The sequence below is a fragment of the Archocentrus centrarchus genome, chromosome 15, assembly GCF_007364275.1.
Source record: "Archocentrus centrarchus isolate MPI-CPG fArcCen1 chromosome 15, fArcCen1, whole genome shotgun sequence".
Lineage (NCBI taxonomy): Eukaryota > Metazoa > Chordata > Actinopteri > Cichliformes > Cichlidae > Archocentrus > Archocentrus centrarchus.
The window spans coordinates 17,690,699-17,934,491 of record NC_044360.1 but is presented as its reverse complement, the minus strand read 5'-3'; the positions used below and the strand labels follow the sequence as shown (position 1 = coordinate 17,934,491).

Below are 243,793 nucleotides of genomic sequence, written 5' to 3'. Positions count from 1 at the left end.
CTCCCCAAAACAGTACGTATAAAATATTGTACAGTAGGCATTAAGGCATTAAGACATTAGTTCAGTGAAATGGTTTATTCTTAATTGACTCACTGTTTGACCTTTTATAAAATTCATTATTCTGGGTGGGGGTTTGTTCAATTTTTTTTTTTTTTTTTTACAGTACATAGATGGTGTCTTATTTTCATGATCACATTTTTCCTATCAAGTTAAAAACATGGCTATTTTTGTACATTGGTTGTTTTGTAGATTTTCTGTGCACACTCTTTGGTATATTGAAGCAGCTGTATTTACCAGCTTGTGACAGTCTGGGAATTTGTGTGTGTGTATGTGTGTGTGTGTGTGTGTGTGTGCGCGCGTGTTTGTGCATGTGTGTCAGAAGAGAAGGAAGCGAGGAAGACGGTAAGTGAGCAAGAGGCAAAGCCAGAGAGAAAGAACAGCCACTAAGGGAAGGAGGGACTAAAGAGTTGTTTTTTTTGCCTGTGAAACACGCTGCCAGTCTTCATTCTGCATCTTCTCCTCTAAGAGGTGAGTCTACACATTACTCATCGAATAGCTTATACCTCCAAATGGACACTTCAAATTGCACTAACATAGCTCTAAAATAGTCATTATTTTCATTTTAAAATTTAAAGTATTAGCTGTACTGGCACTGTAACAGGTTGTACATGATGTGTTTATCAGCTTCCTATTTAACTGAAAAGAAATGTTTGACATGTAACTATCAAATAAATAATACATTCTCAGTGCATCTAATATTGATTTTTTTCAACATATTTCATTGCAATTGTTTTAGTTAATGTTTTTGTTTGGTCCCCAAATGCAGCAGATTTCTAAGTGTTTTACCAGCATTATTGACTCCATTTATCACATGGGTGCACAGCAACCTTTAATGTTAAGCTCCTGTTTTTCTTCAGTGTCTTTCACAAAGCTACAAAGATTTCATTCGTGAGAATAGATTTTTGTGGATTTCAATATGATTTTGAGGGGAAATCAAAATGATTATTTATTACAAATGAAAGGAAGTGATTTGGGCAGGCATCTGCAGCTGTATGCAATGCCTCACTCTCCTCTCATCATATAACAAACAACACACTTTCCCACTTTAGCAGCTCATAGACCACTCCACCTCCTCCAGTGTCTATCTGTAGGCTTCAGGGGATTTATGTTTGCTTCGCTCCCCAAATACACTGTATATTTGATGTATGTTAAAGATACATGCACACATTTAAAAAAAAAAAACCTTATACACCAAAAAGTAATTTTAACAAGTGAAAAATCGTGGACAGCACGGTGGTGCAGTGGTTAGCATTTAGAAGGTCTGGGTTCAATTCCACCTTTGCCCAGGCCTCTCACTTTATCTGTGTGGAGTTTGCATGTTCCCCCTGCCCCTGTATGGGCTTCCTCCCAAAGACATGCAGTTAGTGGGGTTAGGTTAACTGGCCACTCTAAATTGGCCATAAGTGTGGATGTTGTTTGTCTCTCTGTGTTAGCCCTGCGACAGGCTGGCGACCTGTTCAGGGTGTTACCCGCCCCCCCCCGAAACCCTGAACAAAATAAGCAGAAGAGAATGAATGGATGGATGGAAAAATTGTGTGATCCAGCTGCAGATTTGACAAGACAAGTATCCAACAGTGGAATGAACAGAAAGTCATTCATGCTTTTAATACATCTAGACTGGATTACTGGGTAAAACACTAATATTACAATTGCAGCTGGTTCAAAATCTGCTGCTAGGCTCCTATTACTTACAGTGTATTACTCTTATTTATTTATTCAATTATTATTGTTTTTTTTATTGTTTCAAAATCATATGTAATGTTTCTTTGATAATTTTATTTGCTGTTCAGCACCTTGGTCTGTATCAGTAAACTGACTTGATTTGAATTGACTTGGCTGGACTTATTAAAACAATGATGTGATCTGAATACTAATAACCCATTCTAATGATTATTGTAATGATTGAGTGATTGCTCCTTTATGTATGTATGTATTTGTTTATTGATTCAATTCAATATCTGACATCATAAATACTAAAATCAAGCCTATTGTCTTTTTTACTACATGTATCCCAGCTTCACGATGAACTTCTCAGAGAAGATTTCATTTCTCTTCAGCTGTAACGTCAGCCCGAGTGAGACGCCACAGCTCGATATCAGTGTCACCAAAAGTGAGCCGCTGAGAATTGCCATCCCCATGACCATATTCTACAGCATCGTCTTCTTTTTTGGAGTATGAATATTAAAATTACTTGATACCTAATCATGCAGCCTCAGGATATTAAATTACAATGCACAATGTTAAATGTAATAAAAATAAATAAGTAAAGCAGCATCACTAAGCCACTATATTAGTCATGTTAATTTTATGCAGATAACAAGCAATGCAGCTTTTCACATTGTAAACCACATCATGTTCTCCCCAAATGTTCTGCAGATCTTATTCAGTGGTGTAAGTATACTGACCCTTCTCATCGATGCCCACATGAGAGTCAGTGCCATTCGTTTCTACCTTCTCAGCCTGGTTATATCAGGTAGGCATTGCTGCCATTTTCCTTAAGGAACTCTGACAGCATTAAACTAAAATCATTAACTTAAAGTGAAATTAATTTTCTCTGCATTTACCATCCAAAGTTCTAAGGTAATGAAAACATGTTTGTGCTTGAAACAAACAAAAAGTGTCATTCCACTGAGTAATTTTCAGTCTATTGTGAAAAGTATAACTGCATATTCTGGTTTACTGGAGGTTCCATCTCAAGACAATGGAACAAACTACTCCTTGTTGCTATTGTAGGTTTTATTATTTATAGTATTATTTAAATAGGTTTTAATTTCAGTCTTACCTTAAATTAATTAAGGATTTTAGCTTTCTTTTGTGTAAGGAACACTGGACGGGTGGATGGACGGACGGATCGATAATAATGTTTTGCTGTAATAAGTAAAAATAGGTAACATTTATGCTGTAAAAAAAAAATGTGCGTCTCTTATTAACATCCAATTAAAATGCACATTTGCACATTTGCAATGAATGAGTCGTAAAAGTAAAAAGGTATTGTTTTAATTTCAAGTAATTGAGTGTTTGTGTCTTATATTTTCTAAATATAAAATTTGACTGAATTAGTCAGTATCATCCAACTAGACTGCAATGTATTACATGGGCACCTATGATCATCCAAATTTGCTAAGAAGCTTACATTTTTTTTAAATTTTAGACATTCTGCAGCTTTTGACCATCCCAGTAACCTTGTATCGGTATTACTGGGAGAGCTACCCATGGCGTCTGGGCCAAGCGGTGTGCAAGGTCTACTTCATGATACGCCAGTTGTATTGTGCCACCACAAGCTGGGTTATCGTCACCTTCACCACTGAGCGCTATGCAGCCATTTGCCACACGATGTGGTCGGTCACCAGCCTGCAGGTTTAGTACTTGGACAAGAAAAATATTGTGTCTGCTCTGAGGTAGTTTTCTATCATAAAATAGAATATTAAACATGCATTAATGTATACTGCATTTTTAATACTGTAAAATTTGTTCCTCTTCTGTACTCAGAATTGATTTAAGATGATTTTTTATTTTTTTTTTTAAAAAAAAGCATGTATCCAATAGGATATTTTATGTTTAAAATATTTAAAGAAAGAACAGAGACAAAGTACTGAATAGGTTTTCTGTTGCCAGCTCTATTTGTATCCTACAACAAAATGTAACCAAAAACATGGATGAAAACTGGAAGTGCTATTTTCAGAAAATGAAAACTGTATATAATTAAAGGATCATGTCAACAAGAGCTAATAAACAAATTTTCCTTCCCTTTTCTTGTCTTTACAAAAGAAGTCTCGAGTGCCATGTCTTCTGTCTGTGTGGGTGATATCTCTGGTCTCTGCTGTGCCCTTTGCTCTGGTCTATGACCAGGCGAGTGCTTGCATCCTGGACTATACAGCCACCACTCAAGAAGATGCCTTCCACGTCTCTACCATGTGTGAGATGACAGAGCCTGATCCTGCGTATATCTACAAAGGGGCCTTACTCCTGAGAGCTGGGTTCTTCTTTCTGGTGAGATGAGCACCATTTGATAGATTATGTTTTCTTTTCAGCATAAAACAAAGGGACCTAACATGCTCCTCCAACTACAGGTCCCACTGGTGTACATCTTTACTCTTTATATGCTCATCCTGTGCTACCTGAGGAAGAATAGCCATCAAAGGAGAAACATGGGTCTAATGCCACAGGATCCAGAAGGAAGACGATCAGTCAAGTGCCATCAGAATGGGAAGCTACTTGTAAATGAAAAGAGAGCTCTAAAACTAATGGGTGAGTATTTTTTTTGTATTAGTTCTGTTCAGGCTTTTGATTGGACACGTCTTTGCAAAACGGATGATGTTGGAAAATTAGTAACTACTGTATGTGTGAGCTTCTGCGAGGTCTTCAGTAATGATAAATGAGTACAAAGTAACAGAAAAAAAACTGGCCACTGAGTGCAAAACTCCAGCTCTGTTCTTCTTTATCTTGTAAATCATAAGGTCACAAGTTAATGATCTGAAATGCCTTGCATTTAGGCCAAGAATACAGAGAAATGCAAATTACATTAACATATTATTAACAATCATTTCAGCATGTTGAGCTATCGACACTCTCTGTTTTTTTGTTTCTTTTTTCAGGTGCAGTTGTCGTGGCTTTTTTTGTTTGCAACTTTCCAGATATTGCTTCATCGCTTATGCAAGTGTATGTGGTTGTGTGGACTGACACGGTCCTTTCTGTGTACACAATCCTGAAATCATATTTGTCACTCCCACTGTGGTATATCAATGGTGCACTGGACCCCCTGTTGTTCTGTATTTCCTCCCACACATTTCGCAGGGCATGCTGGAGAACTCTGGGCAGGCTCAGACCTCGCTGCTCCTTGAAGGATGGGATCATGTCTTGGCTGAGGCAGAGAAATTCTACGGAATAAGCAAGCATGACAGTCAGAGAGAGGATTAATGGCAAATTCTATAAAGAAAAATGTAAAAAGCAAAAAAAATTTTAAGTATCTAAAATCAGATCAGAGGGATAAGAATAGGCAGGAAAACCTCTTTTCAACATGAGCTGCATTGAAAAGCACTCTGAATTATGTGTCATGCTCTTTCATGCTATTGTAACTTTCCTTTCATTTTTTTCCCTCTTGTTAAGGGTTTTCTGAGTATTTTTGTAAATAGGGTAAAATCTGTACAGCGAGCATGTGGAATTCACCCTTTTCAGGAGCTACAGAAGAAATGTATTTTATAGCAAGAGAGGTAAAACTTACAGTATTGTGTGTAATCTTATATTTATTTATATTTCTTATATTTGCAAGATTACCAAACAATGCATTATAAAGAAGTTCCAAATATATGTTGAACAAGAATAATATTTAAAGTTTATTGCTCATATGTGACAACTGTGTCATATATCCATTCTTCAATCTGGAGAGCAAGATTAATCCTCAGATACACTTGTGTGCATATCTGATTGTGCACTTGTCTGTAACAGTGTTTGTCAAAGTTTGTTGCTTTCTGACACTATTAATCATTATTGTTTTATTCTCAGAAAACTGTTTAAAACTGAACTGACTACTCTGATATTTTTAACATAAGTCATTTTGTCTGTGAATTTAATGAAATGCAGGATGTTATAGAACTATATTTCAGACCTTTGTGAATGTTGTTGTATGTTTAATGTTATATAAACATTTCTTTTTTGCCAAACATATTTATGTTGTGTTCTTTGGAGGACAAAAGTCAGATTTGTGTTGTCAAGACTGAGACCAAGCCGATCAACCCACTATAAATATAGACTCACTCAAGTATAACCTGCAGATGTATTGTGTTCCTGGGCACAGCATGATGTTGATTTGTATAACATGTTAGAGCACAAGGATTCTGTTAAGTCACTATATATATGGAAAAAAAAAAAAAAAATCCCCACTCGCCCAGCGGGCAGTCTTTGTTTATCCTCCAAGCTTGGTCCTCTACCAGAGGCCTGGGAACTTGAGGGTGCTGCACAGTATCTTAGCTGTTCCCAGGACTGTGCTCTTCTGGACAGAGATCTCGGATGTTGTTCCTGGAATCTGCTGGAGCCATTCTCCCAGTGTGGGCGTCGCTGCCCTGCGTGTTCCGATTACCACGAGGACCACTATTACCTTTACCTTCCACATCCTCTCTAGCTCTTCTCTGAGCCCCACTTGATATTGCAATGTCAGTCACTACAGCTTTCTTCCTTTGCTTGTCCACCACCACTGTGTCTGGTTGGTTAGCCATCATAAGTTTGTCAATCTGTATCTGGAAGTACCACAGGATCTTAGTTCTGGCGTACCCTTTAATTTGTAAAGAAAAAGAAACAAAGAGATATGCTGATCTTTGAATGTATCTCCACCGAAAGCCAGAGAAAATTAGCAAGAGCTGGAGTAAATGCTTACAATTTTAGTTATTACAATAAAAAAAAAAAAAAAAAAAAAAAAGAGAGAAGTGTGAGTATAAAAAAAAGCTTCTGTTTATACATGCAATAATTTTGGAAAACTGCTTTCAAATAAATGCAGTGTATTCATCCTCCACCTGATCAATGCCAAAACTGTAACCTACACAGTCTGGGTTGGTGCATGGAGCTTTGACGTTTAAAAAATGTGCTGTGGTTCACATTCAACTTGCAGGCATCCGATAATCCTGACAATAGATGGACAGAAACACGAAATGAATAGATATTCTGGTGGTCTACAGCAACTAATAATTAGTGCTTCCTAATCATACGCCATATCAGCTTAATGATGTAGCAGTCTACTGTACCGTAGTGACAAAAATGAATGAAACACGAGCTATTTGCTTTGCAGCAAGTTGCTGTAAATAAGAAAAATAAATAAATAAATAAAAAAAATTACACGTAACCGACGTGACGTGTGTATATTTCGGCCAATCACAAGCCTGTGGGCGGGACAAAATATGAACGAGCGGAGTATTCAAAACGAAGATGGCGGTTGAAAATGGTTCCCTAAACAATCACAAACTCGAAAGAAAGTAAGGACTTTTCGTTTAATGTGGCAAAGAGTTACAGTCTACAGTGCTGCTGAGTGAATTGTGCGTCTGTAAGACGATTAATGCTAATAAAAAACTGTTTTTACTACTTTGCATTGCGACTCGTTTATGATTTGTTAGCACTAGCCAGTGGAGCTAAGTTAATCTAGCAAAACTTACAGCACCAGTTTATATTAACATCAGCTACCGGTAATTCGAGGATTCATCTTACGTCTCGCATTTGCTGATTTTATTTTGGTTACAGGTCGAAGGGTTATTATTTCAAAATGAGCATCAACACGTGGTGTCTGTGTTTTCTTTAACAGGGAGACAAAATGCAGTGTGTTTATCAGTCAGGAGAAGTCAAACCAGCCTGTCATCTTTAACCCGGACTTCTTCGTGGAGAGGCTGAGATATGAACATCCACATGCATTCACGGAGTTGGTACTTAGCAACATCACTCGACTGATCGATCTGCCAGGGGACGAGTTTGCCCAGCTCACTGGAGAGTCGGAACCTAGAGTACCCGCATCCAGCGGGTTTCTACGCTCCTTTAACTTCCTGAGACGGAAAGGTTAGACAATATGGAGTTGTGTAGTGTTTCAGTCATGTGAACTTTATCTCTAGGGCTGAAGTAATAAAGTAATTTAGCAATCAGCATATAATTTAACGTAATCAGTTATTTGTATCATTTTCACCCATTACCTAAATATTATAGTAAAATATTCAAAGCAAGATGTTAGCTAAGAAAAAGTGGGATAGTCAGGGAGATGAAGAAAGTAGACTGGAGTACTGGGAGGATAGGCCACAGCAAAGAGGGAAGTGGCAAAGGAAAAGGTTCATAGTGAGTTGTATGTGAGGTTGGACCGTAAGGAAGGAGAAAAGGACTTGTATCGAATGGCTAGCCAGAGAGATCGAGCTGGAAAGGATGCGCAGCAGGTTAGAGTGACTGAGAACAGAAATATAAATGTACTAACAAGTGAAGAGAATGTGTTGAGAAGATGGAAAGAGTACTTTGAGGAATGAATGTAGAAAATGAGCAAGAGAGGAGGATGGATGGAGGACATTTAGTGACTCAGGAAGTGCAGAGGATTAGTAGGGAGGAAGTAAGGGCAGCTATGAAGTGTATGAAGAATGGAAAGGTGGTTTGTCCAGATGGTATACCTGTGAAGATATAGAGATGGCTAGGAGAGAGGGCAGTGAACTTTTAACTTTTAACTAGATTGTTTAATACAATCCTGGATAGTGAGTGGATGCCTGAGGAATGGAGAAGAAGTGTTCTGGTACTGATTTTCAAGAACAAGGGTCTGATTTAGACCTGTGCATTGGGTCTCTGTACGTAACCGGAAACCCCTCTGAACCGTACACGATAATCACAATCCTTGCCGGCTTCATTGACCCGACATGTAATTACATTTTTCAAGAGGTGCGTGTCAGGCTATTTTGTAGGTTCCTGCATGTGGTTCAGAGGGAATTTCCAGTTACGTACATAGGCCCCACAAAGACCTGACGCAGAAGCATAATTCAGGCCTAAGAAGAAAGTTGAGCAGCAGTAGGGCTTCATGCCGAGAAAGAGCACTGCAGAGATGCAACGTTTGCTTTCAGAGTGTTGATGGAGAAGTATAGAGAAGGTCTGAAAGAGCTGCACTGTGTCTTTGTGGATCTAGAGAAAGCTTAAGACAGGGTGCTAAAAGAGGAACTATGGTACTGCATGAGGAAGTCAGGAGTGGCAGAGAAGTATGTGGGTTTGATTCAGGATATGTATGAGGACAGCAAGAAAGTAGTGAGGTGTGCAGGGCTCTGTTTACAATGGTGATGGACAGGTTGACAGATGAGGTCAGGCAGGAGTCTCCATGGGCTATGCTTGCAGATGACATTGTGATCTGTAGTAAGAGTGGGGAGCAGGTAAAAGAGAGCCTGAAGAGGGTGGAGTGGGTGGAGACAAGTGTCAGGGATGATTTGTTACAGAAGGATAGCAGCAAGAGTGAAGGGGAAGGTTTACAAAATGGTAGTAAAACCTGCTATGATGTATGGTTTGGAGATGGTAGCACTAACAAAAAGATGGGAGGCTGAGCCGAAGGTGGCAGAATTGAAGATGTTAAGATTTTAATTGGGAGTGACCAGAATGGACGGGATTAGAAATAAGTATATCAGAGGGACAGCACAGGATGAGGAGTTTGAAGAGAAAATGAGGTTAGAGAGGCAAGGCTGAGATGGTTTGGACATGTACAGAGGGGGGATAGTGGATATAAATTGGACAAAGGCTGTTGAATATGGAGCTGCCAGGCAGGAGGAAAAGAGAATGACCTCAGAGGAGGTTCATGAATGTAGTGAAGATGGACATGCAGAGGGATGGTGTGACCGAGGAGGATGCTAGGGATAGGGTGAGATGGAGGCTGATGATCCACTGTGGAGACCTCTAAAGGGAGCAGCTGAAAGAAAATAAAAACATGACTAAATATGATCAGATTGCCTGTTTTCTCTGATCAATTTTGTAAAATGCTGAGTTAAGGGGAGTGTGAAGAAGAGACGAGCATCTAATCTTCACATTTGACAGGCAAAAAGATGCCAGTGTTTGGAGTATGATTATGAAAAATAATAATTTATTGTCAGAATTACTGCGCATTATTTTGCATAAACAAATCATCTTGCTTCTAATAATCCATCAGGCGACAAATAAAGTAATGTTGGGTTTAAGTCTCCACTAAACCTGACTGAAGCCTGAAGCTCTTTTGGTTTTTAGTTAGATGTCATTTCATAGTCATAATTTGGCTCTCACAATAGGTCCAGTTGTACACACAAAGACTACAGTCAGCCTTGCTGTGCCGTTTGATGTCTTGCAGACAAAGGAGTTGTTTTTGGTGCACCGTTAACTGAAGAAGGAATAGCACAGATCTATCAGCTCATTGAATACCTGAATAAAAGTGAGTATTGATTAGTATGCCCGTATAAACTGACATTTAAAGGACACTGTCATCCAAAGCAGTTTATGATATTGTGCATTTACATGTGTGACCTCCAGAGGCAAAGAACTTAACAATATTATTTTTTGAAACACGATTAAAATAACCAGATTATATTGAATTATAAATGGCAGGCATCACACTTTCTACTTGTTCTGTAACTTAGTTTAAGCATTGAATTGCCATGAGGTCATGGTTTATTTCTAGAAAGCAATGATGTCATTCACTGAAAGTGGACACTGGATGAAAATGTTTGAGTCAATAATTTATCTGAAAGCACTTTGCTCTTGCTGACTCCCTCCTTCCATTTCATTCACTCCATCACTCTCCTTACTGCCTTGTCTCTGGCTCTCTGTGTCTGCACACCTAACACTCCCCCCCCCACCCCACCCCACCCCGGCTGTCTCTCTTTCCCATCCCTCAGACCTTCATGTGGAGGGGTTGTTCCGTGTGCCAGGCCACAGTTTGAGGCAGGCAGCCCTGAGGGAGATGCTGAATACTGGGGCAGAGATAGATCTAGAGACAGGCGATTTCCACCCCAATGATGCTGCAACATTGCTCAAGGCCTACCTGGGAGAGCTTCCAGAGCCTCTGCTGACACACAGACACTATCTTGCTCACCTGAAGATTGGAGGTGCTGGTTGGGTTATACACAGATCCTTGTCATTCAGATTAATGTAAGGTCAGGAAAAATATTACTAACCTCTCTTGTAATATTTTTCATCTCCTGTTTCTAGAGTTGACTTGCTTTGACGATAAGGGGGATAAGACAAATGTGCCAGATAAGGAACGCCAGATTGAGGCGTTTCAGCTCCTGTTTATGCTGCTCCCACCTGCCAACCGGAGCTTGTTGAAGTTGTTGTTGGATTTACTGCACAACACTGCTCGCAGTCAGCACATTAACAAGATGTCTGCTATCAATTTAGCCAAGATGTTTGCTCCACACATCATCTGGCCCAAAAATGTAAAGACCTTCTGTTCATTTCGCTCTACCCTCCAAAACTCTACACCGTGTTTGCACTCAAATGAACCATGACACTAATATTTTTTTGTGTTTCTTTTTTGCCTTTTTTTCCCCTCCTTTCTTTTAATGTTGCAGGTAATGGCAAGTGATCTTCAGGGAGACATAGATAAGCTGAATAATGGCATAGCATTCCTTATTAGGCACTCACAAAAACTGTTCAAGGTAAGCTTACCTGGGGTCAGTTGCTTAGCTTATTAAAAAAACAACATTTTTATAAATTCCTATTAATAGAAAGTTTTGTTTTTGAGCAGGCTGACAGCAAGAAAGAACTCAGTGGCTGATGTAGCCCTTTTAATTTAGTGTCTGAAGTTGAGCAGTTTGCAGTCTTTGCAAACTGCAAACTATCATCAACCCATCAACCTTCTATGTTGATGTTTCCCATCAACATAGAAGGTACAAGATGGTTTAACTCTCGCTCGTTGTGGAGTCTCTCTGCCTTGTGTCTGGTAGAATATATCTCAGATTAGGATTAAGATGAAGTTATTTACTTAGGTAGTTGAGAATATTCCATTTATAGGTTTGTTAATTGCAGCTGGGACTCTCGTGGTCATTGACCAACATGTTCACTTACATCCTGCACTGACTTGTGCAGTAGTAAAAAAAAAATGAAGAACAGGGTTAGCTTTAATGCACTTTGCTCTGTGTAAAAGGTAGCATATGGGATGTTTTAATATCTGCCTCATTTATATATTCTAAGCTTTCTCTGAGAGTGTAATGTTTGTTTGCTTTCATTGAAGGCACCGGTGTATATCAAAGAATATGCCCGCTTATACTTCACAGGATCAAAAGTTCTTCAGTCAAATGTAAGTATTTTTGTTTTCTAACAGAATTCATCTTAGTGAAACTAGGGAGTTAGTCCTGCAGTACATTTATCTAGAAAGTTATTTTGAGAGCTTCTGGAGGTAAGTTTTGTGTTTGCAAGCTGTTAAATCCAGTCACTTCAGTGTTTGGTTGATTTTAGATACTTGAACCTGGAGTGACTGGTATCTTCTGCAAGACATTTAATTAGAATAATTTTCAAAGGACCCTGAAATAAAACCTTTAAATATTGATGCAGTTTTCAGATTTTAAAGCTGTTTGTTTGTTTGTTCATGTTTGTACACTATCACTTAACTGTATAGATTCTCTTGTTGCTTTATCTCTCAGAAACTATTTGTTTGAGTGAGAAAACAGAGTTTTGAATGCTGTTGTTTTCTGTGTCCTGACATTTTTAGGATGACTCGACTCTCTGTTCTGGGGCCAAAGAGGGCCCAGTGGCTGCGGTAACAGAGGGCCCCCCTTCTCCCTCCATAACAGTCACATCTGATACTCAGAGTTACACTGAATCAGCCCTCAGAGAGCTGTACCAGCAGGTCAACAACATGCCAGAGTCTGCCAAAAAGAAAAAACTCATTAGACAGGTAGCTCAGTGTAATACTTCTGTGAGCAGAAAGACATGCATACAAGCTACTTAGAGAACCAGCACATAATGTGGTGTGTATTTGTGTGTAGATTGAGAAACAGCCTTTACCGACACCTCCAGCAGACTCTCGGGCACCATTCAGCAGGAAACACTGGCGTTCACGTTCTTTTGGTGGGATAATAAAGGTTTGTTGGCAGTATTTGTGTGTATGCATCAGCTGCACTTCTTGCATTAACCTTCACATGTTTTATTTCATACTTTTTATAGTCAAAGTTTCCCTTATATTTTTGCTTGTGATGCTGTTGATCTATTGATTTGTAGAACACTAACATTTCAAGAGTATGTATTTTTTTAAAAAAAATTAAAATTAAGCAAATTCAACAACAAAAAATTTGTCTTTAACGATCGCTCAGCCCTCAAATCTCAATTTTTATTTTTAACAGAAGAAAGTATTCGGCAGTCAAATGTTAACAGAGAAAGAAAACAGCAGACCACAGAATCGTCCGCCCAGCTGCTCTGCTGATGGACAGGTAAAAGAAAGCACCAGCTGTGCAGCAGTGAGTATTATGCTCTTATACTACAAAAAAAACAGTATATAATAAGTCTCAGAGGAGAACCTCCATCTTGTTTAAGATATTAGCTTCCACTGTGGCCCTGCAGACTCAAACTAGTCTTTAGTATCCTGATACCTGACTGAGTGACTGCTGCTTTAGATACTAGCAATAAGACAGGAAATAAACATGATCCAGGGGATAATCTTTAAAAACTGGCTATAATAATCCCCCATGATGATGATTATGATGTAGAGTGAAACACTTGAGAAGTAATTCTGTTAACCATAACTACAACTAAAATATTACTCCAACTGATACTATGGGGCACATGTTGCTTTTAAAACTGTCATCAGCTTGAGAGTTTTCCTCATTACTTTGCTGAACTTTTGTGGCCTTTGAGCCATCAGTCTGCGGTTCACCACAGGCAGTGCTTAGATTGCTAATGATGCCTGTGCTCAGCTGACAGGGCTAAACATGACCTAATCCTTTATAAAAAAAAAAATAATAATAATTTTTATTCCTCTTTCCTCCTCCAGGATTAATTGTCCGTGAAAGGATATCCTCCTCACAACTTGGGACTAAAGGATCATCTCGAGGCACAAACAGGTGTATTGTACTGTTTTCTTTACATGCCATGTTTCGATCGGCTGCTTTGCTTTTTTTACTTTTTTTATTTACACATTTTTTTCTAGATATTTTGTTACAAAGTTTGAGACTTTGAGGTCAAGAATCTCCATCTTTTTCTCAGTTTCTGTCTTTTTGTTTCTCAGTTCAGCAAAGATAGTTGGAGTGAGAGTGCTGATATGTTCTTTTTTTATTTTATTTTCTCACTTCAGTTTAACACTTTTCAAGAGTTACTTATTCAAGAGTCTTACTTTCCTTGTTCACTGAGGATGTTCTGTATTATGTAGTGTATTTGCACTGGTGAATTTCAGGGTGCTTAGCCTTGTGATTGTTTATTTTGAAAAGCGTGTTGTATTTATTTTTCATTGGTCTTCTGGATGCTTTCCTTCTGAATGGATCTGATCGGTATAGGACATTCAATGTGAAATGTGATATGCAAATTTTTCTATTTAAATGTTAAAATTGCTTGTAAGTTGTAATACGTTTAAGTTGGACCTGGTCAGTGAAAACCAGTGATTTAATCCAAAATGTGCCTTAAAGTGAACATATCTAAAGGTTTTATTTGACACCAGGATTTTCTTTCCGTTGTAACTTATTTTACATGTTAATAAAATAAGGAAGTAAATACTATGAAAATGAAGGGAGGCACTGCATGAAAGGCCAGTGGAGTGTGCGTACTTATGTGTTTGTTTCACTTTAGCCCAAATCCTTCATGACACTGTGATCCCTCAAACTACTGCTTTAAACTGAATCTTGGTTTTCTGGGGTTCATCTTTAGACCTTATACCTGGTTTGGATTCTTATGTAACACTGGGTTTATAGCTTTATATGCATTCATTTTTTTTACCTTTTATAGTTTTTTTTTTTTTTTTTAAACAGTTTTTAATGTTCCTACTATGCTTTTATCTATTTTTTTTTTTTTTTTCAGTGAGTGGTTGAATGCAAATTAAGATAAATCTCTCACTTGCCGTCTGCTGTAACTGGTAATCCAGGTATTTTTCTGGAAGAGTTTTGGCTACAACCACTTTTTACCTTATTTGTCTTACTCCTTGAGTAATACTCACTTTGCAGTGCTGTTACAGTTTAACTCCGTGACAGTTGCTGTACAGTCAGGCTGACTATGAAAACTGATGGAGGTGGTGCTGCTGTGAAGCTATGCAACTCAATGTAATTAAAAGACATCAAGCTGCATTTGATGGTTGTCTCTTTTTTTCATTTGAAAAGTCAATAGAGATGTAGGACTTAGAACGTAATAGAGATGTTTTCTAATTGTTTCCCCCTTTTGTTAATCTTGAGTTCAGCACTGCTGCCTGAACCCCCCATGGGTTTTTTTTTTCTTCCAGCCACAAGATGGTGCTCTTTAGTTGCAAATAATTAGGTAGAGAGCCAGGATTGAGTCAGTATGAAGACAGATATCTCTGCATTGTAAATTCTAAGTATTTATTAAAATAAGAAAAAAGCATGCCAGCAATTTATTGATATGCATATATTAATAGTTCCCCTAAAGATTTTCACATACTTTGATCTTGCACCTCTAACAGTACAAATGCCAGTTTCCTACATTCAGAAGATTGTCAGTAAAGTGCATATGACAGCAAAATTTTAGGCTCATGACCAATAATAGAAGAAAAAATACAACAATACACTTATAAAACTCCTGGGAGGATACAACTTTGCAAAAAATATTTTTCAGTGAATGGAGTTACAGGGTAAAAGGTTGAATAGTAAGAGCAGGAATGTCTGTGTGTCATGGTGTCCATGTCAATGTATGCTTGGAATTATAAGTATACATTGTAAACATCTGTGAGAATAAATATACAACAGACAGCTTCCCTCATAGGAAGTGTATTGTTTTACAGCTAAAACTCCACAAGGGTTTTATTTAGCATGAGCTTGATTCCTGTAAAATGACTCGCTGGTACTGTAATCAACTTCACATTATATCAAAATATATACGTGTATGTATGTTTGTGGGTTTGTGAGTGGACGTGATTCTTGCTTTAATTGTATGCATTAAAATGCCTTTCAGAGGGAGCTAATTCTGTCCATATTCTAAACTGCCACTAACAGATCATTTAAGTTAAAAGGAAAACACAATTAAAAGTTGGAATTTTTTTTTTAAGTAGACTGGCATGTGTATTCCACCCCATACAGGCCGCTTGTTCAAAGTATTTCTGCCTTTTCTCTGAGGCACATTTGTGTTAGAGAGAAACAAATAACTGGTCTGAAGCACACTGGAATTTTCTGGATTCTACATTTAGTTTTTTTGTATTTCATGCATGTTTCAGTTTTTTTCTACTCAAGTACACAGGAGCTTCTTGGTAGACAGTTTTATCTTTTCTTTCACGCAGACTTGGGTAAGAGCTGTATGAAAATGTTAAAAGTGATTTGCATAAATGTGGGAACCCCTGTTTCTGTAAATGTAAATTGTTAAGGTGAGTAAAGAGTGGACTAATCACTAATAAGCATGTCAACTAAGGCACGGTCTTTTAAGCAGGCCTAAAACTGAATATGAAAATAATCTGTGTCCAGAAAGCAGGAGAAGGCCATAAGAAGAAGGAAAAATACCTGCTTTCTCAAATCTGTAGATATGGAAGATAACAGAAATAGTGAAGGGCAGGTTGAGGTGTAGAAGACAAAACTTTCTAAGAGAACTTTGTGCAGGGTTTGTCACAGGAGTGCTTTGTGTTTGGGCTGTAGCCAGTGTCACAGGAATGGATTCAGTTAATTAGCAGCAAATTCTGGCACAGTGTTTTTTAAGAAAAGAAAAGCTGGTGATGCAAGGAGGATTTCTTCTGCAACAGGATAATGATCCTAAATGCTTTAAAAGTCCACAGTGGACTACACTCATAACAGATGCAAGCAGAATGCTTTGGCACCGACCAAGATATCATGAAGATTTGTGACTAGATCTCTAAAGCACAGTGCAGTGTGTGAAAAATGGTCCATGAATCTCACAGAACAAACAGTTTTTGCAGGAAAAATGGGACTGAGGAATGTTTGGCTTGTGATACTTGCCAAAAGGAGTGCTGACCAGCAGGGTACCCAAACCTTTGACGTTAGACGTTTAAAACTGCACATATACAAATAAACCATGTTTATCTTGCTTGCAATATTAAATAATTAATTCATCATTATAACCTTATACATTTTAGACTTCCTTTCCTTGGTTGGCTCTTCACAGTAACGGATTTTAACCAGGGGTGCCTAAGCTTATATACGGTACAGTCCACATTAATTGGGTTTCCTCGTTTGAGTCGGTTCTTGGTAACGGCTTATGTTTTGCAAACTCTCCTCTGCCAGACGGTTGTAATTGCTGCTATGTCTTCCTATGGCTTTGTGAGCAGCAGAATTATTCCTTTTGCGTATTTGTGTGCAAGGCTCTGTGAGAGCGGAGGGATGTTACCACCACCCCCTATTACCACTAAACACCACCGTCTCCTCTTTAATTAACCATTCATAGAAGGAAGCTCTGTGCTGCACTGACATTTTTACTGGGACAGATGGAGCTTTTACTGAAGTGTTTTGTGTGCATGTGTGTGTGTACACCTGCTTGTGCACATTAATATGTGCATGTTCGGAACTGGTCAAGCAACAAAGCAGACATGCACCCGAATTCAAACATATCTTATTACATCGTCCCTGACTCATTATTTTCTTTGTGGCTTTTGTCAGTTAAAACAAACGGGGTTCTTATGTTTGTGTGATTTGCTGATATTAATGTTGGGAAAGATCCACCCCCACCACCCAAACCCCCCAAGCACAGCCCTCTGTCAATCTAAACCACAAACCTTGGAGCAGAGCCATACTAAGACAAAGTTTTAGGTACTTTTGTATTTTGAAAACTGTGCAGTTGTTAACCAAGGAGAAAACTGGGGAGTGCTAATTAAGGTACAGTGGTGGTAGTTCTTGAGTAAAAATCAGAAAGGTAGAAACTGACATCAAAACAATCACTTAATGAGTCTTTCTTGTGATACATGGCACTAAACAGCTTCTTGCCTTTGCCTTTACTCATTTGAAGTAAAGCATTGCCCATCTCATCAGAGAACAACTAATATGCAGTAAATGTGGCCTAAGTATTAATTAGTGGTGATTAATGGTTTATCAAGAGTCTTTAATTAAATAGATGATCAGTATGCAGAATCGCACACGTCTTCAATGAAAAAGTCTGATCCATGGACAGATATTCCTTTTCTTTCTTTATAAAGTCTCACACCTTATTTTAAGGTGTCACCTTTTGTTTTATTGATTTTTTTTTTATGACTGCACCAAGCAATTATGGCCTGAACTCATTAAAATGGGAACAAATCCAGAATAGTGATTTGCGATTCCACAAAGTGCAAATCAAAATGCATTTGGAGAAGTTTCCTGAAGGCTACAATTACACTGTCAACAGCAGGCAGTCTCTGATATACACACACACAGTTTTAACGAAATTCAAAATATTATTTATTATGAATTCCTGCAAAGTGAATGATGTCCTGCATATGCTGCTTATAGTTCAGTTTTGTTTTGGGTTTTTTTCCCCCTCCCTTTTCTCAGTGCAACTTTGAGTCCAGAATGGGAATGCATGATCCTGGCAATAAGGGAGATGGACTGTGTGCCAGGTGCTCTCACAAATTCAAAAAACAGAGCAGGTATGATTGGAAGTGTAGTGGTTTGCCTTTGCATTTGCATATATTAGACTATATTTTCTGTTTCTGTGGCTATGCTGTGCTTTAAATATAGTGTTGACTTACTTTTTATGGTGGTGGTCTGCCTCCCCTGCAGATTCATGATCTGTGGAGGCAGAATGAATGCATGTATGTTTTTTCATCCCAGCTCCCTGCTGCTGCTGCTTCTGTCTGTGTGGCCATGCTTGATATACATGTTAAGACCCACACTAACTGATTATTTATTCCGGTTTTTTGCCTCCCCGGACTGAGGTGTTGATTCCTTGCTTCTCTATTGGGCACGCGCACACACACACACACACACACACACACACACACACACACACACACACACACACACACACACACACACACACACACACACACAGCACGGTCTCCCCACAGCCTCTCCCTTCAGGCAGGGGTTATGCAGTGTCATGCAGGTTAGGTCTCTCTCTCTTGGGGTTCGCCTGGAGGCAAACCTGACAGAAAAGAAGGAGTGGAGTGAGTGAGTGAGAAATGAAAAAGAAAGATACTTGGTGTAGATTTGTATTGTGAATAGAGACAAGGGAATGAAAAGGGGATGTCAGGAATGAGAGTGAGTTCAGGCAGGGTTCTGGAGGGGGTGTTGCATGGGGAGCGAGAAGAGTGGGGGGAGGAGAGGAGGGGTAGGGGTGGAGTCGGGGGCTCTGCTATTTGTAGATCCTTGTGATGGATGACTAGTGTGTGTGTGTGAGTGTGTGAGTGTGTGTGTGTGTGTGTGTTTGTGTGTGTGTGTGTGTGTGTGTGTGTGTGTGTGTGTGCATGTAAGAGAGAGAGACTGGCATTTTTTTCTTTCCTCTCTTTGCCTATTCCCTCTCTCTTCAGGCAAGCAGAGCAGAGCAGGACTGAGTGAGAGGAGGACAGAGACGCAGACGTGTGCAGACCAGAGCACACCAACTCCACAAAGACAAGAGAGGAGAAGAGTTTGCAAGGAGAACATAAGAAACAACAGCTTTTTTCTTTCCTTTTTTTTTACATCTGAAAACTGGTGGATATCAAACCAGCATCAAAAGAATTCTACAAGAACAAAAAAAGGATTTGTATGGCTTCACAGCAGAGAGGAAAATATTAGCATTTGTTATGTATAATTTTTTTGTTCATATTCACCACATATATAAAATTATTTTAGTGGACTAACAGGACTCTTGGAAGCAGACATAGAGAAAGGAAGGTGGACACAGAGAAGTAAGGGTTTGTTAAAAGAAGAGCAGGCTGTCGTGCTGGTGAATATGGCCATTAGAGGAAGCTTTTTTGAGGCAGGCATGGGCAGGCTGGCCGGGCAGCCACTTTGGATGTGGGTGGCGATGCTCTCTGCCCTGATAGTTGGTAATGCCAGTGGCTGCCCAGCACTGTGTACCTGCAGCGGAACCACAGTGGACTGCCACGGACTGAGTCTCAAAACCATGCCAAGGAATATCCCCCGCAATACTGAAAGACTGTGAGTACGATCTCTGCTTTACCTACTTCTGTCTGTGTGTGTGTGTGTGTGTGTGTGTGTGTGTGTGTGTGTGTGTGTGTGTGTGTGTGTGTGTGTGTGTGTGTGTGCGTGTGCATAAGTGTGTGTGTGTAACAGAAGCTGTAATGTCTTCTTTTCTTACTAGTTCTCTTCTGTTTCCTTGGTAGACTGTAGTAGTGCACATGACTTTGCTTAGACTGAAACAGAACAATAGCCGTGCCTGTAAAGCTGCATGTGTGTATGTGTGTGTGTGTGTGTGTGTGTGTGTTTATGTGTGTGAGAGAGTGAGACTGTGTGTCAGTCAGGCAGTCAGTCACTAACTGGCATTCCAGTCAGGTATAAATAGGCATGAGGGACTGGAAAGAGCAGAGGCAGATGTGTGCCTTTCACATGTGTCCATAATTTATTTACTTGTTTACTCGTGCAGCATGTAGCTTTTTTTTTTCTTAAGTCAAATAAATTGAGTCTCATTTCCCTTCACTTTTTGGGATATGAATATAGAGTTTTAAAAGTAAAGTTTGACTTGAAGTTTAAGAACATTTGTTATCTGGTCTGCACAGCGCTGTGGCACTTTATCTCTTTTCTTACCTTTCTCCCAGTTTTCACCCCCCCTTGAACCATAGAGTCTCTTCTCTTCCCTTCTCCTGCCCCTCAACGCTCACTCCACAAATTGTTAAATCATGGAGAAAATTAAGCAAATCGGCTACTTAGGCGAGTCTTGCACTAGGATCACGTAGCTGTCTTGTCAAACGGCGGGAGGATGGGAGACGGAGGGAGAGGTGAGGCGGATGCTGGCTTGCAGAGTGGAGTTTCTCTGTCTTTTCTGACATTCCTCTGAAATATTCATCAGTAAATCAGAAGTGAGGAGTGCAAGGGGAAATAGATTGTTCTATTTCAGCTTTTAGAATATCAGTCTTGAATAAAACATGCTGTGGGAACGGAGGAGAGAAAGCCTGTTTCAGAGGCAGTGTTGGCATAGTGGGAGCTGGCTGCATATTTTATGGTTTTCATATTTAATTTCTAAGAACACCTTTTTTTTTTTCCTGCTTCATGCTCTGCATGTTACCACGTTGCATTTGTACACATGCTGTTTTAACAGTGAACCAGAGAGGAAACATGGTTATTTTGTGGTTTCCTTTTACATGAATGGCCATTCACACTGGAAAGGTCCCCTGCCCCTCTGCTCAAGAGTATTTTTGTGTTAAAAGTTGTTTGTTCATTCATAGGTCACGCACAACTGCAAATTTTATCACTGTAGCATCTCACTCAGAATGTTGCATCTTAAACACAATATATATAAAGGTCATGTGTAATTTATTCCTGTATTGTTGTCTCTTTCTTTTTTTACTCTGGGTGTGTGTGTATGTGCATCTATTAGCTGTGTGTCTAGGTCATGTGGAGAGGCTCTGCTTGACAATAGAGACTATCCTCTGTAGGTTGTTATATAGGGTGATTCATCAAGGTGATTGCACAAATCAACACCAGCCCCACATGATGGTCCCATGTGCATAGCTAGATTTATGTGTATGTATTTGGAAAATGTGTGTTTATCTGAATGAACTTGTGCAGCCACCGCTGGGGTCAAGAATGAGTAATGAGTTTGTCAAGTTTATGTAATTGTCCCAGAAGTTTGCTGCCCTCGTCTATACCGCGCCATGCTAACAGATACTTTTTGCCTTTGTGGAAATTAATTTGAATTATAAAGATTTTAAGTGTGTGATGATGCAACATACAACTGCTGAAATTTAATAAAAGGGAATGTTTGTTGTATTAGTGTTAAGAGGACTACAGAAGGCTGACAGCAAAAATCTGCACTTTACCTTGTTAGGCTGGTTTGCTGGATTTGTGTGAATGGGTCTATTTGCTCTCACGTATACAGCCTAATACTTTTGTGTGTGTGTGCATGTTCAAGAAAGAGGGGGTTGGTTTTTTGGAGAAAGTGTTTGTGTATGTGTGTGTGTGTGTATGGAGGGTGTTGAGACAGACAGCAGAATCCCATTTGCACTTGTCACTGTGGGTTTGGATCAGGTCTGACCCCTGCGCTCCTCAGACCGAAGCCTGTAATGAGACTGTGAGCTCCACGTGTTAAAATCACACCCTGGTGTGTATGGGCCACTGGCCGCTCCTCCCCCTCTGCTTTCTCTCTGCATCCATCCTGTCTCCCTATCTGTTTTCTTGCCTCTCTTCTCTGTCTTTCTTGGCCTTTATCAGGCTACACTGAGAGAAAATCACCATCTGTAATGCTGATTAAATTGGCTTGCGCTCAGTAAAGGATCTTGGTTAAGCTTTTTGTTTGACAGGTATGAAATTAAACTCTTCTCTCTCCTTGTTTTGTCTTGCTAACAGCCCCGCTCTTTAGTTCAAGTGTGTGTCCCATCTGTGAATGAGTTGATTTGAAGAAGGGGAGGAGCTGTGTGTCTTTGCGAGTGTGTGCGCCTTCATCTAACTGCAGAAAGTCTGTGCACTGATTATGTATTTTCTGTGCCAGAAGATACCTTGTACTGAGATGCGGGGGCATGCTGGAGCTCCTCCAGAGTAGAGGAGTTGGAGGCTGCACACCATATGTGTGTGTTTGTGTGTCTGTTGTGCAAGCCTGGATAAATCTGATGTTCGCTTTAGTTTGTTCATAAACCACAGCATGTGCTTCCATGTGTGCATGTGCACTAATGCAGAGAAGCAATAGATGAAAACGCATGAGGATTAGTAGTGAAGATGAGTCGCTTCAATAACCACATCCATGCATTTTGGGGTTGGAGGTGGTAGGCGTATGTGCCTGTGCCAGCGAATGCCTGTAGTGTTTCTGGCACCAGTGCATAGCTGGTACAACTGACAGCTCACTGGCCACCTGATCCATAATTTACCCTGACAAGACTGAACACAGCCTGCCTACTACCTGCCAACACTGGCTATGTGACTAAAGTGGAGAGAGCACGACGGGAAAAGACAAAGAAATGGGGTGAAGGGTGGAGCTGGGGGGACTGAACGCACGATGAGAAGATCCATAGAGGCAACGCTGGCACAGTAACTGAAGTGATAATCACCAATGAAAGAATTACTGCACCAGAGGAGTTAAGAGAGATGTAATTCAACCACAAAGCTAATGAATGAATAAACTAGATTATGTTATTTACTATAAAGAGCAGAATAGGTCTAGCCCTGAGGCAGACTGAATTTCATTCAGGTCCTTTTTACAGTCTAATATATCCATCCTCATAGCTGGTAATCCCATGAGGAGTGATAATGCCTGGAATGAAGATCATTCAGAGAATGTTTATGCACAGTGGAGCATTGTGAAATTACAGGCCTGGGACTCTGTCATTTCAATTTACTGCCTGTGTAACACAGCTGTGGTCTTTCCTCTTGTACTGAACACTGAGGTCTCTCTCTCTCTCTCTCTCTCTCTCTCTCTCTCTCTCTCCATAGCTGCCTTTTGAGTGAGTATTTTGTGAGCTGTAATGTACATGAGGTTTTTCAAGCTGTAGGTCCTCCTATAGTACACTGTGCTCTTTCAGTTTTTTGTTGCAGTAAACACTGAGTCACCTTTTTACATTTTGCATTTTACATTTTTTTACATGTGTAGAAAGTGTGTCGCTTGACTAAGAGCAATGACTGACTCGTAAGCCTCAAAGCCACTATACACACCGCAGGCCCACTGGCCCATTCTCCTAATGAGCACAGCCAGTCTGTGGAAGTGTTTAATTGCACCCGCGAGAGCTCAGAAATGACCCTATCAATATAACTTGAGTGTATGTGTCTATCAAAAAAAAAAAAACCCACCAAAACCAATGCATGCACTTTTTCACAAGCCTAACATATACAGTATGACATATGTGCACATGTGCGTGTGCATTGCTGATTGCTTTGCATGCCTGTCTATGAGCACCGGTTTCTCAGCAGACCATGAAAATCGAATTTGGAAAATCCACCTAGATCACCTTTCATCTCTCAGAAGACCATCTTTCCTTTTAACCCTACTGACTAGCCAGTAAGAAGCATGTATGATGTATGTTCATGTGTAAAATGCACATCAGTGAGCACTCTGCTGACATTGTAGATATGCCTTCATAATCCACATTTCACGCTGCTCAAGACACTTTTCTGTTTGAGAGAAGTCTGCGAGCTAATTATAGGCAGAATTCCAGATGAGATCAGCTCACTAATTATATCAATACTTCACTAACTGCAACATCGGTGTGCAGATATTTATCAAGTTGTTTATTTTATAATTCTCAATAAATAATGTAGCTGTAAAAAAAAAAAAGAAAAATGAATCCATGCCTTTAGAATGAATATTCTAAGATTAAATGTGAGATGAAATTATTTAGAGCTTTAACTTACAGTTGTTGTCTCTTTCTCAGTTTATTTATTATTCCATTAACTTTATTGTGTATAAAATATCAGATATAAGAACTGAGGAAAAACCCTCAGATTTGCACAGCTGGAGGCCGTCAGCTTTTGGCAACTGGCTGAAACAAGTGAACGATCAAAATGATTCTGTTTTTGCAGCAGGGGTTATCTATTTGTTGATTGGCTAACCTCTGCAAAGAGGTGGAGGAATGCTGCTATCAATGTGCTTTGCGTACATATGACAAGTCTTTATTCTTAGGGGCCATTGGATTTAAACACATATGCTGCATCCATCAAATTACCAGTCGGTGCACATCTGTGAGCCAAACATCTTGTCAGTCTTCTGTTTGGAATAAATGAAACATAATAGATGTGGCTGAGCAGATGTCCCATCCATAGTTTCTAGTCAAAGTACACATTCATATAGCTTAAATGCCTTCATACAGCATGCAAAGCCACAACAGAACCTCAGAATCTGTCACTGAACAAACTACGGTTAGAGTATAAACCATGAAAGACCCTTCAGTCTCTGCTTCTACTACAGGCCTGTGTGTGTTCCTTTTAAAGCCTGTGGCTGTAACACACATTGGAACAGATGTTTAATTGATTCAATTCAGCCTGAGAAAGTACCGTAAGTTATCTCTGTTTGATCAGAAGCTGTCTGTATGCTACTTTTCCCTCTGGTCTTTTCTCAGGCTTCTTTTTTCCATCTCCCAGTCTTTCTCTATATCTGTAAATTATTTTTTGCTTAGAGCAGCAACTGCTTATGTGGAAAAAAAATAGTGTCCTCTTGCCAAGAGTGTTGTTGTCGTGTGAAGGCCCAGATAAAAGCAGCAAAAGACAGATGCTTGGGTTTGGGTCCTTGACTTTTACCTGTAGCAAGACAGGATGCAGGAGACTCTACAGCGGTCAAGGCTCTGTGAAGGAGCTGCATGTGCCTGTGTCTGTGTGTGTGTGTGTGTGTGTGTGTGTGTGGGGGGAGGGGGGGGGGGGGGGGGGGGGGGAATCTGTAAGATATGTTTGATGTTTAACTTTCCTATCAGTAATCTTGCTCCTGGGGCCTGACTGAGCAGAATGAAAACTGTAAATAGCCCTTAAGGAGCCCAGGAGCCAGGAAAACACTCTCAGACGGTCTTTACGCGCTGACTGCACACACAGGCAGACTTACACGATTACTGACGCGCGCACGCGCGCACACACACACACACACACACACACACACACACACACACACACACACACACACACACACACACACACACCAAAAAATGTACAGTTAAGAACCTTAACTGCTTGTCTGAAAGCCACATTTCAATAGAGAGAGAATGTTTTGTTCAAGCTGAGCAGAAATCTGACCTCTTACTGTGGACAGAAGTGTTCCAGTTGGGCTGAGGAGTGTGTTATTTTGGTCATGGTGGTCTTTCTTTCTTTCTTCCTTTCCTCCTCAGTCTCACAGTCTTTTAGCACGAGGCTGTTGTGTGCCCAGGCGACTGGTTCCATACCCTGTTTGACCATCTAGTATGTAGGTCACTTTCTACTTGTAGTCTACCAGCCATTTAGGCCTCATTTCTCCACTGACGTTTCCCAGACAGCCCGTCAGCTTTTCACAGTTCCCATGGCTAACGGCAACCCTCCGCCACACTGCTTCACACCGTTGGTTTTTGACAGCTAACAACGCTGTCAGAGTAGTTCTCTCTTTTCTGTCTCACAGTGACTATCTTTCTTCCCCTGTTGTCTCCACCTGCGTGTTTCACGGCTGTCACTTCCATATGCTGCCAAGTCTGCGGGAGGAGGAATGCTTTGCTTCTTCACAGCTTCTCAACCTGTTCATTCATTAGGAAGTGTGCTCAGCGGTCTGGTCAAAGAGCATTATCAGTGTGTGATTGCGGTTAATGAGTATCCACATTTTAGGCTGCGGGACCTCAAGCTTCTGTTCATCAGATTGTTTCCACAAGAGGAGTTTGGACAGCATTATGCCACCAATCCTCAATCAGCTGGCTTCTGTCTTCCCTGCCAAGCTAAAGCTGTCCGGGACAAATGGTCCTGTGGTGCTTACAGCAGTGATACAGAATGACTGCAGTTTTCATTTGCAGAAATACTTTTGCTAGCCTTCCGTATCATTTTTTTGCAGCCTGATAGTAAAATTTGTTGCTGCAAGCATATGACTGTTAAACCGACCCACCTTTGTGAGACTTTTCAGTATCACCAGCAACAGGACCAAGGTTATTATAATTAAGTAAAACTAATTAACAACTGAAAGCAGGTGTGAAAAAAAAGAAAAACGATCTGAAATTATACTGTGTAGTTAAAAAAAAACTGACTAAATTTATTTTCAAAAATGTGGAGGAAACATCGGTAATTTTATCAGTTTGGTCCGATTTGTAAACATACCGTGTTTAACAAGGCTTGATTTAAAATCTGCTTTTCTAAAACTAGGATGTCTACTCTTGTGTTTATATTATATTGTGTATTTTGAAATTCTTAAAAATAAAATTCCCTCAATAATATAACCATTAAAATGACTGAAATTAACACAAAAACTAATGAAAACTAAACTGAATTTAAGCAAAAATTCAAAGCAAACTAGACATAAAAACTTGAATAACTGATTGGGACAAAGTGTCCCGTACATAACATAGCAGAACAAAAGTGCACTTTCATGGTTCCCCAACAAAGACCAAAGTATGGCAGCTACGGTTATCACAACCACTTGCGTAATATTCTGCTGGTCCTCCTTTTGCTGCCAAAACAGCCCTGACCGATTGAGGCATTTACTCCACTAGACCCCTGAAGCTGTGCTGTGGTATCTGGCACCAAGATCTGGCAACAGATCCTTGAAGTCCTATAATTTGTGAGGCGGGGCCGCCATGGATAGGACTTGTTTGTCCAGCACATCCCACAGACGTCCGATTGGATTGAGATCTGGGGAATTTGGAGGCCAACTCAACACCTCAAACTTGTTGTGCTCCTCAAAACATTCCTGAACCATTTTTGCTTTGTGGCAGGGTGCGTTATCCTGCTGAAAGTGAAAACTGTTTCCATGAAAGCGTGTACATGGTCTGCAACAGTGCTTAGGTAGGTGGTACATGTCAAAGTAACATCCACATAGGTGGCAGGACCCGAGGTTTCCCAGCAGAACACTGTCCAAAGCATCACACTGCTTCCACCTGCTTGTCTTCTTCCCATATTGCATCCTGGTGCCAGGTGCTCCCCAGGTAAGCAATGTACACGCACCTGGCCATCCACGTGATGAAAAAGAAAATGTGATTCATCAGACCAGGCCACCTTCTTCCATTTCTTCATGGTCCAGTTCTGATGCTCTCGTGCCCATTGCTTGCGCTTTTGGTGGGTGACAGTGCTCTTAAATTAACAGTGTCTATTAATGTTACAGACGTGCAGGACTGATAATTTGTTGTCTAGCTCCCATATACCATAATGATAATAGATGGCTAATGTGGCTATCAGGTGATTGCTAATAGTCAAACGACTAACACCAGCCAGGTTAGTTTATGATAACTGTTTGGTACCTAAATGTTGTTGAAACAGGACATTACTGACCTCTTGAAATCCTTCAAAGTGTTGTGAACTTCAGTTAGTTCAGCTGCTGGTGAGGGGAGGGGCTATGTGCCTGCCAGTCTGCAGCACTGCCTGAAGTTGCATGTCAGTTGGAGGAGGCAAAGTTGGTATTGACCCTGCTGCCAGTGAATTTAATTCTTTTTAGTAGCCTTTTGTTTCTGACTAATGATTTTTTTTGACAACCCTAGTGGCGACAAAGTGGTTCATGAATAGACTGGTTAAGTTTTAGATGTGTGAACTCTAAATAGAGTTGTTTACCTTATCCTGCTTTGTTTCAAGTAACTGTCTCATTATGTTGAATGGTTCGCTAACCAACAAAATCCCAGTGGCTCTATGTTTATTTCTGTTTTTGAAGAGTTTCTGCATATATTGATACTGCTGGTGAAATCTCTACAGCCAACAGTGGTTTCTCCTGTGGCCATTTTGTTCTTTGCCCGTCCCACAGGTGCTGTTTATGTACACGCCAGTGGGAGTGGTTGATTACATTCTTTGGTCCAGTATATTGAAATTACATTTCTATGAGAAACAGAGCACATGTGGATGAATGCAATCTGTATGAAGACCTCAGTGAGCCACTGTGCTTGCTTATCCTCCCTCTAGTCTTAGAGTTTCATTTTGTGTAATGTTTCTCAATTTGAAACAGGTCAGAAAAAGTCTCAGCAGAGGAACCCCAGCAGCTGGCAGAAATAAACGTAATGAGTTTTTCAGCATTGTAGCAGTGTTTCAAGCTCCTTTGAATTATAGAGACACAGGGCGATGGAGCATAGCTGCCACATGTCCACCCCAGGGAAGGTGCACCAGGAAATACTCTCAGGCATCAATCTGCCTGGGACAGAAGATGAAGAAGGATTAGATTGTGATGTCATAAATCTGTTTTCTCTTCAGGAAGTGTGTCAGCATTGGGAATTCTTACAGAGTTTCCAGAGGGTGGAATGGATTTGACTGAGACTGGGAAGTGGAAATCCTTTTACTGGAGGAGCTTGGTCTGATACCTAATAATTTTCAGCCTCTAAAGTAATATTGCGGTACTATAATGTGAAAACCCGCACAAAGTCAGTATCAGAAAACATCTGTCTATGGAAGGAGTTAATGTGACTCTGCTGCAGTGCCAAAAGCCATTACTTAGCTCCCTTTGATTGTAAAACAAAGAAAACAGCGATGACTGATAGTGTAATAAACAACAGATTTTTCCTTTTATGAATTGGCACTAAATATGATTTTAGCATACAGTGCCGTTATTAGGGTCTTTACCTACAATACAAAGTGCCTTGAGGTGACTTTTTGTTGTGATTTGGCACTATACAAATAAAATTGAATTGAACTGAATTGAATTTAGTTAGAGACAATGAATGCCAAGTCCAGAGTCCTGGCTTAATCATGTCTGCGGTGTGTATTCTGCAACCTTTCTGTACATCTGAACAATCTGACCATTTGTATACACAGGCATACTGCTGCCCACTTCCTATAATTTTAAAATTCAAGCTTGGGACAATGCAAGAGATATGCAATAGTACAGCTCAATGTGACACTGAACTCTTAAGGATAGTGTCAATACAGCGACATATAAGTTATCTGTCCTTGAAGAAGATGAGCTACAGTGCAAAGATTAATACCTGGGCAGTTTTAAAAGACCTGATTGTCACCTGAGCAATTTCAAGGACTTTGTAAAATATTGCTTGATGTTTTCAAAATGTCAATCAGAAAGGTCAGCCCGTGTCAGAAACGGTATGAATCCATGGCTTTATCCTGACTAAACACTATGGGCTGCTGGTGGCATTTGAACGTTGCTTAAATGTCACAGCTTCGCTGAACAGGTGTGTCCTTTAAGATGGCACTTACTGCAGGATGATGCAGCATTTGAAGATGTTTCCAGGAACAGTTCATTTAGTCCAGTCACCTGATATCAACCAATATAATAAGATTTTGAAATGTTGTTGGATGGCAGCTTACAGAGACTTAGGCATGCTTCTGATTATAGGACAAAGCAAAACTTCATTGCTGGGCAAGAAAATCGCGTTTTCTGTTTTTGACTGCGTATTTTTCTTCCACATATTGGTCCTGCTGCCCTTCACTTTAACATGTCCCCCACTTCCTCAACCTTAGTCTTTTTTTTAACGTCCTCAGGGTGTCATCGGCGATGACCACCCTGAAGATAAGACATCGGAAATCCAGAAGTGTGTGTGGTTGCATGCGCGTATCCTCGTAAGCACCTGTAATGAGCTCCACATGTGTGTGTATCGGAGCCCAGGCTAATGAAGCCCAGTCCATTATTTATTTTCCCGTGGTCCTGTCGTTTGGCCTGTCGATGCACCTGTGTATACACGCACACACATTCACCATCTGTCTATAATGACCGTTCTCTTTCGTACAGCATAGCACTACGGTCCCTCGAGTGGTCATTAGACGAGAGAGCGAGAGAGTAGCTGAGGAAGAGAGAGCAGTGGTTTCGGCGCAGATTTGGAACCAGTTTTTTGGTTTTACTGTGGGAGGGAGGGGTTGGGGGTCAGGGTAGGTTGGACACATAATGCTTAGAAAGTGCATTAGAACAGACAAACTGCCTTTTTGGTTTCCCTCACTGCCTTGGAGGCTTATATGATTTGTGTGCTTTGCCTGCTTTGTTTTCCCTCTGTCAGGAGAATACAATCTGCTACTGAGGTTTGAAATAAATCTTACAGTCTTTTACACAAACCAGAGGTCAATGAATCCGTCAAACAACCTTGGGTGCTGGAGTCAAGTTCATCTAGTAAGAACTAGAAAACAAACCTAAAATTCAAATCACTTTTTCAATCATATGCCTTCCTGTTTATTCACAGCAGTGGCCAGCTCTCAGCAGGGAGCTGCTCCCATTATATCCACAGCACTTAGCTTTCTGGCCTTGTGGCCCTACCCAAATCCCTTATGCTGGCTCCTGCTAATCCCCACCGATTGTAGAAGGACACAGCAGACAGAAAGGGGGGGGGGGGGGGGGGGGGGGGGGGGGGGCGCTTGTGTGTGTTGGTTGGAGAAGGCTGGAATAGAAAGACAAACAGGCAGCTCAAATGTGGCTTAAAAAGACATCTTAATATCTCCCAGCGGAGTTAGAACTTAGCTTGAACTTCCTTTTAACACAGAGAACTTCCTTGATTCTATCCAGCAATGTGTATTACATTAAACATCACTGCAGACTTCATAAAAAAACAGCAGCTTTTAAAGACATTCTCAGCATATATTATACCAGTATTAGGCTTTAGTGAAGAGCTAAGGGCACTGTGTGTGTGTGTGTGTGTGTGTGTGTGTGTGTGTGTGTGTGTGTGTGTGTGTGTGTGTGTGTGTGTGTGTGTACCATTTTTGTCAGAAGTGTGTGCCTCAAGTGAGACAGCTGAAAAATATGCCTTTATGCTGCCATTTGCTCATTAAGTCATTACTGAACAGGTCCAGAGGTAAAGTTTAATTATTAATTTATGTTTCCATGTCTCTCTTTGCAGGGAGCTGAATGGGAATAACCTCACACGAGTCACTAAGAGTGACTTCGCTGGACTGAAGTACCTCAGAGTTTTGTAAGTACTCATGTTCATGTTCACGGGCAATGATGAACTGTTTGCGCAGTACAAGTATCTGTGGAGCATGTTGGTGGCTGAGTTTATCTTTCCATGCATGTCTGTATCTAACCAAGCAGTTTGCAGCTATGCTATCTTTCTGCTCATATTAGCATAAACCCACTGAAGTGGCAGTGCATTTGTCAAGAGTCCTACTCCAAAGTACATTAAGCTACTGATGTAATGGACTTCTCTCTCTCACTGTATTCTGCCTGTTGTAGTTGCACTTACTGTCCCTTAGACACACACATGCTCACCTGCCCTCTGTTCCCCTCACATCAGCATGTAATGTGCGCACAAGCTCTGGTCCTAAATGGGCTCTCAACACAGTTAACGCATTCAGGTGAAGTCATCAATTCCCTCTCCGGTGAAATTAAACAGCACTTGTGACTTCAGGTAATAAAGTAGTTATAAAAGTTTCTCTGTGTGTATATGTGCAAACTTGGGAGTGCTGCTATAGGTGTTAAAAACGCTGCTGAAGGGGAAGCAGTGTAGACTTGAACATGTTTTAAACGTAACACAATCTAAGCATAATTCCTACTACCCTGCAAAATCGGACTTTTTCCAATCCTCATGGTTACTCACCCAACCCCGTCCTGCCCCTTTTTTTCCTCCCTCTACTTCAACTTGCTTGGTCCCACCGTTCCTTGTCCCCTCTTGTCTTCTTAAGCATGCCTCCTTTTCTGCACCACCTCCAAACCTCACGTGGAGGTTAAATGCCTTCTTGTCGACAGATTGCCTCTAGCAATGAAGAAGGAAACAACTTGCAGGGTTACCAAAAACAGACTTTCCTTACTGTTCAGCTTATGATCCTCTCTCATTGCCACCTCATTGCTCTCTCATGCCCACACATGCATACACATAGACACACACACACACACACACACACACACACACACACACACACACACACACACACACCCAGACATACACTTTTTAAAGGACATCCCTCCATCTACAGGATGCAAGATTAACACAGTGTAGGTGCATGTAAAGTCTGTGTGCACAACAAAGGCAACGTGCGTTGCCTTCGTAGGGCAACAACAGGTTGACCTCTGATCCTGCTCTTCTTTGGCAGCACTCAGAAGGAACAAAAACAGAAGCTTAGGTTTATCTTTACACTCAGCTGTCATCTATTCTGTCAGCCTAAAATCAGCACAGCTGATTTACATCCACTTATTTGGGTGCTAGCCTCTTCTAAATCAGCAGTGTATGTGTGTGTGTTTGTCTCTTTTCTTTCTGTGATGAAATGCTGAATAATAAATGAACAATCAGCAAAAAAAAAAGTAGATACAAAAAAGTGAACAGAGAAATTGAAGGTTGTGTACCCTCAGGTTGCCTGTAAAGAAAAAAAAAAAAGTTTCCTCAATTCAAAAGTGCTCATCACCTTTTTTTCCACTTCCATCTAAATTCATGAGAAAGAGATCTGAGATGAATTGCACGTTTCTCTCCATGTTTATGGAGTGTGAAAAGTGATTAGCATTTATATTCAATGGGGAGGAAGCCCAGACTGCTGAGTTGCAGTGCGCCATGGCCTTACAGGAGACATGAGAGGTTACCTTCAACACAGAACAGTTGTATATGTAATGAAGGAAAGCGCTTGTTGCTTCTAAGGTTGCTGGATGCTTTTTTCTCCTTCCTGATTTTGTGTTATTGTAACACTTCCAAAACCATCCAAACCTCTTTTTTGTGTGTTAGCTTTGGCATTGTATGTGAGGAAGGGATGTGCTCCTACTTGCGTGCATGCATTCTATGTCTGTGTATCCATGTTTGCTTGTTTATGTCTAATAGCCTTGATGTGGTGCCTAAAACTCTGATATGGTACAGCTACGCTGTCCAACAGGCACACTCACACACACACACATCCTACTTTCCCTTGATTGAGCCAGTTGTAAAAACCTTGGCGCTCACCTCGCACTTTCTGACCCCCTGCCTACTTTTCGTCTCGTCTCCACCCAGCTACTACATTCAGTGGACCACACTAGAGCACCAGACCCACATTTTCTGAACCACCTTGGAAACTTTCCTGGCTGCTCTCGGTCCTCCCTTTGCCAAGATTCCCAGTGCCCCTCAGTCCACACCAGTGCCCTCTGCGTATGTGTGTGTGTGTGTGTGTGTATGTGGAAGAGAAGTGTTGAATATAGTGCACCCAACTTGAATATATAAATACTGTACATACCGCAAAAACACTTGCCCCCTAAACCCTAAAGCCAAGCCCATTACACATTTTTAAAGCCAGAGTGACCTCCTACAGGCTTTAAAGTGACATAACTTCTCCTTCACCCCTTTTCTGCAGACAGCTGATGGAGAATCAGATTACCGTGATCGAGCGTGGGGCTTTTGATGACATGAAGGAGCTGGAAAGACTGTGAGTATCACCAAGGGTTGTCTCTAGATAGGCTGAACACGTTTGTATTTCTTTTTTTAAACTTGAACTTGGAATGAAAATCCCACCCGATGTGCACTGATGTGTTTTCAGTATCTGTATTAGTTGAGGGTAATGAGACTAAAAGGAATCACACACACACACACACACACACACACACACACACACACACACACACACACACACACACACACACACACACACACACACACACACACACAAAAAAAAAAGAATCTTGTATCAAGTGTGTGGCGCTACCCTGGCCTTTCACTGTGGTTAGATGGTGCTAAGAGGGTACAGTGTGGGCTGTGAGTATTTTTATTAGTTCTGCCTGACAGGAATGCCCTCAGTGGGATATGTGGGTTTAAAAGGCCTCCCCCACCCCACCCCAGCCCCTGACTCATCTGGACAGCACCAGGACTCCTCAACAGCTTGTAAACTGGCTGGGAAAACACACAGGCAAATACAATCAACCACTCCTTAACCCGCTCATTAGTAAATCAATAGTGCTACCCACATGGAAACCTGCACAGCAGATGACTTTATGGACCACACCGTAATGCAGACATAGTGGTTAACTTATAAAAGACTTTCCCCCGATCTGAAACCCACATTAACAGCCTGTGTTACCAAACTTGAGACCACGCACGGCTTGCCTTTCCTCCTCCTCCATATTCAACTGATCCCAAACATTGGGTAGACATTTCTATGTGCCAGACCAATGTGGAAATTGAGTGGCTCGTTTCTCTAATGTTTAAAAGCCGCTAACCCACCAGCAGGTACAGTTCAGTGTGAACGGAGCAGCAGCAGACCATTAATGTCCATTATGCACTAAATCTCCCTCTCAGCTGGCCAAACACTCTTCTCAGTGTATACAGTGTGTGGCACAAGTCCTAACATCTGTCTGAATTTGTCTGAAGGCATGGCAGTGGCCTGCCTCTCAAATTTGCAGTGTCTCTGTGCCACAGTCCCTGCATTCGCTCCCATGGGCCTCAAATGGGCCATTCAGAAAGGAGAGAGTTGTGGTTTTCAACAGATTAGCAACAGTCTGTTCTCCATTGACTTAATTGTTGTATTTGCATAAAGCCTGCCAGTCTTAAATGTTAGCTGTTTGACATGAAGTCTCTTGCCAACCACCACTCCTCTCAGTGTTTCCTTGGGCTTGAATAAGCTCATCCGGTTCCCTTAATTTTATTCAGAAACATCTTGTTTTGATAGTTCTTCCTGAATAAAATGTGTTTGTGTTCGTGTAGCTGAATGGATGTGATTCACTTTTTCAAATTGGAATGTTGCTATTTTGTTGTTCTGGGAAAGTCAACAGAATGCCGAACTCCACAAGGCAGAGAACTGTAATTTAACTGTGTAGCGATAATTTACGGCACTGTCTCTGACTAGCAGTTTAATTCCCCTGAACTTTCAGTTGGATATTTATGTGACATCCAGAGCACACTGAAACACAATAGCCTGTGGCTAAGCTGATTCTATGGCAGCTAGAAGAAATTATTCACAGCCTACACATTCAAGGACACACATGCATAGACACACACACACACAATCACGGGTTGATCGTGCGTTTTCCCTGCCGCAGGCGGCTGAACCGTAATCAACTGCAACAGCTTCCCGAGCTGCTGTTTCAGAAGAACCCTGGCCTGTCTCGACTGTAAGTACATTCACTTTTTTTCATTTACCTCTTCTTTTCTGTCAGTGCACACTCAACTCTTTGTCTTTTTTTATTATTATTATTATTATTTTAGAAACCTCCAGTGTGGCTCACTTGGTTTTACTTGGTACAAACACAATTAAAGAACAAAAACAATTCAATTGCACTTGCTGAAATATAGATCAACTCTTTCTTATTGACTGTAAGGCAAAATGAACTGGATGAGAGGAACTCGATTAGGTTGTTTGCACATTGTTAGGTCATGGCGTCTGATGACATTCAAATGTTTCATATCTGTATTAATGGATTCTTAAGCAGTGATAACTTGCACATTAATTTCAATTTGTCTGTGATGCAGTTTTGATATTCCTAATCCAGAAAAACAATCCTTTGTGCGAATGGTGGGGAGCAGCTTCTGCAGCTCACAGCACACATTCACAAATCCTGCTCTTATAAATGGCAAAGAGAACTTAGAATTCCAAAGTATGGTCAGTGTGCTGACAATGTTTGCTGCCTCGAGTGTAACAGCTCTTTTGCACATATGGAAAAAATCGTGGTTGTACTTTGGCGCTCTCATTGTGTGGGTTTGTCTGAATATTAACATAAAAGTGTCTGAATGACAGAATGGCACCAGTTTAACAACTGGATAAAGCCAGCAATGTTACGTGTCCCATGTCTGAAAAGGGCTTTAGACTGTCTGCAAGAGGATCCACTGGTGACAGAGATTTGAACAGACTGGAGCTAAGGGACAAATTAGACTTTGAACCTAGTTCCAGGTGAAAGGATGTTGTTGTTACTTAACGAGGTTGTTTTATGTCAAGTCCACCAGTGTGCGCCACCTTCATCTTGTGAGTGAAATGTGTGATCACATTCAGCCACACACCCATGCGTCCTTCCACTCATGCACCTCATGCAGTGAGACAATCCCACAGTAATGCTAAATTTTTATTCCCATCTACAACGAGGCGCAAAGTTTCTTCTTCTTTCTTTGGGATAATCAGTGTCCCTGTTGCTAGCTGATCATTGCAACCCCTATTATTCCTGTTCAGATTACGTGAAACATCTGGGAATAATGAAACAGTGGGACATGGAAAAATCATTTCCCTCCCTTCTATCCTCATAGTGGTACTACTAACCCGGCCTTAGCCCTCCATCTGTTTATCTTGCGTTTGATGTTTAACACCATCTTGAATCTATCTGTCACTTCCTTGCAACTATCTCCCCATGTCACCTATCATTATGCCCAAATTAGCCTCTAGGAGTTTAAGGCATAGTCTTCCCTTTTGGTGCAAGGCTCTTCGCTTTGCGGCTCGGTTACACTGAGAAGCACTGAGCTGTCTGTCTAGCTGAACCAGACACAGAGCAGACCGGGGCCTTCCAGACCAGCGGATGGCCTTGAACAAGTGTGATTAGTCCATCTGGAGTAGCGGGCATTGCCAGCAGCCAGAGGATTGTGCTAACACAACACCCCACCACCACCCCCCCCAGTCTAGCTTCATGGTCATTATTCTAAACCCATCACTGGGTTTTCAGCCACGTTCTGGAGAGTAAGACTTTGTTTAACATTGCCTAATCGATTCGCTATGTGTCTGTGTATACACTCATTTGTTCTTTATCCTTGGTTAGACAAAAGAGAATGGTAATTGACCTTGAGGCTTTTCAGGTGTGGGAGTGCTTTGCATTTTTTTTAACCGTTAAAAATCCAGGGCCTTGGAATTAACAATAATTCAATCTTTTCAATCTTTATGGTGTCTGTGCTTGATTGACAGATACTACATTGTGAAAGACTTCCAGTCCTTGTTAAAAAAAAAACTGGGCTAGTAGCGTGGGATCAGGAGCAGCAGTAGAAGACAAAGATTTTTTCCAAAGGTGTTTCTCAACTCCTGAGTGATGTTCCTGGCCACACCATGGGTTCTGGTTGCAGTCTGATGCGGTTGGGTTACATCCTCGTCTCGCTCCCGCCAGCAGCTTTTTAATGGACTTAAAAGGTCCTCATCTCCCAGAGGAAGACTTTCACTGCTATGTCATGTGTGCATTTACGCGTGTTTCTGAGGACGACCGAGAAAGAGAGGGCGAGAGCTCGACAGACAGACAAAGAGAGTCTGTGGTTGCGTATGCATTTGTGTGTGAGTCTTTGCACTTGCTCAAAGAGCTCACTGGGGCTTGTTAGGGTATGCCTTTATGATCCCAACAAAAGAGGTTAATGTGAAAGCCCGCTGCCCTCAGGTGAAGCACAAACCCAGATGGTTTCTCTTCTCTTGGAAGCAGGATTAATTGCTCCCCTTCTCCTTTTCTATACTTTTACACTCTAGCTGTCTGTCTTTTCTGCTCTCCTCTCCTCTTTTTTTTGTTACTCTCTTTGCTCATTCTGGAGTGAGGGTTTTAAGGAAAGCTTGTATAACAAAGTGCCCATTTGTCTTAGACATCCTGCTGAGAGGACAAACAGAACGAAGGGCAAAAAGGGGTAGAGGAGCGAGGGATAGCAGATGAGATTGTTGCTCTCATTAAACTTTAGAGGAAATGCTACCGGGTTAATAAAAGGCTGTTGGTTAAATGAGCAGCGGAGTGTTGTTTTGTGGGAAGTTTTTAAACACTTGATCCCATGGAGTCATTAAGTTAACGGGGTAATGAGTTTCCACTACAAAGGGAAGATGAATTAATGCAAGCGCTCTTGCTAGCACACGTAAAAGAAAGAAATATTTAGTATTCAGAAATAACTGCATTTTATCTTGTGCAGTAATTCTGCTAAAGCTTCAGGGTTAATAGGTTTAAGATTTATAGTGTTTCTTGTTTCGTTTACAAAACAGAGAACTGCACAGGTGGATTTTCCAGAGCTACATGCTTTCTGTTGTGAGAGCCCACCTCTTTATATACACCCATGCTACACTGTCTCTTCCCATGCCTCAGAGGTACCGGAGACACTGATGCATGGTGGAAAAAGGAAAGATAATTGGAATTGATTAGAGATGATTAGGGGGAGACTGAGTAAGTTAAAGCTGCCTGTGATGGATGGCCTCAACAAGAAGGCATGGGAACAGTGGCTCGGAGGTGAGAGGCGCTGCGCAGAACATCACTGAACAATAACAGTGAAAATAGAGTTGCATTCATCACTGGTAACGACCTGTTGCCCCCACCACCACCACCACCACCGCCGCTGCCCTTGACTACTTCTTATCCCACTTCTGCTGCACTTCAGATCTGTAATCTAGTCATCCGTGTTTGTAATTAGTGTGTTTTCACAGTGGGAGAGCAAGAGGAAGGAAGGACCGCAGGATGGAGGGGAAAAAGTGGCATAGGTGAGCAGAGTCAGGGGCGTGTAGAGCAATTGGTCTGATAGCTGGCCCCAGGGAATAGCATCTGGTTTAGGCTGAGTATGGGTGATTGGGGGAGGAGGAGGCAAAGGGGTATTTTGTGGTTATTGAGCAAGCACATTTGCTTGTGACAGCAATACAGATTTGTTTAGAAGTGGGTGCTGCTTTCAATAATGACCAATGTTCTGTATCATGTTGTGGGGGTGAGGGGATAGTTAGGAAAGCTTTTCCCAAAAGCCCCAGGAGTTATGAGGGAGGGGGAGAGATGTGGGGAAAGGTGCGGCAGTACCTGCACAACAGGGGAGCCGAGGAAGCCCTGGCAAAGGATTGAAAAGGGGGTGTGTCTCATCCGTCTTTAGGAATCTTTCTTACATCCTTCAATTTAATGTTAATGCTTGGCAACGGGTTCTCCAGTGTACACAAACACACAAACACTGTCTGAGACACACAGGCAAATGTGCACACACAAGAGAAAGAAAACTGAGGGAAAATGTAAATAACACTAATTAGACACAAACACAGAGAATAACACTATAATTAGATCTCTGTGTGTGGATGGCATGCATACACAAGGGATTACGTCCCTTCTATGGCTTTGACTGTAGATAAAAGAGCTGCTTCAGATATGTGTTGATGCAGAGCTGCCTCTTCTGTGTTTGTGTTGGAGGGATGCTGTGTTTTGTGTTTGTTGATTGCTTGATGCTTAGGGAACGGTAGCTCAGAGTAAGAATAAAGAATTATTTAGGAGAAGGAGATCTTGAATAAAGTGTGCTATCATTAAGTCTATAAATCATCTCTCTGTCACAGTATTCCCACTCGTTTTGACTTTGTTACCATTCAGCACATATGCAGTATTTTCCTCCTTTCATTCGCTTCAGATTGATTGGCTTGTAAACTTGCTCCAGTGTTCCAAGACTTTTTGTGCCACAAAGCAAGCAAATTAACTCTTTTGACTTTTTGTGTATGACTGCGTGAAAGACTGAGTTCAATGTATTTTTTTTCCCCTCTCCTCGTGACTGTTTAAGTGTTTGTATAATACTGTGCTGTGTATGTGTCTTTGTATGCATGCATGCATGTGTGTGTGCATCTGGCAGGCTGTTAATGCTTCAAGCTGGTCTTGTTGTTTCCTTCTCTTTGTCTCTTCTGATGAATGACCTGCCTCAGTGCGCTAGGACTCTCTCTCTCTCCCTTAGAGGACTGTTTGGGCCCCCGCTTGGCAGCGGTCCCCATGGCAACTCATCTTCATCAGAAGCTTTCTGTGCCATCAGTGGTAGACATCCTGATTTCTTGACTGTGGTTTGTCTGACACTAAGTAAACAATGACAGCACAGACTTCAATTAAGCTAGCTTCAGAATAACACTGGGAATCTCCATTCTAGACTTCCACCTAGTACATGAACTTAGGGTCTTTACCTTACAATATAAAGCACCTTGGGGTGACTGTTGTTGTGATTTGGATTGGATTGGATTTGTTGTTGTTTGCTGGTCCGTCCATTTCCTAGTAGGTTTAGGAAGACAGTGAAAACACATGCTATCTATAGTACTGTGCAAAAGTCTCAAGTCACCCCACATGTCTTTATATTTGGCTTTAAAGGAGCCAGACTTTCTTGTAAATTTTTAAAGTGTTCTTGAGCAATAGCTCTCCAGGTCTTTCAAAGTTTGTTGGGTTTTTTTTTTAGATTGCCTGCTTTTTTATTCATTTTCAGTCCAGTCCTTATACCTTACCATTTATTTTTATTAATTCATTCATTAATTTTTGGTTAAGCCATGTCATTCAAACATAAAAAGCTCCAAACTCAAGGGATGAAGCAGTGTTGTGTATACACATAACAGCCAATTTTAATTTGTGTCTTTAGGCTCTTTGTTACTAGGAGCCTACTGCAAAAAGACATCGGTTGTTTGTATTTCTTTAGTTGATGAAAAATGCCAAACATAACACAGATTGGCAGCCATAAAATAGTATTTTTGCACCAACAACGTGATTCCCAAAAAGATATTAGCTGAAAACTTGTCATGTCTCAGTGTGTTTTGCAGTGTGTCCTTAAAATTTAGAGGAAACTGGACAAGTTGAAGACAAAAGAAGATGTGGCAGGCCTAAAAAAAAACTATCTGCAGCAGATGAACAGTATCTGAAAGTCACGTCCTTTAGAAAATTCAGCAAAGACGACGCAGGATGGGAGAGATCCATCTGACCCTTCTTTTGATTCATCTGCTGTCCGTTGAAGCCTAATCAGAAATGGTCTCAATAGAAGATTTCCTGTCAAAAAGGACGAGAAACAGGGAAAAAATATTGAAGTATGCCAAATTGCACAAGAATTCAGTGGCAACAGGTGTTATGGAGTGATGAATTCACTGAAATCGTTGTCTATATATATAAAATGAGGCATGGGATCATCTTGACAGAAAAAGGGGAAAAAAGGCAGCCAACATATGAAGAAGAGCTTTGAATGTCCAGGAGAACTATTCCTGAAGACTACTGAAGAAATTACATGAAAACTGCCTAAGAGAGTTTAGGGTGTGTTGAAAAATAAAGGTGGTCATACCAAATGTTGACTTTCACGCTTGTTAGAATTATGCACTCTGTCTTTGCCTGTATTTCCATGTATGTTTGCACATTTCAGTAAATACTCCATCAATTTCCCAGTTTCCTAGCAAAACATAAAGAAATGAGGGGTGGACTTTTGCACAGCACTGTCTATCCAAAATTTTTATATTTTTTTACTCATTACTCATAATTTGATGTATTAATGCATGTCTCTAGATTTGTGCATATGTACATGCTGTATATGTATTTTTTCCCTGCTTTGGGTCATGTTGGTTGAAGTTTTAACTTAAATGCAGGGATGAAGTTGAGTTTTTTTTTTTTTTTAAGCAGTAAAAACATACCTGACTTGGCAACTAACCGAAAAATCCTGGCCAGGCCTTAGCTTCTTGCCCCTGCCCCTCTTCCTGCCCCTGTCCTTGTCAGCTGGTAAAAGTGGCTTTTATGGCTTGTCGCTGTTTTCTTTACGAGTCGGACCGTGTGTGAGAGAGAAATGCAGACCAAACCATGTGAGGAGAGCGGAAGCCAAAAGGGGGTAATTTAAAAACCACTCTGCCATCTGAAATATTCACAACCACAGCACAAGGGGAATGAGAAAGAATGAAAGAGAGGACAAAAAGCAGACAGAAGAATGGCAAAGTTAAAGAACAGAGAGAGAGATGGTCAGAGGTGCAAAAGAAAGTAGAAAAGATGTAGCAAAAGCGGGAGAGAAACACTGGTGTTTATATTTACTAACGATTTTGTGTCCTTCCTCATGAATAATTGAACAGATGGATTGAGGCTAGTTAAATATTCACACTAAAGTACTGGGACATCAGTGGTCTGTGTGTGTGTGTATGTCCAGTGTCTGGTACACGCTGTTCTACATACACACTCATACGATCTCTGATGCTCTAAATATTCAAACAGGCAAGTTCTTCAGTGATGACCGTCCAGTCACACGCGTGCACATTCTTATGTGTATGTGATTGCGTGTGCACGCACATCTTCACACTGGAGACTAGCCGGGTCATTATGAATTGATACAGCATGAATAAGACATCACAGTGTGGTCTAGATCCGTCATGAGTATACACACACAGGGATTTCACTCGCGGAGCTGCAGAAAGAGGCCTCCTCCTCCTCCTCTTCTCTGTGCCGCTGCCGGCAGTTTGCCTCTGTGATGGTTGGCTCCGCCTGGTCCAGATTGGAACTGACACACACAGGAGAAAAGGCTACACTTGTGCACACACATGCACACATACATGCACTTACTAGCTGGAATCTCAGAGCAGGGGTTTGAGGAAGTCTGCAGTCCCGTTCCAGGAATAACAACCAATGCAGATCTAGTTGGGTCGCCCTGCATGCGGTCATGTTGTTTAGTAGTCATGTACGTGCAAAATTGGCTCATGCAGTCAAGCTGCATGGAGTATGAGTCTAGCTATCAAAATGAGAAATCGAGCTCATTCATCACAGCAGTAATAGAGTGCAATCTCCCCGCAGTGGGTGTTTCCCTCACTCAGTGCATCTGTCCACCTTGTTACAGTTCATTTCAAGATCTGGAGTTTCAATCAACACTATCTGCTCTGGATCATCATGTGGAAGTGCCGTGTGTGAGATGCTTAGCAGGAAGACTAGAATATTTGTGTAATCTCTAGTTATGAGCTGTTAGGGTCTGGACATGAGACTCTGGAGCTCAGTGTTGGAAGTAACCCAAGCAGACCCAAACACCGCCTCTGATCCCCATGTGTGGGGGTGGGGGTGGGGGTGGGGTGGCGGGGCAAGGGCGTTTGAAAACCCTTCCTTACATCCTGCAAAGCAGGAAGAAGCATGGAACTACCCACACATGCACACATTTAGCTTGCACACGCACACACTCTGCAAAGCCACACGCATACAGTAAATGATTAGTCCAGCCCTATCCTGTGGCCTCAGGCTCTGTCTCCGATTCTGTGATTTTAAAAGGGAGAAACAAACAAACTGCAGGGCAAATTATGCCTTCACACACATATACACACACTCACACAGAGACACACGCAATCACACAAATGCCACTGCACACATACTTTGCCCACCTCCTGCCGATTTGCTGCTGTAGCAACCAATGCTCTGAGGGGCTTGGACTTGGGCTGTTTACCTTTTCTGAGTAAGCGGAAGACACACAGAGAAAGAAAGATTTGGAAGGTGAAATAGTTCAAACAGAGTCTCATATTTTATGATCCAGTTGCTTGGAAAAAGGGTGGTATAATGGATGGAAAGAGATTTTTGGAGTTTTAGTTTTGTGTGCATATATAATTATAGGCTTTGGACACATCCCTTTATCCTGTGGAAGGAGAGGCTTGGTTGAACTCCTTCCTAGTCCCTTTGGCTATATTTCTGTGTGTTTGTGTATGTGTGTGTGTAAACTGTGTCTCTGTCTCTTTTCTGTCTGTGGTGAGCAGGTCCATTCTTACGATTTTATACTTAGTACACCTCCAGTCCTTTTCTTCTTGAGATGCTACAGGCTGGCTATTTATATGCCTTGAGATTAATGAGGTTAATGTGGTGCTAATGGTGATAGATGTAAGCATCTGACAAGAGGTTTTCTCCACTGAATCTGATTGAATTTGATTGGCAGTCGAGTACACTTATGTATTGCACTTATGGCAAAATCAATACAATGTTCAGATTCATGCACCTGTCATGTTATTAACCAGTTAATCTTTCTGATATTGAAGTGGGAACTTAATTTGACATTTTTAACAGTTTTTATTTGTTATTAATATTATATTTTTATTATTATTATAATTTTTAAATTATAATAGTCTTATTAGTCTTTAAATGATTTTGTGTTTCGTTGTGAACTGAGTGCAAAAAGGGTATTTTCACAGTAAAAAAAAACCTGATCATAATAAACCATCTCAAAAGTTCATTAATAGTAATGCGTAATGTATAATGTAATAATGTATTACACATTACGCATTACTTGTTACTTTTTATATTTAAAGTAATACCTTACATTAAATAGTCCCTGGAGAAAGTAATTGCACTACTGATTACATTACTTTCATGTTGCTGCATGGCCTGAAATGCACTCATAATTACATAATTACCACTGAACAATATAAACCTTAGGCTATAATCCCACACACTGACACAAATCCCTATCCTAATGAGTACATGTAAATGATCTTCCTTTTAATGTTTAAGTTTGAACACAAAGCCAATGACACAAAGCAAAGTTGAAAACCAGCCCAAAGAGACTTTACACTGTGCCACTGTGATTCTACTGCAATTACTAGAAATGGAGGCTACAGCACTACAAGCCTGACTGCTCAACTCTGCCTTTGTTACCTGTTGAAGCCCAGACTGTGGCTGCTGGGCTGAGGTCAGCATACGCTCAGTATCAACATGACTCTGAGTTCTTTGCTAGCTTTGGGTTAGCATGTTGTCTGTGCAGATGTTTGCTAAGAACTGATGTTGTGGTTGCAGGATAATGCAGTTTCTGTCCTGGACGTTTGCATTTTATCATCATGCACTTATCCTTGTGCGTGATTAAAAACAAAAGCAAAGTTCATATCTTCTCTCTTGAAAAGTTGTAGACCCCTCCACCATTTTCCTCCTCCCTGCACAGAAACTGAAATCAGCTTTTTATAGCGCAAATATGCAGGAAGAAAAAAACATGTTTGATGGGTTTTTTTTGTTTGTTTGTTTAATTTTCCAACAGTAACGAATTACAAATGCATTACAGCCATCACTGATAAACATTCGGATGTTTAAATGTAAAATCCAACCAACGCTTTCTGTTGTGTGCCTCTCTACTCTGCACTTTCACTACAGCCATCCTGCTTCCTCTGTGAACAAAAGGCACTTGTCTTCTTAGGTGTGCAGATTGCCTACATTCCATTAAAAAGACATATTGAGCAGTGCAGAGCTGGCGAACATTGCAAGGAGGAAAATATGAATTCCAGTACAAATGCATATCTGTTTCCAACCGGCTCCCTCTCACAATTCTCTGCTGTTGGTATCGCAGCATGAAGTCGTGATCTCATTAGCCCCGCAGTGCATATGTTTGCCTATTGTAGATTTTATTTTTTGTAGTGAGAAATAGTATGTTATTCTATGCAGTGGGTGTCTTTCCTCCTTAGCTTTCTCTAGTTTAACAAGGAATCGCTGGGGGATGGAATTGATTCCCCTTTCCTGCTGTTTCAGCTAGGATTGTACATGCACATGCACACACCTGCCCCACCCAAACAAAGCTTCCAGAAATGAGTGTTACATTTTAGATGCAGACTGACCTATGTGTGTTTATTTGTTGTGTAGTCACACGAGTCTCACAACTCAGAGGGTGGAGGGAGGGAGAGATGCACTGAGTATTGATTGAAAACGAGGGACTCACGGTGAGATGGAAGTCACATTTGAAAAGCAGGAAGGATGAAAGAAAGGAGAACAGTGAAGGAGAAAGCGCTGTATACACATGTATCTATCCTTATATCTGATTAATTATTTATGGAGCTCAGAAATTTGATTGCATTCCGGAGTGAACTTTAAATTGTTTTTTGGGGTAGTTTAAAATCCCTTACTCTCAGATCCAATGCAGTGCTGCAGTTCAATCAAGCATATAGATGGAGAATGCAATGAGTTGAAAGAGGGTAAAATAAGTTAGAGGGCACTACAAGGACCTGAAAGTGACGGACAGTGCCTGAGAAGCAATAAATAGTGTGCGGATAGAGTAAGTGGGGTTGGCAGATAAAGTGAGAGAAAGAAAAAGAGGCACAGAGAAGAAAGATTGGCCTCATCTGTAGACTTTGAAAGGATTCTCATCTTTTCTCATCTATATGGCTACGCTGGGAGACAGAGGCAACTAAGGGCACCTGCAGTCGAGCATTAGCCAAAAGCCCCATTATCACTTCAAAGCTGGACTTTGCTGAAGGAGGCCTGAGTGACACTGGGGCCTTGCAGAGGATGAAACACTGCACAAAGATAGGAGTAGAAGGCCTCCTCCTCTGTCTGCTTTTTCCTCCATCATCTCCCTGCCCCTTTTACTGGATCTCACTTCCTCTCTGTCATCTACCTTGTCCTACCTTCCTTATCTCTTTCCTTTCCTTTTCCTCTTATTTCCTCCCCCTGTTATTTCTTCCCGAAGTCTTATCTGTATCTTTAACACCTGGCTGCTTGGATGGCAAGCCCTATAGGAGATCTCTTTCTCTCTTCCATTTCCCTTCCTGGCTGAATTTCTCCATCTTCTCTGGCTTATAAAAGACCCGAGGAATGGAAGCCCTGATGAGCCCCAGGTTGTGGTAATGAGCTTGCAGCTTTCATGTGGAGATCAAGCCGATGACTGGAGGGGGTGTTGTTGGTACTGGTGTTAGTGAAGTGGATATTACCTCCATGGGATTGTGGCTTGTAGGGTGAATCAACCCCAGCCAAGTGTAGACCTGGAGATGCAAACAGTTCCCATGGAGTCAAGACTGTCCAAAACCAGAGACAGACACACACTACTGTTAAAGATGGCAGCAAGCCAGTAAAGCTTGTGTAAGTTAAAACATTCCTGTATCCAATACATTATTCCAGAGAACTTTACTGATATTTACAGGCAAGATGTGTTCAGTTACTTCATGCAGGACAATGGAATAGGCCAGACACTGGCAAACACACAGCTCCTGCAACATTTTCTATTACTGCTCCCTGTTTGATATCTGAGTGTGTCAACATTTCTTAAATTTGCCATGTGAATAAGTCCATGGAAACAAAATTGCAACAAAAGTATACTGGAACAGTCTGATGTTCTTTAATTTGATTTTGCCCAGAAGCAACATCATTCCTTAAATCCTTCATGTGCAGCCCTTTAAATCCTTTCAAAACCAATCCTGAAACTGTGTGTGTATGTGTGGGTGTGTGTGGGTCAGAGAGAGAGAGAGAGAGCGTTTACGTTTCTATTAATCCGTAATGCCGAGCCACAGGCCATTACTGCTCCTTTCCTGTGACACCTTCATTAGGCCTATAGACTTCTGTCTTGTAGATTACCACCTTCCTGTCCACAACATATTAGAGCTTCTATATGGCTCTGTATTAAAGATGCAACTGATAATTATTTTCATTAGTGCTTTATTTAGAATGTAGTGTGTTGTTCTGTCATTCAGAAAATAGTACAAGAAATTATTTGTTCTATCTAACAATTGCAAGCCCAAAGGTCAGTTTATAATAGTTTAAAACAGAGAAAGGTAGCATTTTTTTTTAGTTTGTGTGAAGTAAACATTGTTACCGTGAGACAGCAGGGAGGCTATGCCCTGGTTCCACTTCATAAAGCTGTTGTAAAAGAGAGAAGACCATTGAAGGTTAACAAAGAGCTTTCACATAAACAAGCTAACAGACTGCTGACCAACAGTCCACCGCACATCCTAAACACTCATTTCACTCCTTTTATTTCCTATCTCTTTGCCGGCTTGACTCTCACAACACTTTTTTTTTTTAACCATTTCTCTAGTTAATTGACAAAATATCTTTCATTTGGCTTTGTAGGCTGAACTGGAATATCAGTCTGAGACTCTGAAGAGACCTCTTTCAGGAGCAGTTTTACTTCCTGAAACTCAGGCTAGAGTTAACGACAGAAACCCAGTCAAGCACTCATATGTTATAAATACGACAGTGGAATCATCACCGCTTCAGCCCATTTTCTGAATTGATTTAATTTTTCCTCATTCCTTTGTCTTTTTATAGTATAGCTCTTAATAGTTTCTATGGAGACTGGATAGGCAGAGCGTTGTTGTGTTGCAATGTGCCCCTCGGCAGTCTCACCTTCATTCACCTTCACCTGTGTTTCTGGATATAGAAAGCTGAAAAACAGTGATACATCTGTGCTAGCACCCTCGCTGCTCCAAGGGCTGAAAAACAAAGTGATAAAAAAGTTTGTTTACATTATGAGTAAAGTCAGACCTTTGGAATGTCAGTCAAATTAGTTTAAAGCCTCAGAGACTGATAATCAGAGGTTATCAGAGTTCAGAGTCCTTAACAGACTGTATCTATATGATGGACTTAACCAACATGGCGTCACCCACTGTTTTCTTAAGTCCTGTTTGAAGACTCGATTTTAGCATTATACTTGTTGCTGTTTTTGTTGTTCAGAGCCAGAGGTGACCATATTTAGATGGGAAGGCAACACTAGCAAGCTTGGTTAGCAAGGTGCATCCATAGATTGTGTCAGCACACAGCATACCAGCCACCCCCCCCCCCCCCCCCACCCCCCCACCACCCAATAATACACAATTTTTAGGGAGTTATAAAAAGATTCACTTACTGTGTGGTTACCATGTAGTGGGGAAATTAGCTATCGAGACCAAAACTTAGACAGTGAACATTATTTCTGCTTTACAGTTGAGCATTTTAACATGGGAAGCTATGGGGATTGACTCTTTTGGAGCCTGTCTCAAGTTGTCCCCTCATACTTGGTGCAAATATAGAGTGAAGGTTGGAGTATAAAAAAACCACAATAAGAAAAGAAAAAAAGGAGGAAATAATTGGGAGAGTGAGTAGCGCAGAGTTGAAGGAAGATGTCCAGTGGGGTTAGAGAAGCACTGCCTTGTTTCCCAGGCAGGCACCCTCTTTGTGACATGGTTAAAGATGTGTCCTAACACCATTCCCATCACCCCTAGTCGCCTCCTCTCCCCACCTTGGCTCCCATCTCTCCATCCCACCCTCGGTCCCCGGAGAATAGCTTGCCCTTTGCTCACGCCATTCCGTCTCCCTGGTGCTCATTGTTCCCTGGTTGCTAGGCAATAGCTGGGGCCTCATTTTGTCACCTTGGATACTTGGGGGGGGTGTTCGTTATAGGGTCATGGCTGACAGAGGTGACGTGAAGGTGTGTGTGTCTGTGTGTGACTACGTATGCACACATTGTTGGCCATCAAAGTTTGTGTGTGGGTGCATGTGTGTGTGTGTGGGTGTGTGGGTGTGTTTGGTTAAGGGTCAGGCGTGACAGTGCAGATACAATAGTGTGGGGTGTGACCAATCCCTCCTTCACTATTTATTAGCCTATTCAATCACCCACTCCCCTGCTCCAAGCCAGGCTGGGCCAGGAGGCAGCCAAGCTGTCCGTCAACAACGAGGGGGAGGGGCAGAGAGCGGATCCCAGAAAACATAATTAATGTGTAAAACAAGAGCTGCTGCATTTCTCTGAAGAGGAAATTAAAGAAACAAGCAGCACCCGCCACTGCAATTACCTAGCGCTGAATAGGCCGCTGTCTTTGAATTGCCAATACTGTTTCAGACACTCACACCTGCTCTCTCTCTCATCTCTCACCCTCTTCCACTCCCTCTCTTTCACTCTTTCTTCTCTTCTAAACTGTGTATTTCTCTCATTCTGTAAAACACACACCTCTTTGTCAGTCACCCTCCCGAGTGCCGATCCTCAATCGTCAACTAGCCGCGGCTGGCGGGCCCTGGAGAGCCCTGGAGTGGCTTTCATGAACCTCCACTAAACACACACACCACATGCGAGTCTATACTATTGTTACAAAAGCTTTAGCACTCATCAAGAGAGTATGAGTGGTGAAATGAGCAAAACAGGGAGGTACTTTTTTTTTTTTAAATGAACTGTTATTCAAATTTGGTTATTTTGTCTCACATTTCCCCAGCCTTTCTACCACAATGTCTGTGCTTCATTTTTGTCTTTATAGCATATGTGACTGTGTGATTAACTGCAAACCTGTTCTCTAATATCATTAAGCATGCTGCGCATCCCTGAGCATTTAGATCATCCATCAACAAGTGTTTCACTCCCAAATTAAGCTTCATTATGGATGACTCACCCTCAGTGTTACACGTCTGTGAGTCATCTGTGTTTTATTTAACTTTTAGCGCTTGCTACAGGCAAACATTTCCCTTTTTTGTCTGTCTTTTGCATTCCCTTTATATTTTGCTTTTGCATGAAATTGGATCACAGCTTCTGTTTTGTTCTGGCAAAGAATGCGAGTAGCGACAAACTAGCACCCAGAATGGATTTTGCAATGCACTGCAGGAAAGGTCTGTGGTTGCTGTGCAGAAAAAAGTATTCCCTCTGGAATCTGTTTTTCTCCTGCTGCGTCTGCATGTGTGTGTTCCAAAACCAACCATGAAGCTAAAATCGTTGCAAATTACTAGCTAAATCGCTGCCTTGTGTTCTCGACACTCATAATGAGTCAGGAGGAATGTGATGTCCTCACCTGAGCTGTAACTGATAGCAGATATAAAGAGGATTTCACATGTCCAAGCAAAAAGAAAAGAAAGAAGCCTGGCACTGTTGAGGGCATACCTGCACTGCGAGGCAGGGTGTGTCTGGTCTCTCAGGGTTCACTGCTCTGACAAAACCACAGTGGTAATGCAGCGGAAAATGACTCCAGAACCTGGCGCATAAACTTAGGATCACTATGATATTGAGGGAGTGAGTTGTCCTTTTTCCAAGCCTCATACAGTTTCAGGAAGAGTCATTAAGGAATCATTAAGTGAGGGAGCTGAAAGGTTCATATTCATGGAATTCATCAAAACAAGTTAGTGAAAGCAGTCAATGCATTTATTTAGTAGGCTAGCTGAATTCATCCACTGGGCTGCATTGATGTAGTGTTGACCCCAGACCGCAGCGTGCACTGCTGTCAGTATGGCTTTGTTGGTAGTGCGGTAACCTTTCTTTGTGCCCATGTTTGGGCCAGTAACCTTGCTTTGTGTTGCTGTGTGTATCTGGGTGTAGTGTGACTCCCCTTATCCATAAATCACTGTCAGATTCCAATGGTACGAAGCAAAGCCTTCGTCTGAAGCTTGGATAATAGGGCTGTTGTGTGTGCGTGAGTGTGTGTGTGTGTGTGTGTGTGTGTGTGTGTGTACCAAGACATTCATGTGTGTCAAGCCTGTTGCCCTTCATTTACCAATCAACACTATGCAGGCTTTATGAAAATTCATTGAGTGTGAGATGAGCTTTTTTTCTTCAGATGAATATTGCACGAAATGCAGCACTGGGTGACAAAACACTCCATCGATTTTAAAGAAGGAAGGAGGCAGTGATTGAGGGGGGGGGGGGGGGGGGGGGGGGGAGACAAGGGTGAGGGAATGAGGTTGATCGCTGGTGCGTGATGGAATAAACTGCAGATTTTCTGTCACCGCGCGTGCATGTGTGACTGTGTGTGCATGTCCCACACAGGGGTCTAATAAATAAATTATATCTGAAATCAGAGCAGCTCTCCCTAGACCATCTCCACTTCATCAGAAGTGCTTGTTTACAACTCCACACAGACACAAATACACAAACTCATGCTACATACCGTGCGGCTACAAGAAGGGAGCGATATACTGTTGCTCTCTCCAGGAACATGTCTGTCCTGTGAGCCTCTAAGTGTGTGTTCCCGCTCTCAGGCCTTCGTTGCATTACACTCTGAATTCCTTCCGTGTTGATGGTGAAGGGATGGGAAGCATTACTGGGCAGGCCAAAGCAAACACGCACACACACACACACATATGGATATAAACACCTACCTTGTGAGAGAGGCTGGAGAGCATTAGTGAGCTCAACAGAGCAAACACAGTGATAAAAGCAGGATTTGGGCAAATTCTGATGAGAGGAAGCGGTGGGGCAGGGAGAGGATTTACCCCCAGTATTCTGCAGGCCGGGGCACGACAGAAGCCCTGAGTTTTGTAACCAAACAGTGTGTGGCGCTGACTCATAGTTCCTGTGTTTGCACTGCGGGATGTCCTAACATATCATTACTTCTCTTAGGAAAGGCAACCTTCTCAAGAGGGACGGCTGCCTACCTTCCTGACAAAACCTGACCTTTAACTTTCTCCCAACAGTAAATGAACCGGTGCCATTCTAGATGAACTGTGAGTGTAAATGAGAGGTGCTGGTGGAGTCCTCGTGGGTGTGAAGGAGAGGCCAGTCAGTGCACAGATGATTCCCACGGTTTTATTGTTTTTGGGAGATTTTCATACATTCCCATTTCTAAGCAACTGAAGCAAAGGTCAAAATGGAGGAAGGAAGAAGAGAATAACAGACTAGAATGAGATGGAGGGAGAGAGATGTGTTGATGGTAGGGGATACAGCTCTGGAATGCTGCAGTGGTTTTAATTACAGACAAAGGACTGGGCTTTTTAAATATTTAGAGTACAGATGATCTCGCTGGCTGCATATGTTTGTGTGTTCGAGGCTATGTGTGTGTTTGTGTGCATGTTTACCAGGATGTGTGCATGTGTGTGGCGTATGCAACGAGCCTATAGCCATTTTTGTCTTATGGTTAAAACGTTCAGTTGTTTTTAAGCTCTCAGATAAGTTTAATATTATAGGGCTGGTTTTATTTGTCAAAATTGTCACAATAAAGTGAAGAATTTTAGATATTTGTAATCACAACAAAACAAGGCTGTTCTGTTAGCTCCTGAAAATGTGTTGTTTGTTGTAGAGTTATATATTAAAACCACCCACTGTCATTCCAACAATGCATGTTTGATTTGGCGCAGATTTTACACTGGATACTTTTCCTGACACAGCCCTCCCATTAATTTTTGACTGGCACTAGGAGTACACTAGTTTGTAAACTCCAGAGGCTGGGTTTGCGTCTCCTCCCGGTCTTGAACTGGGGATGAAATAGACCTTACAGTCTTTAAATGAACAAACAGGTAGGCATAACATCTGCTTTTAAATAATTAGTCTGCAACTAACAGCTTCTTGTGGTGTTACAAGAAGCTGTAAGTTGTTACAACTTTTCTGTTACAACTTTTTATTCTGGCTCAACATGACAAAATTTATCAGTTTTGCTTCACAACTACTGAGTCGAACTGATCTAACAAGATCCCCCACTGACCACCCAAAAAAAAGAAAACCCTCAAAAAAAAACCACTGATATAATCATGCAATCAAAAGGTATTTTGCAGAAGACAGAACATCCACATTGTACAAATTAAAGAAGTGCAAGAGTTTAACTTGGTGACACCGAAGCATATAGAAGAAGTAACACAACACAAACACCAAACTGATTGTTCTCTTTTAACCTCAAAAAGTTTAACTATCTCAGTCCTTATCTACCACTCAAACAAGTAGGCCACAAAAGGTCTTGAAAAGCACAAAAAATAAGCTATAAATGAAACTCCATGAAAGAGGGAGGTGTTATTCAAGAAGCGGTTTGAAAACACCAAGTGTTAAATGTTGACAATGTGGGCTCATGTTGTTATAGATGAGCCTGAACTGCTCTCACGGATTTATGTCTCTGGTCGGCTGCATCTGTCTGACTGACGTTAGGGTGCAAAAGCATACAAAGGCAGTAATCTCCTAATCATTAAACAGGGACCTGCAGGATGTAAAGAGATGTGACTGCTGTCTTTGAGCACTAAACCCCATAGGAAGTCGGGATGCCAGAGTTAAATGGAGCTATATTCTCCTTGCTGCTCTTGTTAAATGAGTGCTGTCATGAGAGTGTTCTCTCCTTTGGTTGGTGCATTGTGTGTTTATTCAGAGTGATGCCAAGGCCAGTCCAGACTACGAATAGTAAATAGGCTGTAATTTTGAGGCAGCGCAGCATACTGCAGGCTCACATTGATCTGTCATTGACGAAGTTAATGAGCGTGGACATGAGGCACGGACTCTCATACAAAGACATCAAAGTGTTGCTGCAGCGACTGGCCCGCTGTGAGAATGGCCTACAGGCAGACACCCGGGGAGCCTCAAGCTCCTGGCTCCCCGGGAGGGGAGAGGGGTGGAGGGAGGGCAAGGAGGCGGTGAGGATCTTGGCACTATGTGTTAAAAGTTTGTATGTCTCCATCCTTTTCTCTCCTGTCTTTCCTCACGCATGAGAACACATTTTTGGTGCATGTACGCCATGTGTTTGTGCTTCCATATGAGAGTACGGCAACCTTTGAGCAGCAAACAAGATTCTTAACCTCAATACTCTCTTCCTCTGCTCACCACCTGCTGCTTGGGAACCTGCTGGCTATGCACACATATGTCTACACACACACACACACACACACACACACACACACACACACACACACACACACACACACACACACACACACACACACACACACACACATGCATACAAGTGCAAAAGTCTCACTACTTGGTAACCTCCTGGCTATCTGCCTTTTCATTCCTTTCTGTCAACAGCAAGTAAGAGAAGGGGAAAAGGCAAAATCCAAGAACAAATATTAGCCTGTGCAGACAAAGGCATTCCAGACAGGGTTTTCACTGTCATTTGCTCATCCTTAAAGTCCCATCTTCCTTCTTCCCTCCATCTCTCCATCTCCCCCCTCCACCTTCTAAAGCTGTTCCGCCCTTTATTTCCTCTTAAAAATCTCCTCTTTCAGCTTAGAGTGAGCCATCTTTGCTGTTATTGTCTCACAAGCAAAGCATAATTGCAAAGATAGTGGGGAAAAAAGTAAACTGTGCATGTTTTAAAAAGTTGCTCATTGCTTACTATCACAGAAATATCCAAAATGCCAACATCAATAAAATTCTGACAGATTCTAGGAGATTTGCAACTTAGGATACCGTACATTAACTGTGGATATTAAACCTAACCTGCAAGTAAACTTGTCTCCACTACTAACCAAGAAAGAATCAAAGCTGCTGGTTTTCATGATGCTATTTTTTTTTGACTCAGACTTGCTTAAAAGCTCTCCAAGACACTTTTTCTATAAATATAATCACTGCAAACTGATACAGCCAGCTTAGAAACAGTTAATCCCTCACTTAAGTCAGACAAAGGTTCAGTGAAGGATTTATCGACTGCTCAAATTTTGGGAGCATCTTCCCCTTCCTCTCACACTATTTCTCAGCTTTTTAGTATTCCTCCTCCTCCTGTCCGTCATCTTCTTGTCTCCCCTGCCTCTAAGGGTTCAAGATGTCATCCTCATCCTTGTCAGAAGAGTCTAATGGATTGGTCACGCTCAGGGCCCTCCCAGCCTGACTCACAGAGCTGGGCTAAAAGGTCATTGCTAGGGTGAGATAGGAACTGCAGGATAACGACATCCGCTTGGATGTTCCCAACTGCGTGTTTTATTTCAGCGATTTTATGTGTGCGTGTATCATTTTCTCTGTAAACACCTCTGTGTCTTAATGCTGGGTAGTTGACAGGACAATTTGCTCAGTAAATTCACATCAAAGAAAATAAAAAGCAAAAGTCTAGGCAAGCATACAAATATGTTCTTGCACTCACTTGCACACACACTCCATTTGTCTGGCATATTCATCATAGCGTCTCTGGGCCTTTAGTTCTTTTTAGAGGTCAGAGGTGAAAATGGCATGGGCACCTACATAGACACGGAGTGTACATGTGTGCGGTGATCTATTGCCATCTCAAGAAACACAAACCAAATGTATGTCTGGCAAAAGGCAAGTGAACTCTTATGATGAACCAGTGCTTGAAGTTCTAAAGGGTCAGCAGCACTTTTACTCCAAACAGTTTATGGTCTTTCTTGTGGTTTTCTGGATAGTTACAGGATTTTCTTTTAGTCAGACCCTTATTTTTTTTTTTTCCCCATGTCACAGATTTGAAGTAGAATAATTGCAGCAGATATCGTTAATGCAGAGCACATTTCCACTCTGCTATTGCAGATTTCTTTTGTTCCCTCTTTGACTTGGGCAATATTATATTGCCAGCCTATTGTGTCCTGGCCTGCATCTTTATTATTCTTTGTTTCTCCTCCACCACTGCTCCTCTCCTCCTCCTCATCCTCCTCCACTTCCTCCCTCTGAATTTTTCCCTCCCTCTTTCTTTCCTGGGTGGTGAGTTTTAATTTCATGCCCCCTGCTCTGGCAGTTGGTCTTTTAGTGAGTGCCAGGCTGGCTTTGTAACACACAGCGTCCTCAGGGGCTAACAGTCTCTTTAACACACACAAACACACCCACACACACCCACCCACACAAGCCCGCACGCACACACAATCACACAGCCACAAGTATGCATGCTCTCAGCCCCGGGCTATGTATCGGCATCCATGCAGAACTTATGGCAATAAAATGATCCCGAAGTTGCTTTCAAGAACACACAAAAACACATGCTGCCAAAGACATGATTACACAAGCAAGCACAGTGGCATATTAGTTCAGCTAGAGCAAATGGACCTGATTCAGCACTCACACATACGGAACAAAAAGCCACTGTATTCCCACTTATCCATCATCACTGTCATTGTTTCAGTAATTTATCTGAAGGTATTGGCCTCATCTGGCTAGTGACAGCTTGCTAACTGTACTGGCATGCCTTCATTACTTCAGCAGATGACTCTGAGCCCTGGGGAGTAATCAGTCTTTATGCTAATGCTTTTGGATGATGACTGATGTGCTTCAGCCTCCATTGTGTTGGACACTGTTAGAAAAGGGAAAAATAGTTTTCTTCATTTTGGGGATATATTTATGTGTGTGAGCGTGTCTGCGTGCTGGAGTGTGCGTTTGGCCCCTGTGGTAATAGCCCGTGCCTACGGCTGCACCTCGGCAAAGGTTCATTAATCCTGAAAGCAGAGTCTGGCCTCATCTTTATCTCCTGAGCATTGCAGATCACATCTGCAGCTCCAGGCTGGTCACTCATTAATGAACACACCTCAAGGCCATATGTGACGCTTTGAAAATATTTTAAGAAACCCAAGCGGGGAATATCATATACCAAATGAATAAAAGAGGCAGGTAGACTGTCAAACAGTTAGAGCAATGTGTTTTGCAGTCACGGTGCTGCTGGATAATCCAAAAACCACCACTTTGGATCCACCAAAACTATTCACATTAAGATCTGCCAAAATTATTTTAAAAGCATGTCTAACAATTCGTAGTAAATGATCCTATCCACAAGCTCGAATTGTTGTCTTTGTCGCTGTCTGGTTGCAAAGTTTGCTTCACTCACTCACTCAGCTGTCTACACTATATGTGGGCTGTCAGTGTGGGAGGATGAGGGTATTCTGAAGGAGTGTGGAAGACAGGGTAAACATCCAGAGTAGTGTGTGATGTCCATTGTTTAGCTCTTTTTCTCAGGACGACTCCCACCCACTGCAGCACAGCTGGGACCAACTCCATTGTCCGCCCCTTCCTCTGCCATCCCCAGCCACGCTCTTACAAGCAGAACACACACATATGAATGCTTGCAAGCACGCACACACACACACACACACACACACACACTACTCTCAAGGCTTAGTCACAATTCCAGCTGGGTACCTTTTTGTCGCCTAGCAACCAGCACCTCTGCAATTTCTGGCCTTGCACCTTTAGTTTGGACTGCGAACCCATCCCAACACAAGGATTATAAACACACTGACTAGAGGCAGGTTTTGAGTTGCTGCCTGAGCACAATTGAATCTGCAAAGTAGTGGGCCGTTAGCTCTTGTGGAATGACTTTCTTTATGCAGTGAAGTTAATGAAGAACACTGATAGAAATGAAAATGAAAGCCCAGAGGCTTTGAGGCACTCTGACTGCAGTTTTAATCCCAGTTTTCCAAAGTGTAGTTTCAAAAACCTTATAAGCTTGCAAAAAAAGGCTGCTTGAATTCAAAACAAATGTACTATCTGAACAAAATCACCTCAAAGATCAGTAAAAGTCACCAGACAAAGAAGAAGCTGAGAAGCTTTTGCAACAAAAGCTCAATCATAAAAGAAAGAAAACATTCATTGGAAAGAAAAATTTAAAAACAATAAATTATAAACTGAGGTTACCGTTCTCTTCTCCTGTTCAAGGTTCAGTTAGAAACAACTAAATAAATGAAATTGATGCATATCTTCTATTTAGTTTTATAGACTTTATGTGTGTGTGTGTGTGTGTGTGTGTGTGTGTGTGTGTGTGTGTGTGTGTGTGTGTGTGCGCGCGCGCGCGTGTGTGTGTGTGTGTGTGTGTGTGTGTGTGTGTGTTGTTGTTGATTTGTGACTACAGCCATTTGTGCTCTGACAGCCTCATGTTATATTCATGAAAGATTTCCATAGTCTCAGAGAACCTGCAGTTATTTATTCATACCTCCATGAATACCTCTGCTGACCCCTGACATGCACACACACACACACACACACACACACACACCTGTCACAGGAAGGAAATACTGCCTCCTCAAATCTGTTCACACAGACACACACACACATGGAAACAGTGCTAGCTGACCAGTGGTTAACCTTTACCTTTTTACTTATGTAATAGGCTGTCTGGGACAGGCAGTGCAGTCTGAGTGGAAGAAGATGCAAAGTTCCTGAGCACATCTGACCTAAAACTCACCCAGGTGTTGTGTTATATGCATCCACTGTACTTATTCTGGGTATCAGCACTGTGTTACCTCATTGTAAGTGTAAATTAGGAGAATAAGTGTGTGCTTTGGCCTCTAGGTGTTGGAAAAGGGTTTTCCTGTCAGAAAAACAAACAGAAATGATGTCTACACACAGAGTGGCCTATAAATGGCTGTGGCTAGGCCTTGCCATGGCTAGTTAACTCCTCTGATATGTTCCAAATCAAGGCTGTGGCAAGCTTCTTATTTTTCTCATCCAAGTTTCTGGTGCTGCTGACTGTGAGAATATCAAATAAAAGAAATCCTGTATTTCCACATATCTTTCAGTAGTCAGAACTGTAATTTAATAGGAAAACTCTGACCATGCATCACGGGCACATCCGAATGAAGCCACACAGACAAACGACTGATGCCAGGAATGCTGTTGCCTTTACCGATCATGCCAACAATGCAATGTATCCCATGTCTGAGAAGGACTCTACACTGGAGGAACTTATAGCAATACTACCATATTCTTGATGCACAAGTCTAATTCGATCTTAGGTTTGTGAGACTGTGTTGTTTGCATTTGCTGCTCTTGCCTTTGGCAAACACAAAATGCCTATGTTGTGTACTTTTTGAGCCACTCAGTGTAGAAATGTCAGGATGAGACCTCTGGCTTACTGCTGATTGCATTGCTACCTTAGGATACCATGCGCATGGAAATGAAAGCAATGTGCATGTATGCCTTGGAGCGTGTGTCTGTGTGCATGCAAGTGTGCCCTCTTAAAGATAAGGTGATATACAGTATGCCCAGGGAGAACTGTTGACTTGATGTCAGCCACAATGCACCTGTCTCGTATATCATGGTGAGCTAGAGTTTATTGTTCCATCACTTCTCCTGTCTTCTGTGTTATGGAGCAACTACCTCCCACTCAGTGCCTTTTTTCCCCCTCAACATCATAATGCGTATTTAGAGCACGTGTTATGTTTAAGTCAGCGTACACCTGCAAAATGTATGCTTTTTTTTTTTTTTTTAATTTAAAAATGATTAAAAAAAAAGTTTAGAGAAGCAATTGTATATCCACCTATAGCGAGATGAGTTAAATGGACAAGGTGCAGTTTTTCTTTTTAATGAATTCTGTTTGGACTCAGTGTCCTTGACTTTGTATATCTGGGCATGTACCTTTGGGCTGTTTTTAAGTTTAGCTTTCAGAGGGATTTGGATGGAGAATAAGCACAACATAAAGGTAGCTACTCTGCTCACCTTCCCTCTGGCTTAGTCCTCTCGTCTCCTCGTGATACTTTCCATGTGTGACGGCAACTGTAAGCGCTTAAAGTAATGACTGGGAGATCTCACTCTCGATTTCATTCACTCTAGAGAATAGAAGAGGCTGTATACAAGTTCTTTAGAGGAATACAGAGGAAACGAGGAGGTGATTTATGCAGGGGTTCATTTTGGTCAGCATTCATCAAATCTCCTACTCACTTCATGTTCATGTTTTTTCTATTCTCCTTCTCACGAAAACGTTTTCTCTCTTATCGTCTTTGCATGGAGTCAATTAGACCTCTTGAAGCTTTCTGTTATTGTGTTGATTGAAATAGCTCCTGAATGTGTATCTTTGTGACAGTCCTCTGATCTGGTATCAGCTGCCTGTGGTTAGGTGCGGTGGATCTGTCATCACAGTGGCTCAATAACACTGACCTCAGACCAGCGCTTCCAGGAAAAGCTGTCATCCGATCTTCAGGATCAGTTTTCCACTTTCTAGGTAGCCAGCCATCCACAAAGAGGCATCTTTAACTAGTTTAGCAAGACCACACTGTGTGTGTGTGTGTGTGTGTGTGTGTGTGTGTGTGTGTGTGTGTGTGTGTGTGTGTGTGTGTGTGTGTGTGTGTGTGTGTGTGAGAGAGAGAGAGAGAGAGAGAGTGAGACAGGCCAACCAGATTGACTTTGTTGTTTTTCTAAATGGCTGTCTCCTTCCCTTTTACTCCCACCCTGGCTCTGTGTAAAACATTAGTCCAATCTAGTAAAATGATTTCCAGGCTATTCTGAGAGATGGAGATGATTATTTCTGGCTCAGAGTGAGCCCGCTGGCTAATGCACAGATAGGTAATAGCAATGATAATGGACCTGTTGACAGGTGGGTCTGCCTCACTCTGCTGCCTTTTCCTCTGTTGTTCTCACATTGTTCTCCTGTTGTCCAGCAGGTAGACACCATGACGGATGGAGATAGGGCTTGGCCCTGTCCCTGCTCAAACCATTGTTATCGTACTTCCCGCTGTCTGTTGATAGTGCCTGTAAGCATTTGTCATGATCGATGCAGCTCAGCCCTGTTCCATCATTCAGCCTGACTGCCAATGAAAGGCTTGGACACACTCAGAAACTCAAGCAGACATAATGGTAGGGGGAAATTAGGGTGAATCTAGAGGTCTGACCAAGTATAAATTTTCTCCCCTCTTTCTTTGCTTTAGAAACTCTTTAATTTGCTTCATGGGTGGCAGCAGAGCACATAGCCACATGTATGCGGTCATATAGGACTTTTAAGCCTGCAAACACACAGACATCATGAATCATTTACAGTGAAAGAAGAGATGTGGATAACAGTTAAACCAGCTCTGTCTTGAGTCTCAGTATGTGTGTGTGTGTGTGTGTGTGTGTGTGTGTGTGTGTGTGTGTGTGTGTGTGTGTGTGTGTGTGTGTGTGTGTGTGTGTGTGTGTGTGTGTGTCAGCTATCATGTGGACTTGATAAGTTCCACTGACATTGTGTTTTCTCTTGGTGGTTGTTGAGTGTTCCAGTCTGGGAGCACTGTGTGTTTCTCATTGGTCGGTGAGCTGCAGATGATTAGAGTGGAGTCCATCCATGAAATCCCCTTTAGGTCCCATCGAAAAGAGACAGTTTGAGGGTGTGTGTGTGTGCGTGCGTGCGTGCGTATGTGTTATGAGAGAGAGAGACAGAGTGTGTTAGCTCTCTCTAGCTCTGTTTTTTCATCAGAACAAATCACAAACTCTCCCCATGTGCATCCGCACGGCCTCCTTTTTCATCTTTCAGTATGTGCAGAAGTGCGAGACTTTAGAGGGTTAAAGCTATGACAGTCCACCAAGCCTGTTGGAAATGAGATAATGCTGCTTGATGACATATTTCCTGAAGTTCATATAAATAAATAGAGAAAGTGACACTGCAGAGGAAAGGGGGGGGGGGGGGTGATATGTAGCTGCAATCAATTATTTTCCCTGCCTGTTTGTACTAGTTTTAGTTGACATTAGCCTTCAAAAGAAAACAAAGACAACAAAGACAAACAGATGCCAGTGAATTGTGCCGCATTCTGTATTAGCCTTGTATTTGTTTTTCATTATGATTCTTTGTAGAGCCTATATTTAGTCCAGGAAGACAGAGAGAGAGTAGGAAAGCGAGACTTTATCTCCTGGGTTTTTGTGTAAGAGTATTCCTAAAGCAGCCTCTTTATTCTTCTCTTTATAAAAGCAGCAATTTTTCCTTCCCTGCTTACCAGTCCTCCTCCCACTAAGCTCTCTCCTCCTTTCTCCACCACAAAGAGACTAGAGAGGCACCTTACACATTGCGTGCTAGAGTGTACCACATCTGTGTGCATGTGGATGATAATTTGTGTGAACATGAATGAAGGATTTTAAGACTTTAAGACAGTGCTTTGACCTCCAGATGATAATGGTAATCATGATGATGATAGTGGTGGTGGTAGTGGTGTCTGGCTCGCTTGTCCAGATTTCACTTACCCCTGTATGGAGGAACAAAACACTGAGGTCAGACAGCAGAGTAAGTGAAGGGAGGCATGGCTAAGAGGCATGTTTATCATTTATTATAGCCAGAAAGGAGGCAAAACGTGAAGGTGTGGAGAGAGCAGGATCGGGGGAGGGCATGAGAGTGAGAGTAAGGCACAGATAGTCTTGATAGTCACTCTCTCCAGGCCACACAAATGCACATGTACATGACTGTGTTTTTGGCAAGTGTCCAAAGGCCCCACAGACTCGATCTATACACCTTTTCACTTCATTATCTTTGTGTTATCCGCTCCCTCTTCACACCTTCCTTTGTTTTTCACCTGAATCTGAACCACAAACAAGTCTACACATAAAAGAAGCATGTCAACATAGCAAAGTTTTTGTTTATGTCTTCAATCACATGAAATATTTTTTTAGCTAAAAAATAGCCTTAATCTAACTCTAACTCTCATTTATTTTTTCTCTGTGTGTTGTGGCCTCTGAGTGCTGACAGTTGTCCAGATGTAACACCTTTCAAATCACTGAAGCTTTTTATTTGTTTGTTTTCAAAACATAGATTAGGCCTAATTAAATTTTTTAAATCATAGTAATGGTTTGTGGCCTGCCTGCCTGCCTGCCGTCTCCTTCTGTTGTTTCTGAGATTTTACCAGGTCAAAGTCTGGAGTCACAGAGAAAGTCTTTTGACACGAAAGCCAACTTCAAAATTTCCTCAAGTCCTAGTTTTTCCCAGTCTGAATTTGAGTGTCAACCCTTCACTTCAATTACTAATAAACAGTTTAGTAAATTATGCCTCTGATGCAGAAATAAATAATATGTAGACATAAACAGTTTGTGTGCTCCTTATTTGCAGTTGTATCTTGAGTCATTTGTTGGTACATTTCCACGTGCGGTGATTTCTTGTTGAAGCCCCACACTTTGTTTATGTAGCTGTTTATATGTGTGTGTCTACTTGTGGGTTTTTACCATGCAGAGAGGAAGAAAGTAGTTAGCATTTAGTGGCAGCACACTGCCATTCTTTTAACAGCTCTCACACACCTCATTAACTCTCTTAATGAGTAAGTAATCAGACACATTCCCCCTCTGTCTTTCTGTCTTTTTCTCCCTCTTTAAATGGTAGAATAAAATTAAGAGCATTTGGCAAGGGTAAACATTTTCTTATCATGTAATCTAGTCAAGCACTTGAGAAAACAAACACTCACCCTAACATAAATGCACTTACACAGGGATCATAGAGGGAACTCTTTTACAGCGATACTCTATTTATCGGTGTAAAGTTAAATTAGTTATAAATGGATCAGGAGCTTTTTTCATTGACTGTGAGATTTTTTTTTCAAATAGGTTGAAATGTTTTCTTAGCTCGACTCTATAACTCTTTGTAAAAGAACAATGCAGTGAGAGATGGACTGAAGAGAGAGTGATGAAATGATGAAGCAGCAACAGGAAACCTTCATCCCCGTCTGCATTACTGAGTCACTGGCCTGTGAAAAAAGATTTCTATATGGTGCTTTTACGTTCTGCAGATTTTCTGTGCTTGTGAAATTTAAAAGAGCTATCACCCAAACAAATCTCATCTCTTGAGGGTAAGCGGTCTTCATTTACCAGCACTTTTATACTGTAGCTTATATGATGACCAGAAAAGTGTTTTGGGTATAGCTGGTTTTCTTCAAGTTATTCGACAGTGAAAGAACAAAAAATAACATGTATTTATTTCATAGCATATTATTTGAGAATACCTCTTTGAAAAACAGCCTTAGTTCGCCATTAAAACCTCTAAGAAAACATATACAGAAATGTACAAAGATAATTAAGCATTAATGGTGACCAATAGCTGTGGAAGGCATCACTGAAGTTAAGGCTACATTGCAGAGTGCACACTTCTTCTTTAAAGGCTTTAAACTTTTAAAGCATATCGTTAAAAATGATTTATAAGCCCGTATTTCAATTCTTTTGACAGCCAAATGTGGAGACACAAAAGAGGAGACCAAGAAATCTTTATGGTATGACAGAGGCAGTTGTTTTCACATGTAAGCTCATGTGCAAATACGTCTATGTGCACAAAGGTCATTAGAAGATATGAACGATTCCACTCCACATATCCTGAAGCTTTGCAGGTTTTAACTACAGACTGTATATGAAAGCTGGACTGCCTGAAAAGTGAAGCCAATGCAGATGTGTGCATTCTTCCTGATGACCAGAAGAGGGCAACTTCTGTGGTTCCAAAAAGAGGCGCAATACTATAGAAATCTATGAGCTGCAACACTGCTTCTCATATGATTCAGAATCTCAGTAAACACTCTCCTGATGAGTTGCTGGTCCAGAATAGGGTTTAATCCCGGGATCCGGGATTCCCGGGAAATGCGATCAGAACCATTTCCCGTTTCCCGGGAAACGTTAGACGGGAAACCGGGAAAAAAGTCGTGCGCGTCGATTTGACTTTCAGAAAGAAAAGAAAGCTTCAGAATGTTAAATTTAAGGAAATATTGAGAGAAGGGTTCGTTTAATGCGAAAAGCATTACTCTTCATTTCAGGCACGTTCAGCCTCCGTTTAAGGCTTCAGCCTTCATCTCAAGCGTTTTAATAGAGGTATTACACAGTTGTACTTTTTTCCTCTTTAATTTGTTGAAATCGTAGGCAATGTGTTTACCCTAAGGTATTTTGTATTATATAATTTTATATTATTATATATTGTTATATTGCATTATATAGCCTATAAAATATGCCTGCCCTGAACAATAAAGAAATATCTGTTTAACTTCAAGTGTTTCTTTTCCTCGTTTGCAGCCGCTTACTAACAATCATGAATTAGGATACGGGCCTAATGGGTGAAGAAATTATCATGAAATAGATTGCTTTAACATATTTCGCTTTTAAAATGGAGTTGAGTAAAATATATATTTTTTAGGCTATAAGGATTGGCCAGTTTTTCAAAAGACGATTCACAGCGAACCTACTTTAACCCTCAGACACGGTGTTATAAATTTGCTGTTGCCAGAATGGCAATGACCAAGTCGTGGTGCATTACTCAAGGCCCTGTGTTATGCCATATTATAGTGTAGTACGGTAGTTAACTTTTCAATGACTATTACAGCGTTCCACTGGTGGAGATATAGCGCAACAGATGTCGCCACGACAGCGTGGCTGAGCCATTATCAATGCTGTGGACATGAACCGTATTGTTTTGCACCAGCAGTTGTAAAATAGCTTGGTATAATTCCATGTACAATGGAGGAATATTCGAATTATATTTGTTAAGGGAGTGTTGAGGAACGATACAACACCGCATAGCTCGAGCACTCAAATGCTGAGATGTAGGTTTTATTGCGTTAATCAAGCCGACGTTACCCCCTACTGGGCATAACAGGACATAGCTGGAAAGCTACCTCTACAATATCACAATAGGTTAAGGCCGACACAGGCTACAGAAGGCCTAATTAAAATAAAAAAATAAATAAACTTTTTCCCGGGATTCCCGGGAAATGGCTCGTCATTTCCCGGGATTTGATTCATGTCATTTTCGGGAAAAATATTAAACCCTAGTCCAGAAAGCTAGCTTTAATACAGCATGATATTCATTTTGGTAATTATAGTCCCTTATGCTTGGTGCCTCTATAGTGTGGTGGTTAATACATTTGCTTGGCAAGCAAAAGGTTGCTGGTTCAATTCTAGCCAGGAAGGGCACCTGTTGTAAAACAAGCGGAGCTGTGGTGGCCTCTTGTTACAAGGGAGCAGCTGAAAGTAGCTTTCATGGTCCCATATAGAGTAAAAAGTGTCTGATTTGGGTGTAGCTATCTTGTGATTATTAAGTTGCTCCTATATAAACATGTAGTTTCTTTAGTTTTCCAGTCAAAAATCTAAACAAAAAAAAAAGACAGGTAACCTAATATAGTCACTGTGTTTAATTAAGTAATTGAACAGCTGCAGCATCCCAGATTTTCATTTTGCTGTCACAAATAAAGATTAAAGAATTAGAGGCATCACAAAGTGTAATACTGATCTCTTTACACTGGATCCATATATGAACATTAAACCATAGTAGGCATTTGTGTCATGCCGAAGAAAGCTGAAGTTGTGTACAGTGTTAGTGCGGTATAGTGAGATAGAGATCAGAGGTTAATGATGTGAATCAGACAGGAACCAGACATTACCTTGAGTGTAGAGCTAATCTCCAGACCAGGCGCCTTGAGCTATGTCTGATAACATTGCTAATTATTCCAGATATAGACTCTGCGGGGATTCTTGTAAACCAGCATATCAGTAGCTAAGTTTATTGTCAGAGCAATTTACACTGATTAAACAATGAGATTGTTTGAGGTCTTGAATAAGTGAAACCTTAAAAAGCCTGACCGCAGTATATTAGAGGCAGTAGTTCATACAGCAAAGACACACCTGAAAACATCTGTTACCGCATCGTTACGGCAACAATGGGAATGAACTGTGAGCGGCGTCACCCAAAAAGAGCCAGGGGTGCATTAATGAACTAACTGCCCACTTGCATGGTATGTAGTACATTAAGGTAAATGTATACCAGGTCCTGACTCTTTTGAACACTCACTTAGGCATTGGTTCACACACCTATGATGAAAAAAAGGCATGCTGTGGGCAGGAAATAAGGAAAGAAAAAGTTGCAAGTCTAACATCATTACAGCAATCTGTGAGATGCATGGAGGCCTGGATTTGGAGTGGAGGCTGAGGGACCGCCTCAGGATATTCTTCAGTGCATTGTAATGAGTGCATGGAAGGAGTCTGGGCAGTGGCAACTGCTGCAAGACTGTGACGGTTTCTTCTACCCTGATCAGAGCTTGGCAAATGGCAAGAAGTCTGGAGGTTGTGACCTCTCCTCCTGCTTCTCCTGACTTTATCTTCTCCTGCAATCTTTCACCATCGAATGACCCTGAGGTTAGCTAAGTCTGATGCAGTACACAGATTCACATTTTAAAACGTGCATTGGCCAGACACTTGAATGCAAAGAAACAAGGCGCAGAAAGGATGGAAGTGGCTTCTTTGTAATTTCTGACTATTCCAGCTGAGTTCTTCACTAAGTTTGGGTTGCTGCACAAGTGAGGCACTGTTGTGATATTTGCTAAAAGCTAAGGGCTTTAACATTAGATTTATTGTCATAACTTAGTGTTAAACACCATGGTGACAATTATCTCTATTTGTGGTGACTGTTCTCACATAATGATGTCTGTTTTTGAAGGGATCAGTGCTTCCCTGAAATCAGCTTTTAAACTAATCAGAAATGTCAAAATTCTCAGAGGCAACACAGTTGGGCTTAGGCTTAGAAAATACCAGTGAGGGGCAACCACAGACTATGTAAAATACAGTATGGTCTCCCACAGAAATGTCCTGTTTGCCATTTTAAGAATGTGTAAATGCAGAAATGTTGAGTTGCTAAATTTAATATCGTTCTGGCTCCTGTAGGAGTTTAACCCGTCGATAAATCCTTATAGGACACAGAAGACTTCAGACTCCAAACCATGACCACTGTGATTATTGTGTTAGATGTGACAAAGGGAGAGAAAGAAACAGGCAAAGGGACAAAAGCAATATAAGTAAATGAGAGAAAGGAGGATTTTCTGGCACTATAGTTAGCATCATTTAGGGATATCATGGGGGTTTGATTTGGGTACACACTGTCCCAGAATAGACTGATGTTTTTTAAAGTGACCTCCCACGACCTCGGCACCAAATCCGGCCAAACAGCACCATAATTGGGAGTCTATAGATCACTCTAGCCAACTATGTTTTAGCATGCTAACAGGATTATGGGGGTTTAGCATGATAATTCCACCCTAGAGCTTTCATTTTACTACTTACACACATGAGATTGCATTCATATCATCAGAGCTTTCCATCCTTTTCTTGCATTCCAACTTCTCATGTCTGTCCCTATCTTTACATCTTTCTTCCTCTCCTTGCACCTATTGTAGCCTCTAGCAATTAATGCCATCTTAGGCACAACAATTTGATGAAATTTCCTGTTGGAACCTGGGAGTGAACAGACACATACAACCACCACATAGAGAAAAGATATCCGCATATGTCCAGGGGCAAGAAGTCATTAACAACATGTATGTAGAAAACCACCCAGGCATCTTTTGTGTGCATTTGCGTTTTTGTTGCAGAAAGGTGAGGAGAAGGTGAGAGGACTAATTGGTAATTAGAGTTCAGGGCCAGGTAGACCAAAAGCATTCCTATCGCGCAGAGCCACTTTGATAAGCAGCACCGATATAGCTCGGGTGCCAGACTGACTCAGCTTTGATTTCTTCACTCAGGCTTTTTTGCCAAGAGAACAACAAAGGAGCTGGAGGGAGCACAACCGTTCTGGCTCTCATGCTTGCTAGTTAGGAGACACGAAGCCGGTTTGATGTTTGGGATATGATCCTGCAAAATATAGCAGACTGACAGAATAGATAGATTATTGTTGTGTAATTGCCTAAATTGCCTGCTAACTGTGTTGCCATATATCTCAATGAAAGCAGATGTTATGCAGATCTGCTGAGGGAATACAACTCAGAAACCTCACAGGATAAAATTAGAATGTGCCACCAGATGGAATATTTATGTCCTGTCTGAACACAAGCCAGCTACTTGTGTGTTTCATTTGCACATCTGTACGTGCTTGTCAGGTTTTTGTGTGTTCAGAATAGCAGCCATATAAAGCTGAGATAACAGGGCTGCTTATTTGTTGCTTTATCCGCTATATAAAAGTGCCCGTAACACGGTCATTCCTATTGAACATCATTGTAATACCAAACACACAACCATCTTTTAATGGAGTGAGACTGCAAACATGGGGCAAGACCCAACAAGTTGGACTGCCACAATTCAATTTGACCTCAATATTTTATGCCATCAAATCAAACACACAAATTCCATTTTAATTGTGGTGTATTCACAGAGGCCTGCATAGTACTCTTTTAATTGTTGCCGTACCATGAAGAAACAACCACCCATTCATTAGATAGATTGCACAACATGACCGCTGTAATGTGTTTTACTCCCCTCTTTTGTATCCTGCCTGTGCGATATTCATTCCCAGGAACATTCTGGAAAGCATCACCCAGTGGGGGCACTATGTGAGACTGTGTGTCTTGGGAACTCATTTTAGCATTACCCCATGAGGGTTTTAGTGTGGATATTTGTTGTGTGCATCAGAGGACTGCATGCTGTGGTGTGCATGAACATTAAATAAGCAGGAGTCATCAAAGTCGGATTCTGGTGTTGTGCCTTAGCCCGTCTGTGGGTGACCATAAGTGCTCTGTTTACATCTGTCCGAGCTGTGGGAGCCCTCCTTGCATGAGGCAGAAGCCTCTCTGGCAGCACCCAAGAGTTTTCCTGAGTAGTGCATGCATAGAAGATTGTTAAAGTCTTTCTGAGTCAGGTTTGCTCACCATTTAAACAACAGATAATGGACTCTGCTAATTAAACTATGTCTTCTGGACTCTTATTCTCTTCAACTTTACACACAAGAAATTTTCAAATGCTCAATTTTTATGCATCACTAGGTGCTAGACACACACATACAATCAGAAAATAATGCTCTTTGTGCTACAGCAGGAATGCCAAGAATATCTCATCGGTCACTGCCCAGCTGTCTGTTTGTTTGGTGTGTTTGCAGGCAATGAGCTGGTGCCTCACACCAGTACATGGTCAGGGGACAGTGAACAAATTATAGCCTGAGTGAACACTGAATAATACGGCCAACAAAAAAAAATAACATCTTCATTATGAATGAGTTGGCCATGCAGTACCACACCTCAGGGTGTTTGGCAGAAAGGAAAAAATGCCCATAGATTAATTGTTCTGCACCATTGAGTGTGGTAAAAGAGGGAGTTGGAATCCTGCTGTTAGCAAAGCATGCTTAAACACTAGAAGTGAAAGGTTCACAGAACATGTTAATATTGCTTCTGAAATGGAGCTGTGTTGTGAACACATTGTCTCAGACTAAAAAGACCAAACCAAGCCATCGTCCAGGATAGATTGTGTCTAACTGATGCCTTCTTATTGTCTCCACAGAGATTTGAGTGAGAACTACATCCAGTCCATTCCCAGAAAAGCTTTTAGGGGAGCTACAGACATCAAAAACCTGTGAGTACCTCACTCTTTCCAGCAGGGAAGGATGTGCTTAGCCCTGCAATTAAAAAATATCTTCATTATTAAATAAGGATTGGTCTATATAAGGTTAATTCTCAGAGGGCATGATGATATCTTAAAATGCATTGCCTCTACAGTCTAAAACCCAAAGGTTTTGAGTTTACTATGATGGAAATCCAGCAAAATCTGAAATTATCAGTCAAGAAAGTAGTTGCTAAAGGAAGTGGTTAATTAGTTAGAATAACTCTTGAAATCAGTGATGGGAAGTCAACAAAGAGTCAATCAAGATTATCCAGAGTAAATTATTATATTACAAGCTACTGTGAATTAACATTTTCCAATATTTAACTGGTTAAGTTAATGGCCTTTGGGAACCGTAAAACATTATGTACATGTTGGTATGTGGACTTTCAGCATGCAATATATCACTGTGATTAAGCAGACTAACTACCTCATACACACTCTCACACACAATCTCGCTCTCTTTCTCTCTCTCTCTCTCGCTCTCTCTCTCTCTCTCTCACACACACACACACACACACACACACACACACACACACACACACACACACACACACACACACACACACACACACACACACACACACAGCTCCCCAAAGATGTCTTGCAGCAACACTGATTTGCATCTTCACACGGACCCATACTGTAGATTTATGAGGTGTATCAATGCAGATAAACAATTAGTGAAGTGCTACTCTTGGGGTTACAAGAGCTGAGATGACTAAACCAGTATTGATTTACCACAGTCCATCGGTGTTCTCCTTACTGTACCCATGATTACAAATACCCTATAGGGAGCCAGAAAAATTGTTTACTGTATGTGCCTCATGTAACAAAGCCTCTCTCTTGTGTGTGATCTGCAGCCAGCTGGATAAAAACCACATCAGCTGCATAGAGGATGGAGCTTTCAGAGCTCTGAGAAGCTTGGAAGTGCTGTAAGTATCTGAAGTGATGCTATTCATCCAGCCCAACCCTCTATTGTTCCATTAAAGCACTTAGTTAAATTAAGACATTGTTTTGGCCTTGCTAATAAGCATAACTAACAAAGCACAGGCCTGGCTAATACCAAAATACCCCCTGTGGGCCTCATCAGGGGGACAGCATCATGGAGACCAAGCTCCATTAAGTCACAGTTGACAGCAGTGTTCCCCTCATTCACATTAACACCCCCCCACCCGCCCACTACTCCACCTCCATCTACACACATCACCCACTTCTGGGCAGGCCATCTGACAAGAGGGTTCCTACCATTTTGTTAAAAAAAATCCCATTCAAGTTAGCACTCAATCCTACATGCATTGGTGACCATGCTAAGCAATTTTTGAACAATCAATTAATCATCCCTTGTCTAAAATCTCTGTAAGCTGCTTCTGTTAGAGCTCTCCACCTGAAACAATTTAGACTTACAGTTCAGGCAGGGGGACAAGGGCACTTAAACAACCTTGTTATTTTTTATGGGAAAGACTGTTTTGTATGAGTGTTTGTGTATGAAGGGTTTGAAAAATATGACAGCTGCTGTTATGACATGGAGAAAATAGTCATAGGGTTGTCACAATGGTATAAGAAGGGATGGGGGTTGTTTTGATGGGGTCTGTATTTATAGGTTTCATGGGGGAGGAGGACAGCTTGTGTTGAAAAAAGGGGAGCAGGTTGAAATATTGCAAAGGGTTATTAGGCTGATTGAAATGACCCAATTCTCTTTCTGCAGCTGATGCCCAGGGTTCGATGAAAGTGTTGTGATCAGGACTGTGTGCTTGCCTGTGACTGCGTCTGTGCATATTTGCATGCATGAATGTCTACACTTAAAGAAGTGCGAGGGCTCCCCATATGTGTGGAATAACGTGCTAGATTCCCAATGGGCCATGAAAGGATAGAGAGGGGGACGTCTTTAAAGAGACAGGACAGAAGAGAATTGATTACAAAAAAAAAGTTTGATGCTAAAATTTTGTTTCCTTTTTTACAGAACGCTGAACAACAACAACATCAGCAGCATCCCCGTCTCTAGCTTCAACCACATGCCCAAACTACGGACTTTGTAAGTCTCAAAAAACCCACCACAATAATTCCCACTTCTCTGGAGATATTTTCCTTAAAGTAAAACAATATTCCACACACAAGCAGGCAAAGTAAGAAAAGGGCTGAGTCCTGTGTGATTTCAATGGGAGTAGACAGGTTCTGTCATTCCAGTCAATGTTGGGTGGCAGCCATAACCACAGAGTACCACAGAAGGGTCTGTAGCAATGCCAGGGGCCATTATCCCCTCCATCTAAAGACAACAACTGGCCCAGATAGACACAAATAGCTCCACAAGTCTATTGTGTATTGTGCATTGTATGTGATTACTAAATCTGAAATTATGCACAAATTAAAACAATTATGCCTGCTGAAACTCTGGACCGTGACTCCACTGCTCTTGTGGTGACATTTCAGGCTCCCAGTGGGGTAGTATTATATGGCTTTTCTGTTTGTGTGTACACCATGTGTCTGCGTACATGGGTTTGCAAGTTAACACACATGCTCCAGAGGTCCGCCTCACCCAGCAAGAGTTATTCTGGACAGGCATAGCACTGCAGGAATGCAGTGTTTGGAGTAGGTTTAGAAAAGACCTATTTAGTGTTCCTCATTTTTAGAAAGTGTCATTTATAATCATCTGTGTAGCATATCATTTGTGTTTTGCCACAGGGATTGGATGTGATGAGTTGTAGGAAAGAATAGACACGTTTTATGCTATTTATGTCTTCAGTTAGTGGTATTTTAGACAGCGGAAGAAAACTTCTTCAGTCATTCAGTTTTGTTATTTTCCTCTCTCTCATTTAACAGCCGTCTCCACTCAAATAATCTGCACTGTGACTGTCACCTGGCGTGGCTGGCCCAGTGGCTCAGACAGAGGCCTACAATTGGCTTATTCACACAGTGCACTGCCCCTCCTGAGCTCAGAGGTCTCAATGTGGCAGAGGTACAGAAACACGAATTCAGCTGCTCAGGTAAGACATACTTACACTAAACTTTTGATTTCATAAAAGCCTATTTGCTTTTTTTGCTCAAATGACAGCAAACAAAATGTCCCTATGGAGTATATGTTCTATACCTCCCAGTCCACTTCCTGTGTTTTTGTGCCAGTGTGTATTCACCTGGCAGCCACATGACAATCTGGCAACCTAATGCTCTCTTCTGGCCATTGCATGAGTGCCCACCTCTTGAGGAGCTGGCAGTGGTGCAAGGAAAATGCCCAACGCACAGCTGGAGCAATGGCTGCCCCCACTGACAGTAGACCCTTTCTCCTCAGTTTTCCATTATTTATGGGTTCTCACCTTCTCGCGCAAGGATAATTGTGGCTTTGAAGTCACTGTTTCCCTCTTGCAGTGTGTGTGTGTGTGTGAGAGAGAGAAAGAGAGAGCATGTGCATGTGGGTGTGTCATGCCGTGCTTTGGGGTTATCATATCCGGACAATGGAAAAACAGCATGAGAACCTCCACTCCCCACAAGGCCATCTCACTTGCAACGCCAGCTGCGAGGGGTGTTTGTGTCTACGTGTGTGTGTGTGTGTGTGTGTGTGTGTGTGTGTGTGTGTGTGTGTGTGTGTGTGTGTGTGTGTGTGTGTGTGTGTGTGTGTGTGTGTACCTCTCTCTGCCTCTCTCTCTCTCCATGGGTTGTGATTTTTACGCAGCCATACGGCGTGACAGCACAGATCATTAACTATTCATCGCCCAGGGAAAGAGACTCAAAGCGTGGGAGTGTAACGATTCCAGATACGAAAGGGGAGCAGGGGGTGTCAGGGAAATTTGGTTTCTGATAGGATACGGATATAGAAAGTTGAGGTTTTGAATGATGGAGTGCTGCAATTCATGCAGCATGCAGATATAGGCTGCAGTTGTATGAAAATGCCTAAAAAATTAAAAGGAGTGTTGTAGACAGACACTGAGTGATATATATATATATATATATATATATATATATATATATATATATATATTTTTTTTTTTTTTTTTTTTTTGATAGTCTTAATAGCAAATCATTTTTGGGCTGACTAACACCAGCATGAAATATATTGCTATGTATTTCTGTGTGCAAGCACACAGTGATGCACACCCACAAACACATACTCCCAGTTTCTTCTTGAGAGGATGAGTGACCAGAAGTTGAACTCCCAGTGAAGGACTCATTAGGGACTGACTCGCTGGCACACACACACACACACACACACACACACACACACACACACACACACACACACACACACACAGAGACATGCGCGCACACATTTTTTTTTTTTTTTTGTATTTTTGATGTTCAGCGCTGTGCGGTTGTGCGTGTATTTAGTGTGAGCTGTGACCAGGCCAGGCCACCTGCGGGGGATTTGGGGTGGGGTGGCGCTGTGTTGGAAGAAAAGAAGATGGAGAAGAGAGGCATGTTGCTGTTATGTTATTCATCGATTCAAAATATGATGAAATTCTGCAGCACCCTGTATTATGACTCACTTTCTGTCAGGCCCAGTTTTTTGGGCTTTTGGAAAGCACCACTGTATTGTAAATTTTTGCCAGTAATGAGCAGGGTAACACATTTACTGCTTTGCTTTGAGGAAAAATATTTTTCCAGGCAGTGATTTATCATCAGGCCCCTTTAAAAATGGGGCTCATTATTTAACAGTTTAGAAAACATTGCTGTGCTGTATGCTGATGCTTAATGATAAAAAACATTGGAAATGCAGTTTTAAAAAGTACCAAATCCAGGTGAAAATTGGATTTTAAAAACAACATTTGCAGAGTAGACACTTTTTCTTTAACGTTCAAAGTTGGAGGGACTCTTGTGCATAACCAGCCCCTCATTTGTGTTATCTCGTATGTTTCTGCAACTAGATGCATTTTCTGATCTGATTCTGTTTCTTTGAAAAGGGGTAAAAAAAAAAAGAAAAAGAAAAGAAAGCAGGAAAGGTGTTGGGGTTTTAAATCTGGCTGAAAATCTTTTCCCCCTTCGCTCTAGCCAATTACACAATCATCTGTTTCTGCTTTCGATTACAGTTACTCTAGCTTGCCTTAATGGTATTTGCTGTATTTTGTTCAAACAAAACATTACACATAGCTCCCTTGATCATTTACAGCAGAGCAAACTCAACGTTAAAAAGGTGCTTGTGCCAACTTCATGCTATGTATGACAGAAAATGGATGGCTAGTTCTGCTGCATAACTGCTCCCACAATATAACGCGAAAGTACAAATATTATGCTTGAGATGAGTAATTAATAATAAATTGCTTCAGGACTGAATACAGTACAACTCTTGTAGTGTGAAACAGGAATTATTGTATAAAAAGGGGAAATTGCAGAGGAGACAGAGGGCAGACGGCAGTGATGACATTTTTTGTGGAGATGAGCGATGGAGTGCAGTTAAATATAAAGACTTGTGAGCAAATGGACAGAAGCTAATGGGTTGCAGTGATAAAGAGGCTGAGGATGTTTAAAAGGGAGTCTGAAAGAGCATGTAGAGGAGGGGAAAATTGATAGACGAATGAAAGCAAATAAGGCAAGGGCAATGGCGAAAGGGAAAGAGATAATGGGGAAACAGCCAGAAAGAAAAAAAAAAAGAAAAACATGGGAGGAGCAAACATCAAACAGGTTCACCTCAAGCATACCTGTCAGAGAGCTGTCATTGTTAAGGGCGCTCCAGCTGTGCTCTGCACTCCCCCTGATCCCAGGCCTGTCAGATATGCCATGTTGGATCAGAAGGGAGTTTTTCTCTGCCCTATACCTGATCCCAGATCTGTCAAACGTCTGCTGTCCTCTGATCACAATACCTCATATCACATGGGCTGAGGGACTGTACCGGTTTTGATTCACGCTCATGATGAAATTTACTGATTTGATTTCAAGATGTGTCAAAGCATTCCGGCCCATCAGGTAATTGATTATGATTGACCAGATGTATGAAGTCTGACCTTAAGCATGTCTTATTAGGTAAATGGTCCAAGAGCTAGAGCCAGTAATATTATGGTAAACCATAATGATTCTGGAATTATGCTTTCCCTGTCACTGACTTTCACCATCACTCACTCTGTCTTCCTCTCCGTGAATGTCTACTCCCCCCTTCACTCTCTCGCCAGCATTTTTCCACAGAAGCTGAGCGATAGATAGGAACGTGATCAAATATTCATGGTTTGAAACTTGGATTAGTAATGCTGTGTAAATGAGGCCATTTAAAAGTCTGTTTTATTCATTTTATCTGGGTTAGACTTGCATACACACATCTTGTACGCACACACCAAACACGCTGTACTGCCAGCGCCCGCTCTTCACCACACTGTTGACAGTGCCATAGCTATTTGAACAGGTATCTAGAGACAGCATGATGGGTTGCGTGCTCTGTATGCAAATTAAAAAGTTGAAGCGTTTTAGAAGTGGAGAGGTGGGGGGTTGTAAAGCTGAATGTGCAGAATGGCATCAGTTTCCTCCCAGAGAACGCAGACTCAGGAGGAATATTTGTGAAGAGATCAATGGATGTTATTGGGAGACCTTCAATTGCCACTCCAACTCATTCAAGTGCTTTCTCTCTCTTGCATATACTTCTGCACTGCTTTCATGGATAACCTAGTTTCTTCCCACAGATTCTAAAAGATACATAAGGCTTTCTGTTTTATTTCTTTTCCTCATCCCTAGGAATGTGTGTTCATTTGCAATTTAGTTTATAAAACACAAAGGGCTGATGACTTGAGCAGCCGCAAAGGAGTTTGAGCTCCACTTAAGAGCAGGAGTTCCTTTATGTCACCACAAAAAATCTCCAGCAATCAGTTGCATCTTATCTACCTGTGCTCACACACCTGTAGCAGCTGCATGTTCCTCTCTTCTATTCATATCCTCTGATTTTCTCTCTTCAGGACACCAGGATTCTTCAAGCCTACAGCCTTGCAGCATTGGTGGAGGCTCTTGTCCTGCCATGTGTACCTGCAGTAACAACATTGTGGACTGTAGAGGAAAAGGTCTGACTGCCATCCCAGCAAACCTGCCTGACAGCATGGCTGAAATGTGAGTACACTGTTGCTTTCTTTATAAAATCCTCAAAGGGAAAAGTTTATTAGATCTGCCCCAAAAGATGTTTTCAAAGTCCAAATTACTCAGTTACAGATGCATGGTCATATTGGTCACAAAATAAAGTGTTGGTATGTTTTGTAATGTTGTAGACTCATTTTACAGGAGACGTGTTTATTTTAATCATTAATCTCAACACAAAAAAATTATATTTTTGAGTGTTTTGCCATTTTTTAACAAAAAGTCAATATTCAGATCCTTCACTTCATACTTAATTAACAAATGAAATGCTCAAGAAACTTTTCTTTTCCTTTCTTTCTTTCTTTCTTTCTTTCTTTTTTTTTTTTTTTTTGCTTTGTCTTTGTGGTGTATTTTGTGCAGAGCAAAAATCCCCTGAGTCTAAAATATAATATGTAAAAAAAAAAAAAAAAGCTTGAAAGTTTCTGAAAACTTGACTGACATGGAAAATATCCGTTATAAATTTCTTTAAAAAAATTCTCAACATATTTAGTGAAGCTCCCTCTTTGTATCAATCAACATTTTCTTGGTCATGTAGGGGTTTCACTAAGCTGGGGACAGAAAGGCATGCTTGTTTTATGTACATGTGCTGTTCTGGGTTAGGTTTTTCAGCATGAATCACTTGGTAGGGCATTCATCATTTTATTTTGCACTGAGAAGGACACATACAGACTTACAGCCGACTTTAGATTGAGACTGCATGCTCTTATCAGCTCCGATGATTGTGAACCACATGTGAGTGCTTTACTAACATCCCTCCCTCAGTTTATCAGCCCTTCAACATCTGTCTGAGTATTAACTGTTTATGGCCCACATGCTATCAGGATACTGTAGTTCCTGGGAATGCACAGCTAGACTTTTCAAAGTATTCTTTTTTATTCGCCTTATCGGGGTTTCATGGCACTGGCAGAAGTCAGCATGAAATGCTACTGCAACATCATGATTTATGTATGGTGAGAAAAAGGAGGATGAAGGGAGGAAGCCAGCGGTCGCATTGCATGTTCTTCCAAGGAGCATGTGTGTAGTTAGGAGGACACAGCAAGTTTCTAGGTCTCCTCCTCCCCATGGGGTCTGTTTATAAATACCCAGCTAGCATGGAAGTCACAGATCCCATGTTCCCCAACAACCCTGACCCATTTCTAGTGCAGTGGTGTTCTGAATTTCCTAATTTGGACATGCAGTTCACACTTCTTGTTCTTGTCTAATTAAATGACCACCCAAGAAATACTGAGACATTTCTAGAAGCTAGGATTCAGGCATCTTGCATTTTGACTTTGGAGATGTGGTTAATTCAGCCTCATCCTTGGTCCTGGTATACAAACCATAAAACACTGACAAAACTGAGATGCAGTTTTTCAGTGTTTTATGGTTTGTAGACCTCCTCAGCATGCCCTTCAGTTGTAATGTTCCACAAGTGGGATATCATACAGATTGATGTGATCTATGAGGCCAATAACCAGTAAGCTGTACTAATGGGAGACCTGGGAAACTTCAGAAAGATAGTTCTATCGTGCACGTGTTTTATAGACAGTCTATCTGCATAGCAGATGGGTAAGGACATCTTAAAACCTTCCTGCCCTTCACATCTAATTGGTGCTTTACTGTGTTCTTCTAATAAACTCTACAATGCACTGACTCATCTTTTACAAGACCACAGAGGTGAAACACTGACTTATACTATGCCCTATCATTTTGTCCTGCCCAAACAGAATCTTATCTTGCAGGTTTAATTTCCACAATATTCACAATATACTCTGCCCCCTCTTATTTTTTTCATTTCTACATTGCTCTCCATCCTTCTCCATCCTTCTTTCCCCTAATCACCACAGGCAAGATCAAGGAAGCAGATCAACGGTGAAGAAGGGTGTGTGTGTGTGTGTGTGTGTGTGTGTGTGTGTGGGGGGGGGGGGGGTGTTGTTCTGTAACTTGGTGCAGCGGGTTTGATCTGTGCTTGAAGTTCATTATAAAATCAGTTTCAATTACAGCAAGGGCGGCTGCTAGATATCAAGGCTAGCCTAATACCTTGTTAATGAGGCACTCTGTAACTCACAAACACACACACATGCTGGTCTCATTATGTACAAATCGGAGGATTGCAACCTCTCTGCCCCGTTTTACCCTAATGAATGCCAGTGTTGTGTTTATGGCTGTGAGGATGTGAGCTGGTTTCTGGTCGTCTCTCTTGTGAGACCAGGCCCAGTTAGCCCGAATGCTACCACAACAGATTATTATTCACCGTAGTCCCTGTCTGCAATGACTAAATGGTGCCATAAAGTTCTCCCCCTGCCTTTCATCCACACCGCTATGGCCCTCCCATCTATTTCTCACTCACGCACTCACTGGATGAATACCCAAAGGCATAATGTGTTTCCCCTTAATGAAAACCATGATCAGGCCCTAATGAAAAGGATGAAGAACATTGATTGGACTGATACAAACAACAGAACGTGCACACACACATTCAGACACACTCAGACACACATACAAGTGTTGAGCCTGATAAATTGGATGCTAACCATTGATCGTCTGTCCACTGGCAACTCTGAGAGATTGTATCTTTTTTTTTTTTCTGTCTGCCGGTTGGACAGAGTAGCTCCTTTGTTGATTGCAGGGATTAAGTCGCTTCCACATATTGATCTACAAGGAGTGACAATGTGAAGGCTTAAAACTTGTCAGGCAGAATTGTGTGTGCATCCTCGTATGGCTCATGAGGTTTCGCTGTGTGTTGATACACACCGGAATACCACAGCATGTAGGCACGCACATACACAACTGACACTGAAACACATACAAACAGCATGTAGAGTGCCAGACTGGTTTGGACCAGTCAGACAGACTGGTTGATGAGAGAAGGCGCTAAAGCCACTTGGCCCACCACTCTGCCGCATGGTGAGGGCAGAGGAACCACAGTGCTGTCACTCCTCTCTAAATCCACAGACTCGTTGGGACAGGCAGACAAAAACAGACAGAGAGAGCGTGTCCACCGCAGGAATCTGTGGTCTGGAATCACTGCTATCCTGAGAATGTCAGTTGCGTTTCAGTATCGTTCCATAAATGTAGGCCACTCCTTTGAAGGGGAAAGATGTGGAAACCCCAAACTGTTAACTGTTGTGGCTAATGTCCCAACAAAACATTTACCCCCCATGGATAGAAATAAACATAGCAATGCAGGAGGCCTAAGAGGCATGTAGTAAATCTGAAATGTCTCTAACAGAATAATTAAATCCTGTGGAAATGGTTGCGCACCAAGAAGTCACATACTTAAGTAGGTGATGGTTAAATCTATCAACAGCCATCCTTTGGCCAAAGAGTTTTGCAGATTTTTAAATATTTCTCATTTTCCTGTGGTGACAAATAGGATCTTAATGATTTTTAGATGCTGTCGTAACCGCTGGCCTACCACAGGCCCGTGCCTCATGGTCTGTAGCCAGTTCCTCCGTTGGGAGGCAGAATGGTAGACCAACCATACAGGCCTGCAGCTGGCTCCCTCTGGGCCCTGCTAAGCCTCGGTAAGGACAGTTTTAAAAGCTGTGAACTGACCTGCAGATAAACAGCCCTCTGCCAGCTACACCAGGGAATTGGTCTGGGACTTAGCTGGGTCCTAAGTAGTAGCTTGAAACACACATGCATACCCGCTCTAATGGGATGTCTGTTTCCCTCGGCCCATCTGAGACTGATTAGAGTCGGTTACTGCTCTGTACTAGATGCCCAAGTGTATGTTTGTCTGTGTATTAATTTCATTCTTTGACAGTTGTTTTATGGTGAGATTTTTTTCAGGTGCTTTTCTTGTCAACTTTACTTCAGCAGCTCTTAGGCTCACAGGAAAAGGTAAACTCAAAGAAGCAATATTTCACTCTGCTGCAAAGGTTTCAGCAGACATTTTGCAGACACCCTGAGGATAACAGCGAATTTAACAAGAACAAGTGAGATCATTATTGATCTCAGGATCTCATATGAGAACATAAGAGCTGGAAACTGTAAATGCTATCTCACAAAGAAATATGACTTTTGGTAAAAAGGCCGTAACACTCTCACACAAACCAAGACGGAGCATTTTCCCCTCCAGTCCTTTTCCTCAGCACTTTAGCATTCACACTGTTTATTGGTTCTGAGGATGTTATGACTCCAACATGCCTGGACCTATTACAGCCGGGGAATAGATCTCCACTAATATAATCAGGCCAATCACTAAGGGTCAGAGGTGATTATTCAACTCTGTTACCATGGAGAACTCTATTGTTTGTTTAACTAATCTCTCCTCTCCTCTCCTCTCCTCTCCTCTCCTCTCCTCTCCTCTCCTCTCCTCTCCTCTCCTCTCCTCTCCTCTCCTCTCCTCTCAGACGTCTGGAGCAGAATGGGATTAAGTCTGTTCCACCCGGAGCCTTCTCTCCCTACAAGAAACTGCGTAGGATGTAAGTACATCAGTACACTCACCCTCAGGGCTAAATAATACACATGAGAACGAGAAGTTTAGGGCTGGAAAAAGAAGCGACAATTGGCGGTCTTCTCATTCCACATCCAGGGAACATGAAGTATTTATTTTGTCTGTGCCTTAAGAACAAATTCTTGTTCCTCAGACTAGGGGTGGCATGGAAAGCAAGCACTCACATCCTACATGAGCGTAATAACAGCTCTCATTTTTTGCTGTACACTGGTATTCCCCTGGCTAGTGTTGTGTCCAGTCTGTGTGTATGTTGTGTGCCTGCGTGGGCAAACTGCAAACCACCGGCTGGGACGATGATGATTAAGGGACAGAGAGTGTGCTGGAATGAGGTCTGAGGCTTTGTTCTCTGAACAGTGACAGGCTGGTAGTTGAGAGTGAGTGGTTTTTCACCCACTGAGACAGCTGTCCGGTCAACTAGCCAGCGCACACCAGGCAGCCAAACCCATACCTCCGACACCACCAGACCTGACTGACATAGCAGCGGGGAGATGGAGGAAACCGAAGGTCAGGGAGTTTCTCTGCCCTTCTTAAATGAATTCCCACGGTTTTATCGTCCAGCCCTTGGGACAGTTTGAAGTTCATATGAGGTGAACAGAGAGCAGTAGACAGACCAAAGCAGCTGCTGTCTTAATGTAGCTCCAAGGTAATCTAAAAAATATTTCATATTTTAGACAAAATAATAATAATTTCTTTGTTTGAGGCTATACTATATATTGGGAGAAAAATGTCAGCCATAACAAACCAGACTATCCAGTGTTTATGTTAAGCGTAAATGAATCCTTTAAACTAAAAAGGCATTACAGTAACAGGAACATTAACTAAAAAATAATCATTATGTTTTACTGAATATTATATATACATAGAAACCAAATCAATGGCTTTTGTTGCAGATTTGGCAAATCCAGCAAAATAAAAACATAACAGAAATGCAACAAATGGAGCAACTGATGTCTTGTTAAATCAGATTTAATCATGTAGTACTTCTCATATCATATGCAGTTCAAAGAGCTTCACAAGCACAAAAGCAACAAGAGAACAGGAGCTACCTTAAACTCAGACTTACAGGAAATTAATATTTATTTCCATTTATTTAATTTTTCTGAAACCTCCAAAGCTAATCTTAACTCCTCAAAAACAAAAACAAAACCTCTCTAACCTGGTGGTCTCCATACATGACCTGCTACTGCATCTGTTGCTGCTGCTTATTCTGCATTTAGCAACAACAATGTATGGTCTCATATCTTTGTTGACCCTCAGTGTCTCTGTTGATTCAGCTGGCTACTGTGTCCAACACCCTGAGTACACAGTATGTATTCATCAATACATTATGATGAATGTGAAACCTCTCCTTAGTCAAACTCTTCCCATTCATCACATAATCTTGACTGGAAGAAGTTAAATATTTAATTAAGAGGTAAAATTAGGTGAGTGAATGTTTTATAAAGGCTATTGTGCACTTGTCTGTGCATTTGCTTTTTGTGCTGTGTGCACTGCTTGTGCTGACCCTGCATGTCCTCTTCTCCCAGTAACAGTCAGCCACACACATTCTCTTTCACCTTGTCCCATTTTGAATGACCTACACGTGAACCACCCCTTTAGACAGGGATGCAGTAACAGCCCTTGCGCACCACCACATACACAAACGCACTACTGTCTGAGTTTACAGACACACACCAGCGCACATGTTGGCTCCTTTGCTGCATTTTCATTTCCAGGAAACCTCAGTCCTTTGCAAAAAGACAAATGGGCACTTATTTAACTGTTACCCCCAAATGAGAAAATATCCCTCTTTTTCACCACATGATGATTTCCCTTCAAAGGTATCCAGTTGACTCTGGTTCAGTCCGCATACTCCATTAACTCTGTCTCTCCATCTGTCTTTCTCCCTTTCTGTCCGACTGTTCTTCGTTTACTGTTGCATTTATTCGCACAGACATGCACGCACATAAACACATAGACACACAGGCTTAGTGGTTATCCTGTGGGGAGAGGCCTGCGGATCCTATTAGCAGCAGCTATGTTCAGAGGCAGTCTACTGTATTTCACTTTGGATTTTGGCTCTGCATCACATTTTTACTTTCTCACACACACGCACAGAGACACACAGCAACACAACAGAAGAATGGTTGGCCACAAATAATACAAGCAAATGTTTTGATTGGCTTCGAGTCTCCCTTGAAGAGACGTACCATCAAATATGGGAGAAAGCTGGAAGTCATCTTCATCCAACTCGCAGTACATTTGCTTCCTCCCAGCTTGCCAGTGACAAGCATCCACCCCAAAATCAAAGGAGTCAAACCTTTCATACAAAGAGGAAACTGGCCTTTTTTCCCCAATATCTCAAATTCCTTGACTAATTTTAGTGCCTTCTCCTTCAACACAGAGACCTGAGCAACAACCAGATCTCAGAGATAGCTCCTGATGCCTTCCAGGGCCTGCGCTCCCTCAACTCCCTGTAAGCGGCCCTGAGCTGAGCCTGTGCATGAATAGCCACTTGGGTGTCATATTCTGTGACTGAAGCAAGTCTGTGTTGTGATTTCTCAGAGTGCTCTATGGAAATAAGATCACCGATCTGCCTAAGGGGGTGTTTGACGGCCTCTACGCGTTGCAACTTCTGTAAGTGCATTGCACACGCACACACTCACTCACGCGCACACACACACACACGCACAGGCACACACACATACACGTACATGTAAGACACTGCAGGCATATATTGAATAACAGGCGCCCTTTACTCCTACTCAGTAAAGAAGTCATAACCTTCAAATAAACTTTGTTCCTATGCATAGTTTTCTATGTATATGGAATGTATAATGAATGAATATCTAAAAAAATTCTGACAAGCTGCTTCTCTCCCTCTTTTCCTTCTTCCCTCCCTCCCTCTTTTTTCTTTTCTTCCCCCATCTCTCAGGTTGCTGAATGCCAATAAGATTCACTGCGTTCGTGCCAACGCCTTCCAGGACCTGCAAAATCTCTCGCTGCTATCGCTCTATGACAACAAGATCCAAACCCTCGCCAAGGGCACCTTCACTTCACTACGAGCAATACAGACCCTGTGAGTGAAATACACACACACACACACACACTACTGTACACGCTCTGACATATGCTGAGCCGTTACTATAAAACATGAACCAACACAGGAGTTGTTTACTTGCAAGTCTGTGTAATAACACTGGAATGGAATCATGAGGTAGAGAGGCGAGTAAATCTATCATCTTCACAAACACACGGACACACGCAGCTTCTGCAGCTAGAGATCAAAAACAGCACATACACCACACCCAGTCTTTCCACCACTGTTACTGAGACAGCACCAATTGTTTTCAAATTAATGTCTCCTTATCTCTGTCCTAAGTAACAAGGCAAAACAAACACTCTTAACAATACAGACCCCACACTGGCATCTTCCATGCTTCAAACATACTGCATAATAAAGGTTTTCCTCATTGTCATAGAAACACCTGTTGAGGATGATAGATGGTGCTACCTCTTGGCTCACCACACACACATGCACACATGCACATACATATATGTAAATAGCATTTGCTTTAAGTGTCTCAAGCTTATTTTTCTGCTTGCATTCAAAACATGGGATTAAAATGCACAATGTGTTTTCCCACCAGTCTCCAGTCACACAAATTGACTACATAAGCTGGATAGAGCACACAGTTAACAATAAGATCAGCTGTGATTCTTTCCTCTTGACTCTAGTGCTGATTATCCATCAGTGTTTTGATGTCAGTTGCCCAGTTTGGAGATCTGCTCTAGAGATGTTTGTCTTCTTCTAAATAGAATGGAACAAAATTTCACCTGCTCAAAGTGAATTAAAAAAAGCACCACAAAGAGAGTGCTCTGCATCTCTACAGCTAATATCTCCCAAACTGGGCAAATCACAGCAAAACATTCTAGGTGGATAATAAATCTGTGGTTCAAGTCTCGATCTTAAATCACTGCCCAGGTATGTTCTTGTGTTTCTGTGGCTCTGATGCCCAAACACAAACATTTCATCAGTTTTCATGTGTTTATTCCCTTTCTTCTTCTGTCCTTTCCTCCAGTCACCTGGCCCAGAACCCATTTATTTGCGACTGTAATCTGAAGTGGCTGGCTGATTATCTGCGCACCAACCCGATCGAGACGAGCGGCGCCCGCTGCGCCAGCCCACGGCGACTTGCAAACAAACGCATCGGACAAATCAAGAGCAAGAAGTTCCGCTGCTCCGGTAGGCTGGTGGCTCTGTGTCACTCTGCTGACACGTATCCCCTCTGGTCTTCTCTATTTCTCAGACAGGCTTTGTTGTTTTTATTCCACTTATCTCACGCTGCTCCTTTTTTACCTTCTCTCTTTCTCTCTGAGAGTGACGTTTATCCCGCCATCATAGCGCATTTCATGAGCAATCAGTCCTGGCAGTTTTTGTTCTGCCTATCATTTGCTGTGCTGGTGCTACTCAATCAATATCTGCCCAGATGAACTTGGGGCCAAGGAGAGAGGGATGTTTGCTCTTTCTCCACTTTCCCTGCATAATACCACATCATGAGTCTGGTTTCACATTCAAACCGCAGTGAGCTGAGATCACCAGTCCAGGCTGGTATTAGGGCTAGAGTTTCTGTGTGTGCCCACCATTCCCCTGCCCTTTGCCAGTCACAGACTCCCCATCCCTCCCAGCCTCTATCTTCCCTTGCTCTCTTCATTGCTCATTACCCGCCAGGCTCATGTTTCCTTCATGGCCCCTTATTCTCTCACTCCTCCTCATGACACTAGCCAGACTCCACCACTCCCTCCACCCTGTGCCCACCATTGTGTGTATACACTTTGCTTCGCTGTCTGGCACCCTGACCTGCTGAGGTTTCACACTTCTTTATAGACTCATTTGTTTGGCTTGACCTGGTGAAGAAGGGAGTCCATGTGTTTTTCTCTTTGTTTTTACTTTCTGTTTTCCCTTTTTGACTTTTTTCCTTCTTTCTCACTGTCTCCTTCTTTCCTTCATGTCACTCTTCCTTAGCAACAGCTAAATATTTACCACCTTTTTACATTGTTACTAGTGTTTCCACGTTGCCATACAGAGATAGTCCTAGGCTTCTCTGTTTAATTGTCATATACCTTAAGTCATATGTTGTCATATATATAAACTCTATATATGACTATTCTGATGCATAGCAGTGCCACAGCTATGCAGACCAGACTGGTCTCACTGACATCCGTCCCTCTTTCTTTTCTCCATCACAGCCAAAGAGCAGTACGTCATCCCAGGTGAGTGGCTTGTAAACCTTCACCCCTGTCATTGTCTTTCTCTTTTCTCTAATTTTCCACCTGCAGCCATACAACCACATCACTTTTTCCATTGCTTACAGTTCGTTTAAGCAAAGCTCTCCCACAAATTAAAGAAAAAATCAGTTTATTATAGCCTGGGGCTTACTTCTGTATATTTACAATCATTTCTAAAAATGCTATAAAGAAAGAAAAGCACGGAAAGAAAAGGACCATACAAGATATGAACACACAGGTTAGTCAGACTCACGTGGAGGAGAAAACTATGGAAAATGGCAGAATTTCTCCTCAAATGGCCCGCATCTATCACAGTGAAAATGTAAAATGGGAATAAAATTGGAATCGGTGACTTGCAAATAAAATGCTGTAATTAACATAAAATAGTGGCAAATGTTCAGTGTGAGAATTTTTTTTTTAATACATTTGAATTTGATTACAGCAACATGCTTCAAAAATGCAAAAATTCAAAACTGAGACATGTCATGTTTCTAACTGTGCTGCATCACCTCTTTTAACACTCTGGAAGCACTTTGCAGCTAAAGACATAGTTTTAAAAGCAAAAGGTTTCCCTGTTCTTTCCAGATCTACTATTTCAGCAGATTGGGGCCCCCTTTGTCATTATTTCTGTCTCACAAAGCACCAAATGTTTTATTGGTTGATAGGTCTGGATAGCTGGCAGATTATGCTGTACAAAATGTGGTTTGGCATTGTCTTGCTAAAACTGGCAAGGCTTCTCCTATAGAAGATATTGCCTGGACAGCAGCAAATATACATATGACTCAGCTATAACGAGGCCTTTATAAATGTGCAAGTTAATAAAAGAAACAATCAAGGATACAGTTGAAATTTCTCCAAATGCCACATTTAACAGATTGTATATTTGTAGCATTATTAAAAATTTACCATGCTGCTTTTTTTTTTTTTTTTGGAAATGGGTTGTAGTCCAACATTGGCCGATTATATTTGCAATAATTGACGCAAAAAAAAGAAAAAAGAAAGAAAGATCTAACTTATAATAAACTGGAATAATCGTTTTAACGTGGATGAGGGCAGGATGTACTTCAGAGGAAATGATCTGCACAAAACAAACACAGCTGGAAATTTGTTTGCCGCTTGTTGACATGCTTTAGGTAAATGTGCAGAATAGCTAATAGCACCCAAGAGTGGCTGTACCTATGTGTGAATTCTAATGTGATATATATGTGTGAGAGCATCTGTTTCTTCTCAACTTTGCTTTCCTAACAGTCTCAGCAGATAGTCCGAAGGAAATGTCTCTTTGCTTTGGCATTAGCACAGACAGTCAGTCACCAAGAGGGACAGAAAAGGAGGCAGAGAGAGAGAGGACAGAGGGGAAGGAAAGTGTGTCCTTTCTATCAGTAAAAGTTAAAGAAAATAAAGCCCACCAGAGGACCAAGATTCCTATCAGCGGATGTTTCCGGACCTCTTAACAAGAGCGCTTCCAAGAAAATAACCAGGAGGAGCAGTGATGTGTGTCAAAGTCTGCGTATGTGTGCGTATGTACGTGTGTGTTAGTGGTGTTGCATATGCTTGGGTGATTCATTGTCTACACTTGTATGTCTGTGTGTACGTGTGTGGAAATTAATGTGCCTTTGTGTGCTAAGTTGAGATAAAGCCCTGCACTGGCTTAGAGAACAAATGGGAGTACTATGTAAGCGGAAAGAAGATCAAAGCCGAACGTGATTAATAAGAATTTCACCCTCCCTGACTGATAACAATTAACGCCTCCACAATGGACACACACGTGTAAAACACACACACAATCGCCGATAGCATGGGAATTCCGTAATACATTGATAATGAGGACCGAGTTGCAGAGAATTATGAGAACTTCTGCAACTCCAGCGATGAGTCATTTTGCACCTCAGAGAAGGGAAAAACCTCATCCCTCTGCTCTCTATTTCCTCCAGTTTCGTGTAAATCTGCTGACAGTAAAAGTGTCACCACCACGCACTTGTGACGATGACGATGACTCAGGCTCACGAAATCTCCCCTGGCTCCTCTACATCCTCAGGATCAAAGCGCTGTGCTGTACTTTCATTGCTTCCTCCATAGCAGGAAATGCCTTTTCCTGTGTCTGGCCTAGTGAGGGAAAGTTCCTTAATGACCAGCATTACCGTGTCTGTCTGCACCCTCCGCTCCGCTGAGCCATTCCTCTGAACTACTGAGAAGTGACACAGCTCCAGAAAAAGTCTTTGCACAGGCACCAAGAGGAAGTGGTTTCTAGGAATGCAATTCTTTCTGTCACTGTCCAAAGGTATTCTAATAAAGTCAGCAATGAGGTTTTTGGATGAGGTTGTGTTTGGACAGATTTTTGATATTCAACTGTAGGATTTTGTCCTGGTTGTTTGAGGTTTTCCTGCTCATGACTGTGGTCTGGGTGCCCCACTCTATCCCACTGACGTCATCGCCAAACCTCAGGCAGACTGGTGCACTGATGTGAGCATGCAAAAGGGAATGGGACACAAAACAACACCCTAAAAGAAAATTCCAGGCTGTTCCCTCTAAATGGAACATATGCACACACATAAGCTCTAGATGCACGTATAAATGCATATATACACAGACACTGAGACACAAAACACACTCTCACAGACAAACACACACTGTTCTAAGTAGCTCCCAGTGCTTTTTCATTATTGAGCAGCCATGATGTAACTGGAAGCACACTTTTTGGCACGTAACATCTATTCATAGACAGAGGAGGTGCAGGAAAACGTCCCACATTCCCCATGCTGCCACATTTTTGCGCTATCAGGACAGGCGTCTTTCTACACGTCTGCCCCTCAACTTTCATTTCTCTCTCGTCTTTCTTCTTTCCCTACTTTTGCTCATTTCATTCCTCTCTCTCCTTTCCGTCAAATCCACCTGTCACTTCCTGTGCATCTCTCATCTTTCTTCCTTCTTCCTCTGTCCCTTGGGTGGTCTGCTTCAAGCTGGCTGTCCAGATCCTCTCTCTTTTCACCCCACTGCCCCATCACCTCTTTCTAAAGTAACTCACCCATTCATCTCTCCTATGAATGGTAGGAGGGCTGCAGGATGTTCTGTAGGGCGTCTAAGGTTAAAAATAAAGTAGGGAAGTCTCCTCTTCGGTCACAACAGGACAAAGTGCTGACACGCAGCTGCAGAGGGGGCGCATGCGTAACTACAAATACCATGGGACTGGATGCACTTGTGCTGGTGTGGAAAATTGACTGATGTCATATGTTGTACCATAAGTGTATATCTTTTCTCCTGTTTAGGCACAGAGGACAGCCATCTGAACAATGCCTGTAACAGTGATCCAGTCTGTCCTCCCAAGTGCCGCTGTGAATCGAATGTAGTGGACTGCTCCAACCTGAAGCTCACCAAGATCCCTGAGCACATACCAGCATCCACCACTGAGCTGTAAGCAAACAAGAAAAAAAAAAGAGTCTAAAAAAATCTATTGTTCACTGAAGTTGTAGATGAATTAAATTTAAAAACTCACAGTGAATATCTGAAGAGAATTTGGATGGATTTTTCTGTTTGAATGATTAAACCTTTCAATCTTATTCCCACTAGCCGCCTTAACAACAATGAGATTACAACTCTGGAGGCAACTGGAGCTTTTAAGAACCTTTCCCAGCTGAAGAAAATGCAAGTAGAAATCATTTTACCTTTCAGCAGTCACTCTCTAAAGAGTAAGTGCTGCTTTTAATTGTCTGACATTCCTTTTTTCCCCCTCCCCACTCACAGTAACCTCAGCAACAACAAGCTCACAGAGATTGAAGATGGAGCATTTGAAGGTGCATCCTCTGTCAATGAGCTTCACCTCACAGCCAATCAGATTGACTCGGTTCGAAGCGGGATGTTCCGTGGCCTTGAGGGACTGCGTATGCTGTGAGTCATGCACTTTCAACCCCATACTATGCATATTTTTTATTTAGAAAATGTATTTTGTTCTTGAGTTTTACTGTAATATGTTTTCCTTTTCTCTTTAGGATGTTGAGGAACAACAAGATCAGCTGTATCCACAATGACAGTTTCACAGGGCTTCACAACGTCCGTCTGTTGTCTCTGTATGACAACCAGCTGACCACAATCACTCCTGGAGCCTTTGACACCCTGCAGACTCTGTCCACACTGTAAGGCCCTGCCACACTCAGATGTCTACTTTTCATTTTAAGTTTCATTCCTTTCATAGTCTGTCTTATTCTTACTTTCTATCAGTAACTTATTGGCCAACTCCTTCAACTGTGACTGTCGGCTAGCCTGGCTAGGCGATTGGTTGAGGAGCAGGAAGATTGTGACAGGGAACCCTCGCTGCCAGCGTCCTGCCTTCCTGAAGGAGATCCCTCTGCAGGATGTGGCTCTGCCTGACTTCCGCTGTGAGGAAGGTACGTGGCTTTGAGTTCTTTGCTGTTGCATCTACTCCAGTATGTGAAGTCTTCTTGAAAAGAGAGATGCATCTTTAGTATGCTATAAGGAGCTCTTGTCAGGTGTTCGTGGTCAGTATCTATCAAAAGTGGTCCAAGGGAGGAGCAGTGGTGAACCAGTGACAGGGTCATGGGTGGCCAAGGTTCAATGATGTATGTGGAGAGCGAAGGCGTCCCGATCCAACAGACGAGCTACTGTAGCTCAAATTGCCAAAAAGGTTCATGCTGGTTCTGATAGAAAGGTGTCAGAATACACAGTGCATTGCAGTTTGTTGCATGTGGGGCTGCATAGCTGCAGAGCAGTCAGGGTGCCCATGCTGACTCCTGTCCACCCCTGAAAGTGCCAACAAATGGGCACATGAGCATCAGAACTAGATCATAAACCAACAGAAGAAAGTGGACTGGTCTGATGAATCACGCTATCTTTGACATCACATGGATGGCTGGGTGCATGTGCGTCACTTACCTGAGGAACACCTGGCATCAGGATGCACTATGGGAAGAAGGCAAGATGACTGAGGCAGTGTGATGCTTTGGGAAATATTCTACAGTGAAGCATCAGGTCCTGCCATCCATGTGGATGACGGCATTGTTCCCCACTTGCCAGTCTGTGTTTGTCCTCCAAGCTTAGGTCCTCTGCCAGAGGCCTGGGAGCTTGAGGGTCCTGCACAGTATCTTGGCTGTTCCTAGGATTGTGCTCTTGTGAACAGAGACCCCAGATGTTGTTCCTGGAATCTGCTGGAACCACTCTCCCAGTTTGGGAGTCACTGCCCTGAGTGTTCCACTGGTTAGCCAGTTTGTCCACCTGTATTGGGAAGTCACACACACGCACGCACGCACGCACGCTCGCACGCTCGCACACACCCTTATCTGTGTTTGAAATTAACCTGTCTGCTGGGTGTGACTGATGAAGATTTTAATCCACAATAAATTATGAAGAAGAGCCGTTTAAAGTGTCTGAGATCATCTCAAATAATGGCCATTATTGTGTGACTCTTTTGTTTACTGAATAGATTGCTACTCAGCAGTTCCTAAGCTGCTGATCGATGATATGCTGAGTGGAGCTATTGAGCTGTTTGCCTTATTGATCAGTCAGCCTGTTTGCACCTGAATGATTGTTAGACTTGTCTTCAGGCTTTAGGCAGCTTCCATTCTTTGCCTTTGCTGGTCAATACTACATTAGCGAGTCTCCTCTCTCTGTGTCCTTTTTGTTGTTACTTTTCACATCTTTCAATTCATCTTTCTTTATTGTCTCAGTATCTTGCCAGATTGAATTTATTGTGATGTTTTGATGTTGTGCTGCATTTTGGTTTGCTTTGTGTTTTCACTATCGCTACAGGTTTTTTTTTCTACATTTTTTTTGTGTTTGTTTTGTTTTGTTTGCCAGAGACAACAGCTTGGCTTGTTTCCATCTATCTTGGCCCTCCTGGTCATTTTTCATGTTTCTTCTTCTCTTGTATCTCACTGGGCTCTATTTCTTCTTTTGTCCCAGGCCAAGAGGAGACAAGCTGTGTGCCTAGGCCCCAGTGTCCCAGCGAATGTACGTGCTTGGAGACCGTGGTGCGTTGCAGTAACAAGCACCTCCACACACTGCCCAAAGGCATCCCCAGGAATGTGACTGAACTGTGAGTTCTTTGGAATTAATTATTCTAATTGCATTCATATTTATCAGTTTGACCTCCAGGTATTATTTTCCTCTTATCTTTCCTTAAAGGCAAAGGAGATTATTTAAATTAAAAAAAAGTAAAGTGGAGTTTATGAGTCTCTAAAAAAGATAAGTGTTAACAGCAGGGGCAAAGAAAACAGATCTCGTCATTTAGAGAAGAGGAAAGGAGTCAATAAACCCTGTAGTTATTCTCTCAGACATTCTTCAATGTTCCTCACAGCCTTCAGGGCTAGCACTGATGTCACTCTCACACTCAGAGCCAAGGATCTGTGTGTGTGTGTGTGTGTGTGTGTGTGTGTGTGTGTGTGTGTGTGTGTGTGTGTGTGTGTGTGTGTGTGTGTGTGTGTGTGTGTGAATATTTGTGTGAGGGCCAAAAGCCTGTCCACAGGAGCATAGGGGAGCAACAGGACATTTTAATGAGCAGTTTTCAATGGAAAGAGGAGGGAATGGAATAGGTCTGGAACTTTCCAATAATGCTTCAAGTGGTTCAGACCAACTCAGGCACACACACACACACACACACACACATCAACACAGATTCACACACACGCTGTGCAAGCCTTAAGGCCTGTCATTGTCCCAGCAGGTGTGACCAGGTGTACCCCTCTGTTCTGGGCTTTCATCTTGTCATCTGGAGAGTTTGCTAGTCCATCATTATCCCAAGTGTCCTCAACACCATCATTACCTATCATTACCACTGAACCCAAAGGCCTTCTAACTACCCACACCCCCACACCCTGTGCTTCCCACCCTGTGTACAGTCAAGAACAATAGCAGGAGCCTGCAGCTCTGCTCAGAACGACCAGGCCCTAAATCAGCCATTTATCAAAGTGACACACCACTAGTAGCACTTTGTGTTGGTAATCAGGAGGGTTGTTGTATGTTTGTGGTTGTGGCTTGTATACATCACTCACGTGCATAGCCCACACAAGCACAAGGGTTTGTACATCACTTCAGAAAGTGCCAGGTTACATTTAGGAATTGATGTTAAACAGGAAGATCAGAAAGAAATTAAATGAAAGTAACATATTTGCCTTCATTTCTTAGTCACTCTTTCACAGGAGAAGTTTCTGTGTGTGTCTGGAATGGGAATGCTTAAAAACAGGATGGCTATGGAATGCTTGCTATGCTTGACCTCTAGTCATGAGTTGCAGTATTGTGTTAAAACTTCTAAACAAAAAGTAATCCCTGTGAGCAGATGTCTGTATATGAAAATGCAGAATCTGTCAGCAAAGAATGAGATTCTGGCACCAGAAACGTTCTGGTTTTCATTTGTAGACCAACTGAAGTCCTGACTTTTTAAACAATCGTGTTTGAGCAGGGTTTGGTTCCAGTTAAACAGTGTGTATGAAGAGTAAAAGAGGGATTGCATTAGTTATTGTCTGACAATAACTTTTATTAATTTTTACCTTATCCCTGATCCCAGTATCCTGGGTACTCTGGAACCTCCCAGAAGCTAAGTCAGCAGTAAAGCTAATGGGTTATCAGAAGTGTGAGTGGTTTGGTTGCAAATACATTAAGAAAGCAGATTGCTGGAGCTGTTCTGGAGCTCCTGCTTCTTCTCCAGCAGCAAGCTTACATTTTCAGCTTCAAGAAAGTATTTATCTAAACAGATATGATGATCGCAGAGTGTTCTACAGAACATATTGTGAAGATCTGAAGAAACCGATAACTATTTGGGATAAATATTGTATCTTGGTCTGAATGAATCATTTTATATCTGCTGACTACTTGTGTCTCTCTGTGCAGGTATTTAGATGGAAACCAGTTCAGCGTCGTGCCAAAGGAACTGTCTACCTTCAAATACCTACAGCTGGTGTAAGTTTTTGTCTGTGTACATCTCCAGTCACACTGTGTAGATCAGTACAGTGAATGCATTCCTTTATTTCAATTCAGGGACCTAAGCAACAACAGGATCAACTCTCTGACCAACTCATCCTTCGCTAACATGAGTCAACTTACCACTCTGTAAGTCCTGACCGGCCTTGGCTGTCAAAGCAAAAAGCTGGTATTTATCTGCAGCAAGGATCCTACCTAAAGTCTGCACTTGTAATCATCTTACGTTGCAGAATTCTGAGCTACAACTCCCTGCGCTGTATCCCCAAAATGGCTTTCAGTGGACTGCACTCACTGCGACTGCTGTGAGTTAATTTTCACATTTCAAATGAATTACATATATGTACTGTATGCACAATATATCCTCTGATCTGATGTTGACTCTTATTTTTTTTAATACAGAATTATACTGCCAGTGGTATGAGAGTGTTTCCCTTTTTTCTGATAAAAATCAAATGTTTCTTTGGTGTCACATAATTTCAGGACAGCGTTCCAAACGGCATTCTGCTCACTGGAAACATTTGAAGTTATTGTGATAGAAGTGTTCTAAAACAAGACAGGACTCACTTTCAGGCTAAATGAGTTATTAAGGAGGATATTTTTGCAGCCTGCACTGACTACAGAGATGGTGCAAGCAGATGATGAGAATCTTTGATTGACTCCAGAGGAATGAAACGCAGTCTAAACAGTTATGACAGCTTATGAATACACACACAGACACACACATAAACTCCGACCTATTTTCTCTGTTTAGATGGCAGCCGTGGGGGGAAATAGCAGCGCTATTCCAGCTCCTACTCCTAACCGCACCTCCTCTTCAGACTTCTGCCCAGTCTGCTTGTTCACCTCTAAGTGCCCCGAGCTCATCACTGCTGCACCATCAGGGCCAAACACACGCTCCCACATCCCACTGTACAAAATCACCCTGACTCTGATTACCGGAGAATGTTTGCCCCGCTAGCTGTAATGGTTTTGATTTGCCTCTGGGCTTTTATGAAGTTATGAAGTCTTTGATTGTGCACTCTCAGTGACCATGGGCTCCCTGTGGATGAATTGGTCTGCTAAATAACTGAGATGTAGAATGTAAATGCATTCGACAGATAGATGACGAAATTAAAGCAGTCTTTGGAATTACACAGCAGCTCAATGCCTCAAGCTTTAACTCGAATGTACAGTTAAGTTCTGCAAAAGGAGAAACTGAGACTAGGCCCGGCAGCGCTCCTTATGAGATTATGTACGCATATTGGTGTCTATTTGTGTGTGTGTGTGTGTGTGCGTGTGTGCGTGCGTGCACTGATGCCTGTATATGCATAGTCTAAATGTTTGTCATCTACTGGCTCGGTGCCTGTTAGTATGTGTGTGGGAGTAGACTTATCAGCCTTCCATGTGTGCTCATAGCAGGCACACTTTTTATTACTGACAACAAAGCTTCAACAAAGCCTCTTTTTACGGTGGGATTCGACTAAAGCCCCCGATCATTACGAGACACAAAGCGTAAGAGCCCTTTTAGCGTAGAATGAGAGTGAAGCTCGGCCATCATTAGCTGATGCCGCCTTACTAGCCCAGGCGCAGAGCTTTGATCTCTAATGAAGCTGTGTCCATTATTTCTGCTCTTACTCACTCACGCCACCTTCACTTCTAAAAGTCCCCTGTGCAAGTATGCTAGACGCCATGTGAGGCCCTCCCCCAGTGCCACCCGCCCCACGCACACACACATACACACACACCACACAAGCTCAGAAGTATATTCAATAACACACATATACACGCAGACTGTCTGGACTACCTTATTGTCTCACTCAGACGGGAGTCCAAGTGAAGCAGAAAACTTTGATGTCTTTACTGCCCGTGTGATCAATCATAAGCCTCCCATTAAATGTCAATTGGTGCCGTGGCATTTCTTTCTTTACTTAGAAATACCGTGGGGGTGCAGCAAATCTGAAGCAACAATGAGCTCAGTTTAATAGTTTAAACTTTCAGACTCCACAAAGAGTTCAGAGTTCAAAGTTGGAAGCTTCACGGAAACCACAATAAGATGCCAAAAGCGGCACACTTGTGTGCACTCGCGCACGCTGAGGTGCCAAAGCCTTTATAAAGCTGCACCTTTGCCTTTACACAGCAGTAAAGAGGAGAAGAATCATTAACGCTCACTTCTTCAAACAAACCAGAGGTCTGAGGCTGGCATGGATGTGGTGTGATTGTAAGTGGCGCTGTGTGAGTGTACATGTGCACATGCGTGTGTGTGTGTTTGTATGATGGTTGTGGTTTAAGCTGCAGATTAATACGCTTCTAATTGGCCTGCTGGGTATTAGGTGTGAGGTGACTGAGCTGAGACAGCGCCAGGGCGTGGCGCACAGTGGTCTGAGTAGCAACCTGTGAGAAAATAATGTGATATGAAAGAGTGTCATAAAGAAAAAAAAAAAAGAATGTGAGTGAAGCTTTCAACAAATGAAAAAACAAAACAAAACAGACATGCAGCTCACAGAACCAGCCTTCTATGTGTAGACATAAGACATTGCATTGTCACTCAGCTTCATTCTGGGAGTCAGGCTGCAGATAAGTTGGCATAAGCAAAATGAACTGACATAATGATGTACAGCCGTAGAAAATAAAAATAAAAAGAGAGAATGTTAGCAGGAGAGCAGATCAAGTTTCTTCCTGGAGACTCCCTGGCTCCTTTTTTCCCATGAGATCTTTGCCTGACTGGCACACTGCTGTTGGCTTCACGCCCTTGGTATCCTCCAACTACCACAACCCACCTACACACTCTACACTAATAAGCATTCTCCACGGCACACAGGCCAATTAACGTGCTGTCTCGGGCAGGTTACATTGCATGTTTTTCCTTCAGTATTTAGTATTCCTACACTGACCAACTTCCCTTTCAGTATCCTTTCTTCTGACTCTTCCACAGCTTTGCAATGATTGATAGATCCAACAAAGGAGGCAGTTTACTTTCAAACTCTGTTTATACATCAGTTCTCTTCATCCAGGCATAGAGAGCAGATGTGTCATGTACCGTTACTGTGGACTGAGCTGTGGTAACATTAGCTTGCGGTCAGCTGAGGTTTAGAGGTGGTAATGACCTGGCGGATTACAACAACCATCAATCATGTAGCCATTAAGCCGTGTAGGCTTGTCAACCTAGGTAGCAGTCTGAGAACAAGGAAGATAGAAGTAGATTCAAAATAGTGTACAAGCACACCAGGATTAATATCAATGCATGTGCCCAAACATGCAAGCACATAAATGTTCCTGTTTATCTGTACATACAGTTACACAAATGTTTTCACTATCCTGCATGTGCACCCTCTCACACACCCCCACACACCCCACACCCCCTCACTCTATACCTCTGTTGGCCCTGCCAGCGAGACGTGCATAGAAACTTGACACCAACCTTTTCCAGACGTACAGAGCCTTGTATCTTTGCCAGCTGCACATGGCTCTACCAGAAACACAAACCACCTAGCACTCATTTAGAATGCCAAAACCACACTGCAGTATTGTTCCTGATATTTCTGGTTTTGGTTGTTAGAAAGCACTGACAATGATTTTCTTGATTCTTTGTTCTGCTTTTCAAAAATTTTGTGCTTTACCATTGAGACATTTTCATATATTCTCTCATAAAATAAATAAAGCTGTATATTCTGAAATGGGAGAAGCTACAGTGTTTAAGTGCTTGTCTTTTTTTTTTTTTTTTAAATGTTACTCATGTGTTTTAACTAATCAAAAATATCAATGACTTCTCTCAGTTGACCAGTCAGTGAATCTATTGATTTTTAGCTTTAATAGCATGCACCCCCCCACCCCGTGATGAAATGTGTTCATGGTCATGTATTTTCTCTTTTTGTCCTCTCCTTCCCCCATCCCCCTTAAGGTCTCTTCATGGCAATGAAATCTCAGAGCTTCCCGATGGCATCTTTAATGACGTGTCCTCACTTTCCCATTTGTGAGTAATAACACACAACTGTATGGCCCTGTGGCAGCCATTACCATATGCACTTACCATGTTAAGTGTACATACATGCAATCACATGCATATACGCACACACACACTTTCAGGTACAAGGGGCGTCTGCACAGACAGTCATAGAGTGTGGCTCACAGTGGGCTGTCTGTTGTCCTCTTTGGCTGGCTCTGCATGAGCCGAGCCCTCCCTTAATCAGCCGCAGTCCTGTGGTTAAAGCAACACACTGACCGAACTGCTCTCTCATCTCCCTGTGTGACATCTTTGAAACACACAAATTCGCTGACTTGCACACACATGTTCTTCACGGTCTGTGGATTTCAGTGTTTATTTGTTTGTCTGTCATTTTGTGTGAGTTGGGTGTGTAGCTATGTGGTTGTGCATGGACTTGTGCACATTGCGGGCCCTCTGCCATCCAGCCTAGTTAGTCACATCGTGTACTGACAGTTGCTGATCAGTAGACATATCTGCTTAGTAGACAGATAGACCTATCACAAGTATGGAGCTACCAGGCAAGAAGAAAAGAGGAAGACCACAGAGGAGGTTCATGGGTCAGTGTGACAGAGAAGGATGCTAGGGATAGGGTGGGATGGAGGCAGATGATCTGCTGTGGTGACTCCTAAAAGGACCAGCTGAAAGAAGAAGACAGATAGACTGATCAGTCTGTAGGTGTCCTCCAGCTTTGACACTGGAGACCTAGCAGAAAGGAAGAAACTAAACAAAGATATTTTGTGGACAGCACAGCAAGATTCAAGGCTTCAGGAAAATGGGGTGAAGTGAGGGATGGAGGGGAGCCATTGATCCACAGTCACAGTCAAGTGGCTTTCATGTTAGCAGATGTCAGGTGTCAGCTATTGGCCCAGCCTGAAAGATGAGCCAGTGTTGCGCCGTAATGGAACAGCATCGATTCAGGAGTGTTTGCGTATCCAGCAGGAGGACAGAGCGCCATTGATTCACGACCACCATGACGGGAGTGGTTAAGAGTCCTGCTGTTCACACCTTTGCCTATAATTGAGGAGCCCTCCTCCCAATAATGTATGGCACAAAGTGGCATTGAGCGTTAAACTTTAAAGCCGTTTTATTCTTGGGGAGGCAGTGATTTATTTGTCTAGAACACCAAGTTGGTTTTGGAATGAGTTGTATTTTATATGAGGGTGTAGAGACACCTGCTGGTGATGGAGTGTACTACAGAGGTTAGACTTGCACTGAAAAAGGCTCACTGATTATTTTCTTTGCTTTATCAGGGCAATTGGTGCCAACCCCCTGTACTGTGACTGTCACCTGCGCTGGCTGTCTGACTGGGTCAAGACTGGATACAAAGAGCCTGGCATCGCCCGCTGTGCTGGCCCTCAGGGTATGGAGGGCAAACTTCTCCTAACTACACCTGCAAAGAAATTTGAATGTTCAGGTGAGTAATTGTGTTCATCACAGACATTTCATGTTAGATTTGTCACTCGTATCTGCAAAAAAAATGAATTCTAATCTTTTTGGCATTTCTCCTAGGTGATGTGGACACTGCAGTGTTGGCCAAGTGTAACCCCTGCCTGTTGAGTCCGTGCCAGAACCAAGGCATCTGCCACAGCGATCTGGTGGAGCTCTACAGGTGCAGCTGTCCTCCAGGATTCAAGGTGAGAACTACACAATGCTACCACCTACCTGTGAACCTACCTGTCATTTTTGGCAGATCCCTTTATCTGATCTCTGTTTCAGGGCAAGAACTGTGAGACAGTTTTGAACGCCTGTGTGAGTAACCCATGTGCCAATGGAGGAACGTGCCGAATGGATGAAAATGAAGAGGGAGAATACAGGTGAGGAAATCAGTGAAGCTAAATAAAGGAAATCTTAATCAAAGACAGAACTTAATGTGATGGGTTTCTATGGTTTTACAGCTGCACATGCCCGCTGGGCTTCGAGGGCCCAAGCTGTGAAACCAATGCTGATGACTGCGAAGACAACGACTGCGAAAACGGAGCAACCTGCATTGATGGAGTCAACAACTACACCTGTTTTTGTCCCCCCTACTACACAGGTTAAAAGCTATAATACAGTTAAAGTCCAGAAACGGCTGCACAGCAATGAAAAAAATCTATTTAAAACTAAGCTTTTGTGTTATAAAAAAATGTGATTATTCCAAAAAAATTACAAAAAGACCTTCAACTTTTCCTGTTTTTTTCTTTCAAACTGAAGCGATTGCATGTCTTAGAAAAACAGACTAATTATCTTGTTTTTTTAATATTAGAATGCAAATGATGCTCAGCATAATTATTTATTCTGGATTTTTCTGTTTCTGTTTTTACCCTAAGGCTTCTTGCTCTGTGTTTACTACCTTCTCTAAAATACTTGTCTCTGTGTAGGTGAAATGTGTGAAGAAATGGAAGACGTGTGTGCCCCCGGGCGAAGCCCCTGCCAACATCAGTCTACCTGCCTTATCACATCCGCTGGACCCAAGTATGTGTTTCTGCCAGAAGCATCAGATGAAGCCATATATTGGAAAACAGACGATTTATGTTTTGTGTCTGTGTATTGTAGGTGTGTGTGCTCTCCTGGTTATGTTGGTGATGACTGCAGCATAGACTATAATGACTGTGAGGAGCATCGCTGTCAGAATGGAGCTCAGTGTGTGGATGAGCTAAATGGATATTCGTGTATCTGTCCTGACGGATACAGGTGAGTAGAGGACAAATGTTGCACTGTTTGCGCTACTGTGTTTTTTCTACTTTAATTAGATCGTGCTCCTAAAAATCTGTCTTTATTCCTATAGCGGTCAGTTATGTGAGGTCCCCCCATCTCCGCTGTCTCTGTGCGAGCTGGCCGACTGCCAGAACAGTGCCCCATGTGTGGAGCGAGGTGGGCGCGCCCTCTGCCAGTGTCCTCCAGAGTTTGGAGGGCCACGCTGTGAGAAGCTGGTCAGTGTCAACTTCATTGACAGAGACTCCTATCTGTTGCTGTCTGACCTCAAGAACTGGCCTCAAGCTAACATTACTCTACAGGTATCTGCAGCCTTTTATATGATTTCACTGTGCTGCCACTGCATTTCTTTCCTAAAACCTGAATAACTCAAAAACCCAATGCCAAAATGATCTCTATGTAGGTATCCACAGCTGAGGACAATGGTATCCTCCTATACAATGGAGACAGTGATCATATGGCAGTGGAGCTCTACCAAGGTCATGTCAAGGTTAGCTATGATCCGGGCAGTCAGCCAGGACATGCCATTTACAGGTAAGGCCACTGCTGGCTCAGTCCTGACGAACATGTAGCATTTGTACTTTGTGTTCACTTTAGTGACTGTATTGTATCTCCACTCTGTTTTTTTCTTTCCCAGTACTGAGACTATCAACGATGGTCAGTTCCACACAGTGGAGCTGGTGACCTTTGACCAGATGGTGAACCTGTCCATTGACGGGGGGCTCCCTACCACAATGGACAGCTTTGGGGCGGTGCGGCCCCTCAACGGGGAGGCTCCACTTTACGTGGGGGGTAGGGGCCCTCTCCAGAACACACCTCCCTCCTCTGCAGGCACTCTTAACTACTACACTACTGTCAATCACCACCCCTCCCCCTTCGCTTTGTCACCACCGCAACCACTCCTTCCCCTCAACCATCCAACCATCCAATCCTTTAACCCAAACCCTATCCTCCAGCCACTCATCCCACCCTCAGTCATGACTGTGTTTGTTAGAAAAAATGCACGCACACATTTTTTTAATGAACAGAGAGCTCATGGAACTTAATTCTCAAAAATGACAGCTCATAATTTAGAGCAAATAGAAAATACACCGCTCAACTTAATAGACTTTGCTCTTCCAACATTTTTTTAACAGTGGATAAACTACGCCATCTAGTGTCAGTAACTATAAAAACTACCACACACAGTCTCTGCTTCAGATTTGTTTTGTATTTGCATGCATTTTTCATTTTCGCCATGGTGGAGCTCTGTTCATTTGTGTAATTTATATGTAATTTAGCCACTCTTGACCTTTATAAAATTTCAAACTGTAAAAAATGTATCTTAAAAAGAATGCCTGCAATTTGTTGCATTTCAGCCCCAGTTTGTGGGCTGATATCTGTTCAAGAGTGGCTCAGAATTTGTACCATTTGTTTCCCTCCCGTGCTGTGCTGTGCTGTGCTGTTCTTCATTCATACACCACTATAGGAGATATTTTTCCATACCTCTCTGCCTTTTGCCGTTTCAAGGATGATGTGTCTTGTAGTGCAAATGCAAAATGCAAAATTGTACATACTAATCTGAGAAATGGTGGATGCACTGTTGGACACACATGTTTGAAAATGCCTGACTCCATTACACTCATACCACCCCTGTGTTAGCTGTCTGTGTGTGTGTGTGTGTGTGTGTGTGTGTTTGTCCCAGTATACACATCCTAATATATAAGCATCTTTTGTCTCTATCCTTCCTCCAGGCATGCCAGTGGATGTGCACTCAGGCACTTTCCGTCTCTGGCAGATCCAGAACAGCTCCAGTTTCCATGGCTGTATCCAGAACCTGTACATCAATAACGAGCTCCAGGACTTCACCAAGACCCAGATGAAGCCCGGCGTGGTACCGGGCTGCGAGCCCTGCAAGAAGCTCTACTGTGTACATGGCATCTGCCAACCTGATGGGGTCCAAGGACCTGTTTGCCACTGCCAGCCAGGCTGGAGCGGGGCGCACTGTGACCAGCCTGCTACCAACCCCTGCCAGGGCAGCAAGTATGTTAGCAAATGGAGTAGCTTAGGTTGAAGCAAGTATTATACACTTTATATACAGTTAGGTAGCTTCTGCACTTTTGACCCTTGGGTTTAGACCTTGCCCAAGGGTTCAAGGATTAATAAAGAAGTACAATTTTTTTCATTTTGCAAGGGACTCTTTGATGACAGCTTGCAGCCCAAAGATATTTGAAATATGATACAGGCCGTAAATATACCCTTTTTTAATATAAGGATCAGAAGGGAAAATATCTAGGAACTTGAGTCTTTAAAAATGTTTTGTAACTTTAAAATATTTATTTAAAAAGTAGTAAATATGTCAGACCAATGTACTGAAGTGAAGACTACAAAGATTTTGCTCAAAAATTGAAATCTACAATAACTGCTTTCAAACCATCAACTTTACTGATTTATCGAAAAATTAACTGTGGTTATTGCCTCTAAATAGGTGCGTCCATGGAAAGTGCATCCCACTGGACTCTCAGTCATACCGCTGTGAGTGTGCGGAGGGTTACCGCGGGGCCCTGTGCAACCAACAAGGGGAGCTGTTTAACCCCTGCCGTCACCTGTCCTGCAAACATGGACGCTGCCAGATCTCAGACACAGGAGACGCATACTGTCACTGTGAAAGTGGCTATACCGGGGAACTCTGTGATGCAGGTTGGTTTGCTGTATGCCAGTCTGTAGTGATAAAGAAAAATCACATTAAAACCAGTAATATTACAATTTGGGTCCTGTTTTCCTTTTTGTTTTTTCAGAGATTGCATGCCGAGGGGAACCTGTGCGAGACTTCTACCAGGTCCAGCGGGGATACACTATCTGCCAGACGACACGCATGGTCTCTTGGGTGGAGTGCACTGGAGCCTGCGACACAGGGGCCTGCTGCGCCAGCCAGAGAATGAAACGCCGGAAATACACCTTTGAATGCAGCGATGGGACCACCTTCAGCGAGGAGGTGGAAAAGACCATCAAGTGCGGGTGCGTGGGCTGCATGTAGCACAGTCCACTCAAATTTCCTGCCACTGCTGAAGAGCAGAAGATGGAAAGAAAGAAAGAAAGAAAGAAAGGAAGGAAGGAAGAAAAGGAAAGAGAAGACAGTAGGAAAGTGAGGGAGAGAAAGAAAGAGAGAGAGATTATAAAGAATATATATAAAACCTCTATCTATATATTATGGACAACAGTGTTTGTAAAATAGAATATTTCCTCCCCTTCTAAGGGTGTTTGACCTACAGTAAAACAGAGAAACCAACATCACGGGCAACAACGTAGACGCGACAACAGCAGCAAACCATTGTATCCGCAACATTCTTCCAACCCAAATTACCCAGTGTGAATTCCCCATCCATCTCTGAGGCCTCTGACAGCCTAGCCACCATCTACCATCTTTACTTTGTGGAGGCAGCAAGAACAGTGGGGTCCAGCCTGGGAAAAACAGAAGGCTAAGAAGAGAGCTGGACAATTTGACTTGGCAAAGCTGTTTTGAGTTGAGCTTGGCTGGGTTGCCTGGACTGGGCTGGATATGGTTTGGGTTGAGCTGAGCTGAGGTTGTTGTTGGTTTGGTGTAGCAGTTTCTCTGCCAGGATATAGTCATCCATCCACACATGCACATGTAGAAGTGAACAGCAAGGAAGAAAATGTAAGATTAAGAGTGGCACATAATCCGGTGCAGATGCCGTGGCTTCGAAGCTAGGTGGTCTGGTGTCACAGTTGTTTTCTGTGAGGTACCGTAACAGAAACTCCATTTTAAAAAAAAAAAAGAAAAAAAAAAGTAAGAGACTGCACTGACTAGCAGCACTGAAAACAGCAGTCACGCACGTCTCCAAAGTACATGATCACACATGCATGGCATACACACGTTTCCGCACAGTCTGAACGCGACACGAGACGGCTTGTGTAGTGCAACTATTCCAATCAGCGAACCCATCTGGTGCTGACAGTGCCCAGTGCTTATCAGCCCCCAGCATGTATTGCCTCAGGGTTAGGATGATTTGCATAATTACACCCCTCGCCCCACCCCCATTGAGTAGGAGGCCAATCAGTCCTGCTCCTTTTGATGCCTGCAGTATTAAACTTGTGCAAACTGTTGCATGTTTGGAGAAGTTTGCTAACAAATATGTAGAGCTTCTTAATATCCTTAAAAATGTACAAAACAAAAGGTTGCAGAATCATGTTCTGTTTTTTTTTTAATTTGTTTTGTTCTGTTTAATTTCCTCATATTTTTTTAATTTTATTTTTGTTATATTTTGTCTCATGATGTAACCTAACTCCTTTAGTTGCCCCATCCCTTCCCTACAACCCTTTATATAGAAATGCCTAACAGATTCTAATATATATATATTTGTATTTCATTTTGGTATAGTATTTTTCTATGTTAAAGAGTAAGTCTGTTTCCAGAAGCTTTGGAACTGGTGGAAAGGCGTTCATTTGGTTCCCTAGGTGTTTTTTATTTGTTGTATCTCACATGCTCCAAAAGGTGATTAATTACATTTTAATTGGCCAAAAAATGCAGCAGCTGGTTGGCCTTTTTGTATAGAAGGCAGTATTGGTCTAGAAATATGTTTAATATTGTATATGTTGTCTTCCATGTGAATATTACATTAATTCATGAGAGTCTGTGCTTGTTTTTATTTATTTTATCTAATGGCGTTTTCCTGTAGAAAGTGAAGAGCAAAAATGTCAAAAAGATTAAAAAAGGTAAAATGAGTGATTAAAAAAATAGCATAAAAATTCTGTATTTGTAACATCACTTCATAGCAGTGTTTTACCTTCCTCTCTGGCTCAGACACTCCTCATTTGCTTGCAGGGGGCTGGAGCGTTCAGAGCTGAGATTAACAGATGTCCCCCTCAAATTTACCTGTTAATTAACACAGCACACTTAAAAGACTTCTGATTGTTTCCGTGTTCATTTGGTTGAAGCGCTGGCTTGCATTTCTGTCATTTGAATTTGTGAGATGGTGGGGATTTTTTTCCTTCTTTTTTAAACATTTTTTTTTTTTTTTTTTTAAGTTCAACAAATTAGTCAAGCTCAACTGATCATAAGCTGCTGTCAAGCCAGAAGGAACAGGATGAAGTTGCCTCTGTGGACAATGATCAAGTTAAGGTGTATCATCCTAGATTTCTTTGAAAAGGCAAACTGTGTGAAGCATTACATGCCTACTACTGACAGATAACAAATGAGAAAAGGTCTGGACATTTTCAGTATCTGTCAGTTCTAAGTGGTCATCCATACAAAAAAAAAAACAAAAAAAAAAAACATGGTGCCAATTACAGTGAACGTCATACCTGAATGTATAAATGTGTATAGATAAATATGACCTATGCTTATTCATGAAGTGGTAACTTTTAGCTGTTATTTAGTTTCCAATGTAAGATATAGAAATCACATCCTGTTGAATAAGTGACAGTCCCATCAGGGTGGCGTTAAGGCATTGTTCTCTCTGCAGATCGGGATTGTGTTTTATCCATTTTTGCTGATCTAACTGTTAAAAAGTCTCTTTATAGTGTGAAAGGCTGCAGATCTCAGCTCTTACAGTATCACATCACAGCGCTCCTATTCATATTGCTACCCATGTTAACTTTGTTTTACATGCTGTTGATGTGATCCCAGTGGTGTACAAAAACATTAAAGATCCCATAAAGGATACTGATGAACAGTCACTGTAATACTTTAGGCTGTGTGCCTCATAAAGGTGCATATTTAGTCGAATGTGACTTTCTTTCCATGTCTCCTTTCCTTCCTCCGCACTAATCTGTACTGGACTGGTGCATTCAACTTCCTGGTAGACATCTTAGTGGTGCTTGTGCTATATTGAGATGTAATTCAGTTACTGGTCACATGACCGGAAACACAGTTTTCTTCCATCCTATGAACTATATACATAAATGTTATTGTGAACAACACAATGTCTCTGTTGTATTGAAATGGTGCAAAAACTAAGAAATATCCCTGGCTGGGTTCTGTCTGTTTGCTTTTATGTTACAGGACTGATGGTGGGATTGAACTGAAAACTCAATAATGCTGAATGTATGTAGTGCCACCGACAAAATGTTTACCAAAACTCCACTCTTTTCATTAATTAAACTTAAATGTGTGTGCTTTTAAAACTGCCTCCGCCCTTTTCTTTTGCTTGATGAAAAGTTAAAAATTGTTTAAGTAAACAGAAGTCAGGTCTCTCTTTTGTTTTGGTAATTTTGCCTCTGTACACTACCACAGTGAGTTTTAAATCCAACACTCAAGATGTGAGTAAAGTGCAGACTTTCAGCTTCAGTTTAAAGGGGTTAGCAAAAGTATTGAGTGACAAGCAGATTCATGATCAAGTGAGGCATGGCAAATTAAGCAGATATATGATCTGGAGTTGATCATATAGTGTTAAACTTGCATTTGGCAGCCATTGACTGGAATTCTCAATATGACTTCCCAAGAGATGTTCTCCAGTGGCCAAATCAGTAACCTTATTTCAACCAAACACAGCATGCCATTCAGTTACTGAAGGCAAAGCTGAAGGCAGATGCAGTAAGGGTCTAACAGAGCATCTCAAGAGAGGAACCAGCATTTGGTGATGTCAGTTGCTTCTAGACTTCAGGCACTGAGTGCAAAGGAATTTCATTCAATAAGCCTTATATAAGAAATTATGTTAGTTTGCCTGAATACTTCTGACCCTCTGTAAATAGAGGCTATATAAAAATGTGTGTAATTCCTAAACAGTACCATCTGAATAAAAGCTGCAAGTCTGCACTTCAGTCACATCTAGGTTGACTTCAAATCCAGTGTAGTGGTGTACTGGGGCACAATTTGTGTTATTATCCAAATACTCCAAGACCTGATGGTATAATTCCCAAAAGCTGTTGCTTTCAAAGTAAAGAATGTTCTTTAAAATATTTGAGTGTTTCAGGTTTATCAGAGACCACAGCATCACAGCACTGATGAAATGGCCAATTAGATTTTACTCCAGTACTTATGGCCCCACATAATTCAAGGGGCTCAAAAAAAAAATAACTAAAAAAAAACTACAGCAGGCTCCAAGAAGAGAAGAGAAAGCTGTGTATTTTATTTTATGACTTGTATGCAAGTCTAGACTCCATTTGGCAAATCATTGTTTTTTAATTAAAGATGAGGAAGTAACCAATTAGTGACTCAGTAAGGCTGATTTGCCATGTGTCATTCAGTTGGATAGGGATCCACTGTGTATCACCAAAAAGGGTAAATGAACCTTTTGTCACACTGGTTTTAGTGAGAAGTTGTTCATTCAGCCTGTTTTCTGCACTGACAAAGGTGACGGAGGCCAACTGTTTACCAATCTGTCCCACAGTGGGTGCTTCCTGTGGCGATCAGGGCTCTTGCCCTCGAGCCGTATGGCAGGTTCCCTTCATGTGAAATGCCATCATTAGCTTTGGTAGCTACAAGGCTGGCAGATCTACCAAGAAGGGGCAGCATCCGAAGTAGAGGAATGCCACAAGTGTCCCGCAGAGTTGTTATAGTTTTATATTTTCTAATTAGCATTTGAGTTTTTATTTTCACTTCAGTTTCCAGAGTGGTTTTATTTGTTTCAATCTAGTTTTTAACAGTTTGAAAACGTTTATTTTAATTTTGTTAGTTTTAGGCTTTTAAATTATAATATGGAGGGCATCTGTCAGGGGACATGCACTATTTTTCTTCATTTAATCTTGCCAATACTGACATCAGGGTGATTCATCATTACTTCAGGTAAAGACACCAGCTTGCATGCTTTTCTTGCCAAGTGATTTTGTTTTCCCTCGGACATTTGTAAAGTAGAAATAAAATAGTTAACCAATGTATGAAACATACCCTCACATCGCGCTGAAGTTGCAGAAAAGTTTCAGCAGTCATGTGCCACAGCTGTTAGTGAAATACAAACATAACCACAGGACTGCCATTAGATGTAATACTTTGCTACAGAGGCTGACCTACACCATCCATCCTGTAACCTTCAAACAATGTCTATGGTGGCGAAACTAAAACGTGACTGGCTAAATTCATTCCACTCTCTCAATAACTTGTGTGAACAGGATCTTATTAACTTACTTGCTGTTTTGATTAAGATAATTATTTCAACTTATGTGGAAAAAATGAAAAAGATTCACCTTATGAGATTTCTGGGGCTCTGTAGATGTCACCTGAGGTTATAATAAAACTACAACACAGGTGCAACTAATTAAAAACTACAACAACAAACATGCATAAAACTCAAACATCTTTATATCAACTCCAGCAAAAATACAAAGTTCTTAACATAAAGATGTATCATTCTTGGGATTACCACAAATAAAGCAGGTATTTCTTTCTAATATACAAAATGAAAATCTTTAAATAGCAACTGTAAAGAATAAACATGTTCAAGTCTGGTATTTGGTGGGCTGTTTTACATTTGCTAAATCCATTAGCCTAAATTGAGTTCTTAAATAACAATAAAAACATGGCAGACCTGTTTTGCATTTACAGATGAGTTATCCTCTTACAGAAAATGATCATCATAATTATTATAATAATAAAACTGTGCTAAAAAAAATGGTATTTTTCCTTTGTCAATACACTCATGTAAGTTACTACGGTGGAAGTAAACAAACTTCACATTATGAGAACATCTAGCTGTCAGTGAAAATAAAACAAACCAAAAAAGTGAACATAAAAAGTAAAACTGTAACACACTTGGAATCACAACTCAGAAAGGGACTCAGCTACCCCAAATATTTTAGATCCAGCTTGTGAATTATAAGGGGGAGGAAATATCACCATTTAATGCAACAATAATGGCAAAGAGGCCATTATTTTCATTCACACTCACCAATTAAATATACAAACTTTCTCAGGCTTTTGTTTGGAGGAATTTTGATACACAAGCCAGAAATCCAGAATCATCTCATGTGGCCTTAGAGTACATCTTTTTGACAAGTCTTAAATGAGAATTAGGGGCATAAATATAATCGGAGGTTTCATGGCTGCATTGCAAGAATTTCTGAAACGGTTTAAACATTAATAAGAATTACCACATGCAGAAGCAGGTAAAATACTCAAAGTCACCAGAATGTGCAGGTAACACTGGGTGCAATGGTCAAAAGTGACTGTGGAGGTACATGGTGACAAAACCTACCCCAAACAATATAGAAAAAAGAAAAAAAAAAAAAAAATACAAACGTTTGTCATGACACATATAACACACGTCTCTTAACAATTCAGATCTCAACATCTAATACAACTATAATAAGAATAATTTTATGTTAATGCTATGGGAAAATGGGTACAAAATAAACCTGGCGGATGAGTATGAAAATCTGAATGCCTTAATCAACATAAGAATTTGCAGATGAAGCGTGAGGCACATACTGTGCGGAACGGAAACTGTTTGCACACACTGTGTGTAGCAAATTAATGCTGACTGCCTCTCTGGGAACTGAAAGCTGTTACAAGCAGAGGACAGGAGATTTCACATTTAGCAACACATTCTATTACATTACACTTGATAAATAAGGCACCTGGTCACAGCAGTCACGTATTCACACTGTTGTGATTTGAAGACAGGCTGGAGATACAAACTGCCAACTTACATAAGAAGCTTAAACGCAGTGCATGCTATCATCTAAAATGATAATTATATACAAAAACAGCAAAAAACAAAAAAAACAAAGCCCAAGAGAAGTGTGAACAAATTCACATGTATCCAAGCGCAATGTTTGTTATCCTAATTTTGAAAAGGTTTGTTAAGCTGTTGTCATCTCCAGCCGTGTCAGTGCTGAAACATGAAGCCAAGCAGCAACTACAACTGCCAGACATCATGTAGGACTTGTTTCCAGTCATTAAACGCAAACCAGAATCTGAAGAAAAAAAAATCCATCACATTTGCATTTTCACACAAAACCTTTTGCGAGGCATTAACAAATTTCAAAATGTGTTCCTTCCTCACATTTCCCTACTTAAAAGGGTATACTCTGAAGAGTCTGGTGACAGTCCAAAATAGACGGGGTCTGGTCCTTCAGAATATATTCCAGATAAAAGATAAAGAAAGAAAAAAATCCGCTAAATAAAGATCTCTCTCCCTCTCTGCAGGTCCATCTTATTTTAAGAGTGACGTCCTTGTGCGCTTTGCTGGGGTGTCTACGTGCTCCAGAGACCTCTTGGTTGCCAATTTTGTTGCAGTGCGTGGACTTCTTTTTGCGGGAGATTTTAAAGCGCCGCTTCTCGTCAGTGTAGGTTCATCATTTTTCTTTACTGATTTGGGAGATGCGTTTTGTGTCCCCGCGGACTTTGCGGCCCTCTTCGAAGCGTGACTGGGGCTCCCACTCAAAGGGAGAGCTGCCTCTATCTTTCTCTGGGATCTTGTTAATACCTGGTCAGGTGAGGTTGGCACCTTGGCATGCATGCTCTGCTGTGGGGTTTCAACAGCATTCCCTGCATCTTTGATATCAGTAGGTGTACTCTGTGATGGTTCCTTTGAATGGATTTTTGCAGAACTTGCTTCGGTGTGCCGTTTATTGTCAGCTTTGCTTTTAGATGTGTCGACAGGGTTGTGTTCAGCTATTTTAGGAGACCCAAGCCTCTGAGAACATCTCTTTGGTAATTCTTTTTTACTTATATCTCTTGAAGCTCTACCACTGCTCTGAGCCCTCACTGCTGTATATTTTACAGTTTGCTTTGATTTTTTGTTAGCCAATATTTTTCTTCTTTCCATTTTTGCTGCTGACTCTTTCATCCGTTTACTGACAGGTAATGCTGACTTCTGTGCCTTTAGAGACTGTTTCAGATTTGACTTTGAGGCTGACTTTGTGGTGGCCAATCTTTTAATCTTGCGGCTTTTTAACATTTTCGATGCCTTTTTCAGTCTACTAGTAGTTTGTTGAACCTGCATCTTCTCTCTAATATTAGAATACTTCCTCAGGATCCTTGCACTAGCTGGATTCTTTGATTTTCCAGAGGATTTCTGGGATTCACCTATCTGAGCAGAAGCTTTGGCAGAGGAATACTTTGTCAAATTCTGAGAAGTACCAGAAAGATCGCCTCTCTCTTTCCCTTTGACTGAATTTGCTTCTTGCTCCAGCGCTTTAGCAATCAGTTTCTGACTCTTGGGGTTGCTCTTAACAGGGGAGGCAATGGCAAACTTCTTCAAATGTTTCTTTAAGCGCTCTGCCTGTAGGCTTGGAAATACACCCTGAGAGGTCCCTGATGCACTTGACGAGTTGTGGAAGCACAGCTGACTTTCTGATGGAAGACGCGTAGTCACCTTTTTGACGATGACAAGAGATTTTGTTTCTGTTGTTTCAAGGAACCAGCGACAAATATTGGAGAAATTAAAACCTTTCATGAAAAGCATTTGGACTGGTGAGTATTTCTGATGCTCCGATGACTTTGGTTTTCGTGCCCTGCGCTTACTTTTCCATATAGCTGCCTGCCTGTCTGCTTTATTTTTATATTTTGCTGCTGGCTGACCCTCCTTATCCATTTGCACCCAACCTTTTTGCATTTTTTCATACTTAATATTCAGATTTGTAATTAGCTTTTGGCTTTCTTCTGTGGTCAAAGTCTCAAAGAATTTGTTCGTTGTTTGTTTGGGGGGCTCATGTCTAGGTGTAATGACAGGGGAATGGGAACTGTGGGACACAGAGGCAACTGACCTGGAAGGTTGCCTCACCTGAGCTTTAGTTATTCTTTCTGGCATTATTCTGACAGGGGAAGCTACATCATTTTGTCTTGAGGCTACAGTAATAGCACTAGTGGATGGGGCAGGGGCCAGTCTTTGTGATCTCAATGTTAATTTTTTGTTGTCCATTTGTGGCAACTGAGGAACAGACTGGCAGGCCATTTCAGCCTTACTGCTTTCATCACTCCTTAATGGCATTCTTCCGTCTGTTACAAATGAACTGCTGTCATCTGCAGACCCGTCTGCTAAAGATGCTACATTTGGCTGCAAAGCAACATCGCTTGCTTCCACCTTCTTTTGAGGAACCCGTTTACTTCTTAATGGCATAATCTGTGTTTGCGATTCTGTCTTTACAGGACTTGACACCTCAGCGTTAAGTTGCAGTTTCTTACCATCATCTGCTCCAACCTTGGCAGATCTTAGTTTCTGTCTGACCTGCGACCTTTGCTCTTCAACATTTGTCTCCATTTCTTCAGATGGTGTCTCCACTGGCTGAGTATTGTCAGTGTTTAATTCCACAGTTTCAGTTACTGTGTTTGGTTGAGACAGTTCAGAGGATGCAGGATCACATGACCCATTTAGAGAAGACGCAGGAACAGAAAGCGGACAAGGAAGAGGGAGGAAGGGAAGATGCTCAGGGGATGGTTCTGGAGATAAAATGGGCGTGGCAGCATTTGATGTGGGATGTGATACTGGAGTTTCAGGTGGCTTCTGGCTGGCAGATCTAAGTTGCCGTTTGGGCTCAGGGTTTTGAGGATGATCAGTAGGCTGATCAGAGAGCTCAGGCGCACTGTCTTCATCTTTCAGGATTCTCTTGTGTTTCTGGATTTGTTTAGGCTTCGAATTTGGGGTTGATGGTGCATCAGCAGATAGTTCTGTCACCTCCTGAATTACAGGAGTAGTCTCAACTGAGTTTTTAGGTATGTGTGTTTCAGGTAATGGCTTCTTCAAATTATTTTCATTAGTGGTAGAGTCAGTAGTTGACTCAGAACTATTGTTGGATGCATTCTGACTAGATTTTACTGGAGCTTTACCAGGTGATGTGGCATTACCTGGTCTACGACGCAGTTTTCTGTCAGAGGCAGACACGGGTCTTCCATTAACATGACCCACTATCACCGGTTCTGTCTGCTTCGACGGCTTTGGTAGTGGAAGTTTGGTACCTTTTTTCCTACGCCAAGGTGGTAACTCCTTCAAGAGTGCATCAAGTGTCTTTGAGGACACATCATAGTCACTATCATTATCCTCTTCACTCTCTAAAGGCGCAACATTTTCAACTGCTTCAGATGTTTTGATTTCTGTGTCTTCCTTTGTCAGCTCCTCTACTGAACCTGTAATATCAGTGCTTTCTGTCCCTTCACAGTTTTCATTGTGTATTTGTGTGTCTGGCTTAAGTTCTTGAGGTTGCTCATCTGGCACTTCTTCCTTTTGACCTTCCTCAACATTATGAACAGGTGATGGGGCACTATTCTGCTGGGGGACAGGATCACTACTGTGCAGTTTATCTGATGAAAGCTGGGCCTCTGTTTCTTCTATCGAAATATTCTCTAATGGTACTGTGACAGTTTCTGCCATTGTTTGCTCTGTACTTTCATGCGTGTCCTCTTGAGGTTCTGGTTCATTATCTTTTATTGCTTCAGCTATATCCTGATCAACACTTTCTTCACTTCCTGTAGTCATCCCTGAATCTGTAACCGCATCCTGTTCTACATCTGTGTTCTTAACAGTTTCTTGGTTCTCTGTTGGGCTCCTTAACGGAGATGAAGGAGCGGACTGCCCCTTGTTCTGACACTGATCTGTCTGACTAGTTTCAACTGTAACATCTACGCTACTGGCGGCTACTTCCACTATATCCTCTGTTCCTGGTATGATGCTATCATCTAACTCTTCTGTGGGCATTTGTTGATTTTTTGTCTCTGTGCACGATCCAACAAAAGGCATATCCACAGGTGGCACACCTTCAGGCTTTGAAAGCATTTGCTTTGGAGTGACCAATGGTACCTCTGGTATTGGATTAGGACAGTTACCCCTTCCAGCCATTGTACGAACAGTTTTTAACTCCCAGATTTCATCTAAATACATATGTCCTCTGGTGCTTTTTCTGGCATTTCGGCGTGGTACCATGCTGCGCCGCTGTTCCTTAAAACACTCTGTAATTGGTTTGTCAATAAAAACGATGTCACAGTGGCCGCGATCAGGGTCAACTACTCCCCTACAAGGAGAGTCCTTGGTCCAATGATCCGAGGATGTCCTAATGGTTTTCCTGGCAGTCCGCACACAGTCTGAAGGACTGTTGACTGGAAACGATTTTGCTGGTGTATCTTTGGCATGCCCAACAGTTACCCTCTGCCTAGCTTCATTTGTGTGGCTAGCCTGACTATGTCTTTTCACCAAAGAGCTCAGTCTGGCACTCTGAGTGTCTGTTCTGCTGGATGAATCTGAGTTACTGTGTCTCTCCTCCAAAGTGTCAGAGTGAGAAGAAACTGTGGGACTGACCACACATAGCTTCTTACCAGCAACATCATTACAGGCCATGATTTTCATCTTAAGAGGTGCATGATCACCATGACGGTTGTTCTCTGTATCCACTGGATGAGCAGTGGGAGTCGCCAAGATCTGGTTACTCCCTGATCCAGGGCTGCGAAGATTCGAAACAGGGCTGGGAGCTACAGACGATTTCAGCGACACAGCATTCTCTGGAACATTTTTCATTGCACAACTGCTTGGAACAAAATGGGCTATGTCCCGGACTTCTGACTTGGAAGTGACTTCACTGGGAAATATTATCTCAGGGTGTGACTTCTCAGGAGTCACTGCACTGGACTTTGCAGTAGAACAAGAAGTTCCTTTGACACCAGATGTACAGTTAGAGGCTTTATGTGTACTGGAGGATGAAAGAGCTTTGATCTCCGTCTGTAGAAAACCTATGGCATCAACTATCTGTCTCTGATGGTGGGGGCAGAGCTTGGCCATGAACTGTTCCAGAGTGGAGGTGGACTGCAGGTCTTTGGCCTTTGCAAGATGGAGGTCCAGAGATTTACTGAGAGGAAAAGAGGAAAAGAAGAAAACATATTAAAATTGTGCATCAATTAGAAGCAACACTGGTAAAATAACTAAAACTGGATGTCAGAGGTGGGAGCTTATGTTTGTGTGAAATAATACACAAGTTTATAACATTTTTTTTTTTAATCATTGCATAATTATTATAAGAATAAGCTTTGTTGTTTTTTTTTTTTTAAAAAGAAGCAAAATCTTTCATCCAGTGAACTTGACCAATTACAGTATTACAGCCATTACATTTTTTTTAAAGTTTACATCAAGAAAAAAAATGATACATGCACAAGATATTTGTTAATAGAACCCCATTTAATTAAAATGTGTCAAAAACACTTAAAATCACTTATAATACCAACGACATTAGGGGCAAAATCGAGCACATCAGATTTGTCAAGTTTATTTTTTTTAAATGACAAATGTTCAGGTAGCCTTCGACAATGCTAGACAAATAAACCAGCAAAAGAAAAGTCAAACATGACTAAAGATTTATAATATTTGTTATTCTAACACCCAAATTTTTATCTATGTCAATGCAAATCTAACTTGCTAATTGTACTGAAGGGGCACAGTTTGGTCATTCTGCCTGTGTAGTAGGTCTATTACAAAATCTACCTTGATATATTTGGAGCAATTAAATCATAAAATTATGCCAAAAATATATCTGCAACTATAAAAAGTTTTTTCTTTGTTAAAAAAAAAAAAAAGTCCTTCTGAAGCTGCACTTGGGGTCTTCAAACAAGAAAACATAAAACCAAATGAACCCGCATCTGTATTCATCAGGTGATATGCTACAAGGGTATGCTGAGTAATGAAAAGACCAATAGTTTTATGGGAGCAGCAGGTGCTGGCAAGTATGACATGTAGTCAGAAATAAATCTGATCCAATATAATATTTTGTCTAAAACTGACAAACCATAATCATATTTATATGACAACTTTAGCTAATACTGCATTGCCAAGTAACACTGGACTAAATTTTTTCATTTTGAGGTCTTAAACCTGAATTTTTCAGTTTGAGCTACAAGCAAAGACAGTGGAACAACTACTGCCATAGCAAGATTAAGGCTGCATAACAAATCGGGGGTCCAATGTCTGTTCTCTGTGTTAGAAGCTACATGAAAAGGAACAAAGTAAAATTTCATGGAATAAGCAGGTTAATATATGCTAGCAGTATACTGCACTACATGCATTTAAAAAAATGGATTTAGCTTTATATACAAAAGGTTATAATACACCCTCTGAAGTGGGGGGGGTGCGAAGGCTATAATGAATGTACAGCAAGCAAAAAGAGTATTAGGACTTTTTCTTGACTGATTCTTGAATCACTGACATTCACTGTGTAGCAGTGTAGTACTTATGCAAGGAAAGATGTACTGTGCGCTTTGTTTTTTTTTTTTAGCTCTAAACATGAAGCAATTTGTACAGCATGCCAAATATCCCAAATGTAACTTTCAGAGATTTAAAAATACATTTCAGAGATAAAAAAATAACATTTCCTGTAACTAAAACCTGATGATTTTTTGCTAAGCTCATCAACTTCACATCTCTCCCTACAAAGTCTAAGCGGTAAAGTGGAGTACCTGAATAACTATTGGTAAGAGTTCCATCCCTGAGGGCTTTTCCCACTCTGTTTCTCCGAGCATTGCTATAACACCAAGTACTTTTTCTTCAAGTGAAGTAAAATAACAACCCTAACAAGCACAGGCAAACCAAATTACATACCAGCTCCACAATATTTCGCAAGCACACAAATGTGGATGTTTAAATACACAATATTCATACATTATGCATTAGAGATATACATAATCTGGCAATTATGATCTTCTATACAAGAGGATTTTATAACATATTTAGTGAACCATTAACCAGATTTTTAACTGGTTTAGTAATATTTTAGGTTCAAAGTTAATCTACTGATTACACTGATTATTTGAAATTAAACACACCAACACTCTAGTGTTTGTTTTCAATAAAAACAACCCCAAAAGATAAATTTCACCACACATAACAAGCTTTCCAGTGACACATATGATTTAGTCCAATCATGCAAAATACACCCAGTGCCATCCATTTACATACTATTAGTGTTACATCGAATGTACAAGATCTGCACATATAGGTATTCTCTGAAATCATCTGAAAATTCTCAGCATTTCAGGTTGTAGAGAGACTTTGTTCCTCATGAGCAAAACCTTGCTCAGAATAAAGTAGTACAGTCTCACTCCACATCTATCCCCTATAACATTTAAATATACCTTTTAAGATTTATACACTCAAGGCTATTATTATTTAAGGAACATTTAGTTTAATTAAAGCTGTTTACATTCTCCACTTAAGTGATCAAAATAACTTTTAATAAAAACTGCTTAATAAATACTAAATTGACAAAATAATCAGTTTGGGAAAGTATCTAAGTGGAGTAGACTCTTAGCCCATTTTAGGAACAAAGCAGAGAAAATGTGCCATGTTACAACAGAATAAATTCCCTGAACTGCTCCATTCCCACATAAAAAAATAAAATAAAATAAAAATGTATAGACAGAAATATTTACATGTAGTTGAACTTTTACATTTTATACTCTTATATCAACTTAATTACCACTCTTCTTATTTGCCTTTACAGTAATCATGTGTTGTGTGCATGAGATTGCTACGTAAAACGGCTTTGAGAACAGTAAATGGTGATATTGGTTTTCCAGATGAGGTAGTCAACCACTGGATTTGCTACAATAGAATGTAAGGAGCAATCAATTAATTATCAATAAACCCAAAGTGCATGTATTTCTTTAGTGTTTAGTGTTAACTTAAATCCATCAGACACTTAATTAGACAAAGTTTTAAAGTTGGGTAATGCTGGAGGATTGTCAGTGCAAGAATAATTAAATTATTGAAATCAAATCAGTGACTAAATTTTACGTATACATACATCTGTACTTGAAGCAACTACTGGGTATTAGTTGGTAAACCACAGCAAGTTACTAAGATGCTTTATCTTGGGTTGATATAGTCAAACCATAAAGAACATTTATTACGGAATACCTACATTTTAGAGGTGGAGAATAAGCAAAATCAGTAAGTGTACCATCTAACACAGGGTTATATTATAGTTACAGTGGTATAAATACAAATGTGCAAGTCCCTGAACTACATTTAACTGCTGAAGTGTAGTGTAAGTGTATGTAATATGACAGCAAATATGTACCTGCTTGATTAAGAACCTGTACATCTAAAAAGGCTGCAAAATGCAAAAAAATAAATAAAATTACCAAGATTTGCTAGAGCTGTGTGGGAAACCTGATAAAGGCTTAATGGGTCATGGGCCCATATTCTGTAACATCCTGAGGTGTAATTAATAATGCACAATGAGGTGCCCTGATCAAACTAATGGACAAGGCTGTGTCGAAAACCAGGCAAAGATTCAATGAAAACAGCATCATGAACAAGGCATTCTGTAAAGACTTTTAAGTGTAGCCCTTTCCGAGTAGTAACAGCACCTTGATCAAAGTGTTTGTTATTTTTAAGGAAATGGCATCAACCTGAATTATGGTGAAGCAGCTTAACATAGGAATATCTTCAAAACTTTCAACCCACATCCCTACATGGTCAGCTTAAAGAATTTTTTTTAGTTCTGTTGGTTGCAGGGTGTTTCTCCACCAAGTATAACTTTTTTTGATGCTGCAGTCAACTTCAAATTATCATTTAGTCAGTAACACTAGAAAAACAAAAAACACAGAAAAAATCCCAGTGTGTTTGAACTCATCATAAATGTACAGTACCGTCTATAAACAGAATCCATAACGGTAACTGAAAAAGTGGCTGTACTGCAGCCTGACAATGTTTTACATTCAATAAATGAATACAGCCAATCAACCTATTTTTTTCACTGAATTTTTGCCATGGCAACTTGAAAAACCAAGCGGACATGAGCTGAGGCATGATTGTAACCAGGTTAGCCAATCTGGCTAGCTTATAAGCTATCCTCACCAAAGAGAATGACCAAAAAGAGAATTCTTTTATTACCGGTCATGGTTATGTGTTTATGTATATATTGCATGTATGCATGTGTTTGCAGTATTTTCATGACAAAAGAAAAAAAATCATATAGAAATGTAATGCAGATACTGAAATGCTACAGATAATTATTTAAACTAGAGTTATAAAGATGAGAGTAAGATACTCACACTCATCACTATGACATCCTGAATGTTACCCTTAAAAAGGCTTATTTGGGTATGCAATCCTTTACTGTTAGAGGTGACTTCTGAGGCAATGATTTAGCTCAGGTATGTAGCTGAGGTATAACTGTTTGTGTGTAGTAATGCATTATTTTAAACTTACCCTGAGCACACAGAAGGCAATAGAAACTATTCCCAATTATATAGCAGAGCAAAAATGTACAGAACAAAGTAGGTGGGGAAAAAAAACAAAACAACTACTGTTCTTATGAAGATGAGCTAAATTAAGATTAAAAAAAAGTTCAGGATGACACTATGCTACATTCCATCCATCCATCCATCCATCTATCCAATTCAGGGTAGCGAGGGTGGGAGGACTGGAGCCTATCCCAGGTACACCCTGGACAGGTCACCAGTCTGTCCCAGGGCTGCTATATTCCAACAGACTAGAATATCAAATCGTGTTTAGAATTAATAGGTTGATATTGGCCGTACTCTCCACTGTTCGTTTCTGTCATAGAACTATATCTGTAAATGGTTAAAAGACTTTTAGAGTCATTACATACATTAATAAACTTAATATGCTTTCACCCAGGGTCTGGGTCTGCATGCTTAGAACTATATCATTTGAACATGACCAGTATTGAGAGAAAACACTATGGGGCGCCACATCCTTATAAAAGCTTCAATTTGGCTCTGAAGAACAGAGCCCCGAGTTACTTTTACCAATATGCTGTCATATTTCAATAATTCTTAAATAAAAAGCATGCCCTCCAAGCCACAACATACACTACAGGGAGACACTTGTGTGTTTAGGCCCTATATAAATATTTTTAATGTATTACTATTAAATTTGATGATAAAATTATATAAGTTCATAAATACAACTATTAGAAATGGACAACAATGTCAGGTACTGCCACTGTCTGGCAAACCCAATGATTAAAAAGTACACTGTAGTTAGTATGTTATGATGCATCACTCATTTGATAAAATGCTGCCATCATGGAAATCATTCCCAGTCTCTTCAGATGCACTCTCTTTTATTTCATAAAGACTGTGCTGGGAGTTTTGGAGATCCTTCTGTTTGGGGGACAGTGAAACACTCGGTTCCGCCACCTGACTTGTCAGCTTCATTTTCTTTTTGGGAGGATTTTTTAAGGTTCCCAGACGTTCTTTAACTTTGTATTCCAGGGTGCTGTGTGGGATCCCATAGATTGACTGGGCTTTAGAGACACTCATTTTGCCACCCATCACCACCACAATGGCCTCTTCGAGCAGCTCTGTGTTATACTGTCGATATCGCCCTCGTTTCTTCCTAGGCTGCTTGTTACTTAGGTCTGACTCTGAATCCATAGGATAGTTTCCCCCCAAGGTTTGGCAGTCAGAGGAAAGAGGCCAGTATTCCTTCTCCGAACCTGAGCTATTTAAACCTCTGCTGCTACTTTTCTGGATCTGCCTGGGTAGAATGGAACAAAGCTTCTTTCCCAGACCATTTTTAGAAAGCGAACCTGAATATTCAGTGGACATGGAGTCCCATGATGAGTCTGTCCCTGTAGCTAAAACTCGGACCTGGGGAATCTTTAGGTCAAAGGATGGTGAATGAGAAAGAGAAATGCTGTGGTCTCTGCAGGCCTGCTGAAGGTTTCCTTTCTCATAGGCAAGTGACTTTGTCAAAAGTCCTGCAGCTTCCAACAACTTGGGTATGTCTTTAAGGTGCTCACTAGGTTCACTTCTGGTTTTGAGTTTTAGCAGGGTTCCCAAATGAGTTTTGGAATTCCACAAACCAGAGGCATTTCTGAAAATGTCATTGGGGCTGCAGCTTTGGTTATGGCTGAGCGGTGACTCTGAGTCGCTTTCCAGATCGGGTTCCTCTTTGATGCGCAGTGAGTATGCAAGAGAAGAAGAAGGCTTATAACAGGTGGAGTGGCCGAAATTCTCCCTCCTCCTCCCATCCTGTAGGCTCCTCATAAACAGCCCGACATGTCCGTCCGCTCTCAAGGATCGCCTGATTGGATGGAAGGAAATTGGGTGTAAGCAGAGCTTGCACAGTGCCCTTTTCTCTTTACTAAGGGAGGATGGGGTGGGGAGGGGAGGATGTTGGCCACTCCTTTATTATATGACCTTGCTTTGGTAACATCACTCGAACAACTTACTGTGTGAATGAGTCTGTGACTTTTGAGAACAAAACAGAAAAATAAATAAATAAATAAAGCTCAAGTTAGACATTTTTTATTTGCTGACAAATTTTGCATAAACATAAGGGGGGGAAAAACAACAACAAAAAAGAAAGGGCAAAGAAACAACAAAAATAAAAGCAAAGAAGAGGCATTTATTGGAATACACTCAAGACTTAGTATTCCTGTGGCTCAAAAAGCTTGCCCAGGAGAAGGGACTATTTGTAACTGTAGTAAGGGAGTTTGCATGTAGATGTTAAGCAGGGCACAAGATCTATGCCATACAAAATAACTAATGCATATAAAGCTCTTGATAGTTTTTGTGTGACGTTACCACTGAACAAGCACAGCAATAAAAGAGTAAGCCAGCAAAGGGTTCTTGCAATCTATCAAAGTCAAAATCTAACGAAGTTACCAAAAAACAAAACAAAACAAAACAAAACAAAAAAACAAAACCAATTGAAAATAATTTTTTCAATGATTTTTCAAAGCCACTTGTGCTTAGTTAATCCAAACATATATATTTTTCAAATATAATAAGGTTCTTTGCTTTTCAGGAAAACAAAACAAAATTATAAATCCATAAACTGAGATAAGCATACGGTTTAATTTCAATAAAGATGTATTTTGCATCAGAATATAATATAAATTTGAAATTTTTTTTGAAAACACTGGAATTTGAATGACAAGAGGAATGTTTATTTTTAATACTCAGTAGTCATAGTTGGTATCATGTTCTTGTATCAAAACTACAGAAAATGCTACAGATATTTTTAAATATTTCAAAAGTAGATCAATCATTCTCATTTTGCCTTGACAGAAAGAATTAAGCACCTGAAATGCTTCTTTAGTTGTGTCAAAAAGAATCTTAATTCTTTAGGGATTCTATTAATATCCACCACAAATATTTTTTTAGGTTTCTGTTTAGACCTCAGTACTTTTTATTCCTCAAAAAACAAAAAAAACAAAAAAAAGACAAACAGTGGTTTTCCCATACTGCAATGTGCTACAGTGGTCTATCACTGCATATACAGAATATTAGCAATGCTGCAAGTCCTATAGTAAACCATCTTTACCATCAGGCCTGCTCATTGCCAGAAATTAATGAAAGAAAACCAAAAATGAGGACAAGCTAATAAATTACTTTCAATCCACACTAGCTAAGTAACAAAACCCTGCTCATAAAAGTGGCTTATCAGACAAAAATGTGAGGCACACTGCCTCATTGCCCACAAAAGTGGGATGTCTTCTGCTCTGAATGGCAGCATAATATAAAACCTACATCCTCAAGGATATGTGTGGGATCGTGAAAGTAGTAGAGGCATAATGAAGTTTCCCTCTGTGTTTTTAAAAGTAATCTTTCCATAAGAAACAAAAAAAAGAAGGAAAAAAAAAAAAAACTCTGTAGCACAACCATTATGGTTGCCATTTGTTTTCATCAACTGGCCAAAGAATTTACAGTTTCAGGACTTTTCAGACCTTCCCTGATGCCAATGCACCGATTCCAATACAATATACCCATACACCGACTGATTCTGAATTTATTATGGTAATTTTGAGTTAGAATGTAATTAATCCCATAAATACATTTAAGAACAGCAGAATAGAGAGAAAGAAACTGTTCTTACCCCTTCGGCATGGTTGTGGCTGGAGAAAGGCAGGGACTATGGACAGGCAGGCTGCTGCTACAGCTTTTCTTTTTGATAGATAAATCAAGAACACCATCTTATTTTTGAAAGAAAGAAAGAAAGAAAGATTCAATGTTAATTTATTCATTAGGCTGGTCAGAACTTATGAGTTTATTGTACAGATGAGTTTCACACTACCTTGTTCACTGGACTCAACCACGGGCTTCTTGATGGTAAGGTCAAGAGGTGCATCCTGATCAGCCATTAGAAGCTTGCTTAGGACAGGGTTCTGGTTGTGTGCTGGACCAGCCACTGTGGCAGCAGGACTTGTAGCAGGAGGAGCCCCTGAGAGCAAGGGTGGGGTCGACAGGCTTTGGTCAGAGAGAGGCTGGGAATCTGAGCAACTGACCTGAGGGGAGCTGGTTTTTGAGGTATATTCGGCAGCAAACTGTCTGATCATTTTCTGAAGAATCTCTCGAGCCACTACTGGAATGTGTGGGTCTGAGAAATTTGGCACATCTGGAAAGAAAAACACATGGAGGTACTTTTCATTCTGCATTCCTTTAATAAGCCATCAGTCATAGTTAGGAAACATGCAACAAACATGTAAACTATGTTCTAAGAATATCATAGCCAAGAAACCAAGAAAAAGAGTCGTATTTATAGCCTGCAAGTAAGAAAATAGGCATTAAACTAAGAGATGCTGCAGAAGCAGTTGAAATGAATGACCACACGAACACGCACACGCACACACACACACACACACACACACACACACACACACACACACACACACACACACACACACACACACACACACCATTTACAGAAAAGCCTATTGAGTAACAGCTGACTGTCTGCAGGCAAAACACTGATTTACCCACCCAAAACTGAGCCTCTGAGACCCACCTTTTCTGCAGAGGACTGCATTGAGAAATTCCTCGGCTTGATTCTCTAGTCTGCTGATTATGACTTGATCTTTAACGAGGAGAGGTTTAGGTGTGTCTTCAAGCCCCTCGTTTAAGTCAATTAAGTGTTCCTGTCAAATTGCAAAACTGTTAAATTGGTGACCTTCAGACATCAACAGGCTGCATATAAAAAAATTTTTTCTTTATATCCTTGAGAAGGGTGTTTTGATCAAGTTAATTAACCAAACCGCTGCAGGAACATATGATGGATTACAGATTAGGGAGAAATTAAACCACCTATAATGGACTCCTAATGTTTATCCATCATCTAAGCCACAGTTTGAAAGGTAACAGAACAAAGTAATTTTCTAAGACAGCTGCATTTAGGTTTCTGAGCTATAAAAAACTGAACATCAAAATGTAAAATAAACAAATAGAAAAGAAATCTTACTTTGACTTTGTCTCTTCTCAAGCAGCAAAACGGACACTTTTCATCAAATGACCAATCAGGCACTACTACAGGCTCAAAGTCTGTGGGGAAAAAATTAAATAACGAGGGGAAATAAAAAGCTGATGACAGGCATTAAAATACATTTGTGTGACAACAATCATGGGTCTTTCACTTTTTCTAAGCAACTAAGCAATATGTTTTTACTAAGTCAACAATTGACAATATTTGTTTTAAATCCAGAAAAAAATCTGTAGCCATATCCTAAATAACACTGGTGAGCTCAACAGCAACCACAAGCCTCAGTTATTCACTTCACCCAGGTTGGAGGGAAACATGGCTCAGGTAGGAGATGATTATGACAGAATTTATATCCCCAAAATTACATAAAACATCACAACTATAATTGAACAAAATATAAATAAATAAATAAATAATTCATTATTGTTGTGAAAGACAACAAAAGATAAGGGCAGGTTAGACAAGGGCAGAAGCCCCCCCGCCAACAATGTACAGTCTCAGGTTTTGTAACAAACTACAAAAACAACACTGAGCATGTGCAAACAGCTCAGTCACAACTGCCACTGGTGATCCTCTCTCCTACTTAGTCAACTGCGTAGATGGGGGGGGGGGGGGGGGGGGGGGGGGGGGTGACTGCGACAGGACAGCATGGACAATCCAAAAAATAAAAATTACAATTAAAACCTACCCAGTGAGTAAAAAAGTAAAATAATGAAAGAAGAATAATAAGAAAAAAAAATGGCAATATCTGGATCCTGCTCTACCAGTGCAATGACTTTGTCATTTTAAACCATGACTTAAATAACTGCATTAAAAATATATTTACTGTTAGTAATATTTTGTTTTATGGTTCTGTCTCTGTATTATTACCAACACTAAGTGATCATTTTCTTTAGTCATGAGTAGAGTGCTTCATTAGAACCAGTTCTTTTCAAAACTGTAACGTCCCATTGTCATTTTCAAATCTCACATTCTTTTGTGCACAACTCAATAACAAGGCTCCAAACAGAAACATATGAATAAAATGAAGGAGTGGGCCATAATGAACGCGTGTGGATTTACTTTCAAGACTGAAATCAGGAATTCATTTAATCAGTTCAGTGGAATTTTTAGTAGCAAGTACTACTCCACAAAGTCTGCTTATACTCACTGCAAATGTAATGAAAACCTAAATAATGCTTATTATTGTTTCACTAAACATCATACATTGTAGAAATGTCTATAGGGCACTAGAGACTTTTACACTGGTCTCATAGCATCCAAAACACATACTTTGTAGAGACAAAAGCCATCTTTTTTTGTAGTCAGTGAGGGTGTCTTGGTTTGAGTGAATGTGCAGGGGTACCAGATGGTACAATGCAGTAGCATTGTCATAATAAGAAAACAACTGATTACACTGAAACTACAAAAATGTCATTCATACACTTGCGTGATTATGGTCACTAAAGAAGGTGGCCTGAGACACTTACCCTTAAATAATTTTAGGTCCTCTACCAGCGCTGAACCAAAAAGACCTTCAAGAATGCTCTCAAAACCTGGAAAAACAAAACACAACAAAACACATGAAGACCAATAAATACATTATTAGCAATAGTAATAACATGTGTACACATTTACTCCCAGTAAAGAGTTTGTGCTGAAGTCAAAAGCAACAGTTCAAAATGAATGAATGAATGAATGAATGAATTTATTATTATTATTATTATTACAAGCAGTAGTAGTAGTATTATTATAACAGTAAAAAAAAATTGAGCCTTGTGTGCCATTTCTTAAATGTGAAAAGAGCCATTCAATTAAATTCTGGGCAAATATTGATAATGTTTAAAATGGCAATTTTACTGATATCTAATGCTGGTACCATTTTTTTGTTGTGTGCGTGTTTTTTTGGGGGGGGTGGGTGGGTGGGGGTAATGTTTCATATTCTGTCAAAAAATGAAAAAAAAAAAGTATGCTGGGGTAAAACAGACAAACATTATCCACTGCCATTGGTAAAGGCCGCTGGCAGTCACCAGGGAAAATATCAGATACTGATGATCAAATTGACAAACCAACACATCCCCATCCCCACATGTTTTAGCCTAATACCCAGGCTTGTTTTTGCCTCTCTTTTCTTTTTCAATTTGACAACTGCTATGTTCTACTCTTTTCAAACACACATCCGCTTTCCTTGCAGGTTTTTACTTCAACAGTAAATACATGCACTCCATCCTGTTGCCAGGCAACTAAGGCACCTACAGAGTTGAGAATGACTGTATGTAATAACATCAAAAAGAAACAGCCAGTAACAAGACCGCTAAGTAATTCTGTCAAAGTACCCTATAGATTGATGGTGATGACGAATTCTACAAAAACCAAATATTCACAGTCCTCTAAATGACTGTTTATAGTTCAGGGACTTAGAAACCGTCTATACGACATATACAAGCTGTATCCCACTGCCTCAGCTTTAATGTGTTATGCTATGTAAAACATAAAAGAGCACTAATACAACATGAAACGTCTGCTTATTGCTGCAGGGTCAGATTAACAATCCAAAACCACTATATGCGTTAAATCAACCACTAAAGGGGTCACAGAGAACATCTGTCAACTGAAGTGGACCTTAAATGAGAGTGCACTATTCCAAATGTGCCAGCCACTTAAAGGCCAAAAGTAATGACTCAAACCACTGTGACAAATAAAACATATATCACATGACAGATAGTTGGTTAAAGGCTACAAATAAAAATAAAATCAGCAGCACTGAAAACCTAAATTAATAGGCCTACATAAAAATGAGCATCACAAGTTAAATTAGGCAAATGAATTAACACATCATAGCAAAAACCTACTAACACTTCATCTTCGCACATGAGCAGAGAAATTGGTGATAAAATGATCAGCCCTTACCATCCACTCTCTTCCAAATCTCACAGTGAATTGAATAAAAGCTGTCATCTGTTAAAATGCCTTACGCAGCTTCCCTACAAATAACCCACCCACTTTTGAGCAGCCAAACATAAAGAGAGGGGAGGACGAAGTAGTGAAGCAAAGCATTGCCTATAGCTGCAGCATGATTCTGTTTCTGGGTTAGTGCACAGGACTTCAGCTGAAGCTATCCAATCCTATTTCTGAAATATTTCAGAGGCACAAGGAGAAAAGTAGGTCATCCACTTTCGTTTGACAGTGCAGCATGATGACATCAAACTACTCTTTAGGAATACAGTTTAGGGCATTTAAAAATGTGTCACACTCTAAACTATGACTTTGGGGCAGTATTACACTTTTACAGTAGCAACGCAGTACAGTGGTGATGAAAATACACACAACCACAAGCCTCTTTAAAACCAAACCATTTTGGGACCAGCAGGGCAATTTAAGAAGAGTGGGGATAAAATATTGATAGAGTGCAGAACAGTCATCCAAGCTCTAAAAAATAAATGAGCTTCTAAAAACTGAAAAATGGCAACAATTAAAATGCCCCAAAACACTAACAATTCAATGTCTTGTGTAGCCACAGTTAAAATTACAAACAGTCAGAATAAAAACAGAAGCAAGACAGTTTTGTTTGTAACCTACATTTAACTAGTTTTGATTAACATGAACCATTTGCTGCAGGTGCATTTCATGTCTGAAGGGACATCCAACAATTAAATTACACCAAAAAGGACAAGCCCTAATTTATTTGCATGATACCCCTGCCACAACAACACACACACACACATACACACACACACACACATACACACACACACACACATACACACACACACACACACACACACACACACTAAACACACACTAAACACACACTTCAGCTTGCCTCAAACAACCATTTCAGTGAAGGCACCGCTTAATTAATTTGACATGCTAAAATAAAAAAGGAAATGAGAAAAGCATTTTTTAACTGTAGAATTATTGAAAATACTTTTCCCTTCTGACCATGAAATACAATAGAATTAAAAATAAAGACTTCAGTTTATGGAAGCTAACATCACAGCCGCTGCAATTTTCTTTTATTCTATTTCTAATAAGAAATTTAAACTGCATGCCTATTACCATTATAATGCAAGTTCAATAGATTACATTTTAATGTACTAATGTGACAAACAAAACAGTAACTTGCAACTATGCTATATAAAATGGTTTAATAAGCTTTACTAAGTAGTACAGTTCCAACACAGTTGTTCCCACAACTCTCTAATAACTGGATCATTATTAGGATGTTTTTGAAGTGTTTTGAAGTGTATTTATTTTGAATTAACTGGAAAGACTACAATTATAGATATGCACCTCTGATTAGCTTTCCATGCAGGAAACCCACTGACAAGAGATATTTCACCATACTAACCACAGATGTTTACCATGAAACTCTGCAGGCCTTTTCATGGAGCTTATGCATGCTCACAGTGAGCAGCAACTCTGTTCAATCTGCTTTAGCCTTCTTCTGACCTACATCTCCAGCCAATCAGAGACTGAAAGATTTGGAGTGTGTGACACCATGTCCTTCCCAAAGCACTTAGAAAGAGAAATCCCACAGATCTAGGATCAGCTTAACCCTACTAACTTTAACCTGCGGTGTACATTACTGATGTCCAAAAAACCAAAACAGTCTTTACTTCATACTTCTGGCAGTTTCCTATAAGGGGCCTATGTACAAAAGCAACGAGCAACCCTCTTTCTATTTTTGCAGCACACAGCAAGTGCACAGTACCATGCATGCTCATTACAATGTGCTTAATTCAGTAATGTAAGATGAATTAAACTGATGGAAACATATGATTCAAACAATACTCAGAAATCCTAGTTTAACATTACATGTGACCCAAACATGAGTGAATTATGAGTGCACTTTATTTATTTTCAATAATAACCCTAATGTTGCACTTCAATTTAACCTTACAATTCTAAGGGATCTCAGGTGAGCCGCTAATTAAATCTGTTTCCATTTAAACTCTCTTTTGAAAAATACTGTATTTTGATCCATTACATAACACTGTATTGTAGTACACAAGCAACATTGCCAGTTGCTACAAAAAATATGTTAATCAGAGCCTCAAAAAAAAAAAATCAGTTTACAGTGTTTCGTTAAATTAAAAAAATAAATAAATAAATAGTGAAACTAAATTACACTTATGAATGCTCATTCTTTTCATAAAACTGAGACGAGCCTGTATTCAATATACAGCAATACTGCATGGTAATGCAGTGATCTTCAAACTGTATGACCCTCCCTTCCCTTTGCTACTCAAGTGCTGGATATGTACAGTGCAGCATTAATCCCAACTTGAGCTATTGCGCACATACTATCTGAGAAGAGTTGCCTCCAGACTCACAGGTTCAAACTGGAATCAAGCAACATAAATTTTGCAAAAGCTGGCATTTTTGGCCACATCCTCAGACTATTGATTCACTTTCCAAAAGACATTATCATTCAGGCCCTCACATGCAACTGCAGTCCCAAATTTCTGAGGACACTAATCAGCAGGTGATCTTGTGTGAAAAAGAAACTACCGGTACTCTATTTAACAGGAAAGGCCCATGAAGATGGCATAGCTGTGATACTATAAGGAAAGGAATGCCTTTTATTGTGTATACTGCTCTATATTTGGCCAAACATCTCTGGGGGAACAAACAACTGCAACCTTTAAATGTGAAATATTCCAATGATGGAGTAGCAAAACCTCTGTGTACAGCTAATTGGTCCGCTGAACACAGCCTATGACAATGCAATGAAACACCTGCTATTCAGTGAATTCAAGCAAACCACACTTCAGCAGAACTATTGGGATTATACTTTGCACTGTATATTTTGTAATTTTGTAATATTGTGCTATAGTTATAGCTCTAATATCTCTGTATATTTGCAATTTGTATACTTGTATATTGTCTTATAGTTTTTATACTTATTTGTTTTTTTTCTGTAAGCACGAAGTACCGCAGCAATTTCCTAATGCTGTGAACCTGTTCACCCATATGGCAATAAAAACCTTCTGATTCTGATTCTGATTCTGATTCTGATTTAAGACTTTTCTATCCTCCCTGACTTAAACGTAATCAACAAGCAGCTGTATTAATGATAAATACTTCAGGTATAAACACTTTACAGAAATAATGTGCTGTTATTTGAATTTACTTGGTGGCTATAAATTCTCATTAACTCCTACAACTCCTATTATAATAGTAAGTTATCTGTAAATTGTCTATTACCAATCCATTTATCAGTAAGGCAGTTTATAAATATATATAAAATATCAATGTCTCATACTGTATGTTGATTTTATGGTACCCCAAAACTTTTAAGTTGGAAGCACCAGTTTTACTAATAGAAAAAGTTTGGAAACAGAAACTCTGCATACTATAAAAAGTGATTGCCAATAAATTCTTTGGTCTTTTTAAAAACGGTATATTTTGAAATTATAACAATGCTCAGATTGTGATGCTTACATTAAAGTAATTTTGCATGAAGGAGGTCGCCGGTCTCCATTAGTAATGCATTTAGAATATGTAAGGCCAGGTGGAGGAGGAGCGCAGAGATGAAACTGAGATAAGTTGCTGTTTAGACCATGTTCAGCACAAGTCTAGTGACTACAAAGAGACCAAGCTTTATATCTAACCTAATCAAAGCCATTTACTTTTATTTTGCAACCCACAAAAAGCTGCTTACAGTAGGTCAACAGATAAGCTTAAAACGTTACAAGGGCACGAGAAAAAGCGGTGTTTGAAATGTGACTTGGCTACTGTAGATTTTGTTCATTACAAGCAATATACTGTAGCTGGATCAGGCAATGAGCTGGCAGCTTTGAACAGAAAAAAGAGCAGAAAAAAAAAACTTACTATGAATACTTAACATGACATGATGCAAACTGACATTCAAATGGTGTAATACTGCGCAAAGCATAACTTTGAATAACAAATATGAGACACACAAATGCCTGAGCACACAGACAAGCCCACACTCAAAGGCAGTCACTGAAGCTGTTGGTCATGTCTCGCAAAATGCTAAAAGAAATCAGCCAGTTCCTTTTGCAAACTGGGAAAATGTAGGCCAACAGAGCGGGCAAGCTTGAGCAAAAAATGGGCCATGCCCAAGTTAAATTATAAACAGGACAATATGCCTGATGGCAATATTTATTTGCTTGTTATTTGTTTGAGCAATTCTTTAAACCCACTCGCCCGAGTGTCAAAGGCAAATATGAATAACTGACATTCCAGGCATTTTTGAATGTTAGCTGGTGTGGTTGAAGTCCAATTTTTTCCCAAATCCAGACAGAACACACATTTTCAGCCACACAGTTTGCATCTGGAGGCTGATGGACCCATGAACACATGTATAGGCAAACATACTGACAATTGTTACTGCTGTTCTATGGGACAATTGTGCTTGTCTCTGCCCTGCAGTTTTAGTGCTCGCATTAAATACACAAAGACAAAATGTCCATTTCAGCAACAGCAGAGTGGTGGCGTGCAGCTCTCTCCACCAAAAACCCAAACAAAAGTATGTCCTTGTTGTCTTGGACAGAATATGCCATTCTACAGCTAGCAGACTGATGCTGTTGTCATGCACTTGCAGCTTTACTTATAGCCTAAACACAAGGGACATTTGTCAATCATAAAGGGGGACTGAATAACCAAACAGTCCTGGGTTTGCAGCTAGTCAGAAAGCTACTATTCTCTGTCCATTTTCTTTTCAATGACAAGAACACCTAACACTGCAGCTGGAATAAGTTTGCTCACTATTGCCCAGTATCACCTATTTCATTGTTAAAACTAATAGATTATATCAAGGTTTATCATTTAAAACAGGCAGCACCACATGCTTAAAAATAATACGCCTAAAACACTTAAAACTTCACAGGATTTGCTGGTCTGAGTTAAGTTTTCTTCTTTTTCCAATTATTTAATCAGAATTTAACCTACTGCTAAATAAAGCATCGGACAAGTCACAACACAAACTTCCTGAATGGCAAGAAAACTTAAAACATTAGCTTTTGAGCACACACAGAGTCCCGTGTATGTGTTGCATATTCATTAGACATCTCAGCAGAATCTATACATAGCGGCCACATTACAGGAAATTAATTTAATGTGACATTTTGAGAGTATCAGCATGAGAAGTAGGATCCTGGGTTTTAAGCTAGTCTGCGTGTACTATTCAAATTCTTTGTTTTATAATCTGTTTAAATTGCACTAAAAAGGGAGATGACAGCCTATGCATTAAGATTTCATAAAATATGAAGCACCTACTTTTCTACAGACAATTAATTTGCACTCATAATTTAATTTTTTTTCAAGTATAATTTAAATTTTTATGAGTATACATGAAAATATTTCTAATATTTGTGAAACAAAAAAAAAATCCAGGTTGATTTGATCGTAATCATTGGGTTCACTGAGCAAATCAGTGCTTCTGATTTGATCAATCTGTGTCTGATGGCGAAATGTCCACACTGGCTGTTGCTATGCTACCAAGTCACATGGATTTAAATGGGTTTAAATGGACTCTCCTTGTTCTTCAAGCCACTCTGTCAAACAGTGTGAAACTACTAATGTAAACCCCACCCACCTATCATTATGTGCAGAAAACAATAATTAGATGGTGAACTAGAAAAAGGGGAACAGGGAACTTCATACTGCCCACAGAGGACTTTGGAAACTGACGCCACAGTTAACCCCTATGCATACCAATCATTTGTCATTTGTAAAGAAACTGAATTATATAGTTTGGTTTATCTACTCTGGATGTATTTGCACAGCTCTATGCACACACCTTATGCTGCTTTTTAAGTCTGCATGTTTTCTTAAAGGCTATTTTATCATCCGTTTGTGTGTATTTGGCATTTGTCTGTCAGCACAATTACAAAAAAAGCAAGTGTAAAGTCATGAAAATTCACGGTGAGATTTAAAGTGTTAAATAGGGAATGCCCATTCATCTTGGAGAAATATGTGCTCTTTCAGTGCCCTTCTACTTTAAAGTGTAACTACATGACATGGACCAGAATCAACTAACTAGTTATGTGATCTTAGTTATGTGAGGAGTTAAGACTAGATTTTTTATTTTGTAGTTTCTTTTAACACACAATAGTGTGTTTGTCTGCAGGATATTAGTCATAAGTAACACATTTACTGCACACAGACCAGTAAGGATAAACATGATATATAGTTGAAATAAGGTGCATAGTTTATATACTTAAACGGATCCGCTGTTGTCTTAAATCCAGGCTGAATTAAGGCGCTACGCTTACATGTTTATCTTAAAGGGATATAATGTTTACCATGATCGCTACAGTACGAAAAATAAAACCTTCCACCCTCCACCCTCCACCCCACGCTGATTCACACGACACAATGGGGGGTAAACCTAAAGTCAACAACTGCTTTTCTAATTACCTGCTTTAGGAGGCTACCTAACGTTAGACGTTAGAGAAGTTTATCGGTATATCGTCGAAAAGGGAAACAGTTTCTGCAGTGGGGTCTCCGCCACTTCCTCCATTCAGTAATGCGGGTCCACGCGTAGCAATTTGAGAAACAAATAGGCTAAATGTTAACTGAAAACATCACCTCAAGGATACAATGTCGCCCTCCCCCATCCAACATACAGTATCATCAACAACGAGAAGGCGTATTTTAGAAAACGAGTGCTTTTGGCCGACACACAGTGACACTCCCTTTAAGAAGAAGAGCAGTATGCCCTTTAAACAAACTAACGTAACGGCAGTACATACCTAAAGTCTAAAGTTGACGCATTATGGACGATAAAAACAGGAACTAGACCCAACAAGTGATGCACCACTGTCACAAACTGCGACATTTAACTAACTACTCCTGCTGGCTGCCGTGTGAAGGAAACAGTTGAGGACAAAAAGTCGCTGGGAGAAGCCCCGAGTGAGTGCGGTAATAGATGGTTATTTACACCGATAAAGGTCAAACACAAGTGAAATTCAAGCCGTGCAATTGTGCGCCGTGCAACAAGCATTATCCTTACCTACACATTGAATGAGTTTATGTCGCCAAGAGTCAAGTTCCTCCCGAAAGCCGTATGTGCATTGCTGCCTTTTACACAGGCTCGCCATTTTCTACAAGGCTTCTGGCGGCAGCACTACGGAAGCAGGAAGCAGTCTGCGCCGTGAACGCGCACGTACCCCGTGCTGGGGGTGAAATCACTCCACAGTATGCAAAACAAATAGCCTGATTAAATCAGTCCGTTAACCAATAACTAAATAAATAAATGCAGCCAAGTAAGCTATAATATTTGTATTACCCATGTAATGACTTTGCTTTCTTCAAATTTTAGATTTATATATGCTGAAAATACTACCAGAAGACAGAAAGCACACTAAGAATACCTATTCAATCAATAAAATTTATTTCACTTTAATCTGCCAACAAACTAACGCTATTTCCAGCTTAATAAAGCGATTCTCTTATTAGGCTGTGGCAGTAACCTTTAAACTTTAAATGTATGCAACTGTCATGTTAGAAACAAAAAGAAGCAACCTCTGGAGCTTGAAAAAGGCGACTGGACTTCTTTTTGTTTCTTGAAGACGTTTCACCTCTCATCCGAAAGGCTTCTTCAGTTCTCAACCAAATGGTGGAGAGACCCAGGTATTTAAACCCCTGTGGGCGTAGTCCCCTGGAGGTGGTTATGACCCTCTATTGATCATGTGCTTGAACACATGTGCCCAGGTGTGAAGGGGGCGTGGGTCATATTTAATCAGTGGTTTCAGTTGAAACCAATTTAGGACTCCGCTCCATTGTTTCCTGTGGCCTATTGAGGTCACTGGAACAAAGGTGTGAATGGGGGTTGAGACGTCTGGGAAGGGAGCTCAGGACAGCACTGTAAGCGGGGGAAAGTTGGTGACGTAATCCACCTCCTCTGTTCAATGATGGTTGTTCACAGTGGACATAGATGGCTTCTTTCACTCCTCTTTCAAACCATCTGTTTTCCCTGTCCAAAATGTGGACATTGGCATCCTCAAAAGAGTGCCCTTTTTCCTTCAGATGCAGATGTACTGCTGAATCTTGTCCTGTCGAGGTGGCTCTTCTATGTTGTGCCATTCGTTTGTGAAGAGGCTGTTTGGTTTCACCAATGTAGAGGTCCGAGCACTCTTCACTGCACTGAACAGCATACACTACATCGCTGATCTTGTGTTTGGCGGGTTTGTCCTTGGGATGAACCAGTTTTTGTCTTAGGGTGTGACTTGGTTTGAAGTATACTGAGATGTCATGCTTGGAGAAAATTCTTCTGAGTTTCTCTGACAAGCCTGACACATATGGGATGACAATGTTGTTCCTCTTGTCCTTCCCATTCTCTGTAGTTTGTGTTTGGCCTTCATTCCTGTGCATCTTAGCTGATTTGATGAAGGCCTAGTTGGGGTAACCGCATGTTTTGAGGGCTTTCTTAATGTGTGTGTGTTCCTTATGCTTCCCTTCTGCCTTAGAGGGAACACTTTCCGCACGGTGTTGTAGGGTCCTGATCACCCCAAGTTTGTGTTCCAGAGGGTGGTGGGAGTCAAAGAGGAGATACTGGTCTGTGTGTGTGGGCTTCCGGTAAACTTCAATGTTGAGGCTTCCATCTTCCTCGATAAGCACCGCACAGTCCAGGAATGGTAACTTGTTATCTCTGGTGTCCTCCCTGGTAAAACGTATGTATTTATCCACTGAGTTAATGTGACGAGTGAAGGCTTCTACTTCTTGGGTTTTGATTTTGACCCAGGTGTCATCTACATATCTGTACCAGTGGCTAGGTGCCTTCCCTTTGAAAGAACCAAGAGCTTTACTTTCCACTTCCTCCATGTAAAGGTTGGCTACAATGGGAGACACTGGGGAGCCCATGGCACATCCATGCTTCTGTCTGTAGAATCCATCATTGTATTTAAAATATGTTGTGGTAAGGCAGAGATCTAAAAGTGCACAAATCTGATCTGGGGTGAAGCTGGTTCTGTTCAGTAAGGAATCGTCTTCCTGTAGTCGTCTTCTGACGGTCTCCACTGCCTCAGTTGTAGGTATGCAAGTGAAAAGTGAAACCACATCAAAGGACACCATGGTTTCATCTGGATCCAGTACAAGATTCTGGACCTTGTTAGTAAAATCTGTAGAGTTTTCAATGTGGTGGGGTGTGATGCCAACAAGCGGTGATAAGATGGTGGCGAGGTGTTTGGAAATGTTGTAGGTGACCGAGTTTATACTGCTGATAATGGGTCGAAGTGGGACTCCTTCTTTGTGGATCTTTGGGAGTCCATAAATGCATGGAGTGGCTTCTCCAGGGTACAGGCGGTAGTAAGTGGGGCGGTCAATGGCTTTTTCCTTTTCAAGTTGTTGCAGGCAGCAAACAACTTTTTTCTTGTAGTTGCTTGTGGGATCACGTCTCAAGACCACATAAGTATTGTTGCCACTTCGACCCATTATCAGCAGTATAAACTCGGTCACCTACAACATTTCCAAACACCTCGCCACCATCTTATCACCGCTTGTTGGCATCACACCCCACCACATTGAAAACTCTACAGATTTTACTAACAAGGTCCAGAATCTTGTACTGGATCCAGATGAAACCATGGTGTCCTTTGATGTGGTTTCACTTTTCACTTGCATACCTACAACTGAGGCAGTGGAGACCGTCAGAAGACGACTACAGGAAGACGATTCCTTACTGAACAGAACCAGCTTCACCCCAGATCAGATTTGTGCACTTTTAGATCTCTGCCTTACCACAACATATTTTAAATACAATGATGGATTCTACAGACAGAAGCATGGATGTGCCATGGGCTCCCCAGTGTCTCCCATTGTAGCCAACCTTTACATGGAGGAAGTGGAAAGTAAAGCTCTTGGTTCTTTCAAAGGGAAGGCACCTAGCCACTGGTACAGATATGTAGATGACACCTGGGTCAAAATCAAAACCCAAGAAGTAGAAGCCTTCACTCGTCACATTAACTCAGTGGATAAATACATACGTTTTACCAGGGAGGACACCAGAGATAACAAGTTACCATTCCTGGACTGTGCGGTGCTTATCGAGGAAGATGGAAGCCTCAACATTGAAGTTTACCGGAAGCCCACACACACAGACCAGTATCTCCTCTTTGACTCCCACCACCCTCTGGAACACAAACTTGGGGTGATCAGGACCCTACAACACCGTGCGGAAAGTGTTCCCTCTAAGGCAGAAGGGAAGCATAAGGAACACACACACATTAAGAAAGCCCTCAAAACATGCGGTTACCCCAACTGGGCCTTCATCAAATCAGCTAAGATGCACAGGAATGAAGGCCAAACACAAACTACAGAGAATGGGAAGGACAAGAGGAACAACATTGTCATCCCATATGTGTCAGGCTTGTCAGAGAAACTCAGAAGAATTTTCTCCAAGCATGACATCTCAGTATACTTCAAACCAAGTCACACCCTAAGACAAAAACTGGTTCATCCCAAGGACAAACCCGCCAAACACAAGATCAGCGATGTAGTGTATGCTGTTCAGTGCAGTGAAGAGTGCTCGGACCTCTACATTGGTGAAACCAAACAGCCTCTTCACAAACGAATGGCACAACATAGAAGAGCCACCTCGACAGGACAAGATTCAGCAGTACATCTGCATCTGAAGGAAAAAGGGCACTCTTTTGAGGATGCCAATGTCCACATTTTGGACAGGGAAAACAGATGGTTTGAAAGAGGAGTGAAAGAAGCCATCTATGTCCACTGTGAACAACCATCATTGAACAGAGGAGGTGGATTACGTCACCAACTTTCCCCCGCTTACAGTGCTGTCCTGAGCTCCCTTCCCAGACGTCTCAACCCCCATTCACACCTTTGTTCCAGTGACCTCAATAGGCCACAGGAAACAATGGAGCGGAGTCCTAAATTGGTTTCAACTGAAACCACTGATTAAATATGACCCACGCCCCCTTCACACCTGGGCACATGTGTTCAAGCACATGATCAATAGAGGGTCATAACCACCTCCAGGGGACTACGCCCACAGGGGTTTAAATACCTGGGTCTCTCCACCATTTGGTTGAGAACTAAAGAAGCCTTTCGGATGAGAGGTGAAACGTCTTCAAGAAACAAAAAGAAGTCCAGTCGCCTTTTTCAAGCTCCAGAGACTACTATGACCTGGATAACTGAGAATCTACACAGACAAAAAGAAGCAACAGTGTTGCATTTTCAATGCAATTCAGTTTTATTCATATAGCGCCAAATCACAACAATAGTCGCATCAAGGCGCTTTATATTGTAAGGTAAAGACCATACAATAATGCATAATTTTGTTATATTTGTTATTTTCTTTATAGATTTTCATCACTATTTTCTCAGTACCATCTGATAACCTTTCTGATTGGAACAGGGAGCACTCAGGATCATTTTGTCAGGAAGAGTCATATGATGTGCGAAACACCCCTTTTCTGTGAGCCTGAGTTTGCAAAGTTGATAACCACCCTTATCTTTGACTGGGGTTCTTGATTTTGTCAAGCCAGCTAATGCAAAGAAAGCCTGGCTGTGCTTGTCCTTCACAATATAACCTTGAGCAAGTCTGACCACCTCCTTAAAATGAGAAGTTTTGACAGTTTGTTGGTCTAGAGAATTCAGGTGTGTGTTAACACAGTGCTAAGGTGGAAAGACATCAGCAATGATTTTAGAGAAGCAATTGTTGCTGCCCATCACTATGGGAAGTGTTATAAGACCATTTTCAAACAGTGTAAAGTCCATCATGCTACAGTGAGAAACATGTTGCTTTTGTCAGCAGATCAAAGTGTAATTAATTTTGATTGAATTAATTTGGTATGCTTGGTGTGTTTGTAAAAGAGACTTAGCAGCTGATTACAATCAGGTATAAAAACATTTATCCATTTTCTGCATCACCAAATGAATACAAGCAGTAACTTTACTTCATTGGTGATGTTGGTAAGGTACAGCTTAACATGTTGCACATATAAAACATATTCCCCAGCAGACGATCAATATTACACTTAAATCATGCAGTAAATAAAAGAATCAGTAAAAACGTGATGATGATTTTAGATGATTTTAACGATGATTTTAAGTTGCTCCCAAACAGGTTATTTAGCCATGTAAAAAGTGAGTCACTTTCGTGACACTGAAAACTCTGACTTTTAGTTGCTCGCTAAACCGTTAATCTTGCTTCATAGTAAACTGCTTTGGTGAAGATCGGGTGAATTGTTTAATAAAACCTTAACATTGACAGAGGGTGTATTTTCTTTATACCATAACTGTATACAGAAAAAAAGCCACTTTTGGCTGCTCTCTGATCACAAGGGGTCACCACAGCAGGTGGCTCCATATATATATATATATATATATATATATATATATATACACACACACACTGGCCGCTTTGTTAGGTACACCTGTTGAAATGCTTGTTAACACAGATCTCTAATGAGCCAATCACATGGAAGCAACTCAGCACATTTAGGCATATAGACATGGTCAAGATGACCTGCTCAAGTTCAAACCAAGCATTATAGTCAGGTAAAAAGGTGATTTAGTATTCTTAGTACCAGTTGATGATTGTTTAAACACCACAACCTACCTCTGTAGGTAATCATCCCGGATATTCTCACCACCAAACTGCACACCCTGGGCCTCCCCCCTCTCACCTGTTCCTGGATAAAGGACTTCTTAACCAAACGGCCCCAGACTGTGAGACTTGGCCCCCATCTCTCCTCCACCCGCACACTGAGCGCTGGCTCCCCACAGGGCTGTGTGCTGAGCCCCCTCCTGTACTGCCTCTACACCCATGACTGCAGTCCAGCCCACAATAACAACCTCATCGTCAAATTTGCTGACGACACCACAGTGGTCGGGCTCATCTCAAGGGGAGATGAGGCAGCTTACAGAGAGGAGGTCCTGAAGTTGACAGCCTGGTGTTCAGAGAACAACCTGCACTGAACATCATGAAAACCAAAGAAATCATCATCGACTTCAGGAAACACAGGACTGACCCAGCCCCCCCTCTACATCAACAGCGAGCGAGTGGAGAGGGTCCACACCTTCAGGTTTCAGCAGCGACTTCACTTCCTGAGCATCCTCAGGAAGAACAACTTGGACTCAAACCTGCTGCTGACCTTCTACCGCTCATCCATTGAGAGCCTGCTGACGTACTGTATCACAGTATGGTACGGCAGCTGCACCAAGGCAGACAGGGTAAGGCTTCAGAGGGTAGTCAAGACAGCACAAAGAATCGTTGGCTGCCCTCTCCCCTCCCTGATGGACATCTACACCTCCCGCTGCATCAGCAGAGCCGGGAACATCATCAAGGACAGCTCACACCCTGGCTTTGACCCTGGGTTTGACCTGCTGCCCTCAGGCGCTACAGGAGCATCAAAGCCAGAACAAACAGACTCAAGAACAGTTTCTTCACCAGAGCAATCACCACCCTCAATTCACACACTCACCCACTCTAACTGTGCAACACCCACATGCAATATTATACTATTCATACTGAACAATATCTATCACTTCTATATTGTGTAATATCCAGTATTCATTCACTAGTGCAATATTCATTCACCAAGTGCAGTATTCATCATTTTCATTATTATATGTATATACTTGTTTTTTTTTACAACGTATATATTTTTATACATTCTTATTTTCTGTATTTTTAATACATTTTATTTTCTGTATATTTTATACATTGTGTTTTATTTTCTGTATATTTTTAGATTATATTCAGTTATTATATTTTTATTTTTATTTTAGAGAGTTTGACTTTCTATTGCATGGCACTGAACAGGAGTGGCCCTCCAATCTCATTGTACATCTGTATAATGACAATAAAGGCATTCTATTCTATTCTGTACACTGTAAAAAAAATATTAATAATAATTCAGTTGAATTTACAGTAAAATACTGGCAGCTGTTGTTTTTCACCATAAAAAATTCATCGACAATGTATAAGACATTATGGTTTTATTTTTTTATCAACTGTAAAACAGATGCCAGTCGTCGCAGGAGTGAACGTCCCAGCAAATTAATCCCGAGGTCAGACCGTGCAATGCTCAGAGAAACCGCAAAAAACCCAAGGGCTCCATCTCAAACTCTGCAAGCTATAGTTACACTATATTGCTAAAAGTATTCAGTTGTCTGTCTTCACACGCATGTGAACTTGAGTGACATGCCATTCTTAATCCATAAGGTTTAATAATATGATGTCGGCACACCCTTTGCAGCTATAGCAGCTTCAACTCTTCTGGGAAGGCTTTCCACAAGATTTTGGAGTGTGTTTATGGATATTTTTGACCAGTCGTCCAGAAGCGCATTTGTGAGGTCAGACACTGATGTTGGACAAGAAGGCCTGGCTCGTAGTCTCTGCTCTAATTCATCCCAAAGGTGTTCTGTCAGGTTGAGGTCAGGACTCTGTTCAGGTCACTTCCACACCAAACTCGCTCATCCATGTCTTTATGGACCTGCTTTGTGCACTGGTGCACAGTCATGTTGGAACAGGAAGGAGCCATCCCCAAACTGTTCCCACAAAGTTGGGAGCATGAAATTGTCCAAGATGTCTTGGTATGCTGAAGTATTAAGAGTTCCTTTCACTGGAGCTGAGAGGCTGAGCCCAACTACTGAAAACAACCCCACACCATAATCCCCCCTCCACCAAACTTTACACTTGGCACAATGCAGTCAGACAAGTACTGTTCTCCTGGCAACTGCCAAACCCAGACTCATCCATCAAATTCGCAGATGGAGAAGTGTGATTTGTCACAGAGGACACAGCTCCAGTGCTCTAGAGTCCAGCAGTAGCATGCTTTACATCACTGCATCTGATGCTTTGAATTGTGCTTGGTGATGTAAAGCTTGGATGCAGCTGCTCGGCCATGGAAACCCATGAAGCTCCCTACACACTGTTCTTGTGCTAATCTGAGGTTAGGTTTGCAACGCTGCATGTCAGCAAAGGCTTCTGAAACAATATCCTTTAGCTGGACAAACATCTCCATGCACAGCACCACGTTTGGAGAAAACCAAACACAGCATATCAGCACAAACACCTCATACCAACTGTCAGCATGGTGGTGGAGGGGTGATGATTTGTGCATCTTGCAGTGTTTGAGTTGACCATGAACTCTTCAGGACATCAAACTATTCTAGAGTTAAATGTGAGGTCATCTGTCCCACAACTAAAGCTTGGATCAAACTGAATCATGAAACAGGTCAATTATCTCAAGCACAGCAACAATTCTCCAACAGAATGACTGAAAAAGAAAAGAATCAAAGGCTTTAATCTCCCCAGTCAAAGTCCAGGCCTCGACCTGACTAAAATGCTGCTGCAGGACCTTATGAGAGCTGTGCATAAATGTATTCCTGCAAACCACACTGAACTTAGTAATGAACTTAAGCAAAGGAGAGTGAACCACAATTCCTCTACAACAATGTGAGAGACTGATAAGAGTCATACAGAAAACCATTGCTGCAACTTATTGCTGAGCACTTTATAAGCTATGGGATGTACTTTTATACTCACTGTTTCTGCATTTTGGCTTGGTTTATATTAAATAAATAAACAGTGCAGTATGCCGTGTGTTGGTCATCTGTAGTTGCATTTACATAATTTTATAATAATAACTAATAACTTTTTACCTCTTTTAACTCTTTACCTTTAAAAATAATCTCATCTTCCTCATCTGTTTTCTCTTTCTTATGTCTTTCTCCAACTCAGAGTGAACTTATCACACATTAAAGTTTTTCTTGCCCTGGGAGGAAATACAGAGGCTGGTTTGGACCACAGTGTGTCTGCGGTCCATACTGCACAGTTTGTCTTTGCTGTTATTTGTTGAGCTGACTAAAACATTTCGAATCACCTGCCGTTTACAAACCCACTGTTTGTGCTGGCTGTTCTTCTATAATGCTACCATCTAAGCTAGATGCTCAAGCTCCTCGAACAAAATCGTACTGAACTAATATCTCCATACTGTCAGCTGGAAGCAACACCAAGCTGCAGCACAATCAAAATTACATCTACATCTTAAAATGCCTTTCAGTTTAGATTATTCGCTGCTGAAAGATCTGCGTTCTGGTCCACTTTTTTTAACGCCTGATTATACCTACGGTAAAAATTAGCCTTAAACTACAAACTGTCAGCTGAAGCACTTAAATAAACAGTTCACTTCGATTAAATTTAAATGTCTTAACTAAACTTCCCCCAAAATTACAGCTAAACACTTACTTAGCTAACGTTGGTTAAAGTTATCCCTAGCTTTTCATCGACTATGTTACAACATGCTGGGTCAAGTCATCACTGCTGCTAATATAGATACCATTAAGTTAACTTAAACTTAAATATACCCAAATATATTCAGTTTATCATACAGTTAAGACACATAGTTTATGCAAAGATTAATAACAATACAATGTTTTGCATTTTCTTCTCTGAAAAAACTGAAACCAGTAATTGAAAAAAGTTGCTGATTAAATTTTCGTCAATCAGGGAATTGGTTAATGGGCTAATTTCTACAGTTTTACATTTTATTTACAATTTTTCCAGTTTTACATGGAGTACCAGTCAAACGTTTGGACACATGTTTTACCTTGATATCAAAATTATTTAATAAACATAAATTAAATGTTTGAAATTTTGTTTTTGTAGAAATTAAGGTATGAGTTTTCTGAATGGTCAAAATTTTATGCATAAATTTAATGGTACAATTTAGCAAAATGTATCATTTAGACAGAATTTTTTTTTTTAATGGTAATTACTTGCTTGGGACATTATGTTATTTCAGTGTAATTATACAGAAATAAAATCTTTTCACAGTGATTTCTACATATTATGACAATAAAAACTAAAGTTATGTATTGCTTCTTGATTTACAGTAATTAAAGATTTCTACTACAGAGATATATATACCATTTTGGATTTTATGGTCTATTACTGTTGCAATGTGACAGTTTTTCATTGTAATTTTTGTTTTTATAAAGACACAGCACCTTTGGGATGTGGTTGCATGGGAAATTCACATCATGGATGTGCAACCGACAAATCTGCAGCAACCGTGTGACTAAAATCTCTGAGGAATGTTTCCAGCACCTTGTTGAATCTATGCTAGGAAAAATTCAAACAGTTTTGAAGGCAAAAGGGCGGTCCAGCCCAGTAGTAGCAATGCATATCCAATAAAGTGATAATGATAACAACTTGAACTTGAACTTGTCCACTTATAATTAACAATACTTCTGGAACATACTATAATATGAGCATAGTAAATACAGACAGTTTTGGGAAAGGGAATTTCCAGTGGATCCTGGCAATCTAGCAAGGATGAAATCCTGCCATCGTGATCAGACTTCAAAAAGCTGTAAGAATTTTGTAGCATGCTTCGTCCTTTAAGCACCAGTTTTAGAAGGCTACTACACACTCATTTATACATTTACTCTTGGTCTGTATTTAAAACACAGTATTGACCAGCAGTAATGGCAAAATTATTTAAACAGATTCAGAAAAATGCCCAACAGCCTTTTATGATAAATATGTCTGCCACTGTCTATAACCTACAGCACACCATGCCAACGCTGTTGTAATGCTGCATTCACGTGCTGTCGGAATTATCAATACTCAGCTGAAGCTTGCACTAACGTCAACAGAAATACGACAGCGACAACAACAAAACGTTTGATGAAAAACAAATCGGTTTCTGAAATAAAATATAGTAAGTTTACAGCTTCTAGTTCAACGTGCATGTGAATTAAGCCCAAAAAAGTGACAATTTTTGCATTTTTTTCTAAAGCGTATCTCACACAACTGTTTCGATCAAGCTTACGAGGAGGGCCTGAATGAGACAAACGTTTCTCAGCCGGTGTTTTCATATTTTACGCCCCTCCGCTCTAGCACGGTGGTTTCCATGCTTCAGAGACGACAAACGTAGTCTGCAGGTAAATTATACCGTTAATGAGTATTGTCGCCTTTTCCTCTTGTAGACTAGATATAGGTTACATCCGAGCTACACAGGCTTTGTCATTTCAGCAACATGTTATGCAAGTGAAAGCTGCACTGATCAGAGCATATTGACAACCTAAGTTGGATATTTCCAACAACGTTTCAGTGTTGGTGTGATCAATTATTTATTTGTTTGCCGTCATGGATGAAATTACACCTGACTCTCATTGTACATTGTACACAGTGCCATTTGTTTTTAAAGAAAGAGGGCCATTAACCAATATTTGAAATAGTCACCGTGCGATGATCCTTGGTTTATGTCCGCATCCATGCTACAGTCACGTTTTCAGGGTATGTAAGGCGTTCCTCACAACTGGGAAAAGCCCAGCCTAACCACAACCAGCATGCACTGTGTTATTAACAGAGCTATACAGTTGCAGTTATGGGATCAGCTTTAACTTGTCACCATCTTTTGATAAAGGGAAGATGATTAGCCTTCAGTTCAAAGTGCACCAGTTGTAAGCTATTTTCCACACATTTTTCCCACAACAAATTTGAGGAATATATATATATATATATATATATATATATATATATATATATATATATATATATATATATATATAAAGCCCTGTGTGATGATTGTCAATTAATTAAAGAAGTTAGATGTGGGTCTTATATGGCTGTAAGGTCGAGAATCTGTAATGCATAATACATAATGCATTTATTTGTCTTTCTTTATTAAATATGACTGAAGAAGCACTCTGCTTTCATCACCTTAGCCTTATGATTGAGATCTCCAACCTGATATGTGTGTGCCAAAGAGACAATTACTCCCCTGTTCCACAGACAGAGGGACTAATAATCCCTAAATGAATTTCTGGTCATCAGTATTGATGTGTTTTTAATTCAGTCATATATTGAGTGTGTTTGTGTGCTGACAGGAATACCATGACTCTGACCAGAGGATCTTTCACCTATGCCAGTGGGGAAGAGTACCACGGCGAGTGGAAAGAAGGCAAGGCAGCCCTACTTCTCAGTTTAAAAGAAAGCTTGGAGGATGTGGAAGCATTACCATCTTAATACAAAGGAGACAAGCTGTCACTTGTAGCTTTTGTAGTGTAATCTAATTTTTAGAATGTGTCTCCCAGGCATTGTTGTTTTAACTATCATCTTGGTATGGTGAAATATCAGCAGAATGGAAAAGTCTATTGAGTGCTTTTTCCATGAAATCTGAATTAAGTATTCTTGGATGCAGGTTCGTACCTGAAAAAATTAAACACATGACCATATTCCCCAGAAGGATTAATAGTTACCAGGTCCAGGCATGGTAATATTGGTAGTTTGTACAGTACTGTGCAACCGCCTTGAGCCACCCCTCATTTCTTTAAAATTTGCATCATAGGAGCCAGACTTTCTTGTAATTTCTTAAAGTGGTCTTAAGCAAGAGTTCTCCAGTCTTTCTGAAAGTCTTTCAGAGTTTTTCTTTGGACATTGGGTGCTCTTTTACTCATTTATATTCCAGTCCTTGTACCTGACCATTTTCACAGGAATGCTCTTTTTTCTTTTTTTAACCAAATAACAGACAGCTTAGCAAAGAACCACTTTTAAATTCTGTCTTAAGGCACTTTGTTATTAGCAGCCTGTTGCAAATGCAGGTTGTATTTAGCTGAAACTATGAAAAACGCCAAAGATAACAGAGTTTGACAGGCATACAATTAGTTATTTTGCATCAACAATGATTCCCAAAGAGCTATTAGCTGATACCTTAGTATATCTCAACATGGTATGCAAAATGTCCTTCATTTGTCCTCTACTTAAAATGAAGACTAACAGTCACCAGTTGTACTGAGTGATGAATCCATATTTGAAATTTTTGGTTCAAATGGTCGTTAGTATGTATGGAGGAGGTCAGGAGAGGAGAGAGGTACAACAGTGAGTGTCTACAACCATCTGTAAATGTGGTGGAGGCTCTGTCATGTTCACGCCTGCATTTCAGGCAGTGGTGTTGGGATTTTGGCAAAACTGATGGAATTATGAACACAAAAATGTACCGTCAGATTTTGAGCCACCATTCAGTACCACCTAGAAAGAATCTGATTAGCTACAGCTTCGTTTTTCAGTACGACAAACACGCTGATCTCAAACGCACTGCCAGTGCAGTAAAAGCATACCTGGACAGAAAAGCACACAATGAAACACTATCAGTCTGGGATTCTGCATTCTGGGATTGGCCTTCCCAGAATGCAGCCTTTAATATTACTGAAGCAGTGTGGGATCATCTTGACAGATCTTGACAGACAACTATTCCTGAAGACTACTTAAAGAAATGACAACAAGGATGCCTAAAAGAGTTCAGGCTGTGTTGGTCATGCCAAATATTAACTTTGCAAACCCTGATCTAGCTTGCACTCACCTGGGGGCAGTGTCAAAAACATGTTGGACAACCGGTAATGTGGGCTACTCTTGTTTATATTTGAGCTGCTGCTGGTCCTTTAGAAGGTTAAAGTCAAAACAGACAAAGAACTTTGTGTTAATGGCGTGAAAAACTGCTCAGTACAACTGCTTAACCAATCAGCATTTGACCTGCGGATAGCATCATCAACATCAGGCTAAGTGCTGTTGACTTTTTGGAGAATTGAACATAAGTGCATCTTTTTAGCTTCTGAATTTGTTGAATCCCCATCATCCTTCTCCTTCCATAGACAAAAAGCAGCACAAAGGGACATAAATGTGGGAAAATGCTTAGCACAGGTGCTCTTAAATATTTTGGGCCCATGGATCCCTTAAGAAAGAAAAATTTCCTGTAAAAGTAAGCTAAAGTAACAGCTGTTAGTCAAGGTAACGAGTGAGCTGCCTCTCTATGGGCTTGATGTTTGCTCATCTGTGCTGGTTGTTACGATTTTAATTTTGGAGGACACACAAAGTGCAGGGGTGCATTTGTATGGACATAAATATTATTATATCATAGGGAGGGTAGCAGGAATACAATGGTAGCAGTTATCATGAAGATGCAGATGTCCAAATTTTCAGCTCTGTAAAAATATCACAGGATGCTTGCACTGCTTTAAACCTCTCTCGCACACATACAGTGATGCTACATATAGTGACATGCAAGCTCAAGCTATTTAGTCAAATCCCTATTAGTAAGCATTGGTAACCCAAGACAAACAGCAACTGATTTACCAGCTCTGGCTTTGTCTGGATTAGACTTCGGACCTCTTTTGGAAATCTTAGTGTCCCGTGTCAGCTGCTTCTGAGAAACTAAGCCGAAATGCTGGGAATGAGACCGTCACAGGATTTTTAATTTTATCTTGGCATTTGGTTTGTTATGATTTTCAGCTGCTTTTACATTTAAAACAACTTAGTTTTAACTATTATGTTCACCAAATTCTGCTCTACCTGCATTTACAGTGTGGCTGTTATGGATTAAACCAATCATAGGTGTATGCCCTCTGATAAGCTTCAGCAGTGGATCACAAGCTTCTAGGAGGGGGAATGCAAGTGCATTCCTTGACTGTTTTCACAATCTGGATCCTAAATTAGAAATCCCTGCTAAAAATCTGCTGGATTAGACTGCTGTAATTCTGAGTGCAGAGGAGGCAGATGGGACAGTAGTAAACCTGTATCTGCGTAAGGGTGGAGGGGGTATTTAAATCCAGGCATGTACTGACTCATGTGGCATATGTAGTGGCTCTACAGTAAAAGTGAATTTCAGTCCCTCTGCCACACTGCAAGTTCAAATTTTAGGCTCAGTTGTCGATGTCTTACAGTATGTTACAATATGTTATGTAGGAGAAAACCACAACAGACTTGGTGGTTGATTTTAATTCGATTCTTCACTTAATTTGTTTCTGTCATTACTCACTCTGATGTTGTGGAACATTCCAGGTCGGAGGCATGGTGTTGGCCAGCTCAAGTTTCATGATGGAACCTGCTACACTGGCCAATTTGAGAATGGACTCTTCCATGGATCTGGTGTACTGCTTTTTACAGATGGATCAAGGTGTGTACGCAAAAAGAGTGGAAACAAAAAGAGAAGACATTGATTAAAAAAATACAAATAACACCCATGCTCTGTTTTCACCTTGTTAGATACGAAGGTGAATTTGCACATGGAAAGTTTCATGGTACAGGAGTCTTCAGTCGATATGACGGCATGAAGTTTGAAGGAGAATTCAAAGACGGACGTGTTGAGGGATATGGTAGGTCTTTTACAGCACTGGAACAGCCTGTCCATCAGGACGTCAGTATTGTCTCTCTGTGCTGGGTCATAGTGTCTCCTGTCTGTCCCTCCAGGGCTATTGACTTTCCCAGATGGAACTCATGGTGCTCCACGAAACGAGGGCTTGTTTCAAAACCACAAGCTGCAGAAGAGAGATAAGTGTCCAGGAGTGGTGCAGCGTGCACAGGCTTCAGCCTCCAATGCTCGTAGCCTGGCACTTTGACAGTCATGGACCCTGAAGGAGCCACAGTCAAGGTTCCAGCACCACCCAAAAGGGCTGCAGGGATTTGTACTTAAATACGTTTCCCCAGCTCTTCTCTCAGTGTCTTTATCTCTTCTTTTACCATCACCTTATTCTTTTTATGCATGTCCCTTGCTCTGCTTTAGCAGATGCTTGGAATCCACATGCAAATTGACCAAATAATGACTTTCTGGAAGACTGACATGAAATATGAACACCATGAAGCACACCTTTATCTTCAAACTATGAATAAAGTCAATGCTGCTGTTCTATTTTTCCTATAGAATAATTAGCCTTCTTATTTCAAACCATGGAAAATCAGACCTCTTCTTACATTAGTGCACATCTGGTTCTTTAAAGAGTTTGTAAATTAAGTCTATAGGTGAAATAAATTCACCTTAAAAAGGTGCAAGCTATTACAGCAGAGCGAGACTTAAAGGTACCTTGTGAATTTTTAACCACTGGTGCCACTACGGAGCAGTGCTTTTGTAAGCGGGTCCACTTATGTTCTTTGCATTCACGAGCGCAAGGACATGTTTGCATGTGCAAAAGCATGACAGCAACATGATTCATATTCACGGCAGCAGGCCCACAAAGCCAGTCACAAGGACTGAAGATTAAAACACAGATATAAACAATGCACCATTTCAAATAATTTTTAATTGGCTTTTGAAAATGTGTTATGAGAAAGGAAAAGCATTCAACATACTTGACAGGTGGCAATGATACGCACAGTGAACACTCCACAGGGCACGTTAAAGATTCCCTGAATCAACAATCCTGCTGCAAACTTTAGGAATAAAGGGATCCAGTTTTTCTCCTCTTGAAAATCAGTATTCACGTTTGCCTTAAAGACATATTTGTGCAAGAATGTAGTTCAAGGGTGTCCGTTTTAAAATCAGATGACGCACAACGCCTTCTCCTTCCCTTCTGGGCCCCATTGCTTACAATCATCTGTCTGTCATCTTAATGACCGCGAGACATATTGCTAAGCTGGTGCTGAGCATTTAGCTCCCATCACTCACAAGTCCAGCAGATGTCCTGTCTCCAATAAGCATCACAGTTACAGTGAAGGTCGTTAAAATCACAACTGAATGCACTGAATTACGGACCTAAATCTTAAACAAGGCAGCAAATTGAATGATTTATAAATCAGATATATATATTTAACTCTGTAATGTACTGTTTGTGGTATGTATAGATAGCCATTGTCTGTGACTGTTTGTTTTGACCTCTGGAATTAATTATTGGTCAGGTGGAAAACTGTATTACCACATTATTTAACACGGTGTAGTTAAAGAAATGTGTTAAGATTTTATTAACCTTTATAGCTGATCACAGGCAGTCTGTGATTTCAGATTATTTCAGTGTACTTGAACAGTTAATAGGCCTTAAGAAGCATTTGCTAAGATGGTTTGTCTAGGATTGCCTACATAGCACTTCAACCAAAGACAGACAAATGATATTATAGCTACTGAAACCTGAAACAGCCAACAGAGGCTGCAGGTTTTCTTGAAGAGTAAAGACAAATCCACCTGGGTTTTAAGAAAACAAAATTACTGCAGATTAAACAGGGAATTGAAATGAGGTTCTGCTTGAAATATTTCTGAAGTTTCTAGCATGGTTTATCACATTTACTGACATTCACCTTTTTTTTTTTTTAATCTATTTGTATTGTACCTTTTGGTACAATTACAAAGACTGAAGATAATATTAGACAGAAATGCAGTACAGTGCATGCACTTTATACAACACACTTTAAAGTTTGTGTAAAAACAGTGTAATATGCTGCTGATCATGTACAGTAAGAGTAGTTTTCCTTTCCATTAGACAAAACCGCTCTTCAAGTCTTCTTTTCTTACACACTCCTGCCTGAGTGAAACTGAATACACTAGAATCACATCTTTTTCCAAATGGAAACAAATGGTGCTTTAAAAGTGTGCCTGCCCAGAATTATACTTGCCTGGAAAATATCATTTCCATGCTTAGGTTCTTTTTTTTTTTTTGTTCAGTAATGATTTCATGTTGTTTTGAGTGCTCTTAGAGAAAACTGTTCCACAGTATCCTGTAACTCTCCTGGAATAAGTCTCACAGAGTTGGTAACCAGTGGATGTGTTTAATAAAGATCATTTTGCTGAAAAATTAACATGTTTTTCATTGAGTGTCATGTTATTTGAATTGGGCAAAGAAACATAAGGCATTTTCATTTTTAGAATATTCTGTAGCTACCTGGGATTCTAATGTAAAGGATGAATTGTGGCACGTTTGCAGCTACGGGAAGAAATGTTAGCATTTCACAGACAAACAGGTTCCATTGGATTTTGCACAGCACAGAAGGGAAACCTCCAGTTTCCCCATCCCCCCCTTTCAGGCTGTACATCATTCCCACCCTAAGTAACAGCAAAGCAGCATGCAGCTTGTAGCTCACAAGGAGTTGAAAACATCAAACCTTGAAGTGTAAAACAATCATTTTGATTTACATTGATAAATATTTAGCAAAAACCATGTTAGGGCAAAATAAAAGCACATGGTGTGTATAACCTTGTATTGTGTGTGGTATGCTCTCCCCACTCTCCCTGAGAGTTACACATCCTTGCTTTTACCAGGAAACGTGTCTGTGTGTGATAGTCCATCTGCCTACAATAAACACATTCATACATTAAAAAAAAATGTAACTGCATGCCTTTCAAAACAACATTTTATAGCAACACTGTGAGAAATACAGCAGTCCCACAATGTTTGCTGAAGAAGCTTTGCTCACAAACTAAATGTCTATTTTTAGAATATGCTACTGTACTTAAAAGACAGTAGAAGCAGAGTAGCAAATTGTTTCCCCAGTGTAAATGACAAATGTCCCCCAGGAATATTTGAGCCTCTGATGATAGAAGGAAAATATGTTGCTGAGCTCCTGCTGAATCCCTGACTTCAGCCGGGGCATACCCATCATCTCTGCTGTCGTCAGCTGACTTCTGAAACACAGGCCTACTGCGTGCTGCAGCCTTGTCTGTTGGCTCAATGAAAGAAGGACCTCTAATGTATATTCAGACACAACTTCTATACAGCCCCTATTTCTTTAGCTTTATTCAGCCTTCAAAGGCATCTGACATCACACGAAACATTCAGAGTGCTCCTAAGAATCCAGGGCTCTTTAAAAAACAAATTTCAAAACCCCGAGGCTGGCATAAATATCTGAGAAATTCTGCTTTCTTTCCTCACTCATTAGTTGTTTTCTTTCCCTTTTTTAGATAAGCAGATCATTTTGAACATTAAGTCCCAGCTGACATTTTCTGTCAGAGCTGAGACTAGTTTAGAGGTTTTACACTCATGCCCTGGATTCACACAGCACTATAGTGTAATTACAGAATATATATATATATATATATATATATATATATATATATATATATATATATATATATATATATATATATATATATATATATATATATATATATATGAAACCTGAGGCAGAGATAGAAAGTGATATAGAAAGAATATACAGTATGAATGAAAGCTGGATCATCAACCAGGAAAAGTGGACACCCTCCCCAAGGACTCTAGATCACAAAGATCCTCAAAAATCCCAGGATGTCTGTCGGTTTTTAGTAACTGAATTAATTGCACGAGAACTTTAACCACTCAGCTGCAGTGTGAATTGAGGTGGCCCGTGCCCAGATGCACAGCTTTCTGCTGAACTATTCACTCCTCTGCTGAGTTGTTTTCAGGCGACGCTATCCCCACCTCCCTCAGCTTCTCCAGTCGCTGCAGGGTCTCCATGATGTCAAGCTGCCATTGTTTTACCTGCTGCACAGCTGTCAGTCCTTCCTGTAATCATAATGTCACTTTGTTAGCATGGAGGTACATTTCAGGTGCAGCATTAAGATGTGCGTAACAGTATGTTAGTTTTCAAAATGCAGGCAATAGCAGGACAGATAATGACAGGAAACAGCAAGCACTGTTTAAGCCACTTAGCATATCTAAAGATCACGCCTTAAATCTTGTTGATTGAATCTGGGAAATAAAACAACACACCAGTCTGACATTTTGCTGGACTCAGTTTCTTGACTTGGATCCAAACTGGCTTTTGTATCAACCAAAAAAAGCAAACTGTCATCACTGTGTTAACTGAGTTTCTGCCTCCTGTTTCCAGCCTTCATGATAAGATAACCAAACTGCCTGCTGGCTGCAGAAACATATTTGCACATATGGAAATCAAAGTTGTGCTGTCAGACAGTTCCTTTACTTTTTCACATCCATGCTAACCTCCACACTAATGACAATTAAAGATGGAAAACTCACGTGATTTTTTATTTTTGTGTCGGCTCCTGCAACTACGAGCAGCTTCACTATCTTGTGTCTATTGAGACGCACTGCATCGTGCAGGGCCGTGTCACCTTCCTAAAAGCAGATTTTAAAAAGCCTTTTGTTAATGAGCCAAATAAATGGCAGAGGTCATGAAACACAGAAGTGAAAGACACCGTCGAGTTGGCACCTACCCTGTCCCTGGAGTTGATTTTGGCCCCACAGGACAGCAGGTACTCCACAATAATAGCGTGGCCTGTTCTTGTGGCAACATGCAGAGGTGTGCTATGCAACTGCAGTACAGACATTGATATAATCTGTGATTGTGCTAATGTGTGTAAATTCATAGTCAGTTAGAGACTGTCTATATTCTGGTGCAAATGCAGGCCCCAAAAAAGCACATTTACCTTATCTCTAACATTAACGTCAGCCCCGTGGTTTTTCAGGACTTCAATGACTGTCAGATTTCCCCCTCTGCAGGCCCAATGTATGGCCCTAGAGCCCAGCTGAAACACAGTAGGAGGGCCCCCATCCCATTAGTAGTGCAGACACCAGGTCACTAGAACCATGCAGCTTTAGTTTTAGAAGATAATCTCATTCAATCCCATTATCATGTTTACAAACCTTCAGTGTGCATTCACATCTTACTTGATCGTTTAAGTTGATATCGGCTCCTTTTTCTAAAAGCATTTGGACAGCTGGAGAGTGTCCTTCCAGGCAGGCACGATGGAGTGCTGTCCTCTTCAACTACAAAATGTAAATATATTATTAGATGAAATTTTATTATAAGACATTTCATTTACGTTTCACTGTGATGCAGGGAAAGCTCTACCTCATCGCACACGTTTGGGTTCCCACCATCTGCCAGATACTTGTCTATGATACTCAGTTTGCACTCACTGGCTGCACTCATGAATTCGGCAGTATCCACAGGCCCTATCTGTCCACACAGAAACACAGAGGAGCAGGAGAGACAGAGGTTCACTTTTCACATCTCTCACATTAGCCTCTGAAAATTGTATCTCTCCACTTGCATTCCCACAGACAGCCTGGGTTTGCATGGTTTTTTTGGTCTTCTTTTTTCTTTTGCCCAGCTCTGAGTTATCCTCTCCTGCACCCAGGTCCAGGCTCTCACAGCGCCGGTCCGATGAGATTCTCCCCGTTCTCTCATCTGCCTACAAAATGACGGGAACAATAACAAACACAGTTTGAAAACCTGGATGAGTGAGGGAATGTTGGCTTGTGAAGCAGCGGTGCCAAGTGAGCTGAGGGGTGTTGAGAGCTGGGAATGACAGTGTTAATGTCAAAATAAATTCACAGCATAGTGCAAACTAGGCCACGGGAATAGAAACATTTCTTTAAAAAATGCTTTTCATAGTCATATTTCTGTATTATTTATCAGATTTAATATGAAATGTGAACTTAAACACTTAATCTTGTTTTCATTTTTTCATTAAGAAGGACTTTTTGAATTTTGATATTGTGATAAAAGTTAAAAAAAAATTACATAACATAGTCTGTGCAGGGGGAGAGAGAGAGTGTGTCAGATGATCATCATACTTAATATATTATAATCTAACTTAACAGAAAAATAACCACAAAAGCCACTTTAAGAATAAAGTTTTTACCTACCTGGGTTTTCTTTTCTTGTCCCATCTTATGATCCATCACGCTGACCCACTGCACAACCTTTTCCATCTCTGGCATAAAAAAAAAAAAAAAATGCAAAAACACAATAATCGAGTAATTTTGGTCAACTAAATGTATTCAGTATTCACCAATAATCCAGAGTATGATAAAAGAAAAAATGTCAGATAACACAGCTGACTATGACTATACAGAGATGTGCTGTGGGCCCAGAGGCTTGATGGCTTTGGTGACTTGTTCATGGTGGGACATTGTGTTACTCCAACAAACAGGTGTGTGTGTACTTTGTCGTGTACTTGCCAGACCTAAATTCTCGCTCTCGCTCTTCCTGTCTCTCACACACACACACACACAGACACACACACACACAACAACACACACACACAGGCATGTCATGCACAGAGGGTATATTCATTGCATAAGCTCCTGGTTTTACTCCCTCCTGTAGCTGCTGCAGTATGCCCTTCTCTTTTACAGGAATATTCCTCTCATAAACACGCGGGTTTGGGGGATTATGCTATTTATAAAGGTTTGATCACTGTCAAGTGATACTTTGATAAGACACTCAGTCTGTTATTTTGTTTTATTTCCTTTTGTTTAGTTAATTTTGATTCAGCGTTTGCTTTATATTTGTTTTCGTAAGAGCCGGTCATCCAGTATTTCAGGTAGGACCAGCGTCCCACCGTTTTACCTGAACAAGAGAATCAGCAGGAGCCTCATTCTTTGTTCTTTTGCTTACTTGTTTGCACTGGATAGATAAACCAGCAAAGTCTGCACATATTACATGATAAAGGGCTATTTGATCCTGAGTCTGAATTGTGCAGCAGCTAAACAAATACTTCTTTTTTTAGTGCATAAAACTCTTCACATGTACTTCAGTATTTTATTTACCATGTCGGATACTTCCCCTTTTCATTATAATGTCTTCATGCAGATTTTCACCGGATAGACATTTTTGCACACACTCACTGTGTCACACTGAGCCAGAAAGGTTTGTAGATGAGTGATGTGTTAATGTTTAACCTGCTGTTTTAAAGGAAGTAACAGAGTTCAGTGAGATAGGAAGCAGCAGCAGCCATTTTAGCTGAATACAACAACAGAACCAGCATCCTCCTCCTCTCCCCTCACCCATGGAGCACAGACAAGGACGCAGTTAACGAACAGTTTTTGTTTCTATCAGGCTGGCCGTGAGTATTGTTGCTTATATTGTTCAAAATGGTGCTGATCTCGGTGCTGTACTCTGTAGAAACCATTTCAAAATACAGTCTAATCACATTTGTTAGTGAAAGTCACTCTAACTAAAGTGTAGAATTAAGGAGGTTTGTCTCGGCCACAGAGACACTTAGTTCATGACCTTGTTGTTATAAAGTGCAGCTTATACTCACTGCTGTGAGTTAAGAAATGTGTGCATTCCAGGTGGAAGTACAAGTGCCATGGTGACGCTGAATCACTTGAGTGTAGAGGACCCAGATGATGGCTCGTCGCAGCTGCCTGAGGCAGCAGAGGCTGCAACTCCAACACCGGCCTTTCACGTGAAGAAAACCGTCCCAAAGACTGACTCCAGAGATTTTTTTCTCAGCAGGTGCAGCACGTCTGCTAGTACTGCATTCACTCTGTGGGCCTGTTATCGGGCTATTAAAATTATTAATTAACACTGTATTTTTTTTTTAATCTGCTGTAAAGACGGGAGAACCTTTTCTTAAGCCTGGCGCTTCTGATCGGATGCTATTCAGCCATTCTGATTCCTGCTTATCTCTCCTCATACCAGGAGGAAGCCATCAGTGATGACTACCAACATCCCAAAGATCTGGTGCAGATACATCTTTACACATCTTGTCAAGCATTTCAGATAATTTCTTTCCTCTCAACTTAAATGTTTATCCCTCTGTTCAGGTCTTACTAAATCGATCAGCCTCTCTGCTGTCAGGACCCTGTCTGCGTCACTGGTGTCTAAACCACCTCAAGCACCTGTCCTGTTCTGTAGGCCTCCAAAACATCCCCGTGTTTGTACAGCGGGAGAGGCCTGAGCCTTGGAATCTGCCTCCTCCTCTAGGGTTTCAGGGCAGTGAAGAGCATCTGGCTGTAGCACTCGCCTCTCTGCCTCAACCTGGCTTGCCTCCATCGCTGAAGAGACAAGGCAGCTGCAGGCGATGTGTGGTGATGGGTAGTGGAGGGATTCTTCACGGGAGCCATCTTGGATCACATATAGATCAGTATGACATCATTATCAGGTATGCACGCCTGTGTCAAACAGACACCAGTGTAAGGACATTTTACATTTAGACCATGGTGCTTTTTTTTTTTTTTTAACCTGCTGTGATGGTCTTCTTCGTCACGTGCTAAAATCTAAATGAAGTCTGTACCGCATCAGCTGCCAGTTTCATAGCTCCATCTGTGTTACCAGGCTGAATAATGCTCCACTGCATGGCTTTGAGAGAGATGTTGGTTCGCGGACAACCATCCGCCTGTTATACCCAGAGGGAGCATCTCACTCTTCAAATGAGTACAAAAAGACAAGCATGATTGCTGTGGTGGTCTTTAAGAGCCTGGACCTGGACTGGCTTACCTCTGTCGTCACCAAACAACCTCTGGTAAGGCTACATCACAAGAACCGTTGAAAACAGAAAATTACAAATTACATAAGCCACAAGCATCATAGCAACTCATGTAACAATGGCACTATTATATCATCACACCCACTGCCTCACATGTTCTATAATCCCCCCTTTTAAAAAAAAAAAAAAAAAATAGAGCTTCTGGTCCAAAATGTGGTTCTGGAACGAAGTTGTGGATAATATTACACTGACACCGGAGAGCTTCAAGATCCTCCACCCAGACATTATTCACAAGACGGGACAAGTTATACAGAAATATGAAATGAACCAGAGAAATGTGAGTTTTATGCATAACTTATATTAAATTCTCTTATGACAACCTGTGATTCACTCATTCTGCTCATGTATTTTTCATACGTATGAATGAATGATCTGTGGATATGCCTGTCTGAGACACGTATTGATTGCACAAAATGATCTTCACTTCAAATCATAAAGTCAGCATTTTTATAACCCACCATCCTTAGAAGGATTTTTGCCGTTATGCTCAGTAATCCTACAGAAAAATGAGGGCTCAGTAGTTATGATACAAAATCCATCACAGGTCATTTTCTCTCTCAAAGAATAAAGTGCCAACGATAGGTGTCAGTGCAGTGGTGATGGCTTTGCAGCTGTGTGACCAGGTGAGCCTGGCTGGGTTTGGGTATGACATGCAGCACCCCGAGGCTAGGCTTCACTACTATGAGGCCAGACGCATGGACTCAATGAATTTTCAAGTAAGTTTAGCTTGATGATCAAAACAGTGTTGAGGAGGCTTTACGAGCGTCATGCTTTGGCTCTCTCGTTTTATTGTTCCTATCATCATCCAGGTGGTGCATGACATAATGGCTGAAAAACTCTTCTTGAAGGACTTGGTGGCTGCAGGAGTAGTGACTGACCTAACGGGAGGTGTATGAGTCAAAGACTGATGATATACTGAAGAACCCTACACACTTCATACTGACCTTTAAAATGCTCACAGTCTCGTAGGGTTGACTGGTGGGTGTGTACATTTAACTCTGACTATAGAGGCTGATGTTTCTCGTTGCGATTCAATGAATATGTTAAAATCACAGGATCCTGCAAGTATGCTAACTGTCATGGGAGAAGATGATTGTGCTACCACACAGAAACATGCCAATAACGGTCTGAGTTTAAACTGTGCTACTTCAATTGTGTTTACAACAATTTAATAAACATGAGAAGTCGAGACTACTGATTTTTTTTTTCTCAAAAATTATTCACAGTACATCGAGAGGCAAACCATAATTTCTATTACATGTTTCATCGATACATGTTATGATGCTGGCGTTAGTAAAGACAAAAGATGGACAGTAGTTCCATTTCTTAAAAAAAAAAAAATGTTTACATATTTTAAAAAGAAAAAAATAACTACACAAATATTTATATTACTAATAAATAGGAAATAGGTCAAAATACATGTTCAAAAATAGATCAAAATATCCCAAAAAATTCAGGAGTGGAACATGCTTCATATAAGGCAAGGTGTACAGTGCACAATGGTGTTTGATTATACTAATCAAAGTGCTTTCAATAAATAATTTTGGGTAAAAAAACAAACAATGAAACAGGTGCAGGACACGCTTGATATTTAAAGTGAATTTATGTTTTTTTTTGTTCTTGTGCTTGACAATGCATACATGTGTACCATGGCTACTCTGTCTCACTGTGAGAGCGTGTCTGTGTTTACAGCAGTGGGTTGCGCGAAGGTTCCCATAATTTGCTTGCCAGCTGTCTGCAGTGCTGGAGGATGATCTCAGTGGGGATGACACCCAGGTGAACTGTTAGGAGCTCGTAGCATTTCACTGGCTCACCCTGGTGATTCTTACTGTAGTACCGGAGCAGCTTCCTGCAAGGTGCATCGCTTTGTTTAGTCAGAGAATGATTTAATGACAACCATTTTTACCACACCAGGTCGGTTACCTGTAGTAGTCCGAGGCAAGCATCCCAATGGGGGATGAGTCATCAGGTAGGGCGGGTATTTCCTTTGTGTCTAACTTGAAGCCCTGATTGATCAGGTATGCAAATTAAGTTTAAGGCTATTAAATCAATACTACTTTTTATGGATAATAAAAGACTGTATTGCAGTAACTTACAGTTTCATTTTCAAACCAGAGAAAGTAGCAGAAGTAGAAATCTCCGTCACGCAACGTTAGAGTGGAGTAACCCTTCTGTAGATAGTGCCGTGTTATGCTGACCAGGCTCCACACCTGGATTAGAAAAGAGAAATTAACTAAATATGCGTATTGGGATTATCCACACACTCTCTCTCACGTGTACATGAGGCTACAGACAGATGGCGTAGCTTAGCACACGCACACTAGGAAAAGGTCACAAAAGAAACTTACCAGGACACACAAAGCTGAATGAAAACCATCTGTACATTTTTGACTTTATATGTACAAAAACCAAAGTGAAAAACAGTTTCAGAGGTTTTAGTGTGTAAAAATATCTCTTGGTCATGTGCAGTAACTTGGAGGTTGTCTCATTCAGTATGTAGCCTTTAAACTAGCCAGCTTCATTTCCACAAAACGCACATTATACACCGTGCAAAAGTCTTGAGCATCCCCTCACTTATTTATATTTTACTTCCAAGGATCCAGACTTTATCAATTTTTAAAGCAATAGTTCTCCAAGATTTTGGAAGGTCTTTCAAATATTTTCTTTGGACATTGGCTGCTTTTTTTTTTAAAAAAAACTAATTTTTAGTCCAGTCCCTGTGCCTGACCATTCTCAGAGGAATGTTGTTAGAACCAGGGTTGTGCCTACACTTAACAGACAACTTAGCGAAGAACCAGCTTTAAATTGTATTTTTAGGCATTTTGTTACCTGCAGCCTGTTGCAAACAAACAGTTTGTTCTTGTTCCTTTACTTGACTCTATGAACAGACATAAAATAGTATTTTTGCACCAACAAGTTGATTCCCAAAGAGCTGTTAGATGAAAACTTGGCATATCTGACTGGCAACACCTTCATTTTTCAGCATACATGGATAGAAAAACACACAACTGAGCCCAGAGCCCAGACCTCAACATTATTGAAGCAGTGAGGGATCATCTTGTTAGAGAATAGAACAAAAGGCAGCCAACATCCAAAGAAGAGCTTTGAATGTCCTTCAAGAAGCCTGGAGAACTACTGAAAGAAATGACAAGAAAGCTGCACTGCGTTCAGGCTGCGTTGAAGAATAAAGGTGGTCACACCCAATATTGACTTGCAAGCTCATTAGAATTGCACAAACCTTATTTTTGCCTGATATATTGTATTTCCATGTATGATTGCAGACATTTCAATAAATTGCTGCTAATACTTCTTTCATTCCCTCGTGGCTCATTACTTTTTCACAGTACTATACTTAAAGCCAAAGAAAGAAAGAATCTACTTCTAGTTTTAATCACCTTGCTTTTAATATACTGAGCCACTGGCCCCTTCCCCAGCTCAGACGTAGTCCGCTCTGTGATGCTGAGCGATGGCGCTATCATTTGGCCACAGGACCGGTCCACACAGATAAAATGAATGAGGCCTGGGAAATCCTCCAGGTAAGTGAGATTAATAGGTTAAGATCAATACACTGTTTTTTGTTTTGTTTTGTTTTTTTTAGGTGTATGCATGTTGTTGAAACCCATAAAATATTCATGTACTTTTACAAATATCATAAATTCTGCTTTGTGGAAAGAAGTGCACAGAAATCGGATAAAGCATGACATCATAAGAAGCAAAACTGTTTCACTGGGAGGATATGACACCATGGTGATATTCCTCTTGCTTTTCACCAATAGGAAGTCCTTCCAGTCCATCAGTTTCTCCCTTAGAGAGAGAGACAAAGAAAAAGATAGGAAGAAACAGAAGATACACAAACAGTGACGCATGCTGTTGTACAGTGTCACACTTAAAAAAAAGAAAAACCTAATGCAAATGTGACAGTTAAATTAATAAAGAAAATAGTAGCTGATAGACACTCACTGCACCATGGTCTGAGCTCGTTCTTGCAGACTGGGGGAGAGACGTTGAGGAGTGTCAGCTGGTCCAGGGTCAGACAGAAAACACTGCCGATATATACCACACAGCTGGATCTTCATTTCCTTACACCATGGGATAAGCCTACAACATAAACATACATTTAAAAACTTGCAGGGTCAGCCAACAGTCTTGCTGTGATGCAATTTGGCCAGCAGAGGGCAGTAAAAGACTTACTCCTTGCTGAACCCAAGCCCTCCTCTGGAAAAGGCTCTGTTCTTGAACTTGGTCCAGACATTTTCTAACTGTGAGGACTGGTTAGAAGAAGAAAGAACAAAAAAATCTGATCTGCTCACGTGCAAATTTTCTGTTTTTCTGTAATAACACAGGAGGACTGAAAGAATCAGTGTTTTGAAGTTATTAGTTTTACTTGCAGTTTACAAAGGAATTCCTCTTAAAATCATGTTGGGTGTTATTTGAAAAATGTGGACGAGTGCTGATGAAATGCAAAAGCTTCATTTTTAAAGCCAACAACTTCCGAACACAAAAACACCACAACAATTTTTGAAAGCCCACATAAAAACAAACCTGTATCCCACTCAGTGCCAGCGTTTTAATGAATTTATCCAGCTTGCTGCGAACTTCATGCATGGGCTGACCTCTTGCAGAACCTCCTTGACCTTCATTTAAACGCCTCTCCAGTTTGGTGAAGGCTTCCAAAAAAGTGTACACAGACATGGCCACTACACTAGAGGGAATCTGACACAGGTAAACATAAAAATTCAGTGTTTAAACAAGTGAGCAAAAATGTGTTTAGATACTGTGAAGACTGCATAGAGGTCCCTACAAACAAGTCACAAATACTCCCCATGTACTCAAGTACATATAGAATATGAACATGACTTTATATAGAACCACTGATACACACATTGTGTATTTGTTGATATTCACAAACCTTAGTTAGTAGCACCAGTGTGATGCCGGGCCAGAGTGGGAGGCAGTACATGGAGTGAGGCATCATGGGATACACCACATCTTTTTGTGAGACCTCTAAGAAGACTCTGTGAGGGGTAGATGGATCCGGTGGACAAATTTCTAGAGTACTCAAGCTGTCTTCTGCCATCTGAAGACAGTATTGTTATTTAGCCCCGTTGTGTCAGAGGTAACACGCCAACAGCAATCCGTTTATCTCACTTTGAAAAGCATTCTCACCTGGATGTCTGGGTCTACAAACTCAAACACAGGAGCATTTCCTCTCAATGGCTTTTCTGGGGATGTGAAAAATAAAGAAACACATGATGAGGAAGATGCTCGGCTGCTCTTTGGAGCGGCCTAGTCAAAGTCCTGAGTCAAAACAGCATCTCAAACAGGCCGCTCATGCTGGAAAACCCTCCAAAGTGGCTGAATTCAAACAATTCTGCAAAGAATAGTGGGCCAAAATTCTTCCACAGCGATGCGAAAGACTCATTGCCAGTTATCACAAATGCCTGATTGCTGTTCTTGCTGCCAAGGGTGGCACAGGCAGTTATTAGGTTTAGGCATACACAGAATAATAAGAAGAATTGCAAACACAAAAACTCAACAACCCACCTGAACTGCTTGAGTCTTTGTCTGTAGGGGAGGGCTCTGGGGTGTAAAAGCTCTCATGGCCAGAACCAGATGTACTCTCAGCATCCTTCAGGCAAACACAGAGTATGCACAGAAACAGAGAATAAACACTCAGTAACAACATGTTTTGCTGGTGCTGTTTGAGTGGATGCTGTGTACCTCAGGACTTGGGTCATCCACATCTATGTTACTAGGATACATATTTTGTGCCATGATGATGAGGGCCAGGAGGTCTGAGGTGCTGAGTGTACTTGCATTGCGGCTAGAGTGGAAGTGGAAGAAAATAGGAGACAGTGTACACTATATAAAACATATATATAAATATTTGCACTGTAAGCACAGGTGATATATGAGGAAAAGTGCAAGTTATAAAATAAATGCGACAGGTTTATGGAAACTTATCTGTACCTGGAGTAGAAAGCAAGCAGTTTGGTGTGAACCAGGATGAAGGCATGCAGCACTTCTTCTCCTGCTCTCTCTGCGCTGCTGTTGAGCTGCTGAACCAAACGGCGCTCCAGAAACTCGATACACTGCTCACACAGCGTGGGGTGGATCAGCCTCTCCACTGCCTGTGAGCAAAGTGAGGATGGTGATTTTTTTTTTAAAGAAGCCTGTTTATTGGATGAGATAAACTGGCAATCAATGAGTGAAATAACTGAAGAGCAGCAGGCAATGAGCAATGAGAACCGATATAAAGATTTAAACATATAAAACCTCTGCACTAAGTAACAAAGAACTGCACCTCCACTAAGAAGCTCTGATCATTCTCCCGGAGGTGGCTGTAGGTCTCCAGCAGGCTCTGGAGATGCTTCCACAGTCTCACCCTTTGCTCTGTGTCCTGAGCACGCAGTCTGGTGACAGGCAACACGAGCTCATGTTAAACCTCATGCTGTATTAAATAAATAAACGAATAAACAAATTGTCTTACTCTTTCCTGAGGAGGTTCCCACTGAGGGTCACCAGGCCAAACAAAACTTCGGTCATCTTCTTCATCACGTAGATTTTCCGCCTCAGATCTTCCTCCTTTTCCTCGCCATCTCCATTCACAGCAATGTACAGACACTCGTCAAACTAAAGACACAAAATACCCTAATAAATGTGTTTCGCCCCGAGCAAATGAATAAACTGGAAAATAAAGAGAAGCCTTTTGTCTTCCGCTCTTTGTTTTCTCCAAGGGATAAAGGGTTTACATGAGAAAGAGCTAAAAGGCTGCTGACACTGAGTGGACCTGAAACATGTCAAGTGCTTGGACTCGATAACCGCATGGTGCGCAGCAGGAGGATAACAAGACTCACGCAATAAAACGCGCCGCTTCACAGAGAGAAAAGACTGCGTTTATAGTCATCGTACTGTAACTGAAGCCTGATTGTTTTACACATCACAAAGCTTTAAACAAGGTCAAGAGAGAGATCACTGCAGTGAAACATTTTCCAGATAATTTGGGAGCTTGTGCAGGAGGTGAAGACAGTTTTTACTGTAGATGGCAGGTGCTACCTGGCGCAGTACGTAGTTGTGGTTGTTTTCTGTGGTGAAGGATGTGTAGCTGTCACCCTGTGATAACATGGTGCTGAAGGAGATAATGATGGGAGCAAACAAAGTGCTGATGCTGTCCTCAAAGGCTGGAAGCTGATCATTGGAACAAAGGGAGGACAAAAAGTGAATTATGAAGGGATTTTAACAGACACAGGAAGCAAGTTTAGAAACATGTGCAAAGTATCTGCTGAATGCAACTTTCTTCATCATTACCTCGTGGCCTTCCTCTTGAGATGCTCCATACTTTTCCTGGATATTCTGATGAAATTCCAGGTCAGTCCAGTAGAACAGGACCTCAGCACTCTCGCTAGCTATCAGGAAGCACTTCATCTGGACAACAGATGCGTTCCTGTCCTGTTTTAATGCGGTGTACTATTTACTCCAACTTCTCCACATGTATTAGGCTGTAAAGTACTGAGGTGACAGACATAAAACAGAGTCTGGGGGGGAATTCTGCAAAGCACAGAGGACTGACTTTATACTATTCACACAGCTAAGCCTCGTCCACAAGGAAGATGTTAAAATCTTGAAACACGATTAAATGGAACCCAGTCCTCAGATGGTTTGACAAAGATTTTCCATTTCATTATTCCAGCATTTATAGCACAAGTTTGAGAAACCTAAAAAAAAAAAAGAAGATCAAAATCATTTAACTCAAAAGTATTCATCTAAAAGCTCTTCAAAAGAAGCCAATGTCTGTGTATGCATGCATTTTAGATTTTAAAGCTTACAGCAGCAGCTCTCAGAGCACTGGCCTCCTGATGGGGTTTACAGCCACTGCAGGTAGGTGGGGGAAACCAGGTGGCAAGAATATAAAGCAAGTAGAGTACATGCTTTATCTTATATTGTATATATATATATATTTTATTGTTAATAACTGTAATAAAATGGTTGATTGGTGGATGAAAATGCTTCAGAAAGTTGTCAAGTAGAGGCTGGCTGATACGTCAGCAGGGTGGATTTTAGCTATTTGGTATCAGCGTTTATAACAATGGATACGTGACTATTTAAAAAGTAAAGAGAAACACCCTTTAACCATGGTATGAGTGTTGCTGTTGCACAGGTTGTCTAATAGAGGGTACTCTGCAACTTCTCTGTTGGCAACATGTGTTTGGAATGCCAAACACAACAACCAGCTGATCTGAACAGAGTCAGACAGAGTGTAGGCAAACAATCCATGACTTGGTGTGACATTTAAAAGAGATTAAATTGCATTATATCTTATTGTCTTAGCCCTGACAGACCTGTAACAGCTGGTCTCCAGCCCAGTGACCCTGAATCACTGTAACAGTATTATTATGAATATATTTGCCACAGGAGAAACTGAAAGTAAGGAAATAAAGCTTCTCCTAGGATCTAATACTTCTCAGCCTAAAGCCTCTGATATTATTTCAGTGAGGATATCCAGGCTCAGCAGCAGGAAAAAATAAGATCTGGAGCAGAAAATGCTAAAATGTCAAAACAGATCTCCACTCTTATTCACGAAGGCCCAACAACACATTTAAATAATGATTTGTAATTGTGGTGAGACCAAAACAGTGAGTGTGCAGAATGGGTAACTGAACCTTTTAAAAAGAAAGGATCCGCAGAGGCTCACAGCTGTGAAACTAAATCTGCAGTCTTTATTAAAAAGTTGTTTTCTGTACCCTAAACATATATATTTAATTAATAACTCAGGATACTCAGTTTTAGCAAAAACACTGAAAAAGGCAGAAAAACTTCACTGTTGCTGCCCATCAAAACTGACATGTTTTTGCAAATCTGCACAGGCTCAAAATGTGCAGTCAGAAATGACAAAAGCACATAAACTTATTTTTCCATATGTAACTATGGGGAGCCTATATCAGTCCTTTTTGATGCCAAAGCTCCACATTTCAGTAGTTTTAATCGTTCCGATCCGCACATTACATCCCGTGTTTTACCAAAAGCCCCCCCACCAAACTCGTAACTTCCTCCATACACAGTCTGCTGATCCACTAATGTGTTACAAAGTTACAGTTCGTGTCACCGCAAATCACTCACACCTTTGTGCGCCGGATGATCCCAGCATCCCAGTCCAGTGTCTCTGTGGCCCCAACAATCGGCTCTGCTCACTTTTCCGCGCCGTTTGGGGACGTTTTCATTGCAGGTTACTGTTTCAAGACAAAACTACCTTCTTCCTTCCGCGCTGCAGCACGACGGCAGCGCGGAGTCATGTGACATCAGGAGGACTCCGCGAGCAGGAAGTTTGCTGATCTGAGGAGAGGCCTCTCCTGGAAAAGGGTTCGTGTTACGTGGAAGCTCCTTGAAGTGGATTACCCCTCGGGAAGCCTGATGATCAGTGAGGCAGGAAAAAGTCATGTGCTGGTGCACAAAGTGGGGCACATGACTAAGGGAGCTATGCTGTATAATAGTTTGGTATTTGTGGAATGCAGCTGCATGGTGGAGACTGAGATTAGCAGCCTACTCGTGCCTGATTTTTTTTTTCTTTTCTTTTTCATTTTCTTGGATTAACATTTAGCGCAAATCTGTTGAAAATAGGCCTGCTGTAGTAAAGCTTCTGGATCTGTAGGGAAAGTACACACAAAACAGCAAAGCTTTGCTATATACAGAGGAACAAATACTGGGATGGAAGCCTGTTGGCTGGATATTTTCACATAAAACCCATGATATATAAAAATAAATAAATAAGTCAGAAAAAGTAAATCAAATCAGTAAACTTTATAAGACAAGTGAAGGTAGCAAAGCAAAACATTAGATGACAAAGATAAAAAATGTTCTCTGGAGTTAGATCCTAATATTTTTGGACAGTGGTGCAGTTTCTGGCAAAAGTTTCAGTTAATCACTGAGGAATTACAGCCATATTTCTTGATTATTTCTTCATAAATATAGCCAGCCTGGTGTTCCAAACGTGACTTTTGTATTTAGAAGCTGTTGCTGTCCACAACATGCGGTCACAGGAGCAGTGAATGCAGGTGAAGCAGGCCATCCTTAGACAGCAAAAACAAAACAAATCCACCAGAGAGCAATGAAAGAACTGCTGAAATCCACGGTTTGCTACATTCAGAGGGAAAAATAGAAACATTGGTTAGCAGCATAAAAAGGTCTGGACACCCACAGAAGAGTAACAGTACTGGATGCTAAAGAACAAATAGCCAAATCAAAAACACTTCCCCAGTTCTCCATTCAGTTCATTCCCCATAATGTGCAAACCAGCGATCAGCCTAGGAAAGCCAGATTAGGCTTTGCCACCTAAAAAGCTATTGAACAGCAGTCTTTGGATAGATGAACCTGTACATGTACAAAGTCAAGTCTTGCTGCTTCACAGCCATCTTAAAATGTCTGCAAGTGCTTATTTAGGCAGTTATTTGGTGTAATAATTGCATTTGTACAGTCGCCAGTAAAATCTGATTCACATAAAACATAAAAAGATTGCTGTCTTTGCCCAGAAATGTTTTTAAACGTTCTTTTACCGCTCAGGAAGTTATGCTTCTGCCACCACCTTTGCTGATGAGATTTTCTCATCTGAAGGATGTGAGGGGAAAAGGACAGAGAAGGCTTAGAATGACTAATGACTAATCCGAAGCATTAGTTGTTAAATGCAGTCGTGATGGCCTGAACGCGATTGGCTTCCTGAGACAATAAGGAAAGTAAGTGTTTATTGATAAGTAATAAGTATTTACACTTATTACTTATCAATAAGGGTTAAGGTTGGCTGCTCAAGTGTTTATGGAGCACCCAGATAAATGCTGAAGTCTGCAGAGCTACGCTTTGTGCTCAGATTGAATCAAATGCAGCAGTGCATCACAGCTCAGACCCAAAACAAACAGCGATGGCATCCCAAGAGTTTCTGAAGGTCAGGAAGTGGAATATTCTTCAAATTCTTGATCTTGACCATGTCAAGGTGCGTTTCACTACTTGAAGTCAAGGCGGGAAAACTCACAAACAAACAACACCTGAAAAAAAAAGCTGAAGTAATGGCTTGGCAAAGTTTTGTGAAGAAAATATTTTCAGGATTTTCAGTGAAGTAATAAGAATGAACATTCTATTTAATGTTAGGTGGCTCCATAGTGTAGTGGTTTGTAAGCAAAAGATCCACAGTTCAATCCCAGGAGGAGACACAAATCACTTTGGGGTTGCATCAGGAAGGGCATCTGGTGCAAAAACTGGCAAATCAAGAAACATGGAGGCTGTGACTAAGGGAGCAGCCAAAAGTAGCTTTTTATTTAATCCTGTCTTAATTTTCCCCTGAAACCAGGGACTGTGTATCAAAATTCCTCGATGGTTATTGAGGAGTTGAAACCTCTTGAATTAAAGCAACACTCTGCACTTTAAGATCATACCCTTTCTATAACTGTAATATGTTTTGGTAAATAGCTAAAATAAAAAAGCAATATACATCGACCTCACTGTGCATGCTGTGCAAAAATTTTAGGATGTGCTCTACTTGGTTGGGTGGCGCAGTGGTTAGCACTGTCACCTCACAGGTCCTGGTTTGAATCCACTGGCTGGGGCCTCCAGCCTCAGTATGTCTCCCGATACTCCAGCTTCCTCCCACAGTCCAAAATGCATGCTTGTTAGGTTAACTGGTGATTCTAAATTTCCCATAGGTATGAATGTGAACATGAATGGTTGTCTCTCTGTGTTAGCCCTGCGACAGCCTGGTGACCCGTCCAGGTTGTACCCAGCATAGGCTCCAGCCTCCTCGTGACTCTGAATCGGAAAAGCGGAAGATTTATCAGAATAGGAACATACAGTCCTGCAAAAGACACATTGTTGTGTAAATCTTTAGATCAGGTTTTCAGTCATGCAGGAAGAGCACTTCAGGAGAGTCAGTTACTGTAGCGCTGTCATTTATTAGATCTTGGCGACAGTGAGAATAAAGATGAACAGAACTGTAGAGTGACCCAGCTCTGCAGGTTAACAGGAAGCGTTTCTGACAAACATGTCAGGTCATGTGTACGGCAAATACTGACGCAAATTATGTTCCCAAATAGGCCAAAACCAAAAAGGAAAGGCATCTTTTCTGGCTTGAATTAATTTTACAGGCTGCTGGGTCAGTTTGACTTTGGAGCCAATGACATTGGGTCAGTGTGAGAAAGAGACTATAGGAGCAGCGTAAATCTATACAAGAACGATTTCAAGGTTTTCAAGGTGCTTTTAACAACCTGCGAAGTTCGCCTGAATGCAAAATTGATTGCACCAAATATTGATTTGAGTGTTCCCTTGTACTGCATTTTTTTAAACACCTATTTATGAAAGTATCCTCCCTTTTTGGTGCCTAAACCCTTTGCAGTAAACAGCATATTATACACATCCTCCATATGAAAACACAGTCACCAAATACTATGATGCTTTTCAGAGAAATGTCTTCAACAAATCTGTCTTATATCATAATATTCGGCACTGTTTGTATGCTTTGCTTCTGAGTGGAGCAAAGAACCATAGTAGTATAAATATTTATGTTTTATTAACCTTGCTTGGCTCAAAATGGTACAGAATGCCAAGATTTCTGTGTTGTGGGCCAAAGTTTAATCTGGTCCATCAGTTTTCTAGGGATCCAGCATCCACAGAAGTCTTACTTAAGCTGTATCCTGTATACACAGTGTAAACATCATGAAATCCTCAGTGTTTGCTAACAGAGCAAGAGGGCCTTGCATGTCTCAAAATGGATCATGGAGTATAAACAGTGTTAGGTGGGCCTGGGTAACAGTTACCTCTGCTAAGGAGACACTGTCACGCAGAAGTGGCTGGACACCACACAGTCCTCCTAAACCACAACACAATTAGATTTTGTCAGAGGAATTGATGCTCAGCAGTTATTGTCACAAGGTACAGGTTTATATGAACCAGAGTTTGCCAAATAAAACCATTTGCCCCATTCACGTCGATAAGATCCTGGTCTGAGTCTCAGGAAGTTCACTGAGGCCTCGCTGTTCCCATTGCCTCGGTCAATTATTGTTTAGCCATTACTTTCAGGGCAGAGGTACTGCAGGTGGTTAATATATCCAACATGCTTTTCATCAGAAAGGCATGCAGTTTAATTTTCTGATCCATATCAATAGGTAGCTGATGGGAGAATATTTCTAACTCACACTGGCAATGCATTTCAAGCAATTTTCTGGAGAACGTGCACAGTCTAATCGACTTTATCTTGCTCAAGCTTAGCATGTCTGTTCTCTTTCACTGTGCTTTGATAATACAGCATGTTTTTTATCTAAGCTTGTATATATATATGTGTGGCCAATGCAGTATAATGAATAAAATTTTCTCTTCAAAGATCCCGGATGAAATGGGCCAGGTGTTAACGAGTCTGGTTTGATTCTTACATGTCAACAGTGTCAGCCTGTTTAAAATGAACCACATGTGAAAGGAGGCTGTTCCTGAAGTTCATTTCTGAGACCAAACATTTCTGCTTCTTACATGAAAGCAAGAACCTATTTCGCATGAATGGCACTTAAAACAAAATATAATTAAAGGTACATGCTTTGGATCATGGCATTTGAAAGGCCGCCAGTGGTGGCCATTCTGTCATGAAACACCGATGCAGAAATCAGCTCAGTGGAGTTTTTCTCTGTCACACTTGGATAGGAGAACCTGATGGAACCTAAATGATGCGCATTTAGCCAGAGGGCATGTGAGATTTAACCATAGTTCTTCATTTTCCTTCTGTATGACTCTACCACGCAGATTCCAGTTGTCTGTGCATCAGAAAACACTGAGCCAAGTGTGGCTCAGGTTTAGCCTGTCTGGGTCAAGCTGAGGTCTGGACTTTTAGTTCATCCTGGCTTCATGTTTCCCATCAGCAGCTGCCTCATGCAGTGACAAGACAGCACTCTTCCCGCTACAAAGACTTGCTCCAGCTGCTTCCACAACTGGGGCCACAGAGTCTAACAGTTTCTGTGTGTGAGGGGCTGATTGAGTGAGTGCACCAACGATAGTTAACTTTAATACTGTGCTTTTGTATTGGGATGCTACAAGAACTTGACAGTTTTTATTTATGGTATCTCAGTACAAGGGCCTTTCTGCTTCTCTTTGTGCTCTTGTGCAAGTATAAATCATGTATTCTAATTTCTTTGTTTCTTTTTTCTACTCCTTGTAAAACATGTGCTTCTGCAGATCCCAGTCATGTCCCGAGAACTGCTGTGGTGTCTGGTTTCACTGCGCTTTCACATGATGGGACTTAGCTGTTTATGCAGACGTAAAACTTCCTCCTAAATCCTCTTTAATGCCATAATGAATTTACAGGCAAAGGTTATGGAGTCTGACCTGTAGACAAACTTAACATCTGAGCAGGATTATATTCTTTGTTTTAGTGCAGATTGTGGCATGGTGAATTTTTCATTTTTACAAAAGAAGGTGAAGGAAGCATTCAACATCTTGGGAATTTTTTTTTTTAGGTCTTTATTATTAATGTAAACTTTTTTAACAAAAAATAATATAAGCACACTTTACATATATAAAATAATGCTCTCCAAATGAAATATGAACATCTCTACATTAAGTATAAACACATTCAGAGGATAATTCTTTATATTTTACATGTTTAGACACTTATCACTGTTCTTAATCATGTCAGTTCTCAGAGCTCTCGAGGGGACCTTTTTACTGACTGTGGTCTTACTTTTCAGCACAAGGTAGTCAAAATAGTTTGAAATAAAACAAAGGCAAATAGAGATGTGAATCCATAAACCATCTTAAGGTAGTTCTTTTTCTGTCTTTTAATTTGACCCACCACCATGTATTTTTTTGTTTTGTTTTTTACCAAAGTCAGTTGGTCATCCCGTTACTCAATGAATACATTCCTACAGGGTTTATTTATTTATTTTTTTTGTTTGTTTAGATTTCACTTTAAAATTGGGACATGAGTACAGCTCTTATATAATAGAAATATGAAAACAAAGCAATATAAATTAGGTGTATACTGAATGTAAGTAAACATATCAAGCTTAAAACACTTTTATCACTCTTTTTTATGTACAATACATTATCTAATAATATGACAGTGAACCTGTACAATATGTAAAATATATAGTATATTTAGTACAAAAGAAACCTAGCAGCATTAAGAGATTAAAAACAGAAGATCACAGAAAAGAGAGTAGGAAGTGCTAAAATGCACCTGAAAAATCAGTATTTTAGATTTCTTTATATATAGTCCGATTTTGTGTGGATCCAGGCGATGTGATTGATGGGTTCACATTATTTATCTGTGTATCACAGCAAAACAGCACTAGTGATGCATCCTGGCTTTTCTGCAGTTAAATTGAAGTGTGCAGCACAAAAGAGGCTCAAAGAACACAAACACACAAAAAATAGAAAAGAAAGATTTGCAATTTTCAGCCATTTGATATGACAAAGGAAACAAGAGTGTGGTTTGAGTGCCACCCTTAACAGACTGAAAAGACACATCAGTAGCTTTATCAATAAAACCCATGCATACAAAAACCTACAGAGACAGCATGTGGTTAAGAAGTAACACACCGTGGCATGTTTTCTCTCTGTGGAAAGGATCAAGTCATACTGAAAGTGACTTGTGTACAGTTTGGAAAAACTGCCTGTTCAGATCTTTTTTCTCCTCATTCTGTTGGTCAAAGATTATGAAACGAGGCTGTAAATAAACTTTTAAAATGCTAAACTCTGCTACACCAAATCAGAGAAAGTGTTTTTGCATTTTTGCAACAGCAGTCTTGTAGCATTTGAGGAACTGCCGGTGAAAAGCAACAGAAGTGCAAGTGTGTGTCTTGGACTGAGAAAACCTGGGTTTATTTTTGATTTACTTGAGCATTTAAATATTTCCACAGAAATACCGATTTCAGTGCTGAGAGGCTTTTGTTATCCAGAGAACTGTTCTGTTTGTAAGATTACTTGAGAAAATTTGACATTTCTCAAAAAGAAATTCTGAGTGAAACTGGTGTTGGTGGTTTGGTATGATGAAGGATCAATGTTATCTCCGACAGGCATAAGCGTTAATATTTTTGATAACATAAAAGCCTATAGTCATCGGCGGCATAGCTATTGTCCGTCCCGCCCTCAGTGTCTTGGGTTTCAACTCTGGGAATGTCTCATTGTTCATCATGACCAGCTTTTCCCCATTCAACTGGACATGTCTGCAAAGAGAAGAAGACAGGAAATACAGAGTGTGTTCTGTCGCATCACCAAACTTAACAGACCCAATAAGACTCTTCACCTTGTCAGCAAAAGACTAAGGACCTGGATGACTTCAGTCAGGATTATCTTTCTGCCAGCAGGGGGTGCTGTTGTCACATTCTTGCAATTAACGGGAAGTGTAAAAACAGACATGTTGAGTGGAAAATACTAAGAGTAAACCCAAGTTTATTTCTCTACTAACATTTCAGGTAATCTGTATTACTTCCAGTATATTTGGTCTCAGCAGCATTTGCTACTGCTGCTCACTGTGATAAGCCCAACAGAGCTACAAAAATTACTCAAAATATATTTGAAACAATTTTCTAAAACAACCTGTTTTTGTATCATGTTGTAATGATTTAGTTTGTCACATTCATCAAAACAATGCTGTGTGCCTCTCTCCAATTTCTTTGCAAAGCTAAAAGGAATCAGTAGCCACATTTCCATTTACTGTAAAGGCTATTCATATTTTTTTCTTTTATTAGACTCCTGACAGGACATGATCATAGTAATACGCTTACCCAAACAAATCCAAAGTCGAGCAGCAGTTTTCATCATAAGTAATGCCCTATGCGTATAACTTTTACTATTTTTTAATTTGTAGTGGTATCCATACAGGAGACCGCATACCAATTATTAGTAATGCAAGTGGAGTATCCTCATTGTTTTCTGTGTTGCTATAGCTAATTTTTCACTGACATTGCAAGGTTCACAATAATACAGGGATAAAAGTGAGTGGTCTGGAGATTTTTACATGAACACTGATTTCAAGAAAAGATCAAATAAAATGATGTTCAGTAATGAGAAGTTGTAATTCAAACCGGACTGCTCAAAGCCTTTCTTCAACATACATGGATCTGAAAACTTAAAAAGTTCCACTACTCAAACGAATTTATAGACATCTGGTGTTGCTAAATTCATCATAAAAATCTCCCTGCACTCCATGTGGTAAATGAAAGCACTTTAGGCCATGCACATCATTAGCTTGCTCTCCTATTAATTGCCTTGCAATCCTGTTCTAACACCTAAAACATCCTCATCATTACACTGTTATTGAAGGATTATGCCTGAGCTTTCATTAAGGCCGCATGTGGGTATCATATAACAAAAAGACAGACATGCACACACATAGTCTTAGGTCATTAGACTGTTATTCCAGGATTCGTGTCTTACGTCTGAGTCGGAATAACAGGCCAGGAGCTTAAGGGAGAGAGTTAAAGACTGAAACCATAAAGTTTTTATTTTAAGAGACATTTTAAGGAAATGGGAATTATATTACCTTGTTACATAAAGTGAAATACATTGTAGCTAAATGGAATGTATAAAAATCCATTGCTAAAACATCTGTTGTAGGTTATAAAAACAGACTCATACAAGGACACACAAACACATTAAAACTTTGTGAAGGACTCTGCACTCTGAATATTTCCTTCAGTCACTAAGTTGGCATATGAAAGCAGTACAATGGCAGTCTGAACAAATTTTGTTTTATTTTTTCATTTAGCTTTAATTGCTGCATTATTCTTTATGAGAATACTTGTCTTCACCTGACTCTAATCCAGATAAAGACAGGAAAAGGTAGTTGCATTTAAGTGCATATTTGCATGTTTTGTGGTGTGGTACTCACTCAACATGCTGGCTCCATATAAATTACACACTGTGGTCTTAAAAGTAAATTGATTCACTGCAGCTCTTTGAAGTTTTGATGTTTGACACCCTATTAACGTTTGAGCCATAAAGCTGTTTATAAAATTGTAATTTTCCTATTCTTCATCTCAGTGTCTTTCAGACCTTTGCACAAAGTAAATACTATTACAAACCAAGGTTTACTCAAACGGAGTAAACAGTTTCTTTCATTTTTGTTTTGTTTTACATGAGCAATAATTGTCTCTCAGGAACACATCTGTCTCGTCTGATTGGCCTAAATGAATGGGAAAAATATCCCATTTCAGATAGAAAACAATTACTCAAAGCAGGTGTGCTTGTTTAAGTGCATATTTGTATTTGTGTATAAGACAGAGAAGAAGAGACAGCGATGCTGACCTGGCTCGGAGTCCATCCGTGCCATGGGGCTGCAGCAGGTACTGATGGACAGTCTTGTTCCGTAATGTTCCAGCCAATTTGATTTTCTTTCTTGACCGATGCAGGTTGATGATGTAGATTGTTATGGATCCTCTGACATAGTTATGACTAGCATCACAAAGAAAAAGATGAGCACCACCACATTAATTTTCCTTTACATTTAGAAAGAACCATCAGTGCACAACATAAAAAGTCTCCTCTCCACATCTGTTAATGGGGATTCATTATATATTACATTGCCATGTTGAATAAAATTCTCTATAATTAAAGATGACTACAAAGAGAATAAAGTCTTTGATATTTGCATCCCATATAGTAATGGAATAAAACCACAACTCCTTGATCTAATCTGGATCAAAGGGTTTGCAGAAAATTAATAAAGATAAAGCAGGCTCAAAAAAGGAAATTCCTTTACACAGCAAGTTACTCTTTATTGTAGCCTAAAACCTATCAACTATTGTATGCTTAGCATAAACATATTAAACAGCATTCCATTTTTAAAGCCATTATAATTTTTTTTAAAGAAAGAAAAAGCCTTCATCATTCTGATAAAGACTATCTAATACAGGAATCAGCTTCTCTTGTATAATATCCAGTATTGAAACCTGCCGCTGTCTGGCCCAGGGTCAAATGAAGGGTGTGAACACAAAGGGCAACACTTCTTGAGTTACACAGACAACAGTCTTTGAGTCCCTCTCCTTAAAGCAAAGCACTGGGGACACAATTTGATAGGAATACTGGGCAAAGGTAAATAACCCAGTGAGACAGATAAGACAAACATGATAAAATCTAATAAGAGCCCATATATGAGGACAAAGACAACACAGCTCTAGTGAATACCACATGTCAGCCTTGGTGTTCACTGTCTGGTAGACATCTCCCAGTTACCACCTCCAAAATCTCATATCTTCAAAGTCATATTGAGTTTTGGTTTTATGTTTATCTTTGTTTTTTGTGCACAGGTTTAGAAATAACCTGACAGGAGTGTTAATGTTTAATATACTTACCAGGAGAAATAGTCCTGTACTGTTGTTTAACACAGAGCCAGTATATCTGGCTCTGTGTTAAACTCTTAGAGCCTTGATTCTGAGAAATGTGGGCCATGGCTCAGATGGTTAGATGAAGTAGGATAATAACCTTTTAGACCTTTAAAATGATGAAATTCTTAGCGATCCAAACCAGTAATATAAACATTAGTTGATGCTGTTTGATGTTGGAGAATCGCTGGAAAGTGAAAAAAATGCCATGCAAACCACTAAAAGGAGTAAAAGGCCAGTGGAAGTCATATTTAATCTGCAAAGACTGCTTGGGCATATTTATATTCTTTGCTCTCTAATACAATTTAGTCAAACCACCAAGACTACAATGGTTTGACCACTTAAGGACTGACTGTGTAAAACCACAAAGTGGCAGAAATAATGGCAACTGAAGTGGCTTTGGATATGAGACAGGCTGCTTTAGTGCTTCACTGTCTGAACATACGAGTCTAGGGTTGATTGGTATCTTGAGTGGAGCTCAGCAGCTCCACTCAAGATGCCAAAGGCATTTCTCTACTCCCAAATTTACAATACATACCAAGTGACTGAATGAGTACACTTGTTGAAAACTATTTAAAATATCTGCATGAGTGTCATTAGAACTCATGCTTCTGTAGTATTTCTTGCTCATTTATCAACCATCTATCTGTGCTGTGCTACAATATTGTTCTAAGAGATGCTCCACCTGTAAATGAGCACCGTCTAGAGTATGGCCGTAAGTCTAGCCTGGTGCTGACAGCCACTGGCCTGGGTTAAATGATAACCTTGAACACGCCACGGTGGCACTCTTTATCTCCTCCCAGCACAGACTGCCTTATTGTCCCTCCCCCTCAAATATCCCCCTCCAGCCAATCCGACATGGGATAAAGGCCTAGCACACCTTTCAGCAGCCCTTTGACGACAGGGAGACAGAACCCACACACCTGATAAGTGATACCCGTTAAGTTTTATAGACTCTGAGCTGTGAATGAGCGGGTGTCCATGGTCTGCTTATTTATGGGAAGCCAAATGGCCCAGTTAGGGATTTTGTTCTTCCCCACCAGACACCAGCCTCAGGTGTTTGCAAGGAGCATAGGGATGGGGATGGGGGGGTTAAACCACAGTCATCTGTTTTCTGTCTGACAGTCCCAACAGAAAGCCTGTAACAGGTTACAAACTAATCCAAGGTAGTTAAACACGTACTTGTGGTAGCTGGTACAGTGGGCATAGATACGTAGTTTGTCTCGTATGACTCGTCCTGGTTTTGGCTTCCTTTGCAGTCCAGCCACTCGCACAGCTAAAACCTTGGGACCAACCAGACGTTTGAAGACCAGAGAAAACCAGTAATCCTGTAAAGGAAATATCATCACATACACACACACAGAGACAACAATTATCTTTATGGCTGCATAAGTTAATTTCCTCATTATAATTCTTAATACAGGATTGATGATACAGCAGAAAAGCAACAAGTGTGGAGAAGAAATTTTACACGCATGATTTGACTGACTGCAGCAAAGAGCACAAAAGCATTTAAAAATCTATATTTGAATCTAAAAAAAACAAAAAACAAAAATAAAACAATAGAGAGACTCTGGTTTCTTTTAGTTTTAAAATCTCTGGGTTTTTTTTTGTTTGTTTTATTTGAGCCATGAAATGTCCTGTGATTGTAGAAACAGACTGTGTTTTGCAAATTGTGAGAGTTAAGAATGTGCCAGCAATATGCTAGTATGTGTGAAAAGAGCAAGATAGTGTATGAAAACAAATATTGTAATCCTACTGCTGGACTTAACATTTAGTTGGAGCTGTCACATATAACATGTCACACTGTATCTAACAACTACTGACTCGTTTAGAATTGACATGTCTCAAATATTACATTTTTACAAAATATTATGCTCGATCATGAATTGCTGTATTCATTATGACTGTTGAGTGGTCCACCATACCGAATTCCACTCTATAGACTATACAGACTCAACACCTCTTCAAGAGACCCAGAACAACATGTGCTCCTCAGGAAGTTCCCATGCAATCCTGCATATGGCAACATTTAAGGGCTTCTTTTTTCCACTCAGACTTTAACTTAATTTGCTGCCAAGGCATCGAAGAAGCCCAGCACAGTATAGAACAGTATAGTGCTGGCCACAGCCAGATGGACGGATGGATGAATGAATGTATGATCCATGATTATTACAAAGCATATAAAACAAAGAGTAGCTATGAGTCTTGGGTTTCATTTATGAATGACGACCAAATTGATTCTATATAGTTGCTTTATTTTTAAATTCCCAAACACAAGTAACACAAAAACATCAACAAACAGAAATAATTTAATCTGCGGCTGTGATGACCACAGCGGTGATGCATAATGTGGAATATTATAGAGAAATATCAGTTGAGGTCCTAGATCTCCAGGTATTGAAAATGTTTGCCTGTTTTTCTAACTGCTTGCTATCTCTCTCTGTCTCTCTCTTTTTGACCCATTGCAATATCAATCTGCTTTTTATCTAAGAAATAAAAATTATTCCTTCTATTCAATCATGAGCAAAATCCTCTTACTTACTGCCAGTCAGACATACTTCTGTTTAAAGAACGTATCTCAGACAAAATCAGCCATCACTTTAATTTAGGCATTTACCACTCACTTCTGGAGGGAGATGGCTGACACATGTGGAGTCAAAACAACACAAAACAGGAAAGAGGAGCATGATTAGGAAAGAAGAGTTTGCTTTAAAAAAAAAAGTATGAAGGGGAGGGGGATAAGTGTGGAAAAAAGATGAAGTAGTTGAGTCATTCACTGAGCTGGGGGCTTTCATTGGATTCTACCAATGTCGGCGTCACCCTATAGGGGATGGGGCCAGGTCATAAATTTCTCATGCAGAGGACAGGTTGGCGCTGCAGTGAATTCTCTCAGCAGGTAGGCTAGTGCAGCCTTCAGACATCCAGCCATGTTAAAAGCATTGTGATCCTAGCGGGAGATCCCCATTCCCAGAAAAATAATGGAGACAAACAGGGAGGAAAAAATGAAGCCATCTTTATTGTTTAATATCTTATAGGTGAAGTGAGGTAGAAGTAAGTGCATGGCTGCTAGTGAGACCTAATGAGGGTATTATTGAAAAATTTTTTTTGCAGATGTAATTAGTTCATGAGCCCAATAACATTAGTGGATAATATTGTATTTTGGAGCTGCCAATACACATTCTAGTACCAAAATCAAGTAAAGCAATAATTTTAAAAAAGAATAAAAGTCCTAAATAATAACAAATGTTTGAGAAATGCCTTGACTCCATCATCTTTTTCCTTTATTGCAGGAAGAATGATTTACTGTCCACGCCATTAATATAATCCTCTCACCCTACACTGACTCTGCTTTGTATAAACCCCTTTTTATTAACTTAATAAATCTTTTTTTTATGAACTTGGCACATGGCAGCATTTTATCACTCCTTGACACATTACATTACAAAATGAGATTAGCTTAAAAGTGAGGCAACAATACAAAGTACCCTTTTAAAAAGAATTTAATCAGCGGGTTTAATAAGAAACAAATATTATGAACACAAACACGTTTATATTATTTTCACCTCATATTCTAATAATGCACAACCAAGTAACTAACAATGAAACAGTAATGTGTTTTTTTTAGACCAAACCACCAGGGAATTTGGCATTGGGCAGTTTCATTCCACACAGGGTTGCAGGCTATTTGACTAACATGCCTGTGTATCAGATTCTCAGGTTGCAGATCTCTCACCGGCCGACTGTCCCACACAGAGAAGCACAAAGTTATGATGGGGGTTGAGGGGAGCAGTGACACTGTCCTGAGCTACTGATAAAGGGCTAAGGTTACATGGCATTTTGCCCCCGCGTCTAACTACTCATCACCACTAAACACCTTTCATCTCAGCTAATAGCTCCCACGGGAAAGAGCGAGAAGTGCCATCAAGGCACTGGGTCTGATAAGGGAAAAGTCCACAAAGCAGTCCAGTCACATCTTTGCCATTTTGATCATGGTACTGACAATGGGAACCTACAGTCATTCTAATCTTTGTTGAAATAAAATAAATAGACTTACAGGTAAAGGGTTAAAATGCTGATCCACAAGATGTGTGTATCCATAGTCAAAGAATGAGTGACGTAAGACAACATCAATCCCATGCAATGCAGCCATACCCAGTGTGTTCACCCACCTGCAATTTGTGAAGACATTCACAGACAAAATATGTGGTTTAGTTGTGATACATAAGAAAGAACCAGTCATTTGCTAGGAATAAATATTTTTTGATTAGCAAATATGAAAGTTCTCTCAATAGTGACTTCAACAGTTTCATAAGAAAGGACAGTATGATAACAGTACTTACAGAAAGCCAGCAGCATATGTGTCGGAGAGATTACTGATGCCGCTTGCCCATGCTGGCCCAAGTCCACCAAGCCACACCTTCTTACCTGGAGTATGTGTGTTCACAACCTGCAATTAGTCATGGAAGAGAAAATTATCACCAAATTTGGATTTTAAGTTTTAGGATTAAGACACAGTGTATTCTTTTCATCAAAATTTTTCTGAGCATCCATCCAACTCGGAGTTTTGACACGGCTGGAGATGATCCCAGCTGACACTGAGCAAGAGGTGGGGTACACCCTGGACAGGTCGCTAGTCCATCACAGGAATATTTTGAGGACTATTACAATCAAATCATACATTTTTACTCAGGTAAACTTTAATGATGGAGAGGGACATTTTTTGTTATGCTGAATGTTTTTATGATAACGACTGAATTTTAGTGTCTGCAAGGTAGTGGGAAGTCATTAGAGCTACCAACAAAATGCTTCTACTGATACATGGACAACAATAATAAATATGTACCCAAATCAGAAAGACAAAAACCTGATCTTATTGGTTGAATGGTGATACACAAAAGAATTTCACTCATTTTTCCTGTTTGAAGTTTTGTCCTCTGCACAGACTGCTTATTTTCACTGAGGCACTTTGGCACTGCTCAACTCAGCTACTTTTGATAATATTACTGATTGGCAGCCATAAACCCCTTACCCTCAGGGCTTACGCTTGTGGTTTGCACATGTGGCTTCTTTATCACAAAAACAATTTCAGGGCTGGATGATCCATAATTTTGCAAATTCAAAAGAAATGCAAAAATATGTCAAGATTTTTTTTCCCAATATCCTCACTTAAAGAGGTCTTAAACTTTAAAGTTATAGAAATAACTGTTGTTTAAGTGGGGTGGGGTGGGGAGGAGATCCCCAGAATAAGATCCTTGAAATACATGCTTGCTTCTGTATGTACAGTACAGATATATAATTCAATTAGAGTTATATTACCAAGCATACAATATGTATGTAACTGGGATTATTTCTAGAAGAGGTTTAAGGAAAACTTAATTACCTTGGTCACTTTACTGATCTGCTCTGCAAGTGTGTCCAAAAGACGTGTTTTTAGGAAGTCCTCTGCTTTGTTTATTCTGCCATCCATGTAATAACTGTAATGGAAATGCAAGAAAAACAATGTGAAAATGCACAATTTTTTTTACAATTTTATAAAAATATTTTTGGAAGCATATAACTGAAAAGTACAAGCTCATTTTGATTTGAAATCCATCCATCCACGTTCAGTTTGACCTGGTATTAATGAACTTGAAACAGCAGCTTTGATAAACATGCACTGACATACTCAATTATAGTTTAGTGCAGTGATAAACCAGTTATACTGACATTGTATAAAGGATGAATTGGAAGCATAGACATTTCAGGCTGAGATTGAATAATAAAGACATCAATGTGTATGTGTGTGTGAGAAAAAGATAAAACCAGAGACATGAAAGAAAAAGAGTGTGTTAAGGGAGCATGAAGAAAAGAATTTATTAGAGCCAAAGTCTTGCTGAACAACAAAGAGAAAACAGAAATCCCCTCCAACATACTCTCTAAAAGAGGGAAAAGAAGTGATAATAGCCACACTGTCTAGTCCATATTTCAGGTGCCATAAAAAGGCTTATAGTAACAGTTTTATTTTATGCATGAGTCTCAGAGTTAGAGCAGGGACTACATATACATTCAAACTGTTTCCAAATGAGTTAACACAGCATTGATTAAACCTGCTTGTATTCTGCAATATACTGTAGCTTTTGATCTGGTGCCTGCGGCAACAAGTATGTGTAACATTAGCAATGCATTTTATGTCAACCAGCAATGACTGGTTGGCCAGAGAGCTTAAGACAACAGTAACTGAAGGAGCAGGCTACAGTCAGCACAGCTACTGTGGGGTTTAGCTTTTCCTTCACTGCCAGACGGGGGAGACAACAGCTGTGTGATCGATCGATCAATCAATCAAGCAATCCAAATCAAGTCAGTACCATATAAAGTTACAAGTTATTTGTAAGTAACTTGTGAACATGGAAAAATACTAGGAACAACATTTCGACAAAAACAAAAAACTGCCTTGTTCAGTTAGTGTCAAAAGTATTCCAGAGTCCTGCGCATTTTAAACTTCCGCCCTTAGCTTGAGTGTTTCATTAGCCAGCTGATTGCTTCAGTAAACATTTATCCTTTACTTTTAGAAAACAGCAGTAAGTGTTAACCTCTCAAATGACAACCTCTGGGTATTGTTGTAAATTACAAATGCAAATATCCACTCGTGCAGGATGATCAACCATAATGGCGAAAATATATTTGCAAATATTAAACCTATTGATGTCATAGACACTGGCCTATACTAAATTTCATTCTTTGTACATAGGCATCAGAAAACGTAGCATGCAAAAGAAGTGAAATAATGTAGATGCATGTTTTCTCTTTTAAATTTTCAAAAGCAGCACATATTCATGGCAGTGGCGCAGTGGGTAGGCGCTTGCCTTGCTGCCGGAAGGTTGCAGGTTTGAGCCCCTATCCCTGCGCTGCGTTGTGTACTTGGGCAAGACACTTAAACCACATTGCCTAACGGTAGCATCGGTCTCCGGCTGCATGACCGCAGATGCTCGTCTCTGGATAAGTGATCTGGAACGATCATTTCATTGTGTCCCTTGTGCGCACAATGACAATGAGTTGAATCTAATATTAGTGTGACGGTCCTGGGTCTGTGACCTAGTGTTTGAGTTTTGGACTCTGAGATTCTTGGTTACTTTATAATTACATTGTTTTCTTATATATTTTCCTTCTTAGTATATCTACACGTGTTCTTATTTCATAGTGTTTTATTTTAGTTATATGTAGCAATCCCTGGTTTATCTAATGTTTATGGTTTCATGTGTTTTCTCTTTGGTGTACATAGATTTCCTAGTTCGATTGCTTTAGAGTTTATTTCTCCCTCAGTGTGCCTGCCTCCCTCTTGTCAAATACCCTGTATTTAGGTCAGCTCTGTGTCTTCTGTTTAGTTATCACTTCCTGTTTTATGTTCCTAGTCTCCAGCTCCAGGTGTGTTGTGTTCAGTTTTGCTTCCCCTTGCCTCGTTAGTGTCTTTCTGTTCACCTGTTCTCCCTGCTGTCGCCACTTCCCTCACTATCCCTTCTGTATTTATTGTCTCTGTTTCTTCTGCTCCATGTCGCGTCATCATCTTAGGCACCCTGCCCGCTGTGTGTGGGTTTCTGGTTTCCTGTTTAGCCCTTCAGTGAGTATTCTATGTTTTTTTGGCTCTTGACCGTCTGTATTGTGTTCCTTAAACATTGCCCATAAATAAACTGAGTATTTAGTAAAGTCCTGCTTCTGGGGTGCTGCAATTTTGCTTCCAACTCTGCCTGCCACACACATTGTTACATGACAGTTATAAGGTAACATCAGCTAATTTCTTTCATTTCAAGAAAACCAGACAATCAATTTACAATAGACAGACTCAGGTCACTTAAAAAAAAACAAAACAGTTAGTATATATCTTAATCCAATTTTCTAAATAAATAAATAAATGGGGGACAATGTAAGTAAGAATGGCATAGTAAAGTAAATACTAGGAAAGTAGACAAGAAGACCATATAATCATAACAACTAAGGGATCATAAATTTATGTTAAAATCTCTACTGGACCATTTTGGAAAGGTCTACGGAAATGACAGCTGTGCCAACAAAACTGCTGAGAACAGAGCTGAATTTAGTTTATGTGGGGTGAAATAGTGTTGCAATCTGAGCTTAACCTTGTTGAAATTTTCCTCATAGCACTGGAGAAGTCCCAAACTCCTGGCCTCAAACTGTAAACAATGCACGGATTAAGTCATAGCCTTACACAAATTATTTTGTTATCCTGTCATCTTTTCTGAGAGCTTCCAATAATTCTTTAGTCCAGATCTTAAGGGAAGAAATTCTTGTTCATATATGGAAACATGATAAGACATCTTCTAAATGCATCTTACACTACAGATCAGTATGAGATGAATTTTGGTTAGAGTATATACAAGCAGCAGGTAAGGAAGCAAGACTAGCTTTTAAGGTAAACACTCAACTTGGCAGTTCATTAGTGCAGAAACACAAAAAAGAATGTAATTATGCAAACAATGCTCAACTATTTTGACCACTATGAGAATTAGTATTCAGGACCAGGTTCCTGAAACAGCACCGCAAAATCTTCCTTTGTTCATTCAACATTTGGCACGCTACTTCAGGCTAGACTGCCCAAAATTCACTAAAATGCAAAAATGAACAACAGTGTCTGGATGTTTTTAGACAAAGATCCATTTGGTCAGCTTGTTTTACACAGCTCTCTCTGAGTGCCAGCACCACATCAAAGGCAGCTCACTTACAAAACTATCTAGCACTCTACTAACACCAAAATATGGCACAGCCTAAAGACACAGATGTAACCAATTCAGACTGATATGGACAGAAGCAGAGGTGGAACTGCATCAGTTCCACAATCTGAAAATTATTTAGCTGAAATGGTCCTAAATTTGATATTTTTTTAGATAAACGGACAAAAGTATTGAAGAGAAATATTTATTTCCACACTGATGTTGTTTTGTAATGATCACAGAAGATTCTTTTAGAAGACTAAAGTATTATTTTTGCATGCTTGTCATTTTTTGAGAAGGGTTTTTAACATCCTAAATTGTAAACAATCGTGTACAATCTAGAGCAATTTACTTATAATAACTGCACATGAAGTGCCAAAAAACGTCCATCTGGTGCAGCAAGGGGTACGCAGAGGGGTAGCAAAATATGAAGAGGATGTGTTCCTTGATGCGGACCAGCAGGTTATGGTCAGATCAGTCATCATTTCGTACTGTAACAGCTGAAGAATATGTAGTGTCCCTTAGGACTGCACAAGTAAATTTACATCCCCTGTGTGATTTTTTTTTTTTTTTTCTACTAAAGGAATCTTTAACATCTTTTCTTTTTTCCCCCCACATCAGCTATAAATAAAATACACAGAAAGCTCTCTGGGAACTGGTACCACTGCCATTCTGACAGGAAACAAGAAAGCTCTGGGTATAACATGTCAGCCTGGGCTGTAAAAAGCAGCACTGCTGTAAGAGTAAAACTGATGAACATGTATGTTTTGGGAAAAAAAAAAAAAAACCATCTGATGCACTTTAAGGCCACAGTGATTAAGTCAAGAAATGCTCACTTGAAAAGCAAGGTTTGCTGAAGTGCGTCTTTCATTATTATTTAACTGAGGGGGTTTGCTTCACGCCCAGATGTTCACACCACTGGAACAATTAAGTTCACATGTACTTAGCTCACAGGCATCAGAACAGAAACATCAAAAATGGTAAATTTGGCTCATTGACTTCTCTTGGTCATATTTTCACAGTTAGACCTGGCACCATCTGCTCACACACTTTAAATGGATTTAAATCTCTCACCAAGAAGCAGCCCCTGTAGGTGAGGTAGTTCACTATACATAAGGCTAGAGGGCCTTGGTTTAGTAAAGAGTTTGTTGAAAAACACAAATGTCAACCACATGGCATGGCTCGAGGATAAGTCAGGGAATCAGCATCACGATTTATCTCCTGAGGAGCATAAATGTTTCACAGTAATCTGTGAAAACCTATTGATGTAATATATGTCAGATTTGGACTGACAGACTGATAGACCACAAAAACACAATCAACAGAAATTCCCAAAACATCTGTACTGTAAATGTCGAAAAACATTTATTAAAAAATGTTAAATATATTTATTTAGCTAATTTAAAATGATCTTGTTTGAGTTCAGCTCACTGTGACCTCAGTGCATTTGCTGTAAATTTATGATAATTTCCTTTCGTTTTTTTTTTTTTTGGCCATAGCGGCTTTATTCAACAGTGCAGAGAGACAAGAAGGTGGGAGGAGAGATGAGGGAAGACACACAGCAAAGAGCGACAGGTCGGGACTTGAACCTGTGCTGCCTGCACTTTGCCTTGAGGCATACATGGTCGCCTGCACTTCCGCTGAGCCAACCAGGCACCAAATGATACACTTGATAATACAGAGTTTTATTTTTTATCAAGCATGTATACTTTACTGTCCCTCACTACACACTGAGAAGAGGTGAAATTAAGTTAGCATTATTCGAGTTAACAATTCAGAGAATTGTTTTTCCGCAATCTCCCAGTCATAAGACAGAATGGACACTTTATATCATAACACAAACACTTTACCACATACGCTATATAGACAAAAAGTATTGAGCCACCTACACATTACACCTACAGGAGCTGCTCGGCCACTGAAACCAGTGTCGTGAGGCTCCTAGTGCACAGTTTTGTGCCGATGCTAATGCCAGAGGAGGTTTGGTACTCTTTTATGCACTATGAGTCTCAGCACTCAGTGACCCCACTCTGTAACTTTACGTGGTCTGCCACTTCATGGCTGAGTTGCTGTGGTTCCTAAATGCTTCCACTTTGCAATATTGCCACTTACAGTTGATGGTGGAAAATCTAGGAGGGAAGGAACTTCACAAACTGACTTGTTTCGAAGGTGAATAATTCAGCGAGCTCTTTAGGGTGACCCATTCTTTCAAATATGTTTGTAAAGACATACTGCATGTCTAGGTGTTTGGTTTTATGCACCTGTGGCAATTGGATTGAAAACATCTGAATTCAAACAGACATATGGCCCAATACTTTTACCAATGTAGTGTAACACACCCCCTAACCTTAGTGTACGCTATCTAGTAGTGTAATGTTAACCTAGCCCTAATCTAAACTTAATCTACCAGTAACTTAAACCTAACAGGAAAAACATGTCTTTGCCATAAAATGTAATGATTCATCTACAGTGACTGTAAAGTTATAGGTGTGCCTTGTTATACTGCGCAACTGCAGTCTATGAACACAAATGTCTCAAAGTCAGGCCAAAAAAAAATAAAAAAATACTGATGCTTTTTTAAATGACCAAAAGGAGAGAAAAGCACCATAGTCAGCCTGTTCACATACAAATTACCCAACATCCAGGAAAACTAGACTAAACAACCACTATTGTGATGTGAGGCCCTCACAACAGTTCCTGACATTTGGATAAAATTTTTTGCTCAGTCCAGTTCCCTTATGAGTATGACAAAAATACAGGGAAAAAGTGTTTGTATCCATTAAAATTCTATTCACCTTCAATGTATTGGTGGAAATTTGTTTTGATCATTTGTGTTAATAAATCATAAAATTTGGCTAAATTATATCTGGTTTTAGGGTTAAAGCACCCTGAAAGAAGGGGGGGCGGGGGGGGGGGGGGGGGGATCAGATATCCAGGCTTCCAAATCAAAAGAAAACCTAATATTGCAGAAAGATGGAGAAAGAAAAGAGAAGACAGAGAACCCAGAGACAAAGTCAGGGAGTTTAATAGCGAACGACTACACATACTGATCGTGCTTTGCTGGTGAATCCAAACGTGGATAAGCAGTAACTACAAATGTCAAACTACATTGTTGCTGAAAAATTTCATAATATAATGAAAACCACATATCATTGTTTCATGATCTGGATGTACACAAATAGTTCACTACATAACAAACATGTTTCATCATCACAAGCTCCAACTGAACACCTCTGACTGTAAGTCACAAACAGACATATACTAACAAATTCCCATCACTTTCTAAATAAAGTGAGTGCTGTGTTTCCTACCTAGTATGTCTGATTCAAAACAATTTGAGACAGCTGCAGCAGAGTAAAACCTATGTCGTAGACGTGTTAATGAGTGGTCTCTACTTTTATTAGGTTGGCTTCTTTTGTAGAGGTCAGAGTTTCTGTCACGCAGCCTGGTTAGACTGGAATCTGGACCTCTTGTGTAAAACGGGCTAATTGACAAAGGAAGTGAGCCAGAGCATATGGTTTGATTTTAACAGTGTGGGTGGTGTTTTTCCAAGCCTTACTGACAGCCCTTCCACCTTCTGTTTCATCTAATTTCTCCTAATCAGACCTGACCTTCACCTTAATGACCACTCACTCAGCCACAGAGAGTTTGTCTTAGCTTACACTGGATGTGTCTTTTTGCACACATTTTGCATGTGGGTGTAAAGAGATACAGATAAAACATGGGGGAAAAAGATCAAACCAGTGATACGTTTGTATGCATTCCTACAGTATGTGCAACAGACAAATGGCAGGTGTTACTAATTTAACACACACACTGTCTCTTAGGCTCCTTTTCCTGTTGTTCCACTTGCTGGATAAACACAGTTTGCCAGAATATGCATCAGTCTCTCTGAGTAACTGCACTTATAAATTTGCAGTGCTGGCACAAAAACGCACTGTGGCTGTGCTGTTACATGTATGGTATCTTTTGAAAGAATGCAGGTTAATTCTGGGTCAGATAAAATAATAAAAAGGGTAAAAAAAATAAAGGGTAAAATACCTACTGTTGCCACGTAACTGCATCTACAGCAGAGCCAGCATTCTTCATGAACCTGAAAGAAAACACAGATGTAATTAGCTGATTAGTTGTATTTTGTCTTCAAAACGAGACAACATCCTTTCATATTTACAGTATGGCTATTAATATAACAACATTTTATCCACCAGCTTAACTTTCAAGAACATAGACTGTGGAAGGCAGGCAGAGAGGCAGGGTGTTGTACAGGTTGTTTATACATCCTTTTATTTCACAAAAATATTTAATGAAAGTGTTGCACATTGGGCAGGGTCACTTTGTCCCAGGAAGAATGAAACCTATCTAGGTGACAAATTACATAGTTCACTAAAATTGAATGTCCACAGTAATAAAATGTGTTGCAGTGGACATTCTTTTAGTAAGTAAGCATTAAGTTATTCATTATGTTTTGAGATTAAAGGCAAAATCTATCAAGATAAATGGCTCTATGCTACATGTTTTATAAATAAAAAAAGTTTAGTTTCACAGCTGAGAGCTCAGTGAACAGGGCAAATGGTGTGAGTGGTAACTTGTGAGTCCAATTTTCCTTTTGATATGTGCATGTTATGCAGATTTTCTGTATTTTTTAAATTTGTATGCAGTAGCCTTGATTTGGCTTACAAAAATATGTTCTTTCATAGTTGTATGCATATCATAATTATATATTTTGTCACTGAAAAACAGTCACAGTTAGGTCCATATATCCTTGTGATGCTTTGCCAGGCCCTTGCTGCAGCTGTATTCAGTTATTGTTTCTTCATGGCTCTTTCTACCTTTGGTTTAGTCTTCAGCAAGTGAACTGCAGCTCTATTGCAATAACAAAGCCAATGCAGAATAGTCCACTTCCTGGTCTTCCAAAACCCTTTCACACATTTAGATAACTGTATATCTGTACTGAAGAATTATCTTTGGTCAGTCTGGATGAATCCAAGCACAAACTGTAGTACTTTACAATTCAGAATTCATCCATCTGCTTTTGCCACATCACCAGTAAACTGCATTGGAAGTCATACATGTCCATGCATTACACTGGATGTACCCTCTTTTACATGAGATGTGGTATGCTTCAGATTACAGATTGCTCTTGGTCATGTCTCCCCAAATAAGACTGTTCTAGAGACGGTGGTATATCATCCATATTTTCACTTATGAAGTCTTTTTGATGGTATACTTGGCTAAAGATTTTTTTAAACCATGGAATGGATCCTGTGCTCATCTATGACTGTTATCTTCCATGGATGTTCATGAATTTTTATATTGTCTAAATGAACCAAACTGCTGAATGGGTTACTTCTAACTTCCCTCTTTCTGTCTGATTCATTTCTATTTATTTTCTTTTTTACTGTTTAAGGTCTGTTTCATTTTCATTCACTGCTTGTTTGACAATATGTTGTGAATTCACAGCAATAGCTTCCAAACACAAAAGAAACATTTGGATAGGACCCCAGACCTGCTTAAAATATAAAGAAATAGTGAAGAAATATACCACACCTTCCCATGAGATGTATATTAAATAAACAGGCATATTAATTTGAGGCTCTGAAAATGGGTTTAATTCTTCAAAAGAAAAAGCAAGATTTCTGTTCACCACTCAAATGAGAGCCAAGTATACCTTTAATGTCCTATACATTATAACTTAGAGTTTGAAAATAAACACAATGTGTCAATTTGCAAAATCATATGGAGCTAACCTTAGAATTTTAAAACAAGTTTGTCTATATTTTTGCCCAGGGTTTTAAGTAATATTGCAAATCTGCAAACTTAAAAGCAGCACTTGTTTGCTTAAAAAAGTAATTAGAGCTATTGTTTCTATAGCTTGAAGTATTTGCATTCAGTTAGTAAAGTACAAACTTCAAACAGCCCCTTAGGAAACAAAGAAAATCATCTGAGTGCAGTTTTATCGAAATCATCCTGTACACAAACACAGTGCATACACAATTTCTCCTGTATCTGTGTTCCTCCTTCTGAGCTTTTGCATCTGTGTGTGTTTCCTGATCTACCTGATCCAAATCACTCCATATTTGGCTGTAACAGCTTGCCAGACATGCCAAAATGTGTCTCTCTAAACATCATGTCACAGAAACACAACTTTCACTGGTCTGGCTTGTTTAGTCTGTGCAGTTCAGATATTTGGACCCTTGAGCTGCTTAGCATCTAATTAATCTTATTTCCTGAGAGCAGCAGAGTAGTTGGGCTGTCAAACACAAGAGCAACCCCCTCGTAACAGTGTCAAACACACAGGAATCGTCCTGTCGTTAAATGCGACACCCATGACCTACGGGCACTCTAGCTCTCTACTCCTCATCTTCTCACTTGTCATCCTCTTCTCACCACACATCTTCTATATCCTCCCTGTGCTCTGATAATACTGCTCATTAATCAGCCTGACCATTACAGTACACATATGCACATATGTGAACAAAAACACACACCTTTTATTTCTGAGTAAATCTGAAATGTCAGTGCTCAGTGAGATAAAAAGCAGCGCCTAATGGTTTCACTGACGTAAGTAGTTCAAGTACATAGTGGAGAGAGATCCATACCAAATTATTCTTTCTCCGTGGTCTTCCAACTACCTGTCAAAACGTGTGTGGCTGCAGAGAGGATAACAAATACTGAGACATTAAACTGTTCCTGTGAATTTAAGTACACATGTGCTGGCATACTTGTGCATGTGAAAGCATTTTAACTCATTAACATATTAAATTTACTTTATAGACTATTTTAGTTAAAAGACACGTTGACCCTATTTATTAAACAAATTAAATCCAGAACTATAAATCCCACCTCCATCACTTCTAATTGTTTTATTATCTCTGTAATAAATCTCCTAAACCTCTTGTGACAGATTAGCTTCCTTTCAGCCACACAAAATAGATGTTTAGTTTTTATGGTTACTGCACAGACAAACCTTTAGGATCTGCATTTATTCACTAAAATCTGTTCAATGTTCCCAACATTGTCATGTTTGTGACAATGTGTTATGTATATTACACATGTAGTATTTAATCTTAACTCTATGACCTTTTAATGAACTGAATACTATGTAGGAGTATACAAGGATATTTTATGGATTCATGAACGTAAAATATCTGTCAATTACATCTAAAGGCATATTGTTAATAATGATCATAACAGCATTTTTTTTAATGTATTACTATCTTTTTTATACTCCAGCCTCTTTTTATCAGTATGAGGAAGTTATAATACTTCACAATTTATATCTGTTTACATCACAGATATATCATACATATATTATCCCATATGCACCAGAATGAAGCTTTTTATTTTTTTGACAGAACATAATACAGAAAAAGATATGTTTGAAGTGGTTTATATATTATGTCAGTTGGTTTATCTACCACAGCAATTCCAAGCTTGCAGTTTACAATACTCTCAGCACTGTCTGCAGCAGAGCATACCTTGGTCAAGTGGTGTCTTTGTGCTAAATTTCAAACTAGTTTGCTGAATACAGAGTGGGAAAGCTAAGAAAAATAACCCTTCCATATTTTATATCTATTGGTTATATAAAGCACGTCAAAAGAATTTCAGACTATATCAATATGTAATTTTTTCACTTCCTAAAACTCATCATCCCCAAAAATCATTATCAGTCAGGCTGGTTTAAAACCATTTATCAGATTTTTATATATTTCTTATTAAGTCTAAAAGAAACAGTGAAAGTTAAGTGTTACTACATGTTTAAAATAAAAGCTTTTTCCCCTTTTTAATTATTTTATTATCTAGGAAAAAAGCAAACATTTCACCATAAGGTCACATTTTATTTGTATTGTCCAAAACTGACAGAGTTGTGTATATACATCCATGTTTGACTTTCAATCTGTGTTTGTTGTACTGGGCCAGTGATGTATTCATTTTAGTCAAGTTTGTTTCCATTTCAACAGACAGAAAAGCTCACAAAGGCGTTACTTTGAAGTAATGGATATGTTTGAGGAATGCTGTCAACTGTTTGGTTGATAGAACTAAGGATAAATTTCTTGTCTAAAATGAGCTTCAACAAACTAAGACCTTCAGTAACACCCAAAGTAGCCTACATACCTGTTACAGTCATATTAGAGTTTATATGACAAAGGTGGTATAAGGTGTAGGGCTGTTACATTTAATGCAGCCAAAAGTCAAATTACATTTTTTTAAAAAACATTCGCTCTTCACTGCCCAAACCAACCATCTGTGTCAACTTCTTCTCATCTGTATTGAACCTTTGCTTGTCCATTTTATAAGGTGACATTTCTAATTCATTAGTGGAAGGAGGAGAATATGTTAGTCTGTGATGCCATTGATTTGGTATTTGTATTCAAAGTACATTTTGTAGCTCATCAACTTCAATCAACTGTAAACCTTAAATTAATTTTGAGTTAAGATTAGCTAAGTTAAAGACAGTCAATGACACGCTTATTGCCAGTGGAAAAAAGCAATCATTATACTCAATTGGCTTCTCTTAAAAATGTAAATGAGCCCACCCACCACTTTAATCATACTCTGCATCTTGTTGTGACATATGGAAGAGAAACTGAGCATTTAACAATGTTCCCTGAAAAGCCTCTTTTGTCTGATATTTACCTCCGCCAAGGAGGTAATGTTTTTGGTAGTGTTTCCGTGTGTGTGTGTAAAAGTTTTGAATTAATTCTGATAAAACTTTGTAGGGATGTAGAGATGTAGAGTTTTAACCTATTAAAATTTGGCATATATCCACCAAGGTCTTCAAGGTCAACTTAATGATTTATTGGTTGAAAATTGACAAAAAGCCTTATAACTAAAAAAACATTATTCTTACAAGTATGGTGTGTATTGTCAACATATAGAAAGTACTGTGTAAAAAAAAAAAAAAAAAAAAAAAAAAAGGAAAATACCAGGTTGGATTTGACCTCTGACCTCTATTTCATGGTCAAAATAATGATCTGAAGGTTAAAGTGATAACAAGGCTATACAGAGCTATTTAAAACTACCATTATTTGTACTGACAGCATAGAAGCATATATGGAATATTGTATAAGGACTCTAAATATCAGGTTACTTTGATACGCTGACCACTTCTTCAAGGTCAACAAAGGTCAAACTTTCATTATTCAAACTTTTAATAAAATATCTTTTATCTTTAAAACTATGCTTAAAATTTGACTGCCTTTGCTTGTATTGGCAACACTTAGGTAATGATACTGGTATATGGGGATTCTAAATATCACATTGTAGTTTGTAGTTTGCATCAAAATATCATGTCACATTTTACCTCACTTTTACATCTGCCTTTCTTTTAAGTTGAACTCAAAATATGTTATATCTTTAAGGAAAGTATTGCCAAGAGAAAGAGAATGAGCTGCCTAGTTAGTTAGAAATACACTGTAGTATAACATTATATAATAAGCTCAAATTCATATCCATGTATTTACAAATCAATACCCATTATTCATTATCCATTAGATGTTTGTGAAATTAAAGTAAACATCTGTCATATTTCCGGTATCTGATTTTTAACTGCACTACAAACTTCTTAAAGTATATTTAAAAAGAAAAAAGAAAACATTCAGATGACCTATGAGTGAAAGATCAAGGGAATAGTTTACCTTGCTGAGGATAGGGTTACCGAGGCCCCACCCTTAAGCCAGGCCTGGGGAGGGTGCTCAAGGTAAAGAGCCTGGTGGCCGGGCCTTAACCTGTAGGTCCCAGCCAGGCACAGCCTCAAGGCCCACCACCCGCAGGAAGTGTCGTAGGGGTTGGGTGTAGTGTGTCAAGTGGTGGCCAAGGGTGGAGGCCTTGATGGACCGATCCCTGGCTACTGAGGCTGGCTACTAGGACATGGAATGTCACCATTCTGGTGGGGAAGGAGCCTGAGCTAGTGCGTGAGGTTGAGAAGTACCGCCAGTTGGGCTCACCTCAACGTACGACCTGGGCTGTGGAACCAGTCTTCTGGAGAGGGGCTGGACTCTGTTCTAGTCTGGAGTTGCCCTCTGTGAGATGGGGTGTGCTCGAGTGGGTATCCTTGTATTGCCTCGGCTTGCTGCCTGTACATTGGAGTTTTCACCGGTGGATGAGAGGGTTGCTTCCCTGTGCCTTTGGGCCAGGGAATGAGTCCTGGCTGTCATTTGGGCTTATGTGCCGAATGACAGTTCACAGTACCCAGCCTTCTTGGAGTCACTGGGTGGGGCACTCGAGGGTGCTCCATTCAGTGACTCCGTTGTCCGACTGGGCAACAGCAATAAGACCTGGAGGGGTGTGATTGGGAGACCTGCCTGATCTGAACCCAGATGGTGTTCTGTTATTGCAGTTCTTTTCAAACCACAGTTCGTTCAAACACCATGTTTGAACATAAGGATGTCCATTAATACACATGGCACCAGGACACCCTAGGACGCAGGTTCATACTCAATTTTGTAATCATATTATCAGATCTGAGGCCATATGCTCTGTACACTTGGGTGAGGACAGGTGCTGAGCTGTCAGCTGATCACCACCTGGTGTTGAGTTGGATCAGGTGGCAGGGGAGGATGCTGGACACTACCTAAACATATAGCAAAAGTGCGCTGGTAATGTCTGGCACAGGCGCCACTCCGCGAGATCTTCAACTCCCACCTCTGGCAGAACTTCAACAGCATTCCGAGGGAGGTTGAAGTCAATGAGTCTGAGTCAACCATGTTGAGTATGTTACACAGAGCTGCAGCTGCAAGGTGGTTGGTGCCTGTTGTGGTGGTAATCCCCAAACCAGATTGTAGACACTGGAGGTGAAGGGAGCCATCAAGCTGAAGGAGTCCTATCGGGCTTGGTTAGCCTATGGTACTTTGGAGGTAGCTGATGGATACTGGAGGACAAGCGGAAGGCAGCTTGGGCAGTGGCTAAAGCAAAAACTCGGGTGTGGGAGGAGTTCAGTGAGGCCATGAAAAAAGACGTTTGGATTACCTCAAAGTGATTCTAGCAAACTGTCAGGCGACTCAGGAGGGGAAAGTGGTTCTCTACTCACACGGTGTATAGTGCGGGTTGGGCACTGCTGACTTCAACTGAGGATATAGTCGGGTGGTGGAAGGAATCCTTTGAGGGTGCCTTAATTCCACTGACATGCCCTCTGTAGATGAAGCAGAGTCTGGGGATGAGGGGGGTGACTCCCATCACTGGAGGTGAGGTCATTGAGGTAGTTAAGCAACTCAATGAGATTGGCCCTGAGTTCTTGAAGGCTCTGGATGTTGTAGGCTGTCTTGGTTGATGTGCCTTTGCAACTTTGCGTGGACATTTGGCGTGGTGCCACTGGATTGGCAGACTGGGGTGGTGGTTCCCATCTTCAAGACCGGAGGCTGTGCTCCAACTATTGTGGGATCACACTCTTCAGTCCCGCTGAGAAGGTGGCAGTCAAAACTTGGATTCAAGAGGAACAATGCAGTTTTTGTCCTGGTCGTGGAATGCTGGACCAGCTCTTTATTCTCTCAAGGATATACAAATGTGTATAGGAGTTTGCCCATCCAGTCTGTGTTTTCTGAACCTGGAGAAGGCCTTTCACCTTGTCCCTCTGGGTATCTCGTGGGGAGTACTGTGGAGTATGGGGTGTCTGGCTCCTTGTTACGAGCCATTCAGTTTCTGTATTTTGTGCAGATGCTGTGGTCCTGTTGGCTTCATCAGGTGGTGGCCTCCAGCTTGCACTGGAGCAGTTTCTAGCTGAGTGTGAACCAGCGGGTGTGAGAATTAGCACCTTCAAGTCTGAAGCCACGGTCCTCAGCCGGAAAAGGGTGGAGTACCCACTCCGACTCATGGATGAGTTCCTGCCCCAAGTGGAGGAGTTTAAGTATCTTGGGGTCTTGTTCAGGAGTAAGGGAAGAGGGGAGCAGGAGATTGACAGACAGAGTGGGGCTGATGCTGCTGCTGCACCGGACGATCGTGGTGAAGAGAGGTTTTCGTGGTGAAAAGCGAAGCTGTTGATTTACCTGTTGATCTACATCGTTACCCTCACCTATGGTCACAAGCATTGGATAGTGACCAAAAAAATTAGATCACAGACACAAGTGGTGGAAATGAACTTCCTCCAAAGGGTGACTGGCCTGTCTCTTAGAAATAGGGTGAAGAGTGCAGTCATTCGAGAGGGTCTCAGAGTAGAGCTGCTAGTTTTCCACATCGAAAGGAGCCAGTTGAGGTGGTTTGGGCATCTCACTAGGATGCCTCCTGGGCGCCTCTCGGCTAGCCTGGGAGTGCCTAGGTGTTCCCTGGAGGAGGTGGCTGTGGAGAGGGAGGTCTGGGCTTCTCTGTTTAGGCTGTTGCCTTTGTGACCCGGCCCCAGATAAGCAGAAGAAAATTGATGGATGGACTTTGTTGCAGCAAGAAAACAAAATGAATATACACAAAACACAATGCTAATCCCTTAAAAGTAAATACTGCCCAGAGAGTGAGCTGCCTTGGCAGAGGTTTGCACTAAATTTATGATAACGGATTACACAATAGTGGGGGAAAAATTTCATTAAAGTAGATGTCTTTCTGAAAGAGCTTTAACTAGGTTTAAGGATATAATTCCTCCACTTTTAGCTTCAGTGCCATGTGTCAATACATTGCAGAGCAGCTACCTAAACTCTACTTCAACAGAGATCGATTATCTCATTAATAGTGTCACATCCTCACTGCATACAACTTTGGGTACTGTGGCTCCTCTGAAAAAAGCCTCAAATCAAGTGCTTGACTCCCTGGTATAACTCACAAATGCGCACCTTAAAGCAGATAACCCATAAGTCAGAGTGGAAATGGCATACAATATTCATTTAACCTGGAAAAAGAGTTTGTTGCTCTATAAAAAAAATGCCCTCTATAACCTCTATAAAGCTAGGACATCTTACTATTCATCAGTGATTGGCGAACATAAAAACAAACCCAGGTAGCTTTTCAGCACTATAGCCATACTGACAAAGAGTCAGAGCTCTGTTGAGCCAAGTATTCCTTTAACCTTAAGCTAGTAATGACTTTATGAATTTCTTTACAAATAAAATTTTAACAAGGAAATTTTAGAGGAAAAAATATTCATAACCATCCGTGCAGACATATTATTTCTCTCCAACTGATCTTTTTTAGTTAACTTCAGTAATTATTCCCTCCAAACCATCAACATGTCTATTAGACTACATTCTTACTAGACTGCTCAAAGAAGTCCTACAATTAATTAATGCTTTGATCTTAAATATGATCAGTCTGTCTCTCTTAATCACTACGTACAACAGGCCTTTAAGGTAGGGGTAATTAAATCATTACGTAAAAAAGCTGTCACTTGACCCAGCTGTCTTAGCTAATTATAGGCCAATCTCCAACCTTCCTTTTATTTAAAAAATTCTTGAAAGGGTGGTTGTGAAACAGCTAACTGATCATATGCAGAGGAATGGTTTATTTGAAGAGTTTCAGTCAGGTTTCAGAATTCATCACAATACAAAACAGTGAAGGTTACAAAGACTTCCTGCCTCAGGGTGATGCTGAAAAACTGCATGGAATTGAAATGAAAAGTGGATGAAGAAAAGTTTTTCATCTTTTGTTACGGAGGCTTTGGGTTTCTATGGATCACAACAAATCATGTTTCTTTTGCAGCATAAATGCAAGTGTTAGTTTGACTGTTTAGAAAATATACTTCAACCTCATCGAATTGATGAATTGATAAAGACATTACAAAATGAGTCAGCATCTTAAAGGTGGCATTATTTTGGCATCATGATTTTATGTTGTCTGTGTATTGTTAGTTTTCCTCTTCCACACAATTCTAGTTAATGAATGCAAGCTAGATAAACCTTGGAAGTACAATACTGTGTGGCTAAAATGTAACTTATCTAAAAACAATATTGTAATTTTCAGTGAAGCAGAATCAGCAATAAACTAAATTTAATCTTGCTTCAAGTCAAGTTGAATAAAATTTGATCTAGACGAAAGAGAGTACATTTGAAAACCTTTTTTGTTTGCCATAGACTATGGAAAACCATACCAAAAGCTGGTAAATAATACTGCAAAACTATCTGTGAACTTGTCTTGGTTGCTGTAAAGGTTTGGCTACAAAATGAAACATTGCAATCTTTGGAAGGGACAGACTACAGTTGAAAGAGGGCTGTTAGATAAGCGACCAGAGTCAGTCCAAAGCTGCTACAGCTTCTGGGTGAAACAAGCAGGTGGGACGTTGCGCCGTCACGTTATCAGTCTGATGACACTTTATTTATGCTGACATGGTATAACTGAAGCTGAGACCCTAGAATCTGCAGAGTGGGAAGCCATAAACACTGAATACAACTACAGAGTATGTGTGTATGTGTAAGAATTTTACTGAGCTTTACTGTGTTTAATGCATAAACTACTGCAGCATACTTTCCACTACCTTCCCCCTTTTTTTCCAGCAGGATAGCCTAACAAGGAGTGGAATTCTGGCCAATCATTGTTTTACTTGGTGACTCACCCATCCAGCAGCAGAATGGCGTTCTTCCTGGGTCGTCCTGCGTTTGGGCCAAAGAGGTGAGCTCGGTGGTAGAACCGCACAGACTGCAGCAGGGTCCGTAGTTTGGTGTAGTCTTGAGCCAACTGGGTGCTGTTGACCGCACGACCCACCATGCTGCGGTACGCATTAGGCTCTGGAAAGAGGAGATGCAGTACAATGAGGGAGATAGAGTTTATACAAGCAACAGTGGGGAGGTGACAGAGAATATTGTTGTTGTTGTAGTCTGATCCTGCTCTTAGAGAGTATCCAACAGCCAGTAGAAAAAAGGATAATTGGGCAATTCACCGTAATACAGACAGATGGACTTGGTGTCAGGGGAATAGCCAAAGCACACAGGGTGGCCTTGCAGATTCAGTAAGACTAAGAAAGTGAAGGAGCTAGATTTTCACAAAAGAAGGAAGACTAAACTTTTGTAGACTCACTGCTGATAAATGTCTGCTTTATCAGTGTACATTTCTGTGCTGTTTATGAGACCTATGAAATTAATAACTGCATATTTTAAAAGATAACCTTTCATTCGATATTTAATTCCTCCTATATCCTCCCTACCTCAACAGTTTACTTCATTTCTTTTGTTCCAGTCACATGTCCAATTATTTTTGATGGTACTCTTAGAGAGATAAGTTCCCAATGCTAATGTTTTTTTGTGAAATTAAAAGAAAATACCAGGCAAAAATAGTTACCTCCGCCCCTATATGGACTGTTATGTTAACTCTTAAACAACTAAACCAACACTTGCAATTTGTTATATAGATACACAATTTCAGCATAGAAAAATCTAATACTGAACTTAATGAATCCTTCATTAAATGTGCAAGCCTTTACCTTAGTTCTGTAGCAAATTTATATTATAAGTGACATGTACAAGCATATAAACTATCAAGTTTATATCTAATGTTAAAAGTGTCAAAGTTGGTTCATTGCAGGTATTCACTCAGTTTAGGGTAACAGGTTAATAGAAGTTTGGTCTTAAACTGTTGCTAAAGGTATTTCATGGTTTGTTCTGTTTCTAGCTCTCTTACTCTTTCACTCTGCATATGTTAATAGAACCCTTTAGACACTAAGGCACATCATAGCACCTCATCAGGAGGCATCTGAACTGCGTTAATTCTGTCCCATTATATCCTAAATATAATGCCATAGTCTTAAAGAACTATTCTCACCTACTGGAAGTCATCCTGCAACAATTCAAAACCATCATAAAGAGAGAACCACAACCTTAACCTAGACATTTTCTATTTACTGGACTTCATCATAAGTAAATACAATATGATATGACCAGTAAAAACTATTCAGCGTTACCTTTAAAACACCATATTTTCCTGCCCTAATATGTTAAATAGTATATAAACTGCAAATCTGATTGCAATTCATCATGTTTAACATATTTTTTTAGTAAATGGTTTAAAGTATGTGGCTGTGCTGACCATTGCCCAGCTCCCAGGAGATGTTGTACTTCTTGCCAGCACTGTACTTCAGGAGGCTGAGGGTGGAAGAGGTGTTCCAGGAGTTGTCTGGATTTCTGTGCAGTGCGTTGAGCCCCAGGATCAGGTGTAGGCCAGCACAGTCGGCAAAGTTGTACAGTTTGTCTAAAGACCTGGCTGGGAAAAACCCACAAAGCAGTTGTAACTTTGATTCTTTTTATGCATCTGGAATCATATGACCACATGAACATGATAGAAAACACGTGTAACTCATGGATTCTCTGATTTACATGTGCTCTGTTTCTATATGCTTATGTATACAGTAGCTCTTAAACCATATCCACACCACAGCCATGTATTATTTGCAACCAGCTATATTTTCTTTTCATTTAGTAAGAGAGAAGATGAGAAGTTGTTGATATTATGCAACATTATGTGGTATTTTTTTGAAGACATATTTCACCAAGATATAAATTTAAAACCTGGAGTGAAAAAATGAAGCAGATATAGGTTTGTGTCAGACCTATACTACTGTATTTACATCATCTGACTATGATTGCTATTAAAACTGTCTAAAACATTAAGATAATTAATCAGTTATGACAAAAAAAAAACAAAAAAAACCCCCACCAAACCTTAACATTTCAGATGTTTTGACATTTTTTATTGAACAACAGCTAAACCAGCTCCACTCAGTTCTTATGGCTACACTAATGTTTTTATTCACATATTCACAATTATAATAGTGAAAATAGTAGCAAATCAACCAGAAATAGAGCTCAGCTTCAATGAATATTAATCCTGTCTGTGGGGCAGGTAACACTGTTGTGATTAACTGTATGCAAAGTTGCTTCCACCTCTTCAACTTTAAACTAAACCATTCAAACAGCCATAGAGGACAACATTCCTTAGCCTGTGTAAGTACCGTGTAATATGTATTTTAATAAACTGAATACACCTAGTTCAAAATATACATGGAATGTATTCTGCAACAAGCTCTGAATTTTGTGCGTCAATTTGTACACACGACATCAGAGCCTCTTACTTCAGCAACATTCAGTGAGAATCCAGACAGACTGATTTTCCCATCATGGACTCCTGTGGTGATGCGCTCCTCAAAGCATCAAGCACAGGATTGTTCTGTTCTGCAGCTGACTGTTCACTCATGTTTATGTCTGCTGTCTCCATCAGAACACATTATTCTCCCAATGCAGTAGAGGATAAAGCCAACTGCAGATGCTGGCATATGGTGAGAGTGCCAAAAGTGTTTGTTTATATTTTAATGTGTGACTGTAGGCTGCTCCTGGATACCTTAGGCTCTTGTTTTGAAATTTAATCTGTTTGGATTCATTCCATTAATGTAAATATTACCCTGAACTCCGACCTTTACTTCCTAGGTTCAACAGGAACCAGATGAAGACTGTGCAGGTCTGGTTCCTGCTAGAAGTTGCCCTCAGCTTTGGATTTGGCACCAGCTGAGTTTGCCAAGTGACAGCGTTGTCCAAAGTCGAATTAAGACAAATGCAGAGCAGACTCAGGTGCATGTAAAGGGTTTCTTTGGATAACTTCAAGCTGATGAAAAGTATTAGTATTTAAAAGTGGCTACAACTTTCTTACTTCAACACAGGAACACATGAATACTGAGCAATGCTTATTAACTTATATCAAACTCAAATGTGTTTTGTGTATTCAGCATTTACTCAGCAACCCATTATTTCTAGTATGGCACTGGCTATGTATAATCCAAAAAGCAAATAGAGAGAACAGAAAGATTGCTTGTTGCACCTGGCATTAATCTGCTTTGCACTAATGGCAAGACAAAGCCTGAAAAGCATGTTTGCAGCAACAATAGCTTTATTCCACAAAGCACTTTTTTGGGAGTGTATATCTCCTGGGTAAACTCTCTGTTCTCCATCTCATTAATAACTATCAATAACGTTATTATCATAACTGCTATTATTGTAACTTCTTTCCTCTGTGGTTGAATCAGAGTGGCGTCTGTTTGCAGCAACAGAGTTGAGGGCAACTGGACAGAGAAAGTAGGGCCAGATGTGGCTGTCACGATGAGTGATTCCAGGCCTTTCCTCACCTGATATCTGAGCAGAAGGCAACCAGCCTTACTGCAAGACAGAGCTAGCAGGCCTGCAAACACATCATAAAAGCATCATGAGATGTATCAAGCTACTAAAAATACTGTTTCTCTGATGCCAGATCTAAGAGAAGTGTATAAAATAAGTGTCTGTGTGTGCATGTCAGGTTGGTTTCTGTTGAATTTTAATACTGAGTCTACATAACCAGCTTAAGAAACACATGACCTTTGTGTTACTGCAAACTAGACAGCGAAAAAAAAAAATTTTACACTCAGTAACTTTAAACAATATTGCAGGCTCTTGCTCTTGGCAAGGCCATGGGCTTGAGCTTGTAAGCATCACCTAGATTATTAAATAATTGCAAACGTGATGGCATACTGATCTAACTCATATATTTTGTAGATTTTATAAACAGATACAATGGCTTCAGCTTATCAAATGGCAGGATTTGTCACTTCTCCTGTCAATATAACAAGTAAGTAACCTGAACAAGGAAACTGAACTCAAAGATTTGAGTTGTGGACTTTTTGAAAGAAAAAAACAAAGAAATAAAGAAATTTAAAAAAAAGACATCAACTTGGATCTCTGTCTTCACCAATTTTGGCAAGTTTTAACATGTTTTATTAGAACAGACACGAATATTAACAGTATTATCGTAGATACACTAATAATGAAAATAATGATTAGTTGCAGTCCTAACAATTTTAGTACTATATTTATACCTATTATAAAGAGGAGTTACAATCATGGCTAACCTAGAGCTATTTTGTTTGTCTTATTCTGGGTAAAAAGTATAAGCGATACAGAATTCCCTTGGTAAGGTCTATTTTTTTATTAAATGAAAGCTAATCCTCTGTTAGCTCACTGGTAAACACTTGCTAAAGGTCCTCTTTCACACTAACAACAGCTTGTAAAGAACATACAGTACAACATAGCCAAGCATAGTCAAGCTATTGCTTATTGTCTAACAGAAGCAGGGCATTATACATTCTTTTACAAGTGGAAAAGAGTTGACCACCAGCCAGCTCACTAAGGGCAAACATGACAGTACCCCAGTACAGACACTAGAAAGCCATTGAGACACAAGTCAGTGATCTTGGTCAGACAAAATTATTGGCATTACAACACTATAAATTAATCTGTTACAGATCACCGTCACATCTGTGTGAGAAATGTTGCAGGATTTCATGAAATGCAGAGATATACTGTAGTTGTAATGTTGGGTGGAATAGCAGAACATACCGATTTAAAATATCACTCAAACTTAGACACAGATCAAGACAACATTAAATGGCCTTTACTTTACTTCTGTAATAAATTTGTTCATCCCAATGGCACTGAATAATCTCTTTGAACGGCTTATCATTATTGAGTTTTCTGTTTTTTAAGCAAACTAAATGCTTAAAAAACAATTCTTACATTGTAATATGGTTTAAAATAGGCCCCAAAATTCTCAATTACACACAACACAATGAAAGCCTGTCTAAGAGGTCAGACTTTACTGTACTCACTCAGCTGCAATCTTCTCTTTTATCTTACAAACAGTCCAGCCAGAAACAAGCAGAACAAACCCCAGAAAGCAGTGTGTGCACGGGTGTGTATTTGCTTATATGTGTGATTCTGCTGGCGTGCCTTTGTGTGTTTGTGTGTAGCGGAAAGAGTGGAGTCTGGATATTGTCAAGCTGTCTATCTGATAGAAAAGCCAGCTCTGTGAAGCAGAGCGGCCAGCAGCATCAGTCAGCGATATGCCTCATTTCTGCAGCTCTGCATATTCCGTCAAACACTGAGGTACACATATGTCTATGTGCACCGGGCCTGTATGCACTCACACAAACAGTGTTTACTGGTTTACATACCACCCGCATGAAGCAGACACCCATTTAAAGTTTCCAATGAAATCCAACTTTTTTCTAGTGCTGTGACTTCACTGGGTTACTGCTGGCTGAGAAGACAGGTGTATTTTTACATAACAGGCTCTGATTGTAATTGTGATTTGTTTCACTTCACTGCAACCATCATCTTCATTATTAGATACAGCCTTACTAAAAAGGCAAATTCATAGTGCTGTTACTTATTATAATAAAAAACTCTTTTGGAGATCCTTTGCTTAAAATAGCTTCACTTATCTAAGTTATGAAAAACAGGCTGAGAAGAGGAAGACACATTGAGTGTGTTAAGAATATGTAAATTTCACAAAGCAAGAGAAGGTTATAAATACAGAAATCTAAAATTTGAATTTAAAACACAAACCACCATCAGGGTTTTTTTTTTTTAAATCACGGATATATTAACACTATATTTTTTTATTATCAGTTGACAGCCACATTTTACTGGGGTTACACATTACATAAAAACATTGCATCTATTCCAGACTGCTTCGCAACATATGTCTTTGTGTACTCGGAGAAAAGTGAATGCAGCCTACGGATATGCAGATGGAAAAAGTAGCCTTTCCTCCCCCAAATATGAGGGATCATTTGGAATTTGGTTTTAGTGATTTATGAAAACATTTCTTGTGTTGAGCATTAAAAATCCCCTTTTAGAAACAATGTATAGAAAAAAGTATATCATTGCATTCCCCATCATTTATACCTGGGCAGACAAAATGGCAAGCACAGCAGAAATTGGTTTTCTATCTCTAGTTTCATTCAATATTTCATTCAATACAGAAATGTAATGCAACTCCAGCAAATGTCAGTTTGGACGTTTAGTTGAATCAAAATCAGTCTGGAGTGGGGGTGGGCTTGTGCACACGCACGCATGTACACACACAAAATTTAACCTAAAACCTAACCATAACCTGCTCTTAAAAATATCTTCACCTTAAAATTTTATGAATTATGTCATGGGGCTTTTGTGCTCATTAGGGTGACATGTCTGCATAATGTGACTGTGTAAACGGATCTAGGTCCCCACAACATGAGCAATACCTGGACTGCTCACACACAAAAAAGACTGAAGCTCAGTTCTGGCTTGCTTTAAAAGCCAAATCAAAACCAAATCCTCAAGAGAGATGTGCAGACAGGGTAGAAGGCTGTTTAGAAAAATTAATTGTGAGTCTTTTTTCCTGTTTATGGAGACAATATGTTTTCCATATTTGAAGATGCACATGTTGCAGTCAAGCTTCCAGAAATGCATCTTGAAATGCATCATAAGCGTCCACACTGCTAATGAACAGGATTTCAAAACATAACTCAAAATAAAGAATTGTAAGACTTTTCTGAGAGTTTTTTTTTCTAACAATTTCATAACTACGTGGCTGTAGGAGGAAAAGAAAATTATGCAAGAAACTGTATGATGTCGAGTACACTGTCCCGCTGTTCAAGAGAGGCTTGTAATATTCTCTGTCAGCTGGCGCAACTCACACTGCTCTGGCTTAAAATTTGCAGTGAAACACACACCACAAACTCAGTGGGGAAAGTATGGTGGAAATGGCTACTCTGAGACAATGCATCCATCAAATTATTGTTAACATGCTGGGAACAAGTGCTGATGACAGTTTATAAGGCTTTACCAGATGGATTAAAATTATTCTAACATTTATACTTACACACACCACATGCGGTTACAACATGCAAAACCAGTCATGAAAGATTTGGAATTAAACTGCCCAAATATCCAGGCAAACCCAAGCACAGTGCATTTATCATCACCACCTCCATTATGGCTTCAATCTCCAGCAGCTCCATCTAAAAACACTCTGCCTTCTGTTTCTCATTGGCCAGTTCCTCCACTAACCAGATCCTCTTAAGTTGCAGAGCATGACACTGTGACTGAAGCAAGGTCATCTGAAGCCTGATATTTCCAATAATTTCAACATACAGTCAAATGTTTAAGAGCAGCTATCGATGAAACCACAGTTTGCTAATTCATCCATATCGGTGAAAGCCACACCAGTATACTGTTACGGTCGCTGTGCAGAAAGCTATTAAAGGTGGTGCTTTGCTATGTTTGCATGTTATATCTGTGACTTATCCTGACGCTAGCTTGACACTTAACGTTAGGGTTGCGCAGAGGGAAAATGTGGTTCTAATATACTGCGAGCCTGTGCTGCTCCACTAGCATGTTGCAGAGAACCCAACGCCTCCATGTTTACACAAACACACATCTCCACATGGACTCTTCTTTCATACAGGGGAGCTCCACTTCAGCAAAACCATTCAGGTCAAACCACTTTTGTATTTTGGAAGAATGCAAGATATGTGGTGGGCACCTGTTTTCAATTCTGTTAGTAGAGGGGGACTGATATGTGTGTGTGTGAGTTCGTATGTGTTGAAACCAGAATGTGAGAGAGAGATTATCTCAATCTGTGAATTTGCTCTGACTAGACTTGCGTGTGGCCCCCTTCTGTGAGCCCAGTGTAAAGAGATGCAGAGCAGCTCGACAGGGCTGGTGAGTAAGATGAGTGGTATGTTAACATACGCTGTTCTTGATGTAAAGTACAACGACTCGATGCTGCTGCTGCTGCTGGTGCTGGTGTGTGTGTGTGTGTGTGTGTGTGTGTGTGTGTGTGTGTGTGTGTGTGTGTGTTTGTGTGTGTGTGTGTGTGTGTGTGTACATTTACTATTTTGCCTTGTGCTCCAAACAAGGCATATAACAAATCAAAGGCTGTGAAATGGACAAAATAACATCAAGTGTCTTTCATTGGCTTTGGGCCATGTAACTCAAACCACTTGTTGGGGGGAAAAGGGTGTGAGAGAAATGTGTTTGGGGTGTGAGTGGTTTTCACATCTGTTTGGCAATGGCCACTGTCTATCACTCCCTAATGGGAAAAGCACGCTTGTTAGATACTAATGACCTCATTGGCTTGTAAAGGTACAAGGTGTGCACAAGTACCGAATTCCCAGGAGAGAAACATCACCATGTCTCTTGTATTTGTATGCACTGTGTAGCTACCTATAAACCACTATCAAACACAACCAGAGGAGGAAGTAATACAGCAATCATTATCATTAGCCAAAATTGCTATGAATGATTCTTTTATTACAAACTGGCAAGCTGTTTGGTAACTTCTGAATCTGAAGGTTCATCATTGTCTTGGGCAAACAAATGTCTTAATAACAAGATGATTTAGATGGCCACAAGAATCTGCAGCTTTTGTGCATTTGCGCAGCCAATTCTAACATTTAAATGTCCATTCACAGAAATCCACAATTAGACAAAATGATGAATGGAATTTGCTACTCTTCTAATATCACAGTGTTATTGACAGGAAGCAATAGGAATAAAACTTATTTTGATAAGTACAAGAAAAGCTTCTTATATTTGAGTGGACAGCCCAGTATTTCCAGTTGGCAGGGCACAGAGACAAAATATAAACTAACTTGCATAACTGTCTAGGATGGACAGTATTTTGTTAGCAGTCATACTGAGGAATAAGAACTAAAACATCTTTGCTTCAAATTGATTTTCATCAGGTCAAGGTTTAACAAAAGACATGTGAACAGACTTGCAAGCATTAGTTATTGAGGTTATTATGAGACTAATGCAGGTTATTGTTTGGACTATGTGGCTTTTTTTGACTGGTCACTGAATGGTGACTGTTTGGCTGAACACATATACAGACTTGGACAGACTGAGACACAGAAACAACTACACTCTGAAAAAAACATTTAATTAGAGGAAACTTTTTTTGTCTGACACTCTTCAGTACATTTCCTTAAACTTCAGGTAAAGAGAACACTTTAAACATCTTCATATGGAAATATGTATACTCTTGATGTTATACTATAGGATATATAACAACAAAACTTCTTAAGAGTATTTTGGGCTCGTAATTGCAGCATCTCTTTTTACCAGCTAAAATCTTATCTGCTTCACCAGACATTAACTTTTTTTTCTTTTTTGAGAGGGGGGGGCTAATGTAAAGCAGTTAAGCAAAAGGGCGTGAATGTAATACCTGACATTTTCACTACCAAAGATTAGTAACGCTGTCACCTACAAAGAGGGTGGCTGTAAAGCTTCCACCTCTTATCTAGTTAGCCATCTCGTCACACACCTCTGCTGATGCTGTAATTGAGCACTGAATGCTCTGCAGTTGTGGAGAAACAAAACTCCTCCACATATATAGGGTGGAATGACTGAGAGACTAGCCCAGGGCTTTATTGCCCCTGAATCATCAAAGAGTTTAGACCTAAAACATTTTCAGGAGCCCTTTAAACAAAACACCTGCTTAGGCTGCAGACACAGTGCATATTGTCTTTAACAAATACTTTCTTTTAACACCTTCACCAACATGTGAAAAAATTATATCGTTGGCAAAGGGCAAACAATGTGTTGGGGCAAAATGGACATCTGCTACATTCCAGTTCAAAAAGGGTATCTTTGATCCCAGGCAGTGTGATGAATGAGGGTTATGAAGACCAGATCCCATGCGGGCAGCAATGCAAACACACAGTATTCCAGACTCCCTTTCACTGCTAGAATAATCACCATAATCACAGCAATCATCTTCCACTCTCAAACTATATCCACACACATTACTTATGCTTCACTTAAACTGGAGGTTCTTCAGCTGAACCTGCAGAGCCAGATTAAACAGTTACTGAATCACCATCTTGCATAACAAGACTTTTATAGGTAATTATACATTTATAATATCAGATGCTGGGAAAAGACAGAAAATGTTTGTAAGAGTGCTACTACGTAATGTCCTGACCATACTGACTACATAAGCCATTTGTTATTTTGCAATTCATATCTAATCATGTATAACTGCACTAATTAAATATAATTGACCAAATTTAGAAATTTATGTATTATTTTCATAATCATAATCATTTCATAATCATTCTCAGATAATACCTGAACCATTACTTTGTTCAGGCCATCTTTTCATTTTACATAAGTCTCATAATATGTAATTCAAGCATTATGGACATATATATATATATATATATATATATATATATACATACAAGTAATAAATCAATCTAAAAGTGCAAATTAATAATTTAGTACAGTTTAAAATGATTTAAAATGAAAACTTTTCAAGGTTTTAAGTTGACTTTCAAGGGGACTTTTATGTTTATGTTTATTGCAGATCTATGATATTCTTCTGAAACTTCATAGAATAACTTTGTGGGCATTGTAGTTAAAAAAAGAAAAAGAAAAAAAAAAGCTATCTATATTGTGTTGTCCCTTTATGCAGCACCTCAATTCTTTCTGTAAAACAGGCCATTTTAGCTTTAGCTCCTTCAATGTCTGTCCCAACCTTAAAGTTCATTTATTTCTTTTTGGGATACTGAAACATTTGTGGTTGCTACTTAAAGTGACAAGATCTGTAACACTGCTATTCAGTAACCTAAGAGAATCTCTTGAATCTTTTTGTTTGGTAGATATTGCGCTCAAAGCCTGCTTATTGTGTGACATATGTGTAGATCTAGTACTTCAGTCATACTACACGTACATACGGCATATTTTTCTATAAGATGCAGGGAATCTCCTTGTGCAACAATGGAATGTTTACAGCTCTGCTGTTGTCAATGGTTTAATCCCTGGAAAGTCCATTCCTACAGCCTGCACATCTGCAGTTTTATCATGGACCTTCAGCACAAAGAAAATGTTCCAACTTCTGTGTCAAACTGACTCAAATTCAGGTTGAGGATCATCACTGGTGATGAGAGCTGGGTCTGGAGACTTTTTTTTTTTTTTTTTTACATCAACAGGGTTGTGCATCAGGAATTCATTCCTCATCATCAGACTGTAAGCATGTAGTTCTACTCACGTCTGAAAGAGGAAATTTGGTGCAAATAATCTCAATGATGATGCATGTCATTGTACAAAATTGCTCTTTACCACAAAATTTAATTTAAGTTGAAGGGTCAGAGCTTTAACACAGTGGAGTAGATCCAGCCACATTACAGATGCACAAGTGCAGTTGGTCAACATAGTTCTTGATCTAAAAGCAAGCAGAAGCACTGGAAGGGGTCGTGAGATTCACATGTAGACATCCTTCATAGAGACAGCAGTGAATTTCATATAAGGTGATGTTTTTGCTTTTCATGGCATGAGTCACATAACCTTTCGTTCGCGGCTCATATTTGTTCAAATAACATTAAATGTCTGGTTTGGAAATGCATAATAAGATGTCAGTTCTACAGCAAGCTGTAAAATTACATCATCATTACAGTTCTCCAGCAAAACAAAAGTCAGTCCCATAAGATTTTTACAGCACCCGTTATGACAGAGATGATATTCCTGCCAGATGTTCAAGAAAATTGAGAAAGAAACTTTTCCCAACTAATCACCTTGACAAATCACATCACCAGAAGCCCTTTTAAACCATCGTCTCAACAGCCTTGTGCTCTGGCTGTCATGTCCTGGGCCGTTGGCCCAGCGTTTTGTGTTAATAGTTTATTTCCTGAGTTTGTCCTCCCTGTATGTTTGTCATGTTCCCAGTGTTGTGACTTGTCTGCGTGTTCCTTGGTTTATCACTTCCTGTTTTATTTTGCCAATGTGATTTCCTTGTGCTTTGTGTTTAGCTTTGCTTCCCCTGTGTAATTAGTTTCATTTGCCTCACCTGTTGTTCCCTGCTGTTTCCTCTTGCCCTGATTACCCATTGTGTATTTAAGCCCTCAGTTTTCTTTTGTTCTCTGTCGCGTCGTTGATGTTTTGTGCCCGCATGTTCCTGTGTTCCCTGTGCCTGCCCTTCGTCTCCCTGTGCCTCCCTTCCAAGGTTTTTGTATTTGTGTCTCCCCGTTGAAATAAATCCCCTTTTTAGTTATGTTTGCTTCTGGAGTCCTTCATGTGAGTCCTTCCTCGTCCGTTTCCTCCCCGGCCATGACAGAACGACGCGACCATTACAAAACCCCCTCCGGCTCCAATTTTTTCGACGGCACTCGTCTAGCGCTGGGGGGCCCGGCGTCTTTGAACAGTCCCCGTCATCGTCACTCACCTGCCTCCCCTTTCGCTGATCCCTCCCTTCCTCGGCAGCCGCGGAGGAGAGGGAGTTCCCGGCAGCAACGGCGGAAGGCACCCCGAGACCCGAGCGGTATAACGCCGCGGACCGCTTCACCACTTCACACCCAATCCTCCGTTTCCGTGAGTAACACTGGCTTCAACGCTACTATGCCTGCGGACAATTATTCCCGTCACCCCCCTGCCTTTCCCCTCCCTGAGGTGGCAAAGCAGACCATTATCCGTTGGGTGGATTCACTGGTTATGGACCTTCTGGCTGACCCATGTGAGCAGGAACAGCAACAGCTCACGGCCCAGCTGCAAGGGCTAGTCGATGATTACCCTTGGTTATTTGGCTCTCTGCATGGGTTAGTGCAGGATTTCTTAACCTCCACCCTTCACCTACAGCAGTCCCCAGTGTCAGCTCATTCTCAGTCCCCAGTGTCAGCGCATTCTCAGTGCCCGGTGTCAGCTGTGTCTCAGTCTCCCCAGTCAGCTGTGCCTCAGGCTGCTTCCACGCAGTCAGCTCCTCTCCCTAGCTCGCAGTCAGTCTCCTCGCAGTCAGTCTCCTCGCAGTCAGTCTCCTCGCAGTCAGTCTCCTCGCAGTCAGTCTCCTCGCAGTCAGTCTCCTCGCAGTCAGTCTCCTCGCAGTCAGTCTCCTCGCAGTCAGTCTCCTCGCAGTCAGCTCTAACGCCCTTAGCTCCTGCTCTCTCTAGCTCGCAGTCTGCTCTTTCTGTCTCCCGGCCTGCTTCCACGCGGCCAGTTTTGACGTACTCAGGCCCCTCTAGCCTTCAGTCGGTTTCCCTAATGTCTGTTCACCCTAGCACTCTGTCAGTTCCTCCAGTGTCAGTTCCTCCAGTGTCAGTTCCTCCAGTGTCAGTTCCTCCAGTGTCAGCTCCTCCTCAGTCGCAGTGTTCCCAGTCAGCTGTAGCTCCAGCTCCTCCTCAGTCGCAGTGTTCCCAGTCAGCTGTAGCTCCAGCTCCTCCTCAGTCGCAGTGTTCCCAGTCAGCTGTAGCTCCAGCTCCTCCTCAGTCGCAGTCTCAGACCCCTCAGTTAGCTCCAGCTCCTCCTCAGTCGCAGTCTCAGACCCCTCAGTTAGCTCCAGCTCCTCCTCAGTCGCAGTCGCAGACCCCTCAGTTAGCTCCAGCTCCTCCTCAGTCGCAGTCTCAGACCCCTCAGTTAGCTCCAGCTCCCTCTGCTCACCCTGCTCCCGCTCCCTTGGCTCCAGCTCCCCCTGCACCCGTACCTGTTCCGCGGGTGGGGGCAGCCACGGACGGGCTGACCTCTGCACCCGTACCTGTTCCGCGGGTGGGGGCAGCCACGGACGGGCTGACCTCTGCACCCGTTCCTGTTCCGCGGGTGGGGGCAGCCACGGACGGGCTGACCTCTGCACCCGTTCCTGTTCCGCGGGTGGGGGCAGCCACGGACGGGCTGACCTCTGCACCCGTTCCTGTTCCGCGGGTGGGGGCAGCCACGGACGGGCTGACCTCTGCACCCGTTCCTGTTCCGCGGGTGGGGGCAACCAGGTCCAAGCCTTCGCATCGGTTTTCTGTGTTAGCTGCAGCAGCAGGGTCTCAGTCAGCTCTAGCTCCAGTCGCTCTCCCTCGCCTTCAGTCAGCTCCAGTAACTCTTCCTCGGTCCCCAGTGTCAGCTGTTTCAGTGCCCTCTCAGTCAGTTTCCTCAGCCCCTGTCTTAGTTCCTTCGGTTTTGGTCCCAGTTCCCTCAGCTCCTGCTCCTTCTGTAGCTCCAGTTGTGTCAGCTCCCTCTCAGGCCCCAGTGTTAGCTAGCTCTCGGTCTGTTTCCACGCAGCCAGATCTCCCTAGCTCTCGGTCTGTTTCCACGCAGCCAGATCTCCCTAGCTCTCGGTCAGTTTCCACGCAGCCTGATTTCCCTAGCTCTCGGTCAGTTTCCACGCAGCCTGATTTCCCTAGCTCTCGGTCAGTTTCCACGCAGCCTGATTTCCCTAGCTCTCGGTCAGTTTCCACGCAGCCTGATTTCCCTAGCTCTCGGTCAGTTTCCACGCAGCCTGATTTCCCTAGCTCTCGGTCAGTTTCCACGCAGCCTGATTTCCCTAGCTCTCGGTCAGTTTCCACGCAGCCTGATTTCCCTAGCTCTCAGCCAGCCGCTCTCCCTCGTCCTCAGTCTGCTGTAGCTCCAGCCACCTCCCAGTCTCAGTCTGCTTCCACGCAGTTCGCTAGTGTAGCACTAGCTCGCCCTCAGTCAGCTCTCCTGTCACCCTCATCCTCACCATCTGACTCACCCGATCTATCTGCAAAGCAGCCCCAGTCGTCGGAGGAGACGGCTGCGTGCCCTGCAATGCAGCCAGGGAGTTCCGCTCAGTCCGAGCCGATGGGGGTCTCCGCTCAGTCCGAGCCAGGGGGTCCCGCTCAGTCCGAGCCGATGGGGGTCTCCGCTCAGTCCGAGCGCTCCGCACCAGAGGGTCCCGCTCAGTCCGAGCCGATGGGGGTCTCCGCTCAGTCCGAGCCGATGGGGGTCTCCGCTCAGTCCGAGCGCTCCGCGCCAGAGGGTCCCGCTCAGTCCGAGCCGATGGGGGTCTCCGCTCAGTCCGAGCCAGGGGGTCCCGCTCAGTCCGAGCACTCCGCGCCAGAGGGTCCCGCTCAGTCCGAGCCGATGGGGGTCTCCGCTCAGTCCGAGCGCTCCGCGCCGGAGAGTCCTGCTCAGTCCGAGCCGCCAGAGTCTTCGGAGTGTTCCGCTCAGTCCGAGCCGCCAGGGGGTCCCGCTCAGTCCGAGCCGCCAGGGGGTCCCGCTCAGTCCGAGCCGCCGGAGTCTTCGGAGTGTTCCGCTCAGTCCGAGCCGCCGGAGTCTTCGGAGTGTTCCGCTCAGTCCGAGCCGCCAGGGGGTCCCGCTCGGTTCGGACCTTCCGAGTTTCCTGTGTCCTTGACCGCCCTGGGCTCAGGGGAGTCCGGGCATGTTGCGGCTCTGGTGTGTCTTCGTCGTCGCCGCCGCCGCTGGGGGCGCGGTCGGCCTCCAGTGTCTTCTCCTCGTCTCCGCCGCCGCCGCTGGGAGCGCGGTCGGCCTCCAGTGTCTTCTCCTCGTCTCCGCCGCCGCCGCTGGGAGCGCGGTCGGCCTCCAGTGTCTTCTCCTCGTCTCCGCCGCCGCCGCTGGGAGCGCGGTGGGCCTCCAGTGACTCCCCCTCGTCGTCGCCGCCGCCGCTGGGAGCGCGGTCGGCCTCCAGTGACTCCCCCTCGTCCTCGTCGCCGCCGCCGCTGGGAGCGCGGTCGGCCTCCAGTGATTCCCTCTCGTCCTCGTCGCCGCCGCCGCTGGGAGCGCGGTCGGCCTCCAGTGATTCCCTCTCGTCCTCGTCGCCGCCGCCGCTGGGAGCGCGGTCGGCCTCCAGTGATTCCTTCTCGTCCTCGTCGCCGCCGCCGCTGGGAGCGCGGTCGGCCTCCAGTGATTCCTTCTCGTCCTCGTCGCCGCCGCCGCTGGGAGCGCGGTCGGCCTCCCTCGTTGGGATTTTGCTTTGTGGCCCCTTGGCCTCTGCGGCCTCCTGGACTGTGTGTTTTTTGTTTTTGGATTTCCCACTGACTCCCCTGAACTGTGGACTGTTTTTTCCCCTGCTGTTTTTGTTTTGTCATAGCTCCTGGACTGTTCCTTGTTTCGACCCCCTATTTTGGACATTGGAGCTCTCCGGCCTTGTGCCGTCGCTTTTTGTTTCATCCGGTTGTTTTTTTTTTGTTTTCTCATCCCCGTGTTTTTGCTCTGGTTTTTGGACTGTATTCAGCTTGTGCCATTGCTTTTCTTTGTTCGGTTCCTTGTGCTTATTGTTTTTTGCCCTTGTGCTCTACCCTTGCTCCAGTGCTTCCTTGTGTTTTTGGGTTTGTTCCTGACTTTGTTTGCTCCCTGTCTGTTTTTGTTTCGGGCCCTCCTTCCTGGTCCCCCGCCTCCCGCCCTTGTCTGGTTTTGTTTCTGGTTTTGGCCGTCGGGAGCCGGCCTTTGAGGGGGGGGTACTGTCATGTCCTGGGCCGTTGGCCCAGCGTTTTGTGTTAATAGTTTATTTCCTGAGTTTGTCCTCCCTGTATGTTTGTCATGTTCCCAGTGTTGTGACTTGTCTGCGTGTTCCTTGGTTTATCACTTCCTGTTTTATTTTGCCAATGTGATTTCCTTGTGCTTTGTGTTTAGCTTTGCTTCCCCTGTGTAATTAGTTTCATTTGCCTCACCTGTTGTTCCCTGCTGTTTCCTCTTGCCCTGATTACCCATTGTGTATTTAAGCCCTCAGTTTTCTTTTGTTCTCTGTCGCGTCGTTGATGTTTTGTGCCCGCATGTTCCTGTGTTCCCTGTGCCTGCCCTTCGTCTCCCTGTGCCTCCCTTCCAAGGTTTTTGTATTTGTGTCTCCCCGTTGAAATAAATCCCCTTTTTAGTTATGTTTGCTTCTGGAGTCCTTCATGTGAGTCCTTCCTCGTCCGTTTCCTCCCCGGCCATGACACTGGCTGAGTTTCATTATCTTGTCTGTTGAGAACCTAATGCTGCACTATAAAAACTTTAGGCTATTCTTCATCTGAAAACATTTTTTCCTCCATTTGCTTTCCAACTACACAAGGACTTATGGGCAGAGGCTTGCATGCAAGTGAGATTGTGATTTGTTTTATTATTATGTTTTGGTCAATTAGTCTGTTGAAATGTTTGTGGTTTGGACAAATGACATTCTTCTTTAGTGCTCTAACACTTGCGGTGGTGCTTTCAACTGATGCAAAAACCCTATTGTATGCTAAAATGTTTGAATTTAATCACACATATTTTTCCAGCTTTACAAATAAATACCATTTAATTTACACCCAGTGCAGGAAACCTCAAAAATTCATTGCTTTGTCAAATTATTACTGCAAGTTCATCCATCAGCATAAACATTTTTAGCATTTAGTGATTTGATTTGCACTATTTAACCAGAATACCCTTTAGAAAACAATCCAAGTAATATTTCTTCTCGCCAGTAATACCAATGCACTGCATTTATTTTCACATTTACACCCCCCACCACCCAAATCTTCATCCTAGATTACTTAACCATTAAAGAGTACTGAAACAGTATATGAAATTAACCTGTAAGAGGCAGAAGTGACAGTAGTTAAAACAATCCAAAGTAATTAAAAATAAATTATTATTTTTTATAAAAAGAAAATTATTTTTTATAAAAAATAAATATTTTTTTTTGTACTTATTTACAGTTGATAGTATTTTTGGACAATTGTGCACTGATTTTACAATTTGAGATCCCAAAAAATGTTTTTAGCACTATAGTTGCATTTATGTTGTAAAACTAAATAGAATTATGAATATAACTGTGTGATTAAATGCAAATCTCCAGGCAAGGAGCAAAATATGGAAATCTAGCAAGTGTATTAAAGGAGTATGCTTGTACAAGCCATGAAGTTTAGACAGATTACGGTGCCTTATTCAGGGTTTTATGTTAGTAAAGAGAAGATGCTCAACATCTGGTGAGGGTAAGATGTTTACATTAGAATTTCAAAAATGTTTCATGTTGGAGGATAAGAAAATCAGAAGAGGTCTTAGAAGATAAAAAGGCAATGTGTCTTGTAATATCTTCAATATTTACTCTCAAATGCTGAAGACAGCTGTGCTTCATTTGCTTACAACAAAAACAAACCTCTAAAATCACCTGAATCCACTGGATTTTTTCTAAATGTTTACATTGACGACGCTCTGTGAGTTTGATCTTTTTTTTTTAAATATATAAATTTGTACTGAGCCCTTGGCTTAAAAGGTTTAAAAAATTTAAAACTTACAGTGAATCTAAAAAAGTCTCAAAAGATGCCAGTTGTTTCATATTATAGCAGAATCACCTAAAGCTTTACTTTAGTGTTGAGATGCTAATGTTCTTATGAAAGCACAGGAGTTCGTCTTGGCTCAGCTCTGTTCCCATGTCTCTTCTGGGCTTGCAGTAAAGGATTTTGAAGGCAGCAGACTTTAGCAAGGATATCCTAAGTAATGGAGAGCCAGGCTATTAGTGTTGTGAGTGGGGCATGCTGGCTCAATCAAACCCTGGGTTCCCTACTCTGCCAGGGGACGGACCAGGCCAAGCCAAAGCCAGCCAAACATCTGCTCCTGGTTAGAGGTGTCGGCTCCTGCCATTCACAGCAAAAGTTCAAAACCTCAGGGAAAGATTTCACTTGGCCTCTTCTTGCCTGGGCCACTGCAAGCAGTCCTGTATTCTCCCTAAGGGAATGCAGGTCTGAGGAAAGTACCACGAAAATTCAATTCCAGTTTTCCTTTCCGTGCTTCACTCCTTTGACCGAGGCAAATTTCATTACACACTTATGGACTTATAAAATTCCTTTAATAACACAGCGCGTTGTCTCAAAGACCGGGGTTCCTTCAAAATCAAATAGCATCAGGGCAAAAGGGCTTTGAGGGCGGCCATCTATAAGAACTAAGAAGCTTTAATGCATGGAACACACTCTACTCCAAACATTTTTTCATTCTTTTCTTGCTTTTTTCCCTTCTATCTGTATTTCTTTACAACACATAAACAGTTGTATAATATAGTTAAGACATAAAATAAATAAGTTAAGTGGGTTGCACTGCTTAAGTGATGAAAGGACATAAAATATCTTACATATTTTCTCTGTCATCTTGAAACATCTATCAGCTGGCATCTAATAAAATCTCCAAATAAAATCCCAAAGCACCAATTACCAAATACTTAAGCCAATGAACAAAAACAGAAACAAAGAGAGACCCTGGTAAAGAGAAAACAATTTGGTCACACATCTAACATTATGCTTCCATTACCTTCTAATGAGCCAAAAAAAACTGATTTTAAAAAAAACTGAGGTAACTGATTTTAAGTTGTAGCCAAACTACTATCTGTTGTTGGTCTCAGTAAAAGTAGGTTACCATCCTAACATTCAAGCATAAACTGGCCTCCATATGTGTCAGTCTAAGTTCTTAACAGTTTTTTATAGGTTTTACAAACAAACAAAATACAGGCTGTGATAGTGATGTGGGTTCTGACTTAAAGACTTAAAGATTCAAAGTTCTATCTGATCAAAACACACAGCCCACCGTGCTTCTCTCACTTCAGTTTACAACATTTTTCAAGTGTAAACAAAAAACCACACTGTAATCCATTACTCCCTAAAACTGCTCAGTGATCAGAATCTTTCACAATAAACAGAAATGAAAACAAACCAAAAAAAAAAAAAGTTCCCCTGTGAAGACAGTTTCCTTGTAAGACTTTGCATTTCAGCATTTTCCTGCAACTCCAGATTATGTTGTTTGAATACTAGATTTATTTCTTGTTTGGAAAAGGTCTATGAATTATTGCTATGGAAAGTAGCTGGGCACCTGTAGGATTAATGTTTCCAGAGGGACAGGAGGTAATTAGACCTATACTATCCAATGCAAGATCTGAGACTCTTTCTCATAAATTAGAGATGTACTTGTGCATGACGGTGCATACTAAGCCTGTATTTAAAATATGGATGTATCTCAGGGTCTGAAAAGTGAAGCCAATGTAGAAATGCTTTAAACCTGCAGCAAAGGCGTGCAATGGCTTTCAAAATAAAAGTCAGATTTAGTACAAGTCCAAGAAAAATTGACCTTATTGCTCATTGTATGACCCCAAGAAATGCTTTCCTTCAAGATTATGGGTGTGTGAAAAGGTAACTGTCAGACTGAATAATGCATGCAGATCCTGATCTTGTTAATATAGATGTGCTGCTTCATGGACGGTGGAATTCACTTAATTCAAAGCCAGCTGGTAACACTGAACTGATACAGTTCTGTAACAAATCAATGACTGCCAACCAAGAAAGCAGGTACATCAGACGATGCTGCCTCAACACGATTCTTCATTTTAATTCTCACAGCGAGGCACAAATTTATAATGGAGGAATACAGTAGGCTGTTGTCCTTCACTTGTGTTATAATTTGAAAAAGAACAGAATTTACTTGGCCACCACTAAGGGCGTTTTTTTTTAATTTAGCATTAATCGTCACTTTACTACATCACTTGTGAATTATTTATTAAATATTTGAGCTCATTTTGGTATTTATGGGTCAGTGAGTAGATAGAAGAAGAAAATAACATAGTTTGGTAAATAATGTGTTTCACACACTATATACACATTATACACTTATTTTGCTTTTGTTTTTCACAAGTAACATATTTTCAGAAGTCTTCAGATGCCATCTTAAACACAAGATAATTAGGAAGCAGTTTCTTTTTGGATCCCTCTTAGGCTCTTAGATGTCCTCATTTCATGTCAGGGTCAAAGGTCAGGGACAGCCAGCAGCGAGGCCTTAAAGCAGGTAGAGTTTACCTTTTTTCCCCTCACCCCTTCAACAAGGAAAGACATATTTTCTGAATTACTGTGTTTTCCCTCCTTTCTTAGTGATAACAAGTTTTTTTTCCTACCACGAGGATTTTATGAAATTCACATGGTAGGTTTAAATGCAATTGTGATTTGTTTTTTAGCTATAAAAATACAAAAACACCAGGAACCATATAATATATTTCTGGTGTTTTTATAAATATGCCAAAGAAATCATTATGAAAATTGACTGCTCTGATTTCTATCCATCAGCAGTAATCATAAATTGAAACAAGGTAGTGGGTTGTGAAAGATTTTTGGAGACACCCTTGTTATTAAAAATGTTTTTGGAAGGGTGCTTTGAAGATGTTATTTGTGCTCTGAGGCTGTTGGGAAGTCTAACACTTGTGAAGCTAATGAACCTTGAACTCTTACAGTTTTGCTCAACCTTTAAGACACAGTTTCCACCACAGGTGTTGGCTGGGTCAATGGATCTTAACTGCTAGCGCTGGCTGGGATGGTAAAAAGGTTGTTTTAGAGAAAAACTAAAGGTCTCACACGAGGTAAAATGTTTTATTCATCTTCAAGTTTTGCTCTCTCTTTGCTCTTTTTACTTCTGTTCTGATGAATCTGTTGTTTCACTTTTCACCCTTTTCATTCCCCATTTTCTTCCTTCTCACTGCTCTCTTATTCTTCACTCATGCTCTTGTTTTCTCATTTTGAGGGTTGAGAGCTGTGCTGTGAATCTCCAACTCAGCAGGACACCATGGAGTGATAGATGGCCTCTGACAAGGTCCAACACAATCCAACCAGCCATATGCGCCAAATGAAAAAAAAAAGGAGCAGAATTAAACAGGATTTACAAGTGGCCAAAGAAAAACATGCCAAACATGTATGCAAGCAAAATCTTCTGGGGGTTTAGTACACAATGACACAATAAGTTTAATATCCTTGCTGTTCAAGTATGAGCACATGGGACATGAAAGAAGGAAAAAAAATGTATCCAAAAGGAATAATGTGAACTATGACAATCAAAACATGTTAGGCACAAACTACATTAGACTAGAGGAAGAATGTCTGTATACATGCTGATAGTCAATTTTAAAAGGCCCATATGTTGCAACTTTGCACATATATATATATATATATATATATATATATGGGTTAAAAGGTAACATTTTAATTTTTTTTTAAAAACTACCATGAATAATTTTATTTCCTGCCAAGCAAATTAGCATTATACAAACATTATGCATGGGAGAGAGAGCTACAAGCTACAAACTTTAGGAATGCAGGGAAAAAATAAATTGAGTATATTAAAATTTATTCAGGAAAATATTTTTGCTTAAATTTCTAAATGAAAAAAAAATATGTAAAAGAAGTGTTTATGTACTCATGGTAAAATTTAGTTCCGTACTGATGACGGTTCAGCCCCGAGAACGCTGTATTCTCTCGCTACAAGGAAAAGCAGACACTTTCCTGGAGCACACACACGCATGCACTAATGCTGCCAACATTTGTGTGATGCTAATGAGTGTGTTAAATTCCAGGGTAAGTACTTGAGAGAAGAAACATTAGCGTAACATTCTCAAACACCAAGTCAAATCACCTCTCTAAACAGCAGTTACAGCTTTTTAGCCCCTTACCAGCCCCTATTTCCAGTACAAACTGTACACACAGTGAATACATATGGACAAGCACACACACAAACACACACACAGGGTAATCTCATAAATAACGGATGACAGCCTAAGAGTCAAATTAAGCAAATAAAATGTGTCTCACTGGTAATGAAGGACGCATGTTTCTGCCTCAGGATAACAACTTCATCTGGACCCATAAGGAGCTCACACACACACACACACACACACACACACACACACACACACACACACACACACACACACACACACACACATTCAAGAGGTACCAGCAACAGAGCCATCCCACTTGGTCAAACTTGCTCAAAGCAGTCAAGAACACAGTGCCATGATTTGAAATTTGACACAAAACGTATGTTTTCTAGAGCTCTGAAGAAAAATGTGGAGGTTGGATGTCATGCCAAACAATCACGGGAGAGGAAGGACTGCTTTCAAACATTTCCCATGCATCAGGCTATTAAAATGACATTCGTTTGCAGGTTGCTGGCACTTGTCTCGGGGCATATTGCAAACACATGGAATTACATGTTATGTCCATCCATGATTTAAACACTGGGTATTCTTTCGATCAAGGAAAAACAGACACTTCTGGATCCGTGCAGGCCATATGGAAAGAGTAAGGAAAAAAGTAGGCTATATGGCAATCAAAAGTTTGTCACGCTGAGATTACATCACTGCTGATAATTGTGAACTGACATGTAAGAATGAGAAAAAAATAGCATGTTATGAATTAAGCCAAACACATAAAAAATAAAGTCATGCAAATTTATATGTAGTCGTTTCTGACTGAGCTCTCTGTCTATAGATGTCCACTACTCTGTAAAAGACTGTGTATGAAACTCCAGTGGCTGCAAAGGGGTGCCACAGGACTTAAGTCTGGATCCAAACCTTTTCAGTGAGCACATGAACATGAATAATCTAATGATGCAAGTTATTTAGAGAATGGCTGTTATTACAGATACACTTAAAATGAGCATGACTTTAATCACATCTGCGCTAAAATGACACACATGGTGCAGAGGACAAATGCAATGAAGTAAATCCCTGAAAGCCACAAATATAAAAAACTACAAAGAAGTTTATGGTTTTGAATACCCCCCCGCAAAAAAAAAAAAAAAAAAAAAGTACGTCTTGTTACAAAAAGACAAAAGCAGATGGGATCAGGTTAATAAAGTATAAAAAATTCACTAAGACGTACAAGTGATGAGGATGTTCATAATTTTACATTTATTTTTAAATTTACAGTGTTTTTGACACATGGATCCCTTTTGTAACTTTAACATTGCTTTTGTTACGTAGCTTTCAACCATGTTACTGTCAGACAAATATTGACAACTGTGTGCCAAGATTTAAATTTGTGCAAACCAACTGCATTGTCCTCAGTCTGGTTCTAATGCATCTTCATCTGTGTGTTTATTGTTTGCAGTGTTCAATCTAATAATGCAAAAAAGTTCTCATGAAAACTTAAAAATTGAAAACAATTCTGAATTTCAAAGAGAATTCAACACTATTTTGGAATAGCTAATTTAAGTGTCATTTCAATTTCAAATTAGTATTGTAATTATAGGCTTGTCTTTGTCCAGTTTGCAAAGTTACTGCTTGTGTCAGCAAATATTAAAATATCTTCTAGTTTCAACATGTTTTTCCCCTTCTGTCATGTAATAATTTCACTTGAAACTTGATTTTAAAAAGTCTGTAAAGAATGTCCATGTGTCCTGAGTCCTAAAGGTGATATCCATATGATTATCCATACAAAAGAGTTCAGTTAAAATATTTCTTCTTTATTATAAAAGTTTAAAAGCATGTTTTTTAAAAAAAAAGCAAACAAAAGAAAGACTTGACTTTTCCTTTGTGAAATTATTATTGCAAAACCTGTTCCTTCAATACAAACTTTTAATACGAGGGCAGTCATATTCTTTCACCTAAGTGTGAGCACAGTTTGGAGGTAGAAAAATGCAGGAAACTCAGACTTCATGTATTTGTAAAAAGAAACACTATGCTTCTGACTCCCCTCAGTTGTTGCTGGACAGCACAGCAGGGTTCTAGCTCCTCTTCTTTTAGCAGCACAATAAAATAAGTAGTCGGGTAATACATTGTGTGTAAAAATATACACACAACCTTTAATGTGTTTTGAATTACCTATACTCTGTCCAAGAACCACAATAGCTGCTCATATCTAATAATATCATTATGGATATACACAAATCAAAGCAGATTATATTCATTCTCCTGCTGACATGGCAACTGGCTGCACTGCAGTGTTACCGTGTGAAACTTGGCAGGGGAAACTCTCATAAATCCGTATACAGCAGTGAACTTAAGATGGTCCGGGTACTGAAGCAACGGCAACACCTAAAACCACATCCATTACAATTCACGCCTTGTGTGAGCATGCTCACTGAGGGAATTTTAAACAGAAAGCAAGCACTGAAGGAACACTTCTAGTCGCTCACAAAAGACTTCTAAGCATGCGATTAAGAAGAGGACAGATAAAGGGCTGGGAGAAGTTGAACAGCAGAACAAATACAAAGGATAAAGCATATTTCCCAATGCTGCAAGAAAATGTGTTTTGATTTTCAAAAAGAGAAAGTTATAACTAGAGGCTATAGACAGCTGTGCCAGTTTGTTTTGATGAAAACATTTTCAAGCCATTCACAGATGTTCAGTGAATTCCCCGCTCTGTTTCTGTTTGTCTTTCCAGATTTTTAACATCTTCCTGTATTTTAGTGTCTCATTACGCTTTCTGTCAAGAATTTTACTTCAGTTTTTACAATAACACATGAGACAGAAAATGAGTTTTTTTGCACAAAAAATATGATTTCATAACTAAGCTGGAACAACTGTAAAATATTTCAATATGTGTTTACAAATTTGATGTGCAGATTTATATCAAATGTGTACACAAAAGTACCACTGGCTTCACAAGCTAGAGTGTAGTAGTGAAAACGGACAAAATTAATGAAGTTTGCATGTCCATCTCTTTTCATATTTTCTAGCACACTTAGTACAACTACCTTTGAACTCCATAGAACTTTTGCGATAAGCACACAATGAACTTCTACTCTATTCTCTCATATGCTGAACACTAAAAAAAAAAGTCAATCAATGACAAAAACGCTCCAGTGTTACATGAGGACTTCATGTTAGTCCTCTGTTAGAGGCTTCTAGATTTGACTGCCGCACCTCTGTGTCAGTTCAAGAAGAGAGGCTCAGGTATTAGTGTCTGATGTACCTTCAGCAGCGTCAAACAACTGATTAGACCCTGTAAACTTTCATGTAACTTAATACTGCACAAGTGAGATCAGACTAAGAAACAGAGAAAGAGTAGAGGCTAAATTGTGATGTCAGGCTCCAAACCATCTGTTAGATCATGAAGCCAGCATTTGACTCATCTACCATTAAAATAATATTTTTAAGTGTGACACCACAAACCCAAAATTTGATCATGCAAGTGGTCATCTTTGTCTCACTACACTCGCTACACTTTTAAAACTTATTTATCTCTCTGTAACTTCTAGACAAAATGGGTCCTCTTTGAACTAATTTATGCAGGGATCTACTGATTTAAAGTAGTAGTGACTTTATTCTTTCTGCAGTGATCTTCATTCTTAGCCTCTCCACAAAGCAACAGCTGGCCTTAGCAAGGACCACAAAACTGCCAGAACTATGCCTAATGAGCAGTTATCTTGACGTTCGAGATATTGCCTTCCTGAGGAAATGTCCTAATCAACCGTATTTCATCAAGATACCCCTCAACTCCCCTTCTAATGATTTAACTATCCATGTATGAAAATATAAACTAACTGAGCAAATAGCACTATTACCTCAGTGAGTACATAGGGTTGTGTGGATATCAAAATATAAATTTTTCCGAATCTCCTCTCACCAACTGATGCATGTGCACACATACACAGGCCTATTGCCTTTCTCCAGATCTGATGCTTCTAAATATGGTAGTGACACCACTAGTTTTAGGCTAAGTGCCTGGCTGATAGCTAGTAACTAGTTCTTTACTCTCCAGATCAACGTTTCAGTGACAAGGAAAGGCAAAATGATCATAATGTTGCACAAACTGGCTTCTAGTTCCTTTTCTGGGAGCGAACATGGTACACAATAATATGACAACTGTTATAATGAATCTCAGGCTTATCTTGGTACTTTATAGGTGAATTCAGTAACTTAATGCTGCTGCAAAAGGAATGTGTGTTCTAGTATTATGCACTATTTTTCTTCAAATTTATTTTATTTATGTACAAAAACAGTTTCAAGTATAAAACTGTGGATTTGGTCTTATAAAGAAATACTAACATAACTTTAAGGTCATCAAGTCATAGTGCAAATCACCATTTCTCACATATCAAGAAAGGTGTTTATTTTTTTGTGCCATTTCACTGAGCCCTTTCTTCAAACAAAGTCTTGCAGCTACGTATATACCACTTCTCACTTATAATGTCGTTCTTATAATAACAGAAAGTGACAAATACTGTTTCCTTGTTTATCAAGTTGTTTACAAACATGATAATTATTATTGCACTGTGCATTTATGAAGAAACTTGTGATGCATGCATGAAGTGATTTGATCTTTTATCTATCATATATCATTGTGCAAGCACAACGCAGCTCTTACTATAACTGCAATTGCTTTCAGGTATAAACAAAAAAAAAAACACTGAAACTCAAAGAAAACATTTAAAGATCTCTGATACTTCTAAAATAAAACTGAAAAACAGCTCTCCCATTCTCTGTCTTACAAGCAGCTGCAGACTTTATTACTGACAACATCCTCTTCGCTCTTGCTTCTCAGGTTTCTCTGTTTTTGGAAGATTTTCTTCTGAGGATTTTGATGTCATAAGTTGAACGGACTGATTGCTTCATTCTCTGAAGTGTCAAATATGCCTATTTTCACATGAAGTCAGAATATCTAAACTAACAGTAAATATAAGAGAGGGGATTAGGGAAAGTTGCTGTGTTATGCAGAAGAACCTGATAAAGGCAGAGAATAAGAATAAGAGAGTAAAGAAGAAAGAGGAAAAGAGTGCAGGAATTGATCCCTGATGGAGGAATATACTCCTGCAGAGAGACATGAAATGACGCTGGCCATGACCTTGTCTAAGGTCAGGGTAATTTCTCAACTTAATACCCCAGCTGAATGTGTGTGCGCATGTAAACTCAGAGTGGCCCCATTACTGATAGCTCTAACAAGCCTAGGCCAAAGGTCAGACAGTGGTGAGTGGAAAAGGATGGAGAGAGACTGTTAAAGGTCTTTAAAACACCACCTGCCTTTACACACACCACACCCACCCACCCATACAAACACATGCACACACACACCCACACACATCTTGACTAATTGTTACCAGACCATATTTAAACACATCCTTAGTGCCTCTGTACCCCTGTTTCTCTCCAGTACAGAGATGAGGTTTCTACACAGTTTACACACAAACACGTTGACACTTACAGAACTTTTTCAGCAACATCAGTGCGCATCCTGGTGATATATTTCTTGTCTAACGGTTATTGTATGTTCACTTATGCAATTTTTGTTTTTGTACCATCAAAAGAAAACAACAGTTCCAGCTTCAAAAATCTGTTTAAGGCATTTGAATAATTTCATGTAGTGGAAGGCTTTTAGTTTAGCCTTTGTCTGAAGAATTTGGTTCTTCATGAGAACACTTCACAGTAAATCGTCTTTTACTAAATTAAGTGTCGTCTGATAAGACATGCGGCACCTGCTCAAAAGCACCATTGCCCCATTTGTCTCTCAACTCCAATTCTACCTCTTAATAGGACATAATTCTCCATAGGCTTCTAAACAGTTAGTAAAATTAAAATCTTTTTTTTTTTTTTACTTCATAATCACAGAGACAACTTGTTGCCTTTCCTGCTCTAGTTCAGCAAAGTGAGCTGCTAGTAACATCCTCTTTGTGACAGGAAGCAGCAGGGTTTATGGGAAATGTGGTCTTAATTTTGAGAAACCTTAGCACTATACTACATGTAAGACAGAGTCTAGCTGTCCTGGCCGTGGCTTTATTAGATTACGGGTATTTTTTCCAAGAAACCACTCGGATAATCACGTAATAACAACGTAGAGCTAAGCAGTGCATTAAAACAACATTGTGTCTTTAATAAGATTGGGTATTGTTGAGTTTTGGTAATTGCAGAACTGGATATTTCAACACTATTTTCTGCTGGTCTTACAGATAACACGGTAGTCATGTTATATCCTTTTCTGACTTTATATAAATTCCATGTCTCGACCAGTTTGGCCATAACATCTACATCTCTAACACTTCTGCCTGTACTGTGTCTTTAAATTTGTGACCACCATATGAGAACAATGCAGACATATTTATAATTATATTATTGCTACCGGCATGTTTGATCAACAGTAGATCTGGCTGCAAAAAAAAAACCCCTACAAAATCTCATGTACAGTACACGTCTGAAAATGCCGGGACTCTGCCTGATACCCTGAAGTTACTGCAGTGTTAAAATTATGAACTACAAGGCCATAAAGGTTTTAGCACAGTTACAACACGTCAGTATTAATGATAGGGTGCTACAGTAACTAACTCCTGGCCTGAACTTGTGAACTGACCCCACAACCGAGCAGGTACAAATTCTTCTTCTGTGTATTTGCCTACTTTGATAAATGCAATATGTCCATGTTTTCACTGTTGCACTTGAGACTTTTTGAAAATACACAGCTGATGTAGGGTGTTCGTATCTGCCTCTATCACTCATACGGCAACACACAGCGGGCCTGTCCCAGGTTAGCAGTAGAGTCTGAATACATGAAAAATATGCTGCAGATCAACTCATGCGAGGCTACTTTGTTCTGTGCATGTTCTGACCAAAAATATTAGTGGCCCATTCAACTGGTTTCAATTAACGTATATTTGGATTCTTTATGTAATTTATCAAGGACTTTTAAGCTCACATGGCCAAATATTTTTTATGTCTCCAGACAGTGAGCATGCGGTCATGTACATCACTGTATCTAATGTATTATATGCAAGTGAGATGCCTGTTAATTCCCAAGTCCAAAATTAATTTTCCACAAGACTCACTTTCTGGGTGGTTCTCCGTTTTGGTATAAAAATCCTGCCAACCCAAAACACACTTCTGACCCACTGACTTTTCCAGCTGCTAAAGAGGTTAAGAAGTGTGTGTTTTTGTTTCAGAATGCAGGAGTGTAAGACTTATCCTTTCCTATGGCTTTTCATACTAAACAACTAAAATTATATTTGGAATTCAACACTCTCTGAAACCATATGAAGAGTATTAACTAATCATTTCTGACAGACTCAGGTTTTGAATGCAATTCACTACCAAGCCTAGGTCTGTGGACTACTCCAAGCATTGCAATAATTTTTAAAGGCATATCTCATCTTTTCTTTTGCCTCAGTCACTATCCTGTCTTGTAGCTCCTTATTTCCATCCCAATCAATCTCACACACACACACACACACACACACACACAAAAAAACAGATAAGTAATGCAGCCCACCCAAAATCAGGACGCCAGAGTTCCTTCTGCGGTCAAGTCGAGTTAACTATAACCAGCAAAAATGTCAGTGCTCTGTTTACTTGCCTGCTGCTGCACCCCTCTATCATCCTTACATTCCTCCTTTACAAATTACATTTGTCATTCTGAAAGCTGATGGTTTATACTGGTGTGCTTTGAACTTCATGCGAGTGCATGTGCACGCATTCGTATTATCAAACTGCAGACAATATGCCAGGATATGCATAGGCGCCTATATTATGTGTGTGTGATCTCCTACCTGTTATTGTAATGTTGCTGTAGATGTTGGACAGCTGCTCTTTCAACAGAACAAGCTGCGTGGTGGCCGCCTTCTCCCTCTGCAGCTCCAGCATGATGTCAGGATGGTTGGCCAGTTTGCAGCCCTTTTGCTTGTCCAGTGCAATGTCACTGCGCACAATATCTGAAAACCAGAAGAAATGAATCCTGCATTGATATTTTTGTCATGGAGACACTTGTTATTTTCCACCAAAACTTACTGTGCATCTTTATTTTGTTTTGAAATGTAATGAAGTAAAGCTTGGACCCACAGTGGAACCAAAAGGCTGTGTCAGTTCAACACACTGCCAGAGCCAGAACATAAAATCATAACTGTAACTCAGATATATGCTATTAAAAGTAATACACGTGTTTTATAGATATGTAACAAACACAACTGAGTATACAGCTTGTGTATATGTCAAAGACTTCCTCCTTACATTCCTATTTACATCCTCAATTGTGACTTTACGTGATAGCACACATTTAGAAATACAGTCTAGCGCTCCACAATGTGCCCAGCTTTTACTATGTTCCTAATATGAAGTGTTTGATCAAATTATTTAAATTAAGTAAATTCAAAGTGATTTTAGAGGGTATACCTCAGAGGTGAGTTAAATCCTTGACCACTGGGTTATACTAAGAGGTGTTTCTAATATTTTGTCAACACACTTTAGTGAAGGCAGACTATATATAAGTGACTAACCAAATTTCTGCTCTTTTTAATTTTACTTTTTATCAAAAACTTAACATTTGGCTATATGGTTCATGAAGGAAATATTCATAAAGCCTTTGGGAAGCAGACATTTTGACATTAATGGTAGGTAAACACGGGTGTTACTAATGACTTTAATGAAGGTTCTGTACTTTTTAGGTGTGAACTATAATTAAGGTGATTAGTAACACCTGCGTTTATGTCATGACCTCTGCTGTGAAAAAGGTATATTGTAAACTTATGTATTAAAATTAGTTGCAGTGACGAGCAAAGTAAAGGATTTTTTTTTCTAATTTATTTACCTATTTATATTTTAGAACTTCAGGTTCTCACAGCTTCTCTTTCGTTTTAGCTAGGTGTCCTTAAACTGGCAACGTAGCGCAGTATTTAAGGAAGAAATGTCCGCAGTGCAAAATAAGCAACCCTACCTTCAGCTGACGGATGGAATATTCCCGCATTCAAAGAAATGAGGAATGACATGAGAACAAACATCTAATCATCTTCCAAAAGTCGGTCTAAAATAAACACTGGGGCCAGAGGCAGAGGAGAAAACGTCGTGTCTAATCACCGTCCTCGTAGTTTTTCAGATAGTAGTCTGGTCCCGGCCCTCTGAACTTGGCGAGGTTCTTCTGGTTGTTGAACTGCAGGAAGTCGGTTCGCTTCCCACCAAAGCGCAGAAACGCAGGCGACAGGCCTCGCGCCAGGGTCACGAGCCGCTTGGAGCTGCGGATACGGGACAGAAAGAAAATGCTTCAGCATCTGGGAGGATTTTTTTTATTTTTATTTTTTTTTAAAACAGATTAGACTCACAAGTGTAAAATGTTACCAGTGTAAATTTCTAATCAGAGACATATTAGAGGCAGAAAATCGTCCCTATTTTATGTTCCTCCTGTCTGCTGTTCTTCCGTTCGGTTTACCTCAGACCGTCTAAGTATTTAAACTGAGGCTAGCTACAAAAGAAATGGGATTTTCCTGTAACTGTTAATTCGCTGCAGGTCTATCATAAAACTTTTTCCCCCTCATCTGCAGGCCCACGAAGCATTTGGCAGCAGCCACAGCAGGTAGTACAGGAACTTAAGCTGACGAGCAAAGGATTAACATAACACACGCATGCGTTGTTTAAATGAGGAACATTTCTACTCTCCAATATTTTTAATTATAAATATAAAATTAGTTTTTTTTTCCCCACTAACTTGTTGCTGCCTTTTTTAAATTTTTTTTTTTTCATAAGCTCAAAGTGGCCTTATTTTTATGCTTTGTCGTGAAATAGAGGCTGATTAACAGGAGCGTCTATAGTTTACAAATCTATACACACTAAGCTGATATTTAGTACACATAAAGTTTTCAGCATTTTTTTTTTAAATAAGTATGGGGGGTGACTTTCATTTTGCGTGATTGTCAGTCTAAGCCGCATAACACAAATTATGGAAAATCCATAAACGGCCTAGCTTACTGTACAGCCCCCATACGCGTGAGGCATTTACCGAATCTCAAATTTTAGCTGATGAGGGTTCATATGTATGATAATTTTAACATAAGAGTGACAACACAATAAATATTAAAAAGTTGGAACAGTGGCTGGGCGAAATGTAGAAATGTAATGGCTACGTGAAAAATGTCAAATGTTCCCATATATACATTTACTGCAAAATTATAACCGAGAATGAGGCACGCACAGAGTAAGACGTGCTCTCTTTTTGTCAGTGAATGTTCAGCTTCTTTCATAACCAGGAAACCAAAGTACTGAATAGCATTATTGAACATCACTCAGTCTATTACATGGTGGGCCAGAGACTTCTGAGTGTATTGTCAGTGTGTTTAGTTTAAATACTGTTTAAAGTTATTATGGAAAGTTTGGGTTTTAATAATGTTGTGCTTCATTATCCAAAATATTGTGACAGTGGCGCGAGTCATAGTCTCAGGCTGTGCTTTCCCCCTTCACTGTTCAGAGAAATAGGGTGAAAAGTCAGCAGTAAATAAATAAATAGTTATCCTTCATTATTAAATAAATACAACATAGCTGGCAGTGGGACCAGCTAATCTGCTATTTTAGTTATTTTGAAAGAGTAAAAAGTAGATCGGCTAACTTATGAAATTGACAGTTTGCATTGTAAATGAGCTGAAATGGTTTTATCTAATCTTAAAAGACGCAATATCTTGAATGCATACTGCAGACTACAACAGCAGCAAACCCTAAATGGATAGTATTTGGAGAAATCGGTCGCTCTCAGGGTCGCCTTTTCAGATTTTAACTTTGCAAGCTTGAGTCAGAATCAGTATGGAGCATTGGACCACTCGGTTCCCTAAGTGAGGAAGAAACATGCAGGATCGCTCCACGATAATTCAGACAACGTGGCTGCGTGCGTAATGAATAAAAGAACCTCCAAATATTTTAGAGGAGGGCACCGATACAGATCGATGTTGATGTCAAGCAAGAAAATATCATTTGTACCTCAGAAAGTCCAGCCATCCGTCTCTGATGATCGAGGGGTCCAGTTGCAAAGAGAGGAAGTTTTCGCTGAGGACTCTGATTGAACTGCGGGTGTTGACATCCAGGAGAACCAGCGTCCTCTCCAAGAAGCCGTGGCGCTTCCCAGCGACTGCAGGTCTCTGATACGTAGAGGAGGAAGAGAGAGCCGACTGCACCATCAAAATAATCAACGATGCCAGCCAAAGGGAGGACCATGGGAATACGCACGGTGAGGATTTGGGCATCTTCTTGATTTGGAGAGCTGAGGGATCAGTGTGCGCAATAAAGACTAAAGGTGGAAAGAAATAAACCACTAAACAAACTCTACTACCGAGAAGTTCGATGGCGGGTCTATACCTCGGTCTCATCGATCTGGATCTGTCTTCCTGTCTAGCTGTCTCACCCCCCACCCCCCTTCTGCCCCCCGCCCCTCTGAGTATTTTTTGGAGCTGCACGCAAGAGCGCACGCCCCAAGCCAGCCTTTCCCATTGTGAGAGCAAGAACTGGGAGGAGAGAAGACAGCACCGCCCCTCTAAGGTTGTCTGAGGTATGAGGACAGACTGCTCTAAAGTTTTCCCAGCTCATAAGGAGAAGAATTTAGTCTTGAGTGCCATGATTGCACCCCACCCTCCCCCGCCCCCCCAAATACTTAATATAGAGGTTATTGTTTTCTTATGAAACTGACATACATCTTTGTTTCTTAAAACGTTTCTGAATGGTAACATCGAAATCTAATTTTGCAGGAAATCAAAATTCAATATAAGTATTAAAGTTAAATCCAAATATAAGCAAGTACCAAGTGTACACATTTAGATGCGATTAAGTATTTAGGAGGAGAATAAACGGCTTTGTACCCTAAATTCTGAGTAAGGCATGGCGGCTAGTCCTTCTGGAAAGATAATGATCAATGATATAAGGAAAGCTGAAGAAAAGCATAACTTAGATTAAATGTATGCGATACTCTCATATGAAAAAAAAGTCTAGAATGAACTATTTTTATAGTGCAATGAAATGACGTACAGAGATCTTTCAGCAGTAGTTAAACTTAGACTGACCAACCGTAGGCCTAATCGCCTGTCTGAACCGAAAAGTTCCACATCATACTAAGAAATTATTAATTCAGAGTGACTGAAGGTCATATTTGACCGTTATATGTCGTATTTCTTAAACTACACGTTCCAACAGAAAGACGAAAAATATTAAGCATAAAAGAATTTCGAGGCTGTTGTTCAAAAGAACAAAAAATCAACTTCAAAACAAGAACAGATCTTGTCAGCAGCATAACTCATGTTCATTGCAGAGGCTCTGCTGTCTTGACAAACAGCTTATTGACTGCACATTTTTAAGATGGTATTTGGAGATGCCAGTCTGGAGATTTGGCCCCTTTTCAGAAACGTTCAGAACCAATTTGGGATGTACGTTTCCGCACATGAAACTCACCTATAAATTCTTTATATGACTTCAGTCCAGATGTTGTTGGGACACTTGTGAGCAAGAACACGCCACACAATGTCAGGCTACTCGGCTTTTTCCAGGGCGCAAAGCGCCAAACGCTCCCCAGGCGATCAGTGTAGCGAAAGGTGGTCGTTTAAGGTCACTGCTGTCTCACAGATGAGCAACTAAGCACTTAAGAGACAAATGTACCAAACTAAACCTCAGTTTAATCCTTTCTTCCCGGCCTGCAACGCCAAGTCACGAATACATTACGCCACAACACAAAATTAACCAAAGATTCCAGCAAGATTCAAGCACCAACGTTTCTCACCGAAACAGATTAAAAGAGCGGGTTTTGTTTTTATATGGTACGAACTGCTCTGAAATTTCTTTATATAAATGTGAAAAGGCCAATGCACAGCTGAGTGCCAGAAACGCTAAAGTAACACTACCATGACACGAAGATGAAACAGGCATGAGGCAGTAGCCTGTGTTCTTGTTCGAAAAGGAGCAGAGCAGCAGAAAAGCAGAAAGTCGGATCTCCCACGTTTCACTGTCATTTGGCGCAGATAGCAATCAATTAACGTGTGCTCTTAATTCCCCACAGTTTGTGTTTTCAGTTGAAATATATTTAACTTTTTTAATATTATTAGATTTCAAATGTGTTATGGGATATCTATGTCACTTTTAAGTATTTTTTTTCTAAAAAAAAAGGGGAAAAAAGGAAACTTGAGCCTATCGAAACATCGATATCATATATTTCAAGAGGAAATTAGCTGTGTAATGTGGATCAGTGCGCAGTGAGTTTCTGTCTATCATATTCTCTTTGGTGTTTTTTTTTGTTTGTTTTTTTAAGTGAACGTTAAACCATCTTTAACTCCTTTAAGGCCCACTGATCGACAGCACTGCTGAAATTTGAAATTGGTTCTGTTTGTTGTTTTTGGGTTGATTTGAAACTCTAATTCAAACCAAATAAAACAGCGTAGTGATACTTTCCACTCTCAGCTCCTCCACACAACGTTATAAAAAGAAATTAAAAATATATTAGTTATATATAAAGTTTTGTGGTTAACTTAAGCTACGGTTTCAGGAGGAAAAAACCCTCTAGGAACATATTAAATCGCACAAAACATATTCGGTGAGAAAAAATAATCAGCTGCTATTGTAATAAACCAGCTCTTCGAGCAAATCTAACCTGCTGTAATTTATGGTTTCATAATTTGAAGGGACAGTTTGAGTACTGACGTGCAATAATGATCTCGGTTTAACAGGGAAATTCTCGGGCTCGGCTGCTTCTGTTGAAAGTAAACTTTAAAATGTTTTGTTCCGCAAAGGATTAGCAGGTTTAATTAAACGGAGTATTTTTCTGGCTTTTTCGTGTTTAATCTTAAAGACACTGGTGCCACTTCAAATTCAAGATATGTTGCTGGAATCACAGCAAACTATCACTTTGTTGGGAAATAACACCCAGCAATACTGATCGCAGCAGAAAAGCAACTTGAGTTACATCACTCATCCAGCAGGGTACTTGAATGAAGGAATAGAGCATGTAGAAGTTTACAAACTTTACATAGAATTAGGTTTAGACAAATCTACTGAATTGTCACAGCATTTTGAGTGATTTGTTCGCTTTTTTTCAGTTTTATTTTGCCACCTACAATATTTTTATTTACATGGATCATAAAAAATATGCTATAAAATATGTACATATGTACATCGACATATTTGCACATCAGCAGAATCTTTAATGATGCGTAGTTTTTGTTTCTCTGTTGTTTTTTTTTTGTTTTTTTTGACAAACTATTCCATGTGTGATTTTTAGCAGCCGATGTGAAAGTTATGTCATTCTAAAGTCGGATGTATCACATGTGTTGGAGTGATACTTTTACAAGTTGTTTTTTATGTTTTTGTCTTCCGATTAAAGTGGAGCAGACTGTTTTGCCCCTGTGTCTAATATTTCCAAATATTACGTAGAGCAGAGCGTTTGCACCTTCGGTTACCGGTCACCAAACTCAGGAGCATTAGATCTGAACCAACTGATCACTGAACGGTGTATAATAATAATAATAATAATAATAATAATAATAATAATAATAATAATAATAATAATAATAATAATAACAATTTATTCTATAGGGCTTGATTTGAATTGTTTTATTTACTACTTACTTTGTTTTACAAAAAGATACAAAACTAACGAACAAAAAAAAAAGAAAAGAAAAGAAAAACCGCTCCACATGTTATAAACATTTGAACGTCATTCATGGAAGTCCGTAGAAGGTCGTTCTCTGTCACAGAGTGTACATAAAGAGGCTAATATTTTCCAAGATTTAGAGAAGTTCAAAGTGATATTCAGAAATATATAAAAATGTACGGTGTTCTTTTAAGATGGGTTGAGAGACAGCAACAGTTATTTGAATTCGTTAAGGGATGCGGATGTCACGAGGCAAACGATCATTGCAGAGATTTACATACACATTATATTTATGTTTTTATCTTGAAAGGCAAAAAGTACAGTGCATTCCTCACTGCTGCACTGAAAACAGGTGGCAATAGTGCCATCTAGTGGGAAGTTTAGAATTGTAAATAAATAAATGCAAATCATAATAAAGAGAAATAATAAAAGTAATAAGAGTCTGAGATCTGCAATAACGCCCAAACTAGTGCACAACACAACACAGCATTGATTTTTATGCATTGCTGTTGTTGTTGTTACACAGCCCCATTTTCTCATTTGTTTTTTTTTTATTTATTTTTTGTATTAGTTTGTATACGTCTACAAATAAATTTCTTTCATTGGCGTAGCTGTAAGTGCTGTATCACATGAATCCTTATGATTGGGCATTTCCTGCCTTCTATTTTTAGAAAGCGGCAGAAAGCAAATAAACGAGGCTTACGTCAGGGTTTGTCATTTAAATTTAAGGTGCCAGCTCATACACACACTTGAATCTCTCCCTCTCTCTCTCTCTCTCTGTGCCATGTTACCCAGCTGCTCCATCCATCCCATCCGCAGACCACGTGACCCAGTTCTCCCGTGTCCTTCAGTAGCTCATTCAGCATGATGGCTGCGGATGCTGCGGATGCTCTCTGCTGCATCCTGCATCCGCACCGGCTCTCTCTCCTCTTTCTCACCGTCACCATCTCCTCCCTGCCGGCCCAGACAGCAGCGCTGCTCGGCGTCCGGCCTGAAGACACCCAGAGCGGAGAGCTGTCCGTGCAGGATGGGATACTGAGGGCTACCGAGGGGACCCGCTTCTTGCTGAGGGTTTACTACTCCGCTTCTCCAGCTACCGAACATCCCAACAGCCTGAACATCAGCGACAGACCTGACGGCGCACCTGCCGCCCCGTGGATCGCGTTCATAGAGGAACCAGGTGGGGACAGTGGAGATGCAGAAAGTCGGCTCCAGTCCAGCGGGAATCCATGCGAAGAGGAGAATGCCCGAAGCTCTGACATCGAGCTGCTGGGTTCCTTCAGGTCCACCTCAAGTCATAACTCAGTCTTGGTTGAGCTGCTCGCCAAAGACCTGCGCAGAGACGAGGTGATCAAATACTACTCCATGTGCGCGTTTGATGGAGTGCAATGGGAGCACTTGAGCACCAAAGACTTCTGGCTGGCCGTGGTAGAGAGACCTCCCGAGGCAGATGCTTGGCTGCAGGCGGGAGTCTCTGTGCTCTTGTTGGGGCTGTCTGCTCTGTGCAGCGGTCTGAACATTAGCATGCTGTCTCTGGACCCAGTTGAGCTGCGAGTCCTGCAGAATAGTGGCACAGAGAAAGAACAGAAATACGCGCGAAAAATAGAGTCAGTGCGTAAACATGGAAACTACATCCTTTGCACTGTGGTGCTAGGCAACGTGCTTACAAACACATGTTTTGTGGTGTGGATGTGCCAGATTTTAGGAATGACTGCTCTCTCAACCGCCTCGTGCACTTTGGGGATATTCTTTATTGGCGAGATTTTACCTCACTCAGTGGCATCCAGGCACAGTCTCGCCATCGCATCCAAGACCCTGTGCGCGACCCGCCTGTTGATGCTAATATTTTTCCCCATCGCCTACCCAGTCTCCAAGATTCTGGACATTATGCTGCACCAAGAAATCAGCAACTTTTACACCAGGGAGAAACTAGTGGCCATGCTGCGTATCACAGACCCCTACCATGACCTCGTCAAAGAGGAGCTCAATATTATCCAGGGTGCCCTGGAGCTCAGGACCAAGACTGTAGAGGATGTGCTGACCCCGCTGTCAGACTGTTACATGCTGTCCTCGGATGCTGTACTGGACTTCTGCACCATGTCAGATGTGATGCAGAGCGGTTTCACACGCATCCCTGTTTATGAGAACGAAAGGTCCAACATCGTAGACATCCTTTTTGTCAAAGATTTAGCCTTTGTGGATCCTGACGATTGCACTCCTTTGAAAACAATTACTCAGTTTTACAAGCATCCCATGCACTGCGTCTTCAGTGACACCAAGCTGGACGTGATGCTGGAGGAATTTAAGAGAGGTAACTTCACTTTAAATCATATCGGATGTTTGGTCTCTGCAGATAGTCTCCATATCTCCCTGTGTGACCTATCTAGGACTTATACACAACATAGGAATATGAAGTCAGCTGAGCATATGAGGCACCACATGTTCAAGCAGCCTCCCACCAGTTAGGAGTTAAATATCCTTTGAAGTGACTGTGCACTTAAGAACTACATTTTCAGCCCAGAAGTCAATGTATACATCAGTCTATTGGCTCAAAGTGGGCCTGCCAGTAAAGCCCTTTGATCCCCAGAGCAGTGAGAGACATATGTGAAATCTGATACTGTGTCACACAGTGTGTTTGGTTCAGCTAGAGTTTAGAGGCTACCCATAATGGGGTTATCTTAAGAATTTATGTGATGAGAGAGATTTAAGTCGTTTTCCCATGACAACACAGTGAACTTCATCTGGCCCCATGCTTTCTTATAAGTATAAGTTATCAGCTCCTCACTCAAAGAAATGCTAAACTGTATCAAAAAAGGAATTTTGCATGATTTGCATCTGCTGGAATAGCAGTAATATCAGTGAATACCACCCCTCTCTATCTCATCTGATAACCATCTTTACTGATTAGTGAATTGACAGTATTACAGCACTCTGCCTCTCATACACAAGCAGTGACAGGATCTGTTCACTACTGAGCAAAAGTGTGTTGCCTCTCTTCAGGGACTGTATTCAGGCTTGATAACACTTAATGCGGTTCAGACTGAGCGCTCAGTAGCGAAAATCTCTGACTGCTCCACTGACAGTGTCACATTGTAAAATAAAGACACGAGAGGCCACTGGCACAACTGTTATGCAAGGATTTCTCTGACATTGGTTAGGAGGTTTAGATGTAAATCTGTTTTATGGACAAAGAAAGGGCAATATTTTTTCAGCTGAATGCAGCTGGCCTTGGCAGGGACATGAATTATATTGCCACTTACAGTTCAGGAGGTCCACTACACTTCATCGTGTCTGGGATTATGAAAGATAGCTTTGGTCTGGCGCAAGTGATCCATGAGCTTACCCTTAACCCACATGTGTCGACACTGCTCGTGTGGCTGTCTTTGGGTGTGAAGCCAGGTTTCACCTTTACATTAGTTGTGTGCACTTAATTGTCACCCCATGGTGACTTTGAAGTTCTTTCCACTCTGTAGGTCATGGCCGACCAACCCTGTAGAGCAACCATGAAAAATTCAACTCCAACCTTTCCCTTCTTCTCTCACCTCCCTCTGACTTTGCTTTCAAGGCTAAAAGCCTCCTGCTGGTCAGGAAGCCTGGCTTGAAGCTGTGATGATGTCTCACAGAGATGGTTGGTGGGCAGGGGTGAAGTCTGTCTTAGAGGAAAGAGTGGAAATGTCACCAGGAATGTAAAGAAACTGTGGTCTGCAAGCATACTGTTCAGTGGAGAACTAAGGCATGTGGATTGGTAACATTTTTGGTTTTTCAGGCTTAAGAAACATTTCAGATAGAAGTATTCGACAGTCTCAGTTATAATAATGTTTTTTGAAAGGTGGAATTTTTTGTGTCAGTATCAGTAAAAAGGTGCTTGTGCAAGTGAAAAAGCAAAAATCTATCATAGATACAAAAGACTTGGCAAAATCAATAATAAACAAGCTGCTTTTCTTGTGGATGTTAATGCTGAAGAAAACCCCCCTTTATGATTGCATAGCAAGTCAAAAATGCTTTGCATGTTCTGTAGAGGCACGTTTTTCTTTGTCAGCGATCAATAAAGAGAATACTTAATGACCAGAATCTCAGACAATTCCACACAAGATGCAAAACTCTGTGGATGTCAAAAATAAAAAGGATGGAATGCACTTTACCAAAACATACAAAAGGAAGGCGGCAGGGTTGTGGAAAAAAGTCCTAAAGATTGTTGAAATAAACATCAGCCACTATCAAAATGAAGGAGGAAATACCAGTAAATAAAAGAAACCGTTTATGAGTCCAAGCATGCCACCTCGTGTCAAGCATGCGGGCAGTCTTTTGACCTCCAAACTTGGGTCCTCTACCAGAGGCCTGAGAGCTTGAGGGTCCTGTGCAGTATCTTGGCTGTTCCCAGGACTGCGCTCTTCTGAACAGAGATCTCGGATGTTGTTCCTGGAATCTGCTGGAGCCAATCTCCCAGTTTGAGGGTCACTCCTCCAAGTTTTACAATTACCACAGGGACACCTTCTACATCCTCTCTAGCTCTTCTCTCAGCCCTTGGTATTTATCGAGCTTCCCGTGTTCTTTTCTCTTGATGTTGCCATCACTTGATATTGCTACACCTTCTTCCTCTGATTGTCCATCACTACTATGTCCGGTTGGTTAGCCATCACCAGGGGTGTCTGAATTCAGCCCTCTGTTGATAATTTTCATTTTCACCAAACAATGCGGCATCCTTTCATTTCTAACACACTACCCAGTCCATATTAGTATAGATATCCAGTGTGATTTTTTTCCCCATTGAAATCTGATGTGTTTTCAAAGT

General features: G+C 40.7%; 10 protein-coding genes across 17 annotated transcripts in view; 6 read left to right on the top strand and 4 right to left on the bottom strand.

Annotated features, from left to right (window-relative positions):
- The first annotated feature begins 313 nt into the window (after window positions 1-313).
- LOC115793539 (neuropeptides capa receptor-like) lies at window positions 314-5,636 on the top strand. 2 transcript variants are annotated; one of them, XM_030748582.1, is made up of 6 exons: window positions 314-528; window positions 2,076-2,232; window positions 2,437-3,417; window positions 3,832-4,050; window positions 4,131-4,308; window positions 4,656-5,636. In XM_030748582.1, exons 3-6 carry the CDS (start codon window positions 3,310-3,312, stop codon window positions 4,946-4,948), a joined length of 798 nt encoding a protein of 265 aa, XP_030604442.1. In that variant the 5' UTR covers window positions 314-528; window positions 2,076-2,232; window positions 2,437-3,309; the 3' UTR covers window positions 4,949-5,636. The 2 variants fall into 2 exon arrangements, with proteins under 2 accessions (XP_030604442.1, XP_030604441.1); XM_030748581.1 differs by having other exon boundaries at window positions 3,829-4,050.
- A 1,284-nt stretch (window positions 5,637-6,920) lies between these two features.
- Window positions 6,921-14,770, top strand: LOC115793350 (rho GTPase-activating protein 19-like). 2 transcript variants are annotated; one of them, XM_030748293.1, is made up of 11 exons: window positions 6,921-7,022; window positions 7,346-7,593; window positions 9,863-9,943; window positions 10,407-10,616; window positions 10,720-10,946; window positions 11,082-11,168; window positions 11,744-11,809; window positions 12,221-12,406; window positions 12,498-12,593; window positions 12,852-12,938; window positions 13,499-14,770. In XM_030748293.1, the coding sequence occupies exons 1-11, from the start codon at window positions 6,976-6,978 to the stop codon at window positions 13,502-13,504; spliced, it is 1,341 nt and encodes a 446-aa protein (XP_030604153.1). In that variant the 5' UTR covers window positions 6,921-6,975; the 3' UTR covers window positions 13,505-14,770. The 2 variants fall into 2 exon arrangements, with proteins under 2 accessions (XP_030604153.1, XP_030604152.1); XM_030748292.1 differs by having other exon boundaries at window positions 12,852-12,965.
- Window positions 14,771-19,098: 4,328 nt separating this feature from the next.
- Window positions 19,099-106,744, top strand: slit1a (slit homolog 1a (Drosophila)). The gene is made up of 37 exons (XM_030748636.1): window positions 19,099-19,718; window positions 31,124-31,195; window positions 33,531-33,602; window positions 35,209-35,280; window positions 70,058-70,129; window positions 71,020-71,091; window positions 72,120-72,191; window positions 72,977-73,140; window positions 77,023-77,170; window positions 81,532-81,603; window positions 84,019-84,090; window positions 84,180-84,251; window positions 84,550-84,693; window positions 85,697-85,860; window positions 86,865-86,888; window positions 90,167-90,311; window positions 90,468-90,542; window positions 90,642-90,785; window positions 90,887-91,030; window positions 91,116-91,282; window positions 92,814-92,946; window positions 94,737-94,805; window positions 94,884-94,955; window positions 95,057-95,128; window positions 98,704-98,775; window positions 100,038-100,201; window positions 100,297-100,421; window positions 100,504-100,601; window positions 100,683-100,822; window positions 101,148-101,241; window positions 101,323-101,460; window positions 101,555-101,783; window positions 101,885-102,015; window positions 102,119-102,273; window positions 103,215-103,503; window positions 103,949-104,160; window positions 104,259-106,744. The coding sequence occupies exons 1-37, from the start codon at window positions 19,510-19,512 to the stop codon at window positions 104,495-104,497; spliced, it is 4,608 nt and encodes a 1,535-aa protein (XP_030604496.1). The 5' UTR covers window positions 19,099-19,509; the 3' UTR covers window positions 104,498-106,744.
- Window positions 106,745-109,699: 2,955 nt separating this feature from the next.
- On the bottom strand, window positions 109,700-135,653 carry LOC115792994 (ligand-dependent corepressor). 3 transcript variants are annotated; one of them, XM_030747674.1, is made up of 7 exons: window positions 135,529-135,653; window positions 127,034-127,099; window positions 125,547-125,626; window positions 125,097-125,226; window positions 124,386-124,706; window positions 124,188-124,284; window positions 109,700-116,190 (listed from the first exon to the last, which is right to left on the bottom strand). In XM_030747674.1, the coding sequence occupies exons 1-7, from the start codon at window positions 135,614-135,616 to the stop codon at window positions 111,570-111,572; spliced, it is 5,403 nt and encodes a 1,800-aa protein (XP_030603534.1). In that variant the 5' UTR covers window positions 135,617-135,653; the 3' UTR covers window positions 109,700-111,569. The 3 variants fall into 3 exon arrangements, with proteins under 3 accessions (XP_030603534.1, XP_030603535.1, XP_030603536.1); XM_030747675.1 differs by having other exon boundaries at window positions 135,533-135,641; XM_030747676.1 differs by lacking the exon at window positions 109,700-116,190 and adding an exon at window positions 116,390-122,390.
- Window positions 135,654-146,308: 10,655 nt separating this feature from the next.
- On the top strand, window positions 146,309-153,029 carry morn4 (MORN repeat containing 4). The gene is made up of 5 exons (XM_030748276.1): window positions 146,309-146,432; window positions 147,381-147,454; window positions 150,328-150,442; window positions 150,532-150,641; window positions 150,736-153,029. The coding sequence occupies exons 2-5, from the start codon at window positions 147,388-147,390 to the stop codon at window positions 150,882-150,884; spliced, it is 441 nt and encodes a 146-aa protein (XP_030604136.1). The 5' UTR covers window positions 146,309-146,432; window positions 147,381-147,387; the 3' UTR covers window positions 150,885-153,029.
- A 1,572-nt stretch (window positions 153,030-154,601) lies between these two features.
- ankrd2 (ankyrin repeat domain 2 (stretch responsive muscle)) lies at window positions 154,602-158,322 on the bottom strand. Its single transcript, XM_030748693.1, has 9 exons — window positions 158,237-158,322; window positions 156,837-156,904; window positions 156,251-156,379; window positions 156,037-156,144; window positions 155,853-155,951; window positions 155,612-155,710; window positions 155,399-155,497; window positions 155,202-155,300; window positions 154,602-154,727 (listed from the first exon to the last, which is right to left on the bottom strand). The coding sequence occupies exons 2-9, from the start codon at window positions 156,900-156,902 to the stop codon at window positions 154,602-154,604; spliced, it is 825 nt and encodes a 274-aa protein (XP_030604553.1). The 5' UTR covers window positions 156,903-156,904; window positions 158,237-158,322.
- On the top strand, window positions 157,889-160,657 carry st3gal7 (ST3 beta-galactoside alpha-2,3-sialyltransferase 7). Its single transcript, XM_030748692.1, has 8 exons — window positions 157,889-158,038; window positions 158,268-158,433; window positions 158,535-158,661; window positions 158,745-159,082; window positions 159,256-159,442; window positions 159,603-159,743; window positions 160,030-160,182; window positions 160,276-160,657. Exons 2-8 carry the CDS (start codon window positions 158,285-158,287, stop codon window positions 160,360-160,362), a joined length of 1,182 nt encoding a protein of 393 aa, XP_030604552.1. The 5' UTR covers window positions 157,889-158,038; window positions 158,268-158,284; the 3' UTR covers window positions 160,363-160,657.
- Window positions 160,658-160,664: 7 nt separating this feature from the next.
- On the bottom strand, window positions 160,665-168,859 carry hps1 (HPS1 biogenesis of lysosomal organelles complex 3 subunit 1). Of its 3 annotated transcripts, XM_030748690.1 has the most exons (19): window positions 168,584-168,859; window positions 167,037-167,181; window positions 166,775-166,965; window positions 166,523-166,654; window positions 165,957-166,099; window positions 165,771-165,879; window positions 165,437-165,597; window positions 165,188-165,290; window positions 165,011-165,095; window positions 164,633-164,688; window positions 164,376-164,543; window positions 164,009-164,179; window positions 163,658-163,734; window positions 163,427-163,564; window positions 163,205-163,270; window positions 162,862-163,006; window positions 161,563-161,676; window positions 161,390-161,472; window positions 160,665-161,315 (listed from the first exon to the last, which is right to left on the bottom strand). In XM_030748690.1, the coding sequence occupies exons 3-19, from the start codon at window positions 166,889-166,891 to the stop codon at window positions 161,153-161,155; spliced, it is 2,031 nt and encodes a 676-aa protein (XP_030604550.1). In that variant the 5' UTR covers window positions 166,892-166,965; window positions 167,037-167,181; window positions 168,584-168,859; the 3' UTR covers window positions 160,665-161,152. The 3 variants fall into 3 exon arrangements, with proteins under 3 accessions (XP_030604550.1, XP_030604549.1, XP_030604551.1); XM_030748689.1 differs by having other exon boundaries at window positions 160,666-161,315; window positions 166,775-167,181; XM_030748691.1 differs by lacking the exon at window positions 167,037-167,181 and having other exon boundaries at window positions 160,666-161,315; window positions 168,586-168,859.
- Window positions 168,860-174,018: 5,159 nt separating this feature from the next.
- hpse2 (heparanase 2) lies at window positions 174,019-235,741 on the bottom strand. Of its 2 annotated transcripts, XM_030748263.1 has the most exons (12): window positions 235,356-235,741; window positions 233,472-233,626; window positions 232,172-232,333; window positions 203,445-203,618; window positions 201,979-202,150; window positions 191,560-191,607; window positions 184,193-184,286; window positions 183,153-183,259; window positions 182,867-182,981; window positions 179,992-180,137; window positions 177,734-177,880; window positions 174,019-175,650 (listed from the first exon to the last, which is right to left on the bottom strand). In XM_030748263.1, the coding sequence occupies exons 1-12, from the start codon at window positions 235,739-235,741 to the stop codon at window positions 175,488-175,490; spliced, it is 1,869 nt and encodes a 622-aa protein (XP_030604123.1). In that variant the 3' UTR covers window positions 174,019-175,487. The 2 variants fall into 2 exon arrangements, with proteins under 2 accessions (XP_030604123.1, XP_030604124.1); XM_030748264.1 differs by lacking the exon at window positions 203,445-203,618 and having other exon boundaries at window positions 235,356-235,737.
- A 4,041-nt stretch (window positions 235,742-239,782) lies between these two features.
- cnnm1 (cyclin and CBS domain divalent metal cation transport mediator 1) overlaps window positions 239,783-243,793 on the top strand; it is a 17,311-nt gene continuing 13,300 nt past the window's right edge. Inside the window, exon 1 of the mRNA XM_030747820.1 lies at window positions 239,783-241,312. Coding sequence (XP_030603680.1) covers window positions 239,866-241,312 — 1,447 coding nt within the window. The 5' untranslated portion in view covers window positions 239,783-239,865. The remainder of the gene's footprint in view (window positions 241,313-243,793) is intronic.

Bases quoted from the DNA above. Each gene is read 5' to 3' on its own strand.
- LOC115793539 (XM_030748581.1), top strand. From the start codon at position 3,310: ATGATACGCCAGTTGTATTGTGCCACCACAAGCTGGGTTATCGTCACC. The intron at 3,418-3,828 runs GTTTAGTACTTG...TCTTTACAAAAG, and splicing joins GGTCGGTCACCAGCCTGCAG to AAGTCTCGAGTGCCATGTCT. The intron at 4,051-4,130 runs GTGAGATGAGCA...CTCCAACTACAG, and splicing joins GAGCTGGGTTCTTCTTTCTG to GTCCCACTGGTGTACATCTT.
- LOC115793350 (XM_030748292.1), top strand. From the start codon at position 6,976: ATGGCGGTTGAAAATGGTTCCCTAAACAATCACAAACTCGAAAGAAA. The intron at 7,023-7,345 runs GTAAGGACTTTT...TTTCTTTAACAG, and splicing joins AATCACAAACTCGAAAGAAA to GGAGACAAAATGCAGTGTGT. The intron at 9,944-10,406 runs GTGAGTATTGAT...CCCATCCCTCAG, and splicing joins CATTGAATACCTGAATAAAA to ACCTTCATGTGGAGGGGTTG.
- slit1a (XM_030748636.1), top strand. From the start codon at position 19,510: ATGGCCATTAGAGGAAGCTTTTTTGAGGCAGGCATGGGCAGGCTGGCC. The intron at 84,252-84,549 runs GTAAGTGCATTG...CCCATCTCTCAG, and splicing joins CTCTACGCGTTGCAACTTCT to GTTGCTGAATGCCAATAAGA. The intron at 102,274-103,214 runs GTAGGGGCCCTC...TCCTTCCTCCAG, and splicing joins GGCTCCACTTTACGTGGGGG to GCATGCCAGTGGATGTGCAC.
- LOC115792994 (XM_030747674.1), bottom strand. From the start codon at position 135,616: ATGGCGAGCCTGTGTAAAAGGCAGCAATGCACATACGGCTTTCGGGAG. The intron at 125,227-125,546 runs GTAAGATTTCTT...GCAATTTGACAG, and splicing joins TGAGAAGAGACAAAGTCAAA to GAACACTTAATTGACTTAAA. The intron at 124,707-125,096 runs GTGGGTCTCAGA...TTTTCTTTCCAG, and splicing joins TGCAGTCCTCTGCAGAAAAG to ATGTGCCAAATTTCTCAGAC.
- morn4 (XM_030748276.1), top strand. From the start codon at position 147,388: ATGACTCTGACCAGAGGATCTTTCACCTATGCCAGTGGGGAAGAGTAC. The intron at 147,455-150,327 runs GCAAGGCAGCCC...GGAACATTCCAG, and splicing joins CCACGGCGAGTGGAAAGAAG to GTCGGAGGCATGGTGTTGGC. The intron at 150,642-150,735 runs GTAGGTCTTTTA...CTGTCCCTCCAG, and splicing joins CGGACGTGTTGAGGGATATG to GGCTATTGACTTTCCCAGAT.
- ankrd2 (XM_030748693.1), bottom strand. From the start codon at position 156,902: ATGGAAAAGGTTGTGCAGTGGGTCAGCGTGATGGATCATAAGATGGGA. The intron at 156,145-156,250 runs GTCTGTGGGAAT...CTGTGTGGACAG, and splicing joins AAACCATGCAAACCCAGGCT to ATAGGGCCTGTGGATACTGC. The intron at 155,301-155,398 runs GTAGGTGCCAAC...ATCTGCTTTTAG, and splicing joins AAATCAACTCCAGGGACAGG to GAAGGTGACACGGCCCTGCA.
- st3gal7 (XM_030748692.1), top strand. From the start codon at position 158,285: ATGGTGACGCTGAATCACTTGAGTGTAGAGGACCCAGATGATGGCTCG. The intron at 158,662-158,744 runs GTGCAGATACAT...CCCTCTGTTCAG, and splicing joins ACCAACATCCCAAAGATCTG to GTCTTACTAAATCGATCAGC. The intron at 159,083-159,255 runs GTATGCACGCCT...CTGTGTTACCAG, and splicing joins CAGTATGACATCATTATCAG to GCTGAATAATGCTCCACTGC.
- hps1 (XM_030748690.1), bottom strand. From the start codon at position 166,891: ATGAAGTGCTTCCTGATAGCTAGCGAGAGTGCTGAGGTCCTGTTCTAC. The intron at 165,291-165,436 runs GTACAGATAAGT...CTTCCACTCTAG, and splicing joins CTGCTTGCTTTCTACTCCAG to CCGCAATGCAAGTACACTCA. The intron at 164,180-164,375 runs GTTTGTGAATAT...TACCTGTGTCAG, and splicing joins CACTGGTGCTACTAACTAAG to ATTCCCTCTAGTGTAGTGGC.
- hpse2 (XM_030748263.1), bottom strand. From the start codon at position 235,741: ATGAGACCGAGGTATAGACCCGCCATCGAACTTCTCGGTAGTAGAGTT. The intron at 233,627-235,355 runs GTACAAATGATA...CCGTATCCGCAG, and splicing joins GGATGGCTGGACTTTCTGAG to CTCCAAGCGGCTCGTGACCC. The intron at 177,881-179,991 runs GTACGTGTTTAA...TTGTGATGCTAG, and splicing joins CACTGTACCAGCTACCACAA to TCATAACTATGTCAGAGGAT.